Below are 288,358 nucleotides of genomic sequence, written 5' to 3'. Positions count from 1 at the left end.
AGGGAAGACAAGAGGGAAAGCAGAACATTAGTGTCTTAGAGAAATTGAAGAAATTACTTGGGGGGGGAGGGATAGGGTCTGAAGGACCAGGGATTATGTGGTAGCATGAGGGGTGGGAGAAGAGAAAGGGGGGTAGTAAGGAAAGCAACAAAGCTTCAGCTGGGGTGCAAGCCCATGGCTAAGGTTCCAATCCTATCCAACTTTTCAGCACTGATGCAACCATAATGCAGCCCCTAGGTGAGGAAATTGATTGCCTCCTTCCCCCCAAAAAACGATAAAATACTGAGTTTATTAAAATGTTTGACTAGTAGTTCAAAGTTTCAATTCTGTCTAAAGAGCTCTGAAGCAGAAACAGGACTCTTGCTTTTGAGTCTGTTCATTCTGAATTTGCTAGAGGTATTTGTTTTCTGTGAGTAAGATAGCATTAAAACCTAAGCCAGTAGTTCCCAAACTCTCTGGGAGAATTGGGCTGCTGTTAAGTAGTTGTGGGGAGGGGAAGGGCAGCACCAGTTTTCAAAAACCAGAAGTAGCTCCTGATTGTATTTCAAGGCACTTTAGAGGTGTGGGGATGCTGGCAGAGGGCTCAGCAGGCTCCCTGCATCCTCCATGAAACAGTAGCAACGCCTGGTAAGTATTTAAAGTTTAAAAATACCACCCCTCTAGTGCAATCACAGGAGTTCCGGCTCTGCTATCACTGCTGCTCTGTCCCTCAAGGGGGTAGTAACAAATTTTCCTGGGCTGGGGTGTTGTGACACCCCAATTTGAGAACCTCTTGCCTAAGTATTACATAACACAATTGGCTTACTTCTGAGTAAAGAAAATAACACTGTTTTCAAAAATTTCTGTACCTCATGCAAAAAGAAAAATGCAAGCCAAACAACTGTATACTGGACTGTGATTATACCACTGGATGCCACAGTGCTATGTGTAACATAACTTTCAAAAATGATAGTTTCCTTTTTCGCATCCACCAAGACAGGTCTCTGGTCCACTTACAGCCAACTGAACTATGGGACCAACTGTACTTTAAGGATCTGACTTGGGTCACACTCTGAGAAGTAAAGCATATGAGTAATGGACTTCTACAAGTCCATTACTCCATCTGTCAGGACCTTGTTGTGTGAAGGGTTTTGTTTTTTGCTTTTGCACAGTAAGTATACAGTGTTTGATTTTTGTTGAAAGGGACTGAAAATGTGTTCTTTCAAGGAAGCACAAAAAAGTTACAGGGATACTACCCTTTCCTAGACAGCCATATTTTGTCACTTGGAAAATGCAGTTTCCTCCTATCCCCAAAGTGGTACATCAAGGACCAGCGGAATACTTTCTGGCACCAAATTTATCTGGGGATAAAGGGCTGGAAATAGCAGAGGGGGGTGGGTGGAAGAAGAAATGTAGAGGAGAATGGTGGGATTGAGGGTCTTCAACACTTTCTTCTCCCCTTCTGCTCTGTGAACATAAGAACATAAGAACAACCCCACTGGATCAGGCCATAGGCCCATCTAGTCCAGCTTCCTGCATCTCACAGTGGCCCACCAAAGCCCCAGGGAGCAAACAAGAGACCTGCATCCTGGTGCCCTCCCCTGCATCTGGCATTCTGACATACAGCATTTCTAAAATCAGGAGGTTGCACATACACATCATGGCTTGTACCCCATAATGGATTTTTCCTCCAGAAACTTGTCCAATCCCCTTTTAAAGGTGTCTAGGCTAGACGCCAGCACCACATCCTGTGGCAAGGAGTTCCGCAGACCGACCACACGCTGAGTAAAGAAATATTTTCTTTTGTCTGTCCTAACTCTCCCAACACTCAATTTTAGTGGCTGTCCCCTGGTTCTGGTGTTATGTGAGAGTGTAAAGAGCATCTCTCTATCCACTTTATCCTTGCCATGCATAATTTTGTATGTCTCAATCATGTCCCCCCTCAGGCGTCTCTTTTCTAGGCTGAAGAGGCCCAAACGCCGTAGCCTTTCCTCATAAGGAAGGTGCCCCAGCCCCATAATCATCTTAGTTGCTCTCTTTTGCACCTTTTCCATTTCCACTATGTCTTTTTTGAGATGTGGCGACCAGAACTGGACACAATACTCCAGGTGTGGCCTTACCATAGATTTGTACAACGGCATTATAATACTAGCCGTTTTGTTCTCAATAACCTTCCTAATGATCCCAAGCATAGAATTGGCCTTCTTCACTGCCGCCGCACATTGGGTCGATACTTTCATCGACCTGTCCACCACCACCCCAAGATCTCTCTCCTGATCTGTCACAGTCAGCTCAGAACCCATCAGCCTATATCTAAAGTTTTGATTTTTTGCCCCAATGTGCATGACTTTACGCTTACTGACATTGAAGCGCATCTGCCATTTTGCTGCCCATTCTGCCAGTCTGGAGAGATCCTTCTGGAGCTCCTCACAATCACTTCTGGTCTTCACCACTCGGAAAAGTTTGGTGTCGTCTGCAAACTTAGCCACTTCACTGCTCAACCCTGTCTCCAGGTCATTTATGAAGAGGTTGAAAAGCACCGGTCCCTGGACAGATCCTTGGGGCACACCGCTTTTCACCTTTCTCCATTGTGAAAATTGCCCATTGACACCCACTCTCTGCTTCCTGGCCTCCAACCAGTTCTCAATCCATGAGAGAACCTGTCCTCTAATTCCCTGACTGTAGAGTTTTTTCAGTAGCCTTTGGTGAGGGACCGTGTCAAACGCCTTCTGAAAGTCCAGATATATAATGTCCACGGGTTCTCCCGCATCCACATGCCTGTTGACCTTTTCAAAGAATTCTATAAGGTTTGTGAGGCAAGACTTACCCTTACAGAAGCCATGCTGACTCTCCCTCAGCAAGGCCTGTTCGTCTATGTGTTTTGAGACCCTATCTTTGATGAAGCATTCCACCATCTTACCCGGTATGGATGTTAGGCTGACCGGCCTATAGTTTCCCGGGTCCCCCCTCTTTCCCTTTTTAAAAATAGGCATGACATTTGCTATCCTCCAATCCTCTGGCACCGTGGCCATTTTGAGGGACAAGTTGCATACCTTAGTCAAGAGATCTGCAACTTCATTCTTCAATTCCTTAATAACTCTTGGGTGGATGCCATCAGGACTTATTGATCTTTAATTCTGTGCTCCCTTCATTTTCTAATTCAGGGAGAGGAAGTGGTGGCAGCAGCAGTGGAGGTGAATGTAGGGGGTGGAGGTGGGCGCCTCCTACCAATCTGCTGCTGAGATAACCACCTTACCTCATGGATGATCCAGCCCTGGGTACATCCATGGTTCTTGAACACCTATTTGATGGCAAGTTCTGTGCATCAAAAATAGCCTCAACTAGAGGCGGAATACTGAATGGGATGAACCAGTTCTGAATACCTGAGAACCCTTTTTTCTTTGAAAGACTCAGTGCCTCTTTATATGACCATTCAAGCATAGTAAGTGGTTACTATTTGTGCTTGTGCTGAATGCAAATGTCTGCTACTATGAGTGAAAGCAATCGTGTGAAGGGCAATGGTGCACACAGACCGCATATAAAGATTGCTGAAATGTATGGAATGGTCTTACACAATAGTCCACCTAGCTCAGTTTAGTATACCTTGGGAAAAGGTCTTTTCTAGAATCTACCTGAAATACTTTATCATAGATTGAACCTGGGATCTTTTGCGTAGTTCGTTCAGGGCACATACTCTGTCCCTGAACAATATCCCCAGTTTCACCACATCGCCACATCCCTGAAATCAGCCAGGCATTTGTAGTCACACGCCAAAGCTCAGTGGATGCAGAGTTCTGCACAGCCTTGCCCCTCATGTGACTGCTTCCACATGTAGTAGCAATGGTTTGTTGTCAGTATAAGTAAATAACTACCATGCCCAGAAAGGTCATGTGGAATCACTCTGCCTTGATGAGTTTTGATTTTGCAAATTTAACCAGTTACAATATTTAAGAATGATAATGAATTATCCTGGAAAAATCTGGTGACCATTCTCTGGGGCTTTTTTCCTGTGTCAGGCCCTGCAGGATCAGCTTGCAAGCAGTCAGAAGGGACAGAAACGCATATGATGTCCAGGTGAGGCTGAAGTTGAGATCTAGAACACCAAGCAAGAGCAGAGGGAGGCTGAGTAAGGTCAGGGAGATATCAAGGTCCAGTGGAGAAAACAGAGATCAGAGGAGTCAGGGTAATTAAAGTCAGGAAAATGGTTGCATTCCAAAAGGATAGATCAAAGTCCTAGGAGCCAAAGGAAGAGATGGGTCACAGCCAGGTCAAAAGTTAAATCTAAATAAAATGGTAGTCAAGGTGGGATGAGGCAAGATGTCTGGAATCTGCACTGCTGCAGAGTTTCTTAGACTGAGGAGCAAAACCAGAAGTAACAATTGCATAAGACCAGCCAGGCCCCTATTGGTTCTCAAGTTCACCTGGCCCAGTTGGGCAAAAGAGCTGCAGTATCAGCTATTACCTGATGCTGCAACACAGCAAAGAGCAGACCAAGAGCTCCCTCTGCCTGAGAGTTGCTTCGGTGGCACAGGGACTAAGGCATCTGAGCCCTGTGTCAGATACTTCTATTCAAGTCCTATAATGCCCTATACTTTGCCTTATATTTAAATAAACACATTCCTTGTTCAGGTGCCTCTGTCTATCTAGGTGTTCTTCCTGCTCCGTTCTGTCTTGTCAACCATAATGGTGGAGCTGTATATATCTGGTAAGAGCGCTTTTGGTACAGAAAATTCAGTTTGAGTTCTGAGTGACCTATAGGGAGTGGCCTGTTCAGTAGCTCTGGGAATTCCTGCCTCTTGAGATCTGAAAAAAGCCCAATCTTCTGGAAGCAATGCAAGATCTTCTTCTCTAAAAGTTCATCTCTGGGCTTTTAGTGGTCAGAATTGAGCAAGGTTTTCATTAGTAGGCTTAGTTGTTGCATATTTTCTATTTTAAAATGGTTTAAAAAATGGTTTTAAATGTTGTTTGCTCCCTTAAGCCAGCGATTTTCAACTGGTGTGCCATGGCACACTGATGTGCTACAAATATTCTGCAGGTGTGGTGCAGGAGTCTGGGGAACAGTCATGTACGGGTAAGGCCAGTGGTATTCAAACTGGGGCATCGTGGCGCCCCAGCCTGTAGGTCCTGGCCTCTGCCCCCTTAAGGGGCGGGGGCAGCCAGGAGACAGGGGAAAGGCAGCGGCGCGATCCGCAGGATTGCACTGCTCAGGGGGGCTGCAGGGGCTTGGGTGCACTTGCCCAAGCCTCCTGCAGCCTCCTGGGGGTGCAGGGAGCCCTGCACAACCTTCGGCAGGGCTCCCCAGGTCAGGAAAAGTGAAAGCAGAGCGATCGCGCCCTGCTCTGCAAAACCGGAAGCAGAGCACGATCACTCCGCTTTCCCTTCTGTTGGGGCTGCAGGGACTGGGGTGCACCCTCCAGTCTCTGCAGCAGCCATCCCTGTGTGCGGGGAGCCCTGCACAAGTGCCTGCAGGGCTCCCCAGGTCAGGAAAAGGGAGAGTGGGGCGATCGTGCTCCGCTTCCACTTTTGCGGAAGGATCGCGTTGCTATCTTCCCCCTGCCCCTGCTGCCTCCCCACCACCCTGGCAAAGACTTACTGTGGGTTTCAAACTCCCGGAGAGTTTGAAAACTGCAGGGTAAGGCCATGGGGAATGTGAGCCTCCCACCAGCACTACAGTGTGCTTTGTCAGTTGTCAGATGGTGTGTCGTGACTATTTTAGCACCTTGTCTGTGTGATTCAAAATCACTGCCTTAAGCCATGAGAGGAAGGAAAAGGAGATTAAAGTTCTGGATAAATAAAAAACAATGGGACCTCAGAGAATCTTATTGCCTTATAGATCTGCAATTAATTTATGAAAGCTGGCCGTGATAGATATCTGGTTAGCATCAAAATTAGCTTTATTGACTAGAACAGGCCAAAGAGTCTCTCTGAAAGATAATCTTCACTGGACAGAGAAATCAGGTAATACCACCTTTGGAGGAGGTGGCCTGCACCATTTCAAAGATTGCACGTGGGAAATCACACACTTGAATGCTCTCCCACATAGGAACCTATCCGGCATGTAACAAAGAAATATGGCAGGGAAAGAACTGTAACCTTTCCTGTCCCAGGCTGCAGCCTGCAGGACCAGTGAACCTTGGCAGGAGTCCAGGCTGGGAAACGGATCCATGGACAACACACACTGTGGAGCTGGGTACTGTAGATTCGGACTGAATAGGACATTCAAGAGGAGCCAGCAAGGATGTTACTCTAGCAATGCTCAGGGGCCAAACTGTTGATTCAGATAGTCTTGCTGTGTCAGGTTGATGTTTGCAACACTGCCCTCTTTGAAGATACTGTTGATGCTTAAAGGGCAGGTGTGGATCCAAGGGAGGGGACATGGCTATGTGACCCCCCCCCAAAGTGTCATGCCAATGGGCAAGGGTGCCTGCCAGGTTGGAGAGCAAAGTCAGGTGCCGGGGAACGCCCACTGTGCTGGGTGTCGGAAGGTGAGATTGCGCCTGGCTGATGCTCTGTCTGACCCAAGGTCTTGCAAGACCTCAGGTGGGCCATGTGGCTGGAAGGGGTGGGGCTCCTCAACCCAGTGGCTGGGCACATGAGGAGCTGAGCCACCAAGAAGGGAGGTTGCTTCTTTGGTTGCTGCCCTTCCTCAACCTGCCCCCCCAGCTCAAACACTGAATCCACCCCTGTTAAAGGGTCATGCCCTATTTCTCAGATGCTGGCTCTGGTGAAGCTAGGGAGCTGCTTGTATTGACAAGAGTCCTAAAGCCATATCGGAAGAGTCAAAAGGAGTGGGGCAGGAGTACCTGCTCAGGCCACGGGGATGAAGGAATCACTAGCTCCTATCTTTTGAGTCTTTTTCTGGGGATCATTTCTGCACTCAATCTTCTGCAGTCTCTGGGTCCCTAGAGCTTTCCTCTGATAGCAGAGGGTTCAGTTGCTGGGGAATGGTGTCAGAACAGGCAGGGCGGAGGTGGCCACGAGCCCCAGGTGCCAAGCTGCAGGGGGGTGACATCACTAGTGACCAAAATCACTTAAATCACAGCTATTAGGAATGATACCATCATGTTATATACCATTCCATGCGTAATTTACAGCAGAATGCAATGGAAAAACCGGAGTGAAATATCTCCATTCTATCAAAAGTTATGGCCAAAAAATCAGAAAACAAAAATACAACAGTCTAGTATAACAAAGTAGATTTCTTTAACTCAAAACGGACCAATGAGACTGATTACGCAGGCCTACAAAATTGAGGGTCAGAAAAGTTTTCCCCAAACTTTATGGTGGTTTGATATGAATTTGGGGTGCCAATTCCAAAAATGATATCCGTTTTGCCCTATCACGTCTAGTTTTGGAGATTTAGGGTACAATCCTTACCCCTTATGTCAGTGCTTTCCAGCACTGGCATAGCGGTGCCAATGGGACATGTGCTGCATCCTGCAGTTGGGTGTCACTCACAGAGGCCTCCTCAAAGTAAGGGAATGTTTGCTCCCTTACCTCAGAGCTGCACTGCCCTTATGTCAGTGCTGGAAAGCACTGACATAAGAAGGGGTTAGGATTGCACCCTTAGTATAGCCTCTTGAGTGAATGGTTCAAGCAGCTTCTTCATGAGGAAGCCATGGTGTAGGCTTCCTCATGGGGAAGCTGCTTGAACCATTCACTAAAGAGGCTATGCCGTGTCTCCAAAACTAGACGTGATAGGGCAAAACAGATGCCATTTTTGGAATCAGCACCCCAAATATAGCCAGTAATTGGTGTAATGTTTAAGGAAGCAAAATGTGTGTTGGCCTGTGTTACTCAAAGAGCCAATGAGATGTTATGACACAGCATGGAACCAATAAGGTGTTAATAAGATGACACCCTGGGGGTCGGTGACACCACTAGTGACCAAAATTGTGGTTTTTAGGAGTAATACCATCATGCTATATACCATTAAATACATAATTTACAGCAGCAATGAAAAACTGCATTGAAATATCTGTATTCTATCAAAGCTATAGCCAAATAACCAGAAAAGAAAACACAATTGCTTTATGACACAAAAAGAGAGTTTCCTTAACTCAAAACTGACCAATGAGCCTGAGTGCTATGAGAGCTAACAAGGTTAGCTCTTATAACACAGCATGGAACCAATAAGATGTTATGAGTCAGCTCCCTTTTCCATGTATCAGAATGGATAGTCAAACTCCTATTCAGTTGTCTGAGTGTCATAAAGTTGGCCACTTTTTTTTTTTTTGTTGGTTACTGATTGGTTTGGTAACCTGTACTGTTCTATAGTTAAATAAATAAATGGGGGTGAGACCATGAGTTACCAGCCTGGGTGACACCAACCCTAGTGATTCCACTGGTGGGAAGGTTAGGTGTTGTTGGTCACTGGCTTAGATGACTTTTAAAGTGGATTCTAAACATCAATGGTGGATTATAGTTTATCAGTGGTTATTAACCATGATGGCTACATTGAACCTCCAGATGCAGGGGAAGTATGTCACTGAGTCACAGATGGATCCAGTGTTTGTGTTTGGGAGGGGGGGGCATGAGTATTTTTAACTCCAGAGCCCAGGTCAACCTCTGTGGCTGAGGTTTCCTGGGTGGGTAGACCTGGGCTATCACCCAGACTTGGAGTCCAGATCTACCTGCTGGGTAGACCTGGACTCCCTTTCTGAATGCCCTCTGGAGCCATCTCTTCCAGGTGGGTAGACCTGGGCTCCTGGTTAAACTTCAGCCTCTGGCTGAGGTTTGCTGGGTGGATAGACCTGGGCTCCCACTTGGACCTGAAGTCCAGATTAATTAATTTTGTTGTATGGGGAAGTGTCAAAAATTTATGGGCCTTGGGTGTCAAATGATCTAGCTATGCCAGTGGCAATGAAACAACCTAGGGCCCAATCCTATCCAACTTTCCAGCACCAGTGTAGCCATAATGCAGCCCTGAGGTAAGGGAACAAATGTTCCCATGCCTTGAGGAGGCCTCTGAGACTGCCTCCCCACCACTGGATGCAGGGCATGCCCCATTGGCACAGCTACACCAGCACTGGAAAATTGGATAGGATTGGACCCATAGTTGGTATCCTGACCTTCTACATTTCCATATGTAGGGAGATTTTTTTATGTGGGGAAGCATTAAAATATGTAGCATCCCAGCCCTCAAGCCCAGTTTTTCTGAGGACATATGAGACTGCCACAGAAAGGAGTAGGTGGAAAAGCCCCATTACACAAGCAAAATTCTGGGTCTGGTTCTTTGGATCCAAATCATACATAGCACAACACCAGGAGCAGGAAGAGTAGAATGATGAAAGATGCTGCTTGGTTGGATTTCAGTTGTTTATTTGGTGCAATGTTGATTGTCTACATCAGTGTTTCTCAAACTGTGGGTTGGGATCTACTAGGTGGGTTGCAAGCCAATTTCAGGTGGGTCCCCATTCATTTCAACATTTTATTTTTAATATATTAGACTTGATGCTCTCATGGTATGTGACTGCATTTGGGGAAATGTTACAGATCTGTACTTTTAACAAACTACTCTGCATATTCTTTAAACAATGATAGTAAATGGGACTTACTCCTGGGTAAGTGTGGGTAGGATTGCAGCCTAGGATTGTGAAAAATCTTCCGGCTGGATGATGTCACCTCCGGTCATGACATAACTTCTGGTGCGTCCTGACAAATTCTTATTCTAAAAAGTGGGTCCTGTGAGAACCACTGGTCTACATTACCTTGGGTGCTATATAATGGGATACACTGTAGTATGTCCTGGACTTAGGTTATGTATTCTGAAGGACTTTTTGGGGAAGGAATGAGTTGTTTCTCCAGTTGTTCCACCATGTGTCAGCAGGCAATTAAAAAAAAATCCTGATGCTCAAAGAAAGAAAGTTGAAAGGATTATGGATAAAATAATCTCTTGATGATGAGGCAGAACCGCCCATTTGTTCTCACAGTAAAGTGTTTTCAGAGAAAAAAGCTTTAACAGAGCAAGAAACATACTTGCTGACCTGCAAAGCTGAGTTTTCAGCAGCTATGCAATCATCATGACCTGGATAAAAAGTTCCTGTCAGCACTTTATGTTCCGTATGGATTCCATTTTAGTATTTCCTTTCAGAGTAATTCATTTTTCTTTTGAACTATTTAGTGGCACCATAGGTACCAGAAAAAGGGAGAGAGCAAGGAATAAAGGTAGATGAAAGGGCTGAGTGTTCCTCTAACGTCTGCTTCTGAGGGACCCTTGACAGAAAACACACACCCCTTTTGCTACTGAGTCTCATTCCTAAGTTCAATTTATTGTGTGCTTATTATTTTATCATTGTCAATTACATTTGTATGTGATTTTTCTTTCAAGGCGTTCTGGTGAGGGTACATTAAGGGTATATTTTATCTTCACAATGACCCTGGCTGTGAGTCCCATCCATCCCCTGATTTCCCCCCCCCCCCAAATCAGGAATTTGCTGAGCTGCATGAACATCATGGAATGTCTAAATATTCTGAGATGAAGGTGTTACTTCACCTTTAATTAATGGGATTTAAGTTAGTCATGACTAACTTATCTCATTGGTGCTTAGAGGTATAACTCATTAGCCTTCTTCAGAAATTACTTTCTGGGTGTTCATTGAATGCAGGGAGAATTTCTGAGTAGTGCATCAGCTACCCACACCTTCATGCCAAGCCAGCTATTGACCATACCCCTTAAGAAGTTCTACATTTATTTACAGAGGGCAGCAACAAAAGTGGAAAAACCATCCCCATATTTGACACTGCCCCCTGCAGATAAAATTACTAAACATGAGTTGGCAGTGTTATATGGTTACAAAGAAGGTAGTCTCAGCTGCATCAACAGAAGTATAATATCCAGATCATGAGAGAGAATGCTACTGCTCTATTCTGCTGGAATATTGTGTCCAGTTCTAGGTGCTGAAGTTGACGAAGGATATTGACAAACTGGAGCAGGTCCAGCAGAGGGTAACTAAGATGTTGGAGGGGCTGGAGATTGTGTTCTATGTTGAGAAAAGGTTGAAAGAGTTGGGCATGTTTAGTTTAGAGAAGAGATGGTTAAGAGGTCTCGGAACCACTGTCAACAAATATCTGAGGAGTTGTGTGAACCCTGGGGCTCACACTTGCTATGCTAACATGATTGAGAATACACAGCAGTGGTGAATGCCATGGTATCTGGCTGACATGTCACTGCCAGGCACTGATTGCCCAAATAATATGGAGTGCCAGTGCACAGGTGTTTGACCTAACAAGGGGTGCGGCAAGTGATCCCAGCCCATAAAGACAGCATAAGGAGCGTGAGGCATGGTAGGGGAAGAAGGAGAAGGGAGCTAGTGCTGTGGTTCTTAAACTGTGGGTTCAGGACCCACTTGTGGGTCACTACCCACTTTTTGGTGGTTCGTGAAACCATCAGGGCAAATTAGGCTATGTGCATCAAGGGTTAGACAAGCTGTTACTTGGGGGGGGGGGGGAAGCACCGCTACACAATCGCCACTATAGAATACCCCAGGACATTCATATATCAGACAGCAGCCTCCAGGGACTCTAAAATGTTTGAGGACCACTTAGCTAGTGCATGAGAGGAAAGAAGGAGGAGGGGGGCAGGATGAGTGGAGAGATGAGATGTGAAAAAGGAAAGGAGAGCAGGAACCTGGGGGAGGGGGAAGAAGGGCGGTGCAGGCTAAGACCCAGAAGCTGGGCTCAAACCTGCAAGGATAAGCAGCAGCAGCAGCAGCAAAGGACCAAGGAGGCAGAAAGGAGAAGGAAATGACCAGGCCTAGGCAAGGGCAGTGAAAGAGGCCCAGAAATTTCCCTTACCATGAGGAGACCTCCATGACCTTCTCCACTACAGGATGCAGTGCATGCTATATTGGTGTGGCTGCACTGAGGCAGGCCCTTTGGTAGGCTTGGGCTGTATATGAGATGTTATATGAAAAAGGCTCTTTCTGTATGACATGAATAAGATTCAGAAGTTAGATGCACAGAAAATTGGTCTTGGCAACACCCTACATATATAGTCTAGGAACTAATATGTAACTATTTCAGCCAGTTATACAAAATGTCTTCACATAATACCATTGGATCATTGTAGCTGGTACCATTTGTTACCAAAATTGCTACTGAAGGTTGCCACAACAGATCTTACAATCCTCATGGATTTATCCTGAGCAGCGCACAGTTTTAGAACCTGTGAAGATAAGAAACTGGAATTCAAAAAATTCAAGGGCAAGAAATAAAAGATGTAGAACTACTTTCTGCCACCAAGAGGCACTGCCGTATAGCATCTGCATAGTTTCATTACTGCACATACACATTCAGTTGGAGAGAGCAATGGAAAAGTCATCCACAATATTGATATCAAATTCAAAATTTGTAGTGCTATATCTGCTAGTGATAAACAGATTTTTTTTCCAAATTTTGTTCCATTATTGTTTTGCTTATGTCATGTCACTGAACATGCTTTCTGCTTTAGAATTGGAGAATTAATTTAGAATTAAGCATATGCAGAATTTGCTGCAGTCTTCAGTTCAGATCCTTTTTTCTTTACAAGTTTCTGATGTTCACTAGCACACATTTATTTCTGGACCCAATTCAAGGTGCTGGTTTTAAACTTCAAAGCCCTTAATGGCTTGGGGCCAGAGTATCTGAAGGCCCGGCTTCTCCCATATAGACAAGCATATCTCCTAAGTTGGGCTCCTTCTTTGTTTTTCCACTCTTGATTGAAGCAAGGAGGGGAGTAGTGACAGGAAGAGCTTTCTTGTTGGTGGGTCCCTGTTGCTAGGACTGGTGCCCCAGGTTGGTGCAGAGAGACTGCCCCCAGGGTGAGGCTTTTTGGGATGGCCAAGTGGTGCTGCTGGCTCGGCTGGGCAGCAGTTCATTGCAGCACCCGATCTGTTCGTGGGCCCACTCAAGGTCTTGAAAGACCTTGGGCAAGGTCTTTGTGATCAGAAGGGGGGGGGCTGCTCATGCTGGCCGGTGGAGCTCAAGGAGCCGCTCAAGGGCCTGGGTGGCTAAAGTGAGCAGTTGCACTCTGCAGAGCAGCTGCAGTCCCTCAGGGTGGACCACCACATAATTAAAACCACAATAGCTGCTGTTTTTAGGCTATTGTGGTTTTAATTATTTTTATTATTATATATGTTTATTATGCATGTTTTTATCTTTTTCTGTTGCAAACTGCCTAGAGCACCAGGTTTTGTTATCTGGAGGGAAAGGCGGTTTAGAATCTCTAAATAAATAAATAAATAAATAAATATAATGTATACATTGATTAAGCCATTTCTGCCCAAGGTTGCATATATGCAACAGGGATCAAATGTGTATCAAATGTGGGCTGGGCAGAAATCGGTCAAATTACAGTACAAAAGGAATCTTGGTGTGACTGTGGGGTCCCATCTAAAATTCAGTGTTGCACACTGAGATGCGATTAGTGTGCATATGCAGTGGGGTGCATTAGTAACCTGTAAAGAAAAAATGGGAGGACCTGAGACAGCACCTTCAGCCCCTTTACACCAGAGCTTCCCAAACCGTGTGTCGCAATACCCTGAGGTGTCACAACATGTCTCCAGGGGTGTAATGGGCCATGGGCTGGCCGAGCCGCTCAGCAACATGAGTGTGACAGATCACAGAACAGAGGCTCTGCTCCATTAGGTGAGGGCTGTGCATGGTGCATTTTGGGCCCACCTGTCCTCCTTGACTATCTTTAGGCCAATTTTCAAATCTTTCCTGCAGGCGCAACCCAGAAGTAAGTGCCAATGATATTGTCATGTCATGCATCATTGGATCATCAGCACTTACTTCAGGGTTCCACAGTGGGCATCATTGGAGGAAGGGCATTGTGCCGCAGGTAAGTTTGGGAACCACTGCCTTACACTGTTTATGCCCCAGCACAAACCGTAGCCTAACAGTTGGAATTCTTAGATTGTGGTTCCATCCTTTATGGAAGGAGCATCTTGTTCAGAAGGGTCCAGGATGAATGACTTGCCATGCCAAATTGCACCAATCTTCATGACTAGGCTTCATTCAGATTGAGCAAATGCACACAGCTGCCCCTTCCCTAGCTCCCGCTGAAATCAATACATGTGAACTGTTGGCTCTTTTTCAGTCTGCATTCACTTGGCAGTCAAAGGATTTTGCCTAAAGATATGATCTACCAGTTGTGGAAGAGGAACCATCCTTTAAAGGTCGTCATGTTTTGTTTTTGGTGCAACAGAAATCTATGCTTGCTTCATCTGAATAATAATAATAATAATATGTATGTATTGGCAACCTTCAGTCTCGAAAGACTATGGTATCGCGCTCTGAAAGGTGGTTCTGGCACAGCGTCTAGTGTGGCTGAAAAGGCCAATCCGGGAGTGACAATCCCTTCCACACCGGGAGCAAGTGCAGTCTGTCCCTGGTCTGTCTCCCTGGCTATGGGCCTTCCTTCTTTGCCTCTTAGCCTCAGACTGTTGGCAAAGTGTCTCTTCAAACTGGGAAAGGCCATGCTGCACAGCCTGCCTCCAAGCAGGCCGCTCAGAGGCCAGGGTTTCCCACTTGTTGAGGTCCATCCCTAAGGCCTTCAGATCCCTCTTGCAGATGTCCTTGTATCGCAGCTGTGGTCTACCTGTAGGGCGCTTTCCTTGCACGAGTTCTCCATAGAGGAGATCCTTTGGGATCCGGCCATCATCCATTCTCACGACATGACCAAGCCAACGCAGGCGTCTCTGTTTCAGCAGTGAATACATGCTAGGGATTCCAGCACGTTCCAGGACTGTGTTGTTTGGAACTTTGTCCTGCCAGGTGATGCCGAGGATGCGTCGGAGGCAGCGCATGTGGAAAGCGCTCAGTTTCCTCTCCTGTTGTGAGCGAAGAGTCCATGACTCGCTGCAGTACAGAAGTGTACTCAGGACGCAAGCTCTGTAGACCTGGATCTTGGTATGTTCCGTCAGCTTCTTGTTGGACCAGACTCTTTTTGTGAGTCTGGAAAACGTGGTAGCTGCTTTACCGATGCGCTTGTTTAGCTCGGTATCGAGAGAATGAGTGTCGGAGATCGTTGAGCCAAGGTACACAAAGTCATGGACAACCTCCAGTTCATGCTCAGAGATTGTAATGCAGGGAGGTGAGTCCACATCCTGAACCATGACCTGTGTTTTCTTCAGGCTGATTGTCAGTCCAAAATCTTGGCAGGCCTTGCTAAAACGATCCATGAGCTGCTGGAGATCTTTGGCAGAGTGGGTAGTGACAGCTGCATCGTCGGCAAAGAGGAAGTCACGCAGACATTTCAGCTGGACTTTGGATTTTGCTCTCAGTCTGGAGAGGTTGAAGAGCTTTCCGTCTGATCTGGTCCGGAGATAGATGCCTTCTGTTGCAGTTCCAAAGGCCTGCTTCAGCAGGATAGCGAAGAAAATCCCAAACAAGGTTGGTGCAAGAACACAGCCCTGCTTCACTCCGCTTCGGATGTCAAAAGGGTCTGATGTGGAGCCATCGAAGACAACAGTGCCCTTCATGTCCTTGTGGAAAGATCTGATGATGCTGAGGAGCCTGGGTGGACATCCAATCTTGGGGAGAATCTTGAAGAGGCCGTCTCTGCTGACCAGGTCGAAAGCCTTTGTGAGATCTATGAAGGCTATAAAGAGTGGCTGTCGTTGTTCCCTGCATTTCTCCTGCAGTTGTCTAAGGGAGAATACCATATCAGTGGTGGACCTGTTGGCTCGGAATCCACACTGTGATTCTGGATAGACGCTCTCTGCAAGTACCTGGAGCCTCTTTAGTACAACTCGGGCAAACAGCTTTCCTACAACGCTAAGGAGAGAGATGCCGCGGTAGTTGTTGCAGTCACCCCTGTCACCTTTGTTCTTGTACAGCGTGATGATGTTTGCATCCCTCATGTCTTGAGGTACTCCACCTTCTCTCCAGCAGAGACAGAGGATTTCATGCAGCTCAGTGACGATGATCTCTTTGCAGCATTTTAGGACTTCAGCAGGGATGCTGTCTTTTCCAGGTGCCTTGCCAAAGGCAAGGGAGTCCAGGGCCACGTGAAGTTCTTCTAGGGTTGGTTCACTGTCAAGCTCTTCCAGCACAGGCAGGCACTCAATGTTGTTCAGTGCTTCTTCGGTGACTACATTTTCTCTGGAATATAGCTCAGAGTAGTGCTGCACCCAGCGTTCCATCTGCTGCGCCCGATCCTGGATGACCTCGCCTGTGGCAGACTTCAGAGGGGCAATTTTCTTCTGTGTTGGACCTAGGGCCTGCTTGATACCATCATACATCCCCTTGATGTTGCCCGTGTCAGCTGCTATCTGTATCTCGGAACAGAGCTGGAGCCAGTAGTCGTTAGCACATCTCCTGGCAGTCTGTTGGACTTTGCTGCGAGCAGTTCGGAGGACCTGCAGGTTGCGCTCACTGGGACAGGCCTTGTATGCTGCTTGAGCTCTCCTCTTTTCCTCAATGACTGGTGTCAGCTCCTCAGAGTGGGCTTCAAACCAGTCTGCCGCCTTGTTGGTCTTCTTGCCGAATATGGACAAGGCGGTGTTGTAAACGGTATTCTTGAAATGTTCCCATCTGTTGGATGCGTTTGCGTCGGCCGGGCCTGGAAGAGATTCCTCAAGCGCTTGTGCAAATTCCTCCACTTTTCTCTGATCCTGGGTCTTGCTGGTATCAATGCGAGGTCTTCCTTCCTTTTTCGTGTGATACAGTCGCTTTGTTTGCAGTTTCACTCTGCTGCACACCAGGGAGTGGTCAGTGTCACAGGCAGCACCATGATAACTGCGTGTGATCTTGATGCTGGGAAGGCTGGAGCGTCTGGTGAGGATCAGGTCGAGCTGGTGCCAGTGCTTTGATCTTGGATGTCTCCAAGAGACTCTATGTTGGGGCTTCGTGTTGAAGAACGTGTTGCTGACACAGAGACCGTGATGACAGCAAAACTCTAGCAGGCGTTGGCCATTTTCGTTCATCCTCCCAGTGCCAAACTGACCTAAGCAAGTGGGCCATGAACTGTTATCAGCACCAACTCTAGCATTGAAATCGCCGAGGATGAACAATGGCTCTTTTACAGGGATTTTCTTGACAGTGGTGGCCAGGTCATCATAGAATTTGTCTTTGGCTTCTGCTGGAGACGACAGAGTCGGTGCATAAGCACTGATGAGAGTGATAGGTCCTGCTGATGACTGGAGCTGCAGGGACAAAATTCTTTCACTTCCCACAGTAGGTGGGATGATGGATTTCAGCAGGGTATTTCTGACCGCAAAGCCAACGCCATGTTCCCTGGTTTCGTTTGGTGGTTTTCCCTGCCAGAAAAATGAGAAATTTCTCTCCTTGACAGATCCGGAATCTGGCAGCCTAGTCTCTTGAAGGGCGACGATGTCCATCTGCAGTCTGCTCAGCTCCATGTCGATGACAGCTGTTTTGCGTGCGTCGTCTATTTCTTGCAGGTCATCAGAGAAGCCAGGTGTCATTGTCCTAACGTTCCAGGTGCCCAGCTTTAGGGCAGTAGTTTTCTGTTTTCTGTTGCATGGTGCAGAGTTGTCGATCCGCTTGTCGGTTTTCACCCTAAACCCCACGCACCCCATGAGGTTAACGGACCGTGGCGAGGCAACACCTTACTGGCTGGGGACTGCCCAGCTTAAGGCGGGCGGTAGCTGCCCAATGAGATGCAATGATCTCTCCCACCGTCGGAAGCAGCCCCTGGCGTCATGCTCTACGCCAATCGAGCAAAGACTTATAACCGGTAAACTGCTGCTTCCCGTGTTGTGCCGACGCCGTATGGCGAAGTTGGAGTGTCCTCTCCAGTGCGCGAAGCCTGGGTAAAGAAGGTATGGAGGATAGGCTGTTACCCATGCAGCAAATTCCCCCTCTCCACGTCGCTGGAATGGTCCAATGGAAAGGCAGAAGCCAATACTGTTGGTTCCAGCGGCGTCGCAGGAGTTGCCAGAACATGACTGTGTTCAGCCATGAACTGCCTAAGGGACTCCGGCTCCTGATTTTGCCTCGAGGTTGACTCCTGAAGCCTTTTCCAGAACTGGATGTAGCCACAAGGCAGTGGAGGTTTGAGGTCAGAGTTTCCTTCTCTTAGATGAGCTGCCTTCCTAGGCTGACGAGTCCCATCTACCCGGTGGCTGTTTAGTCGTCTCTTACGACAAGTACAGCCAAACTGTATAATAATAATAATAATAATAATAATTTCACAAGGTAGTTTACATAGCAAAATAAATCCTGCAGAATTTTGTGTACCAATACATGTATTGTGTGGATATACACATACAAGGGAAATCATGTGAGTCTTTCCCAATTAGGATGAGAGATGAATAAGACTGCAAGGGAAATATTGACATCATCAGTCTGGTCCACTCACAGCCCAATCCCATGATTACCTATCTTTTTGGCAGCACTATAAAACCTACTGTTGCAAAACATGATATTGTGTGACTGGGCCACTGCCAAAAAAGGCACGTAGTGTTGGCCACACAGCAGTGGCCTGCCTGGAGCCCCCATCACCAGTGGCAGGGCAGGCTGTGGACTGCAAGGGGAATGGGGCAACTGGGAGCATAACTGGACAGGGAGAGGGGAAGAGCTGGGGAAGAGGCAGGAAAGGGGTGGGTCTGGCAACAATAGTGCATGTCAGATCTTATCCCCTCTGTTTTAAACCTTCCCACTCCTTTTCTCTCCTCAGAAATACACCACCAAAAGAGGGGATGTGCACATACCTTAATGGCATGGTTGCATCAGCGCAGGTGGCAGGGGATAGAATGGGAGCTTCAGTCTCAGCATTCACATGCATACACTGCAGCATAGGACTGCACAATATGAAAGCAGCTTCCATATATTTGGGAGTGCATGTAAAAGAGAACTGAGTTCATCCCTAATCTCTGATTAGAGGTCCTAGTTCAGTACAACTATCTATTGGCCACTCTGCCTGGCTCTCAAGATTTCGAAGACTGAACTAAGGTGGCTAAAAGGCACAAATTATCAGCGATGTGCCAATTCACTACAGTGGGACTCAAGTCTAGACCTGCCCCACCCCCTTTAACTCAACTCATGCATTGAGTGTTAATGGATGGCCTTTGGGAAAGGTGGGAACCTTTATGGGACTCTGTTGAACTTGAGATCCAAGTCTTTGATACATGAGTCAGGCACAGCTCCACAAAAAACTGGAACTGCTGGCTGTGTGGGGGGGGGGGGGGAGAGGTGTGTGTGTAAGTTCTCATTTAACACTCCCCAGATGTCCTCATCCCATCTGCTGTTCTTTGTGTGAATGCAGAAAGCGGTGATCAGTTCTTAATAAAACCCAGCTATGACCCCCCTGCACCCCATTCACATCATAACTCCCACTTTCACCCTTAGAAGGAGTGGTGAGCAGCACACCATGGACAGACCAACAGAGAGGGGGAGTGTCACAGTTTGACAAGGCAGGAGAGGACAGGCTGCGCAAGCAAGGGGACAGAAGTGGCAGGCGGGTGGCCAGGCACAGGCAGTCTCAAGGCAGGCAGGCCTGACCTCAAGTGACAATGATGGGTGGAAAGGTGTGTGCTCCTGCCCTGCCTGAACGCAAAGTGAGTCATGAGTTTGGAAGGCATTCCTCTTCCCCCCTTCTTTGCCCGCCTCCTTAGCCCCCTCCCTGAGCTTATCTAGCCAGTTCCTATTGCAAGAAGAACCACCGCTCCTCTCCATTGGGGTCCTCCTTCCCCTCCCCCCATAGAAAAATATTCAGGCAATTTGGCCTATTGACCCTAGTCGATTGTCCATCTCTACCCGTTCCCCAAAAACACTCAAGTCACTTCCCCAAGTCACTTCCAGTTTCCAATGTGTGCATGAGTCAGAGAAAGTGTGTGTTTGGGGACTCAAGTCCAGCATCATCCAAGTCTGCAGCCCGTCCCTACAAAGAATTAAAAATAAACTGCATGAGAAGGTTGGGTAAATTGCAGCTAGTGCCCAACACAAAAGAACAGGTTAGAAAAAAAGTCACATGGGAAAAATGAAAATGGCACAAGCACTTGCAGGAGCTGGAGAATTAATGATAGTATAGTCTGAGCCTCTCAGTACAGGAAGAAAAGTTATTGCAGATTAACTTGGGTTGTGATTTTATTACTGACCAGTTAATCCACATTAAGTCTCCCAAGTGGTCTCTTATTTACTCTTGAAAGTGGATTGTAGCATATTCATTTAACCTTGTTGTGAAAGGATAAATTAATCTAGTAAACCATTTCTAATCTGAAATGAATGTCTGCACATGGGAGAGAACACAGATTAACTTGAATAGTGTAATTCAGTTGCAGAAAAAAAAGCCAATAGACTAACATCTGTTTGCTTTTCTATGTGATGTTGATTTGGCAATCTTTTAAGAAAAGCAATCCTTTTCCTGAGGAATTTTTTTTTCACTTTAGCGTAGTGATTTTCAACCTTTTTTGTCTCAGGGCACACTAACAAGGTACTAAAATTGTCAAGGCACGCACACCATCATTTATTTGACAATTGACAAGGCACACCATGCTGTTGGTGGGGGGCTCATATTCCCCAATGGTCCTACTAATAAATGACCCCCCCAAACTCCCAGGGCACACCTGCAGACCATTCGCGGCACACCAATGTGCCATGGCACAGTGGTTGCAAATGGCTGCTTTAGCGACTCAAACAATATGACTACAACAAAATTGCCAAAAAAGTATTAACAAATGAATGATAAAAATAATCTTTCAAGCATTCATCATTTTAGAATCAGAGTTTTTATAACATAGAATCCTTTTCAGGACTAAGGTTGCAATCGTATCATGATATCCTGAGAGTAAACCCCACTGAACATGACTTATTTCTGAACATAGGATTGTGTTGAAAACCACTGCTGTATATCTCTATCTTTGCTGGCTGAAAGATTTATGCCTTTATCAATACCTAGATTTAGTCTGAGGAGTTTACAATAGCAATTAATTAATGGTCTGGAGACTGTATTTGTGCAACCACTTGGATGTCCCAAGAGTGATCACTATAACTATCTTGACCTGCTGAAAAATTTACCATGTCTATATTTGGTTTCATTGCTGAGGTTCCTTCCCATTTTCAGAGCAGGTTTACAACTAGAGGTATATTTGAAAAGGAAAATTATAGAAAGAAACCACTTATTTCCCCCCCTTACTTATCAGAATCCTGACATATATGAAACATCTTCACAATTTGTTCATGTATTATTTTATTTATTTTTTATATAAAACACTTCTATTCCACCTTTGCCATGCCTAGCAAATGACCAAAGCAGCCTACAAATTCCATGTTAAAATGTACAATATGTAAAACAATAAATAAAATCATCAATAAGAACAATAAAATAATTGGGGGGGGGAACTATTTAAATCAGTGTTTCTTAATGTTTATCCCCCACCATAACACTTTGAACGGCCCATCTATTGGAAGTACCACTGGAAGTAAATGGTGATTATGTCATCACCAGGTACCTCTAGGTTGAGAGGCCAGATGCAACATGACAAACACCAGTAAGAGGCTCAGGGTGGGCAAGATGGCTTTTTAGAGCATATGCAAAGCACATGTTGGAGCTCTGCGTGTTGTGCCAAGCCTCCTATGGTTGTTTGTCATGTCACATCATTGATCTTGCTGTCAAGCAGCAGATGTCCAGAGGTCCTACAAGTACCACCAGAACCAGTTCAAGTACCACTGGTTGAGAAACACTGATTTAAACCAAAGCATTATTACAAAGGCACGGAAGGCAGACATCAATATAACCCAAATGCCAGACAAAACAGGAAAGCTTTGAGAGGGGGACAGTTCTTAATTCCCCAGATAGGGAATTCCATTATTAAGGTGTAATATAAAGCTTCCTTTCTAAATAAAACATGCTGAAGGTCAACCTAGAAGCAGCATTAGTCTCTCTGTTTGGCCTGTGTGTGTGTGTGTGCGCGCTTCAAGGAAATAGCAACCACAAGAGCCTGATGCAGACTGTGGCCATGGAACGAGGAGACTCCCCCATAGTTGCCATCCAGATTGCTCCCCCCTCCCACAGCTGCTATTTATATTAAAAATAAGCAAACATGCAGGGCAGAGTCAGTCAACTCATGAAGCTGAACAAAGTGGCCGCTTCAGACTGTAGGCTGGAGGAGTGGCTGACTGGTGCCAGTGCCTTTCAGATTGTGCCATTGACAGACCAGCCACTCAACTTACCTGTCACTGCAGTTTTCTTTTTCATTGCCCACCTTCTCCAAGAAAAGGAAAGTGCTGGAAGGGAACTGCAGCAGTATCAGCACCCAGAGACAATTAGTGAGCAATCCTGGGAAATAGAATGCTGGACAGAAGAACATTTTTAATACTATTTTTAATAATAAAGGAATAACTTAACAGTCAAAACTACCAGAAAACAGGGGCTGTTCCTAAATAAATAGGCACAGGTGGAGTAAATGTAGTCATTTCAAAGTATTCACTACATAAATCAAAATACTACATATGCAAATATAGCTCAACAGGTTACCCCAGGTGAGCTCAGTCAGAATTGGAAGGGGAAATGAGGCCAGGAGATGTATTCTGTCAGTAGTAGTAAAAGATAACAGCAGGTGCAGTAGTATAAACCCAAACTATGTGTTTAGTCCTTGTTAATCTAATTTTGAACTCATCCCCTGGAATCCGTAAAGCCAAATAGTATTAGACAGCTTTCTATATGGGGAAACTTTACTGCCTATTGTTAAGGGTGTTTGGAAATGGTGTGGGGTGGTTTTATTTTGTTAGTTTGTTTTTTTGAAAATTGGTTGAATTAAAATGCAAAATGGGATGTTTTGTGTTTTTGTTCACAGGTCCAAATTCTTAAGCGTCAATATCAGGTTTAATATCATTATATTAGACTCTTCAATGCAAAAACAAAAAATTATTCTAATGCATCACTTTAAAAATACAGGGGGGCCCATATCCATGAATTCCGTATCCTTGGATTCACTTATCTGCAGATTGGGTCTGGGCCCCCCCAGCATGTGTACCCCCACATGACCCCCTCCAGGGCTTCCTCGGGCCTCCTAATGCCTCATAAGGCATTCAAAATGTCACTTCCAGTTTCTTCGTGAAACCAGAAGTCACTTTTTTAGCCTCAGAGCTCAGTCTGAGCTCAGCAGAGGCCGGGGACAGACGTCCTTGGCCACTACGGTGCTCCAAGCCCCCTCCAGAGGTGAGGGACCTTAGGGGCGGGCATTCGCCTGTATCCGCTGTTTCAGCTATCCATGGTGGGGGTTCAAGAATGGAACCCCTACAGATAAGGGGGCATGCCTGTACAATTTACAAAAATGCAACTCTCCCAGTGTTCTGATTAGCCCTCCTCTCTCCCAAGCATGTTGCTGTTTCCCTGCAGCTTCCACCTACAGGGTTGTTCCCCCCCCCCCCAGACTTCCCTGGTTGCTGTACCAGCCAAAGGGGAAGGTCCCCTGCACTCTGCCACCTCAACCAGCCTGTCAGTGCATTGGTGGGCAGGCCTGCCAGCAGCCTGTTTGGCTCCTGTTGAACCTGGGAGCCAATGCTGTGGCCAGCTGTGTAGGTGGCAGTGGAAGGTGCACACCCCAGTAGGCCAAATACCAGACAAGCAGCTGCCCCGTGTATTCTGGCCAGCCTGTGCTGTGGTTTATCAAGGGCAGTTAGCACGGCCCCAAAGAGAGAGCCAGAAGACAACGGAGGCATGTGGGATACCAGCAGAGGATTCAGGTACAGACTTCTCCGAAAAGCACCTGATGTAATTTTAAAATTGTTTTTTAAAATGCAAAATTTTGGGGTTTTTTGTGAAATATTTAACATTTTGTTTTTATCGCTTATCAACAAAAACACTCTACCTACTGCTTAAAGTTTGCTTCAACCATCATGTTTAACTGCATTTGAGGTATGTCACTTTTTTTCTTACTGCCTCTGCTCCTGTGCCTTTAACAGCAGCCTGAAACAAAGTGGGTGAGGTTGTTCCAGAAATGAATTGCTCCACATAGTTGGTCCGACCTATCCATTAGGCCAACTGAAGAGATCACCTCAGGCAGCAGATTTGTATGAGGGGGGTGCCCATCTCTGCCTTGTCTTCACTACTCCTCCATCTCCTTTTACTCCTTGGATTAGAGAAGGAAAAAGAGGACAGAGACTAAGACGAATTGTGGAGCGGAGGAATGTGTTGAGCTAGAACAGCAGAGAGTGGGAGAAGCAGAGACTGGTACATCATCAGGTAAGGGGGGCAGCATTTGGCATGCTACCTTGGGCCAGCCATACACAAAGTGCCCAAGCATAATTTCTCAAGGCCCAGTACAAACGAGTAAGATGGCCATTCTTTCTTTCTCTCCCTGTGAAAGGCACTGTATGTGCTGAAAACCTGGAGGGTTGATTGGTGTCCTTTAGCTTCTTTAGGTGCTTTGGATTTGTCCTCACATATTTGGCTGCCTGACTTTTATTTATAGTCAGCCATGATAGTGTGACACGTCTGCATATACATTATACAGAAGTGACAAAAGCAGGCACTGGAGGGGGGCATAGGTTCTAGCGCCACCTGCTGCAGTCCCCACCCCGCTCCTGGGCCCAATCCTCCCCTCAGTCTGCTCTCCCCCATCTTCCACCCACCCTCCTTCTTCCTGAAAAGCCTCTTTGCTAATCAGCTGGGGAACTTTCCGCTGGCTGCCCCAGCGACACATCATCCCGACACATCATCACTGGCACTGGCCTCTTTGGCAGCGCAGAGTGTTGTATGCAAGCAGGAAACTGCCTTATGGCACTTTTACCACACTCAGCGCTGGCACTGTGAATGTACCACCAGCACTGTGCCCAATAGGATCAGGCTCTTAATCCGCTTATTTGGTATGGGTGCCAGCTGGTTGTACTGCTACCTGTTCATTTGTAGTTTATAAATTTTGTTTTTAGTTATTTTAAATTGTGTTTTTATTGTTGTGTACTGCTTTGAGCTGTGGAAAAGTGGGATAGAAGTCTTTTACATAAAAATAAAAATAAATAAGCCAGGGGATAGTTACTGGCCAATGAGGAAAAGCAGCAGCTGATTACATTCTCCCTTGCAGCCACAGCAACAGTGGCATGAAGAAGAATTATGCTCTTTCTCCTGCTGGTTTCTGGAAAGAGAGAGGGGGTAGCTGACATACACATGTGTGCATATAAAGGATGGACAAAAAGTTTGTACATTGAGCCCCCCTCCAAGCTATTATAAAATGTTCCCCACTATTCTTGGACTCCCAATGCCCGTGAATGTGATGGTATTTGCCCCTTCTTCTGTCACATCCTGTTGCCTTTTCCAACCTCTGCATAGGAAATATCAGGAGGAACTCTGGGACTTATAGTTTTGGAGAACCCATGTCACATAGGTTAGCACAAAGGTCCTCAAACTTTTAGCACCGGGACCCACTTTTTAGAATGAGAATCTGTCAGGGTCCACCAGAAGTGATGTTATGACTGGAAGTGATATTATCAAGCAGGGCAATTTTTAACAATCTTAGGCTGCAGTCCTTCCCACACTTACCCAGGAGTAAGTCCTATTTACTATCATTGTTAAAAACATACGTAGTAGCCTGTTAAAAGTAGAAATGTGTAGCATTTCCCCAAATGCAGTCACATACCATAGTAACATCAAGTCTAATGTAGTAAAAATAAAATACTGAAATGAATGGCGACTCACCTGAATTGGCTTGCGACCCAGCTTGCTGGTCCTGACCCACAGTTTGAGAAACACTGGCTTAGCACAATTATCCTTGTTTCTGAAACTACAAATCTTAACGTACAATCCTCCCCTCTTACATAGGTTAAGACCAGCAGTTCACTGCTCAAAATTTTACTTGTTTTGTTCTACTATTGCTTATGATTGTCTCCTGCTGATCTTATAGTATGGATACCCCAGGGAGATACAGGAAATTTGTATAAATTTCTTTAAGTATGATCTACAACAGCAATTTTCAACATTTTTCATCTCATGGCACACTGACAAGGCACTAAAATTGTCAAAGCCCACCATCAGGTTTTTGACAATTGACAAAGCACACCATGCTGCCAGTGGGGAGGGGCCTCACATTCCCCATTGGCTCTACTAATAAATGACCTTCCCCCAAATTCCTGTGGCACACCTGTGGACCACTTGTGGCACACCAATGTGCCACAGCACAATGGTTGAAAATGACTGATCTATAACTTAGCCTTAATTATTTTTTTCCTCTCCTGGCCTTGGTGAAGTGACCCACTTCTCTTCCTTCCCCAAGTTTTGGCCATGACTCCAGGAACACAATATATGCAGATCATGTTGCATACTTATCTGGCAATCCTTCGCATAATAATGAGGGAGCACACCCCACTGAATTCAGTGGAATTTATTTCTGTGTAACATGCATATTCTGATCAGACTATTAATAGCAAAACTAAAAAAAGTGCAGAGTACTGATTAGCTAGCTTGTGGCATGCTGCATATGTATATATTAGTAAGTTTTCTCTAGTTTTAACTGTATCATTATCTTCTGACTAAGCAATGCTTCTTAGAAGAACTCATTCATGTAGGTCACAGAGTTATTTATAGTCAAACAGTTCTATTTGGCTCCCAAGTGCTCACACTCTCAGAAGTCTGACTACAATGTTGCAGACAGACAAAAGAGCAGGTATCTTCAACAAACTATTCAAGATCATGCTATTGTCTGTCATTATTCTTTGCTCTTATAGTTTCAAGAAGATCTGGATAATACCCCCAGAAACGCATTTCTGTGTAACAAAAGTGGCTTCCTTGGAGAGCTGATGAAGATTTCTGGCTAGAATACTATGTGAACAATGTCAATAAATAAAACAGAATACCTTTTAGGGTCAGGCTAAAAGGTATTAGTGTTATTAGTGCGGCCCACAGCCATATGGATAAATATAAAGGAATTGGACAAGTCTTTCGCAAGCTTACTAAACTCACATCACTTGGGTAAGAATGGTCGGCTTGATTAAGCCAATTTAAGAGATGAGACTACAGAGTGAGAGAGGTCAAACAGCTTTTTCCAAGGTGCCAGTAGAGTCAGAACAGCAGAGGAAGAATTGAGGGCAACTTTTAATTTATACGTGTTATATGGTCTGTGTAATGTTCCTCACCAGACACCAGGGCAATTTTTAACTAACAAAACCAGTGCTGGCAGTAGGTTGCTGGGGGCTCTAGAGCAAAGCCATGTACTCAGCCCCCAAGGCACCCCCTGCCCCCCCCATGGTGGATTGGGTGCTATCCAGTGGTGTAGTGCAGGAGCTCCTCATGACATTCCCCCCCCATAGGTACATCCCTATCACCTTGCCTGATACAGGCTAATAAAAGCCAGCCATTTATGTATATGTTTAAAATTAAACTTAGCAAGTGATTATGCTATGCAATTAAAATATATTATTAATTTAGCAGTTAATGGGAAAATGTATACAAGCTCAGTAGTGCTTAGCATAAACAAATATTGGCAATAAGGTAATTAAACAAATTATGCTCACATGTTTAAATTTAAAGGTAAGAAGCATATTTGGTCTCAGTCTGTAGAAAGTGCAGGCTAATTGGCAGTTTTACTGAGATAGCAGAAGAATTTCTCTTTGGCAGCTTTCCAAGCAGATAAAGACATAGGAGTTTGGGAGTGACACACACTCCCTCCTGCTTGCTTTTACTAATCATTTATGTTTACTTATGTTAATAATGTTAATGCAATGTTATGGGTGAATTAGTTAAGTTTACATGTTTAAGAAATAAGGAAAATGTTATGCATTTCACAAACAAATATTAAGAAATAAGAAAGTGTTAATATGTATAGCAATGCTTATATGTTCAGTACTAGAGAGCATTATTCTGGTTTTTGTCTCCAAACTGAAACAACAGGCAAGCTGTAAATCAAGGAATGTTTTTAACTAGAATGTCAAAGACATCAGATAAGAGTTTAAGCTTTAAAGCACTGTTTGTGAAAGAAGCTAGAATTCCCAGCTATCGAGTTTAATTAGTATGATAAATGAAGCCAGGCTGAACAGAGTAGTTTCATTTAAAAATACACTTCCAAGCCTGAATGCCTGCTTCTGAACAGAGAAAGCACATTAAAAGGAAATTTTTGTATTTTGAAACATTCAAGCTTTGAACAGAGAACATGCTGAATTTTAAAATATAACTCAACAGGCTTTCCAAAATATGCACTGGAAGAGCTGTTTAAGGCTAATTACACAAAGGCAACACACCAGAGCATCATGGAAGTGTCAAAGGATCACAGTTAGCATGCAAGCCAAATATTTTAATGCTTAATAGTTATTGCTTAGAATTATAATCAAAATATATGTATAAAGGCATAGTAAAGAGTTTAACTGTTAATAATAGTAAAGAAATACACAAAATAGTAAAGAGCCATTAAACTAGACCAGGGGTGTCCAAAGTTTTTGGCAGGAGGGCCACATCATCTCTCTGACACCGTGTCGGGGGCCGAATTAATTTACATTTCAATTTTGAATAAATTTACATAAATGAATATATTAAAGATGAACTTATATGAATGAATTAAGGTCTTGCAGTAGTTCAAGGCCTATAAGAGGCCTTGCACAAAGCAAGGCTGGCCTTTCCTTTCCTGCTGCTACTGCATCACAGACGTGAAACAACAAGCAATGGAGGGAGCCCTCATCCCACAGCTCACTCGAGAGGCCAAACAGTTGCCCTCACGCTGAGAGCAGTTGCATCGGGCCAGTGTGGGCTCCAACAAATCTCTGGAGGGCCAGAGGCTCATTGGAGGCTAGGGGCTCCCTGAGGGCCACATAGAGAGGCCTTGAGAGCCGCAAGTGGCCCCCGGGCCGGGGTTTGGGCACCCCTGAACTAGACCATTAAGGCTGCTTAAGTCTCAACAACAACAACAACAGTATTTATATACCGCTTTTCAACAAAAAGTTCACAAAGCGGTTACAGAGAAAATCATAAATCTAATGGCTCCCTGTCCCAAAAGGGCTCACAATCTAAAAAGATGCAACACCAGCAGACAGCCACTAGAAAAGACACTGCTGGGGGTGAGGTGGGCCAATTACTCTCTCCCTGCTAAATAAAAGAGGAGTACCCACTTGAAAAAGTGCCTCTTAACCAGTTAGCAGTCTCAGATAATTGCAACCTTAGCAGAAGCCTCACAGACAAGCTCATAGACCTGGAATGTGAGGAAAACAACTCCCCACAGATAAGACTTCTCTTCCTTCTTCAAAGGACTTTTAGTCCATAAGAACATAAGAACAGCCCCACTGGATCAGGCCATAGGCCCATCTAGTCCAGCTTCCTGTATCTCACAGCGGCCCACCAAATGCCCCAGGGAGTGCACCAGATAACAAGAGACCTCATTCTGGTGCCCTCCCTTGCATCTGGCATTCTGACATAGCCCATTTCTAAAATCAGGAGGTTGTACATACACATCATGGTTTGTAACCTGTAATGGATTTTTCCTCCAGAAACTTGTCCAATCCCCTTTTAAAGGCGTCCAGGCCAGATGCCATCACCACATATAGGTTTTACACAGGTTAAGAGATAGCACTACCATTTTAATGAGGAGACAGTTTATCTTGTGGGACAAGCAGAGATGGGGTTTATTGAAATACAGACACTTGCAAATCAAAAGGACAGGAACAAGATAATATGAGAAAGCCCTAATTAGCAAACATTCCCAAGAATCTCTGTCAATAGGTAAACGCTGGCAGAAGGGGCTAGAATTGATTAAAATAAAGAGGAAAGTCTCTTAAAATCCTTATTTACAATAAGAATTCAGTTTGCCTTGTATAAAAAATAAGTTTATATACATATTAAGAATTACAGAAAACCAGAGGTTTAGTTTAAACAGAAGTTGAAAGTCCACAAATAAGACCAAACAGAAAGGAATTTAGACTAGTTCTGTAATAAATGAGTAAACAGCGCCACCTAGTGGTTGTTAGAAACAGTGTTTTTGTATAAGTATTTGCCTTATATGGAATCTGTAACTTGAAACTGACCAATCAGATGCTTGTAAATCTGTGACCAATCCTGAGCAAGCCTCCATTTCTGATGTCGTAACCCCAGCCAATGACAGTGTGAGGTTTTCACACAAAGAAGCCAAAATGCTATATAAACAGAGACACACACTGGAACAATGCTTTTTCTCTGAGGGCTTTGAGAGTTCCTACATAGCTCTCATTGCTCTCCATTTTGGACAAGAGTCCCTGAGAACCCCATTGCTGGCAACGAATAAAGCTTGCAAACTTGCCTACTCTTGCCACTCTTGCCTACTTGCCACTCTTGCCTACTCTTGCACCACTCTTGCCTACTGAGTTTGCTTTTGAACTTTGCTGCTGACCTTGCAACATGCCCACAGGCAGCCCAATCCTAAACTGCCCCAGAGCCACTTGGAACAGCAGCACCAAAATGGCCACTGCTGTATCCTGCAATGGCAGCGGATGTGTGCCCAGTATTTGGTGGGTGCAGATCCAAAAAGGCCAAGGTTGGGCTTCTGGGCATGGGAGGAGACATTGGAATCCACTAAGGACTCTGCTGCCATCTGTGCCCCCTCACAGGCCTGATCCTCTCCCTGGTCCACCCTCGCTTCGCCCAGTTCCACCCTCCTTCTGCCTTCCCCTGTCTTCCTACTGCCCCAAAAAGCCTCTTTGCTGACCAGTGGGGAAACTTACCACCGGCCACTCCAGCAATGTGTGATCCAGCTCAGAATCCCAGCTTGCCTCTTTGCCAGTGCTGAGTGTCGGGATCTGGTGGGAAAGTGTCTTATGGCACTTTTATGACACTCAGTGCCAGTGCTGCACCCAGTAGGATTGGGCCCTAAGTCTACACAACAACAACAAAATGTGCTTTATATTTTTTCATTAAAGTTTTTTTCTTATTCTGAGTTAGCTCAATCTTATGGCAAACTCTTGGTTTGCAATGGTTTACAACAAATATATAAAAACATCCCAGATATCTATAAAAGGTATATTGTAGTGCTAACATCTACATGTTTATTCAGAAGTCCCACTGTATTCAGTAGAAGTTACCATACCCTCACATGAATTTGTGTAGGATTGCAGCCTAAATGTAACATGAGTTAACGTTTTGTCTCTCAGGCAGACCTTGAGAAAAGCAGTAGCCCAGACATTAAAATACAACTTTAGGCAAATTTCTCAGTTTGACTCCTGCTAAGTCTAATGCTTTTTCTTTGTGACAAGTCCTTTGGCAACAAATTTCAAAGATAGCATCTGAGCACTCCTGCTGATGACATCCTCTCTCCTGCTGCAGGAGAAGTCCTGGAGTTCCCCACTGCTCTCCTTCAGCTACAACCCCAGGGCTATCACTGCCACTGGTACCAAACGTCCTGGGGTTGGCCAGGCCTGGTTGGCCTTCTGATGGGTGTGGGCCTCAATCAGCCAATGTCTGACCTGGCCGACCTATGATGCAAACCCTATAACTAGATGTGTGTCTTTTTGGTGATAATAAAATAAAACCACTTAACACTGCTTTCTGCACTTCTCATTTTTGTAAAACAAAGCAAAACAAAACCCAATATCTGAGGAAAAACTAAAGCACCTCTACACATTGATCACTGTTGGCTGGTTGGGCCAGATTGGGGGAGGGGGAATGCATGGGTAATGAGGACTGTGGCTGCATCTGCTGAAACTATAATAATAATAATAATAATAATAATAATAATAATATACTGTATTTATATACCGCCTTTCTTGGTCTTTATTCAAGACTTTATTCAAGGCGGTTTACATAGGCAGGCTTATTAAATCCACGCAGGGATTTTTACAAATTGAAAGAAGGTTCTTTCTTTCAAGAACCACTACATTCAAGGTGTTACACTCCGATCTGGTTTAACATTCTGGCCTCCATCCTCCCACGCTCCGAGCAGATGGAACAGCTCAACTGCAGCTTGCTAGCTGCTTCAAGGTCGCACGGTGCCGGTGGCCTTGAACTGGCGACCTTGTGGATGTTAATCTTCAGGCAAATGGAGGCTCTACCCTCTAGACCAGACCTATATCTATACCACCTATATCACCTACCCAGTACACTTTTAAAGTGATTATAATTTATAAATAAGCACCCTTGGAATACAAACACATAACACCACTTTCTGCACTTTTCAACCTTGGGAAAAAATGAAATATGTGAAAAAATAAAAATGTTTAAGAACACCTCTAACAAACTCTCATTTACAGATGTCTTGAAGGATAGTCATGGTATGATGGTGGTTGAGATGGTACATAAGAACAGCCCCACTGGATCAGGCCATAGGCCCATCCAGTCCAGCTTCCTGTATCTCACAGCGGCCCACCAAATGCCCCAGGGAGCACACCAGATAACAAGAGACGTCATCCTGGTGCCCTCCCTTGCATCTGGCATTCTGACATAACCCATTTCTAAAATCAGGAGGTTGCGCATACACATCATGGCTTGTACCCCATAATGGATTTTTCCTCCAGAAACTTGTCCAATCCCCTTTTAAAGGCATCTAGGCTAGACGCCAGCACCACATCCTGTGGCAAGGAGTTCCACAGACTGACCACACGCTGAGTAAAGAAATATTTTCTTTTGTCTGTCCTAACCCGCCCAACACTCAATTTTAGTGGATGTCCCCTGGTTCTGGTATTATGTGAGAGTGTAAAGAGCATCTCCCTATCCACTCTGTCCTTCCCCTGCATAATTTTGTATGTCTCAATCATGTCCCCCCTCAGGCGTCTCTTTTCTAGGCTGAAGAGGCCCAAACGCCGTAGCCTTTCCTCATAAGGAAGGTGCCCCAGCCCCGTAATCATCTTAGTCGCTCTCTTTTGCACCTTTTCCATTTCCACTATGTCTTTTTTGAGATGCGGCAACCAGAACTGGACACAATACTCCAGGTGTGGCCTTACCATAGATTTGTACAATGGCATTATAATACTAGCCGTTTTGTTCTCAATACCCTTCCTAATGATCCCAAGCATAGAATTGGCCTTCTTCACTGCCGCCGCACATTGGGTCGACACTTTCATCGACCTGTCCACCACCACCCCAAGATCTCTCTCCTGATCTGTCACAGACAGCTCAGAACCCATCAGCCTATATCTAAAATTTTGATTTTTTTGCCCCAATGTGCATGACTTTACACTTACTGACATTGAAGCGCATCTGCCATTTTGCTGCCCATTCTGCCAGTCTGGAGAGATCCTTCTGGAGCTCCTCACAATCACTTCTGGTCTTCACCACTCGGAAAAGTTTGGTGTCGTCTGCAAACTTAGCCACTTCCCTGCTCAACCCTGTCTCCAGGTCATTTATGAAGAGGTTGAAAAGCACCGGTCCCAGGACAGATCCTTGGGGCACACCGCTTTTCACCTCTCTCCATTGTGAAAATTGCCCATTGACACCCACTCTCTGCTTCCTGGCCTCCAACCAGTTCTCAATCCACGAGAGGACCTGTCCTCTAATTCCCTGACTGTGGAGTTTTTTCAGCAGCCTTTGGTGAGGGACCGTGTCAAACGCCTTCTGAAAGTCCAGATATATAATGTCCATGGGTTCTCCCACATCCACATGCCTGTTGACCTTTTCAAAGAATTCTATAAGGTTTGTGAGGCAAGACTTACCCTTACAGAAGCCATGCTGACTCTCCCTCAGCAAGGCCTGTTCGTCTGTGTGTTTTGAGATACATACATTTGGTGGTGAAATACAAATTAATTCAAGCACCAACTGGCAGGTCAGGATCTAGTAGTGGGTTGCAAGCTGACCTCAGGTGGGTCACAGTAGTGCTGCCACTGCCATTTTGCTCATGCCCTTACAGTTTGAGGAACAGTAGCCAGGACTAGGGGCCTTGAGGTAAATGAAGTAGTCCTGCCAGAGACCTGGGCTTTGGAGGGGTTGTTTTGAATGCATCTCCTGCCACATAATACATTATTTATCTTGGGAAATCCTATAAAATTGCCCTGCCTTCAACACCCATTTGATCCTCTGTTGAGAACTCACCATTTAGCTGGTGTGTTATTGAGTGTCTAAAATGCTGGAGTTCTCACACAATCTTACCAAAGTTTTTGCAGCTGCAGCAGACCATGAGGCAATGCCTAGTCCCTGGAGACAGGAAGGACTGAAAATGTCTGTATTGTTCATTTTCCAGTTCCAAATGTCATGAAGCACCTACTGAATTAATTCAGAGATGGAGCGGAATGATAAATAAACAAGAGTCCCTTGGGGTACTGACTGGCTTTCTGGAAATTGTGACTTTGACTTAGGCATGTAGATTTACCCATCAACTTTTAAACTGAAAACAGGGAGTTGAACTGAATCTGAACCCCAAAAATGGTTGGGGTTGTTTTTTCTTCTTCTGAGGACAGAATATTACTTCCAACTCTCTTGAACCTATGTCAGAAATGAAACCCTAAACACACATAGAGAGCTATTGGTTCCCAATAACAGGTTGGTTCCCAATAACTCATCAGACACTCCGCTTTCAGTTGTATGACAAATAGTTTATTTACTTATTTAAAATCTCTTTTTTTGGTCAAAACCCTGGCAGCAATAAAAAAAATTAAGTTTAACAAGAATGTATTTTTTCCCCTCAAGTTAAATAGTTGTCACTGTATTTATTTTACAGAGTTACATTACAAGCCAAAGAGTTTGTTGTTATAGTGTTCTGCAAGATATAGATTTAAACTGGTTCAGAACCAATTCAAATCATGTGAACTGGTTGCCAAACTACTTTTTAAGGCTCGTGTTCTCATGGGAGAACACATAGACATTATATATCTGGACTTTCAGAAAGTGTTTGACATGGTCCCTCACCAAAGGCTCCTGAAAAAAACTCCACAGTCAGGGAATTAGAGGGCAGGTCCTCTCCTGGATTGAGAACTGGTTGAAGACCAGGAAACAGAGAGTGGGTGTCAATGGGCAATTTTCACAATGCAGAGAGATGAAAAGCAGTGTGCCCCAAGGATCTGTCCTGGGACTGGTGCTCTTCAACCTCTTCATAAATGACCTGGACCCCTCCCTACTCCCTGAGCTCATGAAAGAATGCAAGTCATTATCACCTCCTCCATTCTTTTCCTGCACTGGGATCCAGAAGAAAGGAGGGGGCACTGCCTCGGAGTGAAGCTGTTCTAAGCACCTGGAGAGAGAAGGATTGCCTCTATGTGATTTACTAAAGGTAAGCAAGACTGTTTTTAAATTGCTGAGCAAAAGGACATTGTTTTTTAAATGGATTTGCTTTAGTGAGATTTGTGCCATCCACATGAGTTTGTTTGTGGAATTCTTTGCCATAGGACATAATGATGGCATCTTGCCTGGATGCCTTTAAGAGGGGATTGGACAAATTCCTGGAGGAAAAGTTCATTACGGGTTACAAGTCATAGTAGGTATGTGCAAGCTCTTGGTTTTAGAGGCAGGCTGCCTCTGGTTGCCAGATGCAGGGGAGGGAACCGAGAAGCAGGTTGTGTCTGTTGTCTTGTGTGCTTCCTGGGGCATTTGGTGGGCCACTGTGAGATACAGGAAGCTGGACTAGATGGGCCTTTGGCCTGATCCAGTGGGGCTCTTCTTATGGGTATGGAACCCTTGCAAATAACGAGACTCAACCTGTACATTTCAAATTGCATCCACAAGCTTTCGTCTTTCATCTGATTTCATCCAACCTTCACAATGTTTGTTTGTTTCTTATGTTTATTTTTCTTTTATTTCTGTTTATTTAGGTTTTGCATGCATTTGCATGTGTTATATAGTTATTAACATTTTTTGCTGCCCCACTCCAAATGCATGCAAAATGATGCTTTGACATTCATCCATCTTTGACTTTCATCCATACTCTGGTCCCTAAAAGTGCAAGGTATACCTGTATGACTGATGTGAAGCATTTTGCTGGATGTATCCCAAGTTGTGCAAGCCTGTCTCAGAATCAGATCTGGCCTTACTTTAATATTGCCCTATAGACATTTCTCATTGAAGCCCTTTAGTTCATCCTACTCTTTGATTTCACTAGGAATCTGGAAGATTCAAACTCAAGTGATGCTCACACACCAATCCATTATTGATTTATAAAACAACAGAAATCGTTGCAGAATAACTCTAGTTGTTCATTTCATATTAAAGTTGCTTGAAAGTCTGGCTCTAGGATGCAAGAATTTAATGTGATCCTTTGAGGAAAGCACTTTTGAAACAGATGTGAAACAAATTTGAATAGCAGCTAGATAATCCCATAGAAATAAAGGCTTTGAACCGCAGTAACATTCTCAAGAATACCACTTAAACATTAGAGGCCGTAATTGGTTTTATGTACAACAGATCACCAAAGACACCGGATTTCTTCCCAGGAGCCTGCTGGAATATATCAGCAGATATGAGGGTTTTTCTTTTTAAAAAAATTAAATGTTGCTTACAAAAGGCATGGTAGTTAGGTTGACAGGCAGTGGGCATGAGTGGAAGGAATTCCCAACCATGGAGTGCAGTCAGTGACCCCAAGCCAGCTGCAGTTGAAACTAGTCTTGAAACAACTGATACCCCAAAGGCATCCCTGCTACTATCTAAATATGTATCTATAAGTTCAGTGGGGCTTGAATGAATATTGCAGTGTGGATTGAGCTATGTATCTAAGGCGGCAATCCTATCCACACTTACCTGGGAGTAAATCCCACTGACTATAATAGGACTTACTTCTGAGTAGACATGCCTAGGATTGGGCTCTTAATGCATGTCTGTGTTCTCATCGGGTATGCACATAGTTCTCTACATGGATTACAGCAAATATACCAAAAACTTCCACAGTTGTGGCTGCATTTTATTTCTTCAATCATTCCTTAATCTTCAAAGAATGTGAGCATCAGATTTAAAAGGTGCAGCTGTACATGTAGCTGATAACTTGCTTCAGGTCCAGTCTTGTAAGCTCTAATACTCCTTTTGTTGTGTCATATCAAAATATAACTAAATATAGTACAGTATCTTCAGATAAAAGGTTAAGTTATTGCTTGGGATGTGCCTAATCCAGTGATTGACTTGCTCTGACCTGTGCTCAGTTTTATTTGCTCAGAATAATCCACATATTCTTGTTAGCTTTCTGGCACTTGTTTTTACATACTGTATTTAAGCCATTTAACATATTAGATCCAGGTTGTGCCAAATTCCCTTTCCAAACTTGACCTAGACAACTTATGCCCACTTTAAGCTAATTAGTTCCCCTCTTCACTCAAAACAGCCCTAATTCAGCAGGAAGCACTGCTGGGTACTGTCTCACCACCAGGGTAGCTTCCCTGTTCAACCTGCAGGGGTCCTCCTTCCTTCTCTCTCCCACCTTCTTTTCTGGCCACCGCAGCAACACCTTGGTTCTCAGCAGGTCTTGGGTCTGGCAGACACGTGTCTCCAGCATCTCCAGCAGTCTCTGTTCCAGCAGTCTTCAGCAATCCCCATTCCAGGAGCCCTCAGTAGTCCATTCACCTAAAGGCATTTGTTACATTTTTTACATTTTAGATAAAGGCTTCAGCAGTCCCCATTCACTCCCTGGTCTCCAGTGGGCCAAAGGGGGCATGGGCTCCAGATCTCACAGATGTCACGGCCCTGAGAACCATTCCTGACCCACCACTGGTCCAGTCTGCTCCCCAGCCCAAACTGTCCTAATCCACATCTTCTACCACCTTACCTGTTCCAGGGTTGTTCTGCTGCCCAATGCTACTGCCGTGGGACTTACCTGCAAGCAAACCATCAGCACTGAGCTGCCTACCATCAGAGCTAATGGTGGCCCAGGCATTATAGTGGCTCACCATTGCATGAGCATGTATCTTCCCTCCTCCTTCCTCCCCAATGCAGCATACCGAGCTGCCCAAAAGGTAGCTGAAGGCCAGGGAAATGGTGTAAGATATGGCACTTAGGATGTGACCCTCAGCAATACTGTGGAATGTGGTATGGGGTGGGGGCTGCAGAGGGTCCAGAGAATCCTCAGAAAATGGGTGGGTCAGTGGAGTCACTTTTCATTTACTGTGGAAAGATGGAAAAATATGAAAATATCTTGGACCAGGATGTTTTCTGCTTTTAATAAGAATGTTGGGTTTCGATTATATTTTCCTGTTCAGTTATATTCCATTATTAATATGTGTATGATATTATGCCAGAAAATTAACCATTAATTCATATGCAATGGGAAAAACTCAAAATTAATGTTTCATTAAAGCCCGTGGCTGAAGCTTCAAATAAGCCATAATCAGTATTCTGATAACTACAGAAAAATGAACAGCTCTGCATTTCATAGAGTTGACAATGGGAAAAAGTTTCATGAAAAAATCTATCACCTGTTCAGGTCCAGCAGGAGACTGGCACGCTGGATTGTCAGTTGCTGGTGATAGTCATTGTCAGGTGGAGAGTCTTAGATGTTCACCCACCAGTTTCTCTCCCTTGTTTGCTGCTGCATGCTGAAGTCTATGAGATCCCATTAGGATTCCTTCCGGACTCATACCTCAAAAATAAAGCCAAGAAACCCATATGACCTTGCTTGGAGGGCTCAGATGACTCTTAGGGCACGGCAGAGCACAAAGACCTTGATGCCATCAGTTGCTGAAAGTGATGGAAAGGAGGTCATCTTAGGTGTTAACTCACTGATCCCACATCCAGTCTTCCTTGGATTCTTACATTGGATTCCTTGGAATCTTACATTGGATCCAGTGTAATTCCTGCTTGATGATAAGAACTTCCCTCATGGAAGCTTGTTCTAGCAGCAACAACAAAATGTGACCTTTCTTAAGGAAATTTTGTGACTGTGACTTGGTTGCTTCCACACTAGGGCCCTTTAGCCGATGTGTTTTTCTGTAGCCAGATGGGAAAGGAATTAAAACAGAGTTTCCCCATAGTAATTTATATAGCATTTAACATTAGTTAGCAATGGCCTTTTCAGTATTTTTTCTATAACAAAAGTCTACATACATTTTGTTGTCTTAAAAGTTAGACCTATTCTTGGGTATATTTGGGGTTCTGAATCAAAAAATGGCCTTGGTTTTGTCCAGTTGGCTCTAGTCTATTTGCCACCTTATATGCTGATTCAAGCAGCTTTCTCATGAGGAAGCCATGGTGTCCGCTTCTTCATAAGGACGATGCTTGAATCAGCATATAAGGTGGCTATGCCATACTCCCAAAACTAGAACCATTCGGGCAATACCGTTGTAATTTTTGGATTCAGCACCCCCAAAATGTCCTAAATTCCTTCAAAACATCATTGGCAACTAAAAAAAAGGAGGGTTGTAGGCTTGTGTAATATTTATTCAGGAAATGTTTGTTGAGTGAAGGTCACCTGTAATGTTAAATTAGTAGCCTTCTCCTTATAACTCCCAGTTCAGAATGGCAGCAGAATTGCTGAAGTATAACCTGTTAATTGTCCCTTGAATATTTTTTTTAATTGTCTCCTAATGTAAGTTCCTGTTCCCAGTAGAGGGGGGGGCTTGTATTACTGGTTTCCTCTTATTTTCTTTTTGTTTAATTTCTTTATAGTAAAATAGTGCTAAAAAAGAAAAAAAAAATCCTTAGTTAAATCCTCTTCCCCCCCCCCCCCCATGGGAACTGATATTAATGGAAAATTAACCAGCTCTGAACCAAGTCTGAGCTTGGGTTCAGGCTTGCTTTGACTTTCTGGTGTACACATCTATCTCATCAAGCACAAAAGCCCCCAGATATCATGATGAAGCACCCCAGAAGTCAGGTACAATAGTGCCATATATACACAGCATGGCTTCTTACTAATAATACTTTAATTATTATAACTGTCAAATAGTTACGAATACTTGGGAAAACAGCAACAGTGGCATAGCTAGTGAGGGCAAAACAGTAAGTACTACAGTCACTGCAAAGGACTGTGTAAGAGGCCCCTCCCTCTTGTGGTCAGAGCCATTCTGGGCAGTGATAACAACACACAGGCATCACCAAACCAAATGGCATTTCCTGACTCTTGCCATCGCTACCGGAATGGCTCAGATGTCGAGTTGGAGGGGTCACTCACATAGCATGTTGTGGTGCCTGCAGTCCTTACTGTTTCCCCTCTCTAGCTACACTACTGAACAGAAGACATTACTGTGTAGAAATGAAGTATGACTAGGGTTGCTAACTCTCCAGAACTGGCCAAGAATTGGTACTGACCTCCAGGTGACTGCTGAAAGCAATTCTGAAGATTTGGAGAGGGCCTCCAGAAATGTCCATCATTACATCCTGTTAGAAAAACAAATCTCAAGGAACTGCTTTGGTCAAAGCTGGCAACCCTAAACACGGGTAACATGGGAAAGATACCCACCATTCAATTCCTTCACCACAAATGACAAGAGCTAAGAAAGAGGGCTTCTTCTCTAACAACCTCTTCCACACCCCAGCCTCCCAAACTAGATTCTTTCATATGCTGCAACTTTCTGTTTCAGTCATACCAAAGTGAGTACCATAATTACAGCTTCAAAATGGCATTTGCTTGTTTACCTCCAGGAATTCACAAATTTTATAACTTGTTCAGTCTGGTTTTTCAGTAACACATTAATATGGTGCTTGATTTAGCATTCCGTAGTCAACAACATATGCCGCTCCTAACGATGCCTTCAATAGCTGCATGTGGCTTCCTCATTTAGTACACAGGGATCGCCCATGCAAGCCAACTGCAGTGTCTTGTGATTCTCACATGCCCCGGTAATGAAACCCATACACTGCAACAATATGTGCATATGATTAATTTTATGCCAATACTTTTAGATTACATTAGTAAACCTAATTATAACCTATTTTCCCAGCTATACAGCACCGCTGCTAATTAGCTTCACAGCTGGCTTGATCTGTTGTAGGAGTTCCTGTTTTCATGACTGTTATCCAGTGGCCTCTTTGAATTTTTTTTGTTTATTCCTCCCCTCTGAATCCAGCTGCTTTCAAAAATTGCATATGGCAGCCTTTCAAATTGCCTCATTGTTTGTTTTCATAATTTGGATGACTCAAACTTGCTTCAAAACTTGTGAGTTTAAATCAACTATCCAGATTTATGTGGAGGATTTATGGGAGGAATTGCCACACCTTTCTCCAACTGTCTCTAGCCAAAACCATGTTGCTTGTGTGGGCTTGTAAAGTCCCAAAGAATTTGCAGTGAATGGTGAGCTTCGCCAAGTGCAAACTGTACATAATGTCCATCCTATTACTGAACGCTATGTTTTTACTGAGCTGTAACAACAGCAACAAACACCTGGATATCTGGTGGTGGTTTGTTTTCCTCACTGTTGTTCATCTTAATTCTCTGCATTCCCACCTTTAGAACTATCTTCAGGATTTTGGGAACTCCAGCAAAACACTCTCAGCATGCCACTCCCACAATCAGAAAGGAGGTACAATGTGCAGACTGAGTCTCATTTGGCACTGCTTCTGCCCTTCTTGGTACTCGGTACAATTTCGCCTTTTCTGGTCTTGGTTTCCAGCAAATGACTGAACTTGCCATTCTCTAGAACTGGCCATGACAAATGATGGTGTTTCAGCCCATAGTCAAGTATACAAATCTTAATCTGAAAAATGAATCAAGAAAGTGTTTACTTGTAATAGAAGCTACTGGGTAGACATCTATCAATGGCTATTGACCGAGCTAGTGAATTAGACCCTCTTGGAGCAATGTACTTCTCAATACTGGATGTCGAGAACAAACAAAGGGTGCCCTACATCTTCAGCCTTTGCTTGTAAACTACTGGAGGCACTTGGTCAATCACTGTTGAAAACAGAAAGTGGAACTCTATGGATCTTGGCCTTCTATTCTCATGTTTACAATAATTTGGTGCTTCCTGAAGAGGATACAAAAATATATGAACAATCTGAATCATAAGCTTTCTGTATCAACTTTTACCCATGTGTAGCAGTAGTAATTATTAATCCATTAACTCCTTCTGAGTAATACGCTCAAATCTAGTTTTCTTCCACTCCTCCCTTGCCCCCCTCTTCATATGCCTTCTAATCCCACTGGTTCTTAAACTGTGGTCTGGGATTGTAATTGGTCCTTATGCAGTACACTTCAGTGTGCACTAAAACTATAATGAAAATAACAGAGAAACATGCCAAAAAACTTTTTTTTTTTTTGAAGTTTCTGCCACATACTTAAAAGCAGCCTAAATAGTAATGTTTAAGTAGCTGCCTCTTTGGCAGTGCAGGGGGCTACAGTGGATCCCTCACCTTAGCTGCAAGAATCTTCCCTGTGCATGTTTATAGATTTGCTGAATGGTGGATAAATGCAGTAGTTAGGTTTAAATTCAGAAGACTGTCCTCTCATGTGATAGCTATAAGAAAACATAATGGTCCACAAAGAGCAAGCCTGTCAAAATAATGGTTCTTAATACAATAGTTATAGCTAGTAGTGTTTGTTTCCAGCCTCTTACTGAACACAATGGGCTTAATTCTGAGTAAAATAAATAACACAATTTTCAAATATCTCTAGTCAGAGCTTCCCAAACTCCTGCAAGGGAGTTGGGAACATTGTAAGTTGTTGCAGGGGAGGGGGGAAGGCAGCAACAGGGATCACAGTGCTGCCGAGGATAGGAGAGTTCTTTTTTTTACTTACCTGTAGTCAGCACTGCAGCCCTGGGGGGTTTGGGGAGCCCTCTGCAGGGCTCCCTGTGCCTGCAAAAGTCTAAAAAAAGAAAAGAAAAAAGGGCACTTCTGATTTTCATGACAAAACTGGAAGTGCCCATTTTTTTCTTTTTTCAGACTTTTGCAAGCACAGGCAGCCCTGTGGAGGGTCTCGCAGGAATGCAGCACTGGCTGCAGGTAAGTACGTCCCTGGCAGCAGCGCAGTTCTGGGGATCCTGCTGCAGCTTCCGCCTCCCTGCATCTTAAAGGAGCAGGGACAAGTGTTTCCCTGGTTGGTGGGTTGCAACTCACCAGTTTGAAAGCCACTGCTCTAGTTATAGCACAATCCTATGTGTGTTTACTCAGAAGTAATTTTCATTGTTCAGTGGGACACTCCCAGGTAAGTGTGTATAGCTGTAGATAGCCTTAGCAGTGCTCCCATGCCATTTTCAGTCATGTGACCAAGCTGAGGTGACAATGTGGGCTGCATAGGGTGAGACTGCAGAATCAGGAATGCAAGGAAGGCTGGGAAATGCTGAAACATCTGAGTTTACATTTACTGCCTCACAACTCAACCCAGTTTCAGCAACGTTGTGGTGCTACAGTAAAAGTGAGTTGAGTTCAGGGCCAACTTTAAGCCTATTACATCAATTGCTCCCAGTTGGGTCCCATGCCTGAGGGGCCGCACTAGGGTAATCTAGTCACATACACACAATAACACATTGCAAGTTTATAGAGAACAGCAATTATTTTAATTTTCTTCTGAATTCTTAAATAGTATTTATTTATACTGTTTACTTTTTGAATTTTTTTAAAGCTGTACTTAAATTACATAACATATTAATTAATTATAGAATTGTACAATCTCCAACCTGGGGCTCTGCAAAAAAATGTTTCCAGTTGGGCCCTGCAACTCTAAGGGTGGCTCTGGTTGAGTTGCAAATTCAGCAAGTGCCAAACTCTGTCCATATCCTGGCAGCCTTGTCTGTCTGCTAATGTATAGCTCTATAGCAGAACACTGAGAGAGGAATGGTTATTATCAAACAGAAATGTCCCTGTAATGTAATTATAAAATAAAATACACAATTACTGCTACAAAAATATTATTTAGTATAATGAATGGCTTTGCTGCCTGATTTAAATTATACTACATACGCTGTATTAATCTCTGCATTTAACACTGACTAGTCTGTATGTTATGCCATAAAATAATTAGCTGTGAAAGAGGTTGATTCCATTTGAATGTTGAAACATTCTCTCTCTCAAAAATGCTGAAGGCAATAATTGAGGCTAATGAGATTTTGTGTGAACCACCTGCTGGTTGCATTCCCTTGGATCAAATGTCTTGGAGGGAGGGAGGTCGAACCTTTAATTAGGTGCATCCTCTAAATACCCAAATGGGCAAGAAAATTCAGGTTGCTAACATGAAATAAAACATATGCAAGTATTGCGCCTAATTGTAATCAGACACAGGAACAAAGAATACTTCCTGTGGCCCCCAAGAGGCCTATTCTTGACCAGCATTTAATGGATCAATGATGGTAATATGTTCCCAATGATGCCACTATGTCACTTGCTCTGTTGACTATTCTTGATGTGTCTGATGAAATGGTTCATGTATCTGTTTAAGTTAGAGTACTGGTCTCACATGATCATTAAAACTTCCTCTTCAACAATTTTATTAAGGGTTAAACTTGATGCCACATTTAATGTATATTTGAATAATGGGGGGGGGGCTGATCAAGCATCTCCTCTTCTGCCATTTTTCCAATGAAAATTCCCCCTTATATTGCTCTCTGTCCCAAAGCAGTGGCTAGGCAGGGGAATCTTCTGCTATGAAGACCATCTCAGAGCTCAATCCAAACTGGGAGCTCCGCTGGCACAGTGGTCCCTGCCCCAGTTGAAGGTGTTGCAAATGTACTGTAAGGCACATTGCAAGTATAAGTGATCTGTGCTATCCTGCCAATGCTGTATTTGGAGCCCTCGGCCACCAGTGTAATCAGGTAAGTTGGTGAGTGATGCAGGGGCTTTGGGAGGGAGCCAGGGAGGGGTGTTTCTAGGTGGAGGAAGGATGGAATGGGGGGGCAGATCAGGCCTGGGAGGGGACAGAATCAGCAGGCGCCTCCTACACCATATCCTAACCCCCTCCTGGACCAGCCTTCCATCAGGCTGCTTGGATTTCCGCCAGCTAAATAAATTTATTCAGTTTCTTGGCAATCTCCACATACTCTCAGTAGTTGTTTCACTCTTGTCATTCAGTTGTCCAACAACCTCCCGCGCTGGTCTCCTGCTTTTGATATAGTTCGAGAAGTTGTTGTTTGTCTTCATGTTTTTAGCAATTTCTCCCTTTAAGTCTTTTTGAGTTTACCTTGTTATTCACTGGTTTTACCAAACGTGAGTTCTTTCAGATTTTCCATATTTGGGCACAACTTCCACATTTTAAAGGAGCCTTTGGGAAGCCTCAAGGGATGCTGGTGGACCTCACAATTAAAGCAACACAATGTATGGCTACAGTGAAGAAGGCCAGTTTTATGCTTCAGTTAATTAAAAAAGGGATTGAAAACAAAACAGCCAATATTATAATATTATTGTATACATTGATGGTAAGGCCGCATCTGGAGTATTGTGTGCATTTCTGGTCACCACATCTCAAAAAGTTCTAGTGGAACTAAAAAAGATGCAGAAGAGAGTTACCAAAATGACTAGTGGGCTGGAACACCTCCCTTACCAGGAAAGGCTACAGTTTGGAGCTCTGTCTTCAGTCTAGATTAGAAAAAAGGCACCTGAGGGGGAATATGTTTGAGACATTTAAAATTATGAATGGGGTGGATAGAGTGGATAGAGGGATGCTCTTTTTTGCTCTCACATAATACCAGAACCAGAGACTATCCACTAAAATTGGGAAAGTTAGAACAGATAAAAGGAAATATTTCTTTACCCAGCATGTGAGTAATCTGTGGAATTCCTTACCATAGGATGTGGTGATGACATCTTGCCTAGATGCCTTTAAAAGGGAATTGGACAGATTTCTAGAAGAAAAGTCCATCATAGGTTACAAGCCGTGATGGGTTTGTGCAACCTTCTAGTTTTAGAAATAGGCTACCTCAAAAGGCCAGGTGCAAGGGAGTGGCAACAGGATGCAGGTATCTGTTGTCTTGTTGTGCTCCCTGAGGTATCTGCTGGGCTACTGTAAGATATAGGAAGCTGGACTAGATGAACCTTTGGCCTGATCCAGTAGGGCTCATGTTCTTAAGCCTTCTTGCCTTGTATAGCTTTATCACTCTTTTTGGTCAACATGCTGACATCCTGTTGGATTTGCTTGTATCTTTGCTAATCTGAGGCATGCAGGCTGCAATCCTATGCATACTTTTGTGGGAATAAGTTCCATTGGACTGAATAGGGCTTATTTCTGAGTAAGCATGCACAGGGTTGTGCTGTCATTCTATTTGAGCTTCTGTTGTGGTTTCAAATATCCTCCAATTCCCCTGAAGAGAGTGGAACCTCTTGATTCTCCTTTTCAGTTTCACTAAGCTTGTCATCATTGAGAATTTTCCTTTTTTGAAGATACATGTGACCATGTGGGCTTTGGATATAGTCACTCATTACATCTAGATATTATGTCTCTTTGTCATGATTTGGACATTAATTTGCCCAATTCAAGTGAGGATAGTTGACACCACCCATTATTACATCCTTTTCTCTTTATTTGCTTCCCTGATTTCTTTCATCCCAAGATCATCCCTAGAACTTTGGACAGTGGAGATGATGCCATGACTCGATGCACTGAACAGGGCTTACTACAGTGAACCCTCAATTTAATGGACTTTGATTTAACAGACATTGGAAATACTGTAATGGATGTCTCTTCATTAAAATTAATCATATGTGTTTGCATGTGCATATGAGCATTGTTACAAAGGTATTTGGACTGAATGACCTTTTGGCATTAATATATACATCTTCCTCCCATTAGTCCATTAAATTAATGGTTCACTGTAATTGGCTTTCATAGCCTGGAATTTCCACCCACAGTAGTTTTGTGAAGTCCATTAGTTTTCTCGCTTGTTTGGACTTAATGCTTTCTTTGAGGTACAGAGCGACATCACCTTCTGATACAGTGGCATCGCTAGAGGTTCCAGAACCCAGGACGGTGACATTGTGACATCACATAACATTGTGATTTTGTTTCCAGGGTCTCCTGGAAGAGAAAGCGATGGTGATGGCAATGGTGACTTTGTGATCTCACTGCTGCCCCTTCTTCAAAGGAGAAGGAATGGGGCAGAAGTGAGATTGCAAAGCTGCTGAAATAATGTATATAATATTCATGTTCTACTGAGTCAGACCACTGATCTATCTTCTATCTATCAATATTGTCTCTACACTGACAACAGCTGTCCAGGGTTTCAGACAAGAGACTTTCCCAGCCCTACCTGGAAGCGCTAGGGATGGAAACTGAGACTTTATATAAGCATTGCGGAAGGAGTGGGGCTCAGTGGTACAGCATCTATTCTGTATGCAGTAGGTCCCAGCTTTCATTCCTGGCATCCCCAAGGTGGGCAGAGAAAGGCCCTTATCTGAACCCCTGGAGGGCTGCTGCCAATCAGTGCAGGCAATTCTGAGGTAAATGAAACAATGCTCTGATTTGGAATAAGGCTGGTTCATAAAATCATATTTTAATGTGTTCTGTGACTGAACTATGGCTCCTCCCTAAGTCGGAGGGTCTTGTCTGGGCCAGTGGTGTTAATTCCACATAACCTGTCCTCATGAATTAAAGGCAGAGAAACCCACAACTGCTGAGAGCAGAGTGTAGCAATGAAACCCACATCAGCCCCATTCTTCTCAGTGTGTACTATGCACTTGAATCACTGTGCATGAGTCAGCATTTCTCAACACAGAGTGCCATTCATTTCCTGGGAAGTTGGCTGTTAATGTAGCATCATACTACACAAGTGGAGACACCTTGGCAGACGCTTCTCAATTGCCCAATGGAAAAGATTTAAAAGAAGCCTTTTTGATTGATTATTTCTTAGTGCAGCAGTTTTTAAGCACAGCTTGTGTCTTGTAATTAGTCACAGGTGAATCTGTCATTGAAAATAGCATGAGGAACTCATGTACTTTGTACCTTTTCCTGATGGCAGAGATAGGCACTCCCCTTCCTGATTTTGCTATGGTATAGTTGGTAAATTATGGAAGTAAAGAAGATCAGAAAGTTGGCAGGGAAACTTGTTCCAATAATGATAGTCCACACCCCCTTGTCCCTCCTACGATAAATGCAGTATCAGTATTCTTTGTTCCAACCTGACAGGTGTTCACTTACAAATGAAAGGATAGTTCTGAAGGCTCTTAGCACAGAAGACTCTGGGACTCTTTGCACTATTTAATGGGAGCCTTAAAGTCAGAGCTCTGCACTACAAACACCACAACAAGGCACTGCCTCTTAGGGGGTGCAGCATCTTGTATGAGAGGAATTCATATAGGAACCACACCAGTTTCAGGAGAGGTTTGTCGGCTGCAATGTTTTTACGTGGCCAGCAGGCTGCCAGTTGGCCATTTCTTCTCTTGCAGCTTGCCCTTTCTTGTGAGTGTCCTGCACCCTAACATGTCTTGGAGCAAACTGGGATTAATGACTCGAGAAAGGGGGAAAAATCTTGTTCCTGCTCACAGCCACTCTTCTTATGACTTCAGATTCTCTATGACTAAGGCCCAGCAGCTTAGAAAGAAGGTGTGACTAGCAGTTTTTTTGCACTCTGGGCACACTCCAGCTTTAACACCCAAGGAATGACAAACTGTACATTTGTTCCTGTGAACAATACCAAAGGTGTTGGTGTGTTCCTCCTTCCTGTTCCTTGCTTGCTCCACTGTTTTCATTGAGCAGTATCTAGGTGTGCTCTGGATTGAGCTTTAGAAGGACTGGGACAAAAACGGCCACACATTTGAAGTAGACTTTGTCACACACCTAGTGAAAATGTAAACTTTCTCCCCCCCTCCCCCACAAGAGGTAGGGGGATGTGGTTGGCAGAGCACCAGTTCTTTCTTCTAAATGACTGTCCCCAGGGCAAGGGTGCATGTTTGGCACCCTACACTGCTGGCTTTCAGCACTGATCTCTGGCTGTCGGATTTGATAATCATGGGCAAACATAGAAATACAGTATTAAAGACACCATCCATAGGCACCTGCATCATCATGGGAGTCCCATCAGTCAACAATCTCCCTCCTAGCTGATGACTGACAGCTCAATCCTATGCATGTCTACTCAATGGTGCTTACTCCATTGTAAGTGTGGATAGGATTTCTGACTTAATCAGAAAAATTTCCAATATCACAACAGTGTGAACTTCCCTGTTATTGTGGGTGCATGTGAACAGGGCTTTTGATACAACTAAGCCTTTAGCCATGTGATTTGGGAAGTACCAGGAAAACCTCTTTCATGTACCTGTATTTCTTCCTCACTCCTTCTGGGAGATACCTTCTGGGGGCTGTCCTCATATATGAGTACTGTATATGTCCTCCTAACCTTAGGGAACCTTTGTACCATTGTAGGCCAAGAATCTCTGGCCTGGCAGTAAGACTCGCATTAGATCACACAGGGGCAAACACGTGTTTGCCACTATGAGTGTGCACGGAAGGGAGCTTTAACCACTCTGACTCCAGGGTATGCACATGCATCCAGAACCACTTAGCCTGAGTGACTAAGGCTGTGTCATTATTTGAGGACTGCAAAATCAGTTGGGAACTTGTGTATGTGAATGGGCTATCACAGACAAGAACTTTATTATCTCCACACATTACTTCAAACACAATGCTATTGAATGCACTCTGTTCACACATACATGGAGTATTGAGTCACACACTTGTGATTTCCCTACACTTGTGAAGGTTGTAACGTGAACTAACTTCATTTAAAAGCATTGCATTAATGGTGGCAGTAAAGTTCAGTCTTCATACACAAGAACCAGTACTGGTGAAGGGAAAGAAGTGCACCAATGGCACGAAAAGTGTACAGTAACCCCAAGTGTACAGTAATTAGTGTACAGCAACAAACACAAGATTTGTGTGAAAACCAGACCAGGCTTTTGACTGCTTTTATGGACATGTCAAAGGTGTTATGCGTCCCTGTAAAAAATACATGCCGAATGAAGCAGTCCTCACAGAGAAGGCTGATTTGTGTGGCGATTTGGTGAGATGCAGCAACCGGAGCCCCCATTTCCCTGTCATTTGCATGAATGGTGTTGTGTGTGTGTGTGACTCTTTTGTGCCCCCCTCTATCCCTTGCATGTGCCCACCATGAGGTGGGCACCAGCCCTCTCACCCCCATCCCTGGCTGTGTGGCTCAGGGAGGTGTGCCTTGTCTCTCAGTCTCTCCCTGCCTCCTTGGGCGTGTGTGTTGTGCTGGGTTTTCCTGTGGGAGGAGTGTGTGTGTGTGTGTGTGTGTGGTCACCCCCTTCCCTCCTTGTGCGTAACAGAAGGTGGTTGTGTGCCTGGTTCTCCCCCCCCCCCGGGCATTTCCACCCCTCGACGCCTGCCCGGGCGCTCAGGCTGCGAGGAGAAAGCGCTGCAGCAGCCGCCGGTTGCCGGGCGATGTGAGGAGGCGGGGAGGCTCCCCCCGCGCCTGCCTCTCTCCCTGAGCGCCTCCCGCTCGCTTCCCTCCTTCCCCCGCTGGAGCCGCCTGCCCGCCCGCCCTGCCTGCGCTCTCCCTTCCCTGCTCCCTTCCTTCCCTCCCTCCTCCTTCCCTTCCTCCCTCCCCGCCATGCCGGACAAGATCTCCGTGTCGGAATTCGTGTCTGAGACCAATGAGGATTACAAGGCGCCCACCGCCTCCAACTTCACCACCCGGATGGTGCAGTGCCGGAACACCGTGGCCGCCATCGAGGAGGTGAGCGCGGGCGGGAGCGCCCGGAGGGGGCAGAGCCCGCAGCAAGCCAGCCAGCCCGGCCTGCCCGCAGGAGAAGGCGGCTCGCCCGCCCGCCCGCCAGCGCAGCCCCCCCACCCCAGGCGGCAGCAGCAGCAGCTCTGGCTGCCCTCGCTGGGGCTGCTCCTTCCCCTGCCTCTTGGAAGCGGGAGGCTGCCTGGCTTGGGAAGAATGGAGGGCGCCCCCTGCGCCAGGCTGCCTCCCTTCCTGGGCTTCCCTCGCCTTGCGCAGGCACAAAGGGGGCTCCGTGCCCGCCTCGGGGACTGGGACGGTGCCCGCCTTGGACCAGCACCAGCTTCTCCTCCTCTCTCTCCCTCTTCTCCTTTGCCCGCCTTCCTCTTTCTTTCTTTGGCAGGGAATCTCTCTCTGGTGCCTGCTTCCCAGCCACAATGAATGACCATCATCATCATCTTGGCTATTACTAAGAGTCTATCTCTCTGCCACAAAGGGCTTGCTTGCTCTCAGCCCTTGCAAAAGGGAGGCAGGATGCCTTCTTCACCTGCATCTGGCACACTGAGCACCAACCATTTCGAGCCTGTCTTTCTCTTCCCAAGTGAGCCAGCTACATGCTGCTCCTGGCACAAAGATATGGTGGGAAGCCCTTTTTACAGTTCCTGGTGCCTTGGGGACGGCACCTGTCTGCAGTGTGGTGGGGACTGACCCAATGACCATGATATATAGACCCTTTTTTCTTCAAAGTCATGTTCCCTGTTCCCCAGCATAGAGACAACGGAGTGGGATTTAGAGGAGCCCTGTAGCTGGCCCGAGGTATGTTTACTTAGAAGTAAACCCCACAGTGTTTGGTGGGGCATTGTATTTCTAACTAAATGCATAGGCTGTTATATCCTGTGCATGCTTTTTAGAGAGTAAGGGCCCAAACCTATCCAACTTTCCAGCTTTGGTGCAGCTGCAATGCAGCCCCGAGGGAAGGGGACACATGTCCCCGTACCTTGAGGGGGTCTCTGTGACTGCCTCCCCACCACAAAATTCAGCACACACCCCATTGGCACAGCTGCACCAGGACTGGAAATTTGGATAGGATTGGGCCCTAGGTCCCACTGAGGCTGCAGTCCTATCCACACTTACCTGGGAGTAAGTCCCACTGACTGTAAGGGGACTTTCCTCTGAGTAGACATGCATACGATTGGGCTCTAAGTCTTGTGGGGTTCACTTCTGAGGAAACAAGTCTTGGGATCAGACGATACCCTTTTACAGTGGGAATATTTGCTTCCCTGCTGTGACTGAAGGGTCAAGTGACAGAACTGTAGACCCCCTGTGCTGCACCTATAAGTTTCTTCCTCCAGCCCCCTCTTTTATCATCCTGGAGACCTATTGGGTTTTCCATGCTTTGCCTTCCTTTTAGGTACTGAAATGCATCTGTTTCTGAAACAAAGGGGACTGTTAATACCAGATCACAGCCTTGCTTTATTCAAGCATCTATTCTTTTGGGATTTTTCTTTGGCTGACACCACAGAATGTTTTCCTCTTGTCACTAGTAAGTTGTGGCACACTCTGGCACATGGGTTTTTAAGTCTTCTTCCTTTCAGACAAAAGAAGTGAAAGGTGCAAGTCTCTCTGTACTGCAAAGTGTTCTGAAGGCAAAGGGATCTCATTTTGGGTTAGAACTCTGCTATTCTTTGTCACCGTTAAAAGGTATCTGCTGTAGCAGAAAATATTTTAAATACTAGGCTGGGATTTTTTGTTTTGTCTTCATATCGCTTTACAAAAAAGAAATCTAGTATGTGAAATGGCAACATTTAACACAGATTGCAGTGCCCTGATCTAATAAACAAACAACCCTATGCACGATTGCCTGGGAGACAGCCCCATTGAACACATTGAACTTACTTCTGTATAAACATCAATTGACTTGAGCTGACAGGGGGATCAAAAATTGATTGAAACATTCTCTTCCCCCACCCCTGCTGTCATGCATCCGAATTTTGGATTGTTTCCAAACATGACTTGAATGCATCAAAAGTTACTTTGCTTTTTTATTTAAATAGCAGTTCATCTGAGCTTGCTTCATAGCTGTATTCATTTAATTATCATAAGCTGGTATGTCCAGTCTTCTTGTTGTAACACTTCCTTTGTTATGAAGAGAGCCTGTGTGGTTCCATCTGCCACTTTTCAAACTTCTGAATTCAAACTAGATTTTCTAAATATGAAGAACTGCTATTTTGCTATTATCCTTCCACATGTAGATTTGTTCTTGCATGGTTATGCTCTGATTTTTCCATCTTTAAACTTTTCAGGGAGCATATTTTTAGAACCTTTTGGAAACACAATGCAGTTCTTCAAGGAATGCAGCATTTTCTGCAAGTGATCTAATATTTGAAAAAACTACTTCAAGGTGTTGTGTCCCAGGCGGGGCTTAGCAACACTGTTTTCTGGGTCAAGGCCCCCCTCCCCCCAATCAAGTTGCATCTGTCTCTTTCACCCAGATCAACTGGTCTGGAGATGAGTTGCTGTGTGATGGGGAAAGGCCTAAGAGGGCCCAGTGTGGTTTATAGTCCACTTACTACCTAATCCCCATCTAACAATGATGAAATGACCCTTTTAAATCTCAAGATTCTCTTCTGAGCTTTGAATTGCAGGGTTGGAAGAGATCCAACAATAATTTTCTCCAATCTTGTACCCTAGACAGAACTGTCTGTGCATTAGACCTATATATATAGATTAATCCTCTTATAGATTAATCCACTTTTTAAGTTTATGGTAAACACAAAGATAAAATCATGTGGTTTACCAATGATTCTGAGGCTTTCTGAGCTTTTACATTTTTTTTTAAATTTTGAAAGTATTTCTAATGTTTCTGATTTTGGAGAACAGTGCAAGAGTGTGAGCCTGAACTCCAGAAGCTGAAATGCTGGGCACTCTTACCTGGGAGTAAGTCCCATTGAACCTTGTGGGATTACTTCTGAGTAAGTGTACTTAGAATTGCCCTGCATATGGCAAAGAAAGGGTGCATTCAAATAGTCACTTTGTATTTTACAATCATGAGATTCCTTTTTTAATCCCATGAGTCAGGCAGCAGAACATCCTGATTTGTGAATGAGTGTCATTCACAGTTCTAGCATAGTGATAAATTGGAGTTTTCAAAAGTGTGGACAGATTGCTCTAAAGATGCTGCTGAAAGCTTATTGCCATTATAATTGGGGAACAAACTGCAATTTTTTTTTAAATTATGAATATGTTTGATTCTTATTTTAATCTGTCTGCCAGCTGTTTTTACATGTCACACATAGTGGTGTAAGCTAGTTTCAAGTAATGTGATTAGTTGCTTCAACTTGTTTTTTTAGATTTTGGATCCTGGGTAGAAGTTTTTGTTAGAGAATAGTTAATTGTCATGTACCTCAGAAAGCCTCTTTCATTGTGCTGTGTAGCAGAGGATGATGCTAATGAAACTAGTATTTTACTTCTCTATCAAGAATTGTTCAGTAAGGGTGAGTAGAATTACACAAAGCTGCATTAATTAAGGCTTTGTTGGCAGGATCTTTGTTCATTTACCAGTATTAATTTCTTCAGCAGAGTTGGCAAAACATCAGCACTTCTGAACTGGTCATACTGACTTTCTGAAATGATTTAATTAAACTGAGCACATTTGTTCCAGAATCAAATGCCTAAATAGCTATTGCTTTCAAAATGTAAACCTTTGACCTTTCTTGGGCAGTATTGCAGTTCCAGTCATTGCATTGCATACCACATGGAGTGGCCTGCCTAGTTTTTCAAGTCTGCGGAAGATGCTCTGATCAAAAATAGACCATCAATTTCCTAGTTGCGACAAGGGCCAACAGTTTGCTAGAAGTCATAGCTGCCTGATCATGAACAGTGCTTTCTTAAATATATTGTGTGGAGGCTTTGGAAAATAAACCCATGCTTTGTGCAGTTTTTACTTTGTATACATGATGAAGATATGCCAGCAAGTCTGTTTGCATCCTATAAAATAATAAGTGGGCAAATGATGAGTCACTAAAATAGAGCAAGTCCCTGATTTATGTCCTGGTTCTGCTCTGAAGGTTTGTCCAGAAGTTAGAATTGACATAAGTTGGAGTAGCAGTGTCATGCTTGTGTGAAAGCACAAGGCTAGATAGACTCTGCCTGAGCAAGAGTGCTGATGCAACTCTTCGTAAACTGGAATATCCATAAATTGGATGTCTTCAAATTTTGGGATTACCTGTATTGGAAACCTGTTTAGGTATGTTTCTGTGAACTGAAGGTCTAGTTTTTCACCTGGGTGATAGTGAAAGAGCATCCTTACATCCTTAGGTGTAATGGATTTCACATAATAATGAAGAACCTCATGATAGAGTCTTGATCTCATATTACAATTGGTTCTGTATTAATAAATTTAGATTATTAGACTATTAAATTAAGGGCACAATCCTTACCAGGTCTACTCAGAAGTAAGTCCTATTTTGTTCAATGGGTCTTACTCTCAGGAAGGTGTGGTTAGAATTGCAGCCTAAATCTAATAAATATAGATTATTAGATTAGATTATGGCTGCTGACTAAGGGCCCAATCCTATTCAATTTTCCAGTGCTGGTGCTGCTGTGGCAATGGTGTATGCACTGCCTCCTTTGATGAGAAGGCAGTCACAGAGGCCTGCTCAAGGTATGGGAACATTTGTTCCCTTACCCCGGGGCTATATTGAGGCTGCACCGGTGCTGGAAAATTGGATAGGATTGGGCCCTAACTCTTTTAAAAGTTACTGGAGGAATTGCCCTAGTCTATGTACCTACTGTAGTTTGCTCATATACAGAAATAATTAAAATAAAAGCTTTTTTGTTTTGCTTTTCTGTTCTGCTTTTACTAAAGCGGTCATGGAATTAGTAAAACCCAGTTGCTGGAAAATTAATATTAGTATTATTACAAGATGACCAATAGCATCCTAACCAATGTTTCTGTGAGCATTTTGAATTTTATTCTCTGTTCTGGAGCGCACCCCTTGAATTGTGCTGATATCCACAAAAGCATCTCCTTGTATCAGACTATTGTGTGTGCATGTGTAATATATAAGACTGTATATTGCACATAGTCATATGGGTGTGTCCTTATTAGTATTGCAGCTTCTTTGGAAAGATTAACACTTCTAAGCTTGCTGGTCCTGTCTATTCATATTGAGGCAAAAACTAAAAACATGGTTTATCATTTTATATGTCTGTATCAAAAAATATAGCACTACAAGTATCGCTTCTCTTAAGTTTATTACTATTAGAATGTTTATATGCAGGCGTGTCCCCGTATCTGCGGGGGTTCTGTTCTGGAACTTCCCACAGTTAAATGAAACCACAGATACGGGCGAATGCCTCCCCCCACTCCCCAAAGCCAAGGGGAATTCTGTTCCCCTTGCCTCCGTAGGGGGTGCATGCAGGGGCCCCGCGGACCCTGATACCATGGATAACTGATACCCATGGATTCAGGCCCCTCCTATACTGCTTTTCAACAAAAAAGTTGACAAAGTGGTTTGCACAGCAGAACAAACAAATAAATGGTTCCCTGTCCCAAAAGTGTTCACAATCTAAAAAGATGCAGCAGAAACACTAGCAAAGTTCTATTTATTTTTTCTAGTGTGCTAACTGCTCACCTCTACTTCCAGAATAATATTTATGGAATAAATACACGAAAACAGTATGTGGATCTTATCATATTGAGCCTGCTAAAGTCGAACAAGATCCTCTGTATTGAACACTCCTCATGGATCAGCTTTTATCATCCAGCTGATGGTGCCTGGTGCATGAAAGACTGAGGTGTACCACAGCATTACAAGTTTAATGAAGCAAACCCAGATAGTTTAGGTAAGTGAAAGGAAGAGTGAGTTTGACCTGGAGGAAATTCCTTTCTGATCCAAGATGTGGTGATCAGTCAGTTCAGTTCAGTTCTGTGGTGCAGAAGAAAAACCTGTTGATCAAGCTTCTCTGAGAGAAAAAAAAAATGCATAGCTTTCTAGCATTGGTCAACCCTGTCAGATATCCCAGGCCACCTTTAGCTTTACATGTAGTCTGCATTCCAAAACCAGTATGTCAGGATGTATGCAAATGTAGTTTAGTTGTAAAATAACTAGAGCAGCAATCCTAAACATACTTGCTTGGGAGTAAAGCCCCATTTGCTTCTGAGTAAACATGAATCGGATTGTGTTGTAGGTTGGTTTATCAGTTGTTTGTCAGCCCCCCCCCCCAGCTCTACACAGGGCTAGAAATCTTATTGAATTTCTGGATTTAAAAAAGAAAATCCAAGTGACTAGTTGGATGGATGCACGAACTTAAATATCAAATAAATGTTTTTAAACATTTGAAACCTAGCTGCTTTTCAAAAATAACAGCAAAAATATTAAAAACACACACTCACAAAACCCTTTCTCTTGATGTTATTTCTGAAGCTCAGAAGTTGGGGATAAATTGTTGTTTTCTCTCTCTTTCTTTGTCCCACTGTTTACATTTTTTTGAAAGTTTAGCCTGAATCCTAGTCATATCTTAAGTAAAACCACATTTTTATTACTAAACAGCACTGTTGTTTATGAAGCCTGGGACATACCTGTCAAAAACCCTATTGAACGCAGTGGGACTTACTTTTGAGAAAACATGTTTAAGATTGCACTGAAAGACCTGTAAGACATCCAATACTGAAACCACTTTCTAAACATGACACTGATCTGAGAGCATTTGTATTTTAAAAACATGTTATTTGTTCATCTACCTCTTTTTTTTAAACTAAATGTAATTTTGTAATTACATTATTCATTTTTTCATTCATGCTTCTCATGAGTCATCCCCCTTTTCCACTGGTACTGTTTATGGCTTCTGTTGAAATCATTATGACACATACACATGTAGGTCTCCAACCTCAGTTGGAAATTCTGGAGGCGCTAAAAACAATAAAAAATCTTAGAGCAGTGGTGTTTTGTTTTTGGTTAGTGATGATGAAGGTGGAAACAACAATATTTAGTACATAATGGAGGCTAAAAGTGCAATCCTGTGCGTATCTACTCAGAAGTAAGTCCCACTGTGTTCAGTAGGGCTTACTCCCAGGAAAATGAGTATGGGATTGCAGCCCAAGTGACTGGCTGATTAGAGAGTGAGGTCATTGAGGAAGTAGTGGTGTTGCCTTCAAATTGTGTTGTTTTCCTTCCCATACAATGGAAGGAAAACATAGCAGTGATTTCTCTTGGCTGATTTGCTTTTTCTGAGCTAAAAAGTGCCTTGTATCATGACAAGGTGTATGTTGCTTTTTGGTACGTAGCAACCACAGGAAAAGCCAACCTCATCCTGACTTCCAGTTGCTCTCACCTATGTAAAGTGACTGGTATGCAACAACCACACATTGTGTTTGGATTTTAGCATCTCAGCATGAACAAGTCTAAAAACCCAATATTATCTGGAGCTTGCAGTGGTGGATTTTACAATCCATCGTTGTAAACCCCAGTCCAGTGCAGCAAAATGTGTACTGCTGTTTTGTGCTGTGGGGCCACCGGTGCAAGTGGCTGGAAGTCCCCAGCATGCACCAGTGAGTGGCTCACCCAGGCCATGCTGGAGCAGGTGTGGTGGTGGTGGTTCATGAGCAGTTTGGAGGAAGAGTGGGGCAGGCAGGGTGCAGGATGGAGTGGCTCTTGGCAGCACTTGTTCATGTTGGGATCCTACCCCCTTTTCACAGCCCAACACACCCCTGAGGTTCCTCTGATTTATTCCAGCTATTTAGCTGGTGTAGGTCTAAGAAGACCTATTGGTGGCCCGGCAATTTACAGGGAGGTAGATAAAAATATTTTGATGTGTCCCTCCTGGGCCATCTGGTTACCTCCCCCTCCCCCCAGGATGCAGCACATTTCATGGCCCTTCTATATTTTATAAGCTGGTGGGGGATAGGACTGGGGCATAATTGTGGGTTAGTAGTTGTAGTGAGGAGCACTTGAGTGGGAGCTCAGGTGGAGGGCAAAACAGGAGATTTGGTAGATCTCTGCTGACACTAGCATAGTGGGGAATTAAGAGAGATCATCTTGAAAAACTTCTTGTTCTGAAAAGGAGTTCCCAAAATGCAAGGGATTCCAACTCCCACAAAAGTCAAAATAAAAAGCAGGAAGTACTGAGTGATTTGGAAAGTGTAGCAACCCACTCTCTCCTTTGTAAACTGGGATCATAGATAATCAATAAAAATTAAAAGAAGTTTATTAAAGGATTAAATATATTAGGCAAAATTAAAAAACGGAAAGAGAAGATGGAGCGTCAAAAAATAAGACTCATAAAAAATGGAAACAAGACTGACCAACATGAGTAGTTGGTAAAATGTGGGGACAAAATTTAAAAGACCAGGGGAAAACAAAATAAAGTCCTTGAATGCAAATTTTTTGATGCTTTCTTATTCTTTTAGCACCGAGACCCACTTTAGAGAACAACAATCTGTCTGGGACTTAGTGGAAGTGATGTCATGTCCAGAAGTGACATAGTCAAGCAGTAAGAGCAGTCATTGTGACTCTGGAGCCTGCTGCTTTCTTGATAATGCAGCAATAAATTGGGTTGTTTATCAGCAATGTTTCAATAGCAAAGTGAGTGAGAGAAAAAAAATGCAAAATAACCACACAGCTCCTCTCCTTTCCAGCATTCCACCTTCTCATATTTTCAATGGTGCCTAAGCTAGGTGCTATGCAATGCACCTAAAATTGGCTCACGACTCATCTAGTAGGTCCCAACCCAGTTTATGAAACACTGACCTATAGCGTCTTTGTATTTGAATTTTAAAAAAAAAGCCTATTGTTGCTGGTGTCATGAGACCATCCAGATGGATGAATTAGGATCACCTGGGCATCCCATCTTACCCCCCCCCACCACTTTACCTAACCAGCTGGGTTTGGATTCCTAGTTGGTGGGCACACACCAATCTCAGCTTGAGGGTTAAACAGTATGTTTCTAGGAAATTCTAGACATGAAAATAGGGCATCATCATTTTGACAGTGTTGCCCTGTCATGACTGAATTTAAAAAGGTCAGCAGCTACTGCAGGAGGGTGTCTCAGCTACTGAGATGTCATAGAAACCTGGCGAGTTTAGTTGGAAGTGCCAAGTAGGGAAACTATGCAAAATACCACACTAATAGAATGCCAGAAGTCAAATCCAGCATGTGGCAGCTTTTTCTCAGGATCACACCATGAACCTATGCCATTTATTACATATACTACCACACATTAATTATCTGTACCCATATTTGTGATCATGCTATCCTGGGGATAAGAGATCTCATTCCAGAGTAGTTTGTGCATATATGAGTTCTGTGCTAGGCTGAAGCAAGTAGCAAGTTGCAGTGCCTAGGCCCGCACATTTCTGAAATGGCCATGCAAAAAAGACCTTCAGTTGCATTTTTGACTAGCAGCAGTGAATGTGTTATAGCCAGATGTGAAAAATGATTGTAATTGTTCATTTTGGTTTTGTATCAGATGCAGTGTGTGATGTGCTCTAATGGGTTATTGTTTGGATAAATGAAATGGAGAGTTCTTCAGCAAGCAGATAAAACAGTTAAACAAATTCTCAGAAACAATAGACAATCCAATAGTGAAACATCCAGGACATAAAGGAGATGTTGGAAAACCGGCCGCAAAAGCAGGGGGATGTGGCAGATGAGCAGTTTAAGGGGAAATTGATGCTATACACAGTAATTTCCCCATTTCCTTTTAAAATCATTTCATGGCATATCCCCCAACTGCTTTTTTTTTTTTTTTAAACTCTGTTGGGCCTTTGCTAAATGTTAGTGGATGATTTTAAATGCCACCCTATGTGGCTTCTGCTAGTCAGTCATTTGTTAAGTGTTCAGAATTCAGTATTTGTAGGCCTGTATTTTAACAACTTTTTATTTGGTAGAATTTAATTGGATCATGTTTTACAGGGCTTGTAGACTTTTGCGATAGTTTTACCTCCCTTGATTTCTGAGGGGTTAATGAGGTATTCTTGGGGATGATCTTCATCTTAAGGTTTAGAAGTCCTGCTGCACTGATTGCGCAAAGATTTACGCACGTGATTAGATGTGCTCCTCTGGAGGGATGACACAAAGCATTGAGGACTAGTTGTAAGAAGAAAATATGAGTATATGGTTGGATGCACAAGTATTTTTTTTCCAATTCCTTTTTTGTTTACAGATCATAACTAGTTTTTCCAGTGTAGTGTTAAGTGCAAATTTAGCATGGAATTGCACTGGTTTAAACTCTTTGGGGTAAGTTACACTGCAGTTATTTAAACTAGCAACATGTCTAGAAGATTTAGCTACTTTAATTGCTGATTGATGTACATATATGACATACAGCCCAATCCTAAGTGGGTCTACTCAAAAGTAAGCCCCTTTATGTTCAGTAGGGCTTGCTCTCAGAAAGGGGGCATAGGATTGTAGCCTTGATCAGAGTTATCTATGTAGAAACAGCCTAACTTAACTGTCAAATGATAAGAGCAATGTACGAACCTTTTGATGTCAGCTTTAGGCAGGGCACATGATGCAGCTACTTTGCTAAACTTAAGCAGATCTGAGTCTGGTCTGTGCTTGAATGGGAAACCACCTGGGAACCTCATCTATACTGCTTTGAGCTCCACCAGGTAAAAAAGATGAGATATAAATATAATTAATACTAATCTTGACATGGCTTTCTGCAGGTATTTGTCCTTTTAACCAAGACAACACTCACTGCAGGCACCTGCCAATAAGTCGATCTCACAGATAAGTTGAGGGCAGGTTTTGTTTCTATGACCCTTGGATAAGTCGGGGTCATAAACTTGGGGGGGTGTATGATTATAGTTTTGTCTGATTTTACCCTAGGTTAAAACCCTAGGTTTCAGGTTTACCCTGAAAAATAACCTACCAGTAATTGTTATCTAAGAACTGATAGTCTATAATTTATTAAAAATATAGTAAAAGATCATAAGATTCATTTTTATTCATAGACTTTTAAATTCTGGTCTTCACCATCTTTTTGTAAACACTATCAAAGAGTAACTGCACTGTAAACAACATACTAATAGAACAGTGGTTCCCAGCCTGGGGTTCATGTACCCCCAGGGCACTCAACAGGACCTTTAGGGGTATTTGAAAGAGAATGGAATAATGGCAGTGCAGGGCCATTCCAGCAAGGCAGGAAGGGAGGTAGCTAGTTGACTGTGAAAGCCCCACCAATAGCTAATTTTTGGTGATCAATTCATGTATGAACCAGTGATTGAAAACCAGCACAGGAAAAAAACTGAAACATACAAAAGCGATCTATCACTCAGAATTTCTCAGGACATTTCTGGTGCAAAACAGTGCAAAGGCAGTCTTCTGCTCTTAAGCCAGAAGCTCTACATATAACATACAACTTAGAACACAACTGGGAGTATGCAATTCAATTCACAGCAGAGACAAGCAAGAGCAAATGGCTGTGACCAAGTGCAGCTGCACATAACTGACACCCTATTTAGTCAGAAGCAGACCCACTGCTTTCCCTGGGTGTTATTCCTAAGTAATGGTACTCTGAATTGTAGTTTGTGAGACATTTGATGGGAGTGTTTCCACTTTCAGGGAAAGTGCATCCTGCAGCTGCAACAAGCCCACCCTCACCTGGTCTGAGGGCTGTTTCCTCCTCTTGATTTACAGCAGGATCAAGGCTATCAGGGGGGTTTCACTCTTAAAGAAGTGGGGTGATGTTCAGCTCTGCTCTCTGTCTGGGGGGGGGATGTGTGAATGGAAACTGCTGTCTGCTGCTCTAATCAGTTTGCTGGTCAGTTTCTCTGATTGCATGGCTTGTAAATAGGGAGCAGAGAAAGAGGGACAGTGGGTGAGGGAGAAAAGAAGGGGGCACAGTGGGTGAGGAGAAGGGGGAGAAAACAGTACAACAGAGTGAAGGCTGGTGGAGGGAAGAGAGGGGCTGGGGCTGAAGGTTAGAGAGAAGCAGGCAGTGCAGGAGTGGGTGGGCGGCTGTGTGGGGTGCTCCCTTCCTCCCTCTGCTTGGAAGAAGCAGATGCAGAGCTGTAGACTCTGCATGAAGAAGCAGCCCTCCCGTCTCTCTCGCTATGATCTTTTCCTGGGAGTAAGCCCCATTGACAATAATGGAACTTATTTCTGAGTAGGCATGCACTGGCTTGGGCTCAAAAAGCTGCTATCCTATGTGCACTTTCTTGGGAGTAAGCCCCATTGACGACACACATGGGATGTGCTCCAGGCTCCTGCTCCCTTTCCTGTCCTTTTGAAGACTAGGGGGGGGGGGTGGAGAAGGAGGAAGTCAGAGCAGAGACCAGGCTGGGGGAGCCTGAGCAGGCGGGACTGCAATGCCCAGGAGCAGCAAGGAGGAGGGAGCGGCAGGCGAGCTGAGCAGCTAGCTCTGTCAGGCTCCCTGCTCCAGGTGGGAAGCGTGCGGTGGGGGAGCGGGTGGTGCGTCACCCTCCCCAGCAGCACCACTGCTGCTCTGCAGTGTGCCTAAAACAGCCCTGACCGCTAGTCGCCCTGCAGATAAGGCGAAGGGTCGCTTCAGGAGTGATCTGTTGGGACAAATTTATTGCTCTATAGGCGAGTATCTACGGTATGTCTTAAAATGAAATTTGATACTGCCTTTAAATGCAGCTACCATATCCATAAGTATTTGGGGCTACACTGTTTCATGGAAAATGGATAGTTTTTCACCTTGAGAGGTAACTTAAATGTTATTTATTCACAATCCAGCTTGAGAATGGGAGGGTGGGGAATCTGCAGATTTACATTCAGCTTCTGAATCCATGTAATAATATATTTTCCTTTACCATTTGCTTTGAGTTTGTTTAGCACCCTCTCTGAGTTTTGTTAAAGAATTAATGACTATAAAACTAAATTAATAAATGACCATAGCATCCTTCCATCTGATTTTGTCCTGTGCCCCATTGCAAGCTGTCTGAAACGGATGCGATAGCAAAACCCATTGTTGGTGAAACCATGTGTGCTGAGGATGAGCCAAGGCCTAATCCAGAGGGATTCTGTTGGATGTACATCTATTTATTGGGAATGATGTCATTATTAAATAACAGAGTTCACTTATTTGGCTGGGCAACTGTGTTAAGCATTTATAAGCTCTGGGCCGGGATTGTCTGGGGAAGCCACCGATTTAGAAGATGAAGAGGAGCCAAGGAGAATGTAAAGAACTGTAGTGGGTATTATATTCTTCATGGTTTTAGTGGCTTGGTCCTCTAGTGAATAAATTTTCAAAACATTTTTTATGGCTGGCTAACAATTCTAAATTTTTTCCCCCCTCGGAATTTATAGTGGCATATAATGCAATTGTGCAAATGTCAGAGTAGTTTCTCATAATGGTCATGGTTCTTTAATGTCAATTCCTACAGCTGCATCCTCAATGTTAGCATCTGACTTTAAACTAACAAAAGCCAGAAATTAGAGCGTGGGCTGTGACTTGTTTCCTTAATCCTCAGCATTGTCTAGGAATTGCAGCGTGCTGTAAAAACCACCTGCTGTGCAGAGACCCCCTTTTTGCTCTGGAGCAGAGAGTAGATTATCACTGTAGTTTTTTCAGCTGGAAGTCTATAATTTTGTCTAGGCATTATGTTAAGTATGTATGTGACTACCTCAAAACATCTAAAGAGATTATAGTGGAACAAATTGGTTGTGCATTCCTGAAAAGCTTTTGTTATATATTTTTAAAGATGCACAGGGAGAAATAGGGAAGCATGAAAGCAAAGTGAACTTCTAGCATGCATTATTTGCTGTAGTCATTCATTTCAAGTGAAGACTCTTTTCCCTTTAAAGAAAGTATATAACTCTGGAGAAATCTATTTTGAGGAAAACCATTTAGGAAGCAACATACATTTGCTAATCATTTTAATCCCTATCAATCAGGCAGGATTACCATTTGAACCAAGGCAGGAATGGAAATTTCCTTATCTATCCATCTCTCTTCTGGCCCCTGACTTGCATTATACAGCCTTGCTTGGATCTTAACATTTTCCTTTTGTTTCATGGATATTGTAAGTGCCTGTTACACATTTCTCACCTCTTGTATTTGTATTTAAGGTTGACGTCCTTAAAAAAATCAAAGAGAATGATCCTATAGCAAAGGTAGTAAATTTATGATCTTGGATTTTGTTTTAGCTGGTTCCGTGCAATTTTCAGCCCTCTTTCACTTGTTGTTTATTATTTTGAAATTAATTATTTATCTTTTTTATTTTGCTCATGTGATTTTGATACTGAAATTGAAAATTAGGCCTAAGTCTTTAAAGTGTTCCCTACTCCAGTCCTAGACTTCTATATAATATTTTTTCTTTATTTAAAAAATAACATATGGATAAAACTTAAATTGCGTGTATGTTAAAAAAAAACACTAGATATGGTCCCGTTATGTACAACACGTGCATATGGGGGAATCCTGATTTAAAGAGCAAAAGACATTCATGAATGAGAAACACAGAACTTTTCTCCCACCTGGTGTTTACCTGAGAGAAACATGTCTGGGGGAGAGGCTGCAGGGAAGTAAATGGTAAGGAGAGGAGGGTTCTGAATTCCTTACTTATGTGTTGCCTTTGCTTTTAAAATTGTCCATGCCTGCTTTGTATCTGATTGATCTTATCTGGATTTAAACACTGGATATGCCACTGTTGCTTAATTTGGGTGTAAATGTGCATGAAACCATAGGCTACAACCACAGTACAAAGCACATTGATTTGGAAATATGTGTGGAGTGTACTTTTTACATATTGTGGCATTTAACAGGGAATCCTAGGCATGTTTATTCAGAAGGAAGTTTGACTGTGTTCAGTGGGTTATACTTCAAGATAAGTATGGGTATGATTACAGCATAAGGTTGCAATCCTATACACCAGTGGTTCTCAAACTGGGGCATCGTGACACCCTAGCCAGAGAGCCCTGGCCTCTGCACCCTTAAGGGGCAGGGAGGGGGGACACAGTGATGCAATCGCCAGAATCGCATCACTGTTGAGGGGTACAGGGACTTGCTTTGACTTACCAGAGGCTAGAGCAGGCACCTGGGGGAGTGAGGAGACCTATGCCAGCCTTTGCAGGATCCCCCAAAGCATGCAGACTCTCAAAATAACCATCGTGACCCACTTCCGGTTTTTGGTAGTGAAACTGGAAGTGGGATGTGATAGTTATTTTGACAGTTTGCACGCTTCAGGGGATGCTGTGGAAGCTGGCACAGGGCTTCCCGCGCCCCTGGGAGCCTGCTCCAGCCTCTGATAAGTGTAAGCGCGTCCCTGTGCCCCTCCAAGGCGACGCGATTCTGGCGATTGTGTCGCTTTCTCCCCCAATGGCTCAAACCATTGCTGTACACACACCTCTGAGAGTATACCCATTGAGCACTGTGGGATTTTCTTCAGAGTAAGCATGCATAGGGATGCACTGTAAATCTAGTAGTATTCTAAAGTCAGGTTACTGACTTAGGGCCCAATCCTGAACAGTGCACGCTGGCTTACCGCCGGCACGCACTGTTGCAAATGTGCCGTAAGGCACATTTATGGGCCCTAGTGTCAGGCTGCCACTGGACCTCCATCACTCTGTGGTCGAGCAGTGGAGAGGTAAGTGGAGGTGTGGGGGGAGGCAGGAAGGAGGCGTTCCAGGGAGGGGGGAGGTGGGGAGAGGGTGCGGAAGAGGCGTTCCGGAGATGAGAGGGGCAGGAGGTAGGCAGGACCAGTGGAACAAAGCTCTACCTGATCCAGAACCTCTGTGTTGGGCTCACCACCCTACATGGAGGCTCTTGATTCACCGCCAGTCTTTTGGTTGGTGGTGAATCAAGTAACCACATTGCAGGGCTTCTCAGTTTGCCCGGGGGAAGGGGACTATACTCCCTTTCTCCCGAGGAGCTGCAGGGGGCTGCCTGGAGCATACAGGATGCAGCGGCAGCCATTTTTGGTGCCGCTGCAGCCCCGGGCAGCTCAGGATTGGGCTGCTAGTTTCCCCGTTCCCTATTGCATGACTCCTCTTTAATATCAGATTGAAAAGATACAATTATGGAATACTTTGGAGTTTCATCCCCTGTATTCAAGGAGGGCTTGGTGTTTCTTTTCAGTTCCTTGATCACATGCCATGCATTGGACATTCTACCTTGAGAAGTCTTGAGACTTTTCGGCGAGGCCCGAAGACCCTTCTGTTTAAACAAGCCTTCTGAGTTCTCGGCCTTTTTAACATCTTTTCAACATCTTTTAATTTTTTTACAGGCCTGATTCTTTTATTATTTGCTGCTCTATGCTCTTTTTACCTTTTTACTACTTTTTATCTGACTACTGTTTTTATGATGTGTTAATATCTGTTTTTAAATTATGTTTTTAATCTATTTTAACCTGTTGTAAGCCGCCTTGAGTCCCTTCGGGGAGAAAGGCGGGGTAAAAATAAAGTTGTTTTTATTATTATTACCTATCAGTAATTCTGATTATTGCCCAAATTATTATGTTATTCCAGGGCTGCCCAAACCCGGCCTGTGGGCCATTTGTGGCCCACGGGAACCCTCATTCTGGCCCCCAGGGAGACTCCCATCTCCAATGGGCATTTGGCCTGCTGGAGACCTGCTGGAGCCCTCACTGGCCGGACATGACTGCTCTTTGCAGTGGCAGCAGCAAGGAAAAGGCAGGCCCTGCAGAGCTTTCCCACTCTTGGGAGAGCTCTGCAGAAGCCCCACCCATCCAAATAGGAGGAGTTCAGGGAGGCCACAACTGAGACCAGGCATCGGATCAGGGTGAGAAGTCGCAGGACTGGTGCTGCTGGAGTGAGTGTGCTTTGTGTAGGGGGCAGGCGGGTGCTGAGGGGAAGAAGGTGTGGGACTCTTGAATGGGAAGGATCTACAGAGGTGTGGGGATGATGCTGGAGAGAGAGAGGGTAGATAGCTGTAGCTATAGATAGCTATACTGTGTGTAGCTATAATTCTTCTCTATGCCCAAAAATCAAAGGTAAATAAAATAGTACATACTCAAAGTCCTATGCTTTCCAAACTTCACATGTTTTCTGGGAGCAATGCATTTGTAAGGCTGCAATTCTGTACATGCTTTCCTTGGAGTAAGCCCCATTGGACACAGTTGGACTTACTTCTGAGTAGACATGTAAAGGCTTGCGCAGCTAGGTGAAACAGTTGCTGGAGTTGAAACCTGAAAAGAAAGTAATACAGTACTCAATTTTTTATTTTTCTTACGAAGGAAATCTACCAACATTGTTTTGGATCAGAATCCATATGCATATTTTAGCCCCTTACATAGTACTTCTGTATTCGCTTAATCTGCATTCTTAGGAGGGAAAGAGGGCTGATGGTAGCTCTATGGGAGGGAAAGATAGCTCTATGGTAAGCACATGCTTTCTGTGTGATGGAGGTGGAATGGGATGTGCTCTATTGCATGTGTCCTGCACAGATATTCTACTCCTCTCGCCTCCCAACACAGCCCATTTCGTTGGATGTGCACCAGCTAAAGGGATGTGCACCAGCTAAAGGGTTCTAAAACGCCTATATAGCTGCTGTCAACTTTCCATTTAGTAATAAGGACTGCAGGTTTAGCTCCTTTATAGTGCTGTCCCTCTTCTTCCCGTATCTTGTAACCTGAGGATATCCATAACTGCTTTTTACTGAGGTTGTATAGCATATATCTGCTCTTGACCTGTGTAAAGCAGTAAAATACAGTAAAAAAATCCGGTACCTATGTAAGTGGTATACTTGGTTAACTAGCATGTCTGTGTTAGGCAGAGATGCCAGTTAAACAAGTGAGTTGGTTAATGAAGCATCACTCAAGCAGGCTGCCCACCTGCCTTAAAGCTTCTACCCTCACTTATCTGACAGTTCCTCTCTGCCCTCTGGCCTTTATAAGGAATGGAGGGCCTATAAGGAATGGAGATGTTCCATTTCCACCAGGGGCCTTGCACCAAAGAAGTGGAATGCCTCTGTTCCTAGAGGGCCCTCCTGAAGAAGGAAGGAGGGTGGAGCAGCACTGCAGATAGAGTCTTGGGAATGGTGAAGGCTTTCTTTAGCAGCTCATTTGGGCGACCATTGCTTTCCATTTACCTGTGTGTACCAGATAACATTGTTTTTACAATAATTGCCAACAACCTTTTAGAACCACACAGTTGTTGTTATATATCTGTAATTAGAAAATAAGCTTAATCCATCCTAAGCTTCCAAGATATAATAGGATAGAAATGTACACTGACTTTCACTTGCACAGGTATTCTCTGTTTTCTGATGGCTCATTTTCCGACAATCTGCTCTTTCAACACATTTCAATTATACCAGAACTCATTCATTCAATGCATGTTCAGCTTTTTCTTTAGAACAGTCTCTCTGCAGTTCTAAAAGGCTAAAATTGCCCTCCCCATGGTGATTTGCATATATTATGGTGATTCAAACTCTGTGTGTGTGAGAGAGAGAGACAGACAGACAGACAGACAGACACACACACACACACACGCACACACACACCATGTGCCAGCTTAGGTTTGTATCCATTCCCAGTCCCGAAGGCATTAATGAGAGCCCATTTACAGAAATTTTCATGTGACAGTAGGAATTTGCAAGAGCATTTTCAGTTTGCTTGCTTTAAAAAGCATTGAAAGCAACATTTGTAAACTAAAAAAAAGACTTTTCAACCATTTCTGCTTTTCTACACTGCTTCGGTCCCTAACCTGTCAGATGAGTGGGGGGATGTCTGTACTGTGTTTACTGTGGGCATAGCTGTTTATACTGAACAAAATCCTTATAGGCATATATAGCAGTCAATTTGGCTACTATAGAAAACATAGATAACAATGATTAAAGCTGCAAATTATACATCATTCAGCTTTTACATCGGACAAAGGAAGATTTCTTCTAATGAGCTGGTTCTGTTTTGCATTTAGCAGAGATCTGTTTTTTTTCAACACCAGGATGGGATCCTCCTTTCCATTTAAAGTAAAGTCCCAGGCTACAATTCAATGCACCATTACTTAAGAATAACACCCATGGAAAGCAGTGGGTCTACTTCTGAGTAAAAAGGGTTGCAAATATATGCAGCTGCATCTCTCTGCTGTGAATTGAATTGCACACTCCCAGTTATGTGTTTTGGGTTGTATGTTGTACGCAGAGCTTCTGGTTTAACACACCAGACACCTTAAAGGTGGATTTGATTCATGGATCTCCTGCAGTGGTTCCCAACCTTTTTCATTTGCATATCCCTTGGCAGCCCATTTCCATAAATTGTACCCTTCCTATTAGCAAAATGTTTGTAATTAATAATACAGGCCCTCATCTCCTCTATATGAAAGCCCAGACCTCATGTATTTATCACAGTGTTTTCTCTTTTTATCTGTTTGGAAAACAGAAGACTCTGCCTTTGCACTGTTTTGCACCAGAAGTGTGCTGAGAAATTCTGGGTGATCGATCACTTTCCATATTATGTTTCAACTTTTTTACTGTGCTGGTTTTCAATCACTGGTTCATACATGAATTGATGACCAAAATAGCTATTGGTGGGGCTTTCACAGCCAACTAGCTACCTTCCTTCCTGCCTTGCTGGCCCTGCAAAGCATTCTGGCGCACGACCTGCCTTTTTCTGCCATTATTCCATTCTTTTTCAAGTACCCCTAAAGGTCCTGTTGAGTGTCCCTGGGAGTACATGAATACCAGGTTGGGAACCACTGTTTTACTGGTGTTGTTTACAGTACACGTACTCTGATAGTGTTTATAAAAGGTGGTGAAAACCAGAATTTAAAAAGAATAAAAATGTATCTTATGATCTTTTACTATGTTTTTAATAAATTAGAGAGTGTACAGTTCTTAGGTAACAATTAGTGGTAGGTTATTTTTCAGGATCTGGCCTCGAGTAAAATCAGTCAAAACTATAGTCAGATACCCCCCTAAGTTTAACCGCTGACTTATCCGAGGGTCAAAGAAAATTCCATGATTTTTTGCTCAAAACCTCCCTTCGACTTACCTGTAAGAACAACTTATAGGTGAGTGTCTATGGTAATTAAAAGCTGAGGCATCACCTTGTCGACAAAGGTCTGTATAGTCAAAGCTATGGTTTTCCCAGTAGTAATGTATGGCTGTGAGAGCTGGACCATAAGGAGGGCTGAGCGCCGAAGAATAGATACTTTTGAATTATGGTGTTGGAGAAGACTTTTGAGAGTCCCCTGGACTGCAAGGAGATCAAATCAGTCAATCCTACAAGAAATCAACCCTGACTGTTTGTTGACTGAAGCTTTGGTCATCTCATGAGAAGGGAGGACTCTTTAGAAAAGACCCTGATGCTGGGGAAAATTGAAGGCAAAAGGAGAAGGGGATGGCTGAGGAAGAGATGGTTAGATAGTGTCACTGAGGCAGCAAACATGAATTTGGACAAACTCTGGAAGTTAGCGGTAGACAGGGAGGCCTGGCATGCTGTGGTCTATGGGGTCACGAAGGGTGGGACACGACTTAACAACTGAACAACAGCAAAATATAACCCAGGGTCTGGCTTACTAAACCAGTCCCTGGGTCATATTTCTTTTGCTTGATTTTCAAACACATCTTCTTGAAACACCTTGAATTCCTGTCTCAGCACTTTAGTTAATAAATTCAATATAGCCAGGGAGACTGCTCCACTTCTTGTTGTTACTATTACTGTTGTTGGGAGTCAGCCCTGTGTTTTACATAAAAATAACTAATCGTACCTCTTGCATTCTATAAGCCTTGAACTCCATTTTGATAATTTCTTTTTCTCTGTGTGCACGCACCTGTGTATGCATGTACATGCACACCCACGTAGTTAATGAAGCAGACTGTCATTAATGAAAACTGAAATAAAAATTGAGTTCTTTACCTTCACCTTCTTGCTTGGAGAGGAGGTGGATATCACTGGATACCAGTGTGTGCTATATCTTATCCCCTCTTTCCCAGGCTACCCCGTCCCTTTTATCTCCTCGAACATACACCTGCTAAATCACTGGCATATGCCCGCAGAGACCCATAGGCAATTAGGCAGCTTACTGGGAAGTAAGCAAATATTTTTTACTTACTTCCTGCAGACTGTTCATTCCCCCCTCCCATAGCATGTGGTACAGTGTTTGTTGGTGCAGCTGCATGCTATAATATTCCCAGAGGTAGGATTGGGCATTAGGCCTCATTGAATTCAATGACTTACTTCTGAGTAGACATGCATAGGACTGCATAGGACATGCATAGAAAGCAGTGATCAGGGGGAAAACAACAAATAACTTAGAAACACTGGACAGGTTATAGTTTCCTGTCTCTTGGTCGATGTGCGGCCACACAACTATCCAGATCTCAAGCTTAAAGCATCAGCATGGCTACTAAACCATCAGAATAGACTACTAGCATGGTGATACTTATTGATCCTTGGTCCTGTCCACAGTTTTTGTGACTGAGGAAAGTTTTGTCCAGGGTTCTAACTAAAGAGTAACATGTCTAATCAGTCCATGCTACTTGGTGAACTTTGTTCACATTTGAGATATGACAGAAATCAAACCAACCTTTATCTTTGTCCAAAATGGTGCCTCTCAGATCCACCCCAGTCATGCAGTTACTCTGTGGGAAAATACACCTGTGGGTTTCAATGCACATGGGACTTGCAACACACATTCACTCCAATCAGGGGGGTTATTTGTGGAAAAAGCCATGCTAGTCCCTCCTCAGGCGCAGCCAGTCATCCTTTGATAGACCTCTTCTGCCTGTATGTATCCCAGCAGCTCTTGCCCTCTGAAAGTTATGGAAGTTTTCCCCTGTGAGTTTGTCCTTCCTGCCCCTGCAATTGACAGCAGAATTCATGTGCTCTTTGTTCACTGTGCCAGCCTGCCTGGAGGGCTGACTTGCACATGTGGGAGCAAGTCCCTGGCCACTCCTTGGGGCTTGCTTCCGAACATATGTGAATAGTATTGTGCCCCAAAGCAGGCACATGGGGATGTTCACCCAGCAGCTGCCCGTCACACCCACACTCAGAAAAGCAGACATTTCAATTCCAAATACACTTATGTATGTATGTATACGCACCTATGCATACTTCCCTGAGAGTAAGCCTCAATGAACACAATGGGAGTTACATTTGAATAGTCATGCATAGGATTGTGTCATTGAGTACATTGGGCGGAGAGGCGCCTCTGACTGGTGGGGAAAAGATGTTTGTGTTGCCTCTCCCTGACCCAGGCCATGGGAGCCCAGGCAGGGAGAAGTGAGGAGGAGACAACTCTGTGGCAACGTTTCCCTCCCTTCTTCCTCTAGTCCTGCTGCAGAGAAGTGCTGTCAAGAGGGCCTCCATCAGTGGCAGGTTGGAGGGGAGGGTTCTCATCAGCTTTGTGTTTCTTGGATATGTCTTTCCTTTAAAGCTGAAAGCAAGGGAAAGACAAACTCTGGTGAAGGAGGGCTCTGCCAGGAGATGGGTTATGGTGCTGGCTCACCTCTTCCAAGTACTTCTATGTGAGTTTTGTAACCTAATGTTCAAAACCCATGTGGAACATTCAGAACTCATGGACTGAAAAGTGAAAAGGTACTTGGTGTATTCCATGAGAAAGACTTGTGGATTTGATTGTGTATCCAAATGTGTAGCTCTTCTGTAAGAAATGCTGATTTCCACATGAATTTTTGCACATTTGGCCTGGGCCTCAGATTGCAATTCAGAACTCCTATCTTATTCTTTACAAGTCTGACCTGTTTCTTCATTTGTACTACTTCTTGGAAATTTGGCTGCTTTGTCTCAGGTGCGTCTATCTGCTTTTTAAAATTATGGTATACAAAGACAGAGTGTGAACCAACGAAATTATGAACATGGAAAATGTGTTGATGTGAGCTTGTATCAATTATCTCTTAGTACTGAATTAATTTTTAAGACTAATAAAACCATTAGGGCAAGTATTCTTAACTTGAGAAATGCATATTGCTGATATTGCTATTCCTATGTAGTCAATCATCACTAATCCAAACACTGAGCCGTATGCTAAATAAGAGGAGTGTCTTGCACATGCGTTGCATTTTCTTCCTAAACTTCTCATTTCCTGCTTACTTGATCTGTCAGAATTTGTACACTCTGAAGTACCAAATACTTGCTAGCAGCCAAGTTGAGAAATCTATTAACCAGGCTTATCTTGTATTTTAAAATACCACTAAAGAGGTGGACTTTTGTATCTCAGTCTTAGACCACACAGGTTTTCAGAGAGGCAGGAGAGAACAGGAAGCCCCTAAAATGTGAAGACTGCAGATTGATGACTAGAAAGAATCTATGTGGACAAGCTAGTGATGAATTTGTCTCAGGTGTTTAAAGCTGTTTCCATTTAAACTTTGATCACAAACCAGCCAAATACAGTCAGTACCATGCTGTGATTGATTTGCATTTGTTTGTGCCTAAAGTGGCAGCGCTAATTGGTGAGTGACTGAATAAAATTAGTGACTTTTACTCTTGGCATACTTTCAGTCCAATATTAGAGATTGGCGCCTATAGGCATTTAGATTATGATGGTGGAAAACCATCTAATTTCCCCCATATTGTTTCATATCATTCTCGGGAGCAGTTATAGCCTGCACACTAAATAGTTGAATGGTGCTGTGTGTTTGACTCTATTTGAAGTGATGCCTTTGCTTGATGGGGCATGGTGGTCTGGAATGGAATTGCTGCAGACCAGCAACAGTTGGAAAAACTCCTTTTTGCTTCTAACTTACAAAGTAATGGTTTCATGATGTGGCTAGAGGAGAAAAATCACCTATGGGTGAGCCTGATTTAGTACCAATAACCAGGCTACCTGTGGCTTCAGTTGTGGTCTCATATTACATGACATGTTCACATGACGTTGGGCATTGTGTTTCACAGAAGTTCAGTCAAGTTGCCATTGTTCTAGTGATATTTCACTTTTTCATTTTTACTCCTTATTCACTTAGCATCTAGCTAAGAGCTAAGCAAGCCCATTAGCTAAGAGTGCTATCCAAACCTAGTCTTCAGCCAGTGCAGTGGTTGCTGCGCTGGTAGAGGGTGTTGCAAATGTTCTATAAAACACTTCACAGCACCAGTGCCAGTCTGTCTGCATCCAGAGGACTGATTGCCAGTGGAGGTTAAAGAAATGCTGAGCAGCAGCGGGGCAGCAGGAGGGTGAATCGGAGGAAGGGAGGGAGTGTTTCTGCATGGGGGAGGGTGGAGCAGGGAGTGGATCTGAACTGGGAGGCTGGATTGGTGGAGCAGGCATCCGCCATATCCTATCATCTGTCCCGAATCTGAACACCTTACATGGGGCTGCTTGGACTTGCGCCTGATATTTAGCAATCCTAGTAGCCCCGTAGAACAGGCTGGGGTGTTACAAAGTGTTAGGGGAAAGATACCCTTTATGCTGAGGAGACCTCCAGCCTGCTCCAGAGCTGTGCTAGATACAGAGGAAGCCATGCAGTGCTGCTATGCCAGCTCTTCTTGGGATTGGGCTGCCTGTATTTGTTAAAACCCTAGTAACTGTTTTTGCTCATTTACTGTTTATTAGGAGTTCAGAATAGTTATAGTACATATTATATTATTTCATATTATATGATGATTTCAGAAGATAAAATCAAATCATAAAATCTTCATGCTGCAATGGATGCAAACCATTTAAAGGTGCATCTCCATCAAATAAATCTGAAGACTTTCCAGTTTTTCTGGGGTGGCTCTTCAATTCTATGTGATTTTTAAATAACTGTTGATCAAATTTGACATTTCTGCAATCTATTGATGTACAGCTGGTGAATTTTTCAATATCCAGTGAGTGGCCCTAGTGGAGCTCCAGCAATCCGTAATTTGTTTGTTTTTTGAAAAACCCGTATTGCCATGATATTACTTGGCATAAGAAAACTTAATTTGAATTTCTGTTCAAATTAATTCAGTCAACCACATCATTCCAAAAATCACTGTGAGAGAGGAACTTTAGAACTTTTGTATCAGATTGTCTTTAATGTGCATCTCCAGCAACTATCATTCTCTATAAAACCTAATTTGAAGAGGTGACCAATGAATTATGATTTTTCTGCTGAATATCAGTTGTGCATCGATAGAACTGCTTCAGTCAGTGTAAGGGAAGCCTTCCATTGTAATTTAGTGAGAATACATCTAGATTCCTGATTCTATTTGGTTCCATTCTTAAATTATCAGATTCAAGTTTTATGTTCTCTAAGGTAAGTTTGCAAAGTGAAATAGCAGAAAGGGAAGCTGTAGTGACTTTTCTGAAGATCAGTTATTTTAAGTTTTTATTTTACTTTTGTTGGCACCAATAGTAACAGATTCAACTTTTAGAGGAAAATATGGAATTAGTAAATAGAAATATTCATGTGTGCACGGTCTCATTAAGGACCAGCAGTAAGACAGTAACACGTTTTGGATTTTGATACATCACACAAGGGTGTGCTTGTGTTTTCTCAATCTAATGAATGTGCACTGAAAACTCCAAACTCAGCTCTTTCAACATCCATGTCGGAGGGAGATGAAAAAGGTGTATCTGTGTAATTGCTTTGTGGGTGGTTGTGCTACATCCACCATTCCTCACTGATTGCGAGAGTATTGCGTATTGCTGCTCTTGTTCCTCCATTAATGGCCATCTATAAAGGCAGTCATTTTCAATCTTTTTCAGCTCGTGGCACACTGACAAGGCACTAAAATTGTCAAGGCACACTACCAGTTTTTTTACTCACATCAAATTACTACATTACAGTTAATCTTGAATTAATAAAATTAATACAGTTAAATCATTACATGACAAAAAAATTGAGAAGAAGCATGGAGAGGGAAGTATATATGGTTTGTGAAAAGGAGGAAAAATTCTATGTTCAAATTCTTATCAAAAGTGCCAGAAAGTGTTGGCAAAGACAGGGCAGGTTGATCACATAGTGGAGAATGTGGGTGAGAAGCAGTGAGGAGACATGATTGAAACAAGTGCAGGATTAAACTGGGGATGGGGGAGGGAGGGAGAGAGAGAGAATGTGAGAAGGTGGTTCTGTATCTTTGGAAGCTGCTGACAAGTGAGGGGAGACACAGTAAGAGAGTTGCTAACTATGATTGTGAGATTTGGGGGGGGGGAATATTCCTGGGGAAGGGGTTGGGGTTGGGGTGGAGAAGAAGGGGAGAGAAAAGTGCCAATTGCCTGCTTGTGTATTTGAGAAAAAAGAGTGCAACCAAAAGCCCAATCCTAGGTATGCCTGCTCAGAAGTAAGCCCCATTATAGTCAATGGGGCTTACTCCCAGGAAGGTGTGGATGGGATAGCACCCCCAGAGCCCAATCATAGGCATGCCTGCTCAGAAGTAAGCCCCATTATAGTCAGTTACTCCCAGGAAAGTGTAGATAGGATTGTGGCCCAGCGCCCTTCCTCTAAAAGCCCCAAAGTGCAGGAAGGGTCGCTTTGGGGAGTTGCAGGCAAACTGGCAAGGAAAAGGGACTTTCAGGGACCCTGAAACCTTAGGTTGGGGGCCTCAGCAGACTCGTTCGCTATGTGCCTGCTTCTGGCTCGCTCTTCTCACTCACTCCGCAGCTCCCACCTCCTGGCTCCTCCAGGCTTCTCTTGTTGGCCAATCAGCATGCAGACAGGCAACAACCTCCCCAACCCTATGCATGTCTACTTAGAAGTAAGCCCCATAGTAGCCAATGGGGCTTACTCCCAGGAAAGTGAAGATCAGGCTGCTGCATGCGACCAGCCCCTTCCCTGGCTTCTCCCTTGCTTGTGCTGCCTGCCGCGGGAGGCTCAAAGCAGCCGCTTCTCCTGCACGTGGGCACGCAGCTGCTGCCTACCTCCTCTGATCCTGTGGCACACCTGAGGCATTCTTGCGGCACACCAGTTGAAAACCACTGTATAAAGGGCTATTCATTTCTTGCAATATACAGCAACAGAGCTCCTTGCGGTTCATTGTCAAAGAGAGTTCAAATTGTATGGTCGTATCACTGTATGAGTCAAGCCTAGACATTTGTGGACATAGTAAGTGCCTGAGAATAAAGCTCTTACTGGATAAGGCAGTGCCTTTTTGCATAGGAGTGGTGTTTTGTTTGCAGAGAATTAATTTGCAGAGATGTAAGTGGTGATACAGGGTGTTACCTCCTTTTCTTATTATAGTCTGTCAAGCTAGGACTGCTGTTTAATAGCTTTGTTTTGCTTGTTCATCAGTTTTAAGTATGTAGGACTTAGCAAGTCTTCTTTGTGGCTAGACATAGTTGTCTTTATACGCAGATCACTCAGGTGACTCATATACATAAATTCAGACCTGTGCAGTTCAATCAATCAATCAACAGTATTTACCGTATTTTTCGCTCTATAAGACGCACTTTTTCCCCCCAAAAAAGTGGGGGGAAAAGTGTGTGCGTCTTATGGAGCGAATACTGCAAAAAAAAAAACAAACAAAAAAAACTCCGCCCCCGGCCCCGCCCCCTGCCCGCTCTGCTCGGCTCCGCTTCCCAGGAAAGCGTGGGTGGGGTGGCAGTCTTGCTGAGCAAGCCCGTGTGTCTACTCAGAAGTAAGTCTCAGACTCACTGGGACTCACTCCCAGGAAAGGGGGGGGATGGCAGGCTCGCTGAGAAAGCCCACGTGTCTACTCAGAAGTAAGTCACTGGGGCTCACTCCCAGGAAAGCGGGGGTGGGGTGGCAGTCTTGCTGAGCAAGCCCCTAGAGCAGGGGTGCTCATTACGTCGACCCTCGAGCTACCAGTCCATCTCCAGGCGAAATGAGTCAATCGCGGGCTTCTCTCCTGTCCACGCATCCCTAGGAGTGAGCCCCTGGCAGGCTTGTGAGCCCAGGGAGCGAGCCTAGGGAGTGAGTCCAGGGAGCCCAGGGACTGAGACGGGCTCCTCCCTGGGAGAGGAGGCGCTGGCAGGCTTTTCTCCTGTCCACTCATCCCTGGGAGTGAACCCCATTGGCTCTACTGGGGCTGACTTACCTTTCCCCTGCTTTTGCACTGGTATGTATGGAGATCTGCGCCCCCCCCCACTTCCATCTGTTGGTTCTGTGTGCAAGGGGTTTTGCAGTGGCCTTGCTGTGACGCCTATACAGAGATCTTACCTGCCCCACACTTTTCCCCTGCTTTTGCACTGCTATGTATGGAGATCTGCGCCCCCCCCACTTCCATCTGTTGGTTCTGTGTGCAAGGGGTTTTGCAATGGCCTTGCTGTGACGCCTATACAGAGATCTTACCTGCCCCACACTTTTCCCCTGCTTTTGCACTGCTATGTATAGAGATCTGCGCCCCCCCCCACTTCCATCTGTTGGTTCTGTGTGCAAGGGGTTTTGCAATGGTCTTGCTGTGATGCCTATACAGAGATCTTACCTGCCCCACACTTTTCCCCTGCTTTTGCACTGCTATGTATAGAGATCTGCGCCCCCCCCCCACTTCCATCTGTTGGTTCTCTGTGCAAGGGGTTTTGCAGTGGTCTTGCTGTGATGCCTATACAGAGATCTTACCTGCCCCACACTTTTCCCCTGCTTTTGCACTGCTATATATGGAGATCTGCGCCCCCCCCCACTTCCATCTGTTGGTTCTCTGTGCAAGGGGTTTTGCAATGGTCTTGCTGTGATGCCTATACAGAGATCTTACCTGCCCCACACTTTTCCCCTGCTTTTGCACTGCTATGTATAGAGATCTGCGCCCCCCCACTTCCATCTGTTGGTTCTCTGTGCAAGGGGTTTTGCAATGGTCTTGCTGTGATGCCTATACAGAGATCTTACCTGCCCCACACTTTTCCCCTGCTTTTGCACTGCTATGTATAGAGATCTGCGCCCCCCCCACTTCCATCTGTTGGTTCTGTGTGCAAGGGGTTTTGCAATGGTCTTGCTGTGATGCCTATACAGAGATCTTACCTGCCCCACACTTTTCCCCTGCTTTTGCACTGCTATATATGGAGATCTGCGCCCCCCCCCACTTCCATCTGTTGGTTCTCTGTGCAAGGGGTTTTGCAATGGTCTTGCTGTGATGCCTATACAGAGATCTTACCTGCCCCACACTTTTCCCCTGCTTTTGCACTGCTATGTATAGAGATCTGCGCCCCCCCCCCCACTTCCATCTGTTGGTTCTGTGTGCAAGGGGTTTTGCAATGGTCTTGCTGTGATGCCTATACAGAGATCTTACCTGCCCCACACTTTTCCCCTGCTTTTGCACTGCTATGTATAGAGATCTGCGCCCCCCCCCACTTCCATCTGTTGGTTCTCTGTGCAAGGGGTTTTGCAGTGGTCTTGCTGTGATGCCTATACAGAGATCTTACCTGCCCCACACTTTTCCCCTGCTTTTGCACTGCTATATATGGAGATCTGCGCCCCCCCCCACTTCCATCTGTTGGTTCTCTGTGCAAGGGGTTTTGCAATGGTCTTGCTGTGATGCCTATACAGAGATCTTACCTGCCCCACACTTTTCCCCTGCTTTTGCACTGCTATGTATAGAGATCTACGCCCCCCAACTTCCATCTGTTGGTTCTCTGTGCAAGGGGTTTTGCAATGGTCTTGCTGTGATGCCTATACAGAGATCTTACCTGCCCCACACTTTTCCCCTGCTTTTGCACTGCTATGTATAGAGATCTGCGCCCCCCCCCACTTCCATCTGTTGGTTCTGTGTGCAAGGGGTTTTGCAATGGTCTTGCTGTGATGCCTATACAGAGATCTTACCTGCCCCACACTTTTCCCCTGCTTTTGCACTGCTATATATGGAGATCTGCGCCCCCCCCCACTTCCATCTGTTGGTTCTCTGTGCAAGGGGTTTTGCAATGGTCTTGCTGTGATGCCTATACAGAGATCTTACCTGCCCCACACTTTTCCCCTGCTTTTGCACTGCTATGTATAGAGATCTGCGCCCCCCCCCACTTCCATCTGTTGGTTCTGTGTGCAAGGGGTTTTGCAATGGTCTTGCTGTGATGCCTATACAGAGATCTTACCTGCCCCACACTTTTCCCCTGCTTTTGCACTGCTATGTATAGAGATCTGCGCCCCCCCCCACTTCCATCTGTTGGTTCTCTGTGCAAGGGGTTTTGCAATGGTCTTGCTGTGATGCCTATACAGAGATCTTACCTGCCCCACACTTTTCCCCTGCTTTTGCACTGCTATATATGGAGATCTGCGCCCCCCCCCACTTCCATCTGTTGGTTCTCTGTGCAAGGGGTTTTGCAATGGTCTTGCTGTGATGCCTATACAGAGATCTTACCTGCCCCACACTTTTCCCCTGCTTTTGCACTGCTATGTATAGAGATCTGCGCCCCCCCACTTCCATCTGTTGGTTCTCTGTGCAAGGGGTTTTGCAATGGTCTTGCTGTGATGCCTATACAGAGATCTTACCTGCCCCACACTTTTCCCCTGCTTTTGCACTGCTATGTATAGAGATCTGCGCCCCCCCCCCACTTCCATCTGTTGGTTCTGTGTGCAAGGGGTTTTGCAATGGTCTTGCTGTGATGCCTATACAGAGATCTTACCTGCCCCACACTTTTCCCCTGCTTTTGCACTGCTATATATGGAGATCTGCGCCCCCCCCCCCACTTCCATCTGTTGGTTCTCTGTGCAAGGGGTTTTGCAATGGTCTTGCTGTGATGCCTATACAGAGATCTTACCTGCCCCACACTTTTCCCCTGCTTTTGCACTGCTATGTATAGAGATCTGCGCCCCCCCACTTCCATCTGTTGGTTCTCTGTGCAAGGGGTTTTGCAATGGTCTTGCTGTGATGCCTATACAGAGATCTTACCTGCCCCACACTTTTCCCCTGCTTTTGCACTGCTATGTATAGAGATCTGCGCCCCCCCCACTTCCATCTGTTGGTTCTGTGTGCAAGGGGTTTTGCAGTGGTCTTGCTGTGATGCCTATACAGAGATCTTACCTGCCCCACACTTTTCCCCTGCTTTTGCACTGCTATATATGGAGATCTGCGCCCCCCCCCACTTCCATCTGTTGGTTCTCTGTGCAAGGGGTTTTGCAATGGTCTTGCTGTGATGCCTATACAGAGATCTTACCTGCCCCACACTTTTCCCCTGCTTTTGCACTGCTATGTATAGAGATCTGCGCCCCCCCCCACTTCCATCTGTTGGTTCTGTGTGCAAGGGGTTTTGCAATGGTCTTGCTGTGATGCTTATACAGAGATCTTACCTCCCCCACACTTTTCCCCTGCTTTTGCACTGCTATATATGGAGATCTGCACCCCCCCCCACTTCCATCTGTTGGTTCTGTGTGCAAGGGGTTTTGCATTGGTCTTGCTGTGATGCCTATACAAAGATCTTACCTCCCCCACACCTTTCCCCTGTTTTTGCACTGGTCTGTATAGAGATCTGCTCCCCCCCCCTTGTATTGGAATCCAGGAAGATCTGGTGAGGAGGTAGATGTGGTGTCAGCAGTGGCCCCTTTAAGGGTAAGGCCTGGGCATCCTGGGCACAGCTGCAGCCACTGGAAGGCAATAGGGCCCTCAGGGATATAAGGAGTACCAGAGGCAGAAAGGGTTTGTGGGTTTTGAAGGAGTGCAGGGGGGGGAGGGGTGACTGACTGACTGACTGACTGACTGACTGACTGGGTTTATTGAATTTGGAATCTGACTGTGGCTGGACTTGTATACCCTGATGGATTTAACTGACCTACCTGGAACCTGACCTTGGACTGTAATTTGGCTTATTGGCTCTGGACTCTGATTTGGTAACTCTGAATGATGGGACTGATTTACTTGGCATCTGTGGACTGGAACTGGACTCATTTTTGCTTGCTGCACTGTTGAGTTGCACAAGGGGGACTGATCAGCCTTAAGCGGGCATGAGGCCCAGTGGATTGGAATTTGGCAGAACATCATTGTAGCAGAAAGATAATGTGATCCCCTATTTGTGTGCACCTGCTTTTGTGAGCTTCATAAATTCTGACTCTAGTGATGATGAGGTCTTGGGATTTCCAGAAAACTAGAGTACTCAAACCTTTAAGTCTCTCCATTTGTTAATGACAGTGATAATGGTTCTTAATGCCACTGTTGACTGCTGTTCACTTTACATGGTTCAAATGTTATTCTGTTATAGTTTATTAAATATTTTATTACACTATTTGGTTCAGAATATTTTTTCCTTGTTTTTCTCCTCTAAAAACTAGGTGCGTCTTATGGTCAGGTGCGTCTTATAGAGCGAAAAATACGGTATATACCGCTTTTCAACTAAAAGTTCACAAAGCGGTTTACAGAGAAAAATCAAATAACTAAATGGCTCCCTGTCCCAAAAGGGCTCACAATCTAAAAAGATGCAAATGAATACCAGCAGACAGCCACTAGAACAGACAGTGCTGGGGTGAGGTGGGCCAGTTACTCTCCCCCTGCTAAAAAAAGGAGCACCCACTTGAAAAAGTGCCTCTTATAGTTTGGTATAGTTTGGTATAGTTTGTTTCACATAGCTAGCAAACTGGCTTTGTAGGGCAGAGGACAGGCAAAGTAAAATTTAAGGAGATCAAAACTGAGAGGAAGAGAAACACAATGGAAAATGAGTGAAGAACTGCATAATACTGCTCATTATGTTAGTTGAGTTATTGGTGAAATGATTACATGCAATCAGTCTACATCTTACATGAGCATTAGGTTCTAATCAACCCTATGCACACTTACCTGGGAGTAAATTCTATTGAACTCAGTGGGGCTTACTTCCAAGAAGACGTGTACATATAGGCTTGGGCTATTCAAGAAATCACTCTTAAGAAAGACAGGCAGAAACTGGGACTACACAGCAGAGGGAACGTAGTTTATTCTATACTATTTTAAATGGACAGCAAATGTGACTTAAACCTAACATTGAAAATAAGTGAGAGCTGGCCACTGTTAACAAGAGAAAGATCCCAAAGGATTGCTTTATTCCAGTGTAGCACTTAGATGCAGATGAACCCACACTAAAATAGCTATGAATTTGGTATAAAGCCCAATTAACTATTACTATGCAATTAAAAATGCTCCTGAGCGATGCAGTCGGCCTACAGCTTACATGCATTTTACTTGCACAAATTCAAGTGCACATGCTTGGGGAGAGAGAGAAAGAAACAGTTTAAATCATGTGGGCAGTTCCGCCTACCTTCCACTAACTATGTGAGTATACCACAGAATTCCAGATGCAAGGGATCGGCACCAGCTTCCTGAGTCATCTGGTGAGCCACTGTGAGATACAAGAAGCTGGACTAGATGGGCCTTTGGCCTGATCCATTGGGGGTTCAAATGTGTCTCACAACTTGCCCACGAGGCCCAAGAGGCATATAGTCATACGTATGACACTCAGTGCAGAACACTGGATAGCCCCCACCCTGCCGCTGGCCTTCCGATTGCATAACTTTGTATGTTTGTTTTGGGTTTATCAAGAAAGTTTAAAGTAGTTAACTTTCTTCTTTTCTCAAGGGAAGTGAATGGAGGTCCTTTGAGGTCGTGTCGTCCCGTCCCCCCCAGATCTCAATATCTGCAAGGGTTCGGGAATGGATTCCCTGCAGATACTGAGAACCAACCTGTAATTTTCAGAAAAACAGAAAAGGAAATAGTTTTATCCCCTTCTCATGACACTGAGTTTGAGCTGAGTAGTAAAAAGATGGAGCTCAACAGTGAAGGTGTGAAGCCTATGTGTCTGGAGCAAAATCTCCAGGAAAACGAATTTGAGATTTAGAGGTATTCCTTATGCATACAAATCTTGTCAACAAGCAATTTGTCCATACATGATACAGATTAACCTTATACAAACCTTATATATAAAGTATATATGTATATAGTACAGATTAACCTTATACAAACTAAACTCCAGTTTTCTCATAAGCACAAAAGAAGAATTAAACGTGCATAACTAAGCTAGTTGAGCACAGTTGCAGTTTGCATATCAAATGGATAAACACACACATGTTCAGCATATTATCAAGGAATTACACATGAAGACATTTAGAAAAAATAATTTACCCATTTCACAGATGGGAAACAGTGAGGCCAAAAAACCCAGAGAATAATATGATAGGAAAACAAAAAAAGTTACCCAGAGCAAATGAATATTTTAATCTAGAATAATAGCCTTTGCTAATTTCCTTTTAAATTTAATTCACTCATCTACGCCCATTATTCTCATATTCTCAAAAGTATGTGTGCTAGAAATATAAATGCTTTCTGTGATAAAATGTAGTAACTTCCTCAATGTTTTTGTTTAGCAGTTAGGTTTAGCAAAAGGTTTTTGACTAAATAACATCTGCTGTATAACTTTTTTTTAAAGAAGAAAAACCAACTTTTCTATTGCAAATTGTGATACCAAAGGGGATACAAATGGTGGTAATTCAGTACTGTTTTCAACAAGCATGCATATAGTTAGGCCATTATCAAGGATTTAGGCACAAAGACATTCAAGAAAATAGATAAATCAATGGATAAACAAACAATCAGAAGCTTTTTTCATAGCAATTAAGTATACATTGGTTTTCAGAAATCATATCCAGCAACATTAGTATGATGTGACATTGGAAACAATCAGAGCACAGTCTTTGCTATGCCATTGTGAGCTGTCCAAAAGCGCTGTAAAGCGCTTTACGCTGACTTGAAAGCAAGCAGCACTGGTGCTACCGAGTCTCTGGATCCAAGCCCCTGGCTGCCGGCAGAGGTGAGTTTTGTGCCAACTGGTTCAAGGGCTGGAAAGGGGTGGTGGGAGGGCATTTTGAAGGTGGGGAGGGGGAGGGCAGAACAGGGGGCGGGGCAGAAAAGGGGGCGGGGCAGAAAAGGGGGCAGGTCAGTGGAGGCTGTTTCCTAATGCCCCTCCCAGGCCAGCTGACGTTACACAGGGCTGCTTGGACTTCCACCAGATGTATAGCTGGCACAAATCCAAGTAGCCCCATAGAGTAGGCTGCAGTGTTACTTGGGATAAGGGGAAAAATATCCCCATATGGGTCTCCTTGTACCTGTTCCAGCCATTTTGCTGGTATAAGTCCAGGGGAACCAAAGGAGCGGTTTGGCATGAGAAAGGAGATCAGATCTGGTGCATGCTGGTGCTGCTGAGGTACCTGCCACACTCCCTGTCTTGAAATTCCCCCTGCTTGTCTTTTCCCTTCATATGTCATGCCTCTGCTGCCAGCCTACCAGCACCAGCGGCGCCATGGATGCGTGTGCAGTCTGTTGCCCATTTGTGGTAGCAATCTGGAAGCACAGAATGGTGGCCTGGCTTTCACTCTGCCGCAAACTGCCTTGCAGCACTGCAAGAGTCTGTTAGGATTGGAGCCCGAACAAATTGATTTGTTGAATGTTGGCGGGCACTTTTGTTGCTGATAGGGAAAAGAACTCACGTGAATCCTATGAATAGGAAAAGGTCTGTGAGGCTGAGGTGGATGGGGAAGAGTCTGATTTAAAACTTCACGTAAAGGCCTAGTTTCAGGTGCTGAAATGAGTGTATGGGGAATAGGAAGGTTGTTTACTGGAAAACTGAAGGATAAGCCTTTGGACATATTCAAAATAATCAACTAAATCTCTTGCCTGAAATTGTTACTGCTTTAGAGGTTGAGCTTCAAGACCTTTGCTCTTGGAATAACCTGCTCAATTAAGGATTTAAAATAAATTTGTAGTGTGTTGCTGTGGAAACTATAACTTCTAATTATAGCTAATTAACCAGAACAGCTTACAGGAACGCCATCAACCTGAAATCTAGTCACTTAATTGGCAACTAAAAATAAATAGCTACACCTGCCTGTGCCAATCTGTATGGCTTATTGTACTCTAATTTTTATTATTTGGGTTGGTTAAAAACACCTATCAGATGAGAATGAAGGCTAGAAAATACATTACAATTGGTTACCTTGACTGTTGTGAATGTTGTTTCAAACCAATCAGTTAAAAAATGGTCCAAAATTGTAATTCATTGTGGGCCCCTGTCCACTTTCCAGTGCCGGTGCAGCACTGAGGAAAGGAAACAAATATTTCCTTACCTGCAGGAGCTCTCTTTGGCTACCCCCCCCCCACCACCACCACAGGATGCAGCACATACTCCATTGTCATGGCTGCATCAGTGCTGGAAAGTTGGATAGGATTTGGCCCTGAATTGATCTTTTTATCATATGTTTACATATAGGCACTTTTAAAAAGTATACTCTCAGAAATTTTAAAGGTTCTTACGTAACAAAGCAAGGGGGCCTGATAGTTCAAGATAACAAAGTTGTAGCTTTCTGGGAAACATACAGCACAATCAGTATGTGTACTCAGATGTAATCCCTGGAAGCTGTGGAGTTTGATGGAACTAAGTAACTGTGTATAGCAGCAGTCTCCAAACTGTGGACTGCTTCTCTCCAGAAAACCCATCCCTGGAGCAAACAGAGCTTCCTGTTTCATGGAGCAGTCTTCTCGATTTCTCCAGAACTTTATGCTGGGCAACTGCAACTGCCTGGAAATCCAGACACAGAGCCTACTGGGGTGATGGGCAGTGGGAGTGGCTGCTCAGTGCAAGGTTTGGGAAGATTGGGAAGGAAGATATGAGGCTGCCCTGCAGAATGGTAAGCTCTTTTTATGCAGGGGAAGGCTGTTTTTGGGTGCTGGATCCAGCATGCAGATCCAGCGGGTTTGGCGCTCACTTGTGTATAAGATTGCTGCCTTAAACGATCAGGTATATGAATCGGTTTTAGTAAGGGAATGAAGGAAGAAATTGTGCATGTGTGTTTGGGATGGTGTGTGTATTGGGGGGGAATAGCTCTGTTTACTGAGCAGTTACAAAACAAGATTGGGTAATTCACCCATCACTAATTGCTAACTGCAAGTAGTTCTGGGATAGATTTACTAGTAGAGAGCATATCACTACTGTGCCATCTGAATAGCTGCTGGTATGATTCTGACTGCCATTCAAGGTGCTGGTTTCCTACTCTAGAGGGGCCAGGACTGCCCACCTCCCACAACACTGCTTATCCCCTGAAGTCATGTGAGAGGATGTTTTAAAATGCTGACTTGGGAATCAGTTAATCACCTGCTGTAATTTGTCTTAAAGACTCCTGCTTTTCCATGGTGATCTTTGATATCAGATAGGATCTTCTGGAAATCGCTTAAACTGGCCAACCTGCTCTATGGCTTCTGTAGCCTGGACTATACAATTTGAGAAATACAAGGTAACAGTATAGTTGATGACCTATACCAGAATCTGGATGCAGGGGGTATGTGTCCCTGATGGTTCTGCTAGACCTCTCAGTGCTGTTCCATGTCATTGGCCATGGTATCCTTCTGGATTACCTTGTTGGAGTGGGACAAGGGCACTGTTTTGCCTTGGCTGCAGTCCTGCCTGATTATCTGGCCAGTAGCCTTTGGGTCCTGCAGGACTGAATTCTGTCCACTGTGTTATTTAACATGTAAGTGAAACAGCTGGGGGAAGTCATCAGGGGGTATGGGTTTGGGTACTATCAATATGAAAATGACACTCAGCTCCTTATCTTAATTCCATCTGGTAATAGGAAGGCTGTGAAGGTTCTCAGTTACTGTGGAGATGGTAATGGGCTGGATGAGGACAAGTTAAAATTAAATTCAGATTAGACAAAGGTGCTATTGATGAGGAGACATGTAATCCGGGTCACAGATTGCTAACCTGCCCTGGAAAGGGTCGTGCTTTCTATGAAAGAGCAGATCCTTGCAACTTCTGAACCAGGCTTTGGACCTGGACACCCCAGTGCTACCCATGGTCTAAGATACTTAGGGTGCAATCCTGACCCATGCTGTAAGGCACGTTTGCCCCTCCTCAGGAGGAAGCCAGGCTGATGCTCAAAGAAGCACCAGCCTGCGGAGGCCAATGCAAGCCTCCATGTCAGCTTCCTCCTTGCTTGTTGCGTCTGCCTGGCTGGGCTGATGCAAAGAAGAAAGGTAAGTGGGGGAGGAGGCAGGAGGGAGGCTTTCCTGGGTGGGGGAGGGTGGGCGGGCTGTGGGCGGCCCTGGGGACAGGCGGGCAGGCAGTGGGAGGCGGGGCTGGGATCCATCAGTTATGGGATCCCCGTTTCTCAAGAGGTGGTGCAAGTCCGAGGAGACCCATAGGGGCCAGCAGCCCTTACCTGGAGGTAAGGGGAAATGTTTCCCCTTGCCTCTGGCTAAGCCACTTCTGACCACTATCCTGCGCTGGATACAGAGCAAGCCTCCTGGCTTGCCTGTTCCAGCGCAGGATAGGATCATGCCCTTCAGCTTGTGCAGAATGCTGCTGCTTAACCACTTGTAGGCACAAGATGTAGAGAACATATCACCACCGTGCTATGCCGAACTAGTTGCTGGTGTTTCTGAGTGCAGTTCAAGGTGCTGTTTTAACTTTTAAAAGCTAAACAATTTGGGGTCATAGTATTTGAAAGACTTGGTTCCCCCAAACTGCTCATCCTCTGAGGTCATGTGAGAGGACTCTCCTACATGTTCCACCACCAATGAAAGTGTGTCTGGAGGCAACATGGGAAAGAGCCTTCCTTGTGGTGGCCTCAAGTTGTAAAGTCAGTTCCATCCTTGTTGCAGTTTCAGCACCAGCTACCTTATTGTTCTGGTCGATCTTCTGTTTGTAATTTTCTCCTGTTTGTTGTTTTTTGGGGTTCCTTCACCATTAAGTCTCTTGCTGTTATTGTTTTATTTTGATTTTAGTTTACTTTCTTATTTCCTCTGCTTTTATTGTAAGCTGGCTCAAGCACCTCTCTGACAGGAAGGGAAAGCGCGCAGTAGAAACCTTTAAATAAATACTACTGCTTGGGCTGGGAAAGGAAATCACAATAAGGCTTCTACAAGACAAGGTCTTGTGTATTGAATGGTATGACTGTGAAGCATAATAGCTGTGTTTGCACCAGTTGTTAAGGAGCCTTAACTGTACTGTGCTAAAATTACCCAGGTGCTGTGATCTGGTACCTGAATGTTCAAAAATAAAAAATTAAGTGGTGAAGGTGGAACAAGCTGCTTATTCTAGTTTTGTTACTATCTTCCAGTTTAAAAGACCTGGTGGTATATGATAAATTAGTGAATGTGACTGTGCCAGAAGGCATAACATCAGAAGCCATTTTAAGTATCATTGCTTCTGACACTTGCTGGAGAGCAGAAGAGAGAAACTGCGTGAATGGTGAAGAAGATGGAAACTGAAAGCTTTTTGGCATACTTTATATTTGTGAGAAAATGTAGCATCCGTATGCTTTTAGAATTAAACCTGAGAATAAAATGCTTGATGAGTACAGAAAGAGCTAAATGGGAATGGTCTTCACACAAGAAAAGAGAAACACAAAAAGCAAGCTCTATTAAGATATGTAAAAGCTTTGCTCATCCACCACTCAATTACCCTAGTGCCACAAAGGAATTATTCTGCTTAAATTGCTAAGGAAAGCTGTCCTGGAAAGGATTTTTATTTTGGATAAAACAAGAAAAAACAGACAAAGGGAAAAACAAGGCATGTTTTACAAATGTGCCTGATTAACTATGCTGGAAACTCTATAGGTTTTGTTTTTTTCTGTTTTGTTTTGTAATGAATTAATTATTCAGTATATAGGAGTATATAACCAGCAGGGTTTCAGCATCCCATTTAAATGCTTAATGCACCCAGGGAAGAGCAAAACAAAGCATGTGTAATATTGTCATCTGTGACAGTTTGACATGAATTTTGTTAATTACAAGGTTGTTATATATTGTAAATGTATGAGACCCTGTGTAGAGTGCCATTGCTGAGCTGTTTTTTATACTGAATCCTAAAACATTTGAATTCACAAGACATAGACGCAATTGAACTCATACCAGTTGTATCTTTTTTTCCACTTATTTTGAGTTTTGTAACAATAATATGTGTATATACTGTATGTACAGTATTTGTGTATGTATATGTGTTGTTGGCAACCTTCGGTCTCGAAAGACTATGGTATTGCACTCTGAATGGTGGTTCTGGAACAGTGTCTAGTGCGGCTGAAAAGGCTGATTCGCGAGTGACAATCCCTTCCACACTGGGAGCAAGCGTAGTCTGTCCCTGGTCTGTCTCCCTGGCTATGGGTCTTCCTTTTTGCCTCTTTGCTTCAGTCTGTTGGCCAAGTGTCTCTTCAAACTGGGAGAGGCCCTATATGTATACGTATAGATAGACAAAATTAAAAGGTGTTTTGAAGTATAGTTAAGATTCACATACTCTTGAAAATATTGTAGCTGTTGAAGGGTTTCCTATATATGTTGAAAAGAATGGAAGTCATGCAGGATAGTAGTTGAGAGGTTAACTCAGGGTTTAACCTCTCAACTACTCAGAGAGGTTTAACTTATAAATCCATGTATAATCCAGGACCAGCCTTATTATACATGGATTTTTTATAGTTGGATTTGACTCAACATGAATGGCCACTGCAAATGAGAAGGAATGTGCTGATCCCTGAAGAAGGGAAAAAATGCATCCCTTTAAAAGCACAGTTTTAAAAAACCGCTTTTCTTACTGTTGTAGAGAGAGACAGTCATGCAAGCCATTACAGGTATAACCTAATCATCCATAGATTTTTCTCTCTCAGTGCAATGAGAAGCACCCTTTAAATTAAAGGAAAATTTAACATGAGAGAGAGAGAGAGGGCAGCAGGCTGACAATCCATCAATCATTCTCTCTTTAGGCAGCTTCAGCCCAAGACCCCTCCCTTGCCCCTGAGCACCTGAAAGAAAGATACTTTGCATTGGTGAAGGGCTTGAAGCCTTTCTAAGAGAGAGAGAGACTGATTGTTGGATTGTCCTCTTAATGACTCTATCTTAACATCACAAAGGTCAGCAAGGCTGTTTTTAAATCACAAAGAAAATTGATTTGCTACAGTGTGGTTTTTTGACATCCACTTGAGTTCTGGGAAGGGAACCCACTCCAGTAATGAGACTCAACCTGTATTTTCTTTATTTTATCAAGCATCTCATTTTTTTGCAAATTATTTTTAGAAAGAGATGAAGAAATGGAATTACTAAGTCTGCACAACTATGTACATAAAAGGTATTCCGTCTAACTTTTAGGGACTTTCCAGAGACATAAAAAGAGTGTTGTGGACATAGTATTGACATTGTTTTGGGATCGCTGTGGATAAGTTGCTAGTCTGTCCATCCAAATGAAGAGTGATCACTTCTTAAAAGTTAAAAACTGCTGATTTGTCTTCTGAGCTTCCTGCAATATGAATTATTTGGCTGTGTTCTCTACAACAATTGGAGACTTGCCTGATTTTTTTTTTCGTGTTAAGAGGCTAGATCATCACAGCATCTTTTGAATTCCTTGAGAACTGCATTCATGATGGCTCTTAGAGGCACATGAATATGATTTTGATGTCTTAGTGAAAAGCATTGAGTTGTTAAAAGCCGCATCTGCTTAGTTGGATCACAGCAGGCAGAAAGTGAATACCATCAAGGTGTGCTAATAAAAACTCTTCATACTAAACCAAATGAAACTTCACTGCTCATGCTGCTGTTAGTACAGTTGCCAGATACTTATTTATGTACTTGTATGACGCCATCAATGTTCATGGCACCTTACATGAGAAAAGACAGGTCCCTGTGCCTCAGGGGCCTTACAATCTAAAATAGACAGACATAAGACAACAGAAGTATGTTATTCTGCATTAAAAATGTCCAGGCTGTTTCAGTATTATATGAATACTAATGATACTGTTTTTATTCAAAATGTTTAGCTTAATATTGGCAATCAAAGGAAATGGATGATGATCTTCTGTTTATTGAAGAAGGTCTACCTGCCCCATAAGTGGACAGAAATTGGTATTGAGCATGTTAACCAGAGTAATGAAAATTGTGTGTGTTTGTGTCTGTCTACATTACTCACACTGGTAGGATTGTAGGCAAAATGGAACCATCCTTAAAAGAAGATGGAGGTTTCTGGGTGATCATTGGACTCCAAACACAGGCACCAATGCACCTGGTTACCTCTTCATTTGTGGCCACAGGAGGAACTCTGTGGCAAATGAAAAACTGCCTTTTATCCACTGAATTGGAATTGCAAAATCTAGAATTAGATTTTGGAGGAGAAAAAAGAGTGTGTGTTCTCTTGCAAAAACCTAACCAGAGGGAAGAAGGAGGGAAAATAAGTCGTGTTTCTTTCCCTTGGAAGACTGAATTATTTTGCTCCATTTGTGGGTACACGTGTAGGCTGCTTGTTCTCACATCAAGCCCTTGCATGATTTGAGCGCCAAGAGTTTCCATCTTTTTTTTTCCTGCTCCTGCTGCTTCAACCAGCACCAGAACAGCAAACCAGCAGCAAGGCTACTTCCAAGATTTTTGAATAGGTTTAATGCTTAGTGTTCCTCATTTAATTTCACCCTAATTTGCCAGGTGAGCCTTGCCTCCCCACCTCCACTTCCATTGATGTGCGCATCACAGACACCATACAAAGCAATGCTAAAATGCTTTCTCAGAAAGCCAAAAGTATATGAGTAGCAAGAATTTTTGTGTGTGGATGGGATCATGTGAACTTCTCTGTGTTGCAGTATGAGAGATGAACTCTGTGCAGGAAAAGTCCCCTGAAAGTACAGAAAGGGGTGAACAAAACCCAGATTTTGTGCTAACATTTCTGCCTTGTGTTCCTAAGGTTGATTAAAGAAAGGGGGGATAAACATTAAAAAACATTTCACTTTGGAGTGTGGGTGTTTGTATTTGCAGTGAACAGATCAATGCTTGATTAGCAAGCCAAGAATATTCGTGGACCTTGTCTGTCTGTTGGCAGAAGTTTGGGGTTTTCACAAAACAAAACCCAAAGGGGGGACCTAAACCTACAAATCAATTTTGTCTCTGTGTATGTGGTTTATACTTTTTAGTTACCATTTGCATTCTGTCTGCTCCCTGTTTAATTAATTAAGGGTTAAAGGGATGGAGTCTCCATTCATAGAGAGCTATAGCTGTCCATTGGAACACTCTTGGGTATTGGAAACAGAGAAAGCAGATCTGGAAAAATTTTACATGGGGGTGGGGTGGGATGGGAAGAGGAATGAATGAGTGAATGAATAAATGAGATGGTAAGAAAATGGATGTTGAGAGAGAAATTAAAGACCAAAGCTGGCAAGATTGGAAACAAATAGTTAATAAATAAGCAAGCCAACAAATGGTGAGAAGTTTGGGATTAGATAGGAAAAGTAAGGCTGGCTGTTTAATGAGGAAGGTCTCCACACCAGTTTCTGCTGTTTGATTGTGTGACCCAGGACATTTTTATTTGAAGTAAACTCCATGAAACCAGTGAGGCTTTCTCCCAGGGAGATATACATACTGGAGTATGCGTGTGCAAATATATGCTCTTAAACGCAGTTGGTCAAGATAGCATTTTGTAGCGCTTTTCATGTTTGCCTGCCACAATTCATATGAGCTTATTTATGATTTATAAATATGAAATATGTCCTAAATCTTTTTTATTTTTATTTTTTATTTTTAGGCACTGGATGTTGACAGAACTGTTCTTTATAAAATGAAGAAATCTGTAAAAGCCATAAATGTCTCTGGTTTGGGTATGTATAGTCTAATTACTAATTACAAACTTTATTGGGAAAATAACCATGTATTTGAAGTCAGATGCTTATTGGTTGCAGGATGAGATTTGGTGGTGGCTCCTCTCTGGAGCAATTGTTTGCAAGTCAGAAGCCAACCTCATGAATGAGCACTTCCTGTATCCCTCTCTGGAGCAATTTCTCTTCCCAGGATTAACCATGGCTTCATGTTATATGGGCATTGGCATTATGGTTAATAAAGAAGTCTCAGAAGCCACAGACTGGAAACATGGTTTGCCATGGGTTTGCACCCATGTTTTGCATTAGTGTACATGTATTGTGAAATGGTAATTAATGTCATAGGGGTAGGGAGAAATTGTTAGGATGGATGAAGGGGTGTGTGTGTGCGCATGCATGCATGGGTTGAGGGTCCAGCTTTCTGGGATCCAGTGCCATGTTATGTCTGCACTGGGCCTTTGTGGAGGCTCTTGAAGGTGATAATCCTGCATCACAAATATCAAATTTAGGGCCCAATCCTAACCAGCCCTTGGGCCAAATGCAAATCATATGCACATGCCTGGAGGTGTAGTGAAAGTGCCATAAACCATTTTTGCACTACTGGGAGAGGAGGGAGCCCCACAGAGCCAGTGCAAAGGTAACATCGCATTGGCCAAGTTAGGCTTGGGGAAGGCAAGGTGAAAGGTGGAATGGAGGTGTTCTGAGGTGGAGGAAGGGCAGGTGGTGGGCGGGCTGGGGCAGAGTGGAGGTGGGGCTAGAATCTGGCATTCCGTCTGGATCCTTATCCCACTCCCGGGCGACCTAGTGCAGCTTTGGGCTGCTCAGATCTGTGTCACCCCTTTAGGTGGCACAGATCCAAGTAGTCCCATTATGGCTGTGGTGTTACATTCCACCTGCCCTGGGCTGAGCCACAGGCAGCCCCAACCCCACTCTGGATATGGGGCAAGCCAGCCGGCCTCCCCATTCCAGCATGGGTTAGGATTGGGCTGTTAGTCATTATCTTGTGATGTTCCTAAGCCTATTCTTAGGGGAGCACCTGACAGAGCAGTGTCCTTGACCTGACTTGGAAGCCACACATCCATGTAGTTCCTAATGCCTGCTGAGTGCAGTGCACTATCAACCTGGTGACATGTGGACAGGAGTCTTATGATGTGGCCATTTCTCCAGATCATATGGAACTTGCTTTGAATGGAACATAACCTGTTCTTAACCCAGCATTGTAGCCCAGTTGTAAAGTACCCGCTTGCCTTCAGTAGGTGCCAGGTTCAGTTTTTGCATCAGAGGTCAAAACTACACATTATAACAATGGTTCACAAAGTGTGAGTCAATCTGCCATGCAAGTCCCTGGAACTCGGAAAAATCCTGCCTGAGAGGCACTTTGCTTCCAGCAGCTGTAGCTTAGCATTTGCAGTGACCCAATGTACTATGCTAATCATGGAAGCAAGAGAGAGGCAGGGGACATCTGGGAATTTCTGGCCATAGCATCTCTTTTATGTCCAGCCTCCTTCCCTGGCTAGCTTTTTAGGAAGGGAGTCTTCTAAAGCCCTCTTGTAACCCTCTTCTAGTGCCATGTATGATTGCATGCCCCAGTCCACACATCCTAATGCACACAACTGCGGGTTCTTGGATATAACTGTGTGCTTGTCAGCTGAAGAGATGACTTCTGCTGGGTTGGACAATTCAGAAATTAGAGGAAATTTAGGAGACTGTTTAGAGTTAAATATAAACAAGTTGCAAAGAACTACATTATGGAATTAGGTTTGTAGCCCTGTGTTTTGCTTGTAATCCTAATGCAGGTCTGTGTGTAGAGATGGTGGGGATTGCAGAATTGATGCTTTGACTCTTCTACAGTCCTGCAAATGCTTCTCCCCCTAGTTATTTTTAAGCAATTTACCTCTTTTTGGACTGAGTGAGAAAACTGACCAGGGGCAGGTTGATCTTGCAGAAAAGACTAAGTGGATATAGGAAAGTTTGAGCACCCTCTTGACCTGCATTCACATTATTTTATAAAGCAATTTTGGGACCCCATGTTCTTTAAGGTATTAATGTTAATTCCATCCTATGAAAAGGATCACGGCTAGCAGTGCTGTAAAGGAATTATGCAGGAGATCTTGGGGAACCTCTGCCAGAGTGTGCTGAGCTAGGTGTCCCAATGGGTTGACTCTGATCCAGTTCAGACATCATGTTTCAGTCCTCATGGTTTAGGGAATCAGGAATGTGCCATAGCCTCATGCACTAGCTCATCCTTGTTTCCTGTTTATTTGCTCTTTCCTTCACTCCCTGGTTTCCTGTAACCATAATTTGCAAAGATGTTTGAACCAGCAGAGTATGATTAGCACTGACCAGGCTGATCTCTAAAATCTAATTATCATTAAATAGTTCGATTCACATGTAGCCAAGGCAGATTGTACAACAGGAAATATTGATTTTTATACATGCTAATATTTTGATGCTCTTATTTTCTTCTCCATTTGGGATAAAATTGTGACCTTTTTATCTGTTATGCATGGATCATTATCCCTAGTATGTAACTTTCATTTTTTTAAATGTTTAAAAATAAAAACATTTGAACATGTTAAAATTCATTTATAAAATAATTCTAAGGAGACCCTAATTTATCTTAGAGGAGACCCTATGGCTAGTTATCAGCATTAACATGGCATTTGTTTTCTTTGAAGCTCATGTGGAAAATGAAGAACAGTACACTCAAGCTCTGGAGAAGTTTGGAGGAAACTGCGTGTGTAGGGATGATCCAGATTTGGGAACAGCGTTTTTAAAATTTGCTGTATTTACAAAGGAGTTGACAGCACTCTTCAAAAACTTGGTAGGAAAATAATTTAGCCCTCTCCAAAATTATTTTATACAGAAATGAAATGAAATGGTGTAGCTTTAGCTTTCAACTGGAGTAAACGTATCGTTTAATACTTTATTTCATACAAACTCTGGAGCTTTGATAGACTCTGAGCTTAGCTGCCCTACTAATTTTGAGTATAACCCTCTAATGACATCTGAGGAAGTACATCAGAGTCCTTTCAACTAACTATTTTTAAGTAATGGAATAGCTGCTTCTGAAGCTTAACTAACAGGTTTAAGTTGGAAATGTGTCTATAGAATTGAAATCTGATTACTGTGAGGGAATGTTTCATGTGTACATGGGATGGATATTGTAAATGGTTGTAAAGACAACTTTGTTATCTAGCTCTGTCAAGGAAAGGCTTCCAGCCTCTTATAATTGGTTTCTTTCTAAACCCTGTATAATATTAATTGCTGTAGTCTAACTGAACAATCTCATGGGGCCTGGGGATGAAAGTGGGGATGAGAATGAGCTGTTTGGATCCAGTGCCACATTACATCACAGCTCAGTTGTGTAGCACAATATGTCTAGTGAATACACTGAAGGTGGAAAGGAATTAACAAGGAATTGGCTGCTGTTCCCAGACCTGCCCTCCCTTTTATATTTACAGCAGTTAAATACTATTTTCCACAGTAATTGTTTTTAGTGTTTTCTCTAAACATTAGAGAAATTTTAGTATATTAGTTTCAAATATTAGTTTTCTCTTTGGTACAATGGCTGAAAAGTGTGTTTTCTAGTAACATTCTGATCTGGATATGAGCCAGTATATTTGCTGGTTGTGAAAAGTAACATCCTTTGACTGTTCTTTGTTGGCATGGTAAGTTCACACATGAGTGTGTTCATTACTTGATGACTACAGTATCAAGTGATGAATTACCTGTGTGGAACAGCTATCACTGATCAAGCCACATGAGTTGGTAACATATATGGCTCATTTCAATTGAATTACTTCATATGTTTTGCTGTGACTTGTCATTCAGTAAATGAGAGTGTATGTGCATGTGGGAATCAATCCCTTGGTCCTTGCAGGAACTCTTAAAGGCATTTGAACTTAATACAGTTTTTATTAGTATCGGTTTTGGAGCATATTACAAATGCTCAAACATCACAGTACTGTAAGGATTTAAATGTCGGTATTGTTTTCTCATTCACATTTCCTTCTTTTACATTTTCTCTTCTGTTGTGTTCTCTTCCATAATATCTTTCTTTTGTGATAATGAGTTAAAATTCTTACACAGATATTTAATTTTGAAATGTGACACTTTAACCAATCTTATTTTTGCAAGCCCTAATGCAAAGATTCTTGTTAAAACCCTCTTCTCGTTTTCTAAAGCTGTTCTGTTTAGTTTCTAAAAATGAAAATGAAGTTTTAACTACAGTCCGCTCTCTCTCTTGTTCTCTGTCTGTTTGTGCATATGTATGTATCTATGTGTGTTTGTGTGTTTTATCAACATGGAAACAGATACATTGTGTCTACCCTTCTTTTTGTGTGAGTTGACTTCTGTGTATTGGACTATAAAGTTTCCCAGCACTTGCTCTGAATGAGAAAAGGTCTTTGTAGAATCCACTTCATTGTTTGCTTTGATATTGATACATGGGGCACTTCCAGAAAAAGTAATTAAACACTTTTCTTGGCATGCGTAATGTCGTTCCTTGCCAATGCTTCTGTTAGTTCATTTGGCACTGGACTTTGAATACAGTAGTGTCAACAGCCTCAGGCATTATTTAAGACAAGGGTATGATGACAGTCTCAGGTGATATTAGGGTGCTTTATCTTACAGATATACAGACAAGTTCACTTAATGCTGCTTAGTAACCCTTTAACACTCAGCAGCCATCCAGTCATACTTACAACCAGGGTGGTTAAAGGCCCCTTCGCACAGGAATACTGAACCTGGGAGTCACATCCTTCTGTTATGCTGGATCTCTAAGGGGGTGGGTGAGAACACTTACAACCATGTGGATGGGGGAAAATCACAAGGATCTCTCCTATCTTATTTGTCCTGCCTGTGGTTGTCCTTCCACTCATACACTGTGTGTGTGGGTTAGTGCCATGGGGAAGCAGCTTCCACATGGCTGAGAGGGTGTGAAGGGCTCTTTTTCCTTTTAGTACATGTTTAAGGTAACACTGGAGTTCTAATTGATGCTATTTACTATGGCATATTAGATCCAATACAGTTTCAAAAGTAGCCAAAGCAAGGTCCAGAAAAGATGTCTTAGGCAGCAGCGTTAGTGTCAGCGCACAGCACCCTCAGTTCCATGCTGAGGGTTCACAGTGTCCCAGGACTGTCCAGCCACTTCCATCTTCACTACCACTGGATCTGTGACATTTTTCCCCTCCTCTCCAGTCTCAAGACTGCCATGCCTAGAGCTGCAATGATACCACTGCCTTTAGGCCCACTGAGGTTACTTACATGGTCGGAACGCTCTTGACATAGGAAGAGGTTCACCTAAGGGCTCTTTGTCTAGGTTCCCCTTAGAAATGGAGCTGGTCCTATTAGAACGTAAGAACAGCCCCACTGGATCAGGCCATAGGCCCATCTAGTCCAGCTTCCTGTATCTGACAGCGGCCCACCAAATGCCCCAGTATTGGAATGTGAAATCTCAGTTGTCTACTTGGAAGATGAACTGTAGAGTGATAGAAAAATAACAAAGGAGAAGAGATGAGATTTTAACACTACAAATCATGACCCTGATCCAGAGAAAGTTACTTGCACCAGTTCCATTGATGTAAATGGGAAAATTGAGTCACCATGCCTAACTTGAACCACAGATTTCAATAGGATTTTAATATAAGTTTCGTGGGATGGGGTCCTTTATAAGTACGTATTATAGTAGTGTTCTTTAACCTGTGGGTCGCAACCCCAATGGGGTCACAATTTGGAGTCACATTTGGGGGGTTGTGGCAAGCCTGTGTAAGAGAGGGCTTAGATCCAATCTAATAATTGTACTGCCAATCTAATAATGGTACTGAGTTCTTGAGAAGTTCCTTCATAGTCTATTGTCACTGTCTTGCCCCACAGCCCCTAAGGATGGCCCTGTTCAGGCTGCTATCTCACAGCATTATTAGGAAGGTGCAAGAGGTAGGAAAAACGAGCTGGGGTGCGTGGCGACAGGGTAGTGGTGGGTGGCTTCAGTCCCCCCCAGGAGGAGGGCAGGATCAGCAGTGGGTTCCCCATCACATCCTTTTTTTATTGAAGTTGTGGCATGAAAAAGGTTGAAGACTTTAGGGTAGAGCACTTGGCCTGTCTGAGAGCAGAATAGGTTCTGTCTGTGTGTAAGAACTGCACCCTGAGTGGGATCTTGAACATTTGGCAGTAGGAAAAAAGTTTCAGATGCCTGCTTTACTCTTGCATTGTTTTCTTAACAAAATTTTCATCTGTTTTTAATGTAATGGGATTTTTTTTTATATATACAAATTCTCTTCGTGACAATAGTGTGAGAGTGACAGGCTATTTATTGCTGGCAGATGTTAATTGGCTTTGTACAGCTATGAGTTGTGTTGCTTAGGCACCTGTCTCCATATCTTCTTTTCTCTGGTGCTTTTGTAATCACAGAGAAAAGCAACTAGTTAGATAATTATGGGCGCAATCCTAACCCCTTATGTCAGTGCTTTCCAGCACTGGCATAGCGGCGCCAATGGGACATGTGCTGCATCCTGCAGTTGGGTGGCGCACATGGAGACCTCCTCAAAGTAAGGGAATATTTGTTCCCTTACCTCAGAGCTGCATTGCCCTTATGTCAGTGCTGGAAAACACTGACATAAGGGGTTAGGATTGCTCCCTATGAGTAATACTGGAGAATTAGTTAAAAAAAAAAGTATACAAAGAGATGCAGTTAATATACCATCCTAGTTCACATAATCATTGTGAGTGTTTTGGTATTAACTTTACTATTTTGTGAAACGTAATAGCAAACATTAACATGGACTTCTTGAGGACTGGAGTATGCTTATTTGATGAAAATGTGGCTGAGCTGTGTGAGACTGGGAGGTAGCAGCTATGAGTGCTGCTTGAGTACAGTTGAGTACAGTCATCCCCAAGAAATGAATAGCTCAGTTCTTGGTGACCAGAATCTCTGGGTGTGATGATGCCCCTTCTGTTCAATTGGCAGTCCATCTCTGTGATAGAAATGAAAAATTCAGCCGCCTTGTTTCTTTTATTAGGTTGGCCAGCAGTGTGTCTTTAATTTTTCTGTGGTCTTGTCTCTGGTCATAACCTAGTTGTAGAGATGAAGCAATCTGAGAAGGAGCTGGAAAATGATCAGCAAAGGCTCCTGCATCCACCAGAATGGCAAGGCCCATTGCCATAACCACTGCTCCCTTTAGCCTCCCTAAACCACTGGGTGAAGCAGGTGGTGTTACTTGGAAGAGACACGTTTGGCTGTAGTAGGCCTTCCAGTTGTTCCCTCCTGCTTGGATCCCTTGAGATTAGTTTTGCAATAATATGCTTTTCCCTGAGGCAATCCAGAGTGGATTTCCTGAAAAATCTCTTGACATTATTTTTCAGACAATACTGTTTGGGCTTCAGCCTTCTTGCCCACACACCAGCTCCCTGCACTGTCACAAAGCCCTTTATGGTGCTTTGTGACAATGTGCTTCAGTGGAACATGCATTCTGCCGGTGCAGTACTTAGTTAGGATAGGGCCAAACAACTGTTAGGAAAAAATTTCCAATTGAGAAAATGATTTACGATTTTTGAGCCAAAGTGGGGGTCATTTAACAATAAGTCTCTGTCGCTGTCAAAAGGAGCATTCCTTTCAGTGAATTTAGGAATATATGAGAGGGCTGTCAATTATGAAACTGATTTTTGGAGTAATCCCTGATTAGCTTGGATTACCTATATGACAAGAACAGAATGCAGTGCATCATGAGCTTAATTTGACACTAGTGACATCAGCACATAGCCAAATATATTTTGACTACATAATATTGTGCCAGGATGGTGTTGTGGTTATGGTATTGGAATAAGATCTGGAAGATCCAGGTTCAAACCCCCACTTGGCCATGAAGCTTCTTGGGTTATCTTGGGTCAGTCAATCTCTCAGCTTCACCTACCTCAAAGGAGGGTAGAGTCACGCACACCACTCTGAGCACATTGGAGGAAAGGCAGTATAAAAATCTGAAAAATAAATTAAGTCCATTGTATAATCCTTATATGGTGGGATCGCTTGAGAAGGAGTGGAAACAGGAAAAAAAAATGGTGCAGAAGTAATAGCAATGAGCGATAGGCAGAAGAACAGTATCTGTGAACTTATGCATCTCTCTCTCTCTCTCTCTCTCTCTCTCTCTCTGTGTATTCACTTGCTGCTGCTGTTTTAAAAAAGCAGTTTTGGTTCTGTCAATTAATGTGAATCACGGCTCTGGGTACAGGACTATAATTAGGATGGCATATACCATCTGTTACCTACATGACTTTCTCCTTATTTGTACTTGGTTAAAATTTAACATGATGCTAAGGCAACACAACCACACCTAAGGCATTCCATTTCACAAATTATATTTTCTTTTTATGCAACTACTGTGTGGAAACTACTAGAATCTTGCACCACTTGGGGTATGAAACACAGAGCGCTTACCAGTAAATCAGCTTACACAGAGGCAGGCATTCTCTGCTAAGCTTAATACTGACATTATGTAGCTCTTAAAAATCTGTAATACTTGTTTCATCCATAAGATTTGAGTGCTTTGACCATATAAATTAGTGTATGTTGAATTGGTATGTGAAAATATTTAAAACGCATCTGCATTTTTTTTTTTTGTAGATCCAGAATATGAACAATATAATCACTTTTCCACTGGATAGTTTGCTGAAGGGAGATCTGAAAGGAGTGAAAGGGGTAGGTGTGATTTTTTAAAAACTGTTTTTATTGTTGTCCTTGTTAGCATAATTGTATTGGGTCTTCAGCCTAAGGAAGTTATACTATCACCACCATCACCAATTTCATCCTTATGGACTTAATGTTGCTGATATTATTATTTGCTAGTGTTTATAGGTGCTGAGTATCTGATACAGTAAATTCAGCCATACTAGTATTAAAAGTTAAGGCTTCCAGACATACTGGCACCTATTCTTTATGAAAATATTATATTATATACTATGGTCAGATACTAACACCAGTACAAAGGTTCCTCTTTGATGTCTGTGAATTGCTTGAAACAATCACATCCTGTAAAGTGTTAAAATAGAGCACTAGAAATGCTTATGTATGACTATAAAACATTGAATATGTTGTTTTTATGTTTTATTATCCATTCAGCAGCATTTGCATCACTCTCTGGTGAGCAGATGAGAGCAATATTTTGCTTAGCATGCATTAAATGCCGCAACAGCTTGTTTGGCTATTATTTTTCCTCATTCCCAAGATTCTTTTTTGGCAGAGTGGACCTTAACCTTGTCTCTCTGATACTTTCCTCAAAAACTCTTCCTCTTTTAGGAGCGTTTAATCTCAGGAGGCCTCCTCATCACCCCCCTCACGATAGACTGCAGCATGTGCCTCTGTGGTGCAGTTGCATCCGTGCTGGTGGTGGGGGATAGGATTGGGCTGTCAGTTGCCCAGTTGGATGATTTCATCTGAACCAACCTATGGTCAAAGAGTGTGAAAAGCAGAACCGTAGACATTTTCAGTGTAAGAATCAGGAGAATAGTCTGCTTATTTTTAGTACAGAAAGCAGTTCTGAAATCTAAGCAGCCATATCTAGGAAAAAAGTGGCAGGAAGAAAAAGTTATAATTTATTGTTTATTTGATTTGTACCCTGCCTTTCTTCTGGACGGCATCCAACAATAATTAAAATACATGAAAGATTATACATAAAAAATTATATAATACATACAAAGCAATAAAATAGACAATAAAAGTCAAATAGCAGCAGTGATAAAAATTCTGAAATTTTTGTAAATATTCTGAAATCCTGTAAATAGTTAAAAATTGTATCCTCTGTACAATGTTCTTCTTAGTTTAATTATTCACCAGCTGAACTCTTCTTTGTTGGTGACCAAACAACGTGTTTCAATAAGTTGAAAATGTCAAGTGCCAAGTCTGCTTAGCTGATCAGTATTTTTGGATAATTCCACAACAGTATTTATCTTAAATATTTCAGGCAACCAGGCTACAAACTTATCTACACTTTCTTGGGAGTAAGCCCAATTGACTATAATGGGACTTACTTCTGAGTAGACATGCATAGGATTGGACTCTCCGATCTTTAGGCAGGTTCATACATGTGAGCTAACCATTTTTTGTCCCTTGCCCCCCCCAACTCCTTTTCCTGTACATGGAGAAATTTCAGTGTGAATGCATTACTTTTTCTAACTGCTGGAACCATGTGACTTGGCAGCTGGCTTCTACAGACTGATTCTTCATGCAAGCTAGTTCGCACTGATGTTTCTTTGGGACAGCTCTGCCTAGCTCGTGACCCATCAAGCAGCAGATAGCTCACCATCTGTGTATTGTAGCCTGCTAGGAGTCTAGTAGTAGTTCTTGTCGAGTTTATTACTTGTTATGCTGTTGATTTGTTCACTATATCTTATTTGTTATTATAGTTTTGATTAATGTATTATTGTTGTTCAGTTATGTTGTGAGCCACTCTGGGTGTCTCCTGATTTGGAGCAGATGGGCAGGATAGAAATATTTTAAATAAATAATCTTTATGTGATGTTCCAGTTGGGTCAGTAAAAACCAGGAGATTTATATTGAGTGTGCTATATTCAGTTTGGTGACTCACTAACTGCAGAAACACACACTCTTTCAGTCCCCTATGGGAGGTGAGAGACATGCTTAAGGACAAAATCAACAGCCAGCTAATATGTGTGCCTGTTGGAGCTACTTGCTGCCTGTGTCGGAGTTGAAAGTTTAGGGCTTTGAACAGTATTTTCTCCAGTAGAGGTCAATGAAGGGCATATGTTGGATTTTCAGATGTCTGAATGTCTATTGAAGTACATCATAAAATCCTAGAAAACGAATTAAAGTTTGAGTGTTTTTAAAGGAAACAGTATGTTCCTGACTGTAAAAAAAAAAGAGAGATAAACAAAAAACAACTGACAAACATCTAGTCTTTGTAACTAGAAGGACAGAATGATAGATAGATGCCTTATCTTTTTCTCTGCACTTCCACAGGATTTGAAGAAACCTTTTGATAAAGCTTGGAAAGACTATGAAACAAAAGTGTATGTATTTCTTTTATTTTATTCAGCAAAAGCTCACAAAACAAATTTTGCAATTGTTACTGATAGCTGCATCCTGTGCCTGTTTATTCAGAAGTAAGACCCAATGACTTCATTGAGATGAACTCCCCAGGTAAGGGCCCAGTCCTATCCAACGTTCAAACACAAATGCAGCTGCAATTCAGCCCCAAGGTAAGGGAACAAATGTTCCCTTACCTTGAGGAGATTGCCATGACTGTCCCCATACCACAGGATGCAGTGTATGCCTTGTTGGCACAGCTGCATCAGTGCTGGAAAGTTGGATAGGATTAGGCACCTAAGTGTGTTTAGGATTGTGACCCAAATTAAGGACCCATGAAAGACTGATGCTTGTAGTTCCAGTTTAGTCTGATTCACCAATATGTGTGTATTACTTGGTGGCTTGCAGCTGGATTTGTGAACTACCTCTGTTGAAAAGCACCATTCATAAGGTGAGGTGAGCTGATAGCTGTGATTTTTGAAGTGCACTGACTGTTTCATAAATGCAAGTCATTGTTTTTCATGCAGTATTTAATTGTCATGCATGCACGCGTGAACTTGGTTTCAGTCTCACTGAAATCTGTTAGAAATCTGTTAGGTCAGTGTTTCTCTAAGTTTGTCCTCTGTCGTACCACTTCACATGGTCCACCAATTCGAAGTACCAGTAGAAGTAACTGGAGATGACATCATTGCCAGTTACTTCTGGGTTGGGAAGCCAGTTGTGACGTGACAAACACCAGTAAGAGGCTCAGGTGGATGGGAGGGTTTTTTCAAGCATGGAAAAGCATGCTTTGGAGCTCTGACCACTGAGCTGAGCCTTCTATCACTGTTGCGTCACGTTCCTGGTCTCACTACTGTGCAGCAGGTGTCCAGGGGTTCTGTGAGTACCGCCAGACACCACCTCTAGTACCATTGGTGGTACCCGTACCACTGGTTGAGAAACACTGCTTGAGATGCTTAGTATTACCTGTGTGTACCTTTGTTGGCTTAAAAAAATTATTGGATTTGTTAGCCTCCCCTGTTGTACAGGCCAAAGAACAACACAATGTATAGTAAATAATATATCCTGTTTGAGTGCATGCATTGAATTTGTTTAAGTTTATCCTGAAAAGCTATTTCCAGTTTCCAGAGGAAAACTGGAAGCAGAGCCTCTGAGAGGAATTCTATCAGGGGGTGCAAAGTTTCTTTTGGGCCCCTTTGCAAAGTGGGAGGGGTGAAACAGAGAGGGGGAGCATGGTAATGGGCAAGCAGAATAGGGGCAGGGAGAGGCAAAGCAGGGGATGGTAAAGACATCTGGAAAAGTCTTTGGAGCCCAGGTCTACCCACCTATGTGGCATCAGTAGTGTCCCCAGCATCCTCAGTCATGGTAGTGTCCCCAACATCCCGTATGGGCAACAAGTGTGAGTAGATTGGAAAATGTCAGATCCCAGGAAACTTCTGGGCCTCCTCCTCTGGTTCCTGGGCCCCCTTTTTCACCCTGGCCCCGGTACAAATTACCCCCTTTACCCCCCTCTCCTAGGACCTGACTGGAAGTAGCATTTTTTTTTTGCCTTTTTGGTCATTCTGAAACCAGCAGAGGCCTTGGGTGGAAGTGTGGAGACCTGTGGAGATGAGAGGGTTTAAGGGGCCAAAAACTATGGATTTGCTTATCTGCGGTTTTCAGTATCTGCAGGGGGGGGAGGGGGGTCCAAGAATGTCATCATCCAGATAATGCAAACCCCCTCGTTTGTCATGTTTTCTTTCAAAGAGCTTTCCCACTCCATTTCAAGAGGTTCCTTAAAGCAAAAGTCCTAATGGGTGAGCTTTTCAGGAAGCCTTTTAACACATGTATTCAAATTGTTACTTTTCTGGATCAGAATTTAGCCATCTCACTTCTTGCCAAGATCTTGGAATGAGATAGCCCTTTCCCCCTGCAAGGATACTGTTCTACTTTTGCTTTTTGTGTTGGAAATGTGTGCATTTCCCAGCTGAAGGGCACAATCCTAACCAGGTCTACTCAGAAGTAAGTCCTGTTTTGTTCAATGGGGCTTACTCTCAGGAAAATGTGGTTAGTATTGCAGCCCCACAGTGCAGTGCTGCACTGCACATGTTTTTTAAAACAAATGAAAAGTTGCAAAACTCTCACCTGTGTCAGTGTTAATGCCATATTCTATTTTGTGGAAATGGAATGTAGTGTTATGCAGAGTTTTTTTTTTTTTTTGGTGGAGGGGCATTGGGATATTCTTATTTTTACTTTTGATAAGGCCTCCAAGTGGTTATAGTACCCAAATTACTAAATGCTTTGTGGTATGCTGGCACTTAACTATGGGCTGGATCTAGCTGATGTGAAAACTTGAGCATTTTGCTTCTGTGCTGCTGCACATACATAATGTACTTAAACATTAACAGCATGGCATATTGGTAAAATACAGGGGTGTGAAATGCCTATGACAGAAAAAAAAACTGTTCACATTTATGGCAGGCAAGGTATTTTTTAACAGGGCTCTCAAAGTTGAATCTCGCTCGCCTGCTATAGCTTGATAGCACACTCAGTTGCGTTTTCATGGCAGAGGATACCCGAAATATATGAAAAATAAAATATATTTTTCAAAAGACCCAGAGCTCTTAAATTGCTATAAAATCTCCTCATAACCTTACATTGCAGAAAGTTCTATGACATAAATCATAAGCGGGAGGGCTGAAGTAAATGTTCATATTTTAAGCATGTAATTAACAGAATTTGTGAAATGGATTATTCAAATGGAACATGCCATTTAGAGAGCTGTGCACTTCTCTCGCAACGTCAGTTTCCAGACAGAGAGAGAACTGACAGACAGACAGAACTGACAGACAGACAGAGAGAGAGAGAGTCGCTGATAAGTAGAAATTGCTAATAATAAATAGCGTAAGATTGACTCTAAACATTCACTTAATGTAAGCTCTCTGAGATCACTGTTAGTTTGCCCAAGGGCTTGAATTACTGCTATAGTAATTCTTTATTCTTTAATCCCAGTAAGTGATGGAATTTAATTAAATGCATTCGCTGTTGTGGTTCAGCAGCTTTAGACAACAGCAAATACTTACTAAAATAGTAAACATTGTTCTCTCTTTCACTGGTGTAAACTTCCTTCAAGCTCCAGTACCTTTGTCTTGTTTGGCATTTTATTTTCAGGAGAAAGCTATTTACCTTTTCACAGAGGCCTGATGCAGATGTAATGCTGCTCAATCTTGCCCTGAATACAGTTCAGGCCCACTGGCCTGTCTGTTCCAGCACAAGTTAGGATCAGGCTGTTAATTCCTTAGTCAGGAGGGGCTGTTCCGGCAGCAGTATCTGACCAAGGTCTTCTGCCATGAAGTTAGATACAAAGAACTCATTTATCTACAATCTCCCAAGTTTCACCTCTCTGGCAGATTTCCTACTTCTAACATACTTGAAGAAGCTTTTATTATTCCCCTTTATGTAGCAGTTATCATCCCAGTCTGTCACCCAGTAAACTACATTTGCTTCTTAGGTTTGATCGTACTGTTTGAGATAACTGTAGCAGTTATCATCCCAGTCTGTCACCCAGTAAACTACATTTGCTTCTTAGGTTTGATTGTACTGTTTGAGTTCTACCATACTATTATCCATGTTAGAACATAGGCCTTATGAAATATAATCAGTGACCTTTAGTTAATTGGGGCACCAGGCCTACTTAGATTTGGAATCCTCCAATCCAGCCTTCTGGCTTGTATTTGCCATGCCAGTTGGCTCAGTAACAGCAAGGGATGACAGCTGTGCTCGGGGTTTGTTGGGGGAGGAGGAAGCTTCATTCAAAGGAAACCCTGACTAAGAAAACTGTATAAAGCTGGTAACATAATTCAATGCTATTTGAATGTACTATAGTTGAAACTTAGGGTGCTTGATAAGTAGGGCATGTGAAGATTGGCTGCATTCTTTTATATCTTTAACTACTAGTGATACAGTTAATAGTCTATTACATATGGTGACTTTGTACTGATGTCCTCTTTGTCTGTACTGCAGGTAAGTGTGGTGCCAGCCACACTTATCTGCAGTAAGGAGGGGGGGCTTGGTATGAATGTCACAATCTGCGCTACTCCAAGCTGCAGTGCTGCACACTGTTCTTGGGACCACGTTGTGCTGCCTTAGGGATTTTCTTCTTGTACTCCTAAGCTGTGTTCCACAGAGATGTATGGAAACCTTGTGATAGGTGGAGTTTCTGAGATTGTTTTTCTCAACACATGCATGTAAGGGGCTTTGTAGATCTTGATACTAGACTTTTACTAAAATTTTGAATAAATCATAGAGCTGGAAGGTACCCCCAAGGTCATCTAGTCCAACCCCTTACCTTTAGCAGAAAATCCTCCTAGAGCAGTGTTTTTCAACCGTTATCCCCCAATGTACCACTTCTTATGGTCTAATTATCTGAAGTACTACCATAAGTAACTGGCAATGAAGTCATTGCCAGATATGTCCGGGTTGGGATGCCAGACGCAATGCTACGAACATTGCTGAGAGGCTCAGGGTAAGTAGGTGGGCTTTTTTAAGCTCATAAAAGCAGCATGCTAGAGCTCTACCTACCAAGCCAAACCTCCTACTGCTGTTTGTAGTGTCTCATTGTAGTCCCACTGCTGGATGGCCAGTGTTTCCTGGGAGTCGCACATACCACTGGACAATACATCAAGTACCACTGGTGGTTCACATAACACTTGTTGAAAAACACTCTCCTAGAGCATCTCCAGCAGGTGCCTATCAGGCTTCTGCTTGAAGATCTCCATTGAGAGAGAATCCACCACCTTCTTCATCAATCTGTTCCACGGCTGAACTGCGCTTACTGTCAGGAATTTTTTCATGATGTCCAACCAGAAACTCATCTCTTGCAGGTTGTACCCATTAGACCTAGTTCTGATCTCTGGAGTAGCAAAGGACAAATATTTACTCTCTTCCATGTGATATACCTTCAGGTATTTGAAGAGTGCTACCATGTCTCCCTTCAACCTCTCTTCTTCAGGCTAAATATACCAAATTTTAGTCCCTAGAGAGGTCCAGATGTCCTTGCAGCCTTTTCCCAAAGGAGAGATCTGCAGATGTTGGGGGGGGGGGGCAGCCCATAGCTCCTAATCCCTCTGAAATGTTCTCCATGATGCTCCTTGCATTGGAATATTCCTACTGTGTCTCCTTCTTGCAGTTATGCTTGACGAAGCTAAACTGGTGGCAAGAGATTTAACCATCTTTTCTTTAACCAATTTCTGAATATTCCTTAAGTGTGTTGCAACCCCAGACCTGTCAGTTCTATCTCCTTTAACCTGTTCTTTGCTGGTGTTCTCTTAAGACCTATAAATGCTCAGTTGGGATTGTATAGATCAGGGGTTTCCAAACTTTTTGGCCAGAGCACCGCATCAAATATCTGGCACAGTGTTGAGAGCCAGAAAAAAATTTAAATATAAAATTTAAATAAATAAATTAGAGATGGAATTGAATGAATGGTCTCATTCATTCAACCTCTCTGGCCCTCAGATTGCCTTCCAGATGCAACCAGAGCACAGTTCTGGTCATGTTCAGTTGAATGGGCTTTCAGGGGACAAGAGGTTGGCCACGAGCCAGAAAGAGGCTTGTGTTCGGTTGAATGGTCCAGAGGCTTTCAGGGGACAGGAGGCTTGCCGCGGCCCGTGTCTGGCTCCTATGCTAGGGCTCGGAGACCCCTGGTATAGATGCATACAACTGTATGTTGTTGTTGTTGTTGTTGTTGTTGTTGGTATAGATGCATACAACTGTATGTTGTTGTTGTTGTTGTTGTTGTTGTTGTTGTTGTTATTATTATTCAACAGTATTTATATACCGCTTTTCAACTAAAAGTTCACAAAGCGGTTTACAGAGAAAAATCAAATAACTAAATGGCTCCCTGTCCCAAAAGGGCTCACAATCTAAAAAGATGCAAATGAATACCAGCAGACAGCCACTAGAACAGACAGTGCTGGGGTGAGGTGGGCCAGTTACTCTCCCCCTGCTAAAAAAAGGAGCACCCACTTGAAAAAGTGCCTCTTACCCAATTAGCAGGGGTTAGTTTATTTATATAAAAGTACAGGTCCAACCTTGTTATACACAGATTTTTTAAACATGAATTTGACTCAACATGAATGGCCACTGCAAATGAGAAGGAACGTACTGATCCCTGGAGATGGGGAAAATGCACCCCTTTAAAATCACAGTTTTAAAAAAACTGCTTTTCTTACGGTTGTTGAGAGCTAGTCATGCAAGTGATCATTCCATTCTTCAGCTGAGCCAGGCGAAGGCAGGGGGTCCTTTGCATTTCTAATTGCTGACTGCCTCTCTACAACAGTAAGAAAAGCTGTTTTTAAACCACAATTATAAAGAGATGCACTTTTTAATTTTTTAAAACAGCTTTTATTTAACACATTTTATGGTATCACCAGGAAGTCTCAGAAACAAACCCCTGCGAATGTTGAGGCACAATCTTATTAGGAGCAATGGAAGGACAAGAAACCTGGAAGTGGGTCTTTAAATCTATTTTTCCCGTTATTTTATCCACTGATTTTTTTTATCCATAAGGAGTGCTGGAACGGAACCCTAGTGGATAATGAGGGACGTCCTGCACCTTGTATATATTTTTAATATCCTTAAGTAGCTATCTATTTTTTGACTCATGTGTGGCAGAGAAGCCTATGCAGTGTAAGGGAGGGCTCATCAACATTTCTTCATATTTCTCTTCAATCCCACAGCCTTTGTTTCCTTCACTCTTTGTATTTTGTTTTCTGTTCTATTTTTATACTTTGATATTTTTAGTATTTGGGATGAGCACCTGCCCAGTCCACTAACTACCCCCTCTGCTATCCCCCATAATTTATTTAATTCTTCCCCCATAATTTATTTAAAATCTGATGATATGATTAGTATGCTAAAATTTCTTAAAAGCATCTCAAATGCAATAATAATAATAATAATAATAACTTTATTTCTACCCCGCCTTTCTCCCCGAAGGGACTCAAGGCGGCTTACAACATAATTAAAAACAATTTAAAAACAAATAAAAACATATTAACACATACTAAAAACAGCAATCAGAGTAAAAAAAAATAGGTAAAAAGAGCATAGAGCAGCAGCAAGTCATAAAAGAATCAGGCCTGTAAAAAATATTAAAAGATGTTAAAAAGATGTTAAAAAGATGTTAAAAGGCCAAGAACTCAGAAGGCCTGTTTAAACAGAAGGGTCTTCAGGCCTTGCCGAAAGGTCTCAAGAGAGGGAGCCATTCTTAAGTCAAGGGGAAGGGAGTTCCATAGTGTTGGTGCCACTACTGAGAAGGCCCTATTTCTTGCAGCCGCCCCACGTACCTCCCTAGGCGGCGGCACTTGTAAAAAGGCCTTCTCTGATGACCTGAGAGGGCGAGCCGGATTACTTTTTTCATGAACTGCCTGGCAAATCAAAAAAATCCACCAGCCAGAGGCCAAAAGCACATTCATGGAAGTGAGGCAAAGTGGCAAAGCAAGGGAAGGGGCTTGGAAACCTTCTCATGACTGGTCCAGTCACTTTCAAAGCCTGATACCAGCCCGCAGTTGTGCACCAAGCCCCCTCCCCACACCATCCCAGGCCCCCAATGCAACGTTTGTTGTATATTCTTTTGGTTTTTTTTTTTTTACATATTGTACATATATTTTACATAATATATATGTAGAGAGAGCATATTCCCTCGAGATCCAAGCCACATGAGATGATGATCCACTAATGATCTTCTTTTGATGCCTCACACTGCCCATATGAGGGAGAGCTCGCTGAAGTGTCAGTTATGGCCATCTAAGCTCTGCTGCTGTTATCATGGCAGCCCCAATGGGCTGCCATTCCTCTACCTTGCTCCACCTTGCCTCTACCCTTGCCCTACCTCCTTGAAAAGTCGAAGCAAAATGCCAATCACATTGAGGCCTCATGGTTAGCACCATAATTTTTAATTAGAATTGGTTTTCAGAATCCCAGTATGTTTTTCTACATAGTACGGTATATGTCTGAATGAAATGTATGATGAACAAGCTCGACTGAACTCATTGGAGTTGTCTACTTATGAACTTAGCTTATCAGCACGACTGAACTATGTCAATCAAATACGTTATATTTCTATTTTGAACTAGACCTGGGGTCTCCAAACTTTTTGGCCAGAGGGCTGCATCAATATCTGGCGTGGTGTGGAGGGCCGGGAAAAAAATTTAAATATAAAATTTAAATAAATAAATTGGAGATGAAACTTAGTTGAGGTGAATGGATGAATGAATGGGCTCGTTCATTCAACCTGTCTGCCCCTCAGAACACCCTCCAGACACAATCAGAGCAGAGTTCTGGTCATGTTCAATTGAGTGGGCCAGAGGCTTTCAGAGGACAAGAGGTTGACCGTGGGCCGGAAAGAGGCTTGCTGCGGGCCACACCTGGCCCCTGGACTGAGGTTTGGAGACCCCTGTAGTAACTAGACTAACGTGATCATTTGATGGAATAGTGGCTATATCTTCTAGCTGTCGCTAAATTAAATACTCCCTGTGCTAAATTATATTATGAGACAACTTACTGAAGAAAGTTTATAATTTAGCACAGGGAAGGTCAATTAAGCAGCCCACGCATTGAATCTGGCTCCAGAATCCAACTTGCAATGGCAAAAATTTAGTACAGTAATAGTAAATTTTTTTTAAAGTGTTCACAATTGCATTTAGTTATTTGATTTTTCTCTGTAAACTGCTTTGTGAACTTTTAGTTGTAAAGCGGTATATAAATACTGTTAATAATAATAATAATTTGTAAGGAAAAGATGATTTTGCCTTGGTGTCTGTTTTGCAACATTATTACAGGCATGCCCCCTTATCCACAAGGGGTTCTGTTTCAGAATCCCCTGCAGATATATGAAACCATAGTTATGGACAAACGCCCGTCCCCACAGTCTGGGAGCTCTGCTCCCCTTGCCTCCAGAGGGGAGTCTGAGCTCAGCAGAGGCTGAGGAGGTCTGCCCTTGGGCTCAGACTGAGCTGTACAGCTCAAAACATGTGACTTTCGGTTTCACAGAGAAACGGCAAGTGACATTTTTAATGGATTAGAGCTCCCCTTGCCACTAGAGGGGGTATGCACAGGTGTGCGCACACTGGGGGGCCCTAGACCTGATCCGTGGGTAACTGGATCTGCAGATGTGGGATCCGTGGATGTGCCCCCCATATGTTGCAGTGTTATATACATTCTACCAATCCTGAAGGGGGATATTTCAGGAATATGAGATACAGGAGATACAGGTGAGATACAGGAGATACGCTGTGAGATACAGGAAGCTGGACTAGATGGACCTATGGCCTGATCCAGTGGGGCTGTTCTTATGTTCTTATGTTCTTATGAAACAAATTCACTCCTACCCAGTATATTACTGCAAACCGTTGTCATACATGTGTCTATGAAGCCCTGCCAGACAGTATAATCGCATGTGAGATGGTCAGGTTATTTTTGGTCCTTGAAATGATTTCTGTAGAATTGAGTACTCCTCAAAATACAGAAATTGGTTATCTCTTATTTAGCTTCTCTAAGAACAGTTTGACCTGAATGTAGGTAGGAGTGTTCTATGAGGAGACAGCTTTATGATGCACTGTTTGTCTTATTAAACTCAAAGGAATTGCTCCAAAGTAAGCCTGGTGCTAAGTTGTTATTGTCAGTTTTGGGAAGGAGCTGTAGTACATGCTTTGCATTCCAAAGATTTCTAGGTTCAGGCACTGACAGAGAAAGATACCTGAAATCTTGAAGAACTGCTGCCTGTCAGCATTGACAATAGGACTATCTCAGCATAGGATAGCTTTCTAAGTTTAGCACAACTCTTAAAAAAAAGAAAAAGAAGTAGTTGAGGAAGAAGATATGACCTGACAGCATGGTTTTTTTGGTTTTCTTCCTTATAGGACAAAAATAGAAAAAGAGAAGAAGGAACATGCTAAATTACATGGAATGATCCGTACAGAAATAAGTGGGGCAGAAATAGCAGAAGAAATGGAGAAAGAGAGAAGGTTCTTCCAGTTACAAATGTGTGAGGTAAGATTGACTATGGAGTCGTTTTACGTTTTGCTACAGTTCTCAGTATGTAATCTCTTTGTCAAGTGTTGAAGTCAAGGAGATTTTGAAATGCCTGGAAAATGTGATTTATAATTAAAATAAATTTGTTTTCCACCTTCCCTTCAGAGATTTGAGGGATATATAATATAATAAAAACATGTTGTTACAAAAACATCATAAAAACACAACAGCAGTTTAAACAGCAGTTTAAAAAAAAGAGTGCTGTAGATCATAAAAATTTGGAAGATGCTTTTGATGAATCAAGTCTTTACCCACCAACAAAACAGTTCTATCATCACCACAGAGTAGCCCTGAAGATGAGCTCTACCCTGTGGTTGGTTGGTCTTGTCATGAATTTTCCAGCAGTGTCTCTCTAATTGTCTTCTCAAATGTTTCAATGCTTGAAGCTCTGAGCAAAACCATGGGACCGTCCTGGCTTTGCAACTGGGGAGAGGATGATCAGGGGTGATTGTGTCAGTAGCCATAGTCATTTCTCCATTCCAAAAGTCAACCAAAGTTTCAACAAGATCACCAACCATATCAACAGGAAAATCCCCAGAGACATCAGAAATCCATTTGGATCCATAAACCTCTGCAGGTAAACCAACCTAATCAGTCCCCCACCCTCGTGGAGGTGAGGAGCCCTGATAAACCTGAATCCTGTCAAGTAGTGACCATGACAAAGGAGTGATGTGCTATGAGTACTGATATTACCTGAGATACACTTGTGAAATGAATTCATGATGGCCATGAAATTCCGAACTACTCCAGAAAAGGAGTCTCATCGTGAACATTGAAATTCATAACCATCCAGAACTAAACTGCCTAGGGACTCAGTGACCATCTCAGTTATCTCAGGCAGGAGGCAGCAGGGTAGGTGGTACACCAACAGAATCTGAATCCTATCTCTCGTACCCAGCTTCAGGAAAAGGACTCAAAATTTGAGGACCAATTTGATTCTTATATTCTAATTCCAGGATTAGAATTTGTTGTCTCTAACCCAATTTTTTAAATAAACTTATCAATGGTAAACAGGAAGACCGCCTATCCCATTATTTGCAGATTAAAAAACAAATCAAGTAGACAAAGCTTTTTTGCAACCATTCCATCCCAGCCTTATAGAATAGTCTGCCGTGGCCATTCAGGTTACCATCTGCTGCAGTGTTGTTGAGAGATGAAAATCTCATTTTCCTTGGTTAAGTAGGGAAATTTAACAGCTGTTGAGAAAGAACGGCTGATGCCCTGAAGTATTTTAATGAACTTGCTGCATTATGGATTTTTCTACAACAGTGTAGTTGTAGTGTGTTAACTTTAGATATGAACTTGGTTGATTTTTGATCTTGGAGCTCAACTTAAAGCGATCCTCAAAACCATGATTTAGGAGACTGGGAATATGCTTTGTACTCTCTCCTTCCCGTCTCCCTTCTTGCATGCCAGTTATCCCCTCCATTTCTGAGTTGCTCTAACTATAGTTTTTCACAGTTCCTGAATTGGGCATATTGTGGTTTTCAGACTGTGATTTGGAACCATGCTTTGTCAGTTAATGCTAAGCATATTTTGCCCAGCTTGAATACTGCAGCAGTCTATGGTTAGAGCAACCATGGAAAAGGAGGAGGAAATTAGTGAACAGAGTGGGAGGAGGGAGTGTGCATATGTCTCATATCCAGGGTCAAATGGATTGAGCTAGTATGGCAGAATATCTGCGAGGACATTAAGCCATTTCTGCCCAACATTGCACATTCTCAACAGGGACCAAACAGGGACCTGTTGGCTGGGCAAAAATGGGTTAATTCTGTAATGGGGTCAGATACACTTGATTTTTACAGCAGAAATTGTTGTTGTTGTTGTTGTTAACAACAACATTATTTATATACTGCTTTTCAACAAAAAGTTCACAAAGTGGTTTACAGAGAAAAATCAAATAACAATTGGCTCCCTGTCCCAATAGGGCTCACAATCTAAAAAGATGCAAAAGAACACCAGCAGGCAGCCACTAGAAAAGACTGCTGGGGTGAGGAGGGCCAGTTACTCTCCCCCTGCTAAATAAAAGAGGAGCACCCACTTGAAAAAGTGCCTCTTATTCAGTTAGCAGGGGTTAGTTTTGGTAGTTTTGGGAGGAGTGGTATTCAAGTTTGGGTTCGTGGCATAGGAATTGGAAACTTAAACTTTGTCCCTACTATAGTCCATGTCCACATAGAAAACTTTTATGGCTTGCTTTTCAGTCACCAGAATGTTCCCACAAGTTGTTTGCATGTCTGAAAATGTATGAGTTTCTTCATAGTAAAACACGTAGATGCTGCCAAATCATTCAAAAGTCTTCGTATCTATGCATGAATGAAGACTTTAGATGCGATAGTGGGCTAGTACAAATACTTCTGTAACTGCAACTAGTACCCATGAACAAAGATGAATAGAGTTCAATACTTAGGATCAATTCTTTTTCTTAATTTACTTGCATCTACAAGGAAAGATGTCTTTGTCTAGTAAATTAAACATGAATCTTCTCTGCTGGGGGCCTTGCATAATAGTAAATTAATTGGGACTTGAATCAATATTTTGCTATTTAAAGAGGGGAGTGGTCAATGTTGTTCCTTGTTTAGGTGAGTTGGATGACTCCTTAATACCCATCCAGAAACAGAAGGGAATGGGGAAAAATAAGATTCTCACTTCAACCGTAAACCCAGTCATTTGAAAGCACATCTTATGCATTTTAATTGAGCTAACTCCCCAGTAAGTATGCGATCACAGCCTCAATCTTCCAACCTCTTTTGTTCACAATTGGGAAATGTTCCCAGAACACTCAGGAATTATGGGAGCAAAGACCTTGCAAGATGTTGGTTTTTCTTTTCCAGCTCCATTTTATATTGCAAACTGTTTAGAAATGCTCCTTTGTTTCAAAAGAGGTTTGCCAGTTGCAGGGGGAGCTTTATAATGAGCATCTAGAACAAGTCTTTTGGATCTGTAGTTTGATGGTTGAAATAACCTTTTACAGATATATTCCAACACAGGCAATTTGTCCCCAAATGTGAATATTTCTAAGACTCCTTAAATATTGTAAACTGTTTCGCTCTCTTTCTGAATAATGAATAATGAACAGTAATGAATGTTCTTTGTGTGAATTATTATCTTAACAGTACCTATTGAAAGTCAATGAAATCAAGATTAAAAAAGGAGTTGACTTACTTCAAAACCTGATCAAGTATTTTCACGCACAGTGCAAGTAGGTTTTATATCTTTATAGTTGTATGCTCTGTTGAAACATTTTTTTAGGTTATGTGTCAAACTGTAGTGCTGAATTTTTTGATGATGCATAAGTAAAGCTATGTGGTTTCGTTGTTCATTTGTCCCTTCTGTTCTTCCATCAAACTGGATGGTTTAAAACAGTGATTCCCAAACGGTGGGTCGGGACCCACTGGTGGGTCACAGCCTGATTTTTGGTGGGATCACCAAATGATAATGGAAAGATCAGATAACTAATTGCCTCAAGCCCTGAGGCTATTCAAAAAGTAGATACTGTAGCTGCTAATTATCCTGCAAAGAGCTCCACTCCTGCAGTTTGCAAGCATGTGTAAATATAAGGAGATAAATGTTCAAGGGTCTTTTTCTGGTTATTATTACTTAAAAAACAATTTAAAAAAATTATTTCTTTCTAGATCTCCTTTTTAAAAAGTCTGGTAAACCTAGGTGGGTCCTGATAGTGTCGTTTCAAAAAGTGGGTTCCGGTGCTAAAAAGTTTGAGAACCACTGGTTTGAAAGATTAGTTATTGTTGGTGTATGATTTCAAATGAAATGAGGCATTAGACTGCAGTAATACCATGGTACCTAGTTGTCTGCCATGCATAATCTCCGCATGGTCATTTGGCATGATTAGAAATCTCTTAGTGTAAAGGAGTGAGGCAGACTACTGTACCAGTTTTCAGGTTTTGCAGAATGTGTCTAGCAATCAACACGAGTTCTGTTTTGTAGAACAAGATACAGTTAGGAACAGTGTGCTGAGATCCCTGGTTGCTCACTCATTTTTAGTTCTTACATATTAAAGCAGTGATTTTTCAACCTTTTTCATCTCATGGCACACTGACAAGGTACTAAAATTTTCAAGGCACACCATCAGTTTTTTGACAATTGACAAGGCCCACCATGCTGTTCATGGGAGGCTCACATTTTCCAATGGCCCTACTAATAAATGACCCTCCCCCAAACTCCAGTGGCACACCTGCAGAGCAAGTACCGTGGTCTTCTCAATTTATAGTTCTACCCTGAGTAGGTACACTTTGGGTGTGTTTTTTCTAATTCAGAGCTCAATTCTGCCAGATCCGGTGCGCAGGTCAGGAGCCCTGTGTAGGGCCACATGGCCCAACATAAGACTCCTTGATTCTGCTCTGGGTAAAGAGACACTGCAGAATTGAGTAACCCATTGCATGGCTACATCCCTTACCTGGGAGAAGGGGATAAAAGTCCTCCTCCCCTGAGGTACTGCCAACGGCTGCCCGCAGTGAACATGCGGCAGTGAACTTGCCATGCTGACTCCGGAAATTGAAGTTGTGAAAACTCCAAAGACATTGCGTTGGCACATGTAGTAACTTTACACGAGTGCAAATCACTGTTTTGGATCACAGTCAATAACTGCATAATGATGTCATGAAGTGCATGTTTTATTTTATGTAAGAGTTAATACGGTACTCTCAATTTTTAAGCTTGTTCAGATTGCTGCAAGTAATGTCAGTATTTTTACTCTTCATTAAACTGGCAGTTGGTCAATTTCCACTTCGGAGTCGCCTGCAAGTAAAAAAGTAAAGCAGAATATTACCAGAACAAATACTGCAGCTGGGTTATTTTCATTGTCTGTTTTTCTCACTATATTAAACATACTTCTAGGAACTTGGAGATGCAGTTTTGTGACAGTTTTTTCTCTATGGAAATATCTACGCTGGAATCCCATAGGAACATAAGGGGCGGGATTGTGGAAGAACTGGTCTTCTCAAAGACTACTGAATCTTGTCCATCCCATATTTCTTAGAAGAAGGGGATATATTTTAGATTGCCGCAAAGCCGAAGGAAATGTGTTTGTGATAAAATTCCTTCATACAATTCCACTTTTCATCAGTGGACCACATACATCACAGAATGCATAAATTATGTTGTTAAAAATATTTGTACCTTGTCTGTTCAGAAGAGTTCAGGTATTTTACATTAGTGTTCAGTTTCTTTTTCTTTAAAAAAGTTTTTTTTCCTTCCAAAGCTTTTTTCAGGATGGTCTGAAAGCAGTTGAAAGCCTCAAACCTTCAATAGAGAAGCTCTCCACAGACCTTCACACTGTAAGTGGCTTTATATAAGCACATTATTTGCTTATTAGAATTGTATTTTCTTTTTGACCAGTATCTCCAAAACAACTTACATAATATTGATAATACAACATTCATCATCATCATCATCATCATCATCACTAGGTATTTATATATTTCCTTTCTGGTCATCGGATTACTCCTCTGACTTTATTCAAGGTGGTTTACATAGGCAGGCGTTCCTAAATCCGTCAAGGGGATTTTTACAATCATAGAGGTTCTCTCTTTCAAGAACCACACAACATTTCAGATGGATCTTCCTGGTTTGGTCTCACTTCTGGCCTCCAGTTCTCCCACGCAGGCTGACAAGCAGCTCCATCTCTCACATGGAGGGCAGCCAAGCCAAGATACTTCTTGCTCAGAAGAGCAGCTGGAATCACTCAGCTGGGCTTGTCAGCTGCTTCAAGCTGCTTGTCTTGCCATTCTCAGCCATTCAGGGAGCTGCCGGTGTCCTCGGACTGGTGACCTTCTGAAGTTATCTTTGGGCTAATAGAGGCTCTACCCTCTAGACTAGACCTCCTGCCCAACATTCATAATACATTGTTTCATTTATGAAAAGAAATTAAAAACCCTTACACTTAAAAAATGAAAAGCATGAAAGGTGAATCCATAAGGAATGATATAGGGAGAAGGAGAGAACAAGCTGACATAACATTTTCTGTAACATAAGGAAAGTTCTGGGCCAAAGGCCCACCTCTTTCATGCTGCCTTCTTTTCCCTACTTAAAAGTCTCACATGTGTAACCTTTCCTCATAAGGAAAGTTTTCTGACCCTTTGATAATTTGAGATACCCTCTTTTGTACTTTTGCAGCACTAATTCTGCAAAACAGAATGTCAAAATATTTAGCTCAAAAATAAAACAAATGAGAAAAGTCCTCACATGGAGAATGCTTAGTTCTCTTGAACATGGTGGAAAAGAGTCCCTGAAGGGCTGATTGGAGCTGATCCAGAAATAGGTGTGTGACAGTGTCTCCACTTCCTCCCTTTTGTGGATATCTGCCCATGCCAGAGGACAGTTGATCTTACTGTATGGCCATTGTGGTTGAGTAGGGAATAATCCAGCTGAACCAGGAACAGGTATATGATGGTGCCTTTGATGGTCTCCTTCCTTCCCTGGTTTTGTCTTGCAGTATAGTATTTCAAGTTGTATTCCAAAAAATGTATGTTTGTTCGTTCATACATACATACGTACGTACATACATACATACATACATACATACCATGCTTTTTCCATGCTGAAGCAAATGCTCAAGGCGGTAAGAAGCAATACTCTGATTTTTATTTTGAACTCGTTATGTTTCCACTCCAGATTAAGCAAGCACAGGATGAAGAAAGAAAGCAGTTGATTCAACTTAGGGATATTTTAAAATCTGCACTTCAGGTTGATCAGAAAGAGGTGAGCACGTAGGGTGATTTAACATACTTCTCTAATTCAATGGGAACATTTACAGTTACTTTTCTTTTTAACCAGCTGTATGAAATTGGCTCTTTCTTGTTCTGGTTTCAGTGTGAACTTGTGGAAGGTTTATTGTTTTTCTCTTTGCAGAAAGCCTTCCATACAGTACAAATACCGGAACTGCAGGTTTTTTAAATTATTCAGGGAGAGTTCAAATACCATGTTTTGCATCCATAAGAGGGTGCTTGGCATGGCTCCCAGAGATGCATACAAGCAGGAAAAAAATATTGGCTGAATATGTTGTATCCGTGCAGATTGTCCAAGGCCAATGCTGTGTGCTGTACCCTATATTTTTGACCAAGAATAACGTTTTAACTAATTGCATGGATGGCACATTCAAGACAAAAGGGATATTTTTATTTACAACAAAAATTTTATTTCTCTTCCATTTGCCATAAATCCTTCACCCAAAAACATTTTCTGTTGAAAAGAGTGGAAAAAATTTTGTATGTATCCTTTATGTATAAGGATACGAATGTATCCTTTATTAAATGTATGTGGATACATTCAATGATCGAAACATTCAATCATTTGTGGATTGAAACTCTTCAAACTGACAGATTTTAGGAGTAATTATTGTGTTAAAGTAGCGATTATGGGGTTATGTGTTAAACCCCAAAACACATAAACACCAAAGGGAGTAGGCAACAGGCCTTGCCCAATCAACCCTTTGGGGGGATGTGTTTCCTGTATTCTGTTAAAATAAATAATTTTGCCAAATCCAGGTGTACCTGAATACCGACAATGTTTTCTAAGAACACTAAGGGCGCAATCCTATGTCAGTGCTTTCCACTGGCATAGCAGTGCCAATGGGACATGTGCTGCATCTTGCAGTTGGATGTCACTCACGGAGGCCTCCTCAAAGTCAGGGAATGTTTGTTCCCTTACCTCAGAGCTGCATGGCCCTTATGTCAGTGCTGGAAAGGGGTTAGGATTGTGTCCTAACTTTCATATGATGTATAAGGAATTCTTGATGACATTTCAAGTGTGTTTGAAATGTTCTGTTCAGGAAAATAAATAAAAATATTGGCTATATAGCGCTAAAGCAGAGCACTCAGTGGTGAAATAGGCTTTATGGAACCTAAAATAAAATGTTGGTGTCATTGTCTGAGTAGGCAGATTCTCCTGATCTCTGACAGCTTTTTACACTGATCTCTGTGGCTGGGATCCAACAATTCTGTGTATAAATCTTTCTGTGCAAAGCTAGAGATTTATTTGATGTTTCCCTCACAGTCACTGGCACTGCTGAAGGAGCAACTGTTCTGAACAGAAAAGTAGCAGTCTGCACTATTAACAGTGCAAATGAGTGTGGTGGAAGCATCGAAGAAATATATAGCTTTCCTGTGCGCTATTCTCCTCTATATGCCTGGTGTTTTGAAAAGCGTCTGCAATTTGGTATTTGTTTAAAATATTTGTCTCTCACAAGGGAGTTGCTCCAAATAGATTAAGAAACCCAACAATATCTTAAAATTAATAACACACACACAAACCCCAAAACACATAAACACCAAAGGGAGTAGGCAACAGGACATATGTTGCCATATTTGCTGCTTGTTAGATGTGAGCATGAAATATAATATTTTTTGAGTATCAAATCTTATTTGCGGCTCTTGGGTAACGGTCCTAGAAATGAATGTTCAAAAGTATACTTATAAGATGATAGTATTTGGTCTATTATGTATACCAGTCTGGTACTACATCACTCCGGCATACTAACCAATACTGTATGTGTTTGCACTGCAACTGATCTTCTTTTCTTTCTAAAATGCATTTACCTTTTGTGACTGAAGTCTAGGAGAGTAAGTCCTTTGAATGTTTTTGTTCATAGTGTATTGCATGATTGTCATGTGACTTTCAAGTAACTGGGTTTCGCTTCTTCAAGAATCTGCTTGCTCAATTGTCTCTCCTATTTTGTGTTCTGCAAATTGTTTGAACTTAGTTTAGCTATTTAACATGAAGGAACAGTTGGGTAAAAGTAAAGTTTGAAACTTGTTTTCTTTGCTGAAATCCAGTTTCTTGACTGCTGTCCACTTGAAAGTCTATTGGGGCTCTCTCTGTTGTATTGTATTGTATTGTGAGAGATTCATTTGTGTACAGATTAACTGAAATATTGTATCTGGCCCCTCTTAAATATCATTTTAAACATAGGGAATAAATGGGTCATTCATTCCAATAATTATTCTTCCTCTTTGTATTCAAAGAGTGACTTCCTTGGTGACTTCTCATTAAGTTTATAGGAGTAGGGAGTACAATACCTGTTTGACAGTGCAAGTTGTATTAGACTCATCAAAAAAGGACATATTTTAAAGCAATGGATTCACTCATATTCATGTGTTTTGGGAATCAGGGATTTAGAGTCCAATCCTGAGCTCACAACGCTAGCAGTCCACTGGCGGTAAGTGTCACAAACATGTAGTAAAGCATGTTTGTGGCCCTCAGCGCTGGTCCAGCACCAGCTGATAGTGGATCACCAGTGCTCCGCCGCTCTACGGTCGCCCGAACCGCTGGGCAGTGGAGAGGTAGGCGAGGGTATGGGGGGAGGTGGGGAGGAGGTGTTCTGGGGCAGAGAGAGTCGGGGGAGGGCAGGGAGGGGTCAGGGAGGAGGCGTGGCAGGGGAGGGAGCGGGGCAGGAGGAAGGTGGGACCAGGCCCGACACAGAGGCTCTCAGTTCTACCGCAGCCCAAGGGTTGCTGCAGAATCGAGTAGCTCCATTGTGGGGCTACTTACCTTACCTGGGGGAAGGGGACAAAAGAACCCTTCTCCCGAGGTGCTGCCAGCGCTGACCGGTTAGCGCTTAGGATGCGCTTAGTGGGGAGCTTCAGCCACTACTCTCAGAACATCAGCATTAGGATTGATCTTCTCCGCAGCAGAATACTGTAGTCCAGTATGGCTTAACAGCTGTCACACTAGCAAGATTGATGCCAGATTAAATGAAACCATGAGGATCATAAGCAGCTGTATAAGACCCACTCCTGTCGGTTGGCTCCCCGTTTTGAGCCACACAGCACCACCAGCCCTACGGAGACAAGAGGCTTTAGTGAAAGAATATAGAAAAATCACCAACAACCCACTTTTACCAGTGCATTCCTATCTTCCTCATCTATCATTCGGTAGGCTCAAATCCAGGAAACCTTCTCTGGCATTTGCACAACATCTGCACAACAATTTTAACATCAATGCCCAATGGAAAGCTCAGTGGGCAGTCGAACGCCCAGAAACGGGTAGATATATAGATGATCCTACACTTAAAGTGCCAGGTTTCAACTTACCTCACCAACACTGGAAAACTTTGAAGAGGATCTGTACCCTACATGGTATTAGTCAGGAAGGACTCAATGTTTAAATGGGGGCTAGTATCTACTCCACTGTTTGATTGTGGGTTCTACCGCCAAACCATATACCACATTGTGTCTGTCTGCAAACTGAGGACTTATACTGGCCCATGGTCTGACTTCTTCAATGAAGATAACTCTGTCTTTGAATGGCTGGACAAACTGGACATTGACATTTGACCTAGTCCAGTTTATATATAAGTCCATGTATTATATGCCATATGCTAAATAAATAATTGTGTTAAACCTCACCAGTGGAAGGAAAGAGATGTCACTGGTTTGTGAAAGGAGATCAAGGAGGAATGTATTTTCCACGGGAGAGCATTTCACAGTGGTACACCTTATATGCAGTATATCCAGAAACGGGTAGATATATAGACGATCCTACACTTAAGGTGCCAGGTTTCAACTTACTTAGCCAGCACTGGAAAACTTTGAACAGGATCTGTACCCTACATGGTGTTAGTCAGGACTCAGTGTTTAAATGGGGGCTAGTATCTACCCCACAGTGTGATTGCAGGTTCTCCCGCCAAACCATATACCACATTGTGTCTGGCTGCAAACTGAGGGCGTATACTGGCCCATGGTCTGACTTTTTCAATGAAGGCAACTCTGTCCTTGAATGGCTGGATGGACTGGACTTTGACATTTGATCTAGTCTAATTAATATACAAGTCCAAGTATTATATGCCGTACGCTAAATAAATAAAGTGCTTGGGATGCCGCAGCAGTCATTTTCGGTGCTGCGGCAGCCCCGCGCTCCGGGCAGCATAGGATTGGGCTGTTAATTGTTTCATAGTACGTTAGTATGTATTACTTTGGATGATCTGCTAAATTCCATATTCAGTGAGATTCCCAAATATATTTTTTTGAAAGCTAGCAAAATGAGTACGTAAGATCGCAGAGTAACATTTGAGAGTTCCTACTGAGAGCCAAATTGCAAAATATTTATTTTTAAGGCCCTAAATGAGAGTATGATCATCCTGACTGACAATATACCGAGTTCAGATAATGGCTGAAATTTTCTGCAGTTATTTCTGGAAGATAGGGCAGATCTTGTATCACCACTGATTGTAGCTTTGTGTGATCTAAGAGTCTTGAGAAAGAAGTTCTTGCGGAACTGTCTTTCAGACCTCTCATCATTGTCTCAGTATAGCATATGTAGCTGAAAGCAGCTACATTTTCAGTGAAAACAGAAACTTTTGATGGTGTGCTGATCCTGTCTGAATTTTCAGTTGCTCCTTTTTGCCACAGAGTGGAAAAATGAAACTTGCTTATGCGTCTTTTGCAATCTAAGCAGGTCAATCTATTTGCTTTGGATTACCCTGTCAAGAGTAATGAGACAAGGAGAAAACTGATGTAATTAATTCTTGAGACAGCTGAGCAGAAACAACACAAGACACAGCATTTTGTAACAATTTTTCTTCCATTAGGATTCTCAGCTCCGTCAAAGTACAACTTACAGTTTACATCAGCCTCAGGGAAATAAAGAGCACGGCACGGAAAGGGATGGCAGCCTCTATAAGAAAAGTGATGGGTATGTATAATAAGTATCATTTATTATTTTTAAATAGAAAATAACTTGGAATCTTTTGAAGTGAATGCAGTTCACTTCATAATTTTGTCTGTTTTTTTCATTCTCATTAAAAAACAGAATCAGAAAAGTATGGCAGAAGAGGAAGTGCACGGTTAAAAATGGTTTCCTTACAATTTCCCATGGTACAGTAAGTATTTGTTTATAGTATTCTATGCACACAGCTTGTTGCTAATACACAAACCAAATTAGACTGCAGTTATATTTATAGTTCTGAAATTGGCTATATTCATTTACATAGGCTAACTTTTAAAGACAACTTGACAAATTGCTATGAGAATTAAATAATCTTGACATAAAAATATGCCCACTCATTTGTTGCTATGCTTTTGTGATGGCTAATGAAAACAACCCAATGCCTTACTATGCTGTTCAAAATAATGAGATCTTGTCCTGTGCAGAGGTTCTATGAGCCAGAGTATAAGGAACAGGTAATATTTTGTAGAAGACTTTTTAGACTGCAGAGTAGGACCAGACTTCTCCAAGCTGAAAGAAAATGTAAGACTTTTAAATTCCTTTGGAAATCAGTATTGGTTTTTAAAACTGGAGTAGGTAGGCTTTGCTTTAAAAATATAGTGGTTTTTTTTGTTTCTTGCTGTAAGTACATCTAAGGTCTAATGTCAAACTAGAGTTACTTTTTCTGAGTTCACATGATGGTTGTGAATTTTATTAGAGTAGTTCTTTCTGACCTTTTTTGGAACTATTATCTTGAAGACAGGAGTGGGAAGAATTTAGATTCCATGTACGTTGTTGATTAGTTGCCTCTTGACAGAACTGTAGTAGATATGACTTCTTTGTTAGTTATAATTCTCACTTTGTGCTGACTTTTTCTGTCCTAATGATTCTTAATTGTGAGAAAAAGATGTCTCAAAATACAGTGTCCATGAAACTGACTTGTAAGTAGGTTAGTTTACAAGGAAACTAGTGGCATTGCCTGTGTTTTCCTAGCTGCTTACTCTTGATTGATGCTCTTCAGACTACCTTTTAATGTGCAAAAATGAAGATGATTGTGGTACAAGTAAATAGTGACTATCAATAAGAACAGGAGAACAGTTCATGCGTAATGTCAGCCTATTTTATTTTTTGTCTTCTACCGTATACTCCCTTGGAACATCCAGCTCTCTCATTGCTAACTGGCTTTCATTGTTCAGCTGTTATTTTTTCATGATTCAAGTAGGACTTCTGACCAGATGCTGAAAAACTGCACATGAAAATCAGCATGGGGTACATCAAGACTTGAACATGCACCTCCCAAAAGTTTATTAAGCATAATCGCAGCTGATTTTTTTACCCTGAATTCCTTGCTGCTTTCCATTTCAGATTAGGCATGTATTTTTTTTTTTACTGAAACAGGCTTGAGTGGCTGTTTATGGGTTAAAGCAGCCATTTTCAACCTTTTTCAGCTCACAGCACACTGTCAAGGCACTAGAATTGTCAAGGTGCACTCCCAGTTTTTTACTTATTAAATTACTACATTACAATTAATTTTTAATTAATATAATTAATACAATTAAATCATTACACGACAAAGGGCACAATCCTAACCAGGTCTACACAGAAGTAAGTCCTATTTTGTTCAATGGGGCTTACTCTCAGGAAAGTGTGGTTAGGATTGCAGCCAAAGACTAGGGGGCAATGCGCCTGTGGGACTTACTTCTGAGTAGACATGCCTAGGATTGGGCTTTTGGTTGCACTCTTTTTTCTCAAATACAGGAGCAGACAATTGGCACTTCTCTCTCCTCCTCTCCCCCACCCCACAGGCACATTCCCCCCTTCTCTCATAATTGCAGTTAGCACCACTCCTACTGTCCCCCCCCTCACTGGTCCACACTTTCCAAAGGTCCAGAATCACTTGCCTCACATTGCCTGTTCCTGTATTTCCGAAAAAAGTGTGACCCAAAGCCCAATCCTAGGCATGTCTACTCAGAAGTAAGTCCCATTATAGTCAATGGGGCTTACTCCCAGGAAAGTGTGGATAGGATTGTGGCCCAATACCCCTTCTCTAAAAGGCAAAGGCAAGGCAGGAGGGTCCCTTTGGGGAGCTGCAGACAACTGTGGCAAGGAAAAGGGCTTTTGTGGCTGCTGGCCTCAGCAGACTCGCTGGCTTCCTACCTGCTTGCCTGTCCCCGGCTCCTTCGTTCTCACTTACTCTGCCCAGACCTCCTCCAGGCTCCTCTGGCTGCCCAATCAGCACAACAAGGGACTTCATACCCAATCCTAGGTGTGTCTACTCAGAAGTAAGCCCCATAATAGTCAACAGGGCTTACTTCCAGGTAAATGAGGTTTGGGTTGCAGCCTTCCTCTTGCTGAGCAGCAGGAGATGCAAAGCAGCCATGGCTGTTCCTTTTTCCACTGCTGCATGAAGGTCAAAGCAGCCACTTCTCCCGCCCAAGGCTGCTGCCTACATCCTCTGGCCCTGCAGCACACCTGAGGGCATACACTAGTGTGCCGCGGCACAGCAGTTGAAAACTGCTGGGTTAAAGCTTTAACACACATATCTCACCCTTCATTTGCTCTGCAACATGGAGCTACTTCAACTGCTTCCTTCAGCATCTTGGTGTGGTGATTCATAATTGCAGACAATAATAACTTTCCTTTTTTCTGCATTCTGGACAGTTTCTGGTTTTGTGTTTTGTTTTTGCACTGGCCTTGTTGGGGTAGTTGTAGCGATTATTTTAAAAACAAAGGTGCCAGATGGTATTTTCTGTGACCTGTGAATATTGCTATTAACCCATTTCTGCCCAGCCCACAGGTGTACACATTCGATCCCTGTTGTGTATATGCAACGTTGGGCAGAAATGGCTTAATCTCAGGTGTATTAGGTGTGGCTGTGGCTCCTGAGTAGTGGGTGAAATAAACACATGCTAAGAAACACTCTTTTTTTAATTAGGGATACCAAATACAAAGAGAGACTGAATGCCTATACCTTTAATCATTGCACAAAAGAGGGAATTTTAGCAGGTAGTGCTTTTTAAACCCTTCCATGTTGAGCTGCACCTGCCAAAATTCCCTCTTCTATACATTGGTTAAAGGTATAGGCACTGTCCCCCTTTGTAGCTAGAAACCCTGTTTTTTTAATCAATCCCTTAAATCTTCTGAAGTTGAACCCCAGGCTCTTGTTCTTAGCTCTTGAAGACATGCCTGGTGTGGTGCTGTTTTTTTCTAATTTTGTACAGTCAGTTCTTTGTGGGTTTTACTTTGCATTGTGCTTCTCGATTCGCATATCCTGTTTAGGGGAATTGGTCATTTTCTTCTTCCTGTGAACTTGTATTAGGTATATGACTGTGTCCACCTATGTTGAATTACTCTGGAGATACTCAAAATATTCCTAGAGATGTAGACTGCAAAATTTTTGACTTTCCTTTTCTCTTAAAAAACCTTGTTTGAATGAAATTACACAAATAAGCATGTATGCACCTTGAGCACACCTGCTTGCATTTTATATTATTTGCATATGTTTCCAGTAGTACAATTCTGTAAAAATATAAATGTAGACATAGACATTAAAACATAGTTTAGCGTGCTTTGTCAGCTGGCACAGAATGTTGGATTCTCACATTTGCCCTCTCTCATGTATGAGGAGAGTGAATGTTTTTATTTTCACTTTTGTAATTTCTTGTAATGTATGAATTCAGAGAACTAACTATAGCTAGAACAAACTGGGCTCTCATAATTTGATCCAGAGTTGATATTATGGCTTGTTCTAATAACGTATAGTTAAGCCACGGTTGTCCATGTTCCTATGGCAGCCATAACGTTTTACCACACACGCACCTATCAGTAGGAAACTAGCTATGTAGGCTGCACAATGATTGAGTAAAAATCAAGCTATATGATTTTTCCCATCTGTCATAATGAGGCTCCACAGTACTTGTGTACTTTATTAAATATGTTTCAAGTACATGTGTAAAAATATATGTTTCCTTAGGGTCATTCGATGTCAAGCGGTCTAGGGCTCCCAGCGCGACCATCACGGATTTTAATGAAATTTTGTGTGTAGAGTCCCACATGTCTCAAACAAACTTTGATAAAGTTTTAGGTTTGCTGGTGGAATACTTGTGGAGATATAGCCATTTGTTTGACCCCATACTGCGACCATGTTCAGTACGATTGTGAGATTTTGACAACTTTGAGACAATATCTCCCTTGCTATTTTTTCAAAACAAATGAAACGTAGCTACTTTATACAACTTTTTGCGCTCTGTTTAATGAAACTAATAACAATCTTTGTTGAACATGTCCAAAGTGGTTAAAATTGCAGCAAAGTTGGTCAAAAAAATCAGTGCTCCAAAAAAATCCAAAGTTTAATGTTGAATAACTCCAGCAATATTTAAGTAATAATTGTGAAATTTAGTGCATAATATCCCAATATAACCTTGTTTTCAAATATGTAATTTCAGCCTCCTAGCTTTTTCCATTAGTTTGCAAATTAAGTGGGCTCTCGACCTGAAAAATGACAGAATTGCATGTTGAAATATAGGCTGTTGCTATGGCAGTGTCTCTCAACTTTGTCCCTATTTTTCAGGCACTGTTTGCCTGCGTTAGAAAATCAAACCCATTTTTCTAGAAGGTACTTTTTTGTAAACGGTGATTGAAAATACCCTATTTTTGACCTTTTTACAAAAATCATCAACTTTACACTTAATTTGTAAACGAATTATCTTTTTGTAATTTGTAAACTGTTTTATCTTTTTAAACTTAATCATAATATATTGCATACTTCTGTATACTTATAAATTTTGATACCTTATATGTGGCTGGTCTTATGACCGTAATAAAGTTCTGTTCTATTCTATTCTATTCACAATTGTACTGAACATGGTCAAACAAATGGCTATATCTCCACAAGTGTTCTGCTGGCGAACCTAAAATTTTACCAAAGTTCTTTTGAGACATGTGGGACTCTACACACAAAATTACATTAAAATCTGTGATGGTCGTGCGGATCACTTTTCAAAAACTTAGACCACTTGACATGGAATGACCCCTTAATGATAGTAAAGAGATGTGAATAATAAAAAGTTATTTTAGAAGAAAGGTGTCGGTTCATGTAGTTTGACTTATTCAGTGAGTTCAGCAGGAGTGCATGTTGCATGTGTATGAAACAGTAGTAATCTGAGCTATACTTACCCGATTTACCAAACACATTTGGTAATCACATTGATACTTCCCCATAAGTATGCTTAGGACCAGTGTTCTAATGAGAGAACTTAAGAAAAGCACATGTTACTTCTCTACACACTGTGGTGATTGGCTAATCCTGTCATTGGGTTTATTGGGTGGGAAGACAAATTCTGACTGTTTCATTACTGACCTGAAGCAACAGTGGACAGTGATTTGGAAAGGAGGATGCTGGTGGAATGGTGCACTGGAAATTGTCGTGTTGACTGTTGGTTTCCCCCGAAAGACCCAAACCTTGTGTACCCTGACTGCACTACATAGTTGGCTCTTATCATATATACAGTACATGTTTGCAAACTTCTGGGTATAGGTTGTGTGAGGGAGGTAGCTTGTAGCATTCTCCCCCTTCTATTGTAACTATTTTTTTTTTAAGTCAGACAATTTCAGCATATTTTTGTCCTATCAATACCAAACACTGGTTATGTTGCAAAAATTAGCTCCAGCTTCTTGCCTTGGCTAGCCTATTATTGTTGCATGGCTTTGTCAAATGGCAAGAAAACTCTGAAGATACCTTGTTTCCAAGAAAAAGTGAATTTTTCACACTATGGAACCAAACAGGAACTTTCCATTCTCTGGAACAGAAAAAAATGGAAATAATGCTGCGTCAAAAGGTGCTTGCACAACATGCACCACCTTTTACTGTTGGCAATATTGTTTGGCATCATGTTTTGGCAATGTAATGTTCTGTTTTGTGATGTTGCATCAACTTAGCTGTTGGTCTCCTCAGTCCCAAGCAACTGGCGTGCTGTTGCAACAAAACTCTTGGGGTTGCAATCCTAATTAAAGGGTGTAAAAATTCTGTTCAGATACTGTTCCTATTTCTGCTTCATTGCCTTTACATGTTTTTTTTTTGTTGAGCTGCAGAATAAATGCTTATGCTCCTTGACCCTGTCATGCACAGAACCTGCATGTGACTGTTCTGACCACTGATGTACCTTGAATGCTTCCATGAAGAGATGTATCTTTAGGACAGAAGGAGGAGACAGTCCATCATAGGCTTATTTTTTATTAACGTTCTCTCATTCTGTTGTTATTAGGAGTTGAACAGTCTGTCAGGGTTGTATCCTAAGAACTGCATCTGGAATGTAACTTGCACATGTGAACCCTGTCCACACAGCAGTGTGACTATCATTTGGGGACATGGAGGGAAATGTGTCCGTGCAAACTTCTTTCATGCACAGCTGTTAGGATACAATCCTTTGACTTGCCTGTGGATGAAAAATACTACTAATATTGTGAATATGTAAAACTGCAAAAGGTGAAATGAGTTTTTTTCCTGACAGTGCATCTCTTGGAATGGCTTTGTCTTGTGTTTCTATGGTAAAAATGTACAGTATATGTAATTTTTAAATGTTTTGTCAGTGACTGCAATGATTTATTTGTCTCTAGCTCTGTGGATCTGCTATAACTAGTAGGAAAGCCAAATGTTTACCTGTAATATGTGGGTCTATTAGTTATGGAACTATCACAATTATTTCCTGTTCTGTTGAGGCCATTGTAAGAATCAAGAATACAAACTATTTTAATTTGGCCGAAGAACTAAAATAGATGCTATCTGGGTAGACGTGTCTCCATCAGTCAAATGTCGCAGCCAGAATATAGGCCCATAAGCAAATTATACTTCTTGCACAGTTCTTTTATAAAGTAAAGGTGGCACTACTCTGAGTTGTACTTCAGCTTACATCTGAATAGAATATTAGAACGACAGTATTTTTATCTATCCTTGACCTGCTTCTGTAGTCTCAGTACCTCTCTGAGGTAAATGTATACCATTACATTGTAAAATGGCAAGTGGCACTTGAACCCAGTCCTTACAATATAGGCTGGACGGCTTGCCCTGGACCTAATTGTTTCCTCTTCCTTTTGTTTATGACTCTTGCTCCCACATTGATCATTCCTGTGAGCACACCTTGGACTTAGTTGCAGGAGGATTCTCCCTTTCCAAAGCAATGGTAACAGAAAACGTCTTTGTTCTTTATGCACTCTGACTAAGGGATATTCCTTTTTGTTTTTTCTTTAATTAGGCAAACCGACCTCCTGCAAAGCTCAATCTGTTAACTTGCCAAGTGAAAACAAACCCAGAGGAGAAAAAATGTTTTGACCTCATATCACGTAGGTTTGTTGTTCAGTTCCTTAGGTACTTTCTATTAGTTAGTGCTGTAGACTTCCTATTGGTTTCAAAAAATGATAAATGGTGAGAATTCAAAATTAAACCGAATATAATTGGAATACATTACTATTACAGCTTGCTTTGTTTAAACAACTTTGCCTTTCATATGTTTCACATATCATTTTTGTATGTTTGTCAGCAGAGCTTCTTGTTTCTCTTGTCTCACTTTTTGTGCCTGTATCCACCATTGGATGCAACATAACCAATTAGTTATTTTCAGGGAAAATGTTCTGCTTTCTTTGCAGAATCCAATTTTGATATCAATTTGTTTAGGACCTACTTATGAGAGCTTATAAATAACTAAAATTTTGCCATCATGAGTGATCTTGAGCAGACTTTATTCTTTCTAATTAGAATTGATGTAGCATAAGAGATTAAAAACTGATTGTTGCAAAGCCCCATTGGCTGCTTCCAGAGCTGCTAAGATGTCAGGAATATTCATAACATGCTAACTATTGAGCTAAACTCATCAGTCCACACAGTCTTGGCCAACCTAGCCATGAAGCAGCCTGGTGTGGCTTTTATCAGGGCGATGGGAGGAGCAGTTGATTAAGGGTGCAGTCCTAACCCACTTTCCACACCAACATAGGGCAATGCAGCTCCGAGGTAAGGGAACAAGCATTCCCTTACTTTGTTGAGGCCTCCGTTAGTGCCACCCAACAGCAGGATGCATACGTCCCATTGGCACTGCTATGCTAGTACTGGAAAGTTGGTTAGGATTTGGTCCTTACGGAGTTTGCAGCTGCTTCCCTCCAGGTCTCCACAAACCCAAGTTGCATTGATCTACTCCTGATAGCTAAAAGTGAGCAAGATTTGGATGATCCCCTTCCCTCCCCATGCTCCATCTTCATGCATGGTTTAAAGTTTAGGAAATGTGTCACTTTAAAGACTGAATGAGGAAGGAGTGCCCCCTCCTCTCACTCTGTATTTAGCAGTGTTTAAACTTCGAAGGGATGCATTTTCTTTAAACTTTAATCCCTGTGCTAAGATAGAGTTTGGTGTGGAGGTTAGAAGCTGTTTTTTGGAAGGGGGTGTGTATGTTCCACCTCCCCCCCCCCATGAAACTGGCAGTGAACAGTGGACTTTTGGGCTCGCTCTGGGGGAGAAGGAAGAAAAAAATTTGCTGCAGTTTCAAATCTCTTCTCCCCACCTATTTGGTGCTTACTTGGCGCTTACAAAGCACCAAGTATGCTGGAAGAAAAGATCTGGAGCTGCAACCTCTTTTTCTCCCCTTCTTGCTCCAGCACTGAGGGAAGAAGAAGAGGGATAAAAAAAGATTGCTTTCAGGTCACCTCTCCCTATCTACTTGGTGCTTGCAAATAGGCAGGGACAGACAATTTGGAGCGTCCCATTTCCCTTTAGGTGCCAGGAGCTTGGCATGCAGTCTCCCTGCTCTTTCATTTGGTGTGAATGAAGTTGTACAGGCCAGGAGGCTGCATGCCACACTCCTGCTAAGTAAAGGGAAGGGAATATCAGTGCTCCTGCCCATTTGCCTTCCCCCATCCATGGAGGTGTGTGCATGACCATGTGCATGTGGATCAAGGCAGAGAATAGTAAGAAGGGTGAATATGCTGGTTTTCATATGTTGTTTTCAACTAACCTGTTGTATCTTTGGCGCCCATTCAGCTTCATATATTTGAATAAACAACATCTCTGCTGTATTTTTTAGAAAAAGGAATTAAGAATGAACCGTTCATGGCAAATTTCCTTTCTGATGGTCCACTAAGTTTTACTGATCTACATGCCTAATTAAGTTACTTAACTGCATACTTTTAAATGGAGCAGCACATGTGCATTTACTCGCTAGTAGGCAAACATGTATTGAGCCCAATGGAAAGTGTAACTGAGTCACACATGTATGTTTATTTACGGGTAGGCAACTGTCCCTTGGCTCTTATCAAAGGCCAGGTGAAGGGGAATGCAAGATCACCAGAATTGTCCCAATTCAAAGAATGTGGAGTTCAACAAATGCTCCAGAAGAAAGTTTCTCCCCACCCACCTTAGTAGGTGGTAAAAAATGTAAAAGTGATAAAAAAAGTGATAGTAAAAGTGATAAAAAATGACATTGAATGGCTGGTAAAGTGAAACTTTTTTTTAGGCTCTTAAGGCTAGGTGGATTCAAACAGAGCAGCAGTTCCCAGACTCTCTGGGAGTTTGGGAACCACTTTAAGTGCTTGCGGGGCAGGGGTGAAGGCAGTGATGTGATTGCCACAGCACTAACCCCTGTTTGTGATCACAAGCCCAGAAGTGGGTCATGATCACTATTTTTATCTGTTTGGAGGCTTGGGGAGCCCTTCAGAGGGGTCCATGAGCCCCCCCCCCCCGCACCATCTGAAGGCTAGCACTACAAGAGGTAAGTTTTTAAAAAACCCTTTTGTCCTTGGCAGTGATGTAATCGTGGTGTTCGCATGGCTGCTTTCACCATCATCCCGCCTCTTAAGGGGGCAGAGACAGAGTTTCCCTGGTTGGGACAACACAACACCATGGTTTGAAAACCTCTGTGACAAAGTATCATTTTTAAAAGTGGGTCCTGGTGCTAAAACGTTTGGGAACACTGATGTAGACACTATTTTTAAACCAAGCCATGAAAGTAAGGAGGCATTTGATTGTGAGAATGGAGCGGGGGGGGGGGGGGAGAAAGGAGAATGCAAGCACGTAACACATTGTCCATTCTGCCCTATTTTGAAGAAGTGGCTACTGAAGCAGGGTAGTATTTGGACCAGTTCTTATACAGCAACTTCTTCAAATAGTCATTTCTTTAAAGGATTTATACGTCTTCATTTTATGCAAGTTCAAATGAAAAAGATCTTGACCAGAATGTAGTTTCTTTCAAACTGAATGTCTTTGATGAATGTCTTTCATCAAAGTCAAAACTATTTTGAGAACTGGGGTCCATTTTCTTTCTCAGCCATGGATATGCCTGCCATCTACCTCCACTTTTCAAAATACCTTTGAAAAGGATGTTCTTTCCTCCCATTGTTTCTGGATGCTGGGTTTACCCTGGGGCAAGGGAACTTTCTCATCCATTATTTTGTTTCCTTTCTAAGCCTCTTCTCTGTGGCTTCCTGAGTTCTTGTCAATAACATAGTCTGATCTTTGCTGATGGCACAAGGCTTTTCTCCTTCTGCCTGGTTCGCATTTTGGATTTAGAACAAAATAACTACTTGATTAACGGTTATTTAGGACTTGATCAAGTCCTGGCCCTACTGGCCCTTGTTGTACTTCTCACTGCCTGTTCAATATTAGGGAGTTTTGGCCCTTTGGCAACAACAGCTCCATCTCCTCCTTTTATTTTTGGTTGTGAACTACTTTTCTAAACTTGTGATCTCCTAATGCATTCTGTCTTTACATATTTCTACAATTAGACATTCTTATGCTTGACTGATTTTACTGATGTGCCAAATATATATAACTTTATAACAGGGACTGGGATCCAAAAACTTTGCTGAATAAGTAGAAGGCAGTTCTGCTCACAAGGTGGGCACTGCTCTTCTCCTTGTGATATCCTAAAAGCGGCATGGAAGATTCTCCTGGCCCTGTGGAATCAGTGTTGCAGGAAATGGGAGAGAATCTGAGGGGAGCCCTCCATGCCCTGCATGAACTTGGATCTTTGTAGGCCATGTTTTTAGTTTATAAAGTGAACATTTGGGCAACCCAGTCCAATAGGGTCTTTGCGTTGGCAGAATGCATTTTCTGCTGGCACTGCCTGCTGAAAAGCATCTGTAAAGTACGCTCTGGCGGCATGTTGAATAGTACACTGCCTTATCACCAGTGGGAAGGCCAGAGCCTTCTTGCACATGTCGCTGGACTGCTGGCAAGCTGCTGGAGCAGGTAAGCCAGTAGGAGAAGTGGGAGGCGGTGGGGAAGAACAGAAGGGGGAGGGTGGAACTGGGAGGCAACAGTGGTGGGGGATGGGCAGATCATGCCCAGGAAGGGGTGGATTCTGCTGCGGCAGCTCCTGCCAATCCAGATCTCCTTCCTGGGGGCAATATGCCTGCACGGATCTACTCGGATTTGCCCCAGCTATCAAGGTGGTGCAGGTCTGAGTTGACCAATAGCAGCTGCTGCGGCTTACTCTGGGGCAAGGGAACAAATGTTCTCTTACCCCAAGGAGGCTTTCAGAGGCCAGCACTTCCCTGCGGGATTCAATGGTAGTTGCGCTGACACTGCTACATCGCTGCGTGGGGAGTCAGTTAGGATTGGGCTGTAAATGTAATTTACAAACATAACTTTAAATCCAACATAGGTCTCTAAATATTTTCACCATGAAGGCAACATTTAACAGGAAGTAATGTGTCCATCTGCTTGCCCACAAGCAAAATGATGGCTTAATTGTTACAAGAATGGTGCAGTTTACATACACAGTGCAGCTTCCACGCTGTTCAGGTAATGTAATCAGACCCCAATGTCCATGGCAGACATACTGGCTATAATCCAGGATGCTTCCCTTTGCATGCACCCAAGGTTCAGGAAAAGATATTTGGGCACACTCCACTAGTAGCAATTATTGACTTGAGCCAATAACCAACCGATGTGTCCCTCCTGTTCTGAAACCCTGTGGATGAGAATTGTATGCACATTTTACCCCTAACAGAAAACAAGTGGCCTGTGGTACATTAGAATCTTCTGCAGCTATAGAATAGATGAGCAACATGTGTGAATGCTCTCAAAGGCGTATTTTCCTATTTGAAACGTAAACTTTAAAGTGAATGAAGACCTGGGAAAAATTTTTTTAAATTCTTTCCCATTTTAAAATGCTGTGGGCATGTTGGGGTCTACTTGAGAATTCTTATCTCATTGACTTGCATTATTTAAGGCAAATATTTTCAAACAAAGTCTCTTGAAGGTGTTGCTTTCAAACAAAAAAACTCATTCTATGGAAATCAAGGGGAAAATGTTAGGTGTCATGGAAAAAAGAAAGCAGGCAATAGTGTTGGATCCAAGGAAGCAAAAGCTTTCAAAAGCTAGTGGCTGACAAGGATTATAGCACATCCCTAAAGGGAAGCTTGCCATAGTTTGAAGGGTTTGCATTCTACCTGCTGGGTCAGTCAAGTACCATAGGCAAAACTTGCTAGAGGTACAGCAGGGAGCAACTCATACCATGAAAACATAAGAAAATCCCTCCTAGTCAAGATCAGAAGTCCCCCTGGTCCTTCCCAGCAGTGACCAGATACACAGGCCAAACCCAGAGTAATGCCTCTCATTATTATTGTTAAAAATAACTCCTCTGTTATGGAAACACTTTCATTTGACTTGAAGAGCTTGCATTTTTGATATAGTAGGTAAATGGAATGGAGGAGAATCACCAACAGTTATCGATAATGTCATTCTGTAGCTGGTATTAACTTCTGTATTGTCAGAATAGTTCTTACAATATCACAAAAGAAAAAGGTCGCTGTAACTTTTCTGGTGGTGGATCTTTGGTCTTATATATGAAATCCTTAATAAGCATTACTTAATCCTGCTTGATTTTTAGATGGGTGATTTTAACTCTGTGTAATGTCCAGTTACTTAATTTCCATTGAGTAGATGAAATGATAAGAAATGTTCTTATGAAATGAGCTATGTATTTATTTTGGTCAATACTACAAATATTTCTCATTCTACAGATGACAGAACATATCATTTCCAAGCGGAAGATGAACAGGACTGTCAAATGTAAGTTTCATTAATGTTTGTCTTTGTTATCATTGGTTTCTATATCACTTGTTCATGATAGTGGTGTCTGCAGAGGTACTCCTCTGGAGATGAGAATATGTGCTTGCTCCTTAGATGTGGTTGAATCCTTGCACCATATGATTCTGTATTGTCCCCTTCACAAGGATTTCCTTGAGGCCTTTCTTGAGGGTCTTCTTGACAGGAGCGTGGGTTGGGCTGACTCATAAAAAATTTGGTGTATCCTTTCAGGCAGTAGTTCTCGAACTTTTCCGACTCACGGCTCCCCTGATCCTTGTAGCCATTGGCCACGGCTCCCCATTATAACACCTCACCTCAGTTACCCCCAAAATGGGGGTGAAGGTGTTGTTGTTGTTGTTAACAGTATTTATATACCGCTTTTCAACTAAAAGTTCACAAAGCGGTTTACAGAGAAAAATCAAATAACTAAATGGCTCCCTGTCCCAAAAGGGCTCACAATCTAAAAAGATGCAAATGAATACCAACAGACAGCCACTAGAACAGACAGTGCTGGGGTGAGGTGGGCCATTTACTCTCTCCCCTGCTAAAAAAAAGGAGCACCCACTTGAAAAAGTGCCTCTTACCCAATTAGCAGGGGTTAAATTATAATTATTAATTTTACACTGTAATTATAGTGTTATAATTATACACTAGAAACAAAAAAACAGCTGCTAGCACTCTGAGGCTGCAATCCTAACCACACTTACCTAAGAATAAGCCCCATTGAACAAAATAAGACTTACTTCTGAGTAGACCTGGTTAGGATTGTGCTCTCAGTTTGTTAGCAGCACACCTGGAGGGTTTTGGAAAGGGAGGGGGGAAGTGATGAATTTGCTGGGGGAGGGGAAGACTTTGTTTTGTGTGTATCTGCTAATTGGAGACTGATGCAAACTGAGACCTAGAGACTGTTTGGCTGCAATCCTAACCTCACTTTCCTGGGAGTAAGTCCCATTGAACACAATAGGACTTACTTCTGAGTAGACCTAGTTAGGATTGTGCCTTTTGTCTTACAATAGCAGCCAACAGAGTATTCCCCCCCCCCCCCCAAGGAGGCAGGAGGAAAAAGGGGGATGGCTGAAAAGGAATGGGTATTTTTATTTTTTAATCAATTTTTGGAGACAAAGCCATCAAGAGTGGTTTTTTTTTCTTTTTGAAGGGAGAGGAAAAAGAGAAAGGTAAAGATCCTTGGTTAACCTGACACAGACACCAAGCCTATGTAGGTCTACTCAGAAGGAAGTCCCATTTTAGTCAATGGGCTTACTCTCACCCTAGCTAGGATTGTACCCTTTGTCTTACAATAGCAGCCAACAGAGTACCCCCCCCCCCCAAAGGAGGCAGGAAGAAAAAGAGGGCTGGCTGAAAAGGAATGGGTATTTTTATTTTTAATCAATTTTTGGAGACAAAGCCATCAAGAGTGGCTTTTTTTTTCTTTTTTGAAGGGGGAGAAAAAAGAGATCTGTGGTTAAGCTGACACAGACCTCAAGCCTATGTAGGTCTACTCAGAAGTAAGTCCCATTTGAGTCAAATGGGCTTATTCCCAGGAAAGTGTGAATAGGATTGCAGCCCCACCGAGCAAGATTATAGCTCACCCCAAAGTAGATGGGGGCTGCTCACACACATACACCCCAACATGCAGATGCCACCCCTATTCCCCCAGGCAAGAGGAATGCAGGCTGGGGCATTTGGACAGCCCACTAAGAGCAGGCTGCGGCTCCCAAGCTGAGCTCCCAAGCCCAACCTGCCTTCTCTCCCACCTCCCCCCACCCTGTTTCACACACTCTCCCCACCTCACTCTGCCCCACCCACCTCGTTCACAGCAGCAGAAAAGCAGGAAGGCAGCAGGCAGCATGTGCAGCAGAGCAGTGCAGTGCAGCTATGGCCACCTCTCTCCCCAGATGCCTCACAACGCCCCTGGAGGCTAGCCGTGCCTCACTAAGGAGTCAGGATGCACAGATTGAATTCAGCTTTCAGGGAATAATGAAGATCTTGAAAGGGAAAGATCTTGAATAATGAAAGTGGCATTTTTATTGAATTTAATTATTAAGAGAAGGAGGGGGTGGTCAACTGCAATTATAAAGGAAGTTTTTTTAACTGCTTACTGGCTTTTATATAAGTTTATTGCATGTTTATTATGTCAATAAAGGTATAATTAACCCACTTTTGCCCAACCTACAGGTGTACACATTTGGTCCCTGTTGCATATATGCAATGTTGGGCAGAAATGGTTTAATGAAGCGGTGTCTGCAGTCAATTTTTTTTTAAAAAAAAAGCTACTTCTTTCTTGAGGAGAAGGATGTTCCACAATTCATCATGCAGACAAGCTAGCAAGATCAATCTATCTATGAGCTGGTAGAGAATAGTTGCTAAGGTGGCAACCCTGTACTCCCTTCCCTGAGAGTAAGTTCCACTAAACTCAGTGGGGTTTACTTCTCAGTAGACATACCTAGACTTGTGCAGTTTCATAGACTGAGCTGTGAATCTGAATTTTATGAGTTTGTCTCTTACCTCTGTATGTGCTCAAGACCACTAAGACCACTTAGCAAAGACCACCATCAAAACTGTTCCAACTGTAGCTAAATTATCATTTTCATTAATTTGTTTTTTGCATAGACGGGTAGCCCAATCCTGAGCTGCCCAGCACACGGGGATGCAGTGGTGCCGAAAATGACTGCTGCTGCATCCTGAGCGCTTCCCGAACAGTGCTGGTGCTCCTCGGGAGAAGGGGACTTTTGCCGGCCCGTCACGGAGGCTCAGGATTCAGTGGAGCATAGCTCCACCGGTCCCGTCTCCCTCCTGCCCCACTTTCTCCCCAGCATGCCTCCTCTCTGCCCTCACCCTGCCCTTCCCTTGCCGCCTTGTGCCCCGGAACGCCTCCTCCCCACCTCCCCCACACCCCACCTACCTCTCTGCCACCTTGTGGTTTGGGTGACTGAGGAGTGGTGGAGCAGTGGTGTTCCGCTGGTGCTAGCCTAGTGCTGGCCAGTGCTGAGCTGGTGCTAGGGATGCAGACATGCCTTATGGCACATTGCAACAGTGCATGCTGGCAGTAAGCCAGCTTACAGGCCAGTAAGCATGCCTGTCAAAATTGTGAATCACTAATGTTTTTAGAAATGAAAAGGGAGTGGATGACCGAATCCCATGAAATAAATTCAGTCCTAAATCATGATATATAGCAGTCCTGTTGGGCATCATTAGCAGGTGAATGAGGGAAGTTACTAGCCACTTTACATAGCACATCCTCCAGAATAAGCATTCTGCCAAAATGATAGGGGAATATTTTTGTGAATGTTTCTCTGAAGGATGGTAGTAAGATTACTAGAACAGTTTTAAATAGAAAAATATGGTTGTGTTTCTTTTTCAAGTTGGATATCTGTACTACAGAACAGTAAAGAAGAAGCTTTAAATAATGCGTTCAAAGGTGATGACAATACAGGAGAAAATAACATTGTCCAAGAACTGACAAAAGAAATAATCTCTGATGTGCAGAGGATGCCTGGAAATGATGTGTGCTGTGACTGTGGAGCACAAGGTACCATTAAAGTTCTGATGTCGTCTTTGTTTTACTTACACAGTTTGTGTCCTTTTCTCCCCCCTTCCAGGGGGCTTGAGTCAGCTCCCTCCACTCACTATTGCCCTGGTGCCCCACAACCCATTTCAGCTGTTTAAAGCCTGGACTGGCAGCATGTTATCTTTCTCTTGAGCCAAAAGGAAGACAGATAGAGCAGGGGTGCTCAATAGGTGGATCGCGATCTACCAGTAGATCGCGAGGCAAAATGAGTAGATTGCGGAGTGCCGACCCCCCCCTTCAGGTGCCTCTGGGAGGAAACGCTGGGAGTAAGGCCCATTGTACTCAATGGGGCTTACTCCCAGGTAAGTGTGGCTAGGATTGCAGCCTCACAGCCTAATCCTAGGCATGTCTACTCAGGAGTAAGTCCTGTTATACTCAGTGGGGCTCAAGATACACCAACATACATTGTACACATAAATGTTATATGTTATGATGGCGCGAACATTGTAAAAAAAACTCTGGTAGATCTCCAGGCCTTGCTGGGTTTCAAAGTAGCTCTCGAGCCAAAAAAGTGTGAGCACCCCTGAGATAGAGCCTTACGCCCCAACAATATGGCACTTTTCTTTATTTCTGACTTTAAATAGCTGCAAGTGGTACTAGTGGGGTAGTGCTATAGTCCAGTGGTGTCGCTAGGGGGGTGCAGGACACACTAGGTGATTTGTACGGGGTGTGTGTGTGTGTGTGTATGAGAGAGAGAGAGAGAGACACCACTACTGGCCAAAATTTTAAAGATCTTGGTACTTTCGAATAATACCATCGTTATATACCATTATATTCATAATTTCATGCAGAATGCAATGGAAAAAAACACCATTGAAATATCTCTGTTCTGTCAAAAGCTATAACCAAAAAACCAGTGGAGTGGGGCAATGGTGCATCAATGGTACATCACCCCTTCTGCATGGGAGGAGGTCCATCATGGGGGTGACGCACTGGCCTTCTACACTGGGTGACGTAAAACCCTAGCGATGCCGCTGCCGTAGTCATGTGATGACAGGTAGGAGCAGAAAAGGCAGTGATTCCTTTTCATCTGATTGCAAGGGAGCAATTACTATTCTCCACAAGCAAGCAGCATAGCAGAAAAAGCAAAGCCTCCATATTAATAGTTCTCTGAGATAGAAGGATTGGATCATCTACCATAATTTGCTCAATAGCCAAGTAATTTTAATATCGGTATACTGGTTATTTCGTAGGTGTAATGAACCTCTTGCTGCCAATAATATTAAACTGTTTAGCAGAAACCTTGCTATCTTTTAAAAACAGTTCCCCCTCTTCCACTTTTATATAGGGTTTTGCAAATTGTCTAATTAATGAGAATTAATTTTTACTGAATGATGCCATATTTTCTACACTCTTTTTCTCCTTAGGGTACTAGTGTTCTAGTCTAGTTTTTCTTAAAGTATATATTTTGTTAGAAATTTTGTTTCATCGTATATCATTACTATTTTGTAGGAGATTACGAACCCAATCCTATGCATGTCTACTCAGAAGTAAATCCCATTATAGCCAATGGGGCTTACTCCCAGGAAAGTGTGGATAGGATTGCAGCCTACCTTCCACATCTAAAATAAAAATTAATCCCCACCATTAGTTTGGTTTCCTTTTTCTCTGCTTCCATTTACAGTATCATTTAGAATGGAATATCTTTTCAAAGAGGATTACAGAAACTACTTCCTTTTGCGTGCTTCTCCAACTAGGTGAACTAAGTTTGTGCTGCAGTACTTATTCTTTTGTAGAGTTTTCCTTTGTGTGGCTGCTAAATGTGATTGCCTGTTTTTATGAGTTGTCAAGTCTGTATGAGGCATCCAGAAGGAATAATGTCACTTTATGACCTTCTGTAACCTTGCTTTTTTAATTTAATTTTCAGGTCCTACGTGGCTCTCAACAAATTTGGGCATTTTAACATGCATTGAATGTTCAGGAATCCATCGAGAACTTGGTGTCCACTATTCCAGAATGCAGTCACTTACGTTAGATGTGCTGGGAACATCTGAATTGCTGGTAAGCTAAGGCTGCAGCCCTACGCACACTGATTTGAGAGTAAATTCCATTGAACTCAGTGGTACCTGCTTCTAAGCACACATGCATAGAATTGTGTTGTAAAAGAATGCTTCAATAATTCAAAAGTTTTATTACAGTGAACCCTTGATTTAATGAATTACAGCCCAATCCTATGTATGCATACTCAGAAGTAAGTCCCATTAGTCAATGCGGCTTACTCGCAAGAAAGTGTGGATAGGATTGGGCTGTTAATGGGGGAAGGGGTGTCCATTAATTCCAAAAGGCCAAATGCATTTATGACAATGCACTTGTGCACGTGCAAAGCATATATGACTGATTTTTAAAGACATAAACAATGCCTGTGGTTTCTGAAGTCTGTTAAATCAAGTCCATTAAATTGAGGGTTAATTGTCGTGTCTAGTGTATATTCAGTCATCAATTAGTCAGTCGCTGCAATTCTGTAGATTAAATATGGTCTTCTGAAATTTTGTTGGAAGGAAGAATCCTTCCATTTATCACATTGAAGGACACATATTAGGGCAATACATTTTTTCAAAGGAACTGCTGCTCTGATATTGAAGTTTTGTTTCATGAGGTAGTCTTCCCAAATAGAACCTTTTGGGTAAAATAGTGCTTTATGGATCATTAATTCAAATAATAAGCTTTTATATAAACGTGTTTTTTTTTGAGTCTCCACTGTTTGGGAAAACTGAGAAGAGCAAAAGGGTAGCTGACCATCCGACTGGTTACACATTGAAGTTTTCAGTGCTACTGTGGAAAACCACACACATGGATTTTCCCCATTTCTCTCCTTAACATTTTATTTTGCTTATCCTATTACGTGATGTCATGTTGTGCGTATTCATGCACTCCTGCCTGCAGCTTGGCTGCAGCTAACAGGGAGCAGAGAATTGCATAATTTGGCCCCAGTTTTTGACCCTTTGTAAAATGTACTTATTTTCAGGGGGGAAATGCAGTTTTTCAGAACTGACCAATATCTACTGTCATTTACAGCTTGGCTTCTTGCACATTCACATAGGTGCATTTCAAAAAAAGATAGTGAAAGTTTTGGGGAAGTGTCTTAGGACCCAATCCTATCCAATTTTCCAGCACCGGTGCAGCTGCAATGAAGCCCCAAGGTAAGGGAACAAATGTTCCCATATCTCAAGGAGGCCTCTGTGACCACTGTCCCACCATAAGATGCAGTGCATACCCCATTGGCACAGATGCACAGTATACACTAGAAAATTGAATAGGATTGGGCCCTCAGTTAGTAATTTGTAGTGCAATTCAGCACAACATTTCAAGCCGTATTTTCTTAATGTGAAGCCCTAGGATGCAGAGCCCACTTGTTCTCTATAAATTAACCTAAAGGTTAAAAATAACTTCTCTGTAGCCAAATGCTCAACTACTTTGCTGTCTAATCCTTAGGTGCTTAATAAAAACTTTGAAAGCAGTGCTGATTATACATGCATGTATTCCTCATAATGAATGAGGCCAGTAGTACAAATGAATACAGCCAGTTATGAATACAGCCAGTAGTACAAATCTTTTCTTACCGTTTTTTCAAACTGTGGTACTCCATTATGGCTACAATTCTAGGTATACATTCTTGAGTGTAAGCCCTATTGCAGCAGTTTTCAAACTCTCAAGGAGTTTGAAAACCGCTGTCAGTCCTTGCAGCAGGGGCTGGGGGAAGGCCCCCTCCCTGCCTCCTGTCTGCCCCTGCCCCTTAAGGGGGCAGAGGCCAGGGCCTACAGGCTGGGGCGTCGCAATGCCCCCGTCTGAAAAGCCCTGCCCTATTGAATACAGTGGGATTTACTTATAAGTAAACATGCATAAGATTGCACTGCAGACAAGGCTGGCCTTAGGAACTGCAGGGCCCAATTGGAGTAATTTTTTGTGGGGTCTCAGGTTCACAGTCGAGGTCTGGTCTAGAGGGTAGAGCCTCCATTTGCCTGAAGATAACATCCACAAGGTCGCCAGTTCGAGGCCACCGGCACCGTGCGACCTTGAAGCAGCTGACAAGCTGAAGCCGAGCTATTCCATCTGCTCTGAGCGTGGGAGGATGTGAAACCAGATCAGAATGAAACACCTGAATGTTGTGGTTCTTGAAAGATAGAACCTTCTTTCAATTGTAAAAATCCCTACGGGAATTTAAATAGCCAGCCTATGTAAACCGCCTTGAATAAAGTCTTGAATAAAGACCAAGAAAGGCGGTATATAAATACCTGTATTATTATTATTATTATTATTATTATTAGTAGTAGTAGTAGTAGTAGTAGTAGTAGTAGTAGTAGTAGTAGTAGTAAAATTTATTACAGACTTTATATCTGTGGTAAATTGGAAATCAATTAAAATGTGTGCTTAAAAAGTGCATGTCAGTTAATGGACCAAATGAATCTAAACACATTTTAATATAGAATTGCATATAGTACAAGAATAGATTGCCCTGGTGTGGGGCCCAGTTGGGAGCAATTGCTCCAGTTCGCTTAAAGCAGGCTCTGACTGCAGGATTAGTTACTGAATACATTGGTTTGAAATGTTGGTATTTGTCCAATAGCTTGCCAAGAATATTGGGAACGCGGGATTTAATGAGATTATGGAATTCTGCCTGCCTGGAGATGAAATAGTCAAACCCAATCCAAGCAGTGACATGTAAGTATGAAACATGGAAGGTATGAAGAGCTGATATAGCATAATAGCTAAGTATATATATGAGTTGGAAAGTTGCTAGTCTGAATTGCACCATTTGCCACGAATTCAGTAGATGACCTTAGACAAAATCTCCACCCTCCCAATTTACAATGTGGTTTACTAAGAGGATAAATTTCTGTCACTAACTAGTGTTTGTTGGAAACAAACAAGAGCAAATTCAACAAATCAGAGAATTCTAGGAGCAAGAATACAAGAGTTCATAAATGATGGTATTGCAAAAGGATTTGGAAATGGTATTGTATTAATCAACACTAAAGGCATTGCTACACTAAGGGACCAATCACTTTGTTCCCCTGGAAGATAGGTAATCTTACTTTTCAACAAGTTCAAACCTTCAAATACCTGGGGATTATTTTTCATTTTCGTCACAGTTGGCTCCCTCACAGAAAATCTGTTATTTCTTCATCATCACTTCACTTAAATGCGATTGCCCGTTTTCATTATACCAGTGGCAAATCAGTATGTCCCTGCTGCCCTCCACATATTCAAAACCAAAATTCTCTCCCAATTGTTGTAAGGTGCCCCCATCTGGATTGAGGCTGCAAACCAAGATTTGGATTAAGTTGCAGCCTCTCCTTAGATGAATTTTGGGGGTCCCTAATTTAATTAGATTATCTACCCTTATGCTTAAACTAGGGATCCACCTCCCCTCTACCATCGCGTGGTCCCTCACCTTCAAGTTCTGGCTCCGTCTACATTTAAGTACTCATTCTGAGTCCCTTTTAAAAGACCTTTTAAAGGATTCTTACCTCTCCAAGTGGTTCCAGCTCATCGATTCCAAACTTCTGTCACTAGATCTGTCCCCTGAATTTCTTGCAGGTACTAACCTCCATGGCGCCCATTCAATTATCAAATCCAAACTCTGAGAATTTGAATTCAACCAACTCTCTTCCAATCTCAACCCCACCTGTTGAGTTTTCCTCAGTTTTTTGGCCTTTTCCCCTCACTTGGATGCCCTTTTAATTATTTCAGTATGTTGATTAACCCTATTAAGAGGAGAGCGTTTATGCTCGCAAGACTTAATATCTTCCCCTCAACAGTTCACTCTGGCAGATTCTCCAACATCCCGCGTGATCGTAGATTATGTTCTTTTTGTTCTTTAGAACCGGACACAGTGGACCACATATTACTTTGTTGCCCAGCCCACCAAGCTCTTCGAGAAACACACTTGTATCCCTTACTCTCTTCTCTCTCTGGTACCTTTACTGATCCCTTACTTGCCCTCTTGAGTGACCACTCTGTGGCCACTACCAATGTAGTAGCAGAATTTTTCTCTGGAGTTTCTAAGTTAAAACCCCCTCCCTGACCTGGAACCCTTCCCTGGGTTCCCTACTTTTTTCTTATTTTTTTTTTTCCTTATTAGCCCCTGCTATGTCTTTCCCCCTGGGCATCACACCCATTGTGCTGACTATTACTATTGTTGTTGTAAATTATTGTTTTAATGCCAGTAAAGGTTATGGAATGGAATGGATTAAGGGCCCAATCCTATCCAAATTTCCAGCACTGGTGCAGCCACAATGCAGCCGGAGGCCTCTGTGACTGCATTCCTACCACTGGATGCGGTGCATGCCTCATTGGCACAACTGTACCAGCACTGGAAAATTGGATAGGATTGGACCCTAAAGGCATATCTAGGCTAGAGCAGATGTGGGAGACTTTTTTTCCCTTGATTAGGATCTAATAATGCCAGTTTTAAATTGACAGTGAATTATACTCTAAGAACATATTTGCAGTGATATTTGCTCAAGATACTGTGCTTTGGAAAATAGACTTCTGGCAACTATATTCATTAAAGTCACGGACAATATATTTTTAAAACTCTTGTTTAATGAAGGAAATTAACTTATAGCACATTCCTATGCATGTGTGCTGAGAAGTAAGTTCCATTGTGTTCAATGGGGCTTACTCCCAGTAAAGTGTGCATAGAATTAAAGTGTGCATAGAAGTAGCTTAAAAAGCTACTTTAGGAAACAGGTTTTCAAATCATCCACCTTCACATGCCCACATATCATTTTTTTGCGTAGATGTGAATTGCTTTTAAATCTTTGTGTGTAAAAATTCCTTCACTTGCTTTAAAGGAGCAACTGAAGGAAAGAGAAATTGAGCATGTCCCAATAAATGAAATAACTGCTTATTAGGAAACTTGTTGTTGGCAACCTTCAGTCTTGAGAGACTATGGTATCGCGCTCTGAAAGGTGGTTTTGGAACATCGTCTAGTGTGGCTGAAAAGGCCAATTCGGGAGTGACAATCCCTTCCACAACGGGAGCAAGTGCAGTCTGTCCCTGGTCTGTCTCCCTGGCTATGGGCCTTCCTTCTTTGCCTTTTAGCCTCAGACTGTTGGCCAAGTGTCTCTTCAAACTGGGAAAGGCCATGCTGCACAGCCTGCCTCCAAGTGGGCCGCTCAGAGGCCAGGGTTTCCCACTTGTTGAGGTCCACTCCTAAGGCCTTCAGATCCCTCTTGCAGATGTCCTTGTATCGCAGCTGTGGTCTACCTGTAGGGCGCTTTCCTTGCACGAGTTCTCCATAGAGGAGATCCTTTGGGATCCGGCCATCATCCATTCTCACGACATGACCGAGCCAACGCAGGCGTCTCTGTTTCAGCAGTGCATACATGCTAGGGATTCCAGCATGTTCCAGGACTGTGTTGTTAGGAACTTTGTCCTGCTAGGTGATGCCGAGAATGTGTCGGAGGCAGCGCATGTGTATTAGGAAACTGCAGCAATATTAAAAGTATGACTGAAAACTTAAACAATGTCTTTCTGCTAGAATTCACATTTCTGTCCTTGTTGTTTCCTGTCCTTTTACTGACATGTTTGTAAGCACAGAAGTACATCTTAGTTCATCATTTTTTAAAAGAGTGATGGGAGTAGGTGGGAGTCAGTGGAGGTGAGAACTTGCTGTATATCTGAACTGGCAATAAAATGTCTATTTCATAGTGATTAGCACATATTCCTCACTTGCATTAAGCAATAATCTAGTGAACATTTTGAATTATCAGTTAATTCCAGCAAGAAGGGAAGGGTGGACAGGTTGGATTTTTTTCTTCACAAAAGCTAAAGAAGAGTTTTGGCTAGAGGTCTTCTTTCAGTTTTTTAGACAAAGGGGGACTAAAGCCTGAAGAACTAGGTTCTGAATAGAGCACACTTGACCTAAATATCCTCTGTAATCTGTCACAGATCCTCTGTTAAATCTTGCAGGACAGCAAACTTAAACTGACCTCAAGCTAAACAACATAAAAGAGTAATGGATTCATGTTGTGGTTTTGTTTTTAAGTCTGTGTTAATTTTAATTCAGTACAGAGTTTTCTTTTGAATCGCCGAAGAACACATCAGTTGAATGACTGTGTAGATAGGTTTCATTTAACTTGCAGGGTATTTGTATCGATTTTCTGAAGAGACCTAAAGAAAACAGGTTTCACAGCTGGAACTCGGGTTAATGTTTTTAGTTTAATTAATCATTTGTATTCCTAAAGGCAGTGCATATCAGAGAAGGAGGATACAATGATACTGAAAATGGAGACCAAAAAGTTTCTATGTGCCATTGTTTGTTTCAAAAATTTTGCCCAGTATAATGTTATTATTGGGGAGGGAGGTGGAGAATGAATATCTGAATAGTTTGTGCCAACATTATATTAAAAAAATCACACTTCTTTTCAGGAATGCAAGGAAAGATTATATTAATGCCAAATATATTGAAAGAAAATATGCAAGGAAAAAATACTCGGACAATGGGGCTAAACTACAAAGCCTCTGTGAAGCTGTCAAAACAAGAGACATTTTTGGGCTGGTTCAAGTGTATGCGGAGGGTGTGGATTTAACTGAAAAAATTCCACTGGCAAACGGACACGTAAGTATAGAAACTTTCCAGTGTCACTGTATTAATGTGAAATACTTTATTTATGAAAGTAGGATCATAAATAATTTGTCAGCGCTTGAAGATAATTCACTGCCACTCAACTGCTATGTTGCTGCATTTATAATTTACAAAAGGCTTAGTTCAAAATTAAAAGCACTCCCATCTGTGACCAGTACTTTAAAAATGTGTTATTAAAATAATTATCTCAAAACATGTGAGTGAAACATATGAATGCAGAAATACCTTCCAGAATGAAATGCTTATTATGTATTTCAAACACATATTGAACTCTAAGCTGATTTCCCCCCCCCCCGAAAGTATTATATTTATGACTTTTAAATGCAGTTTTATGAGATGGCTTTAGCGTCTGTAAGGTGTATCATCTGAACCTGTCTCTACACACTGGCAGAAAGAGGAAGAGGAACACATGAGTCAGGGCTCATTCACATGATACTAAAGCATGGCCATATAACAACCCAGTCCTATCCCCTGGCACACTAGTATGCACCTGTGGCAAAGGGCAGCCCAGTCCTGAGCTGCCTGGGACACCCAGCCTCGGCGGCACCAAGAATGGCTGTCGCCGAATCCTGCAGGCCCCGGGCTACCGCGGGCGGCACCTCAGGAGAAGGGGACTTTCGTTCCCTTCTCCCAGGTAAGGTAAGCAGCCCTGCAAAGTAAAGGTGCTCGTGCAGGGCACCAAGCCCTCCGTGAGTGCCTTGGATGCGGTCAAGCAGAGCTCCACAGACCCACCCCCCTCCCAGCTCCTGGCATGCCTCCCGTCTGCCCCCTCCCCTCCCGCTGCCTCTGTGTCACGCCTCCCCCCGCTCTCTCTTCACCCCCCGCCAGCCTCCCCCCTCCCCAGAACGCCTCCTCCCTGCCCCCCTCCCTGCCCCGCGTCTCGGCAGACCGTGAGACCGCCGAGCCACGAAGGCTGGGCACCCACCCGGCACTAGCCCAGCACCAGTTGGCGCTGGGCTAGAACAGGCAGTAGCCTGGCGGTGAGGCTTGCAAACGTGCCTTATGGCACATTTGCAACAGTGTGCGGCGGAACGAAGCTGCGGCACTGAGCCCAGGATTGGGTTCTGAGTGCACACTGCATGCGATGGTGGGGAAGGGGCAATCAGAAGGCCAACCAGAAGTAAAAAACTTTTTTACTTACTTCTGGGTATGCTTTCTGGCCACCTAGGAGTCTCCATGGACTCATGCCAGCTATTTTGCTGGCTTATGTCCAAGTAGAGGAAGGGGGCAGGTCTGGCTAGAAAATTGGCCATAAGATCTGGCGTGCACCTTTGCAACAGAGATTCATCCCCTCCAGTCTGCCCCCTACCCTCCCACTTCCCTGCCCAGAATGCCCCTGAACCTCCCCCTCCTGCCTCCACCACCAACTTACTGACACTGGCACAGTCTCTGGGAGCTGCTGTTGCACATGCCACTCCTCTGGACATTTGTGCCAGTGGCCTAGAAGCACACGACAATGCCCCAACTTTTGCGCCACTGCAAGGAGTGCTATGCGACCAGAGCTCTAGTTCCGGCAGCACGAGGAAGGCCCAGATACGACTGAGCTGTAGATCTCTTAATGATTATAATGTTACTGTTGGTCAGCAGACCCAAACTGTGTGTGTGTTTTGATTTCAGGAACAAGATGAAACTGCCCTTCATCTTGCAGTGAGATCAGTTGATCGGACCTCACTTCACATAGTTGACTTTTTGGTGCAGAATAGGTGAGTGGCTGCCGCTTTATTAAGACACTCTGCCTACTCGTCTTTTCCAGTTTGCAAATTGAGGAAGGCAGGATTTCACTGAAAACCTTTTGTGAAACAGAATATAATTTTATATTCTTCCCTTGTTTACCTTGCCTTCATTTCCTTCCCTTTCCCCTGTAGCCTGCCTTATGTTGAATTCTAAATTATGAGCCCCTCAAGGCCAGGGACCTGGCCTCTCTGTAAAGCAACTCTGTAAAGTGTATGTGGATACACTCTGTATCTGTAAAGTGTATGTGGATACACTCTGTAAAGTGTATGTGGATGGTGCTATATATTACTCAGCATAGTAATACAACCACAGTGGTTTGTGCACTGCATATAAAGTGGGCTTTTGAAATTCTTCCAGTATAAACTATTTGTTTTTCTTCTTCTGTGTAGTGGCAACCTTGACAAGCAGACATGTAAAGGAAGTACAGCTCTTCATTACTGCTGTTTGACGGATAATGTTGAATGCCTCAAACTTCTGCTGAGAGGGAAGGCTTCCATTGAAATAGGTGAATGGGTTTTTAAAAGTGCCTCTCTGTACTTATGTTTTTGCTACATATAAGTGATTGTAGTATGAACATATAAAGTCTTTCAGTAGCTCTTGCCATTTTGTTCCTATTTAATATGGACCTTTTTAGAAAGTAGAACTTGAAGTAATGATAAATGAAACAATGGCAATATTGGCTGGTGTCCACAGATTTTTCCCTTCATTCAGATCAAGGACTCTTTCTTGATCAAGGAAACTGGATGCACCTGATTGTGTTTTAAGTCAATGACTGAAATGCATTTATAACCTAAGCAATATTAGGCTATTACTGTTCTATGAAATTTTCTTGGTGTCTGTGTGTCATCAATTTTGAATTAATTCAAGGAAGGAACCAACTAGTCACAACAATTGAGTATTTAATCTGAGCAAAATTTTCAGCAGGGCTAAGGCATTACATATTATGTATATTACTGAACACAATCCAGCCAGAGTTAGGCATTTGTAAGTCACATTGATGAATCAAGGATATTCTTAACGCTCTTTTATGAAATCAGGGGTCCTAAAATTACATATTTTAGACCGGCTCATGCCCACTTCATATTCTAAAGTCACCTCAGTTGTCGTTATATGGGTTTAGGTGCAAACAAGGAAATAACTTTGTCTTCCATTGTTTAATAGCCAATGAAGCTGGAGAGACTCCGCTTGATATAGCCAAACGGTTAAAACATACACGCTGTGAAGAGCTGGTAAGACAGTTCCCCACATTGTTCTTCAGTGCAGAACTGTTTTTGGTTATCCGGCAGCTTTCAGTGAAGTTTCTGTGGTATTGTGTTCAGAATGATGGAAAACACTGAATAGAGGAATTTTTTAGGCTACAATTCTAAACACGTTGACAAGGGATTAAGGGCCCAATCCTATCCAATTTTCCAGTGCTGATGTAGCTGCAATACACCCCTAAGATAAGGGAGCAAACATTACCTTTAGGAGACTTCCATGACTGCCTCCCCACCACAAGATGCAGTTCAGGCCCCATTGGCATGGCTGCTTTGGTACTGGAAAGTTGGGTAAGACTGGGCCCTAAACCTCATGGAACACTGTGAGACTTACTTCTGAGTAATATGCATATGATTGCACTTTTAGGGCACATTTCACCTTGGACACAGGTGCCTAAATACAGCATATATGTGCCTTATTTCAATGATATGTGCATATTTAAATTGATATCTCAATAAAATCACTGAAACTGAAATATAATTCATTTGATTCCTGATTGTGCTGTAAATATGTATTACTTTGTGATAGTAATTCACTGTGAAAGGGACTTTGGCAATCTTATTCTTTTTCATGTTAACAATAGTTTTCAGAGATATGAAAATGATAGGAAACTTCATTGAATCCATGGTGTTTCTCATGCACACTGTCTGACAAGCACTGAAAACCTTATTTGTTTTCTAGATAAAATGTCACTATCCTAACTTCTGTATAGTCCTTTGATATAATTTCAGCATAACTTTGTACTTTTTAAAAAACGGGAGAGGGATTGTGATGGAAGGGGGAAACAATCTGATTTCAGGTGTGATTATAATCTGATTGTAATTATAATAAAGGTGTACTCTAATTGTTGTGCTTCATTATCTCCTTAGCTCACTCAGGCTCTGGCTGGAAGGCTCAATTCTCATGTTCATGTAGAATATGAGTGGCGTTTACTTCATGAAGATCTGGATGAAAGCGATGATGATGTGGATGAAAAGTTACAGGTATGGGTTTTGAACCTTGTTGATTTACTGGAATGCTTACTGTAAAGGCTTGTAATTATTTTGATTTTAAATAGTACTTTGAACTGACTACAGTGAAATGAATAGAAGACAACTGAAAGAAAGGTATTGGATGAAGATGGTAATTGTTGTGGTCTGAAGTTTTTTTTTGTCATGTCCTAGGCTGCAATCATATGGTATTTCCTTTTCTTTGTCACATCTTTTTTTATTAGTCCAGTTAATAATTTCTGAATATCACACCTTTTGTTTGAAGTGTGTGTTCTTAGCTACTTTCAGGACAGTAGTTTACTCCTGCAGTAGTACTTCAGTAAAACCATCTCCTAGTCACATCTGAGAGTGAACTTCCATTTAATGCCAGGAAGAGTGAGGATGGGCAGTGCAATCCTATCCAGGCCAGTGCCCAGGGCTCCAGCGAAGCTGAAAGGGCTGCTGCTGAATCCTGTGGGTGCCAGGCTAGTGCCCAGAGTCTCCTCGGGGGAAGGGAGTGCTTGCTGGTGATTGAGGCACTAATTGGTCTCCTCAGCTCTGTGCCTGCCTTTGACCGGATGCAGAGTCAAGGAGGCCTTTGTCAGAGTTCCCAGCCTGGGAGGGAGGACAGGATATGGCTACAGAGTCTGCTGCCATCTCCATCCCCTTCCCCTTCCCCTTCCCAGGCCCAATCCTCACCTCCCCCCACCCAGTTCTACTCTCTTCTCCACCATCCCCCTGTCCCAACACACCTTGCTGCTGACTGCTCCCGCAGTGTCCTTTTCTGGCGCTGGGCCCAGCACTGACTGGCGTGGGCCCAGAGCTGTTGGCCCCTCCTCACCGGGTGCCGCAGATGTTCCTTATGGCATTTTTGTGACACCTGGATCTAGTGGTATGGGTGTATTGCCGGCACTGGGCCTGATAAAATCAGGCCCTGAGTCTGTCGCCTGCAAGTTCTGGCCACAGGGAAAAGTAACCTTGATCAGCTCACATTTTATGAGCATCACAGGATATTGGGCTGCCTTCTACCTTCAGTAGCAAAGATCAATCCTTGTTTTGTTAGGATGAAGAGGTACCTGGTGATTGAAGGCTGTATCATTGGAACTTGCTGCAGAGTGGCACAGATGTTATTGCTCTGTGAATAAGGGATTCTCTTGCCTTGATGGATTCCCCTCTACCTTTATGTCCTAAATAGTGAGGAAAATATTCTGACCTGCCTTTCCTTGCCATTGTGAACTTCAGACCAGGCAAACACAAACAATAACTGTTGGTCAGATTCTTAGCAGCTGTCTACCTTTAGTGTCACAAAAGCTCTTGGACAGAGCTAGCAGTAATGATTTGCAGCAAGAGATACATTCACATGTCTCCTGTTGTTGAGCTTCTTCCCATAGCACTCTAAATCAGTATATAAACTTCTGAAATAGGAGTGCTTCCAGCAGTATATCCCATGCTAGCTCCTGATATGCATTGTTTCCATGCGTGCATTATTAAAGAGTTTGAAGATCAGGAACATAACATGACAAAATAGGAAATCTTGCTCCCAACAAGAAAGAGTAGTTTGTATCAGCATTACGTTCTTTGCAAAATGAATTTTAGTGCTTTCAAAGAATTTTAGTGCTTGTGTACTAGTTTTGCAAAGACATTTGCACCAGTTTGACATCAGCGTAACAATAAAATATGTAAACAACTTTATCTGTGTATCCCAGATGAAGGGGGAATTGCATGACTACATATAGATTGCTTAGAGAGGACAGGCTCTATGGCACTCTCTTATACTCTGTTACTGTCTTTTCCTTGAGCGGGAGGGTGACAGTGGTTCCTATCTGAGCAGGAAGTGGTTTGGTATTTGAGAAGGTCATGTTTTTTTGGTGAGTGCTGTTTCATTTCAGCTCATCTCTGATGCTCTCCACATCAGCTAAGTACTCTGTGGTGAGGCTGAGAATTAAAAGGCATGTCACTGCTCACTCACTATTAATAAGCTTTCAGACTACAAGGACTTGTGAAAAGAAGATTAAGGACTATTAATGACAAAACTAATGTCTTTATTATGCTGAAGGCTCAGTTGAACCTTGTTGCTGCATGTGGCTTTGCCTTAGGTCATGTTAGTTGTTTTCATTAAGGTAAAATTAAGGTCATTTTCGCTATTTTTTCTTACCTAAAAAACGTTACATTTCTTGTGGTTGGGAAGAAGTGAAAAGTAAAGTCACAAACATGGCATCTTAAATTGAGTCAACAAGAGATAGAAGCTTGGATCTTAAGGTACCACTGCATGAAAAGAAAGCCGATTGCGCAAAGCAGGGTGCCTGACCCCTTGCATCTTCTCATGCCCCTGTAAAGCCCTTTGGAACAGTATGGAATGTGGTGACACAGAACTGTGGTGGGGAGGATATATGGGCAAAAACTGGGACCCTGCCTTGTGGAAAGCACTTCAACTCACACTTGTGTGGCAGCATCTTTGGATCCAAGCCAATGTTTCTCCACAGTGGAGGAAGGTATCCTTAGATGAATTGCTTCTCCCATTCATTCCAGCCAGGTAGGATTGTGCAGGTGAAGAAACACTTGAGCAACTCTGTGAGTGCCTCCTCCATGCAGGATGCAGTGCATGACCCATTGGCACAGCTGCATCAGTGCTTAAAAGTTGGATACGATTGGGCCCTTGGGAGGAGTGAATAGCCAACTGACTACAGCCTTTTTTTTCTGAAGAGATGTGCCTTATGCAAGATGTGTCTGCTTTGAGCCAAGCAGGCACAAACAGATGAAAGCAAGTGAATCAGTTCAACAGCCCCTCTTCAAAGAAGGAACAGTCCATTAAAACCAGTGGGGTTGATCTTTCCATGGACAAAAGCAGAGTCGCATCTGTTTGTCCTAGGGTGGTCACTCCTTCCAGAGCTAGTCAGACCATGTCCTCCCAACCTAGTAAGGCAACTACTTCCACACTGAACTTTACCACATAACAACATGGGGCAAGAAAAAGTACCAGATTTTTTATCTGGTCCCCATTGAGAGCACTTTTGTTGTGACCCAAGTCCCACTCACGTGCAATATCCTGATGATGGTCATCTGTCCAGAGACAACAACTCTAAATCTTGGTCAGAATCTAAGACCGAACCAATAGCATCCATGGCTACTGGGGATCACTAAGTGGAAAGCTTTCTCATCTCTTGACTCCAGCCCTGCCTGCACAGCAGTTCCTACCTTCAAAAGAGGGTGCTTCAGGCAGATTCAGAGGGGCTCATCTAGTGGTTCAGTCAAAGTATCTTCTAACCTGCTTTTTTTTAAAAAAAGATCTTCCTTATCTCCTATACTGCAGGCAGTTTTTCTTGTTAATGTTCAGGCTTCCAGTCCCAGCCTCTGCCAGCTACACTGTCCCCTTACAATATTCTTCAAAGCCAGCATCTTCTCAAATAAACAACAACTGTCATAAAATCAAGTTCTCTTCTAGCCTCCCTGGAGGTCCTCTTTCATTGGGATGAGTCGGTTTCTGAAACCTCCATGTTAGCTTGAAAGGTCAACATATCCTGGCCTAGACAGACAACATGACAGCCAGGGCACACACTGACTGTCATTGGGGGATAAGATTGTATTGCCTCATGGGGGGTCAGTGGTCACATCATGTAGGGTCAATAACAGCAAGTGTGCAAGAGGCAAATTCACCCGAGCAGACTGATTAAATTGCTGTGGTTTTGACCAAGTGGAATGATGCCTTGTTTTGGAGCTCTCAAGAAGTCTGAGCAAAGTTTGGTCTCCCAAATCTGTTTACTTTCCCACAAACAACAAAATACCTGCCTTCTAGTCACCAATCAGAAATACCTTCCACACTGCAGATCTACAAGGACATATGGAGACACACAGTCTTACACGGTCACAGCTGCAACTGCGACATTTCCTATCAGTTTTGACACAGCATTCTTTCAGGAAAGCTTGGACTAAGGATTATACTGAAGTGCTGTGGAATACCTTCCCTGGCTAGGGACAGCTTTTGAAAATCTCATCCAAGAATGTCCTCCTCCTCTGAGAGAGGGTGAATTGTTGGGTGAACTGTGAGAGTTTCTTTTTTCACAGTGGATGACGGCATCCTATCCTCCTAGGAGGTCCCTTTCTCCTACCTATACTGTCACATATTCAGTATCACTGTCTCCCTTCAGGAGAGTGAAGGGCATCTGGGAGTATCACCTTTCCCCCACTGTTTCAAATTGTGCTGATTCACGTTTACAGTTCATGGGATGATGTTAGGAAATAGGAATATTGCTAGTGTCAGCTGCTGCAGGACAAAAACTGGGAGTGGCTTCCTCCTTCAGGCTACTTAAGATTTTCCTCATTTGCATAGTCCTGTCTGTCTGGAATAAGTGGAAGGAGCAACCTTCCCAAGATGCCACCAATCCACTTTGAAGAAAGAATATATTGTGGTAAGTACGAGGTTTCAGCAAATACAGTTACATGTTATCAGAGTTCTTTTCTAAAGTAGACTACCAACGCCATCTCAATGAGGCTACACATTACTATATGCTAACAAATGATAGATCTGTTTTTTTTAGTGTGCATTACAATTGTTATCAGGACGTAACATTTTATTTATTTTTTTTAAAGCAACCAAGCCCCAATCGACGAGAGGATAGGCCTGTCAGTTTCTATCAGCTAGGATCAAGCCAACATCAGCCTAATGTTGCCTCTTTGGCAAGAGATGCTGCCAACATAGCCAAAGACAAGCAAAGAGGCTTTATGCCGAGCCTATTACAGAACGAGACCTATGGAGCCATACTCAGTAGCAGCCCACCTCCCACTCAACCTGCAGTACCTGTGACAAGTGCACCACCCTTGCCTCCCAGGAATATTGGAAAAGGTACTAATGCTGGGGAAATGCCTCAGTACTTTACAAGACCGGGAGTTTCAAAAGCTTTATTTCTTCTATTTTAGAGGTTTTAGTCTTGCAATTTAGTCTAGCAATTTGCCTGGGTAAGTATTGGAGTTATAAATTGCTTTGAACAGAAAAGTGAAACAACCGGTTTGAACTGGAACTTGGGCAAGAAGCAAAGTCCAGGTTCAGTTTTGAGCAGCATTTGATCGGTACTTTTAAAAAACATCATGGCTAGATTCTGTGGTTGCAACTCTTAATAGCCCAGTCCTATCCCTGCACTCGGCAGAGTGCAGCAGTGCCAAAATGGCTACTGCTGCATCCAGCTGCATTGCCAGGGCTACTTAAGGCCTTTTCAGGGGAAGGGGACTTTCATCTCCTTCTCCTGAGTAAGGGTGCAGGGGCCACAATGGGTCTCCTCCATTCTGCCCCAGCTGTTTTCCTGATGCAGACTAGAGGAGCTCTGTGTCTGGCTTTTTAGCCCAACATGGTGCATAGGATCTGACAGAGCAGGGCTCAGCTGGTCCCACATCCCTCCCGCCCCAGTTCCTCCACCCACCCTACCCAAATTTGCTTGGATAAGGTACAATGAAACTGTTGTTTTTCCTGAGATAAAAGATTTCTGACATGCACACATTTAGGTAGTCTGGCCATGGAGAAACCTGAGATGTATTTCATTGTATATTTTGATTTATACGCATGTTTCTTTAGACTTCAAGATAGATATAACCTTTCCATTCCTCTTTTATTCTTAATTCTCATTCTGTGGAATGTTATTTCTATCGACAAGGAACTAAGGTTGATCTATTACTTGTCCAAGCAGAGATTTGAGCCCAAATGTTGAAAGTGGATATGCAACATTATTACATTGTTTTATCCATGTATCATCGGTGTGATGTCCAGGGAGCAAATCACTGCATGTATCCAGCCCCATGGATGCTGGTGGCCAGAGAAGCACTGTAAGGATGAATGGACTGGGGGTGGGGTCAGGTGCAGGGCTAATGAGCAGCCTGCACTGGGGGGATTCCCCTGCCAGCTGCTGAGAATAAACAATACAGCAATACGCACCTCTCCTAACCATGGAGAGGTGCCCTAAGGACACCACATACGTGACACAAAGATGCCACACCACACATACCCCTACAGTTACAGCGGCATCAGCAAAGAAGGAGCAAAAGCAAAGACCTGCTAGGAATCCCTGCACCCAGAGTTCAAGGCCCCAAATCCCACACACACATAGTTTAAGAAATACCTTTTTGAGCAAAACAAAGGAAGAACAGAAAGGTAGTTTTCTTGGAAGAGATTAGCCATGTTCAACCAACACAGAAGTCTCTCCATGGCGAGGGTTTGATTCCCTGTGAGGGCATTTATCATCCGAAATGAATCTTTTTGCTAGAGGAGGGACTATGACAGGTCATAAGGGAAGCCTCAACAGAACACAGGTGAAACAGGGTCATGGTAGTTCACTGCACAAAGACTCATGCCTGGAGATGGGCTTGAGCCCAGCCAAGGGATATGCCCTAATCAACAAGACAACTTTTGGATGATTGGCAAGAAACACCCATGACTGGCACAAAAGAAGAAGGGGAGACAGAGCCAGAACCCACAGCAACCACTCTCAGACCACTGAGCCATAGCAGAAAGCAAGCAATGTACACCTCATCTGGCATCACTGCAATAGGCACACCTTACTGGAAGGCCATAGCACATGAACCTAACAGAGGAACCACTGCATGGGTCAATCATTCAGCTGGCATATGGCACAGGATGCCACCTGCAGCAGCATACCCAGCTAGCCAAACCCATGCACATCCCACGCCCTTTGCTTCACTGCGGTCACCTGCAGGCATGGCTCCCGCTATGCTGCCCCATCTGTCCCTCTGTCACTGCCCACACTAAACCTCATCAGCTGAGAACAGAAGGCTCACAATCACTGAGAAGTGCACCCCTCCCACTTGGTGCCCAAGATATCCTGGGGAGAGGATGCTACAGACCCTGGGGGCAGACGGGCCCTTCTGCCCTGAGTCCCAACCTGAAGCTAACTGAGGTAAGAAACAACAAGAGTGATATTTTGAGACATACAAAATTATGCAGGGGATGGACAGAGTGGATAGGGAGATGCTCTTTACACTCTCACATAATACCAGAACCAGGGGACATCCACTAAAATTGAGTGTTGGGCGGGTTAGGACAGACAAAAGAAAATATTTCTTTACTCAGCGCGTGGTCGGTCTGTGGAACTCCTTGCCACAGGATGTGGTGCTGGCGTCTAGCCTAGACGCCTTTAAAAGGGGATTGGACGAGTTTCTGGAGGAAAAATCCATTATGGGGTACAAGCCATGATGTGTATGCGCAACCTCCTGATTTTAGGAATGGGTTAAGTCAGAATGCCAGATGTAGGGGAGAGCACCAGGATGAGGTCTCTTGTTATCTGGTGTGCTCCCTGGGGCATTTGGTGGGCCGCTGTGAGATACAGGAAGCTGGACTAGATGGGCCTATGGCCTGATCCAGTGGGGCTGTTCTTATGTTCTTAAGAGTGGGATGAAGGGCTCTCTATCTGCTAACAAGGAGACAACAAGTATGATGCTGCCAAAGTTTTTTTTTGAACAGTATGGGTGATCGAGCAGCATCTGAGAGAGAAGCAAAGGGGGTTGCCAACCATCTCTTCCCAGCAAGGTTGTGCCATTGCAAAAACAGCCTAGAAATAGATGGCAGTGAGGTCTGGCTGCACCAATTGGTTCACTATCTGTCATTGACTTTATAAAGTCACAGGGCCTGACCAGAAGGAGTAGGTCAGCATCCTCCTACTGGGTTCATGCTGGCCAGCAGCCAGGCTGTAGGTTTCCCTTGAGGTCTGCACAGTGACTTCATCTGTGGGTCTGCAGCCTGTGGGGTGCAAGGAGAAACACAGAGGGAAGAAAAAGGTCTGGAAAGCAGCATCAGTTACATTGTTCTCTGAACTGAGATACATACTCTGTGTTTGTAAGGGAGAGGGTGTCACCAGAAGGTGCATGCAGTGGTGCTCTTTTGGGATGATAGTATAATGGCTTTGAATTTTATCAGTCTCTTGGGGTGGGGGGACCTGCAGTGGAACTCCATAGAGGACCATTGCTTAGCCCCCTGTGGCAGTCAGGGCATGGGAGTGACAGGAGGTGCAGTTTTCTGCAGTTTCCTCCTTCTCCATTGTGCTTTATAGGTTTTCTAGGTCTACTACCTGTGCCTATATTCTGTAGTTTGCATAGCATTTTTCTGGAATTGGGGGTGTGACCATTATCTGAAGGGGAATTGGGATATGCCTGTATATCAACTCTACCTCGCCCCTCCTAGATCATGCTCCAGTCTCCTCCCTATTTTGGCGTCCACCAATGGAGTTGCACTGGTATCCAAGTGGTGTCCAAGTTATATTGGCGCAGCATTTTTCCAGCATTTTCCAGACTGCATGGCATGTCTGTTGGTGGGCAGACTTCTCCAGCAGAGCTGTTGTGGAGATACCCTGGTGTATCTCAAGGATTAGCTGTGGTCCTATAGCTCATAGTGTTACCACTGTTGGGACAAAAATCTGTATTATGTTTTCTTGTGTAGAAACGAATGACTAAAAAGATGAAATCATAGCACTTTAGGAGCAAATACCCAGCTCAGAACTAGGAGATTATTCTTCTCCTCTTCACTGACTTATATAACTGAGCAACTTGTGCTCTTTGGTTAAGCATTTCCTCTCAGACTGGGTTGCAGTTCTTGCTGCTTCACTAACAAAAAGGCTTTACAATCCCTCTCACTTTTTTACGGCTCCTTAACAACTATTGTTTTGCTGCTGTCCATCAACAGAAAAACAGAAATTAGTGATATATCATTTAGTGATATATTTCACTCTGACCTCCTTCATTGGGTTGCCACATCTTGCATTGTACAAAGTCCTTTAAACCTTCCGATACAACTGTAGACAAAGCAGCAGAAGCTGTTCTTACCCATCGCACATGCACACAAACAAGCACATCCTTTCTTTATCTGCTGCATGGAAATCTACTTGCTACAGCATGTGAGGGAGGAGGATAGACGACAGGGTGGCAGTGCTAGCAGATGTAGTGATTTGCCCCTGCATCAGGAGATTTAACTGTCACAATTGGTTGTATGGGGTAAGAGATGGAGGCCCCCCTCACCTGTTTTGTCACCTGCCTAAAATGGCTTTAATGTATTATCAGTGCTGCTGGCTTCTTATTGCTACTTTTCTGTTAATTATAAAAAGACTTTTTATATCTCCTTCTGTTTCTTTCTGCACAAATTGGTACCCACTCTAGCTTCCACATCTAATGGGTTTCCCTCCTCCCATTTTTGATTATAACTGAATAGGCATATAAGTATATGGCAAAATACTGTGTTGAAAGGGTATTTTTAACATTCAGGAAAACACAAAGACATAGCTTGAAATTGAGTAATTCAAAATCACAGAAAAGAGAGCAAAGAACTTCACTATCAGTTTTCAGATAAATCCAGATTTATACAGGTTAGTAAATTCATATCATAACTTCCCTGCTCTCACTCAGAAACTAAGAAAGGCTTTGTGAAGTTGTTCTTCAAGACAGCGATAAAATAACATTCCTTACCGCTAACCATGTTCATGTGTTTAGCTCCATATATAGGAGACAGTTTGTAGCACTAGGAGATTCACATGTGATTTATTTGATACATCATCACTTGATTTGTACAACACTTGATGACTCAATTCCCTGAACAGTACTATTTTTGAGAAGATATTAATGCTATGTGTGTGTTATTTGATCTGTGATGGCTAACTCACACATGTTTATCGCTGGATGTCACAGTAGTCAAGGATAAACACACATGTGTGAGCAAGGCTTTTAAGACAACCCAGTCTTTGTGCAGATCTGAATGAGGTGGACCTCTGTATCACACCCACTTCTTTTAAAGGAAAGTGTTGTGTTCTCCTCATTACACAGCCAGCAGTAATTATAATAATAATGCAGTGTTTTCCTTTCTTTTTAGTTCAGTCTTCATTTCTTGGCAGTGCTGTTCAGACAACTCCTTCATCTAACACACTGTGGAAGACAAATTCATTAGGAATGGAAAGCATAAGCAGGCAGAGGTCTTCATCAGATCCACCAACTGTCCATCCCCCTGTTCCACCATTGCGTGTAACATCTACAAGTATGTTTGCACTTTTCCCCTGCTTTTTTTATTTTGGTGCATCTAATCATGGTTGGCCTCAGCTTTCCATTTTCATACCTCATGCTTCGTCCTCTCTGGTGGGTGTAACTTCCAGCTTGCTGCTTTGCTGTCTGATTCCTTGAGTATAAATGGCTTCTTCCAACACACTATAGACATCTCAGGGTTGCTGAGCAAGGAATTCAGGCTGTTCTCAAAATTTCAGAATTAAAAAAAAAATGGGACTATTTGTTGTAGGATAGTTTACAGATCTGGCTGCAGTATACCTGTAGTTAAACTGGATCAAAGGGAAAGTTAATTTTGCAGTAGGAAAATCAGGTTCACCCAAACCTCTGCTCCAGACAGTCCCAATGACTACTGTTTGTTTGGTAGGTGAGTACTTAAGGGGGCAGGTAAAAAATTAGCTGTGTTGAGAGTGTTTTATTTCTGCCTCATTCTCTTTGTTTCCAAGAACAGGCTGTCTAGAAATATGATTTCCCAAGTAGGATATTCCTTGGTTATGTCTATGAAAATCCTATTTATAGGTATAACCCATATAAAAATTATCTAAGTACCTAAAACTATTCTTAATTGCAGGAGAGGCATATGAGGGTCGCCCAGAAAGTAATGCACCACATTTTTTTTCTTCAACAATTATTTATTGAACACAATGAAACTTACACGCAAGAAAGAATGATGTTTCTTCTACACTCCCTATTTTTCCACGTAATCTCCGTCCAGTTCTATGGCCTTCCTCCAGCGAGACACAAGGGCATGTATGCCCTGTCGGTACCACTCCTTGTTCTGGTCACAAAGCCATTTCTGCACTGTGCGAATCACCTCTTCGTCATCCTCAAAATGTCTTCCGCGAATGGCATCCTTTAATGGCCCAAATAAGTGGAAGTCTGAGGGACCTAGGTCAGGGCTGTAGGGTGGATGGGGTAACACAGTCCAACCCTGTTTAGTGATGTGTTCCGAAGTCCTCAAACCTGTGTGAGGCCGAGCGTTATCATGTTGAATCAAACATTCACCTGGGTTATTATGGCGCCGAAGTCGCTGGAAGTGCTTCTTGAGTTTGGTTAATGTCTTCACATAAGCTTCAGAATTAATGGTGCTGCCCCTTGGCATCACATCAATGAGTATGACGCCCTCACAGTCCCAAAACACAGTGATCATGACCTTACCAGCGGAAGCAGTTGCTTTGAATTTTTTCTTCTGCGGAGATTGAGGATGATGCCATTCCATCGACTTGTTTTGTTTCGGGCTCAAAATGGTGAACCCAGGTTTCATCACCTGTCACAATCCTGAACAAGAACGCTTCCCCCTCATCTTCAAAACGTTTCAGCAACTCAGAAGAAATGTTTTTTCTGAGAGATTTGTGGTCCACCGTAAGACAGCGCGGAACCCGTCGTGCACACACTTTTGAGTAATCAAGAGCACGGATGATTGCATCCACACTTCCTTTGCTGATTGACAGCTTCAGTGCCAACTGTCTAGTCGTTATGCGTCGGTCCTCGCAAATGAGCACATCAGCAGGCTGTGTCTTGTCAGGTGTGACAGCCGTGGATGGCCGCCCCGAACGCTGCAAATCTTGGAGCTCTGCCGAACAACCTTCTAATGGACTCACCCTCTGTGTCCAGCGACTAGCCGTACTTCTGTCGACTGTAGATTCTCCATAAACTGTACACAAACGTTTGTGAATGTTCGCGACAGTTTCTTTCTCCGCAGTGAGAAATTCAGTGACGACACGCTGCTTGTAACGTACATCACTTACAGACGCCATTTCGAAACACTGCTACAGCTACGCTATCTGTCTGAAGAAACCAAAAATTTGTGTGGGCACTCCTGAAAATTCAAATAATGTATAACTAAAGTTTCGCATTCGTACCATTACTGTAGACTGAGAAAAAAAATGTGGTGCATTACTTTCTGGGCGACCCTCGTAGAATAAGAGCTGGTATGCTAGTAACTTTTGATTGTTGAATGTGATTAATTTTAGCACATGTTTAAGTTTACTGAAACCTGAAGATGCATTCTTACGTCATATTTTTCTGAACAGGTATAGGTACAAATTACAATTCTTTCCCTAAATCACAACCAAAATGGAAGACTACAGAAGAACATACCAAATGCAATGTTTGAAAATGAACATTCAAAGACTGCCACACTTAAAAATTTCCTGTTTATTTGAATAAGCCCATTCACACAAAACTTTAACGTGCAGTAGCATGTGAGAGAGAGCTTCAGGCTCACATAGCCTGCTACTCTGCCCATGCCGAATGTTTAGTACTCAGTGGCTATACCTGTGAATTCCAGCTGTCCTTTTTGGTTGTAGATGGAAACTGTGAGTAAAGCCTGTATATGTATGAATGGTTTACATAGATTTGTAATTCATACTGAGCATTCTGTGTATAGGCGGGTAAAAACCAAAGCTTGAACTCCATAGTGTGGAATGGGCTAGAGCCTTGTGTGAATGGACTCTTAGGCTGCAATCCTAAACGCACCAGAGAGTAAACTCCGTTGAACACAGTGAGACGTATTTCTGAGTACACATGGGCAAAATTGCATTGTTAGTCATGTTGTGTTACGTCTAAGCATTTGCACTGGTGAAAAGAAAGGAATTTCTACATTTTTAGTTGTAAATATTGTTTAGTGTTTTTTCTATTTAGGAGACATTATTATTATTATTATTAACTTGATTTGTATTCCGCCTTTCTCCCTGAAGGGTATCCAAGACAGCTAACAATAAAAACATTAAAATACAGAATAATATTACATTATGTAACAATAAGATTCTTTGGAGAAGTGCTGTCAAACGTTCTCCATCAACGTACTGTGAGCATGCCTTTTTTTTATAGATATACTTGCTTCAGCACCACCTCCTGTTGCAAAGACAACCAGTGTTCTTGAAGCCTTGAACCAGCAGTCAAAACAGCCAGCTGTGCCACAGTCCAAACCAGCACCACCACCACTTCCTCCCCAGCCTCCAAGTCGAATTTCTCAGAAAAAGCCTTCTTCTGGGTAATTTTGGGTCACTGACTTCCTATAACTCTTTAACAGCACAATCCTAACAATGAGTGCCGTAAAGCATGTTTGCGCCTCCTTGGGAGCAAGCTGTGCCAGCACACACGGGTGCGCTGGCACACTGAATCCAGCATCCATGGCGGCTTGCAGGGTGAGTCTTGCATCAGCAGAGCTCAGCCAACGCAAGGCTCTGGGGTGGGCGGGGAGGAGGCGGGAGGGAGGCGTTCTGGGGTGGGGGAGGGTGGGCAGAGGGCATCCCGGAGGCGGGTGGGTGGGGAGCAGTAGGTGGGTCTGGTATCTGGCTGTTATGCAGAATCCCAGCCCCTGTTCCTGAGCAGCACAGAGCGACTCCAAGCTGCTCCACTCTCCTCAGACTTGCTCCACCTCCTGAGGTGGCACAAGTCTGAGGAGACCTATGGGGCTACAGTGGTTTACCAGGGGGTAAGGGGAAGAGTTTACCTTTACCTTCAGCTGAGCTGCTTTGCAAACGTATCTCGTGCTGGATATAGCGCAAGCCTCCTGGCTTGCCTGTTCCAGGGTAAGATAGGATTGCACCCTAAATGGGTTGAACAGCATATGTTCATGCCATGTTCATGTGTTCAAAACATTACATGAATATAATGAGACTTATTCCATGGCACTTAGATTAAAATTTTGTTTCACTTTCTGCTAAGTTTAGCAGTGGCCAACATTTAAAGTTTGGTATTATGCTTTGTTTATGTTTTTGAAAACTAGGATTAGTGAAAGGGAAGACCCCTTGGGACACTCTGTCATGGGTGAACTGAACTTCAGGCTGTCAGTGGTTTGTTTTTTACTAGAACCCCAGGGGGGCTAAAACTGTCATGTTTTTGGTTTAAAAAGCAAGAGCCTGTGCCATCTTGCTGGGCACTCTAGGGCGGTGTTTCTCAATCAGTGGTACGGGTACCACTAGTGGTACTTGAGATACCTGGTGGTACTCATGGGACCCCTGAACGCCTGCCATCGTCAGCAAGACCAGGAATGTGACACAACAAACAGTGGTAGGAGGCTCCATAGCATTTTTTTCCATGCTCAGAAAAGCACTCTCGTCCACCCTGAGCCTCTTACTCATGTTTGTCATGTCTCATCTGGCCTCTCAACCCAGAAGTAACTGGCAATGATATTATCATGGGTTACTTGCAGTAGTACTTTGAATAGGTGGAACATGTGAAGTGGTGCAGTGGAGGATAAATATTGAGAAGTGCTGCTCAAGGCCCTGCACTGGGCTCCCTTCCTGATTGCACACTGGACACTACTTGAGAGTGCTTGAGAATTCAGGAGTTGGCCCAACTGAGTGACCTCTCTGATAGGTATGAGCTCTTTGTCAGTACCAAACCTGGCTTATCCTTGACACTGTCCTGGCAAGAGCACATACTCAGGATCTTTTAACAGTTGACCAATTAATTTATGTTCAGTTATTAAGAACACAAGTGTCTAGTGGTGTGGGGGACAGAGTGTCACCATTCTGCCTTCCAAGTAATCAGCCTGAAGTCGTCTACAAGTTGGTCATGGAGGTAGTCTTTCAGTTGTTTGTTCCCAGTTATCTGGGAATAGATGGCCTGTTGTCTCTGGATGTGGCTCAGTTTTGCTATTGTGGTTAGCAGCAGCTGATTGACTTTTTCTTCTTAAATCTGTTGAATCCTTGTTGAAGCCATAAAAGGACCAGAGAACACATGCCTTTTGCAATTAGACTTCGTCCTCCCAAAATGTAAATGGTCATGGGTATGGAAATCATCTGCTGTTACAAGGGGTGTTTGAAAATTGTTTCATTTTTCCGCACATTTCCTGATTTGAAAAGCAGAGAACAGTGTTACGTCTTTTATTCCAAGTTATCATTCCAAGTTCTCATTTTTATTAATTTTAAACATTTTAAGAGTGTAGTAGATAGGTGATATAGTTTTAGCAGGTGCAGCCACAGTATTATTTCTAACTTGAAAAGTAATCTCTTTTAATTTCTGGAAAACCTTAAACACCAAAATGGCGGTGTTTTGTGTTTTCAGCAACAAACCCCCTCTAGCTATTACTCTTCCCAGTCAGTCAAGCATTTTATCTCCTAAACAAGTGAAACAAGAACTGTGTAGTTGAAGAGTTCTGTGGTTCCTGTGCTTTGCTTTGTAAGAATCACCACAACCAGCAAGCACTAGGCCTAATATCAGAAATTAGCATAGTGGAGTGATTCATAAGTGAACTGTGATTTGTCACCTGCTGCTGGTGGCATTGCATTCCTCTCAGTCTGCCCTTTCCAAGGCACTTCTGGTCACATCTGGAGGTCTTCTGTTGACCCTCTAGACATGGGTTTGGAATCTGCGGTGGGTCAAATCTGTGGCTTCCAACCCCACAGATAAGGAGGACCCACTGTACTGATGATAATTGCAAAAGGCAAAATAATAAATGCGATGCAGTGAATTGCAGAGGTGATAATGGATAGTATTATTTGCTTCTCTCCTAAACAGGACTGACAAGTCGTCCAGCTTAAGTAACAAGGGGCACAGTAAGGGGCCTGGATCTCTCCAGCAGTCTTCTGGTAATTTATGTGAAAAATAAAATTTGTAATTTTCTACTCTTAGCAGCAACGTTGAGCCAATTCCCATGCTTATTTTGGAAATGGTAAAACCTGAATGCTGTTTCCTTGGCTTAGGGCAGAGGTGGCCAACCCATGGCACAGATGCTACTTAGTGGCACACAGGATATCTGTGAACTTTTAAAAACCCTGTAGAAAAGCATTGCCCTCAAACTGCACCATTGCACACTCTTTGAAGGTGCAGTGAGCCTGAGAGGACATACATCGTTATATTTTGGGCCACCCATTAGCTGTTGAGGTGGGGCATTTTGACAGCACTGTTGGATCATTCCGGGGCCCACTGCGTCTCCCATGGGGAGCCTCACCTGACTTTGCTGACAGGGAAAAAGAAACAGAAACTGGCAATTAGAAACAAAAAAGCACTTGCTGGAGGAGGAGGAGCAGCAGGCACCAGGCAGGCAATGCTTCCTCACTCTGCTTATTCCACTGGTTGGAGGGATGGCCTTGCATTGCAAATGAACCTGGCGCCCTGCAGCCCTAGAGCCTTCTGGTGTGGGTGATGAGTTGAGTTTGGGCACAAAGATGCAGAGGCTGCTGGGCAGCCACGCCAGCTTGTTCCATAGTGCAAACAATCAGGTACGCTTGCTCTGCAGCCTCCATGCCTTCATGCCCAATTCTGTGTACTGACTGAGTCATGCCAGGCATGCAACAGCTTTCACATTGCCTATGCTAGAAAACTCTGTGCCTCTGCTGCCTGCAGTTCAGGGGAGGGGTTTCCCTGCGCTACTCAGCAAGAAGTTTGGGCAAGAAGTGCAAAGAAGCAAAGTGGAGGCTGCTGCACTGCAGGCATTCTGGAGTGTTTATTTGAATTTTTGCAAGCCCACTAACCCTGGAGAGCAAGTTTGGTGGCCCCTGTTGAACTCAGTTGAATCTCTCTATTACATTATAAAGCAAGTATGACTTCAGTGAGTGTGAGGGAGGCAGCTCTACTCAGTGGTGGCTGCCTGGCTGATTAGATTGGGAGAGGAAAAACAGGCTGCAGAGTAGGCACACTGGACTGAACCTGTCCTGAGATGATACAGTTCTTCTGCTCTTCTTCTTAAAATATCTACCATAGTTTGGAGCTCCAGTTTATAATCCAGAAATACTTGCAAGGAAAATGAAAATCTCATGTATTTTATTCTTGATGACCTTAGTCCCAGCTGGCCTTAGTCCTCAGCCAGCAAGAAATACCGGTATGAGCTGACTGAACTGTGAGTTTGTAGGATCTGGTTTATTGATAAATTGGAAGTGCGCACAGACTTTAAATAGCTGTTCAGAGGGTTCGCTTTACCTCTTAGTGTTGAGTTTGTGCAGTTTGGGGGGAAGGAGAGAGGGAGAGAGATAAGTGAGTAGCTCCAAATCACCTCACTGCTTGCTTCTTGCAATTTGCCCCTATCAGCTGCTGGAGGGACTGATAAAATCCCTTAAACTTTTAAGGGTTTTGCAGATCGCAAAATATGATAAGGCGCATCAACAAGCACAGAGAGAGAGAGAGTCTCCCAATTGCCTCACTACTTGCTGTTCACAGTTGGGGGGGGGGAGTGTGTGTGCACCTTCCAGTCTCCTCACTGCGGTTGGGGAAGGGGGGAGAGCCATTCCCCATTCGTTCATTCAAAAATTATAGCCTGATATAGGCCAATTAGTGTTAGGAAAAAGGGTGGCTTGAGTGGCATGCTCAAGATACAAAAAGCCTTAAAGGCTTTCTCTTGCCAAGGGTGTGTGCAGTTATGTCTATAAGCTGCCATGGGTTTCTGCAGCTGTAGTTCTGATGCAGCTGACAAAGTAACTGATTAATTTTGGTGCCACAAATAGTACACAGTTTTGGGAGAGCCACCAAAAATACTTTGTGTCTAACTCAGTTGCAAGAGTAATAATAAAGTTATGTTGCCTGAAAGAGTCAGGTATGTTGTTTTGAAAGTCATCTGTTTTTTGTCTCAGGGGCAGGAGAGTCTTCATCTGCATCTGAAGTTCCTGGATCACAGGTTGCCCCTTCTACAAACATGTTAGTACCAGTCCAACCTCCAGCTCCAATGCCAAGAAAGTCACAAATAGTAAATATTTTTATATTATTTATTGTATTTATATATTGCTTTTCCATCAAGACAATCAGCTTAATACTTAAAAAAAGAAAAGAAATAGTTACAAAAGGTAAATTAATAAAAGGGCAGTCCATGTCTTAAGTCCATGGGTGGTCTCTGCAGGAGCTGATGGCAGGACCTTCTTGGCCTGCAATTCTTCTCTTTTGACTTCCCTTGGAAAAAAAACTGATCTTCAAGTGGCCCTTGTGAACATGGGAAAGAGGCTGTCTCCAGCAGTTCTCTTAGGTCACTGGTTCTCAAACTTTTTGGCCTCCCTGAGACTCCTTAGGGGTCTCGACGAGCTCCAGAATGCCAGCACATATGTGGTATGGAGCAGTGCATGACAGATGGTGGCCACTTATGGTTTGCTTAGGGAGCCCCTGAAGGGGACTCAGGGAGCCCCAGGCCACCCTTTGAGAAACATTGTTCTAGGTTGTTTCTTTAGGTGCTGTTGCCACTCGCTCCTTGGCTTGGTGTTCTCTTAGCAAAGAATCTCTTTCGCTGTTCTTTACTTTGGAATTAAAGAAATTGTGTGAAATCTGAAGAGGGAAGGCAACTATTTTTGATACCATTAATCTTTTTCTCTTACTTGTTGTCCTTTTGAACTTGGAAAAAAATATTTATTTTATTTACTTTATTTGTACCCACCTTTCTCCCCAAAGGGGCCCAAAGCGGCTTACGACAATATTATTAGGCTAAGAAAATGAAAAGAAAATGGAGCATTTGCTCACTTATATGTCACTTATTTTGAAAGTGAAATTGCATGTAAGCTTGGGAATACATCAGAGGAAATTCTTTGTGCATCGCAACAATATGTCACAGCCAATGTTTGTTTGATAAGTTGTGAAAATCTAGCACATCTAATGAATCTTGGTTAGGAATTCCTCATACTGAATGAGCAGACCAGTTCCACTTGACTCCCATCCTACTATGTCTGCAAATATCAGTACACAGTGGGGGGGGGGGGGAACTGTCTGAAAGTATACTGTGCTAAAGGGTTTAGCTCAACAGATCTAAATAAATCACCTTAGAAGAGGTTTTAGTGTAGGGCCTCAGCTAAAGGACATTAGCTAGATGAATTCAGCTTAACGAAAGTAATCTAATGGCCCAACCCTATTTGGAAGCTGTGCTGACGGTGAACTGACGCTGGCACAACTAAGTCTGTCCAGGCAGTGCCATGCTGGTGCAGCTGTCTCAATAATGCCAGCATAACCCTTCCCAGAAACACCCCCAGTATTTGTGGAAACCCTGATACAGACCCTTGTCCATGGTGTGATGTCCTAACATCAGTCTGATGTCACTCTGTCTACCTAACCCCAAAGCTGGCAGAGGTGAACTGAGATGGGGCAGGTGGTAGGCACAGGGCCAACGAGAAGCCATTGCAAGGGTGTTGTGCCTGGTAGCCCCTGGGAATGAGCAAAACTGCAACAGTCACTGTCAGCAGCCGTGGGGAAATGCACTCTCTACACACACATGGCACAAGGATGACACAGCACCCCTCCAGGTGCTACTGTGTTGCAAGTAGCCAAAGGGGCAGAAGCAGATAACTCCTATGAATCTTGGGGTGGAGAAGTCGGGATTGTTCCACATTATGCACTATGGCGCCAGGGGACAGTGGGGAACACCCCCGAAGCAGAGAAGGAAGCGGGGAAAGAAGCAAGGAGAAATTCTAGGAAAGGAGAACTTTGTGTAAGGAATGGCAGTTGAAATGTTGGGAAAGAAAGTTAAAAGAAAAGAATGTAGGGGGAGAGACAGTGGTTCTGAGGAAAAAATGACTGAGCAGATACTTGGGAGGGCTGAGGCACATGAGAAGCATTCCCTGTAGATCATCTGGAAAGTCCCACAGAGGAGCAAACCTCCTGTAGAATATATATTAACACTTACCTCACTGTTGTAAAGTTTATAGTAAAATTCTTTAGATAAAATCCTACTGTGTCAGTACTCTTTGATGACAATTCTTGGTCAATTGACAATTCTTGGTCAAAACTTGGTCCCCAAGTGCTAACCTGACAAGTTCATTGCTAAAAAAATTGGCCATGGTAACATTACCAAGTGAGAAAAGGAGGGTTCGGCACATCTTTCGCATTACAAGGACCCTTAATACTCAGGCAAAGCAAGGTGCTGGTAGCTTGCTACACAAAGGTGCAGGCTGGGAGCCTGGCCAGCCCTGTCAAGGGGCTGGCCTTATCCAGCACGGCACTCACCGTTTGCATGTCTGGCCAGAAACACCTATGGCAGGGATGAAAGAAGAATGGAAGGCACATCTAGAGCCTAACCAGCCACTCCACAAAGCTCCTTGCTAACCATCCAGCCATAGCAGGAGACAGGCAAAGAGCATCCCATGGAGCATGTTATACCTTGTATAACTGCAACAGGCATACCTGGCTGGGAAGCTGTAGGACATGAACTTATCCAGAGGGAGCTCTGCAGGGGCCAGTCACTGCACTAGCATGTGACACAGGCTGCCTACTGCACTGGCCTGCCCAGCTGTCCACACCTACCTGCACCCATGCCCTTTGCTTCATTGCTGCCATTCGCTGGTATGGCTTTACATGGACTTAATGCTGGCATATCTTGAGGATAGGACTGAGCTGTTAATTGCTTCTTCCATCCTCCATTGTAGTTCCTTGCCCAAATTACCATAGAAATAAGCCACAAGTGAGATATAAGTTTACCTTCTTTTAACCAGAAACAGGAGGTTTGGGAATCAGATGTAAAGAGTTTGATTAACCTGTTTATAAATATAAATGCCCAATATAGGATACAGGTATAGGACCATTTTTTGCTATGTCTCTTCGTTGCCATTGTATGCTGGGTATATTGCCCATTTTGAAGCTGTTAGTAACTACTGCATGAAGATGACATGAATACAGTAGATTTCTAGATATTCTTTTCAGCAATGCACTACTGTGCATTTCATTATTTGGAGAATGTGTAAAAAGTCAAAGCATGTGACTGGATATTCTGGAAAGTGGAAATTTTGTAGCTGCCAACCTTTGTATACATTGAACAAACTTCATACATTCGGTGTTATTCTTCTCACCAAAATGCAGTGATATACTTCCTTAGAGATCAGTATGGTGGGCTTGACATCATTTGTGACTGCCCAAAAAAGATCATAAGAAGCTTCCATACACCGAGTCAGGGCATTAGTCCATCTAATTCAGTATTATTGTTTTTACTATATTACTCTCCATGGTTTCAGACAGGAAGTTTTAGTCTACTTGGAGATGCCCAGGATTGAACCTGGGACATTTTCTAGGCAAGGCAGGTACCCTTCCACTGAACTCTTCCCCCTCCCCAATCTACAGAGTAAGCTGCATGTTTGAAGGAGTGGTACATGCCTATTCTGTTGTATACCAGCTCAGGAAGAATATACATGTGTATATTCCCTTTCCAAATGTTCTTAAATGTGTGTAGTGGCCCTTCTGAATTTTTCTGAGAATATTAGAAAGAAGATCGAACCCTCAAGGGCAACTTTGTAAGTTATTTTTCTTCACAAGTTTACTTGTGTGATGGTGGGGAAGTGTGCACCTTGTAATTTGTGAATAGCAAAGTATTATGCACTTTTCAGCCCACACATGCACATTTTGAAGCCAGCGTGTAACATATATGAATACTTGGGGAAAGTAATACATGACATCATCTTCTGCTGTCTCTGTTCACACACACAGTGCTCACACTCTCTCACTGAAGCTAATGCTATTTCCTTGGCTTGCATTTTCAATATGTTGCTCATCAATTTTTGTGCCTTTGTGTATTGCAGTCGAAAACAAAACCCAAGCGAGTAAAAGCAATTTACAATTGTGTAGCAGATAATCCAGATGAACTTACGTTTTCAGAAGGTGATGTCATCATTGTCGATGGTGAGGAAGATCAGGAGTGGTGGGTAAGTATTTTTTTCAGTGTGTGTAGTTTATGTATTTATGAAAATTGAGTTTTCAGGAACTGAACTGCAACAGGCAATGGAACTAAACTTCTGGCTAAAATAGGGGTCATTGTTTTCAACTGCATCCCATGGAAGGAGGAAAAGCATTGTTTTTATCTAATTTGACTGAAAGCATATCATGGCTTTTCAGTCTACAAAACGAACATCTGTACAGATGAATACTGTTCTTTGCAAAAACTTGAGCATTTAGAAAATCAGTTTCTATCTGTAAAGCATGCAGTCCCTTCTGCTTAGCTGTAGGCCAGGATCCATTGAATCGCACAACTAGTTCTTGTGTCCAAGTGAGCTTGCCTACAGTAGCTGTTGCATATCAGCCTGAATGTACTGTTAGGCTATTTAAAGTTCCTTCTTCATGTTACTTATCATAAATACTCATTGAATAATGTTCTACAAAACTAGTATTCAACTTTATTCAACTAATAAATGTTGAATAAATACTTATTCTTTATTCAATAAATGTTGAATAAATTCAATAAATGTTGAATAAATACTTATACTTTATTCAACTAATATTCAACTTTATGGATAGGACCAGAACACATAAAAAAGTATTCTCTCTCTTGTTCTGTATGCAATTTGTGTTAGTTAAGAAGGACCTTACCAATGGAAATCAGCCTTGGATACTATATATGAAAATTTGAAGACAGAGTACATTTTTCTTTTCAAAAGATGGATGGCAAGTTTGAATTTTCAGGTGTTGAGGGTGATGAATTTTAGGAAATGGATAAATTTTAACATTATTTTGATGGAAAAGTAACAGTTTTTTGCTTCAGAAGAATTTTAAACCTAGCAAAGAGTTGGTCTGGTGTCTCAGTGACATTCGTTTTCTGGTTTAAAGAACAGAGAATTAGAACTAGGGTTAGAATTACCTTGTTAGCTTTAAACATTATATACTGCAAACTGTAAAAGAGCATTGTCCACTTTGTACTGCTTTTAATAGCCAGGGATTATTTTTGAATAATTGTACATGGCTGCACCTTATGTAGTGGAGACCAGTGTTCTGTAAAGACAAACTAAATAAGACAAGTTGCAACCTTTCTTTCTTAAAATAGTCTGTGTATCTTTTCCAGATTGGGCATATTGATGGAGATCCTAACCGGAAAGGAGCTTTCCCTGTATCATTTGTGCACTTTATTGTTGACTAAACCACTTCGTGCAGGTGGAGAGACTTTCCATTTCCAGATTTCATTGGAACTTCCTGCCTATAAACAGATGCTTTACTGGGATGCTTCATGAATGATACACTATGGTTGACTCTTCATTACTGCAATCCTTATGAGGGAACTTGCCTGTGGGAAGTTTGCTTTTTAACAGCAGATCCGATCAAATGTTTTCAAGGTGAACTGGAAAGCCCAGTTAAAACTTAATACTAAAAGAACCTAGATCCATGAAATATATGTGAAACTTACTTCAGATGCATTGACATCATACCCCCCCTTTTAAACTTTCCCAGCATCCAAGCCATTCTGGCATCTCCTTTCAGCAATCAAGGGAATTTTGAACACTCATCACTTTTGAGTTTCAGCCCAGTTAAGCTACGACATTAATGGCTTGACTACACTAGTATATTACACTTCAGTGCCAATTTCAGGTGCCTATACTGCATATCTGACCTTTGTTGTACTGTCAGAGACCTGAAACCTGTCTAGGTACAGTGTAGCTGCATTGAAAACCTCCATTTTAAGACAGGTAGTTCTTCCTGCTTTTATCTAATACACCACAAAAATATGAAATTCCATCTGCCACATGTAGATGGAGTTGAACAAGTCCTTATTACCCTGGTCTTCATCCACTGGTTTAAGATAAAGAGATAAGTTTGTGGAAGCACACAGATTCCTAGAAGAGCTCTGAAAAACCTTTCTAAGGACTTGTCCCTCCATTTAAAAAAGAAGAGATCTTCTTTACATGTAGGTGTTATTGCTATTTAGAAACCTACACTACTTGAGAGATTTTTTTTTAATGCATGAGTAGAAAGGACTGAGAGTGACTGAAAAAGAGAAACCTCAAACCCTCCAAACTTTACCCAGTGTCATAACAGACAACCCAGCTTTCTGAAAATAACCTGAAGTGTGTGTGCACATTATGTGTATTTCTATGATAAAAGCACATAAGAGACCAACAGAAACAATGTAAATTGATATTCACCAAGGAAGTGAGATGAATTGTTCAGACAGGGCACAAATATCAAGGAATTTTGCAGGACAATCCTCCTGTGTCTTATAGCTTGTCCCATTGATTACGCATTGGAATAGCAGCGCTAGGCACTTTATGCGTGAAACACACATACTTATAGGTCACTGTAATGCTGCAATCCTACATACATACTAGGGAGCGTCCTACTGAACTCAGTTGAACTTGCTTCTGAGTAGACATCATAGGATTGTGTTGTAAATGAGGCAGAGGTGCTTAGCATCTCACAAATTTTAATCTAATGAAGGACTAAAACCTGCTACCTAGGCAATAATTAAGATCTCTGAGATCGTTGCCAAAGCTGACAATGATTTAAATCCCTGCGTTTTTCTGATATACTGGCACTACCAGAGATTTCGCTGTGGCTTTGTGATATAAAGGATGGTAGTACTTATTTTTACAAGTCCACAAGGTTTTATCTGCCAGCAGAGGCTGGATTGAAGAGAACTAAGTAAAATTGGAAGCTTTCTACTATGAGGTCCTGATTTCCTTGCCTCCAGGAAGGCACTTTAAATTGTTCTGGTTACTACTTACCCTTAAATCAGAGGACAGCAAAGTTCTTGCATTAACTCCCCCAAATGAAGAGACTTTCATACTCTGTTTGATAAAACTAGAAAGAGCAGAATAAACCCCTCAATAAAAGCAACAAAAAGAAGTCAAGCAGAACTGTTCTAGTAGGAAGACAAGGGAGAATAGGACAAGAACATCCTTATGAGTCCCTACCTGCTCTCCTGACATAGGTCACAAGGCAGAAGACTTAAGACAAAATGGATCCTACCCAATATAGTGGTGCAAAGAATGCCATCTACAGTAGGAGCATGAAGAACAAGAATTAACGCTAAGACAATTTCCTCTTGTTCCATAGCTCCTGGAGCACACTGAACATCTTTCAGACATATGTCCAAGCAGTGCCATCTCAGGGGGGATTCTCAGTTGAAGTGGGAGTTAAACAGTGTAATTAGCCTTTATTACACCCTACTCCCATAGGTGGTATTTGCAGAGGAAAATAGATTAATTTTATAGTATCTGATAAATGTGTAGACCAAAGTCCATGTTGCAATGCTACATATCTCATCAAGAGAGAAGCCCCAAAAGCTGCCATAATCCCTGTGGATAAGTGTCTTCTCTAGGCTTGATTGGCTAGAACAATAAGTTCTGACCCACCAGGAGATGATAAACTTGGATACTTTCATACCAGGATGCTGTCATAAAAGGACACAAGAAAAGCCTCTGCTTTTCTAACAGCAACTATCCTGCTTGGGTAGAAACAGGCCATATGTCTCACTTGTGTCAATCATTTTTTTCCTGATGGTGAGTGGTCTTCCAAGAAAGGAGGATAGCAATGCTACCTCCTGTGATCTGTTGTAAACAGGATTCACATTGGATATAAACATGCTCCAATTTTGTGCTTGTTGAAAATACATAGGTTTAGGTCAAAGAACATTAAACTCCCAACATTTTTCTGGCTGAAGTAACTGTTAGAAGAAAATTTGTCTGTAAGATTAAACTCTTTAGCACCTTGTCAAAGGTCCAAGAGGAGTTCTCAGTGCTACTGGAGAGGCAGCAGCTCAGTCATGCTATTCCATGCCTGTGAAAGCTCCCCCCCCCCCCATTCCTAATTTGGAAGTGTCATGGGTGAGGGTAAGAAAATCCCAGAAAAAACCACAAGCTCTCGCAAAGCTCAGCAAAGCCCTTGCTTAGCTGCCAGCAAGGACACTACGTGGCATGACTCCCTGTTCTTGGAAGAGATAATGCAAATTGTTGGCCCTGTCTCTCAGGAAGGAGGGTGGAGGGACACTGCTGCAGCAGGCAGGAAATAACTTGTGCTAGTCATGTTTCTATTGTTAGTCAAAGGGCAAGATAAGTGCTTCCACCATGGAGTAGCCCAGTGAGGAAACACTCATGCATGTGTATGTGTATCCCTTCAGAGTTCACAGACTAGCAGCATCACAGAACCTGGAGTGGGGCAAGAAAAAAGTATTATTCATTGTTAATGTTGAAGGACTATCTGGAGGGTGCCCACTAGTCTCCAGAAACCAAAATCTACACAGCATTCTCAAGGAAAACTGAAACTTTCATTTTTCAAGCAAGAAAATATTGCTATTTGAATGCTGGGAAAATACAATCTCCTGGCATCAAATTGCAAAGAAATGTGCCCTCCATTTTACTGATGAAATCTTTTAATATATTTACTTTAAATCCTGGATCGGTGTACTTCATATTTTATAGATATAGGGCCATAATTTTCTATACTAATTTACATTTTGAACAATCTATTTTATTTCATTCTTAAGTCATGTTTGAGATGCCTACTGGCAGTAGAGCAAAAACCTGTGGTGTTATCATTGGTTAAATCAACTTAAAGTGTATGAAATGTAATTAACACCTTTCTTCCGATCCCTTTCTTTTAAACCCAAAATTTATGGTTTCTAGACTTGTTTTAAAGCACATGGCGATATGTCCATACATAGACTATTGTGGTGGGATGACATAATAGGGTATTGATCCAAATGTTCACTGTATTAAAGTATACACCACTGTCCCTCAAGCAAGTCAGTATCTGTCTGCAGACTCACACTGTGTACTTAAGTATACTCCAGAACATGGTAGTTACACTGTTAATAATTGTGAATAGATTTCATAATTCTAAATTGATAACAGAATATTACAAAACATAGCAATGTCCTTTTAATGTTTGTATATTGTGATACTGTAACAGTTCTTATTTTGCATATGCTATCAAAACCTGCACTGGTAGCATAGGATTAGAAAATCAATGTCCAGGTCACATTGGCTTTGATCACAAGTTTTGTGACTATTGTATCTCTAGATTTATCAAGAGAACTTTGAATTTCTGACACAGAAATTATGTATATATTGGCTAGCGTAGGTTGTAACAGATGGGAAAAGGGTCCAATTGGTATATTTATACTAAAAAAAATGCTGGGTCTCACCCTTTCTACTGCCTTGCTAAAATAGTAATTCAAGGCAACTCATCAAATGTGTGGGTGCAATTGATTGACTTATTAAAAATTCACTTTAATACAAGCTGTTGCAGTGTAAATGGGGAGTAAACTGGAATGTTTCAGGATACTTTTGTTGCAAGTTTTAAAGCTATGCCTCCATATTCAAAGTTCCCAGTAAATATATATGTATATTAGAAGAATAGTTTGCCACTACAAGTTTATTCAGATGCTGATGGATTCAGTTTGAGTTTCAACTCTTAATTTTGTATCTTTCTATCCCTGGTAAACTCTAGAAAACTGGCACGTTATTTTGCACAGTTCACTTATGTACAGTATTTTTAACACAGAGTCTTAACAGCTAATACAATGTGTAAAGCAGTCTTTGAAATTTTATCTGTTCTTTAAATTTCACGTTGACCTGGATTCAAAGACCTACACTAATAGTTGTGGGTGCCCAAAGGAGGTTTGGACTAGTATTGCTCCATGCTAAATGGCAATCCTGATTTGAACCTAAGGGAGCTTTCAAAAGCAGACTGCAAATGGCATGCAAGCCTGCTGTACACAGGAAAAAAGGCCTCAGGAGCACCTAAAGTGACTCTTTGGATCTTAGTCTTAGTGTAGAGAAACTCAAATCATGGTCACTGGAAGACCGGGACTAAGGACCCAGTCCTATCTAACTTTCCAATGCCGATGCAGCCATGAGCAACAAATGTTTTTGTACCTACAGGAAGCCTCTGTGACTGCCCTCAGGGTGCTCTGTTGGCACAGCTGCATCAGTGCTGAAAAGTTGGATAGAATTCAGCCCAAGTGTATTTTCTCACACTACAGCATGGTGGCACCAGGCTTGTAACGAAGACTTCTGTTTTAAAAATTCATCTTCACACCTACTGTTTGCCCATCATTCAGAATCCTGGATAAATTTAATTTTCTGGAAGTAAGACACTATGATTTACATGTTACATCATCTTTCACAGCAGACAACAGAAGATGATGACACTCAACAATCTATTAGTAGGCACATTAAGATTACTGTGTTAACTATTTTAAAAAGGAACATAAGACACTTAAATGCAGCTCAGAATGCTACTTGAGATGTATAATTTTCAGTGTGATGGTTTCGGTTGTTTAGTTGCAGAGCAACTGTATACATTGTATAACCTAAATCAATTTTTATTTTTAGTGTCTGAATGCAGTGATTTATAATTGGAGCATGATTAATTTTACTTTTGTTAAACCAATCACTTGACAAGAGGAATAAACTGCTTTTAAACTTCATCTTGGCCATTTTATTTGAGTATGAAAAATATTTACACAGCTACTCCGTTAACAAAATGACTGACAATACCTGGAAGCTTGAAGTATGCCTGAAATCTTAAACTGAATATTAGCTTGTATTTTAAATCCCTCCTCTCTCTGTTATAACCAACATGCAGTGCAATCAGGTGCATGTTTACACTGAAGTAAGTTCCACCTATCTGATTTACCCAGGTGCTTGGCATGGCACCATTGGAGAAACCAAAGACGTGTCCCAATGTGTCTTATGAGGCACACAGACTTTGTTCCTTAAATAATACAATTTAAAATGCTTAATGCAAACGGCATCTTAAATTCACACTTTTACTCACAGGTACATAAGTGCTAAAAACATTATAAACCCACAGGTCTGATATAAAATAATAAGTTTGTGCATCACCATACAAAGTTAATTGTGTTTTGGCTCTTGGCTGCATACATTTGTTTTTAAAAAACCTTTTGCTCCTGTGAACAGTGTGTTCAGGCAGTTTTTAAAAAACCTGACACCTTTTCCATTTCAAAACATTCATCTTCAGTTGGTACAGCCTGTGCATAGTCCTTTTGCTCCATATGAAGTGTAGCTGTAGAAATTCAGGACTTCTCAGATGTTAGAACTGAATCAAAGGCTGTTGACAACACTTTACAAATAGCTTGTGCTTGTTCCTGCATTTTAGAAACAAGAGCTGCTCAAATATGCTTGATAGTAGTCATAAAGCAAGAGCATTCAAACTTTTGGGACATCTTGAGTGTTGTTTCCCTGAAGCAGAAATTCTACTGTGATCCCATATCAAGCAGAAGATAGCTTTTTATCAGAAGCATCCTATGTGGAACAGCTCAGTCATCCTAGGAACATGCGTCCAGCCTACGGGACTTATGCTGGCCCAATGTCCAGGAAAGACTTCGCTCTAGTTCAAGAGAGTACTTTTCAACTTCACATGATATATAGAGCTCCATGTGCCTTGGTTTTGCCTTTAGTCTAAAGTTAACTGGGAACTGACAGCTCACTGTGATAGTGGCAGGCCAAACTATGGTACAGCCAGGCCCATGGAACAGCCTGCTTCTAAACAAGTATGGCACCAGCCATGAGCTGTCCATGCAGTGCAGTAGATTCGTACTCTGGACCCAATAATACAAATTCATTTTGTCATGTTTGGTCCAGTAATTGTCATGTAGTTGGCCATAAGACACCAATATAATATGGTTTAGTACATGTTAAATAATTTCCTGAAAGGCTAGTGTCAGATAAAATAGTGACATATAAAACTAAATGAGGCCCTTACCAAGCTATTACACTGGTATATCCAAAGGCTGTATTCTTCATAGTCTCCGTCTGTAGTTTTCAAAGCCAGCATACTCTTCCCTGCCCCAAGGCCATCATCGTAGCAGACCATCCGCACAATTAGGTAAAGCGCATGCCTGTGCAAAACATCCTGAAAGATTCACATGTTAATTTTAAACTCCACAACGTTAGATACTAAGGTTGCAAACCTAATCCACTTACTGAGGACTAAATCCCACTGAACACAATTAGACTTCTAGAGAGGACTGCACTTTTTTTATATATTAGAAATTCAACTACATACTACTTCCAAATCTTTCCATGAGTTTTGGGAAAGGAATACAGTTTGTTCCATGCTTTATTTGCCAAAATAGTTGGCAGCAGGGCTATTCATTAGATTCTCAGACTCCATCTTGGCAACACAGAAGACACTGGACTTACTAAAAAACAGTATAAAGAGTGGCCTTGTTCTTTAGAGTTGGCTTGGTCCCCTGTGACAAGGCATCCACAGATGTACTGCTAATTTAGCACTCAAGAAAAACACCATTGCAACACTGGAGTTTCTCAGCAGTGAATACAGATATGTCATTGCAACTAGACTCCCTGCCCAAGTAAGGTTAATTGGAGAGACTATTCCAGTTCCTTAAAAGGGGTGCTGGTATTTAGGAAAAGCTGAAGCTCTTTCACATCTGCAGGAGAAAACAAAAGTGAAAGCAAAAGAAAAGAAGTACAGTGGAATCTCCTTATCCATGGATTTGGCACTAGCAGACTTGACCCAATGCAGGTGCTGACCTGTGCTGGAGGGCTTCACTTCCTGGTCATGACCTTCCAGTTGCACCTGGAAAGTGTTCCAAGATGCAGGGAGGCAAAAGAGAGGCACTTCTGTTTTTTTTTTTTTTTTTGCCAAACTGGAAGCGCTTGTCAAAAGGCTCTGGCAGGCTTTCTGAGGTCATGCACAGGATTTATCGTCAAAAATAGGGAACAGGAATGAAAGACATTCATTTTTAGCTAGAGGACCAGTTTTACTGAAGGAACACATCACTGTAGGAAGAGAACAAATTATTTGTGTTGTAAAAGGCAGGAAAATCCCTGCATGTAAAGGGAAATTTACACTATTCATAAACTGTCATATAGTTAGGAACACCAAAATGGCAGAATCTTGTCCATGTTTGCTTTTTGTCACAAGGTCAAAAGAACTATATGAATCATCCAATCTCTCAGGAGTTTTCCGACCAATAAAACAAACAAACTATACGTGTGCCTTGCCAAATCAAATTTTAAGTTTCCATCTTGCCCGTATTTAAATACAGAGAGGAACAAAAAATTGAGAAGCCCCATAAATCTGACCAATCATCAAAGTGCATTTTTAAAAATGAGGAAAAAATGAGAAAAAAACCTAATCACTTACATACTGGTCTAAGGTTGTGACTTTAATACCATACTTGGAAACTCCCATAATAAACTCTTCTTCCCCTGGAACAAACGGAAGCTTTCCATCTTGCTTTGGAAAGAAACAAGAAAGGCATTATATGTGAAAAGAATTGCCAAAGCACGGAGTATTCATGTGTCATGCTTAAACTCCCATGTCCTTACTGTATTGCCCAGTCTTTTCCTTTGCTGGCCAGAGCAAGGCTAGATTTTATCCTATATTAGAACCATGAGAGGTTTTTCTTTTAGTGCTACGGTAGACAATGTATTCATGCTTCAGAAACAGACCCCTTACAACTCATACCTTTTATTACAGATGCATATGCATCATCATCAATGGTTAAAAGGTGAAAGAGTGACAGTAACTTCATGGAAGTGGAGTGGTAATGTCAGCAATATTTAATACAGAAGCACACTGCTGAGCTATGTTCACATCTGCTCATCTCAACAGGGACTTGAAAAATAACTGGGCTCATACATAATGAAACATAAAGCTCCACAAAAACTTCATTAGTTTTGCTAAATGCCTGTTTATCTGTGGATTTTTCATCCATGGATCTGGCTCAACACAGATCCCCCAGGTCTGCATTGAGGCAGAGTGAGCTCCATCTGAGCCCTCCAAAGGGGACCAGAGCTGCACTCCGATCACCACCGGCTTTATGAATCCCTCCAGAGGGGATCAGAGCTATACTTCAGTTCACTTCAGAGGGAGAAAGGGGCAGAAAATTATGGATTTGATTATCTGTTATTTTCGGTATCAGTGAAGGGTCGAGAACGGATCCCTTGCAGATACTGAGGCCCCACCTGTAATTTTGGCATGTGCCTAGAGAGGGCAAGAAAAAATTATATTGTATATTGCCCTGCTTCCCAGACTGATGAATAGCAACAGATTCTGGCAGAATTAGAGGCCAGTTCTTAAAAATAAAAAGGGTTTGACAGAGGATCAACATTTTGCCAAAAAATACACCTAAGGTATATACACTGACTTAATTTAGTAGTATTTAAAGAAAGTATTTACCTGAGCCACATCTATGTAATTTATCAAGTCCAGTGGTCCTTCCAAAGTCTTGCTTTCATCAAGCTTCAGTTTCTCAATGGCACCAACATATTTAACTCTAAATTCTGCACAAGTATCTGAATTGCTATTGCTCTGACCTATAAAGAAGGATACATACCAGTAATTGTAAGTCAAAACCTGAATTGTTGCAGGAACTAGATGTTCAGCCATTAGAACTCTATCAGTGTTAAACCATTAAAACCATTGTGATTATCCTACATTATGCATCGTGAAGAAACCTGAGAAATGAAGCAACAGTTTTTTTCCTATGGTTAAAAACAAGGCCAAATTCAAAAATATTAAAAGTCAGGCAATATATTTTCTTAGCATAAATATTAAAAATCAGTATTTCTACATGCATTGAAACTATATTTTCACAGCAGTGCAAGTTCAAACTACATTGGCAAAATAAATGTCTACCATAATACCTGTCATTTTTGAGCTATGGAAATACATGCACAGAATTTGAATCTTTCCCCCCTGGCTTTTCTCACCACAAGGTTTCTCAGGGCCCAATCCTATCCAACACTCTAGTGCTGATGCTGCAGTGGTGCTGCCCTGAGGTAAAGGAACAAATGTTCCCTCACCCTGAAGAGACTTCTGTGAATGCCCCTCCACTGCAGAATTCAGCACACACCCTGTAGGCATGGCTACATCAGCACTGTAAAGTTGAATAGTGCGCTCAGCGATTTAAAGATAAACACAGCTCTGAACAAACACCAATTAGCGGATTCCTCCCCCAGCCCACACAGTATTTCTGCAGCCATCCTTTTTGCCCCTCCAGATTTTATTACCTAAATAGGATGTTTCAGACTTTCATAACAGCAGCTCTTTCCCACCATCCAAGACCCACCAAACTCTTCAAAAGGCAACATGTAAGAATGCCTGCCCCAACAGTTCTGAAATTCTCCACCTCACCCTGGAGTTAGAATTGTGTGATGTTTTCTACCCTGTTTCAAGCAGTTATGCTGCATAATCCACCTTACAATTTAGGGTCCAGTGCAGGGAAGAATTTGCATGCCACTTCAGATAGTGTTAGGGCTTGGACTGAGCTTGTGTGCGGCTAATGCAGTTATACTGCTTGAAGAATTTGGGTTAGTTTGTGTTAAAAATCAAAATTAAACTTCTGTGCTAGAGGATAGACATCCCTAAATATAACTCAAGTTTGTTTTAAATTTTCACCCATACAGTAATTTTCTTCAGATCATCACTAGTTACATACCTGAACTTTTTGTGGAGTCTGTATCTAGACTAGCAACAGTACTAGATCTTGAAAGCCCACCCAGACTGGAGTCTACAGACTAAGATAGGCAAGACAGATATAACAATTATTACCAAGTTGTTCAGGTTAACTGATCTTTAGACATTTGTTTTTGTACGAGTTACTTTTTTCTAATTCTATGTTCCTTCAATAAGAAATTCATTAAACCAGGGGTTCCAAAATTGTGCGTTGTGACTCCTTAGAGTGTTGCGGTACACACAGGGGCTCCGCAGGATGTCTTCAGTGGCCCTTCCTACCTGTTCCCCTGGATGCTGCTATCTTAGATCTTGCAAAATTTCATGAGATCCAAGATGGCAGCACCTAAATCTCACAAGATCTGGGCACCATCATCTTGGATCTCATAAATCTTGTGAGAACCAAGATAGTGGCATCCACTTGAGTTGGGAAGAAGAGGATGCAGGGGTGTCATGATCCAGATAAATTTGGGAACTACTTCATTAAATCATAAGGCTGGACCTTTGGAAATTAAATCACTTTCTGATGGACAATCCATAATAAGTTTCACTATACATTCAGTTATACACTTTACGATGGCCTTATGATTGCCATCAACATGACCGCATGGGTGTGGGTGGTAGACAAGGCAATTAGCAATGCTAATGCAATTGTTTGGATAGCATCTCAGCAAATACCACCATTATTAACATCTTGGCCATGTGTATGAAGGGAAGGATATAGCCCTTTAATTTGTGTTGTGTAATTACAACATTGCGTAAACTAATAACCATGGCCCCTAAAGAGGAGAGTATGTAGCAAATTTCAGTTCAGAATTAACAAGAAATAGTAAAAAAAAAACATGATAGTGCTAAAATGCATGCATTCGTGCTCCACTCACTACACAAAGCAACACCTGTAATTTAAGTTGGTTGGAGAATTGCAAATGATAAAAACTGACATGCTGCATCTGACACCAGAAGTTCTTTTACCACTAAGAACATAACATAAATAAAATTACTTTCCCCAAACTAAGCAGCATTTTGCGTACTATTTATTTCTATTTTCATTGGATGCAGTTTTGCTAATAAAATTTAAAATAATTAAGGTTAGAGTCGTCTTCCTTATCATAACAGTATAAAATAAATATCCTGTTTCAATTTAGTCAATTTAATTTAAGGCACACACACGCACCCCAGACATATGGTCACATGGATATCCAAACCCTTTTTCCTAGTACTGAAACATCTGGAATATATTTTCAGCTTTAATACCAAATAAGTGCAGAAAATATTTCTGAATACACAATCCAGTAACTGCTAAAATTATTAATACAGCTCTACATGGGATAACAGAAATGAACTCTGGATTTTATGATCAAACTGGATATGATCAAGCTGCAATTTTATGAATATTTACCCAAGAAAAAATTCCACTTAACTCAATTTCTGAGAAGGCATGCACAGGATTGTTCTGTTAGTCATTCCACGGACCAATGTGAAACATAACCAATTTGCTAATTTTTTCAAAAAAAGCATAGCCAATTAAGCTTACCTTGCTTTTAGTACTTATTTCACTGCTTTGTGAACTGCTGCTACTATGCCTCTTTTTTCCTTTCCTGAACATTTTTTTATTGTCATAAGATCAAAGAGAATGCTGTTAGGAAAGAAAAAGGTCACTTAAGGCTGCTAAACTTAAGGCTGCTATACACACTCTGAGTATACAAATACAAACAAAGTAGAATAAACAAAATTAATGAATAAAATTAAGCGGGCAAGAAAATTCTATGACTTATAACTATTAACTTAGATGCTTTAAATTATCTGTTTTATCGTTCTATGTGCATGGGAATAAACTCCCCACTGCATTTAGGGTAGATGTTCAAATCCCTAAAATACAGAGAAAAATAACTGTTTTGACAGTATGTCTCAAAGCCTAACTTCAGAGTTCTGTGCATAGGAATGAATAAAACATGCAGTTTGAATGCAGTACAGTATGTTATCTGAATAACAACATTCTCGAACCACAAGTCTTCAAATCACTGTAAAACCACTGCTCAACACTGCTGCCTCAACTGCATATATGCTTATAGAATGAGCCCCTTAAACTTTCCTATAAAGTTAAACATATGGTACACATTTAGATGGTAGCCCAATAGGTTCTTCTTCTAAAGCAGTGCTGTTTAGCCATTGGCACAAGCATTTTTATTGGTACTTCGAAATATAGCGGGTACTACTTGACTGCCATGGTGACCACAAGGCACTGCCCTGCCTGGTTCAACAACACTGAAAGTGGAGACGGTGGGGGCAATGGTGGACTGGTTGCATGGGTACCTGGACCTTCAAGGGAAGCATAGTGTGGGGAATAAGGGCATAGAGTGCAGCCGCAGGGCACAATCCTATCCTGTTTTCCAGCGCCAGTGTAGCCCAGGATGGGGCATGTGCTGCATCCTGTGGTGGGGAGGCAGTCACAGAGGCCTCCTCAAGATAAGGGAATGTTTGTTCCCTTACCTTGGAGTCCCATGTGGCTACTCTGGAGCCTGAGAGCAGGGCAGGGCAGGGCCCCAGGCTGGTGGAAGCCTGGAGCTGGCTCTGCTGAGAGACCTGCTGCCCTCCAGCACACCCAGCAGTGACTGAGCCCTGCTGGCTGCTGCCGGGCTCAGACTTCCTCCACCACCTCCCCCTGCTGCGCCCCGAACAGCCTCGCAGGCAGAAGCCCAGCAGGTGAAGCTTCTCCCCCCCCCCATCCCTGCCCAGCTCAGCAGCCTCGCGTCCTTCCCCGGTCCAGGCAACCACTCTCTCACCCTTCATGGCCACCAGAGCCCTTTCAGCCTGCACGGTTCAAGGGTAGAGCCACCAAGCCTCCTCCTGCTTCTGTCGGGCGTCACCATCTCTATGGTCAGCTCTTCCGCTCTAGGAACGTTTCACTCTATGCGCCAGGCCGGCCCTCGAGCGCGCAGGCGCAGTGCCACGGAAACGCCTCTTCCTCCGGATCTGGCTGGGGAACGAGGGAAGTCTGTGAGTGGAGTACGGGTGCCGGCGAGGGGCAATCAAGTGGACGCGGCTCCCCCCCCTCCCTTCGCAAGCATGTCGGTGAGGAGGAGAGTGGAGACGCTCATCCCGGCCGAGGAGAGTGACCAGCTGCTGATTCGGCCCCTGTGAGTGACATGAGGCTCGCTCGCCCGCGCCGTGACCGTTGGGCGGGTAACGCCCCTCTCCTCCCTTCCCCCCAGCCCCGTCCGCGCGCCGGTGTTGGCAGTGAGCGCGGGCCCCGTCCCCTGCATCTCGCTTTCTCGTCTGTGCGCATGCGCCTGCACACACCTGCGTTAACTCATTCCTGCCCGGCCCACAGTTGTACACCTTTGGTCCCTGTTGCGTGTATGCAACGCTGGGCATGGTTTTATGGGGAGGGTGGCCCTTCACCAAGGGGGGGGTGGAGGAGGTCAGGTGTCAAGGGCTTGGGTGAGAAACCACTTTGAGGAGAGGGAAGGAGTGTGTCCTGTGGCAGCCACACCTGGGGCTACAAGGTGTATACTGTATTGGCCAGTGCAGAGGTTCCCAAACTTTATGGCACTGGGACCCACCTTTTAGAAAGACAATCTGTCAGAACCCACCTGAAGTGATGTCATCAACCCAGTGGTGATGTCATGGCTGGAGGTAGTGACATCATCAATTTAGGCTTCCAACCTAAGCCTAAAGCGATCAGCCATTACCTTGCACATGCATCCTCTTATTTTGCATAACTCAGGATTCAAACATTCCAGCTTGGAAGTCAAAGCAGACACAGACTTGGATTCTTCTCCAACCACAGAGACCTCCCCCCTTTCCAGCACCCTTCAGCGCCTTCTTCCCACCTAGTCAGGACAAAGCACCATGCCCCTCTCTCCCACTGGGAGCCTGCCCTGCCCAGTAACTCTACCCTGTGTTTTCAGCTCTGTAGTTTCAATGGCAGCTGAGCTAGATGCCATGTGACTTGGGCTGCAATCCTAATTATGCTTTCCTGAGAGTAAGCCCCCTTGAACAACATAGGAGTTACTTCTGAGTGACCTGGTTAGAATTGTGCCCTTAATTGAAATTGGCTCGCAACCTACTTAGTGGGTCCTTACCCACAGTTTGAGAAACACTAGGCTAGTGTTTCTGCTGCCTCGTAGGAATGTCTGTTCTTTGCTTCCAAGTAAATTTTTCCTTTATATAGTAATATAATTTTTTCAAATAAAGAAAACATTATTGAGCTACTCAAGCTTCAGCCCAAGTGTATGGAAGCAGAACTGCTTGCCAAAATTTAGTCATGAAAGAACGCAAATATGCTGTCCTCTTTATGATTACTTTTTGATGTTCTAACTAAGGGCCTGACCCAGCCATGAACCTCCGCAGACCTGCGCCCAGGGCAAAGCTCCACGATGGTGCCCCCCGCGGGCTGTCACCACCCCCCTCGGGCAGAAATTCACCCCCCCCTACTTACCAGAAGCTCAAGAAACCTCACACGATCTCCTCCCACGCCGGGGAAACCTCTGTGAGGTTCCCTGGTGCTATAAACTATGCTTCCAGCAAACCAGAAGCACAGTTTCTGCCCCTGTCGGGAGCCTCGAAGAGGCTTCTGCAGGGCCCTGGAGGCTGGCGCTCAGGGCATTTGCCCCAGGTCAGCCTATAGCAGGCACGCAACTGGCCTGACCCTGAACAATGCATGCCAGCCCAGTGCCAATGTGCATTGTTGCAAATGTGCTGTGAGGCACACATTTGACATGAACCCATGCTGAGCCAACGTTGACAGGTGGACAGTGGACCGCTGTCTGAAGCTCCTGGAAAGGGTCGGGTTGTGGAGAAGTAAGTCTGGATAAGGGGGAGGTGCTCCAGGGTGACAGAGGGAGCAAAGCGGGAGGAGACAGGACTGGCAAAACTTGGTTCCACCAGATCCATAGCCCCACATTGTACCTTCCAGTCCGACATGGAGCTGCTTTACTCTGTGCAGGCCATTTTGGCGCCACTGCAGCCCTGGGCACCAGGCAGCTCAGGATTGGGCTGTTAGTCCACAGACTCTGGTGACCCTGATGACGGGTCCCCAGGACCCATACAATTGATGCTTATGCAAGTCTTATGAATGATGTAACCATCTATAGCTATTAGTAGAGATTGATCAAAGATGCAGATCTTTGTTTCTTGAATCCGTTCAGTATAAATAAAGGCACTTATTCTTGGAACTTTTGTAGCTATTACTTTGTGCTTGGTTTTTAGGGCTACATGCTTCCTAAGATGCTCAGCAGGGCCTGTTTCTTAAAACAATCAAAGAATTCTGAACCACTTCTAATTCATTAGTGTTCGTGAGCTCATGAGGCAAATACATCAGTCGGAATCTGCGTCATCTTTCTTTTGTGGTCTCCTGCTAGAATGATATGGTTGTAGCAATCATTTCAGACTGTCAGACATCCTCAAGTATTTAGTTATTATGGAAGTCGGATTCTAACCACAGATATGGCTAGTGACAATAGGTTCATTGAGTGAAACTCTGCACGTTTTCCTGTATATCATATGCATATATTCCTGTATCTGGTTTTGAGACTTGTGACCTTGCTTGTGTTCTGCCCATGATTATAACTTGCATCTTACCAGCTACTGGTTGACCACCTTTTAATAGACAAAGGCTGCCCTTTGGTGCTTTATAGTTCCATTATGGGCTTAAGCTGCAGGTGAGAAGATTTTAGTTGGATATCAGGAAGAAATTCTTAGCGGTAAAAGAAGTTTGAGAATGGAACTGATTAGGGAGAGAAATAGTGGATTCTCCTTCACTGGAGGTCTACAGGCAGAGACTTAAAAGGTACCTTTTGGAGATACTCTAGAGAGGATTTTCTTGCTTTTAACAGGGAGTTGACTAGATGACCTTGAAAGCTTCCAGCGCTTTGCATTTAACTTAAGTGAATCTTTTCTCACTAGATCCTTTCTCCCTAAGTTGTTGTTATGAAGCAGGGCCCGGGTGCTTTAATTGGTAGGTTGCCTAAAACAACCTGAAACCTTAGCCCATTTTTAAGGCATACTCAGAAACATGGACGTTATTACATGGAATCCATTCTAGACCTAAGCCTTTAAGACAGGTCTTTTCAAATTGGGGCATTGTGGCGCCCCAGCCAGTGGGCCCTGGCCTCTGCCCCCCTTAAGGGGCGGGGGCAGCCAGGAGGCAGGGCAGCAGCGCATTCCCCAGGATCGCACCGCTCAGGGGGCTGCAGGGTCTTGGGTGCACTTACCAGAGCCTCCTGCAACCTCCCAGGGGTGTGGGGAGCCCTGCGTGACCGTTTGCAGGGCTTCCCGACGCTTTAGAAGTGAAAGTGGAGCGATCGTGCTCCACTTCCGCTAAACCGGATTTATTTATTTATTTAGTGTATGGCAAATAATACATGGACTTTTATAACAATTAAACTAGATCAAATATCAATGTCCAGTTCGTCCAACCATTCAAGGACAGAGTTACCTTCATTGAAAAAGTCAGACCATGGGAATAGAAATATGGCAGTCTTTCAAGAGACACATATAGACAACGAAGAACAACAATCCAGTAGAGGCAAGATCCAAGGTTATGACCTACTAGGGGCCACATACCATCACAGTTATGGCGCAGCCACATATATCAGAAGACACAGAAAACACTAAACTGGAAGTGGAGTGCGATTATTCCACTTTCATTTTTGCAGCTTCAAGGAGCCCTGCAGATGGTCGTGCAGGGCTCCCTGCACTCCCGGGAGGCTGCAGGAGGCTCTGGTAAGTGCACCCAAGCCCCCACAGTCCCCTGAGTGGCGCAATACTGGGAATCGCACAGCTGCCTTACCCCCACCCCCACTGCCTCCCCCCACCCCCACAAGAACTTACATCGGTTTTCAAACTCCCGCAGAGTTTAAAAACTGCTGCTTTGAGACATGCAGTTGGCCTTAGAAGTCAAGCAGCATTTCTTTTTGGCAGGGGTGCATATCTTTCAGCAGCTCATTTAATTTCCAGCCATTGTTACACCCATGCTGGTTAGATTAGACTTCTTATCATAAATAGCAGAGAAACTTCTACTTAGAGTAAATGACTGAAGCATCATTGAGTTCATGGCAGGATTTCAATTTCATCATAGTCTAGAGAGGGCTTTTAGTCACACTTTCTCAAAGAGAGCTCGTGCTCGATTTGTCATCCCTATATCTTTTTCCTGCCACTGTTTTCCAGAAAGGAGCCCTTTATTGGTAAACATGACCCACATTTCTTGTTTCCAAACATATGACATTTTGTGTAGTTGTATTAACCTGATGTATGTCTAATTGAGCCTGGTGCACTGTAATTCTAGATTGGTTCACTGGTGTCTAGAACCTTATATAGCACAGTAGAACATGCATTGTATCTGGAATGACAGTTGTTATTTGTTTAAACGCTTCATTTGTATCCGGTTATGAGTAGCCATTTGTCTGCCATCCTGGAGTGAGTAAAAGTCTCCTTCAGATGATCCATCAGGGAATCGATTGTAAATTGGGAAAGAGTTGATTTTTCGTCTTTTTCTCATCACTGTGACACAAATTACTAGTGTAGTGATGTATGGGCAAGTAAGCCAGTAAAAATTATTATGGACAAGCTAGCCCATGGAAACATATCTGCAACTCTGTTTTATATTACAAGACTGTCATGTATGACTGTCACATCTCTAGCAGTTTGAAAACCAGGACATGCAAAACACTTCCCCCAGTTTGACTAGAATCTGATTGTACCAGTGCTTGTTGTTCAGTTAATATGTCCTTGCATAGCTAGTAAAACACAGTATTTGAGATACATCATTTCAAACATTGTATTGCAATCTGTTTTGTTCCATATCCCCATTGAAAAAGGTGGTGAGGGTTGAACTGGGATCATGCTTAAAATAGACACCAGTGTTTGCGGCATGCTTACCCTCTTTCATTCTAATGTTTCTATCTTCAGGAGAGATAATGTGATGAGATGAGAGAGATGTTTCTATCTTCAGGAGAGATGATGTGTTTTACATCATTCCTGTCTCAAATGGATGCAGTACAGATGGACCCTCATTATCTGTGGAGTTCCATTCCCGGGATCCCCACAGATACCGAAAACCACGGGTAATGAAACCCATGATTTAAGGCACCTTTATCCCTCCAGAGGCAGGGGGAGTTGCACTCCCCTCGTCTCTGGAGGGTGTTCTGAGCATTGGGGAGGCCTTGTGCGGCCTTCCTGAAGCTCGGATGCTCTTCTAAGGCCTTAGAAAGTTGTGTCGTTTTTTTGAAAAACTGGAAATTATGTACTAGGAGGATTTCTTGCTACAGGCAGGAGGTTGGACTGTGATTCTATATTTTAAGGCCTTAAAAGGTTTTTGGAGGACAAGGAAAATGCTTACTGGCCACCCAAAGGCCTATTAAGTCCTTAAAGTGTCCCTTCAATTTTTTGAAGACTTTCTAAGGCAGTATTTCCCAACCTTTAGGAGCCCAAAGACCACTGAGACAAAAATTGAATTAGCATGGACCACATGCAACAAGTGCCTCCAAGTGGAATTTCACCAGGGCGTACAATGTTTCTTTTGGGCCCCTTCCCAAAGGGGGAGGGGTGAAACAGAGTGGGAGTGACAACAGGGTGGGCAGAACAGGGGTGGAGAGGGGGCAAAACAGGGCAGGGGGATGATGGCAACAGTAGGAAAAGTCTTTGGAGCCCAGGTCTACCATACTTCCCAATGTGGAACCCTAGTCTACCTGTTACACAGTGTCAGTAGCTAGACACAGTAATACAGAAAGCCAAACAGCCTCTGTAGTCTCTAAAAAAATTTTAAATATCAAAAATCATTGCAGAAAATGAGATCATTATATAGGCTCGCGCTAGAATGGAAAGTGTCCTGGGTGTACCAAAACATACTTTTGCAGCAGCTGTAGTCCCACAGCTGTGTCACTGATGCACTCCTTCATGGTAAGCAGATCCACAAGCCAAAGCGGTACAGTAGCAGGCCAGATTCCTCCCAGATTTGACAGTGTGAAGGAGTGTCATGGGCATTCCTTGGCCCAGCATGTATGACTTTCAGCAGCCACTGTGTACCTAGCATGCCATATGGGCAGCAAATTCGAGTGAGATTGGAAAATATAAGTTCCCAGGAAATTTCTGGGAGTCCTTCTTTGGCTCCTATGCCCCCTTTTTGACCCTGGGCCCAGGTACAAATTACCCCCTGTACCCCCTCTCATGGACCCCGCATGCAACCATCACCACTTCACACAAAAAAATGCATTTAAATTGTAATGATTCATGAAGATTTGTTAGAGATAGTGAAGATTTGTGGGTTACTGCTTTTGTTACTGGCTGTGGGCAGTTCATTCTCTGCCCTCTCTGGTGGTCAGTGGGGGAGCACGCTGGAAGTAATCAAAGGCAATCTTTTCCTGAGACTTTGCGGACCACTTGTCAGGGTCTCGCATTCCACCTGTGGTCCCTAGGTTGGGAAGCAGTGTTCTAAGGCCTCCCAGAGGCCTTAAAAGGGCTTCCAAACATTGGGGAAGCCATGCGCTGCCTCCTCAGAGCTCAGAACACCCTCTGGAGATGTGGGGAGCACAACTCCTATCAACTCTGGCGGGTCCAGGTTGAGCCATGTCTGGCTGAATGTGAGTCCAGGAGACCCATGTTGAGCCAGATCCATGGATGAAAAATTCACGGAGCAACAGGCTCAACCTGCAGTTGATCTGGAGTTCATAACAGAAACACAGTCATCCTGATTGTCTACTGTAACTTTCATTTAGATGCCTCAGAGTTCTGGGAAATATTGCCTTGTTTTATATTCTGTGTTTTCCTACTCTTTTGAAAATGGTTCCAGTTAATTAAACTGGTATCCAGGTGTGAAATATAAAATTTTGTCCTGCATGTGTATACTACATATGAGCATTCTGAGATCTTTGTGTTCTGCGGCATTACTGCATTACAGACTAAGTGCCCAACAGTCGGGTTAAACCAGAGGTTTCACCTCACTCCGCCAATTACATCTAATCATTTTGTATTCAGTGGATAGATAATTATCTTTCATAATGTGTCACAATTTTCTTTTCACAGGGGTGCTGGGCAGGAAGTAGGAAGATCATGCATTATCCTGGAATTCAAGGGAAGGAAGATAATGGTAATCATTCTTAATTATTTATAAGTATCCTCTGTTTCACACTGCATGTTACAGACAGCATGACACGTTAGACAGGATTGTGACACTATATTAAAACTGATTGTCCTAAAAAAAAACCCTGATGTATTCTGTGAAGAATAGCAGATTATTTGAGGGGAAGTCTGATTTTATTGGAGCCTCTGTCCGAGCATGTTACTTTACTTATATGTGTGTTTATGTACCACATCTGGCGGTAACAGTGTTGCATTTGCAGAATAAGATAGGCTGATCATGTAAATATCCATTGCATATTTTTAATATTTAAGTATGTCTCCCCCCCACCTCCATGAAGATATATTCACTTGAAAGAGATATCTGGTAGTGATCTGTTTAGAGGAAAGCTTTTTTAAAGAATGTTTATCATTGACTGACAGAGACATCTGTGACAGCCACTAAGTCTTCATAGCGTTCCACCCTGCAAAACAGACCATTTTTATGGAACACAAGTCTAATTTTGAGAATTCAGGTGTGGAGTTTAGAGGTGATCCAGATATTGCATGCACACCCTCCATGTGGAGGGCACCCAGACAATATTTTTACATAGGGTGCCCCCAGTTGGTCAGTAATGTCTGCGTAAGATCATTTTCCTTGTGGATGATCCGTTTTATGAATTATCACATCAGTGCTATACATTCTTGGCTGCAGCTGTCATGGAAACTCCCTGGCTAATCAAATCTTTGCAGCTAACAAATAGATTTTGACTGTTGTGTCCCCAGTGTAGAGCATTGACCAACCTCACACTGACAGGCAGGAGATGGCAGGGTTGGCAGCTTTCGCTTGTGGTGTAACATTTGAAATACTCTTTATAATCAGTTGTATCCTAAGTGCTCCTTCTGTTCTCAGAAGCTCCTTTTGCAGAAGGGGGGGAGATGAGATTTTTGCCGATCTTCCCTTTTCTCTGTAGCCACTTGTATTCCCCTGAAAATCTTCTCCTGAAGGTACGCCTAACCTTTAAGAGAAAGCTTTAGCAGGTGCAGAGGGAAGTGGATATGGGTGGAAATCACTGCTCCCCCTTTGTGAAAACAAAAATACTTGGGATACAACCCAATATATTTTAGAATATTTCAAGCATTAAGCATGAAAAATGAATTTTGCTCGTTTGATACAAATAGCAATCATGAGCTCATATGTTCTTAAAGTCAAATTAGTTGCTTGGACAAGCATTCTGAGTAAATGGTAGGTCTTCTGATGGATGATGTGCAATTTTTTTCAGCTTGATTGTGGGATCCACCCTGGCCTAGAAGGAATGGATGCACTTCCTTACATTGATCTGATAGACCCAGCTGAGATTGATCTCCTCTTGATTAGTCAGTAAGTGGTGTGCGGCTTGGTGCAGAATACATGCAGTCTTTGATCCGAGCATATTTATATTTATGGATTTGAATTGTGAGGATGTGTAACAGATTTCTTAGCTCTGATGATGTGAGGTGTTAGTAGTGTTTACTGACTTGATGTTTAACTCCATGAGTTATTTAGCTGTATGTTGCTATATTATATAATTTGATTGCGAAATCTATTATGTATATATCTGTTTCAGTTTCCATTTGGATCATTGTGGGGCATTACCATGGTTTCTACAAAAAACAAGTTTCAAAGGAAGAACCTTCATGACTCATGCTACAAAAGCAATTTATAGATGGCTTCTTTCAGATTATGTAAAAGTAAGGTGAGTTAACCTGTTTTAATAATAACTCTTAGATTTTGTGAAAGGATCACATAATGAAGTAATTTTAACCAAGTGGATACTATCTTTTTACCGTGAACGTTCTTGTCTTGTAAAGCACAGCTTATGTTGAATGTCTTTCAAGTCCTGTGTAGTTCTATAAGTGTTTTTAAGAAAATCAGTGAACAGGATGGCATTTTATCTTATCTTATACAGCAATATATCAGCGGATGACATGCTGTATACAGAGACAGATCTGGAAGAAAGCATGGACAAAATTGAAACAATCAATTTCCATGAAGTGAAAGAGGTGGCCGGAATCAAGTTCTGGTGTTACCATGCAGGCCATGTCCTGGGAGCAGCCATGTTTATGATTGAAATTGCTGGTGTGAAGGTAATTCCTTAATACCCTAGAAAAATCTAAGTTGAGATTTCATTACTGAACAGTACCTTTGAATTAATTTACTTGCAGTATCTGAGCAAAATCTTTGCAATTTCAGCTTTTATGATGCAGGCTCCTTTTTAAACACTTATTTGCTGTTCATGAAGATCTATGGATGCACCAACAGTCACCGACCAAACTAGTAACTATTTGTCCTGCTGGCAATCTCAAACTGCTCAAACTGCTCAAACTGTTGTTGTTGCCGAACAAACCCTTTCGTTGCCTTATAAATTAGTTACACTGTAATCATTTCCCCCCAGATATATTCAGGTGATACCCTTGATTTGGTGGATTTACATTTTCAGTGTCACATACCAAAAGGTGGTGCTTATGGTTTTCATGCATATTCCAAAATCAACATAATAACAACTTACCTTGCATGCTACTGATTTTTAAACTGGGTATATATGCTGACGATGAAATCTGAAGGTGGTCTGTAAAATTCAGAATGGAAATAGTATACTGTAGATAGTTATTTATGTTTTACTAAAACTATTACTCTTCACCTGTCAAATTACTATATGAACTTCCTATACCCTTACAAGTCAGGAGACAGTTTTTGTTCTTAGATTAAAATATGTCCAGAATATATTTATGTATACAAAAAACACTAGGATATTCAATGCTTTAAATAGCAAAGAAAGTTAAGCACAAAGTGCTACATCATGATTACAAAATTCAACACGTGTGCATTCTGTATAATTACAGCATATGTTGCAATGTTTCTTTCTCAAAGATTTTATACACTGGAGATTTCTCAAGACAAGAAGATAGGCACTTGATGGCAGCCGAGATTCCCAATATTAAACCTGATATTCTTATCATTGTAAGTTCCCCCCCCCCCATGATAATTTGAAGTGAATATTAGAATTGCATAGGAAGTGTGCTTTTTCTCTGTAACTTCAGACATCTCTGTTTAATGCACTCCAGGGTCAAGTTGTTAAATGGGACGAACATGATTTAATGTGTAGTGTTTTTACCTTCCTCTGGCAGAATGCTACGTGCATCACAATCCTGTCTTGCTCTGGAACAGGTAGGCCAGGTGGCCTGCACTGTATCCAGTACAGGATAGGGGTCCGGAGTGACTCAGACGAAGAAGTTAAAGGGAAACTCTTCCTTGCGGATACTGAGGCCCCACCTGTATTGTTCTAAATATGACTTCTACTGCAGCGTTTTTCAATATTTGTCCTCGCTATACCACTTGGCACGGTTCACCTATTGGAAGTACCAGGTGATGATGTCATCGCCAGTTACTTCTGGATTGGGAGGCTAGACACAATGCAGTGAACAGTGGAAAGAGGCTTAGGAGATTTTTTTTTGAGCTTGCAGAAAGCACACACTAGAGCTCTGCCTATTGAGCCAAGCCTCCTACTGCTTCTTGTTGCATTGCATTGCCAGGCAGCGGTGCTCTGGGAGTTTTGCATATACCACCAGACACCACCTTGAAATTGTAAATCTGCCATTGTTTTAATCATGTACCTTTATGACCTCAGGAATCCACCTATGGTACACACATCCATGAAAAGCGGGAAGAGCGAGAAGCAAGATTCTGTAACACTGTACATGATATTGTAAACAGGGGAGGTAGAGGTCTTATTCCTGTGTTTGCTTTGGGAAGAGCTCAAGAATTACTTCTGATTTTAGGTATGTATGTATCTTTTTCTAACTTGACATACTAAAAGCAGTGGTGACTTTAAAAAAAATGTATTGCTTGCATTTTGTATAGCACTTGGCGGGGGTGGGGGAAAGCAATCCTAATGTCTGAGAAGAAAGTAGTGGGATTTTATATAGACTTTTTCATGAACTATAGAGCACTGGTTATAACCAACAAGAAAGACTTTTGTTGGTTGTGAAGTCGTGTATCATGTAAAGTCATGATATCAGTATGTCTATATAAGAGGCAAGGTAAGCTCTGTATCCTGTTCTTTGCTGAAATTAATTACCTTTAAAGTTTTTGGAAAGAATATCTTGAACTATTGATTGTAAATCCCTGGTGTTCTAATAGCTTTGTATGGCTTTAAAGTCATTTGAAAGCAGCAGGTGCCTTTTTATTAGGGTCAGCTTCAGCTCATGCATCTTTTTTCACCCCTGCTCAGCAGGCTGCATCTGTTGAAAAGCCTATGGGATGCTCCATGGGAAGGGAAGCTCTCTTAAGGGGCCTTGAGGGGGAGGCACACTCAGGGGCTAGTCCATTTCTACATCCTGGGGATTTGTGATGGCCAAGTGGGGAGTGGCATGCATTGTCTATTGCCTTAAGTCAGTCTTCCTGCCTAGTTTCTACCAATCCCCAAAGGCCATGTCACTGTCATCAGTTGTCATCAATTCCATGGGAAACGTGCTTTAAAGTTGTTTACAGCATTAAAGAGTTCCTGCCCTTGCAGTGCCAAAGATCTCAAGGTGTAAGCAACAAAGTTGGGGCTTCTTTTATTTTTTATTTATTGGAAGGATTTATACCTTTTCCTTGCTGAAGCAAATGCCCAAGTTAGCTTACAAAATGTTCAAAAAACTATTAAAAAAACCCTAACCTGGGCCAGAAGTGGCACTTGAAGGAGAGCCCCTTCAGATGACTTAAGAGGGTAGACTGGAATATACCAAAGGAGGCAGATAAACTGGTCCCAAACCGTGAAGGGCTTTAAAGGTCAATAGCAGCACTTTGTACTGGGTCTGAAAATGAACAGGCAGCTGGTGTAATGGTTCAGTAAAATAAAATTATTAAGTTTTGGTAACCACATGAGCTGCCACATTCTGCCCTAATTACACCTGCTGCACCATCTTCAAGGGCAGGCCCACATACAGCATGTTAAATAGTAATCAAATTGTGATTTTACTAATGCATGGACCACTGTGGTTAGGTCTGATCAGCTCAAGTACAGCCACAGCTGGCATACCAGCCAAAGCTGGGCAAACACACCCCTGTCCACAACTTCTACCTGGCTTTCTAGATCAAGGGTGTCAAACCTGTTTCATACTGAGGACCGAATAGCATTCATGATGCCTGCTGAGGGCCAGAAGTGTTGTCATTAGGCAGGAATTGATGTCATCAACATCATAATCAAAAATAAGTACTTTTTCTCATTTAGGAATTCATTAGCTGCAAACAACAGAAGAGAAAATATACAAATCTTGATCATATTTCAAGATATGAGAGAGCCCAATTTTCACATGGGTTGCCCTTTCAGCAGTAACACCACAGTACTGCTCAGTAGATAAAAGCCTAAGAGCCAGATAAAAAGCTTCCGTGGGCCACATCCGGCCCCCGGAACTTATGTTTGACACCCCTGTTCTAGATGGAGCTTTTTCTGGGTCCCTTTTTGGGAGAAGGGTGGGATAAAAATAAAGTTTTATTATTATTATTATTATTATTATTATTATTATTATTATTATTATTATTATTATTATGGGGCTGTGAATCCAGGAGCACTCCTAAACTGTGTGCTTCTTCGTGTGGGGCTGGGGGAGTGCAGCCCCATTCAGAACAGGCAGGATTTAATTTCAACTTATTGATCCTCATCCCAGTCATTTAACCCAGTTGTGTTTCATTCCTTCCTTTCTTTTTTCATTGCTTACAGGCACAATGTTGTTTCCAAAAGAGAATTTTTTAAGAACTGATGGTATTTTATATAACTTGTAAATACTGGCTTTGGTTCTTTTATACATTGCTGTAGATGAATACTGGCAAAATCACCCTGAGCTACATGATATCCCTATATACTATGCTTCGTCTCTGGCAAAGAAGTGTATGGCAGTTTATCAGACCTATGTCAATGCCATGAATGATAAAATCCGTAAGCAAATCAACATCAACAATCCATTTGTATTCAAACACATCAGTAACCTGAAGGTGGGTGTGAATACAGATATGTTAATATTCTAAGAATATGTAGACTAGAAATTACTATTATTCTGCTTTAAAACAAGAACTATAAACTCTTCAGAAGTATTTAGCTGCCCTGTATAATGGAAATTGTATTGCTGAATGGAACTTGGTGGGGGATACACATACATTATCTGAATATCCTCGATGACTCACTACAGTGGAAATTATCAGCAAATGTGTTTTGCTAGAGGTATCTGTTCTAGCCACCTGTTCATAAGCTTACCAATACTTGCCAATCACTTCCTTTTGCTGAAATGGAACTGGTTTGAGGGGATGCCTGCCTTCTGCTCTTTCTTTTGCAACCTGAAGTACTGCTGTGCTGCTGCTCTTGCAGAACTCTGGATCAAGGCTTCTTCTTCATGTAAAGACCAAGATGCTGGATGAATGGCATTTAATCCTATTGCCAGAGCCTACAAAATATTTAGAGCTCACTGTGTGTTCAAACGTTTTGGCAAGAGGGCCAACATCATCTCTCTGACACTGTGTTGGGGGCCACGAAAAAAACAATAATGTACGTTTAAGATTTGAATACATTTACATAAATGAATATATTAGAGATGGAACTTATATGAATGAATGAAGGTCTCTCAATAGCTCAATGCCTATAAAAGACCTTGTGCAAAGGAAGTCCAGCCTTTCCTTTGCTGCCGCTGCTGCTACACAGATGTGAAACAGCAAGAGGCAGAGGGAGCCCTTGGCCCACAGCTTGTTCAAACAATTGGTTCAAATAATTGGTCCTCACACTGAGTCGTCACAACAGGCCAGCATGGGCTCCAGCAAGTCTCTGGAGGGCCAGAAGCTCATTGGAAACTGGGGGCTCCTTGAGGGCCAGATTGGAGGTCCTTGAGGCCCACAAGTGGCTCCTGGGTCGGGGTTTGGGCACCCCTGCTATAGAGCCTTAACATCTGTATTGGTAATTATGGCATTGTGGCATCATAGGAGTCTCACAAATCAGGAAGAGTATCTTTTCACTTAATTTCATAACCTCAAGTGATAACAGCAAATGTACTTGCTGTCTTTTACCTAGAGTATGGATCATTTTGATGACATAGGTCCCAGTGTGGTAATGGCTTCCCCTGGTATGATGCAGAGTGGTTTATCCAGGGAGTTGTTTGAGAGCTGGTGTACTGACAAAAGAAATGGTGTCATCATAGCAGGATATTGTGTTGAAGGAACACTGGCCAAGGTGAGTTATCCTTTGACTTTAACTATATTTTAAAATGCAAGACAAACTGTTGGAGATTCTTAATTACTTTATTAGTGTATACTGGACTTCTTTTGGTGATAGTTTGGATGTATGAGTAGTTGCAGGCAACCAAGCCAATTATATTCTTTAAAAATGGCTCAAACTCTGCTTCAAAATATTCACAGTAGAGAGCTGGTATAGTGTACTAGTGACTAAGAGGAACTTATGAATCAGAAAGTCCCCAATGCGATTCTTGCTCCTGCTAGAGCAAGAATCACAACCTTAACCAACTCACAACCTTAGCCAGTCTGCCCCATTCAGCCACAGTTGTCAGGGTTACAAGAAGATAGTGAATGTGAAGCACTTTAAGTGCTTTAAGAGCACCATTGGAATGCTATGGATTATTATTATATACAAATTACTGTTGAATGGGAGTGTTTAACATTATTATTAAGAATATTTATATACTGTTGTTCAAGCAGGAAAAAGTTCACAAAGCAGTTAACATAGGAAAATAAAGCAAAGGTTCCTGTCCCAAAAGGGTTCTCAGTCTAATAAGATGCAGAAGCATCACCAGCAGAAAGCCACTGGAAAGATGCTCTGCTGAGGATCATAGGAACAGTTGCTTTCCCCCTGCTATATAAAAGAGGAGTACCTTGATAAGGACCATCTTTACTCAGCATAGCAAAATACAGGAAAATCATTTTTGCAAGTAAACATAGTATTTTTTGTATATCTGCATAACTGTGAACATTTGAAATTAAATTGTTTACATCATGCATGCGCCACACACACTCTTACACACATTCTGCAATGTTCAAGAGACCTTGCTCAACATTAAATAATTGAAAACAGTTCCATTTTGGGCTCTGGTTAATACCAATGCAGAGTGAAAACTGGATAAAGGTTTGCGATACTTTGGTTTTAGGATGCATTTGATGTCTCACACCTTTTTATTCTGAATTAATATTGGAATTCCTGCATTTTATTGTTCTATGTTTCAGCATATCATGTCTGAGCCAGAAGAAATTACAACCATGTCAGGTCAGAAGCTCCCACTGAAGATGTCTGTGGATTACATTTCTTTCTCTGCTCATACAGATTATCAACAAACCAGCGAGTTTATACGGGCACTGAAACCTCCCCATGTGGTTAGTGTCTGTTGCTTTCAAGAAGTACAGTAATTGTCAGGATCCAGCATCAATTAAGCATTTTAACTTACCAGAAATGAATAATTCACACCTTAAAACAAATTGCCTCCTTCCTGCAATGATTTATACTTTGGCAAGTTGGCTCTTGTACAGGGGACCGCCATATCTGCAGATTCACTTATCTGCGGATCGGGTCTCTGGGGCCCCTGTCATACATGCCCCCTCCAGAGGCGAGGGGGGCTTTGCTCCCCTCACCTCTGGAGAATACTCTGAGACCGCAATCTCTGCCAGGCTCAGACCGAGCCTTAGAGGCGAAAGACGTCACTTCTGGTTTTAAGAAAAAACTGCAAGTGACTTTTTTTTTTGCTCTGAGGCTCCGTCTAAGCCCAACAGAGACCACAGATGGACGAATGTGGCCTCTGTGGGGCTCGGAGGACCCTCTAGAGGCAAGGGGAGCAGAGTTCCCTTGTCTCCAGAGGGTGGGGATAGGTATCCATTCATATTTGCTGATTCAGGTATCTTCAGGGTTCCAGAATGGAACTCCTACAGATACAGGGGCAAGCCAGTACTTTTAAAATGTAATTTATCTTAAAATTAGTACTGCAGTTAAACAGAATGCATAGCTTATAAACTACGTGATCACAAACTGGGCTATATAAATTATTCACTTGTTTTTCAGAAGGTTTTGTATTTAGGTGGTTGTATAAGAAACTATGTGATTAAAGTGATAAAATTATTTGGAAATTAGTTCCAAGGAAATCAGCATTAAAAGAAGGAAGATGAACACCCTTTCCCCTGGACACATAGAATTCCTTTCCATTCATGCACAGGATGTTTAGATCCTTAGAAGAACTAAGAGCTTGAAAGCAAGAGGAGGGAAATAGGTAGCTAAAAGAGAGAAGACTAGTAGCAGGCAGTAATGAAAATGGCATTTAGAGCTGCTGAGAACTTCCTCTGTGCAGAGAGGCTCTTTTGTATTCCCTCTCACCTCAACAACCACCTTCCTTGCAGATATTTTGAAAGCATTTCCCATAATGGCTCTGATTTCTTCATGTAGATATTGGTACACGGTGAACAGAATGAGATGGCCAGGTTGAAAGCTGCAATAATACGAGAATATGAGGATAATGATGAAGTTCATATAGAGGTCCACAATCCTAGGAACACCGAAGCTGTGACACTAAACTTCAGAGGAGAAAAGCTTGCCAAGGTAAAGGCTAACATGTCCTTAAAACGTGATGAACATATTTATCTTGTTATCAAAGATTATATTGTTCCCCCCAAAATAGCCCTTTGGGAATCTGGTGGTTTAAGATTGACTCTGAATATTATAACAGAGAGCAGTTCTCCTGTGGCAGGAGGCTATGATAATCTTGCAGGATGTGTGTGTTTTTAGAAAACTACTTCTTGCTCTAACCCATAGTTCTTTACAAATACCTACAAGACTAGAATGCTGTTCTAGAACTTGCGGCATCTGTGTATCATACTGCCTAATTATAAAATCTGCAGTATCTGTCTCCCAGCCTCCTATATGTTGTTCCCATCCTCCCATGATGCAGCTGTTCCCCCCAGACGGGGGAGACATTCCCCCAGCACCCACAGTGTAGTCTGGCACTGTGCTTGAATTCAGTCACTGTGTAGATTCCTCTAGAAATGCTTGTACATGGCCAAGCCCATAAACTCTGGGCATGGATGCCAGTTTAAATGATTCAATTTTTCTTGTCTGTTGCCTAATTTTGGTTCACTTTCCTTTGTATACTTTCTCTCATTAATCTTTCTTTTTTTCTCCTTTTCTCAGGTTATGGGTTTTCTAGCAGATAAGAAACCAGAACAAGGGCAAAGAGTTTCAGGAATCCTGGTTAAAAGAAACTTTAACTACCACATACTTGCTCCATGTGACCTCTCCAGTGAGTAATTATGTCCATAGACCATATGTAGCTGTTTATCTGAGAACAGGCATGCCCCCGTATCCACAGGTGTTCCATTCCAGAACCAACCAACCCCCCCCCCCACACACACACAGTTAAGTGAAACCGTGGATATGGGTGAACCCCTCCCCTCCCCCCAACTCTTCAGAACTGAGGGGAGGTCTGCTCCCCTCACCTCCAGAGTCCGGTTTCTCTGTGAAACTGGAAGTGATGTTTTTAATGCCTTATAATATAAGGCAATTTTATATAAATTGTTTGTATGCTTCTTAATATTGTTGTGTGTACATATCTCTTATTCTTGATAATGTTTGACTAAACAATTAAATATCTATTTTTAAATGGAGGAAAGCCAAAATTAAGATTAAAGCACTTATTTCAATTAGAGTGCTGGAGTTTGGTACATGTTATGTTGCATAAATGTCCTTTAAACATTTCATATTTCATTACTTAAATATTAAATGTTTCTCAGTATTTAACCTGAGAACAATATGTGTGTTTCCTTTTATTTTCCACAGATTACACTGATCTGGCCATGAGTACAGTAACACAGACACAAGCTGTTCCATACACTGGCTCCTTCAATCTGCTTTATTACCACCTACAAAAACTAACAGGTATGTGATTGAGAAAAGATATTTGAGATCTCTCTGGTGTTACTTTTTGAAAGCTTTTCTGTATTTTTGTTCCAGTAGGAAATTGTAATATGCAGCATTGTTTTTAAATTTTTTAAGTAACTAAAGGAGCAGAAATAGTGGTACAGTAGGATAAAGGGCATGGAAGAAAATAAGGCATTTCTTTACAAATCTGTGGCTTTCAGACCTTGAAGTTGTTCACCAGATGCTTCTTGATGAGAAGGTAGTAATGGTAAGCAAGTTATCCAAAAGACAACTTGTCCAACATGACCAGTCTTCTTCAGCGGTGTGTAGCTCTAAGGGAGTAATGCTCATTTGAAGATCATTTTTGAGTTCGTGTAGAATGACAGACCCAAGTAAGGCCAGTCAGAGTGAGAGTATCCCCTGAAACGTGTCCTCTGCAATGAAGAGAGGTTTCTTGGCAGGCAAGGGTGGAAAATTTGAAAGCCACAGCTTTTGTCCTCTGTTCAGTGTCTGGTTTCATTTCAGATGTGCCCTGATGCTTCTAAGTGATTGTAGGTTTGTGTCAGTTTTCCTTTCTGGTTTATATCCCCGTTAGTGTTCTTTGAATAAGCAGAAGTGGAGAGAGTCTTGCTTATCCGTGATTTCTGTTGTTGCAGGCAAGGGAAACATGAAGCTTCTAGCATAATACCAGTGTTGTACTTAGAAACCTTCAGTACTCTGCTGTCAGCATAATGCTTTTGAAGTCAGATGTAATGACATGAAGCAGAAGAATACAGAATCTCCCTCTACACTTTAAATTCTATTTAGTGACAGTAACCCCAATGAGAGCAATAGCAGTAGTATTACATATAGCAATTAAGTTGAATTTTGTTGTCTTTTGGTACTTGAATTACTCATGTAACAGCACAAACCTATACATGTTTACTCAGAAGTAAGTTCTACTAGTTCAACTGGCTTTACTTTCTAGTAAGTATGTATAGGATTACAAGCTAAATCAGGTTTATTCATCTGAAAGTCAAAGCAAGCAAATCAAGGTTACTTCATACATTACCATATTCTTTCCATGAAAGAAATAAAGTGTATATAGGTTGTAAACATGTGCTGATTCTACATGTGCGCACTTGCTACTAGAGGTTGCAAGTACATACTATAGCATAATTGGTCAAGTACAAAAAGTGGGTGGAAGAGATGCAATGAAAATGCTAGTACCTGTAGCATGTTCTTTGTCCCTGTGAGAATAAGTTGCTGCTGATCACATCCTCGCTTGGCTTGTTTTATAATTTCCCACCCCCCGTGCAAATATGTTCCAAAGAAGATGGCATCTGCACTCATAGAAGAAATCACAGTGTGATTTGGCCCTAACAGCCTTTCCAAAAAAGGATTTGGTACCATGACCAAATGAGCCATTTTTAAAATGAAAGGCATTTATTATACACTAATTTTTCCATTATTTTTGTTGTTGTGGTATTTGTCATTTTTAAGGTGATGTCAAAGAAATAGAAGTCCAGGACAAGCCAGCTTTGAAGGTGTTTAAAACCATTACTGTAGTCCAAGAACCTGGCATGGTGGTGCTTGAGGTAAGATATGAGTAAAAGAAAGCCTTGTTGCTAATTATTTTAACATTTATTTATTTGCAGTTTTAATACTGCCTTTCCCCAAGTAATGAAATGTGGTAATTCATATCTTACGAAGAGTTTTGATGGAAAGTTCAATTTAAAAACATTTATATCATGCCTTATTAGTCGCAGTGGGAAGCTCTAGGCAGCTTAACAATACAGTGCAAAACAAAAGAAAAAAAATCCAAAGAACAAATCAGTAGAATAAAGGAAATGGCAATGGCAAAAACCATCAGTAGAAACCATTTCAGTATTTTGCTGTATCTCAAGCTACAATGACTTCTAGGTCTGATTTTATTTTTCTTCATTTCTGTGATAGCATCAGTTATTTTTAGGATACTTTCAGTTTATGAAACAAACATAAGAACAGCCCCACTGGATCAGGCCATAGGCCCATCTAGTCCAGCTTCCTGTATCTCACAGCGGCCCACCAAATGCCCCAGGGAGCACACCAGATAACAAGAGACCTGCATCCTGGTGCCCTCCCTTGCATTGGCATTCTGACATAGCCCATTTCTAAAATCAGGAGGTTGCATATACACATCATGGCTTGTAACCCATAATGAATTTTTCCTCCAGAAACTTGTCCAATCCCCTTTTGAAGGCATCTAGGCCAGATGCCATCACCACATCCTGTGGCAAGGAGTTCCACAGACCAACCACACACCGAGTAGTGAAATATTTTCTTTTGTCTGTCCTAACCCTCCCAACACTCAATTTTAGTGGATGTCCCCTGGTTCTGGTATTATGTGAGAGTGTAAAGAACATCTCTCTATCCACTTTATCCTTCCCATGCATAATTTTGTATGTCTCAATCATGTCGTCTCTTTTCTAGGCTGAAGAGGCCCAAACACCGTAGCCTTTCCTCATAAGGAAGGGGCCCCAGCCCAGTATTCATCTTAGTCGCTCTCTTTTGCACCTTTCCATTTCCACTATGTCCTTTTTGAGATGTGGCGACCAGAACTGGACGCAAAAGTCCAAGTGTGGCCTTACCATCAAATTGTACAACAGCATTATGATATTAGCTGTTTTGTTCTCAATACCTTTTCTAATGATCCCAAGCATAGAATTGGCCTTCTTCACTGCCGCCGCACATTGGGTCGACACTTTCATCGACCTGTCCACCACCACCCCAAAATCTCTCTCCTGATCTGTTACAGACAGCTCAGAACCCATTAGCCTATATGTGAAGTTTTGATTTTTTTGCCGCAATGTGCATGACTTTACACTTACTTTCATTGAAACACATCTGCCATTTTGCTACCCATTCTGCCAGTTTGGAGAGATCCTTCTGGAGCTCCTCACAATCACATCTGTTCTTCACCACTCAGAAAAGTTTGGTGTCGTCTGCAAACTTTGCCACCTCACTGCTCACCCCTGACTCCAAGTCATTTATGAAGAGGTTGAAAAGCACCGGTCCCAGGACAGATCCTTGGGGCACACCGCTTTCCACCTCTCTCCATTGTGAAAATTGTGCATTGACACCCACTCTCTGTTTCCTGGTCTTCAACCAGTTGAAGATCTTGAACATTCACAAGGGGCTGATGTAAATGTAACACTGGAACTCTCTTGGCTGTGGCTAAGAGACCAGAAGCGGGCAGCAATGTTTCACTTTTCTAGTGTGATTTCCTCCCTTTTTTTGTTCCTTCTCTTTGCCACAGTTAACTGCATATAAGTTCTGCATTGGAACTAACATTCACTTAATGCTGATGGGGTTTCTCAAATTCAACCAGAATTTGAAACCAGCCTCACAGCTGAAGAAGAAACAGAGTACAGGTTGAGACAAATTATTTGTCGGGGTTCAGTTCCAAGCACTCAGCACTATAGCAAATCAATTTAAAAAACAAAGTTTCTTTGATCCAGTGTTTTAAAAACAACCTTGCTGACCTTTGTGATGTTAAGATAGAGTCATTAAGAAGACAATCCAACAGTCAGTCTCTCAAAGTGCTTAGAAAGGTTTCACTCTGACCCCTTCCTTCACCAATGCAAAGTATCTTTCTTTCATGTGCTCAGGGGGAAGAGAGGGGTCCACTGGAGAGAGAAGGACTGATGGATTGTCAGCCAGCTGCCCTCTCTCTCTCTCTCTTTCTCTCTCTCTCTCTCTCTCTCTCATATTAAGGAGGCTCCCCTTATTAAGGAGGCTCCTATTAAGGAGGCTGTTCAGTTTTTTAAAGTGATTTTAAAGGCTGCATTTTTTCCCCTTCTCCAGGGATCAGCACATTCCTTCTCATTTGCAGGGGCCATTCGTGTTGAGTCAAATCCATGTACAAAAAATCTGTGTATAAATAGGCTGGACCTGTATCCTGAGATACCAATTCAAACAATTTAGATATGCTTTTTAAAACAATTATATTCCAATAAGCCTTATTTTATAACTCTGTCTTTTTTTCCTCTCCCAGTGGGTAGCAAATCCTGCTAATGATATGTATGCAGACACTGTAACAACAGTGATTCTGGAAGTTCAGTCAAATCCCAAAATTCATAAAGGTATTCACTTCTTTTATTTTCACAGGTGGTATCAACTAATATTTGTGTTATGTTATGAAGGGATAAGTGAATGAACTATTTTACACTTCAGAGTATAATACTGACAAGCACAGAGTTTAAGGGCCCAATCCTAAGCTTTGTGTGCCAGCTCACTGCCGGTGCGGACTATCGCAAATGTGCTGTAAAGCACATTTACGGGCCCTAGCACCGGTGCTTTGCCGGTACTAGCCCAGTGTTGGCTGGCGCTGGGTGAGCACCAGAGCTCTGCTGCTTGGTGGTCGCGTGGACTGCCGAGCAGCGGAGAGGTGGGGATAAGGCATTCTGGGAGGAGGGAGCGGGGCGGGACTGGTGGAGTTTTGCTCCACTGTCAGGCTTGCCGCTCAATACAGAAACTCTTGATCCTACGCCAACCTTTGGGTCGCTGTAGAACCAAGTAGCCCCATTGTGGGGCTACTTGCTTTATTCGGGGGAAGCAGATGAAAGTCCCCTTCTCCTGAGGAGCAGCTGGCAGCTGCCTGGAGTGCCCAGGATGTGGCGGCAGCCACTTTCGGCACCACTGCAACCCCGTGCGCCAGGCAGCTCAGGATTGGGCTGTAAGACACCAATCCATTTAGTTCCACTGAAATGAACCATAAGCTGTGTTTAAGTGATCAAAATCATTTGTACCAATGGTTCTCAGACTTTTTGCTCACAGCACTATATAAATTCTGTGCTTGAATGTCAAGAAATCTCTTTTTGATTAGTTGGAAAGCCGCTGTAGCAGGCAACGAACCCAACACCTCCAAGCTAATACCAATTGATCTGATTTTTGTGAAAGACCACCTCAGAGCCCACTGGGGCTAGCGAGTCTTTTAGGAGGCTGTGTAGGAGACTGTTCTGATTTAAGCTGTCATACGTTCTGAGCCAGAATTTACAAGCTCTTAGCTAGGCCCTTGTCTCAATTAATATCTGCCCTGTCTCTGGGCATAAGGAAGCATATGTAACACATCTAGGCAACCCCAAGATTTTCCTTAGAAAAGCAGCCTGGATTTTTTCCAAAAAATGTCCACGGCCATACTATCCTGAATGCGCCCGATCTTGTCTGATCTTGGAAGCTAAGCAGGGTCAGGCCTGGTTAGTACTTGGGAAATTAAGTAAATTTAGCATGTAATTGAGATATTAATATACTTGACTGTTCTAATTGAAACCATTTCAAGCAAAGAATGCGTTCTTCATAAGGATTCTGTATTATCCGAACTTCGGAATGTAAACTAGAATGATCTAATAAAGCAACACAACTCCATAAAACAAAATTTAAGATCTGTGGCAAAATTATTAGTTCCTAATCCTCTTAATTATTATTAAATGTAGGCTGCAGCCTATGAAAGTTGTTTTAATAAAAAGGTGTTTTATTCTGAAAAACGGAGTCTTTCCTTTGCAATGTCTATAACATGTCTGTAAACTTTTATGAACTCAAGAACTAAGTAGGAGCAATCACCTAGTTTTTGTTTTGTTTTCTCAGCATTACTGTATATAAATTAGATTAGCACAATCTAATTGGCATAATTCTATAAAGGTAACTACTTAAGAAATTTGATGGTGTGTGTGTGCGCGCGCGCGCATGTGGATAGTTAGTTACTAAGTAAGTAAGTAAGTAAAAGCTTCTTTAGTCCTGAAAACCTGTAGTCAACTATACTGTCATAAATGGCAACTAAACTAGAATGTTGTTTTTCAGCGACAATACATAAAATTCCTAAAAAATTTGACATGGATGTATATCATAAGAAGATGGAAATCATGCTTCAGTAAGTTCTGGCATCACATTCCAGGAAAAAAAGAATAAGAACCTTATCACTATCTGTGTATCCAGTAATTTCAGTTGTTCTTTAATAACTTCTAAAGGAGTTTTCTACAGATCCAGAGTGATATTGTCAATGTTCTTGTATTATGTTGTGTTTGCATTTTCTGGTCCATGTATACAAGGAGTATGCAAGGGGTTCAGCTGATTAAATATACCTTTTGTAGATTGATCAATATAAATGTTAACTTTTATAAAGCCTAAAACTTCAGTAAAGTGCCTTTTTGAAGTTAGTGCAATTTTATGTTAAGTATAGCTTAATAAACTAAAGTTCCCACTCAGTGTGAGAGGCCATCTTTGATATTTCCATTTCCTATTTGCACAGTGCTTTTAATTATAGCCTGCTCTGCCAGTTTAAAATCAGGCCCTAGTGATTAATCAGCTAAAGTGGTGTTTAATCTACAGATTAAACCAGCGGTTTTCAAGCTCTCAGGGAGAGTTTGAACCACAGTAAGTTCATACAGGGGTGGGGGGGAGGCAGTGACACGATCCCCAGGATCACATCACTAAGGGGAATGCAGGGACTGTGATGCACTCACAGTCCCTGCAGCAGCCTGTTGGGAAGTGCGGGGAGCCCTGCACGAGCATCTGCAGGGCTCCCCACAGCTTAAAAAGTGAAAGTGGAGTGATTGTGCTTCACAAGAAGGATAACTTCTCAGGCCTCCCCACGTCCCCAACAGGCTGCTTCAGAAACTGGTGAGTACATTCCAGTCCCTGCAGCCCCCTTAGCTATGCAGTCCTGGGGATTGCGTCACTGCCTGCCCCCGCCCCTTAAGGGGAAAGTGACCAGGGCTCTTTGCCTGGAGTGTCGCAACACCGGTTTGGAAAGCCCTGGATTAAACTGTTTAAAATATGCAGCTCTTGTTTGCAGTTTATGAGCTGTATAAGAACATAAGAACATAAGAACAGCCCCACTGGATCAGGCCATAGGCCCATCTAGTCCAGCTTCCTGTATCTCACAGCGGCCCACCAAATGCCCCAGGGAGCTCACCAGATAACAAGAGACCTCATCCTGGTGCCCTCCCCTACATCTGGCATTCTGACTTAACCCATTCCTAAAATCAGGAGGTTGCGCATACACATCATGGCTTGTACCCCATAATGGATTTTTCCTCCAGAAACTCGTCCAATCCCCTTTTAAAGGCGTCTAGGCTAGACGCCAGCACCACATCCTGTGGCAAGGAGTTCCACAGACTGACCACGCGCTGAGTAAAGAAATATTTTCTTTTGTCTGTCCTAACCCGCCCAACACTCAATTTTAGTGGATGTCCCCTGGTTCTGGTATTATGTGAGAGTGTAAAGAGCATCTCCCTATCCACTCTGTCCATCCCCTGCATAATTTTGTATGTCTCAATCATGTCCCCCCTCAAGCGTCTCTTTTCTAGGCTGAAGAGGCCCAAACGCCGTAGCCTTTCCTCATAAGGAAGGTGCCCCAGCCCCGTAATCATCTTAGTCGCTCTCTTTTGCACCTTTTCCATTTCCACTATGTCTTTTTTGAGATGCGGCGACCAGAACTGGACACAATACTCCAGGTGTGGCCTTACCATAGATTTGTACAACGGCATTATAATACTAGCCGTTTTGTTCTCAATACCCTTCCTAATGATCCCAAGCATAGAATTGGCCTTCTTCACTGCCGCCGCACATTGGGTCGACACTTTCATCGACCTGTCCACCACCACCCCAAGATCTCTCTCCTGATCTGTCACAGACAGCTCAGAACCCATCAGCCTATATCTAAAGTTTTGATTTTTTGCCCCAATGTGCATGACTTTACACTTACTGACATTGAAGCGCATCTGCCATTTTGCTGCCCATTCTGCCAGTCTGGAGAGATCCTTCTGGAGCTCCTCACAATCACTTCTGGTCTTTACCACTCGGAAAAGTTTGGTGTCGTCTGCAAACTTAGCCACTTCACTGCTCAACCCTGTCTCCCTGTATCTTTATGATTGTAGCCTGAGTTATCCTTCTTTATGATTGTAGCCTGAGTTATCCTTCTGCTTACATAAATGGCTTGTGGCCGCAGCAGTGATAGCACAGGGCTCCAAATGGAACCCTGAGATATGTTTTGCGCACATACAACGTGCACAACATTTCACTGGTGGTCATGACATATTAACCGTAGATACTGGCCTATAGTACCTGAGATTTTTGCCAAGTAATCAAACTCCACTTCTCACTTAGCCTGATCTCCGGGTCATTCAGAGGGCAAAGCCTTTCAACTCTGAAAAGTTTCCTTTCTCAAGGGCAGGCAGGCACCAAGCTTCTCAAGCGGCAGGCAGGCACAGCTCCTTGGAAGCAATTTGTTAACCTTTTATTCTCTTTCCTTCTGCTGCAGTCTGGTTCTGCTTGGCAAATGCTTGCAAAGCAGGTCTGTTTTTTGAAACACCAGGATGGGAATCCTCCTTTCCATCTGAAGCAGGCTACAATTCAGTGCACCCTTACTTAAGAATAACACCAATGGAAAGCAGTGGGTCTACTTCTGAATAAAAAGGGTTGCAAATATATGCAGCTGCATCTCTCTTCTGTGAATTGAATTGCACGCTCCTAGTTATGTGTTATGGGTTGTATGTTGTACGTAGAGCTTCTGGCTTGACACACCAGACACCTTAAAGGTGGATTTGATTCCTGGTTCTCCTGCAGTGGTTCCCAACCTTTTTCACTTGCATATCCCTTGGCAGCCCAATTCCATAAATTGTACACTCCATATTAGCAAAATGTTTGTAAATAATAATATGAGCCCTCATCTCCTCTCTGTGAAAGCCCAAACTTCATGTATTTATCACAGTGTCTTCTCTTTTTATCTGTTTGAAGAACAGAAGACACTGCCTTTGCACTGTTTTGCACTAGAAGTGTGCTGAGAAATTCTGGGTGATTTATCACTTTCCATATTATGTTTCAGCTTTTTTACTGTGCTGGTTTTCAATCACTGGTTCATACATGAATTGATGACCAAAAACTAGCTATTGGTGGGGCTTTCACAGCCAACTAGCTACCTCCCTTCCTGCCTTGCTGGTCCTTGCAAGGCATTCTGGAGCATGACCTGCATTTTTCTACCATTATTCCATTCTTTTTCAAGTACCCCTAAAGGTCCTGTTGAGTGTCCCCGGGAGTACATGAATACCAGGTTGGGAACCATTGTTTTACTGGTATGTTGTTTACAGTGCACTTACTCTGATAGTGCTTACAAAAAGGTGATGGACCAGAATTTAAAAAGAATAAAAATGTATCTTATGATCTTTTACTATGTTTTTAATAAATTAGAGACTACAGTTCTTAGGTAACAATTAGTGGCGGGTTATTTTTCAGGATCTGGCCTTGAGTAAAATCAGACAAAATATAGTCAGACATCCCCCTAAGTTTAACCCCCGACTTATCTGAGGGTCATGGAAAATTCCATTTGCTGGCTCAAAACCTGCCCTCAACTTATCTGTGGGAACGACTTATAGACGAGTGCCTGCAGTGGTTGGTGGGTGTGCAGTATCTTTCATGTGTTCTTGTACAACCATACAGAATGCTGCCTTACAGCCCATTCCTGAGCTGTCCGGAGTGTGGGGCTGCCGCAGCCGCAAAAACAGCTGCTGCAGCATCCAGCGTACCTCAGGCAGCTACCACTGCCTCCTCAGGTGAAGGGGATGTTTGTCCCCTTCCCTTGAGTAAAAGAAGTAGCTCCACAATGGGGTTACCTGATTCTTCAGCAGCTCTGGAGCTCCTGCAGAAATGGAGAGTTCTGTGTCAGGCCGCAGACATGAAAATCAGTCTGTCCATGTTCCTTGGGATTACTATGGATTACTATACAATTCACGCATAGCAAGAAAATTAGTTTATAATATATTAAAGATATCCAAACTAATCCACAAGGCTATAGACCTTTCATATATTAAAAACACAGAAACAATCAGAAATAATTTTTTTTACATTTAGCGATCTAATGTAAACTCTTTTTATAAATTTGTGTGAAACTAAGTTAGTATACATGCCCTCAGAACAGTGTATGCTGTAGGTATGTGAACTGGTTTGCTACTACATTTGTAACAATGAGTTTTCATTTGTAGGGACATATTTGGAGAGGACTGTGTAAGTGCAAAGGAAGATAACGTTTTAAGCATCACTGTGGATGGGAAAACGGCAAATCTTTCACTGGATACACGGGTATGTATATATATATTTGATACTGTGACATGAGTTGTCTTATACAGCTGTGCAATTTCTCTGAAATGTAAGCCAAGCCCTCAAGGTGTTGTTGTTTTTTTTAAATCTGTTAATTTAAATATGTCTGTGTTGCCTTATAACTGCCCTTTCCAAATGTCTTGCCGTTCAATATTTGGTTCCCACTTTCAATATTTTCTCTGTTGGGTAATCTTTCTTATAACTTAGTTTTTAAAAAACAGAATCATAAAGTGTAAAAATATTGAATTTTTGATCCACTTTCCAACAAAAGTTCTCAAAGATGTTTACTATTAAAAATATATTTGTATCATGTGCAAGTAAATACTCTGAATGATTACTGTACCTGTATCTGTGCATTTTCTTATGGAGGGATATGAAGATGCTGCTTTATTTAACAGCCAATAATGTTCTAATAAACTAGGGCCTTAATAAGAATTATACTGTGGGCAACACAGGCATCCAAACGTCCTTCCGTATCTGCAGCGGAGTAGATGGAGTACCTTACTATGTATCTGCTTGTGTTCTAGACTGTTGATCATGAGCCTGGATGTGAAGATGATGATGAAACTCTTCGGGAAATGGTGGAGCTGGCTGCACAACGACTCTATGATGCCCTTACCCCTGTATACTAGACTGATTGACCACTGTATATATTGAGGACTATAGAATAATTTTTACTATTCAATTTATTTGCCTTTTTTATGTTTAGCAAAAGATGTTTACTTGTTTCTTAACCATTAAACTATCCCAAAACAAACATTGTAATAGCTGTTTTCTGTATAATACAGAAAATTTCTTGTACTATGCACTAGTGTACTATGCAGTAGTGTCCTCATGCTCCTCATTTAGAGAGGGAGTGAATTCATTAACTACAAGCTCTCCCAAACCTATTCCGTGCATGTAAGCTACTGCAAATGATGGAACTAGTTCTAACGGAGATTTAGGAAGACACCCTAGTTAAGCAGTTTTCAAACTCCCTTGGAAAGTTTGAGCCACTCAAAGTCATTGCAGGGGGGAGGCAGTGGGGGCGGGGGAAAGGCAGTGACGCGATCCTCAGGATTGTGTCGCTCAGGGGCCTACGGGGGCTTAGCTGCACTTACCAGAGCCTTCTGCAGCCTCCCGGGGATGCGGGAAGCCCTGCGTGACCTTCTGCAGGGCTCCCTGAAGCTTTGAAAGCGAAAGCAGAGCGATCACGCCCCACTTTTGCTAAACTGGAAGTGGAGCACGATCACTTTCACTTTTGAAACTTTGAGGAGCCCTGCAGAAGGTCGCACTGGGCTCCCTGCATCCCCAGGAGGCTGCAGGAGGTCCTGGTAAGTGCAGCCAAGCCCCTGCAGCCCCCTGAGCAGTGCAATCCTGGGGATCGCGCTGCTGCCTCCTCCCTGCCCCCGCCCCTTAAAGGGAAAGAGGCCAGGGCCCTCAGACTGGGGCGTTGTGACGCCCCAGTATGAAAACCCCTGCCCTAGTTTCTTCTAATGTAGCACAAGCAAGCATGTTATCAAGAGTTAGGAGCCAAAACAAGTGCTTGTGGAAAAGAACAGAAATCTTGGATTCCAGAAGGGTTAGCCTGTCATAACGAGAAGACTACCACCTGTGGCACTTTTGAGAGACCTAACACCCTGGCTGTGGCATAGGGTTACATACACTTTTCTCTCTTGTCCCTAGTTATGTGGCAATAGTGGGCAAATGTCAAGTTCCTGTTACTGGTCAAACACAATCCACTGTTGTCACGAGGACTCCAATATGCCTGTACTGTTATGATTGTAATAGAGTCCAATTATTGAGAGAGTGAATCAATGGAAAGGAATGTCTTCTATCTGGTGTTATTGGTAGAGGTGGGAGAAAACAGCGATAACGAAATAAAACACATAAAAGCGCTTTCTGCACTTTTTGCATTTTTGAATAAAAAAACCCAAAATCTGTGGAAAAAATAAATCCATTATATTTGGTTTTTATTATTTAATTGGGGGGGATGGGTTATGACCTGTGGCTGCATTTGCTGACACAATACCACTTATGGGCCCAATCATATCCAACTTTCCAGCACTGGGGAAGCCCCAATGCAGTGCCAAGGTAAGGGAACAAACATTCCCCTACCTTTTAGGAGGCCTCCTTGACTATTCCGCACTGCAGAATACAGCGCAGGCCCTGTTGGTTCAGTTCCATCAGTGCTGGAAAGCTGGATAGGATTGGACCCTATATCACCTACCTAGTACACTTTTAAAATGATTATAAGTTTCAAATCAAAACAGAAAACACTGCTTTTTGCACTTGTAACTTTGGGAAAACTGAAATCCATGAAAAAATAAAACTTGCCTCCCACCTCTAGTTATTGGAGTGGGGGCAGGTTCCTGCATCTGCGGACGTTTGAAGAAATACGTATGAGACAAGGCAAGTGCTCATTATGATACTGCTACATTTGGAAAACACATTAAAATCCTCTCATCTGTTTCACTCTTACTGAAGCTAGAATGACAGCAGGGGTTTCCTACAAGCTACAAATCCAGGCGTGCACTAGCCAAGTTGTTAAACTGGGAGATAAATCCTACAACAGTGTTTCTCAACCACTGGTGCCCAAGTGGTCCCACCAGTGGTACTTGAGCTGGTGCCTGGTGGTGCTTGCAGGACCTCTGCGGCCTGGGAGCAAGACCAGAAATGCCATGCAACAAACAGTGATGGAGGCTTGGCTCAGCAGGCAGCGCTCCGAAGGATGCTTTTCAGCAGGCAAAAAACCCTCCTGTCCACCTCTTGGGCTGCATCTGGCCTCCCAACCCAGAAGTAGCTGATGATGTCAGTTACTTGGTGATGATGTCTGCACCAGTTGATGATGATGTCATCATCAGTTGTGGTACTTCCAGCGGGCGGGGCGTCATGTGAAGTGGTACAGCAGAGGACACGCGTTGAGGGACACTGGAGCACAGTGCAGCGCTGGCCAGAAGTGGCCCCACAGCGGGGAGGCTTCCAGGGCACTGCAGAGGCTGTTCTGACAATGACCCCCCCCCTGCGGCTGCTGCTCCCGCGTGTGGCTCCTCCTCCCGCCTCGCCGGGGCGTTGCCAAGCCCAAAGGAAGCAGGAGGCGCTGCGGGAGGAGCTCTGCCATGGCTCTGAGCGAGGCGGGCGCCTGCAGCGGGCGGCTGCTCCTGCGGCCCCGCATCTTTCTCTTCGGGGACTCCATCACTGAGGTCATCTCCCCCCCCCGCCTCTGCCTCTTCCCCCAGAACCCACCAGCAAAGCAGCGCCTTCTGCACTTCCACTTGCCCTTCTCCCCACCCCCCTTTTACTGTATGCTGACAAGCAGGAAGTGGAGCGGGGAGGGCCCACTGGGGAAAGGCCCACTTGCTGGCTAACAGCACAAGCCTAGGCCTGTCTACTCAAAAGTAAGCCCCACTGACTTCAGTGGAATTTACTCCCAGGAAAGTGTGGCTAGGACTGCAGCCTCGGAGCACAATCCCATGCATGTCTACTCGGAAATAAGCCCCATTAGAGTCAATGGGGCTTGCTCCCAAGTAAGTATGGCTAGGACTGCAGCCTCAGAGCCCAGCCCTATGCATGTCTACTCAGAAGTAAGCGCCATTAGAGCCAGTGGGGCTTACTCCCAGGTAAGTGTGGCTAGAATGGCAGCCTCAGAGCCCACTCCTATGCCTGTCTACTCAGAAGTAAGTCCCATTATTGTTAATAGAGCTTATTCCCAGGTAAGCGTGAATAGAATTGTACCCTTAGTGAAGTAGCTGCTAGAGGTCTCTGGAAGGAATCCAAACCTGAAAGAAGGAAGCTGGTTTGATGATACATTCCTCCTGGAGTGTACAAAGGAGGATCTGCACATGGTCACACCTGTTGGAAGTACCACCAGAAGTAACTGGAGTTGATGTCATCACCAGTTACTTCTGGTTTGGGAGGCCAATACAGCATGACAAACACTAGTAAGAGACTCGGGAGGGTGGGAAGGCTTTTTCAAGTGTGCATCGAACACTGAGCTGAGCTTTCTGCTACTGCTTCTTGCTTTGCATTGCTGGTCTTGCTGTCAGGTGGTGGAGTTCTGGGGGTCACGTGTGTACCACCAGACACCACTTCAATTACCACTGGTACTAGAAAGTCAAAGTGACTCAAAATTCAAAGATGCTTGTGAATGGGTTTGTGGAAGATGGAAACCTAAGCATGAGGGCATGCTGTTTGTCATTTTAGCATTTCAAACTGACCCTCCTGTCGGTTCTATGGAGACACTTACCAGAAGAATTGTGTTGGTCATTTTAGATAGCTGTGAGGCTGGCCTACCAGGAAGTATTTCAGTGCCCTGTGTGGTTTTAGAGAAATTCCTGTCCAGTTTACTTGCAGTGCCACTCACTCAGTGTTTGCAATATGCTCACAAGCAGTTTGTACACAATAACGTGCACAGGTTCTCAGATCAGCAGATATTGAAGCTAAACAGATATGGACCTGATCAGTCCCTTTGATGGAAGACCTCCGGAAGAGTCATGTAATTAATATAGTCACTATATTATACTGCCTTGCATCCCAAGTTGTTTTTTGCAAACGGAAGACACTTTTGTTTGCCCATGTGGGAGGATTTAGACCTCATTAGTCCCTTGTGCCACATGCTGTCCTGACCTGGAAGATTCCCCAACTCTCAGGAGTGGATTTATGGGGCAGCTGAGGGCTGCTTTGTGGATCCCTCCCCCCAGTTTTACTTAACCTAAAAAAAACCCCACACATAAGGGGGGGGTTCAGTGATGCATTTCATGTAATGTGTTATTTGATCCTCAGACAATGAAGTTGGCTTTCCCTTTTTTTCCTAGTACTTTGGACTGCAAGTAAGGGTGCAATGAAAAGTCACAATGGGGGGGGCAGTGATTTTGGGAGGCAGGCTATAGTTTAGTGGTAGAGCGTATGCTTTGCAGGCAGAAGGTCCCAGGTTCAGTCTCTGGTATCTCCAGATACTTCACTGGGAAATATCTCCAGGTGAGACAATGGGAAGTACCCCTCTGAAATCATGGAAAGCTGCTACCATTCCCTGTTGAGCTAGGTCAGGGGTGTCCAAAGTTTTTGGCAGGAGGGCCACATCATCTCACTGACACTGTGTTGGGGGCCAGGGGGGGAAAAAGAAGTAATTTACATTTAAAATTTGAATAAGTTTACATAAGTTTACATAAATGACTATATTAAAGATGAACTTATATGAATGAATGAAGGTCTTGCAATAGCTCAAGGCCTATAAAAGTCCTGGCACAAAGCAAGGTTGGCCTTTCCTTCGCTGCCACTGCTGCATCCCAGACGTGAAACAGCAAGCAGTGGAGGGAACCCTCATTCCACAGCTCACGCAAGAGGTCAAACAGTTGACCTCACACTGAAAGCAGTTGCGTCAGGCCAGTTTGGCTCCAACAAATCTCCGGAGGACCAGAGGTTCATTGGAGACTAGGGGCTCCCTGAGGGCCGCAAGTGGCCCCAGGGCCGGGGTTTAGGCACCCCTGAGCTAGGTGGACCAATAGTTTAACTCTGCATAAGGCAGTTTCCTGTGCTTTTAGTCCAGTCCACTGTCTCTCCTTCTCCCCCCCCCACAACTCTTGACCCAGCAGTAGCCCCAGCCTACGTTTTTGTAAAGCTACACAGAGTGCTGCTCTAGGATTCTCAGATGAACTTTATTGATTTGAGGGTGTTGCTATATAGTTTCTAGATCTTGCAATGGGGCTTTGCTTAATCTTTCTCCCTGAAATATTAGTATTCTACATTCAGGGAGCAGAAATGTTTTTGCGGGCAAGCATCAAAACAGGCAAACCTCTTTCAAACTTGACAAAATAACTCAAAAAGTGCTTTAGCACTTCAGTCTGTTGCTTGTGTAAACTGTGCTTTCGATTCTTCAGCATAGCGCCATGGCAGCATCTGGAAGGCAAAAAGTTGCACCGTTTTGCTCTCTAGTGAACAGCCTTGGCCTGACCCAATTTAAAAGCAGTCCAGCTTGCCTTTGTGGGTGATGATAGCCCAACACTACCACTATGCTGGGGAAAGCAAACAAATTGCATAATTTATACTGAATACTGAAATGCTTATTCTTTCCTTCTAGTTTTCCTTTCAAGTAAATGGATGGGGAGCATTTCTTGCTCACCGATTGGCTAGGTAAGACATATCAAATATATCAAAAATGGCATTTCAGCTGCATTTCCAAGTCAGGTTCCATGAGATGTCTTAACATTCTTTAATCTGTTTCTTTTTAAAGCGAGCCAATATTGGTTTGGGGCAAACTGGCACATGTCTCAGATTTGTTTTTTTCCTCCACTCCTTAATTCTGAGATGTGTGGCAAATGCTGAGTGAAAATGTAATTCAAGCTTGTATTCAAACTTGAGCTATGTCTTGGTAAATTTGGATAGAAGGCTCTGTTTTTAAGAAATAATTTCCTTGCTTAATGCAGGCAATACAGACCCCCAAAATCAAACAAGTCAGAAAATGTGTGAAAGACTTTCTGGGTGGATATAAAGGCATATGCTTTGAAATATGCAATGCTCTTCCTATTCAGGTCTAACCATGTGAAAAGTTATTGGGGTGGGGGGAGGGGTTATGAAGCTAGAGACGCAAAGAGGTATCCAACCAATCTCTTGACTTTTCAGAATGGTGATGTTACAGATGACATTGCTTTATATGCCCATTTTAGAAAATGTGACATTCTGAATCGTGGACTCTCTGGCTATAACACACGGTGGGCGAAAATTGTTCTTCCACGATTAATTGGTAAAGATTCTAAAGCTGAGAACACAGTTGCAGTAACCGTCTTTTTTGGAGCCAATGATAGCGCTTTAAAAGGTATAGTAGTTTTTACTCTTTTTGCCCCCAATTGCTTTCTGTCAAAGGGTTTTATTAGGTCACAGTAGATAATGTTGTCTTCAAGTCTTTTAGAGTGCAATCCCAACTCACTTTCCAGCATCAAGGGCAATGCGGCTCTGAGGTAAGGGAGCAAACATTCCCTTGCTTTGAGGAGGCCTCTGTTAGTGTTGCCCTACTGCAGGATGGAGCACATGTCCCACTGGCACAGCTATGCCAGTGCTGGAAAGTTGGTTAGGATTTGGGCCTTAGTTTCTCAAGACTTCCAGTTCTGCTAGCTCAATCTTACTGTACAGTGAGCTCTTTTTCAAATTGGATCTGTATTCACATTCCTTGACTCTTCAACCTTAACAAGGGATTTTGCCATCACTTGTTTCTGTGGCCAAATGTGTGGGAAGAGGTACTACACATCTGGATGGTAGATTTGTGTGTAGACAGTTGGGTACTTGTGCAGAAAACCGAAAGCTGGGAAGTGGCACAAAGCAAATGCTTTCATTGTGGTTTGAAGGTTGTCCTTCTGCTTTGTGCCCTGCGCACCTCCTTTGGTTGCAACTTATGGATGCCTTCAGTGACTAGGGCTGAGATGAGACCATGGGCTTCATGAGATGAGACTTCAATGAATCCCACTTCAAAACTACCCTGCAGATACCCTTGAGTTACAAACATGAAGGAAAAATTAGTAGCAGCCTGGAGTTGATGATTGAACAAATCACTTTTATTGAGGTGAGCTCTATGAGAATCCTCCGCACACAGTCACTGAATTTGCACCATGAGGAGATTGTACTCATCCAGTTTGTTATCCCCAGAAATGGTGGTACATAATGTAAAACGTGTGTCAGTTACTTTAAAAATCACTTTTCTGATCACAGGAAATTGTTGCTTATTATAGTGTATTGATGAGCAGCTGTCATCAATGTTAGATGTAAAGCAGTTCACACACTATGTTAGATGTAAAGCAGTTCAAGAAGGTAATGTTATACTAGGAATGTAAACTATTTTCCTTGAACAGATATGAATCCTAAGCAGCATGTTCCGTTGGAGGAGTATGCTGACAATTTGAAGAGTATGATACAATATCTAAAGTCTGTGGATGTTGCAGAAGATAAAATTATTTTGGTGGCACCACCCCCCCTCCATGAAAAAACCTGGGAAAAGGAGTGTATTGCCAAAGGTAAAAGAGGTTCTTCCTGACTCTCCAGCATTTGGGATTTGGAGTGAGTAATCTGAGTACTGTGTGTTCTAGGGAAAGTGACTGTTAATAGGTATTTTCTGTGAGTATGTGTGCACAGTATAGCCATGAAAATCTGACCTGTTCACCCCTTTTCTTCAGACTGCTCCCCTCCCTTGGCCGCCCTGTGAATTATTTCGTCCAATTTATTAATCTGAGCAAAAGAAGGGCTTTCATGTTAGCGAGATTGAACATATTTCCATCTGCAATACACCAAGGGAGATTTTCTAAGATCCCTCATTCAAGTAGATCATGTCTGTTTTGTTCAGTTGAACCAGATACTTTGGATCATATTCTTCTTTTGTGTGTTGCCCATCATAATCTCAGGTCCCACCTACTTGGCCCTTTTCTCTCTCCTCTTCCTGCTTCTCTTGTTGATCCTTTCCCAATCCTTCTTAGTGATTATTCCCCTTCCATCACCATTTTGGTGGCAGAATTTCTGGAGGCAGTTTCTATGGCAAAGGCCAGAAGTTGTTAGCTGATAAAGTATCTCTTTGCCTTGTTATTATTTGTTATTGTTGTTGGACTTTTTGTATGCCAATAAAGGTTTACCAAAGTAAGTAGGTAGCCATGAAAATAAATTAACCACTCAGTAAAAATAAAGCAAAACGTTTTGATTGGCTAATGCTTTGGAACAGTAAGAAAATACTTTTTCCTACTCTGAAATATTGGCAAGTTTAGGCCCAAGTGTAATTCCCCATCAGTTTATGTAATGTAGCTGCACAAGTGGAGCACAGAGTGCATCCTGTGGTGGTGGTAGGGTAGCCAAATAGTTCTTATTTACCTCTCAGTAAGCCGATAAACCACCAATGGGTGTCTGTGGACCTATGCCAACTATTCAGCTGGTGTAAATCTGAGGAGCCTCAGGGAGCTGAGAATGCGGGATGGAATCCTGGTGTGCTGCTACCACTGAGATCTGCTCCTTGCTCCTATCCTCCCTTGGGCTACACACGATCCACTCCTGCCACCTTACCTGTTCCGGTGCAACCTGAGTGGGCTGTTGGTACATGAGGGGCCTCTGGCCATTTGCACTGGTGGTCCTGCAGCATGTGACAGTAGCATGCTTTTTGCAACACCGTTATCAGCACTCATGAGAGTGGATTGGGAGATCTACCACCATAAGTGCCAAAGAGAGTGAGCACTGAGTATGAGAAGCTGCACTCAAGTGAACTCTAGATTGGATCTGTATTCATAATGCTAACTTTATTGTAACCTGAATTTGTTCCATCTTAGGTAATTTTGTCTTCAATTCTCAACAGGTGAAAAATTAAACCGCCTCAATTCCATCACTGCAGAGTATGCCAAGGCATGTGTTAAAGTAGGTGAAGATTGTGGCATAGCTGTCATTGATCTGTGGACACTTATGCAAAAAAACAATCAGGTATGGTATGGAGGAATTTTCACACTAGAAAAAGAACTGAATTTTCAAAATGCATTGTTTGAAACGGCATGTACTAACGTGTCAAGGTGTAGCAAAGTGCATCTGGGACAGTAATTGCTTTAGTTGAAACAAAGGGATGTTTAAGAATCATATAGCAATACTTCCTATAACACTGTTTTGTTGTAGCACTCTTTAGCATGGCTGTAATTTCAATAATATATAAAACCATTCAAAAGTTCAATGTGGAAAAGAACAGCTATCTGCACTGTGCTTTCAGCAAGTGGAAGCTACACATTCTGGCTAGTGCTGCAACAGTGAGAGCAGTGTATTCTGGCTAGCAGAGGGCCAATTGCTTGCTATTAGGAAATGCTTTGGGAGGGGTAACAGCAGGTAAGGCCATCTGCCCTAGATGCCTTCTTCAGCAAGGATGTAATCCCGAGGTTGAATCAAAACCTGCCTCATCCTCCTGGGAGTAGCTCCCCCCATGAACTTCCACCACTATTATGTAGGAAGGGTGACAGCAGCAGTAGTCTCTGACTTAATGCACTGGTGAGTTGAGCATTGAGAACACATCTGTATTACAATAACGTTGTAATTACCTCTAATACTACTATTTGACACAGCATTGTGTTTTCCAGGACCACATCCACAGTATTAAGATGTATGTTATTTGTGGTTTCTACTGCCTCCTGAAGCTATCCTAATACTCTTGGTTTCAGTTCCTTTCTAAAAGTTTATTGAAGCCATTTACAACCTTTAAAATATCTCCATTCTAGGACTTCTCCCGCTATCTGTCTGATGGACTTCATTTATCAGGGGAAGGAAATAATTTTCTAGCAAACCAGCTTTGGTCTGTCCTGGAACAAAGAACATCAAAACTCCCTATGCTGCTTCCCTACTGGCGTGATGTAGATAATTTCCACCCTGAAGCTAGTCTCCGGGGAAGTTCTCATGATTAATACAACAGTGACTGTGCGTACACTTAGAAAAATCCTCTTTCACAGTGAAACACCTACAGCCTTTTTTCATTAAACTAATTAGCATTCAGCAAAAGGGAACAAAAGATAACATTCAGGATACCATTAAGTATGTTTTTTAACTTTCAATTTTTAAGGGGTAATTGAATTATGTTGAAATAAAATGTTAAAATGGAAACCAGTCTCACTCTCCTGGGCAACATATTCCCTAGATGAGGCACTGCCACTGAAAATCTTTGACTCTGACAGCTGCAAATTGATCTCAGCAGTACTTCTGCTGCTAATCTCAAGGCCTGGGCAGGTTTGCATGGGAGTAGGTACCATATGGTGAAAGGCTGCAGCTAGCGTTTCAAGTTAGCCCAGAAACAAAAAGGTGGCCACTGTAACTGATGGACTCCGTACCTATTGGTGTAACTTCCTACCTACTGCATGCTGCACTCACTGGAACTTCATACTATAGCCTTACATACTTCTGTGATCTTATCTATAAATTGAAATAAAAGAAACAAAGGCTGCACTAAGAGAGAACTTAAACCACTACTCTGTTGTGGTGGCAGGGGCTTTTCTTCTTTGGCCTCCTCCCAATTACAGGTGCACACAAAGAAGCAGCCTGAAGATAACGCAGTAGCAACTTTGTTCTAAAAAATCAATTGAAATAGCAAATGAAGCAGCCCTGCTCTCTTAACAGAAGACATGTAACTTATACTGCTGTCATTCCTTACTATGTAAGGGAGGTGCAGAATGTGTATTAACCTAAGAGGTCAGCTCACATGCAATATCCTTGTGACTATTCGTTGTCACATCAAGAGTTAATTCAACATACTCTTACCATACAAAGGACATTAGCCTCCTTCTTGTACAAGTTCCACTTATCACTATGCCCCTTAGGTTTCAAATAAAGCACTCATTCTATAATAAAAAATCCTTTTATTTTTCCTGAGAGTTTTCACTCGTCTCGCGAAAAGTTTACTATGTATGAAATCTAAAGTTACCCAGCTATAGGTACAAATACCAAAAAGGCACATTCAAGTATTAGTGTAACAAGTATCCATGAAAGATGCACATTTGTCACAGGGTTGGTAAATCTCTATCAGAAATGAAACAGAAGTTTTTTTCATAATTAGGCTTTTTTGATTATGATACTTTTTGTATTTTAAAGTCAACATTTGGATTCAGGTATTATTTGCTCACATTTTATACAAATCAAAGTTAACATGATTATGTGAAGAAACAGCTGCAAGCTACCTATTCCAAGCTGAAATACATTGTCATTTTCACTCTTGTGGTCTGTGCACACCTACAGACGTGACTGATTCTCTTCCTGCCAAGATTATGAGGAAGAGACATACCCATTGTTTACTTCCTCCCAAACAGAAGGAAATGGTAGAAAGTCCTCCATGAAAATAGCAACAGGAACACTGCTGTTGCTGCTTGCAGTTCTCTGGCTAAAAGGCTAGAACTGTTCACACCAGGCTGTAGGGTGCAGAAATCCAAATGCAGCAGACTGTTCTGGGAACTTCCCTTCACTGCACTGGGGGCCAAAATGCACAGTCCAGCAAGTATAATCTGCTGAGAATGAGACAGAGTCAAAACAAATGCAGCGCTGAGTGCAGTTCAGACAACATACAGGTGTCCTACACAGTGCACATCAATATACTTTAGAAAAACATTATGAATTTTCATTTCTAGAGCTATATCACATGAAAGCCATGATCAGCACCCCTTAAGTTTTGGCAGGCAGGCATTTTGTTTCAGTGTACTGGAATAGTCTTTCCCCACACTGCTGCATGAGAAGTTACAGTACACATTTTAGCCACTTCATTTTGTAATGGAAGCCACCACCCAGCACACATTCCCACTAAAATCAGTGAGGCTTATTGTCACCTTAGTCTGGTGGATTTTGGTCAAAAGGCACAGTTAAAAGCTAATTCCAGGCACACCGTGTACCTTTCAGAAATGTTAATTAAGTAACAAGGACAAATCATTATTTTAAAAAGAAAAATACTGTTTTCAATGTTTTTAAGGGCACCTGTACTGGTGAATGATCTAATAAAGGTGGTAAGAGACTACGCTTTGGCTTCAATGCAGCTAGTTAATCATGATCACTTCCACCTTGGGTCCTTTCTCTTTTAAAAAAGCCTCTCAAGCAGTGCTGCTCAACTGTAAGAAGGAACATTATAAAAACATTAATGCACACAAGTCTAGTGTCAGGCAGGTTATGCCTCTACACTATAGTCTGAAGGAAATGTTTAAATCATGACTATAAGAAAAAAATTCAAAGGGCTTCAATATACTCTGGGACTTTAGGGTTGTGTCTCCCCCCCCCCCCAAAGTAACACTCATATATTGAAACCACAGAAGATCATACACTTGGCCAGCATCTGCAATAGGTCACTTCCTTCTTCCTCCTACTCAATACATATATATACAGATACAACTGATATTTCCATAATGAAATGCTTTTAGATCAACTAACTGAACATGATTTTACATGTTGAGAGTCAACATCCCAAGAAGGCAGCAAGAGACTAGCACTCTGTTTCTTTGCTGTCTACTCGATGCTGGCGCTGCAGTTTGAAGGATGATGCTTTCTCACTCCTGGTAACAGGATGATCTGTAAGATCCTCAAAGGACTTGGCAGTTGTGCTGTTGTTTGGAAAAGGATCCTTTTCAAAACAGTCCTCCTCCTCAATGTGAGAGTCTGTGCTTGGGTCCTCTTGAATAGTGTCCATTCTTTGGTGGTCCAGCTTTGGAGCCACTGCTACCACAGGCACTGGAGCAACAGGCTGTAGGAGCTGGTGCCTACTTGTAGATGGCGCAGCAGGAGGTGGCTTGACAATTCGGACAGGGGCTGAATCCATGCTGCTGAGCATCTCAACATTCTGCAAGAGATGAGCAACAGTTATGCCAGAACATGGCTGGTCATTCTTTGAAGCTGCACTGGTAACTAGATTCCCAGACCTCTTATCATTGGCAGTCACACTCAGAACAATGTTTAAGATGGGAACATGTTCTCTGACCTGAAGGAACTTATTGAATCAAGAGAGTAAACACTCCTACTTTGAATCCCAGAGACAGCGAGACAGACAAGAGATTGTAAGAGTACACGTATTCACACACATACACGGCTTATGGAACTGAAGCAAAAAAATTTTTAAGTTAGCCAACTGAATTTGAGTAAGAAAGAACAGTAAGATTAAAGTAAATCTATAGAAAACAAGCCAGTATACTTGTGTATATCGTATGCCATGCACTCAAGAGGCAACAAAGGCCGTAGAAAGAAGGTTTAGGACTCAAAATACATCCAGTTTTACAAAAATGCACTTTGTCAGAGAAACAATGTTCATACAAAGTTTCAAGCTTGGTTCTTTAAAAAGCTCTATCAGGACTGTGTTTCAAAACACAAATACGGAAAACATTCTTCACAACTTACACTGGGGCCAAACAGAGATTTGGTATTCTCTTCATACTGTCTATCCAACTTTTTGTCCTATTAAAAAAGGGAAATGTAGCAAGTTAACTCCAGAGCAGGCTCCTTACAAGGCACAGACAGACCCTCTCCAGTACCCATCTACCTTAAAGCTAGGCTTTAAACAGAAACAAAAAGCCAGCACAGATGTTACTGCAGCTGGCTTACCCACAGAAGCTGCTAGTCACATAGTGTGGCGTGCGGTCTAAGCAGAAGATGACCTGAAAAATCACAAGCCTGGTTCTTTAATTAGAACATTTTATAAGCCATGCTATTCTCCTGCACTCAATTCCTTCATACAATACAGTCTCACTTCTCCCTACCTCCAAGTAAATAAAATATTAAAACATTTAAATGACAAGCTCAGTCAGCACATTTTTAGAAGTCAAACCTTCCCAGAGGTTTCTTTTTGGGGTGGGGTGGAGAAGTGTCTTACTCATCCTCATATTAAGCAGTTTGAATTTCCAGGATCATGTTAGTAAGAAAAACTCAAATGGGTGAAGGTTACATATCTCACATAAGCCGATTCACTTAAGAATTAAATCTTAATTGTCTAAATATAAGACTATATTTCTGCCCAAGTGCATATCAAAAGCACACTCAAGTTTTATAGTATTGTTTAATTTTGATTTAAATTTAACTTACCACACAATGGACAAGAATACTTAGAGGAATCCAAAAAACCAAGGAGAAAACAAGTACAGATCCTACTATGTTGTCTGCAAGAAATTTTCCTGTTAAAAAAAAGAAAAATCCACAATTTATAATAATCTCAAACAGTTAAGACTAAATTTAACTCTACAAATAGACTATTTGATGTCATAGAATCACATAATTTATTCCATACTGAAACCATTATGTATTCAAGATCCTTAAATGCTGGAACATAAGCCATCTTCAGGAACAATTTCTCCCAGTGTTCAAGAACAGCAATGCTCCCTTAATTCTTCAAGGCTTGATTTATTGCCATGTACCTTATTATACTCCAATTTATAAAATTATAATAGATTCATATGCTTGGAGACAAAATTGAGTCCTGATTTACCTGTACTGGAAAAAAATTAAGTCATATGCATACTTCTTAAAGCAGGCAACAAAGCTCAATGACTCCACAGCAGTAAGATTTAAATCACCTGGTTGATTTATCTTCAAAGACTACTATGAATTCTTTTTCTCATTTGGTTAAGAGATGGCCAGTTGTCTTCACAAAATTAAATATAACATTCTAATTCTTTTGACCTGCCAGCATACTTAATAAGCCTTATAAAACTTAACAGCATATGTTTAAATTTACCTCAAACATAAAGTTTATTCTTAAGCTGAAAATACACAACACTTTCCATGTACTATACTTCAAAAGAAAAGTAAACTCAGTCACAAAAATGTGGCGCTTTTTTTTTTAAAGATCATGGAGCTCACACATACTAGCTATAGGATTCTGTGTTTACTCAACTGCTTGCACAGATTAGAATCTGTTAAGAGGTCAGAAGCATTTCATGAACCTCGAGATCTTCAAAAGGGAATTTTTTCTTGTGAATTACTAAAATAATGCACAAGGAAAAAAATTGTTTTTATAAAGTGCCAAACATTATGTTGCCTCTATATAAAGATAATGTTTGGCACTTTATCAAAACAAGCACAACCACAATGATCACCACTACCACTTACAAGTTGCCATTTAAAAATTATTATTCATATTTGAAACAAAATCATTCTCTACTCTTACATCTTTCATTTTTAATGTATCAAGACATTAACAAAGGCAGCAAGCCTAAGAACAGAACCTGTGGAATTCAAGATGCTGAATTAGCTTACCAAATGTATTGATACTGAGTTGATCAATGAAAACCCAAAGACGTTCAATCACATCCTGCACTCGTTTCTCGCATTTACCCTGAAACACAAATACTTGCTTAGAAAATCATCCTAGGCAAAGTGTCAATCCTGCCATCAGGAAGGAACAAGAGATGCTTTACATGGTAGGAAGAAAAAAGCCCCATTAACTGCAGCAAAACTTGGGAGTTTGCTATAATATCTTGGTCCATATTAACTATACTTTTAACAAATGTGTTATGGAACTATTGCAATCTTGATAACTTGGTACTAACAGTGCTATTGTAATAATACCAAAGCAGCTTATGAGAAAAAGCCATATAGTGGTAAGAGTTGGACGACAGCTGCGCATGGGCAGAAATACAGAGTGTTCTTAAAACAGTGCTTTCCTCAGTACAATGAACCATGGCTGAGGTATTCAATCTGTGCGTCCCGCCTTCCTGGTGAGGTGTGGCTAGCCTCCAGGGGCGTCACCAGGCATCTTGGGGAGAGAGGCTGCTCTGCTCAGCTGCACGTGCTGCCTGCTGACTTGCTACTTTTCTGCAGCTGTGAACGAGGTAGGTGGGGCAGCGTGAGGCTGGGAGGGCTGTGAAACATGCTGGGGGGAGGTGGGAGAGAAGGCTGGCTGGGCAGGCAGAGGTGCCGCATCTCATCATGGAGCTCTCTCCATGTGCAACCTCGCCCCAAGGACTACATTTCCCAGTGTGCCCCTCGCCCTGGGCATCCTGGGATTGGTCAAGGCTGCTTGGGAAGGAAGGAGCCAGTCTGCTTCTAATGGGGGCAAGCCTACACCATGGCTTCCTCATGAGGAAGCTGCTTGAACCATCCACTAATGAGGCTATACTATATCTCCAAAACTAGACGTGATAGGGCAAAACCGATGCCATTTTTGGACTCAGAAACCCAAATATACACAGGAATTGGTACACCATGTGTGTTGGCCTGTGTTGTCAAAGAACTTTTGACATACAATATGGCATACAACAAAGAAACTATCACAGCAACATAGGCTGTCCCTGGGCAAGAAACATTTTTCTAGAACTAGAAACTAGACTAAACTAGAAACATTTTTCTCATATCTGATCTCTCTTTAATTTTGTCATTAAAGATGTGGAACTTCTTGCCACAGGATATGGCAATGACATTTGGCTTAGAAAGGGGATTGGACAAATTTATGGAGCAAAAGTCCATCACAGGTTACAAGCCATGATGGGTACGTGCAACTTCCTGGTTGTAGCAATAGACTACCTCAGAATACCAGGCGCAGGGGAGTGGCAACAGGATACAGGTATCTTGTGTGCTCCCTGAGGCCCCTGTGGGCCACTGTGGGATACAGGAAGCTGGACTATATGGGCCTTTGGCCTGATCCAGTGGGGCTCTTCTTATGACATTCCATGTCCAATATCTCAAGATCCCTCATTTTGGAGAGACTGCTAGACTAAGGTACATATATTCTATATTCTTGTTCTATATATTAATTATGTGTAATGGACAATTCTGCATGTTTGTGCGTTTCGTTGTTGTGCTACATACAATTACTTTATGGTTTATGAATAAAACGTATTACTTTTATGATGTTAGGTCTACAGTCTTATAGAACAATTTTGTATTTGAAAACTAATAAAGGCATTTTAAAAAAATTCTCAATTCGTAACAAGTAAAAACGGAAAATATTGTGTTTAGTGCCATCAGATGTAGGCCAAAATATGCCTGGGGGGAAGGCTGGGGCAGTCACATGCACGTACTCACATTCATGTCACAGAATCCCACCGTGCATGGCTTTCCTTTCCTCAAGTACAGGAAGTTCTGGTTGGCATCAACATACGGGCTGCACCTCCCATGCTCATCTCGACAGCAGACCTTGCAGGAATTATCGGTTTCTGAAAGTAAGCAAACCAACAACTCTGGCCACACAGTTTGTTTTTGTGTTATTTCCTACATGAAGAGGAGTAATTTCCTCATGCAGATAATTCCTAACAATTGTCCTAGTCTTACCAGATGCTCCTCGTAGTATTCAAGACTTTCTGAAAGTTGCAAGTTTCATTAGATGCCGGAAGGGGGAAGGGAATAAAAAGATATCCAAGGCAGGCCTTGGTCCCACTTGCAAATACTTTTATGTTTTCCTCCTGATCAGTCCAAGACAAACAAGAAAGGTGCCAAATACAGTTAGTTCTCATTATATGCAAATTTGCTTATCTGTGAGGGGCAGAATTGCTATCTTCTATCATTATCTGCGCCTCTGTTCCCGTTACCAACTATGCAGTGACCTTCCACTGCTGCAGGGACCTTCAGAATGGTGCCTATGACCAGCACGGACCCCTTTAAAATGACCAGCAGAAGTTTCTGTCAGTCATTTTAAAGAAGTCTTGCGCTGGTTGTGGGTGCCATTCTGAAGGTTCCTGCAGCCTCTGGGAGGTCTCTGCAGCATTCAGAGATACTTTGGCACTTCCTGCTGCACTCTGCTGGCTTCTTCTGATGGCAAGGAAGGTGTCCCTTCCCCCCATGGGTACCCCACCCCTACTGAACCCATAGAATCAATGGTTTGTCATCTGTTAATTTGCTATCCGCTAGGGTTTCCAGGAACCTAAACCTAGCAGATAATGAGAACTAATTGTACCATCACAATTAACTGGACTCAAGGAGTAGAACTGGAACATACCACATTAGATACCAAAGTTAGGATTTAAGGATGAAATAGCAGGCAAATAATTCCGTGCATTAGCAGAAAAACAGCTCCAAAACCACCATAGCTTTTCCACCCAAAGCTTCAGCACACAAATTCCATCCAGTTATCATGAGACACATCATATTAAACACATGAGTGTGTCAAATAAGTAATGTTAGACACAACTATGACCACTGCAGGAGAGGTCCTAAACTGCCACAACTGAAAACCATAAAGTGGACATATATTTCTGGAGTCAATTACTACAAATTTCAATAGTACAAATTTCAATACTACAAAGAGAAATGAAACCTTACCGGCTTAAATCTGTTTCGACAAAGAAACAGTTAGGATTTCAACTTGCACTTTTTACTGGCACTTTTCTTAGCTGTATGCTCAAAAGTAGCACAACATTCCACCAACTCTGCCCCCCAACTGGGCTGGAGAAGAATGAACAGATGGTTTCACAAACAAAGCCTCATGTTGATCATTCAACTGAAAACTGAAAACCCAGATGCTGCACCAATAGCATTTTGAACCCAATACCAGACCTAAAGACCTTGCCCACCTCCAACAAGAGAGACTAAGGCTATGAAGGAAAACTGCTTGCGAGTCTCCTTCATCCCATCCTTGTCTAAAGCTCCAGGAAGAGCAGCTGTTTTTCCCAAGTCAAGTGACTCTAAAGAGGAGCTACTTCCATGTGAAATTCAGCAATTGTGTTCTCTCTCACCATTACAGGCACATGACCGTAGGTTCTTCTCCCTCTCACAGAATGGCACGCATCCTCCATCTTTGCATTTGCCCAGATCCACACAGACTGTATCATCTGGTGCATTCCCAGGGGGAGGACACTCACTGCTATTGCCTAGGAACAGATTTAGCAAGACAAAACACTCTTGGTATATGTATGTTTTGAAAGGTAACATGCCAACTCTTAATACGCAATAGTACATACTGACAAGACATAGATTTCATCACTACACTGCAATAATGATCATTCAGGAACTTGTTAAAGTTCCCAGGGCTTTACAACAAAATAGCAGAGATTTTATTGAAATGGCCTCAATTGGCCATTTAGATAATGTTCCTTTGTCTTCAAAGGGCTGCAAGATGGAAAAAGGTCTCAAGATTCTGTAAGGAGACAGGCTTGTTTTTCCAAATTGCTGGTTGTGTTGCAAAAATTGCAAAATATTGTTGCTCCTCATCGTAATACTACAGGCATGTTTTTAGGTCATTTCCGAAAGCAGAAGCACATGATGCAAAAATTCATCATTCCAAGAGATACCATTTAAAATCTCTCATTACACTTAGCAACCCAGCTCCTTTATTCTAAGATATAGTACAGAAGTTGTCCTAATGGCAATTAACAAATTATAAAGAGACACAATACGAAACAAATCACAATGATATACCTGTGCAGAAGGACTCTCCTTTACAAGTAGCATTGATGGCTTCCTGGCACTTCTTCTGAGCACTTTCAAACTGGCATCCTTTACAGCAAGGGCTGTTCCTATCACTGCAAGGGGAGAATGAACTGAAGTAAGTGACCAATAATTCAGTACATAATACAGAAAAATGCATTCATTCAATATGTTTGTGGTAATCTGAAGCAGAGTGTGATTTTCTATGATGCAAGCTTTTTGTCCACTCACCTGCATGTTGCATTCTCCTTCAGTTTGCAGTCAGATGTGCAGCAAGGATCATCATATTGACGCATGAGACCAGGATCACATTCTTCACCTTCATCCACTCTGGAGTTGCCACAGACTTTGTTGTTACGCTCTTTGAAGCATTCTGGGGCCTTGGTCTCAATCGTTCGGAGAATGGATTCTTTACTGCAGCTTGAAAACATCTGAGCACATAAAGGGGCAAAAGACACAAACACCCAGTTTAGGAAATACACATGCAAGGACTCAGAAACTAGACAGCAGACCAAAACAAGGTTCCTACCACATCAGCTGCTCCCCATTTTGATTCTACTCTCCTATTCCAATGCCTAATCCTCATTTATCTATCATTCTTGATTTCTCTCCTTTTTGCTCCTTCCATACCAGGGCTTGCCAAAAATATTAAGTTTGAAAATGCAAGTCTTTGAAGTCTTTGAAGTAAATGCAAGTATGAAGTCAACACACCTCTACTTAGGAACCCACTTTCAGAAACATGGGGAGCCATCTATAAAAGTACAGACAAATTAGCTTAAACAGATAAGATACCTTGTTATTGTCATGATCCCCACTCACAGCAATTGGGTACATGACATACTTTCCCCCCTGGTCTTCAGTGGGAGCACACTCTGGCAAGCCATCAGGATCATGCTCCGCCCCAAAGTTGTGTCCCAGTTCATGAGTAGTAACCAAGTCAGCTTCCTTGGGGGTATTATCAAAAGAAAAAGATACGGGTCAGAAGTGTGTGCACTTCAGGCAGAATGGAACTGATAGATTACAATAACAAGCATGTGAAAAAGCATTATAAATGATGCTGCTAATAATTATAATATAACTTTTCCATAAGACACTGTAAGTCACCCCTGCACAAAGCAAGTTCATAAACTGAAGAAGCTTACAAATCTATAGCAGCATTTCTCCACCAGTGGTACTTGAGCTGCTGTCTAGTGGTATGCAAAACAGACACTCCTCAGGAAGCTCTACATCCACTGCCCAAGCCTATTTTTGGCTGGCGGATCAGTTTCCACCTCAGGTAGGCTCCTGCTCAACAGCCAATTGTTGGAAATGTTGCTGACAATCAGCTGGTGAGCTGCTGGGTGGAAAGAGTGCCAACGTTTCCCACCTTCCTCCTTCCCTCGGAGCTTCCGCTCAACAGGACTGGAAGGCGCAGGTCATAGGTCAATGTCCCCTATATTGGCAGCACTTAAGATAGACCATGAAAAGTGGTACATCAGGGGACAAAAGTTGAGAAACACTGCTCCAATTAGCCCAGAGACAGAAACCATCCTAGTCATCATATGAATCTGGACAGCATAAGTGGAGTCAGGGCTTGGCCAAGTCATGCACTGACCCATGGGCTCCCCAAGGCTTCATCTGGTCTACCTTGAAGCCCTTCAGCAGTTGCACCACAAGTCACTCAGCAACTTGGGACTCTGCTTGCTTACTCTCCCCATTTGCAACTGGACAGCCTCAAAGGCAATGATGCAGGGGCAATTCGCTCTGCCACTGGCTCTTAGTGGCTAACCTGAATGCTCACCCCTCAGCATCTCTAGGATGCTGTGGAATGAGCAAGCAGAAACAGCTGTTCTTCACGGTTCCAGACATCCACATATTTAGAATGAGAGGGGTGTTGCCACTCTTTTCTCCATACATACTAGGGCCTGAGCCCAATCCACCCCCTTTTTTAAATCTTCCTAGCTGTCCAGGAAGGGGGGGGGCAAAAAAGATGGACCAGACACCCAGTCTTATTGGCTAGAATGGTAGCAGCAGCAGTGGCAAGCCCAGTTGTATTGCCAACTGAGGAGAGGAGTAGTACATGCCCAAGCATTTGCTGCTCTTCCTCTTCCCCCAGTGGCCAGTATGGCCCAAGTGCTTCTTCACTGCTGAACTGAGTCAGGCTAAACTACACTGGCTGCTAACAGGGAAGGGAGACAGCAAAGCACCAATAGGGTGCTTTCTGTACTCACCCTCTCCTGGGAAGCAAGGATGGCACCAGAGAACAAGCCAGGGAAGAAGGCAGCAGGTGCATGTACAAGGACCCTTCCAATAACCTGGAGCTAACCCTACCAGAAAGGCAACAAAGAAGCTTTCAAGGTATTACTAGTTCAACAGGCAGTATTTATTTTACAATACCTTGGTAAGGATAGTTTTGCCATAGTTCTTTGTGCTCGTTAAGCCACTGTTGAGGTAGATTTCCTTCCCAGTCCCTGAATTACGATAAGCTATAAAAATAAATGGCAGAAAGTCAAACAAATACTACACAAATCAATCGTGCAGTGTTATTTAAGCTTCTCAGAATGACAAGAGTTGAAATTTCCCTTGCCTAAAATGAAAGCCATTTACAATCCTTACAGGCCTGCCTATTAACCTCCAATGATTGTATACTTTAACACTGGCTACTAACCTATGCAAATGTCTCACAGTCAGAGCAGAAGGCTTTAGCACACATGGGCAAAAGCAAGAGGGCTCAGAGGCCTAGATATAACAAACTGTTGGTCTATATTGCTGCCTGCCTCTGTTGCACTGTTGCTGTTCCCTGGCTCAGTAGATTAGAGACACAGCCAGCCAAGTTGGGTGCATTGGAGGGCAGGGGACACAAAGATACTGCATACATGACATACTTTATTGTGGACTTTATAACTCTGGTAAATACTGACTACTTCTGAAGTCTGCCAATGGGAAGCAAGAGGTAATGCATTTGGAGAAAAGTTAGTTATCAATTTGAAAGGATTCATAAAATCTTGATTGTATTCTCAATTTATAATGCACTAAATTTTAGCATTAACACTACAAAACACAAGCTTGCACTGTACATAGTTGCAGAGTTCTCAGCTGCAACACTTTTAGTTCCACAAGTGCAAAAACAAAATCGCAGGTCAGAACTTCATTCACACAAGAAACCTCTGGTTCAAGAGATGGTTTCTAGACCAATGAAAGTTGTACATATACTTTATACACATGTATTTTTCCCTTTAGACACTGACTCATATCCAGGAGTAGAAAAACAAATCTTAGAGCGAGAAAAAAAGAATTACCCTTTGGACAGATGCCACCATGGCTGTTGGGCCTTTGAGATCCAACATAAGCCAGCCCAAGAGTGCCCATATCAAAATCTTGGTATGTAAACAGGTGAGCAAGGCACACATCAGCTGCTTTAGTCGCTATATCACTGCTGAATTGCTGTATGGGACAGATACACCAGGCACACACAGTTTAAATTCAAAAAACATTCCACAGATTAGAAATAGTAAGTTAATACACAAAATTCTAAATTTCAGAATCACTAAGTGGTGTCACCTGCTCCATCTAGCTTATTCAGATTCTTAAAGACAAATTTGTCTGCAATTTTTTTTAGACTGCATCATCAAGTTAACATTTCATCTTATAGAGACTTCTGGGTCTAGTGTTGCCTGTGGTACTAATTAAGGTATTAAGACAGGATGCAAAGTATCATCATGTGCACTTCCAACTAAGACCAGAAAGGTTATACAGGAAATTTATGACTACTTCCTTTCACAGCTTGAAAGTCTTATTAAAGATGCCAATAGCATCTTATAACTGGGATACTTGCATCTTTCTGCACTAAATTTTTAAAATGCTTTTCCTTGTAGGAAGTACGATGCTTCTAAGCCAAGTGACATAAACCCACGCTCTACCTACCTCCAGCAACAGTTTCACCTCCCAAGCATCCTTCTTCTCATCTGGCTGATTTGCCGCCATATTATAATGCTTTTCCCCTAGATCAACTTTCTGAGGCTGACTGTGAACAATAATCTTTAACCGAAAATTAAAAAATTAATGTAAATGATTGAATACAATAATAACAAATCTACCAGAAAAAACCTGAATTTTAAACTCTGAAAAGTAGCAAGAAGAAATCACCACAATGCTCCACCTTTTAAATCAAAAGTAAGTTCTGCCTAACTTTAGCAGAGGCTCATGGCTCCTTGATTCATATGAAGTACATATTTGTATACCAAGTATAAACAAAATTCTATACAAGTATTTAGGGCAAATAGTAGGTGAATATTTGCACTGACTCACAGAAAGTTCCTAAAGTCACTGTCTGTTGAGACAATTAGGCTGTTTCTGTACTACAGACAGAGCCCTCCTTTTTCCATTTCCCCAGTGTCAGGACACTGTATCAGTTGGAATCTGTACCTCAGTGGAGGAAGTATTTTAGCACAACTCTTCAACTTTCATGAAAGAGGGCCCTATTAAGCAAACTTATACACAGAAAGTTCTGAACTTTTTGAGATCTATGTTCAAAGATGACAGATAAAGGGAAAGTTGGCCAAAACTTCTAACAACAAAGGCAATCCCAACAAAATAAAGTGTATGCAACTTTAAACAAATTAACATTACAATTTACATGACTTGCATCGAGCAACAAATCTGGATTTCTAACACACTGGCATATTCTTCTATGCTTTTAGTTGATAACTATTCTGGTTGAACATAGAGGCTGCAATCTTAAATAGCATTATTCGTAAGTGTACAAAGGCGAGCACGCACTCAAGCATCCAAAGCGCTAGAGCTTAAACATAATCTAGAAGGGGAATTCTACAACAGAAGGTCAGCAAGTATACTGAAGTAATATTTCCTTGTTAGAGTTTCCTGTCTTTAAAACAAGATTTGGGGATGGGGGAGAAGGAGCAATGAGATTACATGATCTCATGTTTTTTCCCCTCATGATTAATTCTGCAATTCAAGCTTCAATGAACACTTTTCTTTTAGGTCTATGGGTACTGATAGAAATCTCTCTACCCTCCTCCTACCTGTTTCTAAAGAAACCAGCCAATTATATGTTCACCCCACACCTTTCCTTCAGTTATCTTTGTAAATATGTTATGTTGCAGCACCTTGTTTATTTGGCTTTGGAGACAAAACAAAACAGTATCAGTACTCAGTAACTTCAGGTTTCCAATGTTGCCATGTATCCTAGTTGGCAACCTTCAGTCTCGAAAGACTATGGTATCGCACTCTGAATGGTGGTTCCAGAAAAAGTGTCTAGTGTGGCTGAAAAGGCCGATTCGGGAGTGACAATCCCTTCCACACTGGGAGCAAGTGTAGTCTGTCCCTGGTGTGTCTCCCTGGCTACGGGCCTTCCTTCTTTGCCTCTTTCCCTCAGTCTGTTGGCCAAGTGTCTCTTCAAACTGGAAGATGCCATGCTGCACAGCCTGCCTCCAAGCGGGCCGCTCAGAGGCCAGGGTTTCCCACCTGTTGAGGTCCATTCCTAAGGCCTTCAGATCCCTCTTGCAGATGTCCTTGTATCGCAGCTGTGGTCTACCTGTAGGGCGCTTTCCCTGCACGAGTTCACCATAGAGGAGATCCTTTGGGATCCGCCCATCATCCATTCTCACAACATGACCGAGCCAACCAAGGCGTCTCTGTTTCAGCAGTGCATGCATGCTAGGGATTCCAACTCATTCCAGGACTGTGTTGTTTGGAACTTTGTCCTGCCAGGTGATGCCATGTATATAGCAATACATAATACATTGCCTAAAATTAAGGACCAGTTTTGACAAGACAGATGAGCATGTTCCTTGTCATTTCTAGTCCCTTGCTGGACAGAGAACAGTGTTCATGCTGTTCTACTTCATGTTGGAGACCAATGCAAGTAACTGATAAGACTGTATATTAAAAATAAAACAGAACAGCCATGTTTCAGCACCCAAGTGGTTCTTGGGGCAAAGCAAAATCTGCCTTGCACCTAGCAGACGGTAATCTAATCAAAACTGCATAGGCCTCTTGAGTACCATCTTAAGAATGCTAAAGGCTTTGGAAGTTTTCCATCATGCCCACTGTTTTGCTTAACACTCAGCCTAAAGAAGAGTTCTGAAAAACTCAAAAACTTGATTGCTACTTCGTAATATTTTAGTTGGTCCTACTGTACTTTGGATTAGTCTAATGAACTAGAACAGTGATTTTCAACCTTTTTCATCTCGCGGCACACTGGCAAGGCACTAAAATGGTCAAGGCACACCATCAGCGTTTTGACAAGGCACACTGTGCTGTCAATGGGGGCTCACATCCCCCAATGGTCCTATTGATAAAATGACCCTCTCCTAAATTCACGGACCATTCACGGCACACCAGTGTGCCACGGCACAGTGGTTGAAAATGGCTGGACTAGAACTACCACCTACAATTTTTATACAATAAGATGTACATGAAAACACACTATTAGGAGAGGAATGGTGCAAGCAGCAGCGTATAAAATTACTGGGAAACATATCAGTTGTTTTTTCCCAAATCATGATTTCTTTTTTTACTACAGTTCAATAATCAGTATCTAATCAATATCTAATCAAATTCACAACAAATCTAGAAAACAGCACTGGTGCTTTAACACATGTTCCCTAAATACCTGTTCTATCTGTATACCATATCCTTTGAAATTTGCATTGTCCCACGAGGTGTTTCGATAGATGTCATCCACTCGGTCTATTAATTCAATCTATGTACAGAAGGGGACAGTTATTCAGGTCCAATCTCTCACAGACAAACAGACCAAGAACAGAACTTAAAAACAGCCTTTACATGAGAGAGACATGTTTGAATACTAAACAAAGAGATGCTTCCAAAGTTATCCCCTAAATTTCCAACAGTATATTAATGAAAGAGGGAGGTAACATACCCAGAACACACCTTATCCCTGAACTGGCTTTTAATATTCCACCAATATATTCTGAGGGAAGTAACAGCCAACTTAGTTGATTCTTAGTCTATTCTTAATCTATTCAGGCTATACAGTAGATATCTCCCCACCCCCTCCACACACACACACTCAAAAAACCTAATTTTAGGTAACAGAATATCTAAACTACATGTCCTTCAAACTGCTTCAAGAGATGAAACCATTAGCATCACACATTGGCCATGACAAAGGAATCCAAAATACAGCTTCAGCCAGCTCTACTAGCTGATAAGCCATTATACTGTCAACAGAAACAAACCACCAATTCTCCACAGGAGAGATGAGAAAACCTAGAACGTTGTGCAATGCAGGCCTGGAATATGCAATTTGTGTTCAAAAAGATTGCCGTTATTACTATTCACACAATACATTTTTATGCCATCAACCTGATAATCTAACGCATTTGTGAGAATTATTCATGCACTGGGAAAGCAGCAAATTCATCAATATTGCCACGTGCTAAGATATATGCAACCCCCGCCCAAAACACCCATTCACTCCTGCTTAACAGTACCTAAAATATATCTTATTTACAACAGTTACATCTCATCAGCCTCCCTTCTATAACAGACTATCTTGACGTGGTCTAGCTCCCTTAAGCAACTGTCAGACCATCATACTTACTAAGTAATTAATTGTTGTGCTTTCCTCTCCACGGCCCATGTTGTTAAAGAAGCGATGATCTGCTACCACTAACATCCTGCAAGTGTTCTTGAAGGGATCAGGAGTAGCTCTTTTCCGCCGAGAAACTTTAGCTATCATGACAGTTTAAGAGAGGCTGAGTAGCCCTTGCCATGCAAGACATCCTTTATTTTAAATCGAACATTATATATATATATATATATATATATATATATATATATATATATATATATATATATATATTTATTCATTCTCCCCAAAAGGCACCCAAGGTATACTGGGTGTCTATGTATATTGCAATACATATAAAAATCATGCATTTCCCAATAATCTTTCAACTTAGGTGTTACAGAAAAACTTACGTAGGCCACAACACTTTATAATGCATAGGGAACTGGTTCTCAAACTTTTAGCACCGGGACTCACTTTTTAGAACAAGAATCCCGCCGGATTCCAATCCGCCGGGATTGGACCCGCGGATGGGACCCGCCCGAAGTGATGTCATAAGCAGATGTGACATCAAGCATGGAAAATTTTTAACAATCCTAGGCTGCAATCCTACACACACTTACCCAGGAGTAAGTTCAATTTACTATCATTGTTAAAAGCTTGTTAAAAGTACATAGTAACCTGTTAAAAGTACAGATGTGTAACATTTCCCCAAATGCAGTCACATACCATGGGAGCATCAAATCTAATATAATAAAAATAAAATATAGAAATGAATGGGAACCCACCCAAAATTGGCTTGCTACCCATCTCGTGAGTCCCAACCCGCAGTCTGAGAAACACTGGCCTAGGGTATTTTACTGGGCTTTTCAGGAGATAGTATGTACTGCACCTCACAAATAGCATATGTAGCTTTTGTAAATTTTTGAACATACTAAATGCATAGGGAATAACAGGAATCAATTTATTCCTACACCTAAAGTTTTACTATAGCACTGAATTATGAAATTCCTAGGCAAACAGTTTATAATATACACTTTTTTTTCTCTAAATGCAATACATCTGCATCATGTATAATAGGAAAAGTTTTCATTGTGCCTTTTAACCAATTTTAGGAGATACATACTCATTTACCAAGTTTTTTGGATAGTGTAACTCAATGGTTCCCAAACTGGTGAGTCACAACCCACCAGCAGGGAAGCACGCATCCCTGCGCCTTAAGGGGCAGGGAGGGAGGACTGCAGCAACAGGATCCCCAGAATTGCGCTACTGCTGAGGACGGAAGAGGTTTTTTTAAGCTTACTTGTGGGGAAAAATAAAGAAAAAACAGGCACCTCTTAGTTTTGTGACGAAAACCAGAAAACCCTTTTTTCTTTTTTCACAATTACAGAGGCTTGGGGAGCCCTCAAAGGTCTCCCCAGACCTCCCAGGACTCCAGTGCTAGCTGGAGGTAAGTAAAAAACCCCTTCCCATCCCCAGCAGCAGTGTGATCCTGGGGATTATGTTGCTGCAATCCCCCTTTTCCAGCAAATACTTACATGGTTCCCTCCTCCTAGGGAGGACTTTGGGAACTATTGGTGTAGATCATTTGCATGTTGCTATTCAATATTAATTTGTGAACAAGAGGGTTCAGATAAATTTGAACTAAAAAAAATGAACTGAAGAAGAGTCCTAAGTACAGTACTTGAAACATATCAGCAGAGTATTGGTCGACTCAGTCCCATCTGTCCCCAAGACTGTGCTTTCCCTTTGCTCAGAACTTAACTTGTTAAAACTAATGAGTAGAGACCAAGGCCCAAACCAAACATGCAGTTCTATAGGAACTTACATAGTTACAGAGTGTTACATAGAGTGACAATCTATGTGGAATTTGCAACCCCACATTCTCTCCAATCTGTGAAAAAAGCTGTGCTACTTCTTCCTGCAGGACATCATTATGTAACAATGGATAGGATCCTAATTTGTGAAAGTCAAACACTTATGCAAGGAATCCCTTTCCCACAACAGCCCTCCTGCACCCATACCAAAGTTCTACCTAAGATTTAGCACATCCCTGCCCAATTTCCAGAGACGACATCTACCCCTGCAGTTCCATTCCATCCCTTTTTCAAGGATCTTTTGACACTCAAACTGGGGTAACGAGGGGTGAGTGGATGGGCACACATGCAGAAAGTTGCTGTGGGAAGACAATGCCTTGCATTGGCTTCATTCCACTCTTACAAGTTAGGATCCCATTCTATAAAGGTTTCTGTACAATACTGAGAAATTCTGTTGCATATACTTGAGCACTCACCTTCATTTAATGTACTGTCTTTCAGTCCTCCAGCCAAAAATTCCTCATCTTCTAGCTTAACATAGCCACACACTTTTGGGGACTGTAATCGTGAGAAATCTTTGATGTCTTCTGATCTGTAGACCAGAAGTCTTTCATCTCGTGTATTACTGATAAACCTCCATAAGGGCTACAAGTAGAAAAAATTGAGAATGAGTAACTTTAAATGAATTAAGCCAATGAATATATCTCAGTCTGCTAGCAACCCCCCTCAAAAAAAAAAAACAACACACAGCAGAGACAGAGAGAGAGAAAGGATGAGCATACAAGCTTGGTTTAAAGAAGTGTTACTGTGCTGCTCCAGTATAGAAAATAAGCAGCCAAAAGCAGATCATTTTAATTTCTTAGTTCTTATACCCCTAACTATAGCCTTCCTTCAGAAGTCATGTCTGGAAAGCTTAGGTTGCATTCTCTTGCTGAACAAATGGAAACCATATACACTCAAGTAAAGATTTTGGACTCCTTTCTTATTATTACTTTTAGCATTCTTCTGCCTTTCTATGTGTAGAAACATACGACCGCAGTTTATCAACCTTGCAGCTCACAGCTATCATTCCGAGGGCAGCATCTCCACCTGCCCCAAGAAGCTTGTTGGCTGCGGGTGGAGAAGCCACCAGTAGGGGAGAGCGATGCAGCACAGAGCCTGCCCGTCTAATAGACCCATTATTGACTGGTTTGGTAACTTCTGAAACTTATCTTGGTGGCTGAACCATGGCAGTGAGTCTCCAGCAAAATGGGTTTAATTGTGGTGTGGAAGGTTGTTGCTACTATGTTTAATGGCTGGTCTTTGATGTTAGTTAGTGGTCCATCGTCCCCCCCCAACCATCAGTGTGTGTCTTCAGAAACTAGGTTGGGGCAGGGTATGGAGGCTGGGCACCATTAATATGGTGATGGATAGAGTGAGATATTGATGGAGAATGGGCTTTTAACAATGAAAGAAGGGACAGTTGTTTACAGACTTTCCTCTTGAGGTCCCTTTCCCAACCAACAGGGGCCAAGTAGTATTAGTGGCAGCCACACTAGTCAGAAGCTGCTGTTTAATGTCATGTCAACCAAGAGACCATTATTATCTAGTACTTAATTCTGAGCGAGGGGGCCAACTTGATCCCTCTACTGGAAACCTGGTTAGACAAGGTGGGGTGAATCTCTCCCACAAGGTTTCAGAATATAGAAAGGTATTGATGGAGGTTTGGCCCTTACAGAGGAAGAACAAACAGACGATTTTCCTCCTTAGTATGTACAGATTTTTTCCTCTTCAGGTCCCTCTCCCAAACAACAGGGGCCACTTAGCATTTGTATAGCACTTTCACTAAATGGTAGTGCAACTATGCATCAAATTGTGAAACTGCCACACCATCTGCACAATCTTACTCTCAAATTCAAAACTAATTTCCAAATGGAGAACACAAACTAATTTTCTAGAGATCAAAATGAAAGTTGTGGGAAGAATCCAAAGAGCTACTTCAAGCACACCTAAGAGTTTGGACATGCCTCACAGATCTTTAAATACTGTTTTGCTTTCAAATAACAGTCTGTGTAACCTGCTTTTGCAACCCTCTTCCATTTCAAAAAGGGTGAGCTGTAGAGCATAAGAAGTGGGCTTTTATATCTCAAACAGCAGAAGTCTATGTGGCTGCACATAGTTTTACTAGATGTGATCTCTGGATGCGATCTCGGTCCAGACATATGATCACTTACAAGCATGACTGTTTCTACTACTTCTGGGAGAAGGCAAAAGGAAGGCACCGACACCAAAACAGAAGAATGAGAAAAAAACCTCTAAAGTCCTCAGAGTATTCGGTCCAATAGAAGAAGCTGATAAATTATGCTACTTTTGAGGTTTTCCAACCCGTTTCTACTAGCTACAAAGCTGTTCGACATAACTAAAAGTTTCAGCTTTACTTTCTCTGAATATTCTAGGAATATCAAATCAGAGAAAATGAACCTGCCTGAACATATCATTTCCCTCAATGACATTTATATTGGCTAAATCCAGGTTCTAACAGAATATACCTCAATATTATATTCCTCTTCAGCAGTATTGATCCTCACTGTGAAATCTTCTTCACCTATGTGTGCTATAACCTTGGAATTACTCTTACCTGAAAAGAGACAGTAAAAGATGAAACCTCGGCAGCTGGTGCTTGGGTGTACCCACCAGGTGTAACACAATGTTTCCTCCTTTCAGAAGCCTGTCATAGCAAGCCGTTAGTATCTGCGACGGATGTGTTTCAGGACTCCACACAGATATCAAATTCTGTGGACAGCAAGATGGTGGGAGGGTCCTGCTGGCGAACCAGAAGCCTCGGGTGGGGGGGCTTCTGAGGTTCAGGGAGGCTGCACACAACCTCCCCATGCCTCAAAAGACTTCCCAGACATTACCAGAAGACACTTCTGGTCACATCCAGGAGGTCCTCTGAAGCCCCCCAGCACAGGCTTGGGAACCTTCTTCTTAGAGGCCTTCTGCTCAGTCCTGAGCCATGGCGACTTGATGGATGAATGATCTGTGGAAAGATCGATCACGTGCAAGACTAGAGAGGTCCACTAGAGTCTTCTTTGTCATGTCGAGCCATCGGGCTGCTGGTCTTGTTCCTTCTTTTCTTCCAATCATGAACATTGAGTCAGATACGCAGATCCCAAGCTCATAGATAAGGATGGCCCATTGTACTTCTTACCAATCCACACCCACTCCCAAGAAACCAAATGTTTTAGAAGTACAACAATGATACTTTAAATGCATCTCCTCATATTTTCATATCTATGAGTTTGCATTTGGGGTTATTGGGCTAGCCAAGGAAATAGTATATACAATTTGTTCTTAGTAGATGCTATCCAGATCCCAGTGAATTATTCCATGAAACTGAATTACACATTGCTTCATATAAATATAATCTCACTTCCACATGATTGTAAACTTTATCTAAAATAAATGGTTCAAATATCTCCCTTCAAAACCAACAGTACCTGCTTCTGAAGCTCCCATGAACTAGATCTCAGGATGATATTCTAAACTTTCAACATTTCTATTATGCTCGATAAACACAGACAAATCCAATAATCAGACATTTCAAAGTGGCACTGCGTCCAACAACACACCCATATTCTATTTCATACTCACCTACAATATGTCCTGTGAAAAATTCTTGCCACTGTACATGATACTCTTTTTCCTTGCCTTGGCCATCCACTACAAGTGCTTTAAAGTTTTTTGAAAAATGTTCTGCTGTTGAAGTTAAATATAATTTAAAATGCCTGTAAAAGAATTTGATTCGATTTAGCATTAAGATACAATAACTTTATTATGCCTACAGAGTTGAAGTTTCCCACTTACAATTTAGAAATAACTTTCTCTAGAAGTTATTCCTAAAGTGTAACTGGGAAACTCCAGCTTTAGGCCAAATAAAATTCAACAGAGTTATTTGCTACTGATTTACAGTGAAGTTTAACAAAGACTATTTATTAAAAACAGATATTTAGATGGGCAGCAGCAACAACTTTATTTCATTTCTTTCAGTTCCATATCCAACAATTATTAAGAAACCCAGAAGCCTTACATGAAGATTTGAGGCTTGGATAACGAACTGAATCTTCTACAGCCATCAACTATCTTTTCAATATAAGTCAAAGAATGGATTTATCATGTTAAATTTCCTCTAGTCCCAATAGATATTGCTCCATACAAACTTTAATCCACTACTGATAAAGTAATTGAAGCCTGTCAGTACTGAGAAATGAATAATGTTAATATCTGCAGAATTTAAACTGACACTTAATTAGAATAACATTTTATCAACTACAATGTTCCAAGGTCATTAGATCACACATTGTATGGATAGAGAAGTACAATGCGCAAAGCAGAAAACAGGGGAAGGCACGAAAAAACAACAAAACAGAGTTCTACAGAGAGAGTATTAATGGAAGTTTCTATAAAGCTGAGCATCATCCTTTTAAAAAATAGGGACAATATTGGGCTTTGCCTTACTGACTGCTAACAAAACATCTTTTTAGAAGTGTGCCAAACTCATGCCACAGTGTACTTTGACCTATGTGTCATGGATCCTGCCTGGATGCAACAGGCTGTGTCTTGAAATAGCTCCATAGAAAAAGGAAAGACAGCATTAACTGGAGATGGCCACGGCCACGACAGCAATTACGCCAGGGAAGCTTGAGTATGGCATGCAACACTGAAGTCAGTAGAACAGATAGAATACCGGGAATAAAACAGCAAGAGGGTTTAAATCAAAATAGCTATATTGCATGAACAACCGTGAGGATGATTTTGAACATTTCTTTAAAGAAAGGAAAGAAGAAAAATATAAGTGTACAGAATAACAACTAACAGCTTATGTCAACTTCTATGGACCCCTCAACCATCATATCGAATTTATTAAACACTAGAAAATAAAGCTTCTTATGCACAGGTCAACAAATGTGCTTGCCACAGGATAAATACTGCATATTTTTACTCTGGCGAGAGCTCATATCTTTCTTCATGCTCAGAAGGTTAGGAAAGCAAAATTGCAGGGTGGGGAGGAGAACAGTGCCTTGGTCAGCAGCTGCACTGAGCTTCAGAGATAATCCAAGTGCCTCTGAAGCTCAGAGACAAGAATCCAAAGCCACTTTGTCAGGAAAGGGGGCATAGATAGATTCAAACGCAAAGTTTGGCTACAAAAGCCAGTCAAAACACATGGAGTTCTGCTTACACGGGGCAAAACATGATGGCAAGCATCAGGCACTTGAAAAGGTATAATTAGACCTCTTCATTCATTTGTATGATCAACCTATTCTTTTTAGGATTTCAACAGTCGACTCCAGTCATTTTCAACCACTGTGCTATGGCACACTAGTGTGCCACAAATGGTCAGCGGGTTTGCCGTGGGAGTTGGGGGAGGGTCATTCATTAGTAGGGCAATTGAGGGATATAAATATCCTGCTGGCAGCACAGTGTGCCTTGTCAAAAAGCTGATAGTGTGCCTTGACAATTTTAGTGCCTTGTCGGTGTGCTGTGAGATAAAAAGGTTAAAAATGGCTGGTCTACTCTCTCAAGAAAGCCAGAGTTTGGTAAGAACAGGTCATATTATACAAGTGTACCACTTTCTCTCCAGGTAACTGATTTCCAAGGATAAAAGTTTGTTTAGGAACAGGCCATAAAACAAATCAAAAATACAATAGATAGAGCAGCCCAAGACAAAGAATATCTACTGCTTAAACACAAAACAGTATAAAACTCAAGTTATCGAAGAATAAATAGGATGGCAATACTGAGCCAAATGTCTTGCTAGAAGACTTATTACCTATGTAATGCTGAAAAACTCAGGAGTCTTTCTATATGGGACTCTGGTTGAAGGTCTCTTCTTCTTAATGAGTGCTGTTGGATGCTGGACACAGAAAGAACATCATAGTCTGAGAGAACAGATTCAAGTCGCTCTAAAAAAAAAAGAGAGAGAGAGAGAAAGCTTAAACAGAATAGCTGAAAAAGCTAACAACCTTGGTTGTTTTTAGGATTCCCCTTTCCTAAAGCTTAAAAAGTGCATAGTTCTGCAGTCACCTGGACAAATAGCCACATAAGAAAAATAGGCAGAAGCTTCTAACAGCAGCAGCACCCGTTTCTGCTAACCTACAGAACTGATTGGTGTTTGATTTACACAAGTTGTGGCCTATTTTCTACGTTATGATTTATCTAGATATTTTCCAAGCAAGAAAACTTGTACAGGACAGGCAAATTCAACTCTTCTCCTACTCCCTGTTGGAGAGTATATAAAAGTAGTGACACAAATTAAAGATGCATAGTGCAAAAGGCATTTTTGCAAGGACATTCTTTATTTAGGGAGCAAGTAATCCAGCAGAATACACATTAACCTGGATCTCGGGAACCACAGTGTTTTGCTTACAAAGTGGGGTCATCACTTCCTCCTCTGCTGCAGTCCCAGCACCCTTCAAAAGAATCAAACTCAAGATCAGGGAACACCTCTAAAAAATATAGAATACTATAGCATTGGGGACTGTCAGAGGAGAGGGGAGTCAGAAATTGCACTTATGCTTGTTCAAGTAGAAGTACCTTTGTACTCTGTAGCCCTCCTCTGAATCCAGCACATTGTGTTCTAAGTCACTGAAGCAGAGAGTCAATACTCATCATCAATACATAGGATCATCAAAACTGCCTGCAGCTTACATGCTCTTCTGCCTTTCTCACAATGCAGAAATATACAGTAGGGCTGCACCAGCAATCAATCACAAACAGGGAAAAAACAAAACTGAAGATTCTGTTCTTTACAGGTGTTCATAGTTGGTACGTGTTTTCAATGCCCTGCTTTGCTAATACAAGGCGTTGAGAATCGGCCTGTTAACAGATACTCAGTGTGTTACTTCCCCTTCTCAAGTATTTACTTACACAAATAACCTTTACAGAGTACAGTACCAATCATTTGTATAACTTATTACACTTGCCCAAACTTAATAGGACTGAATTTGAATGAACATACTGCTTAGTAAATAATCAGTCTTATACTGTATGAAAAATTTACCAGCTCACATTCGCATACAGATCCATGAAGCCCAAGACTGGCAGCGCTCGGGCAGATAAATGCAACTCTTCAAAGGCAAGTGGAAAGCAAGGTAGATGTATGTTCCAAGTCAACTCACACAATTACCCCATCTAAAAGAATGTTATATGCTAGGGCCTTTTCAAAATACCTCAAATTCTGACATGGCAAAAAAAAGGTTAGCAGACTAGAGCTTTTTCATCAGAGCACGGTCAACACTCAGAGCCCCAGTTGGATTTTAGACAACAGAACTGCAAGTACAACACCAACGTGCGCACAGAGTTCTCTATGTTAATGTTCCTGATCTGTTCCAAGATGCCTCCCGCAAACCCCATAACTAAACCAGAGTAAAAGTCTAAAAGACTTCAGTAAACTGGTCTGCATGCAGCAGCCTCAAAATACAGCCCATACTGAGACAATGCAATACTTCAATATATTAATCATTCACAACCTATAAACAGATTTAGCTCTGTTCACCTGAAAATTCTAATCATTTTTAACCTTATCATAACTGTCATAGCAGTTAAGAGCATTTACAAAAAATCTCTCTGCATAACCTTTCCCAGGTACTTGCTTTTAAACGACAGGGAGACCCCTATTAAGTGTAGGTTAGGTTCAGGAGGTCTGTACTTAAGTTGAAACATTATGCAACAAACAAAATCGTGAACAAATTTCCATAATGGTTGAAAAACAATATAGAAATATTTCTATAAATAAATTACTCTCACGCTAGTGAACATATACTCCATGGTAACTCCATGTTTTGTGTCTCTAATGTACAAAATAGGTCTTGGAGCAGCTTAGATGGAAGGACTGCATTTATACTACTTACCCTTTACAACACTTTATGTATTTGAAAGATTTCTAACTAGATTTTTTTCCTCCTGGTAAGACCAATCAAGGCAACTTACAAAATTTAAAACATTAAAAAATAATTAAAATGAAAAAGACAAAAACCCCAATGGCTTGCAAAAACAAAATTGAGTTACATTTAATTAAAAAGCCAGTCCATCATGTTAGCGCCATCCTGCTATTCTGATAGCTAGTCCATCAGCTATCAAGCGCCATCCTGAATAAAAAGGCCTTAAGGCCCCGCCAAAAGGTCTCCAAGGAAGGAGCCATTCTTAAATTCAAGGGGAGGGAATGCCGTAATTGGGGTGCCACCACCAAGGAGGCACTACCTGTTCCTCACTGCCTTCCCCCTCAACTCCATCAACAGTGATATTAAAACAGCCCCCTCTGATGACAGGTAGATTATATGGAAGGAGGGGCCCCCTCAAATACTCTGGCCCTGAGTAATAAAGGGCCTTAAAGTCAAAACTAGCACCTTGAATTGTGCCAAGAAACGGACGGAGGTGCAGACACCAAAGTAGTGGCCCAACTGAGACAAACCAACAAGCCCCTGCAACCACAGAAGCAGCTGCATTCTGCATTCAATGAAGCTATAATTTGTATTCACTGGAGAGGGACATGAGTACAGTGCTATTAAGCAGACTTGGGAACTTGACCCAAGACAGCAGAACAAGGGAGTGATGAACCGATGGGAGGAAAATACCAGAAGTGACATTACTTGTGACATCACTTCCTGTGTTCACATAACTTCCAGGGGCCACACTTGGAGTTCGACCCTCAGTAGGTGTGATAAATTCAATGTGGCCCTGTGATGAAATGAGTTTGACACCCCTGACTAGAACCTCTCCCCCCTGACTTGATCCACTAGTTATCCATATGTTGGGAATTTTATATAGGAATGTTCACATGCTGTTCCCCACTTGAAGCCCAAAGTGGAGTAGGCAAGCTGCATTACTCATTTTTGTGGGCTATGCAGCTCAGTTCTAATCAATAGTGCCTTTGCAGAAGTACCTTAATTTTTATGGAAATTAATCTCCTCTCTTAATGTGCCTGATTTGTGCTAAATAAAGTCTTCAATAATTGCCCAACAATTAATGCAGTTTTTCCTTGGAGGTCATGCGTGGAAATACCCAAGGAACGTGTTACACTAGAAAGATGTGGCAGAACCCGGAACTGAAACCAGACGTTCCACACCCCATTCCAAAGAATTTTTTTTTAAGTAACCTGATACCATTATCTATACCTATAAACTATCTGTTCCCTCTTTCAAGACTACTGAACAGATTTCTTTTTATGAAGAAGCTGCCATACACAGAATGAGATCATTGGTCAACTTAGGGCCCAGTCTTATCTAACTCTCCAGCACAAACGTTCCCTTACTCTAAGGCAGGGGTGTCCAAACTTTTTGGCAGGAGGGCCACATCATCTCTCTGACACTATGTTTGGGGCCGGGGGGGGGGATAATTAATTTACATTTCAAATTTGAATAAATTTACATAAATGAATATATTAGAGATGGAACTTATATGAATGAATGAAGGTCTTGCAATAACTCAAGGCCTATAAAAGGCCTTGCACAAAGCAAGACTGGCCTTTCCTTCTCTGCCGCTGCTGCATCACAGACGCAAACAGAAAGCAGTGGAGGGAGCCCTCGTCCCACAGCTCACACAAGAGGTTGAACAGTTGGCTGTCATGCTAAGAGCAGTTGTATTGGGCCAGTGTGGGCTCCAGCAAGCCACCAGAGGGCCAGAGCTTATTGGAGACTGGGGGCCCCCTGGGGACCCCCTGCGGGCCAGATTGGGAGTCCTTGAGGGCCGCAAGTGGCCCCAGGGCTGGGGTTTGGGCACCCCTGCTCTAAGGAGATCTCTGTAACTGCCATCCCACTGGCAGGATGCAGCACATGCCCCACTGGCACAGCTGCATCAGTACTGGAAAGTTGGATAGGATTGCACCCTTAGGCTACAATCCTATATGCAGTTACCTGGCTGTAAGCAACACTTAACTAAAAGGAATTTGCTTCTGAACATACTTGCAAAGGATTGCACTGTTAGCCCTGTATTCTTTAGTTTGACCGACAGCAGCTTTTCAGGGCCACAGAGGGTCTATTTCCCAACCCAATATGCCCAAGAACTTTTCAGTGACATTCAGTGACATCACCAGGGACATTCTGAGTACAAAGGCATCTAGCCTTCCACTGCATCAAAGTGGACTTCACAGTTTCAGTATACAACTGTGTATGAAACTGCGTATTAGAAATTGAAAGGACATACACACTTCAACAAGGAGACAACACTTTTCTCCCAAATGAGAGTTATGAACACCAACAACAGTTGCTGCAGCTCAGCGTCACACCTCGCCTTACATGTAGAGGCCCTTGTGAAGGGATAAAATGCAGGGTATAACATCTAATTCCACAAGTCGAACCCTCTATTTAAAGAGTTTATATAGAGCAACAGTCAGTCATTTATCACATGGTTGCAACTAGTTGTCTTATAGACTGTTTTGCACATACACCTGTGAGGAGCAATGAGTATCATACCCCCACTCCCCTGAGTTTCTCCTCAGTTATGAAGGCATGACGTGAGCAACTCTGTGACCAACTGGAGCCACATCAAGGCATTAATCTCACCCAATACAACCATCTTCTTCTGTTTATCAGCATGCACCACTTGCTTTCCAGCAGCAGCAGCTCGAACCCACCAGCACCTATTCCCAGACAAGAGCTCAAGCTGGTTCTCTTAAGAGACCATAATGAACCGTTCCTTCCAAACAGGCACTAACACAGAGATTTTCAACCAGTGTGCTGCAATACACTGGCATGCCATGAATGGTCCACAGGTGTTTGGGGGAGGGTAATTTATTAGTAGGGCTATTGGGAATGTGAACCCCTCCACAGGCAGCATGGTGTGCCTTGTCTATTGCCAAACAACTGATGGCGCGTCCTGAAAATTTTAGCACCTTGTCCGTGTGCTGCGAGACAAAAAAGGTTGGAAATCACTGCACTAGAAGCATAAGTGCCATGGTGTTTTTCCTTCCCTTCACACCACAGAGCAAGCAGCCTCTGCCCCAGAGGCTAAAGCAGTGGCTCCCAACCTTCAGGAGAAGATCATAGAGTCAAAAATTGGAATCATGGTGGACCACTTGTGGCTGTGGAGAGTCTGGTCTCCATCCTCTCTGGTGGTGCGCCCCACAGAGAAGACGGAGAGCAGCCTGCCCACAGCCACAGCTGACACTTCAATGGTTGTGGCTGTGGGCAGGCCATTCTTTGCCCTCCTTGGCGGTTCATGGAGACAGCTTGCACGGCAAGACGCTGGAGATGAGCAAAGGTGGTTTCTTTTTTTCCTTAGACCCCGTGGACCACTCTTCTCAAAGTCTTGCGGACCACCCTCCTCAGGATCTCGCGGACCACCTGTGGTGTACAGACCACAGGTTGGGAACCAGGGGGCTAAAGCCTGAGTCAAGGACGGGCTCAAGCCGTGCTCCCCACAACCCCTATGCCTCACCACAAGCAACACAACCCACCCTCACTCACACCCCACTGGGGTCCCCTTGCAGTCTCTCCCCCCCCCCCAATAGGAGAGAGCCGGCAGGGCTTGGTGCCTGGGGGTCTTTCACTAGTGGCTCTCCGCCCACCCCTTCCCCACCCCACTGATCTGGGGAGCCCACCCCCGCCTTCCACCATCACAGCGCCTCCCCCTTGGGGCTCCCCCTCCAGAGACGGGGCGGACGAAGGGAAGGGGGAAGAGGCGCTGTCTGCCCACTCCCTTCCGTGCTCCCAGGAGGGAGGGGAGAGCCGGCCGCCCCCACTCACCCAGACCCGCCGGCCGGTGCCTGTCCCGGTGATGAGCGGCGGGGCGAGGCGGGTGCCGCGGCGCCCCCAGCCGCAGGAGCCCCGACAGCAGCAGGAGCAGAGCAGCGCTCAGGCGGGGCTGCAGCCTCATGGCGCCGCTCGCCCCGCTCCGCTCTCCTCGCCTCCCCTCTCGCCGTCGCCGTCGCCGTCCCGCGGGCGGAGCCCCGTCCCCACAGCGGCGCTGGCCACCCCCGGCCGCCGCTTTCCTTCAGCGCCGAGCCCGGAAGCGGAGCCCGGCTGGCGGGGGTGCCCGCGAAGCACTCTGGGCGCCCACAGGCGCCGCCATCTGGTTCCGCTCCGAAAGGGCGGCGAGAGGACACGCCCCGAGGGCGGCCGGGGAAGGACTCTCGGGGGTCGCGCGTCCCGCTGGCGCAGGAGGAGGGGCGCCTGGACCCGCAGGCTCCTCGCCCGCGCGCCAGCACCAGCCTGATCTCTGCGGACCGGGCGGGGGCTCTGGTTGCTCTTAGCCACTGCGCGGTACACGGGGCAGGGGGTGGGTAGACAGAGGGAGGCTCTTTCCCTCCCACTCAACCCCAGACCAGGCCACAGCCACTAAAATTGAGCGCTGGGAGAGTTACGACAGGCAAAAGAAAAGAGTAATCGGTGAAACTCCCTGCCACGTGATGTGGGGAAGACATTATGCAGGAGGTGGGTGGCTCTTTTCCCTCTCACACAACACTAGAACCAGGCGACAGCCACTAAAAGTGAGCGCTGGGAGAGTTCGGACAGAACGAAATATTTCTTTGCTCAGCCTATAATTTAGTCTGTGGAACTCCCGGCCACAGGATGTGGTGATGGCAGTCTTGGCAGCGTAGTGAATGGTTCTCACTGTAGGGATAAGCACATGGTGAGCCAAGTTGCCAGCTCCAGTGTGGGTGCTCTCTCTCTGGTGCAGTGCAGAGCTGTGGGGGGAAGGGGGGCTGTGTAATTAGCTTGTGGAACTCCTTGCCACAGGATGTGGTGATGGCACCTGGCCGGCATGCCTTTGAAAGGGGATTGGACAAATTTCTGGAGGAAAAGTTCGTCACAGGTTACAAGCCATGATGTGTATGTGCAGCTTCCTGATTTCAGAAGCAGGCTGCCTCACACTGCCAGGTGAAAGGGAGGGCACCAGGATGCAGGTCTCCTTTTGTCTTGTGTGCTCCTTGAGGGCTCTGGTGGGCCACTGTGAGATACAGGAAGCTGGACTAGATGGGTCTATGGCCTGATCCAGTGGGGCTCTTCTTATGAGGCAGGCAACCACCCATGTTGCATCCTTCCCCTGCTGGATTCATTTCTTGTGCTGGCAAGAAAGGTGTTCATGTCTGGGAGTTCAGGCTGTGGGAGTTCAAGAGGATGCAGCGGCCAGAAGGTACTGATCCTGTGATGTTCAACCTACAAAGTGCTCACTCAACACTGCCAGGAGATGGCCATTCCCATTAGTAAGGGTTCTCTTGGGGGAGTGATCCCCCCCCAAATGTCATTAAACTAGCAAATTGTGGTTAGGTGTCTTTATTCCAAGGATACATTTTAATAAATTATAAATTAATCATTCATTGCTGGCAACCTTAATTGCTCAAAAATTTACTAGGTAGGTGATATAGTGTCAGCAGATGCAGGCACAATATTATTTCTAACTGGAAAAGTAATCTATTTTAATTTCTGGAAAATAAACACCAAGATGTGGTTTTGTGTTTTTATATGGTTATTTTAACACCAAAAAGGCAAAGTTTTTTGTATTTGTTTTTAACCAAGAAAGAAAAACAAAAAAACACCCCTACCCATTAGTCACAAGTGCAGTGGTTCCCAACCTTTTTGACTGTTAGCTCCATTGGCTATGGCTCCCCCTGAAGGCTTCAATCCTCTGCATTGTATAGGGCAGTAGGTTTTTTGCAAGGATTCAGCAGCTGCCCTAGCTGGTTTCTGTGGCTCCCTGAGGATTCACAGCATGTTGCAATCACACACGGTCTCACATATTTTCACAATAGCAGGGGATCCAAGATGGTGGATCATGGGAAGAAGGAGCTGTGATGCTTTTAAGTTTGAACTGCTGGGGATCTCTTAGTTTTATTAATGCTCCAGAAATAAGACCAAGGACAAGATTAAGACTGTTCTAGTAGACACTGTGCTGAAGAATGAGCAACCCCCACCCATGTATAATGGATAGTCAAAGCACATAATTGTTTCTCTCAGTAGAAGAATGTTACTTCTCTAACCATCATCTTTTAGTGTACAGCAGTGTTGTGCAAAGTGTGCTCCCTGAGAAAAAGGATGAAGCAAAGGCTTGTAAGTGAAACCTTTCTTTAGTCTTGTAAAGTGGATCCCAATGGAGTCATTTTAAAAAATGTGCCAGTGCTAAAAAGTTTAGGAACTTTTGCTCTGCATAACCACCTCTGGTCATCTTTACTATTACTGAAAACTAAATTGCTTGAACAAGCCTTGCACTCTTCAACCTCATCTCAGTGCATGAATGCTGTATAATTTAGCAGATCTTAAACACAAAGATGAGCAACAAAAGTTCAAAGATGGTACCTAAATATTTGGAGCAAACAGGATCAGCTACAGTAGTACCAATATAGTTAAAGTAACTGACTATAAAGTGAGGAAGAGCTAGCAAGTGTTGAGATTGTATAAGACTATTCTGGCATGAGCTTTCACAATAGTATGAGCTGGCAAGTAGTGTTGAGTGCGCAGGGGATGTTGAGAAATCTGCTTAAGAGATGTTCAACAGGAGCACATGCAAAACATTAACCTAATGTCCTATGTCCACCTCATACTTAAAATGCATTTATCCAGCAAAAAAACATTTAAGAGTATGATTAACACCCCAGAAATAAGCTGCCTGGGGCAGGATGTCCAACTAGCATGCTAAATACTACACAGACATGGGACAGACTTACAGGAGCCCTTCCCAATGGCCCAAGTCATGTCTGTTTTGGTTCCATATCCAATTATCACAGCATTAGTATTTACCATCTCAAATCCTAGACACTCAAAACCTTTACTAGGTGTAAAGGTTCTACTTGGGTCTAATTAATTGTTTAAAAGCATCTGATGCTATGGCACTGCTGGGATGAGAGCCTCATGTAAACAGGTTATAAAAATAAAATGCTTCAATTTACCTGCATACCTTGTGTAGCAATAGTGCAATGCGCTAAACACATGCCACATGGCAAAAGCTTTCTCCCACTGCACACCAAATAGCAAGTATCACATCATGCAATGCATTAGAAATGTATACTTGATGCAACCATTATAGGTTCTACCATAGCAAAGTTATTGAGATGAAGATGTATTCCTAGAAGTAGCTGCATGCAAATGTTACAAAGCAACAGTTTAGTGGTTTATAAAATGTAATTTTATTTAATGTTATTTTGTTACATAGGGCATTAACATTTTCACAAGGCTTTTTTGGGACTACAATCAATGATTAGCAACACACAATAGTGGTCCATCTATCTACGGAACAATCACTGAACGAACTTGACACCTTCATACATGTGCACAAACCTGCATGGAAAAGTTTTATACTTGGACATGTGAACTCTTTCCCCCATTCCAGTGTTAAGAAATGACATGCACTTTATTCTGCCAAAAAGGCACTCCCTGTATTCTGGCAGTAACATGCTGCTTCTAAGACATAATCAAGTGAATACCAGAACTACAAAAGGCAGGAGTGTAAGTGAATTTTTATTAGGAAGGAATAGCAGTTGAACAGCAGCAACTGAAGAGTAAGAAGAGTCCCTGTATTTAAACACTCAGTAGCTCCTGCTGTACACTCAACATAGGAAGTCTATTTGCCTTGCTTCCCATTTGGCCCAATATTCCCAGATCCCACAGAAAGGAATACACAGTAGCATGTGAAAGTCAAATCACAAGTAACCCCTGCAGAATAAAAAGGGAATGTGGATAACTGAACTGTGAAACTGTTTAGTTGCATTAACTACATTTTCATGTCTCACCATAATACGGACAGTCACCTTTAGGAACTGGTTCAGATTTTTCTTTGTTTTAAATACCAGACAACTTTAAGTCTGCTACATGTGTGTTTGGAAGTTACTTATGTTTATATGAAATTAAGCCAGTATTAATACTTTTCTACAGCAGTAACCGCACACCAGGAAGGCCAGGACAAAACACAAATCAAGGAATGAAGTTTTCCCAAAGCTGCAGTGTGAAAAGACTATAAATTGATTTCCATACACATGGATGGGTTCTCTTTGCTATAGGAAATCCAAGTGGAGCTATAAGGAATGAGACGTGTAAAAAGGTTTCTGGAGAAAGGGAATGACACTCCATATGCAGCTTAGTTTTCTGCCCCTTCTGCAGCATCACATTCTTCTCCTGCACTGTCTGATGTCCATAACTAGAAGAAAGAAGAACAGCCATCTTAAATGTAGCAAATTCACAATTTAAGTTCATTCACAACTACTATACTAACCTGACATTACACAGTTAAGGGTACAACCTTATCACTTCAACTTGTAAAAAGAGGCAAAAGGAAAAGAATGATGAGTCTTTCAACAAATGTTCCTTAAAGTTTTAAATCCATATTTTGCCATCAATCCAACGTTACCTGTTAAAATAACTGGCATTACAATCTCCAATTTAAATCACTCAGAACCATATTACTTACTTCTAAAGTAAGATAGACTGTCCAATTTTCCTCCTACCACAACCCACTGCTGAAGGAGTACACCCCACCTAGGTGTTTCCATGCTCCCATGAAGGAGCCATCCCCACACAGCTGGGAAACCCAGAGTCCAAGTACAGTCAAATGAAGAAAATCAAGAAGCACATCTTACTGTGAGGTTGTCTCTAAGCAACTGCATAATGAGAGTGCTGTCTTTGTATGAGTCTTCATTCAGTGTATCAAGTTCTGCAATGGCTTCATCAAAAGCCTAAAGAAGTAATTGAAGAATGAACATATAGAACATGACATTAGTCCTAGCTTGTAAAGCATTATTTAGGGAGGACAACAAGTGTAGTGTCCTTTCATAGGTTCAGACTCTTTCACGGGAAATTGCTTTTACATACGAGCGATCAAGTAGCTGAACCAAATCCAGTTGAGAGAGGGTTTCAGTGAAGTAGAGTTGAACCCAAGGCATCTTAAAATCTTGATTGCCTTGAACCTGGACTAGCCTCTAGACACAAAGCGGTAATCGGCTTAAAACAAAACCATTTACATATGAAGTTGGCTTCTACTAGATCAGACAAATGGTCTCTCCAGGTCAGAATACTAACAATGGCTGGCAGCAGTTCCCCAGGGTTTCAGACAGGCATCTTTCTCAACCCTACCTGGAGATGCCAGTGCTTGAACCTGGGACCTTCCACACAGTATGTGCACCTACTACTAAGCTACAGACAATCTCCATATGGGCCAATTACGAAAGTGATTCAGTAATCAGGTATTCAATTTTTAAATTTTGTTCATAAAAGCCTCTAACAATTTAAAAAGAAGCCTTTACCAACTTAGAAAAGCTTTTAAAATTTTCTCAAGTTAATATTCATTTTACAGTTACAATACAAACAAGTGTGATGTTACTCTGCATGAGATGTATCTGCTGTGCATCAGATGTACGTGAGCCTGTCCAAAAGCTTTTTAAAATGTCTGAACAGATTACCAAATCACTTGACATCTAAATCAGAAAGTTTATGCCAGTTAACTTGAACCAATTCCTATTTTTTTTAAAAGTCCCCAGGATCAATAAGCTTATAAGCACAGTCAATTAAACAAGTCCTATACAGGAAGAGGAGGTTTCAAAACAAGATAAATTTGTATTCAGTGAACATTTCCTGGGCTTAACTGGGGAGAGTTACAGTCACTTTTTTATATATGTCAATATTTAGATTTTTGAGGACACAAGTGTCATTTTGGAATTAAACATTCATCCCTGAATACTTGTAGGTGAAGACTTTCCTGTGCAGAACAGTGCATTAACCTGTGTGAGAAGAGCTAGCCCTAGGGCCAGCAGGGCACTCGCGCAGGGCCCCTCACTCACCAGGCAGCTGCAGCAACTGCAGTCACAGCAAGCTAGATGCTTGTAGTGCTGTACACAAAGCATGGCACCTGGAAATAGTTGGCAGTGACATAATGTCACTGCCAACTACTTCCGGGAGGCCCATTTTTAGGCCAAACAGTTCCAGGGGAGGGTGAGCACTGACCACACTCTGCTTGTTACATTGCCCTTGCAGGCTCCCAGATGGTAGCTGCAGCTGTGGGAGACTGCCCAAGGCTGGCTCCATCTATGGTGAAAAGACTGCAATAGTGACACAGGCAGCCAAATCTTAAGGATATTCATTCAAAAGTTTGAGTCTGATGGAGTTTAGACTGCACCAAGAATTGCAGATTTAGTTACAGTGGCATCAGCCCTTTAAATAAAAGTGTTTTAGTAACAAATCAGTGGTGCACGTCAGAAAATATTTAAAGGATTCTCCATGTGCTATAAAGCCATAACAGAAGCAAGGAGCACTATGCTTGCACTGACTCCTGAATAAGAAATGAGTTCACATCCATATGTGTTTATTATTTTTTAAATAATCCAATATTAAAAAATGAACACATTACAAAGACACATCTCCTTACTCAAATTCGCTTTCCCCACACAAAGGTGAACTTACTGTCTTTGCCAACGTGCAAGCCAGCTCTGGGTTGTTAAGGATCTCATAGTAAAATACAGAAAAATTTAGCGCTAAGCCCAAACGAATTGGATGCGTTGGTTGCATCTCTTTCTTGCTGATGTCAAATGCCTCCTGATAAGCTGCCTGTGAGTTTTCTATTGTTTCTGTGAAGAAATGGCAAGTGTTAAGCACAGAGGAAAACAAGTCAAGAAACCAACCAAGTCTCATTTTCTTAACTACATCTTTTGCATTATCTTTTTTACAAGGTCTTGTTACACGAGTTGACTGTACTGAAACGTAGCATTTAAATGAACATGAAACTCACGTTTTCGGTCATCTCCACTTGCAACTTCTGCAAGGTATCGAAAATAGTCTCCTTTCATCTTCAGGTAGAAGACCTTGCTCTCTGGGTTAGTTGCATTCGCTATTAGATATTTGTCCAGCAGCTCCTAACAGAAAAAAATTAAATAAGCAAAATAAGCATTTCCATATTGGTTTATTTCAACAAGACTAAAGCAATATTTCACACCAAACAGTAACATTTTAGATCTCATTCAACAAGCATAAAACAGTTTTGCTTCTTCAAGATTTGGGGGTGGCAGAGCTACATTACTCATCCTGTCCACATCCTATGTTTCATATATACGTAGAAGTATATAGAGCAGTGTTTCTCAAACTGTAGGTCGGGTTCCAGTAGGTGGGTCACAATTCAATTTCTGGTGGGTCCCCATTCATTTCAATATTTTATTTTTAATATATTACTTTATGCTACCATGGAATGCGACTGCATTTGGAGAAATCTGATCTGTACTTTGAAGAGGCTATTGTGTATATGCTTTTAACAATGATAGTCAATAGGACTTACTCCTGGGTAGGACTGCAGCCTAGGATTGTTAAAAGTTTTCCTGCTTGATGTCACTTTCAGTAATGACATCATTTCCAGTGGGACCTGACAGATTCTCATTCTAAAAAGTGGGAACTGGCACTAAAAGTTTGAGAACAACTGATATAGAGGGATTAACATGCTGCTGCCAAGTTTGATCTAGTTTGCTAATAGAACCCAAGATTACAATAGGATGCAAGTCTCACTTGAGTAAAGGGAGAATTGAGGACAGATGCACAACATACCACCCTTTCCTATTACTCCATCTTTTGAAGAAACCCTCTTAGGCTAGGGAAAGATTCACAAACTGTTGTTCATACTCCATTTCTATTTTATATTTTTATCATTACTATTTTAAGTTAAGCATTCATAAACACATGCGTAAGACCAGTTGCAGAAATCTCCAATGCTTTGTATGTAGTCTTTTTAGTGTGCAAGTGTCCCTATAACAAAACCTGAACCAACACTTTCATGGTTCAATTTGGTAACAACTTCCTACCATATTAGAGTAACTTCAAGACCAGGAGTGACAATCTTCTTGCCCCAAAGACCACAGTTATGATAAAAGTTATAACAACCTGGAGCTAATGCTTCAAATTCTATTCTTTTAACTTACAGAATTCCACTGGTGTCCTAGGGGGGTAAGGGGTGCAAGTGCCCCTGGGAAGCACAGGCACACCACAATTCCCTCCCCATGCACTTTGTGGAGAATGGAGGGCTCTATACCAGTCCAAGAGTCGCCACTCCTTCCCCTTTTTTAAAAGGTGAAGAAAGAAGGGGTGGTCCGCAGCAGTGTGGAGCTTTGCCCTACTGCTCCAAGTCACCTGCCCTCCTCCACTTAAAAACAAAGCAGGGAAGGCAGGCAGCTTGCAGCAGTGTGGCAGGGCTCTGACAGTGGCTGAGCAATCACAGCCACTTGGAGCATTTCCAAGCTGTCACCCGTTCCTCCACTTTAACTGAGAAGGCAAGCAGATGGCTTAGAGTTGCCGAGAAAGTTCCAGCTGCCTATCTGCATTTTCTAAAGTGGAACAGCCACAACTTTGTTCCACTTTTATAAGAGGGGGAGAAGTGGGCTGGGTAGTTGGATTGGCCATGCGTCATTCCAGCCACCCAGTCCACCTGCTTTTTAGGGGGGGGGCGGATGGGCGGAAGTAGTTGTGGTGACATCACATCACCACAATTACTTCTGGGTGAGTGGGGGGCAGCACTGGCTGTCCTGGCTCCCAGGCAGCAACAGCCAGAACCACAACTGCAGCATTCATCGTCTTTTTGCGACACTCACTCTTGAATTGGAGGAGTTCCAGAGATTAAAATTAAAAGGGTAGAACCAACACGTTGAAGCTACAGTGAACAAGATTTAGGCTAGACATGAGGAAGCATTTCCTAATATAAGAGCTATTCATCACTGAACAGACTGCCTTGCTCAGTATTTAGCTATCCCTCATTACAGACTTTGAAGCAGAGGATGGATGGCCATCTGTCAAGGATGTGAAGTTGCTTACACTCTGCAGGGGATAGACCCCTATAGTCCTTCCAAACTCTAGAATTCTATTATTTTCCATTTTAAAAAATCAGATTGCTATACCATTTTTCCAGTGCTCAAAGCAGTTTACAACATAATAAAACATTTACATAAGAACATTAAACACAACTTAAAATGATACAGCTGGAATTAAGAATTTAAGAATGATTGTAAGATCTCCTTTCTTGCTCTCTGTAGTGGGTAGACATGCACCTTCATTGTTCTTTCAGGCAATGCACGAATACTGGTGCTGCTCACCCAAATGTTAGCTGCCTTACTCAGAAATGCTGTGTCTTGAAACATGTGTGTGCAAGGGGGTGAATATAAAGAAAGGATTGTCAAGCACATATAGAAAGCAATCAGAGGGCTGGACTGATGGTGTGGCTATGGTGTGCCAGATTTGGCCAACGTGCCTTAATTTGCCCAAGTCTCATTCAGGTTTAAACAGTTTTAAATTGGTTATATAAATCATAGCAAAGTCTTGTGCCAGTTTTAGTTGCTGGTCTCCATTTTTAAAATGCTCCTACAATGCATAATTTATAAGTCACACATTAGCATCCAAGCAATTTTTGCCAATATCCATTTGAACTATGAACCTCTGCCTGCCATTTCTGAGTTAATACTTCCTACAGTACATCCCAACAACAGTTACTTTGTCTTCTCACGCAAATCCAGTTTCTACTTGTGTCAGGATAATGAAAAATGCAGTCCCATTCTATCACTGTTGGCAGTTTACACATCCACTTCTGCTTTTAGCAATGCCAGTAGCATTATTAGTGATGGCTGAAGCACTAAAATCTCACCCACAATCAGCAATCAGCTCATGTGCTCCAGAAATAGGCAAGATTAGCAAGTCAGTGCTTTGGATGTTATACTTGAACATCAAAATGCAGTGTTTGAATTCAATCCGTTAAAGTTCCAATTGAGCCTTCCTTCTCCACAGGTGAAGCATGCAAACCTTTAATGTCAGATGTCTCCTACAAGCAACTAATTTTTAGCCATTACTTGTGTTCTAGATAGACTAAACAGCATAGTCAAATCTAAGGCACCCCAACATGATTTTTAGCCATTTTCTGAAACAATGCATTTAGAATTCGCCTAGCCAGAAATGTGCTTAACAGTCATTCTACAGTAGATGGTGAAAATCTGAAACGGCCAAGAGCTAAACAGACGTCCCTTGGCATCGGTGGGGTTTCTATTCCCAGAATCCCTGCAGATACAAAAACATACTCAAGTTTGCTTTTAAGTAGTGGTCCCTTTAAGTCAGGTTTCTTGTCATTGCAAGGCTGCAGGCAGTCTCCAGTGATTAGGATGTCTATTTCCAGGTCACAACTGCCTCCTTTGGACCTGGCACACTACAGAATGCCCTGGGGAAGTGATCAAACACTTCTGTGTTGCATTCTTGAGCAACCAAGGGCCAAAGGAGGAGCTTGCAACCTGGAAATAGACATTAATCACCAGAGACTGCCTGCCTGAAGCCCTGCAAAGGTTAAAACACACACTTACTGACACGATTTATAGGGACCACTTTAAGGTACAGAGACACCCTCCACCATGGGTTCTGAAGCCATGGTGAGTCAAATCTGCAGGTTCCAAACCCATGGATAAAGAGGGCCAATCTAAATATCTTTGGAAGATCTACCTATATCAGAACATTAGAGTTTTGCTAGCAATGCAACAGTCACACAAACTTAAAAACTTTAAGACCCTAGACACATTTTATTTTGCAAATGCTGCAAGCTTTTCCTCAAAAAAAGCATTATGTTTGCCCAACATCTTCCCTTGTTTTTCTAGATGAAGTTAAAATCCTACAAGCTTCTATTTAAACTAGATCTCTTTAATGGAAGTTAGCAGTACCAGTTTATTTAACAATAACAATTAGATACTTAATAAAGCTCTTGGTGGACACTACCACCATGCAAAGCACATCATATACAGGCATGCCCCCATATTTGCAGGGATCTATTCCAGGGACACTCCCCCACCCCAGCAGATACAGAAATCACAGGGAACCCTGTCTCTACATTAACATTATTTGAGTGCTTACCCTAGTGAAAATGTTCTTCCTTTACAGGGTTGCTATAAGCATACAAGCTCATACTGACGCACAGGCTGCCTCCCAGCAGTATTAATACTTGAAAAGACTAGATCGGCAACAGGAAAAGGAAGTTGACTGCTTCCTGTTTTCAAGAGCTCAGGCTGCTGGGAGGTAGGCTGCATGTCACTATAAGTTTGTATGCTTATAGTGACCCTGTAAAGGAAGAACATTTTCACTGGCGTATTTAAATAATGTTAATAGGTACACACACACAACCCCATGGTTCATGGATAACTGATACCATGGATACCAGATCCACGGGCCCACCTGTAGTTCTTTTGGACCCTAACTTCCAAGTGGTCTTCTAGTACTACTTCCCATCCCTGTCCTTGTAGATTTCCTCTTCTGCATTGCCTAGTGCCCTGCATAGCCATACAGGAAGGGTAAGTTGCAACTTCCTATCCTATGCTAACAGACTACAGTACAAAACCATCAACTCCAGTTTTGGATGGTGGGAGACAGAACACCTACACAATTCTCCTGGATTCTCAGTTTATGCTTCCTAGTTACAACAAACCTCATGCTAGCATACAGTCAAATGCCACATAATAGCAATCATATGAACAGATAGAGGATCAAGATCAGCAAAGGGAGGTGAAAGTTGTCAACCTGTTATACAATATGTCTGTACCATCTCTCAAGGCCAGCATGAAAGATCTTTGTTTTCTAATTCATGTAAAGATATTTCAATATTCTGAATATTTCAAGTGATCCAACTGTAGTTTGGCATCTGTCATTCTGTACATAAGCACTATGTTCACTAAGGCCTTCAGGCTCTACTACACACAAAGCTATTCAAGTTTCCAATTACCTATTGCTACTACTCCATGGAACTCTAATCCATTTTGATTTAAATGTATTGCTTGCATTCACCTTTTAAGAAATACTAAAAAGCAAGCTACTGGTGAACATCACATTTCAAAACTGAACCTCCTGAATCAGCAGAATCCAAGTTATATTCTCTCAGCAAATCAGAAATGCTTCCAGCATTGAAAACTCTGCTCAATTTTGAAGCACTAAGCACTTCCTAAGTTGAAAAGCAGACAAGAAAGCTAGTGGGCTACATCTATAAGATATGGGGGGGGGGAAGGATTGCAATATGTTAAGATCAAGTCATTGTTTAGTTCCATTGCTAAATCAAGTTCATATGCAACCACTATTGTTTGAATATGAGGCTGCTATACCGGAAAGTGATCCTTGCCTTCTACCACCTCATACAATTACTGTAGCTATGCAAATAGAGTTGCATCCCATCAATGGTTTTTTCACTTGAAACTACCTCCAAAAAAAAAGTATGCTATTTGTGTAAAAAGTAGAGAGAATTCCCATTCACAGAGGGAACTTCTGGCAGAAGTGTTTGTTGGGATGCTTTGTATTAACATGAGAATTTGATCCCTTTACCACCAACAGAGGCTGCTGAACCCGACAAACCAGGCATTCCTAGGATTGGGACACAGAATAGGAATTAGAGACATACTACTGCTACTAGCACCACTCTAGCCCCAATACAATGGGTCTGCATCATTATACAGATATTGAGCATCCATGAATAAGACAGATTATTCTGGTCCTTGAGTATGCCTGGAAAAGTATCCCTCTTCATAGAGCAGAAGTTCTCAAACTGTGGGTCGCAATCCAATTTTGGGCGGGTCACAAAGAGCTGGACAACGCCATCTTGGATTGTGGCAAAATTATTATTATTATTATTATTAACAGTATTTATATACCGCTTTTCAATTAAAAGTTCACAAATGAGCTGGGCGGCACCATCTTGGATTCTGGCAGTGGGCACCGCTATTTTCCAAGCCTGCATCAGTTATGTATGGGAGAAGCTTCTCTACCTCAGGGTCTAAAAGAGCAGCATGTACAGGCTCTTTTAGGAGCAAGACAGCACCTGTTTTCATTTCTCCAGTGAGCATGGCTGTGTTGGCAGAGCAGAGCCTGTCTCTTCAATTTCAGGTGGGAGTCCCAAGCTGCCCCTTCCTCCCCTTGCCTCGGATGTGCTCCTTTGAAAAGCTTCTTGCACAAAGTTTGGGAGGGAGGATTCAGGGCTCAAAAAAGGATCCCCCCCATAACGAAGGATTCACTTGGCGAAAGTTGTGATGTGCAGCAAAATGCAGAAAGTGTATTTCTTCCTATACAGAAACTGAAGCACTGAGACACCCAGGAGAAGGAGGGGTGGGGGAACTGGACTGAGCATGTGGGTGATCAGAGGGTTAGGAGTGATGGGTGGGGGGAACTGGGGTGAGTGGACTGAGCATGTGGGTGATCAGAGGGCTAGGAGAGATGGGGTGGGGGAACTGCAGTGAGTAGACTAAAGCATGTGGGTGGGCTAGGAGAGATGGGGTGGGGGGAACTGGGGTGAGTGGACTGAGCATGTGGGTGATCTGTAGGGCTAGGTGAGATGGAAGACTCCCATCTTATAGGTGTGCAGACAAGTCTGGTTTTGCTCTATCTGTAGGAGGCTTCAGGTTAGTTAGTGCCATGAACACTGAAGGGCATATTCAAAATATATCAATGCCATGTTCAACACTCGCCGGAAGCAAGCACACCCTTCACACACACTTCATTACAAGTATATTGAATTTTACAGGTGGAATGCTTGATAGCAATGGTAGCATGGGACAGAGAATTGGAAAAGCTTCTGTGCTAGAATGTTTTCTCGTCATTTGAAGTTTATGAGTTCCTCGGTGAGAACCTGGAAGTGATGTCCCTTCCTGCTTAATGACATCATTTCCAGCATTGGCATCACAGTGTCACTTCCTGCTTGATGATGTCACTTCCAGGCATGACACCACTTCTGGTGGACGGACTCATCATGAAAAGCAGGTCCCGGTCTAAAACACCTGAGAACCACTGCCAAAGAGAAACCGGCTACTTCCTGTTATATTTAATACAGCATCTAAGTGTCAGTCTATATCTTATGTGCTCAATTCTTGGTCTGGTGATTAGAGCAGTATTTTTATACACTACAGGAGTGCCCAAACCCTGGCCTTGGGGCCACTTGCAGTCCTCCAGGATGCTCAATGCAGCCCTCAGGGAGCCCCCAGTCTCCAATGAGCCTCTGGCCCTCTGGAGATTTGTTGGAGCCCACAATGGCCGGACACAACTGTTCTCAGCATGAGGGCGACTGTTTGACCTCTCGTGTGAGCTGTGGGATAAGGGCTCCCTCCACTGCTTGTTGTTTCACGTCTGTGATGCAGTAGCGACAGTAAAGGAAAGGCCGGCCTTGCTTTGTGCAAGGCCTTTTATAGGCCTTGAGCTATTGCAAGACCTTCATTCATTCATATAAGTTCATCTTTAATATATTCACTTATGTAAACTTATGTACATTTATTCAAATTTTAAATGTAAATTAATTCTTTTTTCCCCCGCTTCCAACACAGTGTCAGGGACACAATGTGGCCCTCCTGCCAAAAACTGCACCACAATATAAGCAATGGGCTGAAGACAAAAAAAAAATCAGCCACCCCTTTTCTCTTCCCTATTCCTCTCCTCGCATGAATAATGGTTTTCTACTAATAAAAAGTATTATTTCATTTCGGTTCATAAAAATGCTAACTTAGCTCAAGCTTCTCCTTAGTCACCACCCATGACTGCAAAATGTCCAGCTTCAAGCTCTTAAAACTATTCTAGAGGCAGTAATACACCATGGAATTACAAATGTCTCCAATATACCATAGATCCAGAGTGACAAACATACAGCCGCTGGGAGCTTTTTATGCAGTCCATGTGATAGCTGGGCTGCCTCAGCACCAGTTGCTCTCAGTTGAGCTGTGAAGTGACACCCTGGCAGAAACTGCAGACCTGGAGAGCCCAAGTATCATGTGAGCAGCACCACTTTTGCCTAAGTGTCAAAGAGCACCTCTCACTGCTGACCTGTGAAGCAACTAAAAGTGGCAATACTAAAAGGGCAGCCCATGTGATAATTGGGCTCTCCCATTTCCTAAAAATATGAAGATGTGTATATTTTCCCTTGTCATTCGTAGAAAATGAGTTCCCATGTGAGAAAAAAGTGCTCATTTCTGGTCATCACCTGCTTAATGGCATGTTCCTGCTTAACAATATCACTTCTGGGCCTCAGCAGGTATCATAAAGCTATTCAGACCACTGTATGAAACGAGCTTTACACGCCTGCCATAGACTGTTGCATAAAGTGCCACACATTGGAGAATACAGTATAGTAGTACATTTAAGATTTCACTGATTTTGACAAAAAAGCAGTTTTCAATTATATCAAGCTTGAAGATATTTATTCCACTTGGAGATAAGTACAAGAGTGTAGGATAGGAATAGTAAGAAGATTAAATTCCTACTCTCTTCATCTAATTCAGTTACCATATTTAACCATTCAATTTAGACAGTGCATTAGAACACCATCTTAAAAGCTACTGGAATACAGACATTCTGTAATTCATTAAGTTGCCTATAACAGGTATCCCAAAACACTCTAGCACCACCCTTCAAAATATTCTATGCAGAAATCTCATGAGCCCCACTATTCAAGTTCTAGTACAACTTGGAGAATCCACCAATGTAGATCAAAATTGTCAGTTCAAACATCAAGGTCAGAAAAGTTATATGGCAGAACTGAATCTATATGGAATCCATGGTTTTCTAGCCCATTTAAGACAGTTACACTACTAGATGCTGAAAACCACACACAAATATCTTGCTGTGAACACTCAGCAAATATACATCACCAGTGCTAGCACGTGTGCTAGAAATTGTGAGTTAAAATTTTAAGGCACATAGTTTAAGGTAAATAGTTTAAAGAGAAATAAGGTACACAAGTTTAATGCTCATGGTGAGTGAAACTATTCAATAACTTAAATTCTTCTTAAAAACTGCAGCTTTCAAGCATTTCTCAAAACCACTGAAGTTTATCATATGTCGTTCTGATGTTAAGCACGTCTAGCCACCCCTGATTTATACTCACCTTGCCTAAACTCTATAATGTTCAAGATTCAGTTGCTACTTGGAGTTGGTAGTAATGAGCAAAGTGAATGCATGGTACCCCAAGTTAAGTACTTCCCTATCAGTATCTCTGACTAGACAGTTCAAGAGCAATCTTAGCAAAGGGGTTGATACTTTGCTCACACTGCTATTAAACCTAAAGTTACACATCTATCTAGGTAGGCAATTATTTCTGAAGGTCCCCAATAGATTTTGAAATAGCAAACAGGATCCACCACTGCCTTATCACACCTTTTCAGTTTCAAAGTATAATTACAATATATACTGTATTGGTTAATACAGTCAGAACATTTTCTACATCAAGAACTCTTTCATTTTTTAAATTGCATTAGCTGCAACAAAGCTACATTTGCAAATATTCAGGAAGAGCAGGAACTTAGTATTAAGCATTTTAAAGAAAAGATAGCACAAGGCTCTGAAAAAGAAGCTAAAATTAAAGTATTTATATACTGTTTTTCAAATAATTAATCTAATCAAATAACTAAATGGCTTCCTGTCCCAAAAGGGCACAATCTAAAAAGGATGCAGAACTCCCAGAAACAGCCACTAGAAAAAACACTCTGAGGTGAGAAGTAACAGTTACTCTCCCCCTGCTAAATCTAAGAGGAACATCACTTGAAAAAGTGCCTCTTGCCCAGTTAGCAGGGGTTAAACATCCTTGGTGCCATGCTCCACTGACAACACTGAAGAACTGCCACTTTTATCCTGCCTCAAAAAGCTGTCTTAAATAAAACCCTTCCATTTCTGAAGACTTAAGAAAAGCATTTCTATATTTGTGAAAATGCTGGTATGCAACAAAAATGACTAAGTCCGTCACACTGGCTGAGATCCAAAGGATTACTTTAGGCACACCCAAGGGCTTGGGCATGCCTAGTAGGCTCCTCATGATTTTTTTCCCTTTAATAGATCTTCAAGTCATATCACAAACTGCTTTCAGAACTCCAAGTTTCTGATGCAGTTTACATGTGGCATGAGGAGCTGCCATTTGAGAAACAAGGACAAAGCCTGCTTTGGTGCAGTGCACTAGAGCTGGAAGCAAACATTCATGCTGTGACCATATGGGAGTTTGTTACAAAACTAAATTTGCTATTGGTATTGCTGTGTGCCTGAGAAGATCAGAGGCAGTGTGGCAACTTTGTCCATGTGCAAGCAAATATAACAGCATTTGACTTTAGCTGGTTGAAGATTTTGACTAATCTAGGTAGAATTAAGTTTTAGGCAGCATAATAGAGACTAGACCAGAACTTCATAAGGAACACCGAAGTCTGATCATCTAAAGTCAAACAGCAAATTAATTTAAGTGCTAAACAGTACTGCAAACATCAATGTCATACACTTTTAAGCAAAAAAATACCAGTTTTGCCCTTGGTTGTCGACACTACAATGATTTGTTAGACATGCAAACTAGTTTTAAAAATAAAGACTGCCTATTACTACCCTTGCTAACTGGGCAAGAAGCCCTTTTTCAAGTGGTGCTCCTCTTTTATTTAGCAGGGGTAGAGTAACTGGCCAATCTCCCTCCAGCAGTGTCTTCTAGTGGCTGTCTGCTGATGTTCTTTTGCATCTTTTTAGATTGTGAGCCCTTTTGGGACAGGGAGCCATGAGTTATTTGATTTTTCTCTGTAAACCGCTTTGTAAACTTTTGAAAAGCAGTATATAAATACTGTAAATAAAGTTGAAAAGTTGGCCGATTTGAAGAGTATTAAGAAGCCTGTACCTTTTTCCTCACTAGCACCTCCTATTAGTGCTAGTCCTGGCAGTTTCCCATCACCTCCAGGAGACAATATTAAACTAGCACCATCAAGAAAGTGTGCAAGAAACATCATTAGGTTTGTTTTCATGGTCAATTAATCAAGGTAAACTCCTATCCCACAGTAAGTTGCAAGGATTTTCCCCACTCACTAAATATAAAGTACAGTACATACTAGCTGCTGCTGGTCTTTCAATTTGGCATTTTCATTGTGCATGTACCTGCTCACTGAATTTAGAGCACAGTACATACTAGCTCCCATATTTAAGATAGTACACCACCAGTCATCACTACAAATATTTCGTTTTTCGAAATCACACATTCTGTTTCAGATTAAGACAGTTAACCTATCTATTTAGGGGTAGTGCTGGAAAAAGGAAAGTCTTACATATTCTATTAAATCCTTGTCAGGCTTAAGCAGTCCAATTTATATTTCCGTTTATTTTGTACACATCTCCTGCAGTTGGTAAGACAAATCAATATTAGTATTTAGACCAATAGCTCACAGAATGCAATTCCTGCCTTCCCTAGGCCTCACTCTTCAGACTAGTTATAATTTATCTGTAGGGTGGAGCCAGAGCATGCTCAACTCACCAGAACAGTTGTACATATAGACTTCAACTCCAACTCCACTTTCTCTCGGTAGTCCTTGACAAGTTGCATCTTCTTGTCATTACCATCAGTTTTCTGCTCAATTGAAGAGATCACTCGCCAAGCAGAGCGCCGCCCCCCTACAACATTCTTGTATGCCACGGAGAGAAGGTTGCGCTCCTCATTCGAGAGCTCAGCACCTTGCTCTGTCACTGCCTTCATTGCAGTAGCCATATCATCATAGCGCTCAGCCTGCTCAGCCAGCTTGGCTTTCTGGATCATCTCGGTCTTGTCCATGTTGGCCAGCAGTGGTATACACAGGAAGGCAACTGATGTAGGTGAAGAGAGGAATAGCAGAGATTTTCAACAGTCAGAAGACACCTCAAAACCTGCAACAGCAAAGGGATATTCTGAAGTCTGCACTCACTCCAGACAAGGAAGTAAGATTTACAAATTATGGGAGGAGCTACTACGGATCAAGGAAGTTAGGACAAGGAGCCAGCTACTTAAAGCTATGAAGAAACACAAGGCTTCATTTAAAACAGCCAATCAAGGCCAAGAGAAAAAAAAAATCATGCTTCAAAAATGCTTTTAAGGGCCTAAAAAATACCCATAGCAGTACTATCCATGCCAGATTTTTTAAAAGCAGTCTTCCAAAGATCAGGATCCCCTAGCAGCAGGGCCTAAGGCAGAAGCCTAGGGGCACCTCAGGGACTGGAGACCTGTCTTTTCTTTTGGCCGAGGCACTGTTAGCTACACCCTAGGGCTCCAATGGTAGAAGGCACTTTGCATTCTGTACTGTAGCAGTACGTGTGCCTATATCTATGCACTGCACGTACTGAGGTCTCGCACCTGCAGTCTCAGGGTCAGGCTGTCAGCTGCAGTGGGGCACAAGACTGAGGTGGGAGGCTACCTGAAACACGTGAAAGCCTAGGGGCTCCGCCACGGGTTAACAGGGCCGTGGCACGTGGGCAGGATGCCAGCCTTCTAGAAATGGGAGTAGTGCAGAGGATGGATTCCAGCGAGCAGCTTTCTCCGTTGGAGGAGAGACAAAGAAGGGACTGAGCAAAGATGCTGAGAAGGAAGTCTCCGAATAAAGCCAGTCTGAGAACCCACCCCCAGAACAGCCTTTTAGGAAACAACGTCCTTAGGAAGCGAGGAGGGAGCAGCTGCGAGCAGCAGCCACTACAGGTGGACTGCGCCAGGGGTGTGGTGGGCTGTGCGGGGGGAAAGGGCCGGGGGCGAGGACTCGCTGGGGCGAAAGGCAGGCTCAGGAATGCCGGGGGCGGGGAGGAAGGCGAGGCTGCTGCCTGGCGCTGCGGGGGGAAGGAGAGGACCCGCGCAGAAGGTGCGGAGCTCGGTCGGGGGAAGGCAGAGAAAAGGGGTCGGGGTTTCTCGGCGCCTCCCACGGAGCCAAGGGGAAGCGGCGGCTCCTCCACGCCCAGGACGAGCTGCCTTTGTCCCCGGAGGCGGAGGAGGGACCAGGAGGAGGCGGAGGAGCAACGGCTCGCCCTCGTTCCTCCCCTCCTCTCCCACGCCCGCCGTCCCCCGGGAACCCCCACGGCGGCTGCAGGCCGGCATGAAATGGCGGCGCCTGTCCCCCTCCCCGCTTCCGCTCCTTTCCCCTCCCCGGCGGGGGACTCCCCGCTCCGCGCCACCTTCACAAAATGGACGCCAAGTGAGGAGCCTGCCCCGCGCGCCCGCCCGCCCGCTCCCCGAGGCCGCCTCCACTCTCACCTGGGTCCGGTGGGCGCTGGGCCGGGCCGGCTGGCGCCTGCTGGTTCGACTGCGCTCGCTCCGCTCTGGGGCTGGGTCAAGAAGGTGGGAAGGGAGGAGGGGGGGCCCGAGAGAGAGAGAAGCCGCTCCCGTCTCCAGCTAGAGCCACAGCGCTGCGAAAGGGCGTTGGCGCACGGCAGCCCTATCCGATGCTAGGCCCCAGCTCGCGCGCTTCAGCCTATCAGAGAGCCCTGCTCTGGCCGAGGTCCCGCCCCCGGCCTCATGAAAACCAATCACGCTTCAGCGCGCCTCCGCGAAGGTGGGTAGAGCCAGGGCACAAGCTCGGTTGGCCCACGGGCTGCCGCAGCTGGGGCCACGGGGTTTCCTCCAATTAGATCCAGGGTGAGCTGACGTCACTGTCACCATGGTGATGCTGCTACAACCCCCCCCTCCTTTTCCCGCCCCTCTCGCTTTTCCACCCCCTCCCTCGCGCATACAGTGCAGGGCGAGGCACGAGACAGTGCAGGACCCGGGCCAGAGGAAGTGTCTCGTGCTGCTGCTGCTGCAGGGCGAGAAGGGTCACTTCTTGCTGCGGTGGGGAGGGAAAAGTGGGAGCGGGCTGTGGGGTTTTGGAGGCTGCTAGAGCCGCGGGAAAGAAGGTCACACAGGCTCAGGGAGAGGAATGCATGCCTGAGTTAAAGGTTGCAGGGGTGGCTGCTGCCAAAAATATATATGCTAGTACAATACTCAGTGCACATCTAGGCAGGAGCTTTACCTTCCTGGACAGTGCTTGACACTTTCATGTTGCAAAATAAAACAGGTTTAAAATCATGATGGCAGTTCTGAATGCAGAGGGCTCTCAGAGCTTCTCAACCTCATATGGTCTACCTATTTGGAGTGCCACCGGAAGTCACTGGCAATGACATCATCTCCAGTTACTTCTGGTGGGAGGCCAGAGGTGACAAGACAAACACCAGTAAGAGGCTCAGGTAGACAGGATGGCTTTTTCAACCATGGAAAAGCATGCTTTGGATCTGTCCCTGCCCAGCTGAGCCTCCTACCACTGTTTGTTGTGTCATGTTCTTGGTCTCAGATGTCCAGGGGTCCCATGAGTACCACCAATGCCACCTCAAGTATCATTGGTGGTACCAACTGAGAAATGTCCCAGCCTGGTCTGCTAGAGGCAAGCACCCTGGCTGGGTACTCAGACCCCTATAGGGCTTGGCAGGTTCAGGGTGGGGTTCCCTTTGTGGTGTCCCTGCTGGTGAAGCAGAGTAGGGTCTCACACTGCTATTGGGGGAGGGGGTTCACTTCACTCTATTGTTCCTCAGTGTTGGAGTAGAGCTTCCAACTCTCAGGTGGTGTCTCCCTTCTGCCAACACACCCTTCTCTCCTTGCCATCCCAGGCCCTCTCCCTTTTGAGGAAGGCTGGCTGCCCCACCCTGCTCCACCCCTTCCTCCCTGGCAGGCTCAAGAGGGGTGAGGCCTTCAGCACAACCTCCGAATCCTTCATAACTCTAGAGGCCCTGTGTCTCCTGCTAGTCTCTTCCCAGGGCCCCAGCCATGTCTGGGAGCTTGCCAAGTCACCCCCTGGGCCAACCTGCTGCACCCGCCTCCCCCCTTGGGCCTGTCTGGAGCAGTAAGTTGGGGGGTGGATGGCTGGTCCCAACCCTGACAAGAAACACTGTCTTAGAGCAGGGGTGTCCAAACATTTTGGCAGGAGGGCCACATCATCTCTCTGACAGTGTGTTGGGGCCAGGAAAAAAGAATTACTTTAAAATTTGAATAAATTTACATGAATGTATTAGAGGTGGGACTTATAGATGAATGAAAGTCTCAGGATAGCTCAAGGCCTATAAAAGACCATGCATAAAGCAAGGCCTGCCTTTCCTTTGCTGCCCCATTGGTACAGTTGCACCAACACTGGAAAATTGGATAGGATTGGGCTCTCAATCATCTTTCCCAAAAACAGCAAACTGGAGACCATCCAGTAATTGCTGAAGTCAGTCCAGTTATGTTTTTTGAGCAGGGCTTTCACCACTGCCTCCTTCGAGGAAGCTAGGAGGGAACCTTTTCTTAAAGAGGCACTGACCACCAATTTCTCACATTTCTTGGGCCTATAGCTGGAAGAAATTCAACAGGTGGAAATTAACAAGTGAAGACTACAATCCTAAACAGATGTTCCAGAAAGTAAGCCTCACTGAATACAATTGGGGTTGACTTCTTCATGGATAGGATTATACTGGAAGTTTCCTCTAGAAAATGTTGCATTTTCCAAACAAGCTTATTTTAAATGCATAGGAGTTCAACTGGGGAAGGGGGAGGGAGGCGGATAACCCACTAGCCAATCACTAGTACACTACATACTGTGTAATATGATTACTCATTTCTACCCCAGAGTCAATCAGTTTCTCTGTAATTTATTCATGGGAAATTATTTACAATCTCTTTTCATTTGAAATAGGAGGGAGTTTTTTGTGTGTTTGTTTTTGTATTTGGGATAGTTAAGTAGAAAATGCCTTTTATCTCTTTAAGGAATTTCATATCATAGTACATAAATGCCTCTTACTCATAGGCTTCTGCTGATGGATGCTACAGAGGCAGGTGTTGATCTCACTGAGATACAGGTGTGAGAGCTAATCTGGGAATGACCCTGCTATATAACTAGAGCTCTAATGCTGCCTCAGTAGCTTCCTGTGTGTGGTGAATGGGAACTGCTTGCCATAATAAAACCCTATGAATCTAAATCCTAAGCCTTGTCAGTGTGCCATTAGATGAAAAAGATTGAAAATTGTTGACCTAGATATAAGCCCTGACTACAAAACTTTTAATTGGTTGCAGTTCTTCTGTTCGTCTCCAGGGTGGCTTCAGGGGTAGTCAGCAACATACTAGAAATACCTGACAGCTCCAGAACAGAACATGTGCTGGTTCCAGCCAGTAAACTTATTTTATGGGATTTGAAATCAAGATTTTACACTTCTGATAGGCTAATCCAAAGGCAGGAAACCATAGGGTCGCCCACTGAATCTCCTCTTGGTAAGGATCAGGTGGATGGTCTTGACAAGGGTCATCAAACTTGTTTCATACAGAGGGCCAAGTAACATTCATGGTGCCTGCTGAGGGCCATGAGTCACATCATTAAGCAGGAAGTGATGTCATAAAACTGATAATGATCAGAAATAACACTTGTTCTCATTTAGGAACTCAGCAGCTGCAGAAGACAAAATGAGCAAATCCTGATCATATTTTCAAGATATGGGAAAGCCCAATTATCATGTGGGCCACTCTTTCAGCAGCAGCACTGCTGGAAAGGCATCACTTTGGAGCTTAGCGGTGATCTGTGAAGTGACACCTCAGCTTAAGTAGTGCTGATGAAAGGGCAGTCTACATGACAATTTGGCTCTCTATGTTTCAGCAACATCTCCCTCTCTCACCTCTCTTGGTCTATGGCATAGGTCAGGGGTGCCCAAACCCTGGCCCTGGCGCCACATGCGGCCCTCGAGGCCTCTCAATGCGGCCCTCAGGGAGCCCCCAGTCTCCAATGAGCCTCTGGCCCTCCAGAGGTTTGTTGGAGCCTGCACTGGTCCGACACAACTGCTCTCAGCGTGAGGGCGACTATTTGACCTCTCACGTGAGCTGTGGGATGAGGGCTTCCTCCACTGCTTGCTGTTTCACCTCTGTGATGCTTTGTGCAAGGCCTTTTATAGGCCTTGAGCTACTGCAAGACCATTCATTCATTCATATAAGTTACATCTCCAATATATTCATTTATGTAAAAGTATTCAAATTTTAAATGTAAATTCTTTTTTCCCCGGCCCCCAACACAGTGACAGAGAGATGATGTGGCCCTCCTGCCAAAAACTTTGGACACCCCTGGCATAGATCATACATAAGTTTCTATGCCTTCCCCCATATCATTCCTTGCCTTCTGAGGTCCCCTTCTGTGTTCCCCTCCCAGAGTCGCAGCAGAAGCAGCACTGCTGAAAGGGTGGCTCTGGAAGAGTCCAATTATTACATGGGCCAGATTAAAAAGCTACTGGGGACCAGAAATGGCCCGTGCACTTTATGTTTGCCACCCTTGGTTTTGACCATAGAAGGTATAAGTCAAATCTAGCAGGGTGCTGGTGTTTCTTGCCTGGCCTGTGGTTTCACAAAGGCTAGGGCCTAATACACATCCAAGTTCATGCCTTTTTGGAGGTAATGCAAGCTACTGAGATCAAAATGGAGAGGTTTGGTCAAGCTGACTCATCCTCATCAGCACCATGTTACACTCACAAATCCCTGAAATTTGAATAAACATTACATTACTCGGAGGAAACCTCAGTGACTCCTCCCTGCAGTATACAGCAGTTAGCATGGATGCATCGGTGGGGGGAGGGTAGAATTGGGCAGTTAGGAAAATAGGAAGCTGCCTCCTACTGAGCCAGATCATTGGTCCTTCTAGTTCGATTTTGTCAGTACTGACTGGCAGCCATTCTCCCAGGTTTCAGACAGGAATATTTTGCTACCCTTCCTGGAGATGCCAAGGAATGAGCCTAGGACCTTCTCCATGCAAAGAAGATATTCTTTCACTGAGCTATGCTCTCTTTCTTAAATTCGACACTTTGACAAGCACAGAGTTTCCAATCTTGTATTTTCCTTAGAATGCTAAGACCGGGACTAGGTGACTTGTGCATGCAAGAATGGGCAGGAAAGCAGGATTGCTTAACCCTTCCCCCACACACTAATTCTCATGCTAATGCTTTCCTACTTCTTTTAAAGATGTTTTCTGCAGCTAGGCTCTGAAATTGGAAGTTATCCCAAGATGTTGACACACATGAGGTATTTCTGAAGGGAATTGGGGATAGAGGGGTACCATTACATACTGGTGAACTCGGTATGGCAGTATATACTGGGTCAAGGGGGCAAATGTCCTGGGGTACCACACCTGCAGGCACTCCCTTCCTTGCCCCCATGCTGCCTTCCTCGGCCCCCTTCCTCGGCCCTTTGGAAGGCCTTTAAACTCCACTTTTGGTTTCCAGATTAAAACTGTAACTGGGATTTTAGGCCTTCGAAAAACCTCAGAAGGCCCTGTGGGGGGAAGGACATTCTCATTGTTTGGGGGGGGGGAACGACGACAGCATTCTGCAGTCCTGGCCTCAGGCAGCAGGATCACCAGGGCCATTACAACAATGGTACTGAAAATTAAATATTATAGTCCAGTGTTTTTCAAACTGTGAGTCGGGACCCACTAGGTGGATCGCAAGCCAATTTCAGGTGGGTCTCCATTCATTTTTAATATTTTATTTCTAATATATTAGACTTGATGCTACAATGGGATGTGACTGCATTTGGGGAGATCTGTACTTTTAACAGGCTACTACGTATATGCTTTTAACGTGATAGTTAATGGGGCTTACTCCTGGGTAAGTGTAGGTAGGATTGCAGCCTAGGGTTGTTAAAAATTTTCCTCCTTGATGATGTCACTTCTGGTCATGACATCACTTCCAGTGGGTCCTGACAAGATTATCATTCTAAAAAGTGGGTCTCAGTACTAAATGTTTCAGTTATCCACAGTTTGCAAATTTTCCCATTGCACAAATGAATCATCTGTCTTTGTTTGCAGTCTTGCAGTTTGCTTCCAATTAGCATTTGCCCTGAGAGATGAGTCATGAGTGCTATGCTAATAGGAATTGGATAGTGAGAAGAAGTGGACAGTAGAGGAGACAGTGATAGGTGGGCTGCAGATAAAAGCAGGTGAGTCATTTGCATGATGGGATAATTTATGAACCACTTCTTGCTAGCATTGTGCCCCAGAATGCCTTGTGGAGCCACAGCAAGTACTTACTGGTATCTGCAGTTTCAAGTATCCCTTGTAGCAGTAGGAAGACATCCCCCACAGTTATGAGAGGGGCTAATGTAAATCTCATTTAGTTTAATGGAACTTATACATAAGGATTAAAGCCTTAATGTTCTAAGGATGAAAATTTTCTGAGAATGTGGGTCTTATCAAGAGATCTATTTGCAATCTATAAGATTAGTGGAATTGGAATGTTTCCAAAGGCCCTGAGGAAAGTTGTGACTTATCTCTTCCAAGGAAGCACTCAGCGGGGTTTTTATCATGATGTTTTCTTCTTAGCTATTTATATGGTGGTCTCCTGTGCCTTCTTCCTGAGGATTTCCTTCAACTTCACCTGAAGAAAGAAGTGCAAAACATTGGTGGTGGAAAGTATGAAGCAAACTTGGCTAATTTCAGTGCAAAATATTCAATGAACAAAGATTTTATTCAGACAAAGAGAAATCCCATCTATCACAGGCTTCCATCCTAAACACAGTAACTACTTGGCCTACTGAAGGCCTAAGTAACACAGTAACTATTAAGGCCTACTGAAAACAATGAAAACGTGTTTCCAAGTAACCATGGATACAAACAGGCTGTTTGTACATTATGACTCAGTAATTAATGTAAGTTCACAGTATTAGAGAATTCTCACAAGTTACTTCAGGGTGGATGCAGATGGAATTCCTTTAGCTGCCTGGCTGAGTGTTACTGGACAATTTTTTGAGAAGATAAAATATGGGTGTGGGATGAAGAGGGAAAATATGTTCTTAGTGAGGAGTTTTAGATGTAATCAAATAGTAACTGTTGTTTCAGAAGTAGTTTCTTCAGAGCTGTGAATCTGAACCAACCCCACAAAGTTGTATTCATTATTTAATTACCCTCCATTCTCATGGTCTCAGACAGTTTACAGGTCACTGTTTGCAGGCATTAAATTCTGAACTTCATGCACTTTACCTATCAAATAACTGGTACAAAAACCTTGCACTGGGGTTTATATGGTGGCCCCTGCCTTCCCTTGATGGTGCACTGGGCACTACTTCTGCCACAAGTATTGAAGATTCAGGGGATGGGTCAGGTGGATGAGCCCTCAATTCCACTTTATTGGGGTGATTTTCAGATAACTAGTATTGTCTCAATGATATAAATGGGATTACATTTATGTGAATAAGCTGTTCACATCCTTATTTATAAATTATTTCCTTACCAAGTTTTTTTTTTTTGGGGGGGGGGGAATAATTTGTCAGAAAGTACATGTAGTATGGATAAAATTTGGTTTTAGCAGTGACATTTTTCTTAGCTTGATAAAGAAAAAGTTGCCAGTTTGGTTCTTTTTTGAAGTCTGTCATGCTGTGAGTAATATTGAAATAAGTTGCATACTTCCAAGAAAAGAGGTTTCTCAGAGCTCAATCCTATGCACATCTACTCAGAAACAAGCCTCACTGTCAATGGGGCTTACTCCCTGGGAAGCTCGGATAGGATTGCAGCCCCTCTCTTAAAATAGTGGATGTTGGTGTTAATACACCCTGGTGGGAGCTGGGAGGGTAGATACAAGGGTGAATGTAGCAAAGTTGACAAAGGGTTTATATATATATTGGCAACCTTCAGTCTCGAAAGACTCTGGTATCGCGCTCTGAAAGGTGGTTCTGGCACAGCGTCTAGTGTGGCTGAAAAGGCCAATCCGGGAGTGACAATCCCTTCCACACCAGGAGCAAGTGCAGTCTGTCCCTGGTCTGTCTCCCTGGCTATGGGCCTTCCTTCTTTGCCTCTTAGCCTCAGACTGTTGGCCAAGTGTCTCTTCAAACTGGGAAAGGCCATGCTGCACAGC

The 288,358-nt window shown here is 42.8% G+C and overlaps 6 protein-coding genes across 11 annotated transcripts; 3 read left to right on the top strand and 3 right to left on the bottom strand.

Annotated features, from left to right (window-relative positions):
* The first annotated feature begins 50,014 nt into the window (after positions 1–50,014).
* ASAP2 (ArfGAP with SH3 domain, ankyrin repeat and PH domain 2) lies at positions 50,015–183,586 on the top strand. 4 transcript variants are annotated; one of them, XM_066612143.1, is made up of 28 exons: positions 50,015–50,265; positions 93,483–93,555; positions 96,231–96,376; positions 102,170–102,244; positions 104,522–104,571; positions 114,490–114,619; positions 117,775–117,860; positions 119,880–119,955; positions 121,292–121,378; positions 126,204–126,307; positions 126,425–126,494; positions 133,570–133,657; positions 139,325–139,373; positions 142,754–142,920; positions 144,827–144,960; positions 147,524–147,618; positions 151,336–151,525; positions 153,170–153,255; positions 153,676–153,791; positions 154,448–154,515; positions 155,413–155,526; positions 160,099–160,351; positions 165,365–165,526; positions 168,382–168,544; positions 171,019–171,089; positions 173,067–173,179; positions 176,973–177,095; positions 178,226–183,586. In XM_066612143.1, the coding sequence occupies exons 1-28, from the start codon at positions 50,140–50,142 to the stop codon at positions 178,298–178,300; spliced, it is 3,090 nt and encodes a 1,029-aa protein (XP_066468240.1). In that variant the 5' UTR covers positions 50,015–50,139; the 3' UTR covers positions 178,301–183,586. The 4 variants fall into 4 exon arrangements, with proteins under 4 accessions (XP_066468240.1, XP_066468224.1, XP_066468232.1 ...); XM_066612127.1 differs by having other exon boundaries at positions 50,095–50,265; positions 176,973–177,091; positions 178,226–178,284; XM_066612135.1 differs by lacking the exon at positions 165,365–165,526 and having other exon boundaries at positions 50,095–50,265.
* ITGB1BP1 (integrin subunit beta 1 binding protein 1) lies at positions 183,575–191,508 on the bottom strand. The gene is made up of 7 exons (XM_066612183.1): positions 191,388–191,508; positions 190,139–190,240; positions 188,591–188,669; positions 187,330–187,466; positions 186,292–186,384; positions 184,885–185,034; positions 183,575–184,267 (listed from the first exon to the last, which is right to left on the bottom strand). The coding sequence occupies exons 2-7, from the start codon at positions 190,208–190,210 to the stop codon at positions 184,196–184,198; spliced, it is 603 nt and encodes a 200-aa protein (XP_066468280.1). The 5' UTR covers positions 190,211–190,240; positions 191,388–191,508; the 3' UTR covers positions 183,575–184,195.
* A 78-nt stretch (positions 191,509–191,586) lies between these two features.
* CPSF3 (cleavage and polyadenylation specific factor 3) lies at positions 191,587–220,683 on the top strand. Of its 2 annotated transcripts, XM_066612163.1 has the most exons (19): positions 191,668–191,741; positions 196,516–196,670; positions 198,628–198,691; positions 199,944–200,041; positions 200,268–200,396; positions 200,610–200,787; positions 201,572–201,661; positions 202,329–202,479; positions 204,501–204,676; positions 205,740–205,898; positions 206,903–207,049; positions 208,107–208,259; positions 208,848–208,956; positions 209,493–209,591; positions 211,056–211,150; positions 213,589–213,676; positions 215,391–215,460; positions 219,569–219,665; positions 220,211–220,683. In XM_066612163.1, the coding sequence occupies exons 2-19, from the start codon at positions 196,534–196,536 to the stop codon at positions 220,313–220,315; spliced, it is 2,145 nt and encodes a 714-aa protein (XP_066468260.1). In that variant the 5' UTR covers positions 191,668–191,741; positions 196,516–196,533; the 3' UTR covers positions 220,316–220,683. The 2 variants fall into 2 exon arrangements, with proteins under 2 accessions (XP_066468267.1, XP_066468260.1); XM_066612170.1 differs by lacking the exon at positions 196,516–196,670 and having other exon boundaries at positions 191,587–191,741.
* A 2,002-nt stretch (positions 220,684–222,685) lies between these two features.
* On the top strand, positions 222,686–231,011 carry IAH1 (isoamyl acetate hydrolyzing esterase 1 (putative)). Of its 2 annotated transcripts, none has more exons than XM_066612106.1 (6): positions 222,686–222,865; positions 225,739–225,791; positions 226,325–226,473; positions 227,501–227,662; positions 228,979–229,100; positions 229,877–231,011. In XM_066612106.1, the coding sequence occupies exons 1-6, from the start codon at positions 222,782–222,784 to the stop codon at positions 230,057–230,059; spliced, it is 753 nt and encodes a 250-aa protein (XP_066468203.1). In that variant the 5' UTR covers positions 222,686–222,781; the 3' UTR covers positions 230,060–231,011. The 2 variants fall into 2 exon arrangements, with proteins under 2 accessions (XP_066468203.1, XP_066468212.1); XM_066612115.1 differs by lacking the exon at positions 222,686–222,865 and adding an exon at positions 223,121–223,189.
* Positions 230,985–260,960, bottom strand: ADAM17 (ADAM metallopeptidase domain 17). The gene is made up of 19 exons (XM_066612096.1): positions 260,537–260,960; positions 254,626–254,758; positions 252,450–252,583; positions 251,345–251,433; positions 249,293–249,461; positions 247,033–247,163; positions 246,079–246,168; positions 243,369–243,482; positions 242,744–242,888; positions 241,842–241,930; positions 240,258–240,410; positions 239,697–239,896; positions 239,457–239,560; positions 238,775–238,909; positions 237,129–237,259; positions 235,362–235,440; positions 234,192–234,280; positions 233,511–233,567; positions 230,985–232,959 (listed from the first exon to the last, which is right to left on the bottom strand). Exons 1-19 carry the CDS (start codon positions 260,664–260,666, stop codon positions 232,606–232,608), a joined length of 2,526 nt encoding a protein of 841 aa, XP_066468193.1. The 5' UTR covers positions 260,667–260,960; the 3' UTR covers positions 230,985–232,605.
* A 3,266-nt stretch (positions 260,961–264,226) lies between these two features.
* Positions 264,227–280,910, bottom strand: YWHAQ (tyrosine 3-monooxygenase/tryptophan 5-monooxygenase activation protein theta). Its single transcript, XM_066612087.1, has 6 exons — positions 280,734–280,910; positions 279,000–279,385; positions 267,501–267,624; positions 267,176–267,339; positions 265,360–265,455; positions 264,227–264,920 (listed from the first exon to the last, which is right to left on the bottom strand). Exons 2-6 carry the CDS (start codon positions 279,291–279,293, stop codon positions 264,861–264,863), a joined length of 738 nt encoding a protein of 245 aa, XP_066468184.1. The 5' UTR covers positions 279,294–279,385; positions 280,734–280,910; the 3' UTR covers positions 264,227–264,860.
* Positions 280,911–288,358: the final 7,448 nt, after the last annotated feature.

Source organism: Tiliqua scincoides, chromosome 1 (assembly GCF_035046505.1).
Source record: "Tiliqua scincoides isolate rTilSci1 chromosome 1, rTilSci1.hap2, whole genome shotgun sequence".
Lineage (NCBI taxonomy): Eukaryota > Metazoa > Chordata > Lepidosauria > Squamata > Scincidae > Tiliqua > Tiliqua scincoides.
The sequence above is the reverse complement of the archived record's forward strand: the minus strand, read 5'-3'. Positions and strand labels throughout refer to the sequence as shown.

Bases quoted from the DNA above. Each gene is read 5' to 3' on its own strand.
- ITGB1BP1 (XM_066612183.1), bottom strand. From the start codon at position 190,210: ATGTTCAGGAAAGGAAAAAAGAGGCATAGTAGCAGCAGTTCACAAAGC. The intron at 188,670-190,138 runs GTAAGCTTAATT...TGCCTATCTTAG, and splicing joins AAATAAGTACTAAAAGCAAG to TCTGTAGACTCCAGTCTGGG. The intron at 185,035-186,291 runs GTAAGTGATTAG...TGAATCTTTCAG, and splicing joins TCACAACCTTAGACCAGTAT to GATGTTTTGCACAGGCATGC.
- YWHAQ (XM_066612087.1), bottom strand. From the start codon at position 279,293: ATGGACAAGACCGAGATGATCCAGAAAGCCAAGCTGGCTGAGCAGGCT. The intron at 265,456-267,175 runs GTAAGTTCACCT...TTACTTCTTTAG, and splicing joins CTTGCACGTTGGCAAAGACA to GCTTTTGATGAAGCCATTGC. The intron at 264,921-265,359 runs GTAAGATGTGCT...TCTTTCTTCTAG, and splicing joins TGCTTAGAGACAACCTCACA to TTATGGACATCAGACAGTGC.
- ASAP2 (XM_066612143.1), top strand. From the start codon at position 50,140: ATGCCGGACAAGATCTCCGTGTCGGAATTCGTGTCTGAGACCAATGAG. The intron at 93,556-96,230 runs GTATGTATAGTC...TTTTCTTTGAAG, and splicing joins CATAAATGTCTCTGGTTTGG to CTCATGTGGAAAATGAAGAA. The intron at 153,256-153,675 runs GTGAGTGGCTGC...TCTTCTGTGTAG, and splicing joins GACTTTTTGGTGCAGAATAG to TGGCAACCTTGACAAGCAGA.
- IAH1 (XM_066612106.1), top strand. From the start codon at position 222,782: ATGGCTCTGAGCGAGGCGGGCGCCTGCAGCGGGCGGCTGCTCCTGCGG. The intron at 226,474-227,500 runs GTATAGTAGTTT...TTCCTTGAACAG, and splicing joins CAATGATAGCGCTTTAAAAG to ATATGAATCCTAAGCAGCAT. The intron at 227,663-228,978 runs GTAAAAGAGGTT...AATTCTCAACAG, and splicing joins AAAGGAGTGTATTGCCAAAG to GTGAAAAATTAAACCGCCTC.
- CPSF3 (XM_066612163.1), top strand. From the start codon at position 196,534: ATGAGAGAGATGTTTCTATCTTCAGGAGAGATGATGTGTTTTACATCA. The intron at 208,957-209,492 runs GTGAGTAATTAT...TATTTTCCACAG, and splicing joins TGCTCCATGTGACCTCTCCA to ATTACACTGATCTGGCCATG. The intron at 211,151-213,588 runs GTAAGATATGAG...TTCCTCTCCCAG, and splicing joins CTGGCATGGTGGTGCTTGAG to TGGGTAGCAAATCCTGCTAA.
- ADAM17 (XM_066612096.1), bottom strand. From the start codon at position 260,666: ATGAGGCTGCAGCCCCGCCTGAGCGCTGCTCTGCTCCTGCTGCTGTCG. The intron at 241,931-242,743 runs GTAATTCTTTTT...TTATTTTTATAG, and splicing joins TGGTGGCATCTGTCCAAAGG to CTTATCGTAATTCAGGGACT. The intron at 239,897-240,257 runs GTATCTTATCTG...TTATGTGCTCAG, and splicing joins GGGATCATGACAATAACAAG to ATGTTTTCAAGCTGCAGTAA.